General features: G+C 48.8%; 4 protein-coding genes across 7 annotated transcripts; 2 read left to right on the forward strand and 2 right to left on the reverse strand.

The window, feature by feature from the left end:
* Positions 1 to 46,894: 46,894 nt before the first annotated feature.
* Positions 46,895 to 182,458, forward strand: ZNF618 (zinc finger protein 618; the record flags this gene model as incomplete). The annotated part of the gene is made up of 15 exons (XM_079544887.1): positions 46,895 to 46,948; positions 110,528 to 110,571; positions 124,336 to 124,592; positions 127,973 to 128,068; positions 130,609 to 130,686; positions 138,295 to 138,333; positions 153,693 to 153,782; positions 155,125 to 155,160; positions 155,917 to 155,994; positions 156,953 to 157,046; positions 163,373 to 163,620; positions 166,861 to 166,944; positions 174,967 to 175,044; positions 179,817 to 179,918; positions 180,945 to 182,458. The coding sequence occupies 15 exons, from the start codon at positions 46,895 to 46,897 to the stop codon at positions 182,456 to 182,458; spliced, it is 2,892 nt and encodes a 963-aa protein (XP_079401013.1).
* Positions 182,459 to 192,737: 10,279 nt separating this feature from the next.
* Positions 192,738 to 200,910, reverse strand: LOC306953696 (cholesterol 7-desaturase nvd-like; the record flags this gene model as incomplete). Its single annotated transcript, XM_079544669.1, has 7 exons — positions 192,738 to 192,899; positions 194,194 to 194,370; positions 194,511 to 194,630; positions 194,815 to 194,940; positions 195,693 to 195,871; positions 197,620 to 197,808; positions 200,613 to 200,910. The coding sequence occupies 7 exons, from the start codon at positions 200,908 to 200,910 to the stop codon at positions 192,738 to 192,740; spliced, it is 1,251 nt and encodes a 416-aa protein (XP_079400795.1).
* Positions 200,911 to 208,151: 7,241 nt separating this feature from the next.
* Positions 208,152 to 238,786, forward strand: GRIN1 (glutamate ionotropic receptor NMDA type subunit 1; the record flags this gene model as incomplete). 4 transcript variants are annotated; one of them, XM_079544741.1, is made up of 21 exons in its annotated part: positions 208,152 to 208,409; positions 210,854 to 210,988; positions 215,880 to 216,056; positions 220,042 to 220,104; positions 220,900 to 221,000; positions 221,480 to 221,601; positions 222,059 to 222,233; positions 223,618 to 223,762; positions 223,858 to 223,941; positions 225,113 to 225,248; positions 225,542 to 225,669; positions 225,796 to 225,960; positions 226,052 to 226,170; positions 226,514 to 226,626; positions 227,081 to 227,229; positions 227,958 to 228,115; positions 228,290 to 228,451; positions 229,346 to 229,455; positions 230,416 to 230,561; positions 233,147 to 233,257; positions 238,718 to 238,786. In XM_079544741.1, the coding sequence occupies 21 exons, from the start codon at positions 208,152 to 208,154 to the stop codon at positions 238,784 to 238,786; spliced, it is 2,826 nt and encodes a 941-aa protein (XP_079400867.1). The 4 variants fall into 4 exon arrangements, with proteins under 4 accessions (XP_079400867.1, XP_079400868.1, XP_079400866.1 ...); XM_079544742.1 differs by lacking the exon at positions 233,147 to 233,257; XM_079544740.1 differs by lacking the exons at positions 220,042 to 220,104; positions 238,718 to 238,786 and adding an exon at positions 235,751 to 235,954.
* A 2,665-nt stretch (positions 238,787 to 241,451) lies between these two features.
* On the reverse strand, positions 241,452 to 243,289 carry LRRC26 (leucine rich repeat containing 26; the record flags this gene model as incomplete). The annotated part of the gene is given in 4 exon segments (XM_079544670.1): positions 241,452 to 241,711; positions 242,428 to 243,031; positions 243,033 to 243,142; positions 243,232 to 243,289. Coding segments are annotated over 4 exon segments (1,032 nt in total).
* Positions 243,290 to 243,793: the final 504 nt, after the last annotated feature.

Genomic DNA, 243,793 nt, shown 5'->3' on the forward strand with positions numbered 1-243,793 from the left:
TTTGTTCAGGATGGAAAGCTAAGAATTCTGCATCTCTAATTGGTACCAGGTGAGTGAGGAATGCTTACTTGTTTTAGAATATATACCAACAAATATATGCACTGGAGCTTGATGAAAAGCTAAGATGACATACCCCTGAGTGAGCTTTCCAAAGAGTGTAACAGGTTTTTAAACATTTGAGAAGAAAGATAACATTGTACAAATTGTATAGAAAATAGGCAGCAGCACCACTGCACCAGCCAGGAATGCATTTCAAGGGGAGAGGAGGTGTATTTCTTTCCTAGGTATCACCCTGTATCTTCCTACATTTTTTGCTCATAAATTCTTTTCAAAGTCTGATCTTGCAATCTATTTCTTTGAGGAAAAAGAGAAAGAGAGAATGAGAAAAGGATTTTTCTTCCACTTATTAACGCCTGCTAAGGATTTTCACAGCTATTAGTAAAAACAGAGGATTTTATTTAACTTCAGCAGATATGGGATGACCCACCAGACATGTTTTTAAATTTCCAGTAAAAATACATTGTCACAAATAGTATGGAAAGAACAGTTCATCACAACACTCAGACCATGTTTTCTATCCTCTATGTTCCACAGCCTAGTACACTCAGATTCTGAAATCCAAAGTAAATCTTGATTTAAATAAAGAAAGAATGGTCACTTGGAACCCATACCATAATAAATCTTCCTTCCTGAAGAATTCTTGTCATCTCCCTTGGTTCACGACATGAAGATCCTATGAGAGATGGAGTAAGTATGAAAGAAGGACAGGTGTAGGCTGAGGGATCAGGTGGGAGCTGCGCAGAGGTCAGGCTTGTTTTCTAGTGCTGAGTGCTGAGGAAGGAACAGACATTGTTATTTTCTATTTTTTTAGATGAAAGCTAAGAATTTCTTGAGTAACTTAAATCAAGTGCTTGTTTTTGAGACTTCCTGGGACCAGGCACACCAATGGGATGTTCACAGACAGAGGATGCATGACAGCACATGAGAGATGCAACATGATGGATTGGAAAATGTGGTTGCACTCATAAATCTCCTTCTATCTCAGGCCTCCATACTGCTTCATAAATCTTTCTTCTAATTAAAAGTGACCAGAAATGCTAAGCAGGATGTAATCTGGCCTTGCACTGATAGCCTACCATGAGGACACCTTCAGCCAGTTCTTTTCACTTTGAAACCCATTCACCATTTCACAGCATGATCTCTGAAGCCAAGCTGGTCTGATGTTCCCACCACCAGAGCCGCCTGTTCGATGCCTTCTGTGATTCAGAGGAAGAGTTCAAAGAGTGAGAGCAAAAGCCTCTCCTGTGAGAGATGGGAATTGGTGTTTTAATAGTTCGTATCACCAATGAGGAATGACTGAGGAGAATCTGCTGGAGGCTTGCACTACCATGAGTCTCAGGGTACTACTCAAATCTGCAGTTGAAGCTTCCATCATTTATGAAAGTTTTTAACCCCTCATAGTAGCTCTGCTTTCCATAATTCCATACATCATGCCATGCTGGTCTTGATCATGAGTTCAGTAGAGGGTGAATTAGTTGAGCAGTGTAGGGAATTTTCATTTGGAAAGTCATATGCCTGACTTGAGAAAGAAAGCAATCAGTGTCTCCCTCTTGAGATACTTCATTGATGCACATCATTCTCTAATACTGGAGTAATTGACATATGGGCATTTCTGGAGAAATTAAAGCTACAGTTCAAGAACATTGAGAGCAGTTTGAGAGCACTGAAATTTGGGATATCAAACACTTATGTGGGAGCATTAGCCAAGATATAATCCTGCTTGCCCAAATCAGCCTAATAAACAGAGAGAATTATAAGTGCAGATTTCTCCTGCCAAGCTATGCCCCAGGCCATGCTGAAAGCTTGAATGTTTCCATGGAAAGCATCCAGAGGCAATGGTCCAGAATCAAAACTGATTTCATTTGGCTTGTTGAGAGGAATGAACTTCCAGACTATGGTGGTTTCTTACAGTAGTTGGAGGTGGTTTTAGTCTTATCTCCAATATTTATCACCATCATTTCTGCGCTTTAGGGAATTGGAACCTTTTGTGGATTAATACATATGAAAAGTATGCCATAGTACAACATATGAGGGTGGAAATGTCATCTCCTTTAACAAGTTGTAAGATTAAACTCAAAGCAACCTTATTTCAATTCCCATCAAGATGCTGTACAAACAGACCCTCCCAAGTGATAGTGAGGCTAAACAGATCTCGCAGAAGCCAAAGATGCCACAGAAGAGATTTCGGAGGCTTGGTGGGCTTCTCACTCAGCAGGTTGGGCTTTGTCTGGCTATTAGAGCCATCCAAGTTAATCTTCAGACCCCTATTTAAGGACTGATACCAACAGGATGACTTCTAGTGTATTTGTCATCACTTATCTTAGGACCCACTGCATTGCAGCACTCATTTTTGAGCGAAACTGGAGTTGGAATAAAGTAGATGCTTTCACCAGCTGCCACAGTCACTGCAACTTAATTCTCTCAGCCCCACTGCAGAGCCCTACACTACACTACAGTGTAGCTTATTCAAGCCCATTCCATCTCCCTCCTGCCCCACACCATTCCCACCTATGGACTCCAAACCCCCCAGTGCTCCAGGCCTTCCTCTCTCCCCTTGTCTCCAGTTCAGCCTTCTTTCCTCAAACCCCACGGAGATCTTCCCTGCCTGCCCTGCCTATCAGACAACCCTCATGGCATCACCTGGGGTATGCATCACCCCTGTCCTGCCCCTTGACCCCCACACCACAGCAGCAAAGCTCAGGCTCCAGCTCTGTAGAGGTGAAGGCAGTGATCAGCTGCACTAAGGGCCAAGGGCAAGTGGGGCACTCAGAGCAGGCAAAGCTACTCCCAACACTCTCAGAGTGCTGAGTACACACTGGGGCACTGCTACCACCGAAAAAGTTCTGCAGAAGGCACTGACAAGGCACTCAGGGCCAAACTAGGGTGTGCTTGTTGCCATCAGCTTAGCTGACTTGCTAGTGTGGGTGTGTATCTGCAAGATAAAGGGTGAAGCACTGGGGATAAAGAAGAAAATCCACCATTATTATACATTCCCTTCCACCATTTACCAAATCACATAAAAATGATACTTTCACTATTTTGCCTCAGGAAAGGCATGGTGGGTTACAATTAACAGTGATTCTATATTCATTGCAAGCTCCTAATTAACCAGGCTGGGCCGTACTGCTCCAGCCAGATAATTCCCCAGTATTTAGCCATTAGTTCTTTCCAATTTGGCCTGCTGCTGCTTCTGGCAAGTTTTGTCTCATAAACAATTACGCTGAATGCCAGATGTCCCAATAGACTGCTCTACTTTCACTCGCGGCTGTCTCATCAGGCCAGCTTTGCTGGAGCTGGGGAGACAGTTTGACATTTGACATCCGTGTGTGTATAAAGCGAAGGGTCAGTCAGAATCCCAGCGAGGACTTTCAATTACAGCTGAACACACACACGTATCAGAACTATTTTCTGCGCCTACGTTGCATGCTCCAAGGAGGACCCGAGCTCCTGCCATACCCTTTTTCCTCTTGAGTTTTATTTGCACGGGAGAAGAGTTTGGAGATGGTGACCTGGATATGGGGGCAGGCAAAGGGTGAATCAGTGTAAAGCACACTGATTAAGCGCATATTATACTCTGCAGGGAGGAGTGGTTGGACCAAAGTGCTATTTATTATTTACTTCAAAGCAAACTTCACAGAAGATGTGTCTATTACAAGAAGAAACATTTAGAGCTAAAAAGGCTTCATTTACCTTAATGCAGAGGAACACAGTTCCCAGCTGAAATTTCCTGAAAGAGTCCCACGAGATTCAGAAAGAAGCAAAGAATGTGCATTTCAATATAATATTCTTTCAGATTCTCACATGAAACACCGCATGTTTTTATGCTCAGTGCGGCAGCTTACTTTTATTTTAAAATAAACAAGCTCAGGTTTAATGGAAGGGCACTTGTTGACAGACAGATTAATTTCTCGCTGAAGAAACACAGAAAAAGCACAGGTAAATTCCTGAGACGAGTGCATTTTAAGATAAAAGGCTGATGGTGTTTCATATTCCTGAGCTGCTGGTTTAAGCAGACATGAACTGATCCAGCTGGAGCAGTTGAAGCTGGTTCCAGGGCAAATAGGGTGGTACCCATGGGTGTGGGATGTGGAGATGTGGTGATGGCACACAGGAATGAGATGGAATTTTGCTGTCATTTATTATCAAGTTGAGAAATACAGGAACTTTTCTATTCTCTTGGCATTACTAAGGTACTCTACAGATGTCCACCCCAGTCCTAATCAGACAGAAGCTGGTAATGCTTGCTCCTAATGATTGATAGTGTCTAACTTAGGTTATGATCCAAGAAAAAGTGAGCCCCTTGAAATGTCATAAAACGCACTTCTGATAAAAGTTTGGTAAACTTCTGAGGTTCTCCCAAGTGCCTGTCCTCTCTCTGCCCCTAGAATCGGATTCTGCTTGGAAAGCACCAAAAGGAAATGCCATTTCTTCCTCCTACTGGAGTTGTTGGAGCAGGGGTTGGTCTCCTTCCATTGGAGCCAGCACCACAACGCACTGCATTCTGCAAGCTGTTCTACCCCAGGTGTGACAGGCGATGCAACTTCCCCAACATTCTCCCACCAACAGGGAATGATGCTGCATTGTATATGACTGCTGGAGACAGTTACTGACAGAGAGCTTTATGTTGGATTATTTTGGTTCTGACTATAGGAGGGCTCTATTTATTAGTCTGCAGGTAAGGCTCTTGGTCTCAAAGGGCAGATAAGCGAACTGGGCTGAGATGACTGCCCTGAGTAGCTCAGACATAAGTAAGAAAGCAGCGGGCAGATACTGAAATCCAATATGCAAAAGAGTCTGGAGCGGGTTCCCAGAGCAAGTGGAAAAATCCTGGGAGTTTGGGCTCTGGGTTTTACACAGCAAATAACCTCATCCAAAAGTCTGTGAGGATGGAGCAGATGGGCTGCAAGGACAAGAAGAGACAACTGAGCAGCAAATAAACCTATATCTTGAATCTCAGAAAGTGTAGAAAAGAAGTGAGAATTGGTAAAAGTCAAGCTGAGTTAAAGCTGAATTGAAGTGAATTGTAAAAGACTTGCTCGTGTTATGAATAAAAAGAGAAGAAAAAGGAGGGTATTTGCTGATCGGTGACGGTGAAGATTAAAGATTTTTTTTCATACAGCCCCAAAATTACAGATATATTTTGGATATATTTTGTGTTGGATTTCACTAATGAAGAAAATGCTGAATGCAGAAGCAGGATGGTGGTGTGAGCAAGGGCTTGAAAATGGAGCTGGTCACCTCAATGGAGGAGTGACTTCTGAACAACTCAGAGAACGGGAGGCAGCTGAGGGCTGTGCAGTCTGTCTTGGACTACTGAAAATAGCCAGAACACCAAATCCAGACCCAGCCATAAATCTACCAAGTTTAGGGTGGAACTGGAGAGAAGAGTAGGTGTGGGTGTTCCCAGGGCAGAGGAAAAGAGCAGTCTGGCACCTCTCAGTTTGATCCCTGCGGTGTCTGAGCTGTTACAGCTGATTTGGACAGACAGAAATTGAAGGTGTGGGATAAATGAAGAGAGGCTGGAACCTGACATGGATTTTTTAAGCCAGATGATGCAGGACTAACTGGATAACTTTGAATAAAAAGGTGGTTTTCTCAGTAAAAATAATGTTGTGCTTCTAATTAGTAAAATTGGATGAGATCTTTTGGTTCTATGTCATGGAAAGGATCATTTAAATTACAGTAAGGGACAGAGGGAGCAGATGGGTGTCAGTTAGGGAAAACATTCTTTTGTGGTTTTTCCGGAACATCTCCGTTTTCCTCACATCCCTGCTTGTCCCATATCTTCACCTCTGACTTCTCAGAGCATTCTTCTCCCTTGCTCACCCCAGAATATTTCCAAATCCTTTCCTGCATCCCTCCCGAACATCTTCCACATCAAGTCTGTTGTGGTGTGTTCATCACAGTCACCAAGTTTTGTGCATCTCTTTGTGTGGTGCCCAAATTCAAAACTCATGAACATTATTTCAAGAAAACATTGGTCACATATTCTGCTGTCTCCACATGAAAAACTATAGAAGCATCTGCACTGGAAAGTCACTTGCATGGAAAAAAAACATCCACCAGCCCTGTCGGGTTCAGCTAGTGGCTATCAGCACTGCAAACATTTGTCTTCCAAATATCTTCCTAGATAGCCCAGCTTGCTGCAGCACAGTTATACAGCCTCCTTCCTTGCTCTGTCTAGAGCACTGTATATATATATATATAAAGATGGGCAGAATCTATTGGTGCTCACTGACCATTGCTTCTTTTAATGGCAAGGGAGCCTGGCAGGCATCTCAGCGCCCATGGCTCCATGCACAGTGCCTGCAGCACGGCCCACCTCTCCATGCCCCTCCGTGAGCATTATCTTCTTGCTATGAGAGGGAGAAATAATTAACTAACCAATTAATTAAACTTTCTTTGCTTTTTATTCCGGTTCAACTTGTAATTTAAAACTAGCACGACAGCTAAGATAACAGTAATTAGGAAGGCAGTCAGGTATACAGTGGGATTTCAAGATGAAATTTGCAACCTAGAAGAAAAATTGAACCAGAGGCCCTTGTCTACCTTATCAGTGTCATTTCCTTCTTCCGAGGGCTGGGGCAGCACCTGTGTTTCTACAGGAGGATAAGAGAAAGGGGATCTGCCTTTCTGCAGACTGAGCAGAGCGCATTGGACAGGTTCCCAGTGAAGGCAATGCCCAGAGATGTGTTACAAATGCATTTTAGAGATTTTTAATACCTCTGAAATTGAAAAAAACACCGGAAGATTTCTTCTTCCCTCGAATTATTAGGAAATAATTCCAAGCTAGGTGAAAGTTCCTGCTGGTGATAATGATCCCACATCTGTCACAACTCCGATACACTCAGAGTCCGTCTGTGCACTGATCAATGTCAAAATAGCCATTTCTGTGCTTTTTGCATGCTTGAAAACTTTTCAGAACGGTACTATCATCAGTAATTATTTTTCCCCTTATATTTATGCAACATATTATTGTGACTTTAAAATTTAAATGAAGATGGAGTTTGGGACATAGGACATTCTATAATGTATTCGCTCATCTGCATATTAGAATTCAGAAAGCAACAAATGATCATTTATTTTTATTATAAGGGAGCTGACAGAACTGCTTTACGCTTCAGGTTGCCTGACAACTCTGCTTTAAAACATCATTCTGAATTTCTTAAAGCCTTGCCAGATCCTGAGCATTTTGTCAGAAACTTTCCAAGTTCCTGCCTCAGACTGGTGCTTTTAAATCGGATATTCTTTGGAAACTGAAACTCAAATAGGTCGGTTGTCTCTTTGGACACAATTAAGGGAAATATATTGCTATGCTAATGTCTGAAAGCTCTTGAAGTTTGTGTGTATGTATGTTGAATGGCTCTGATAGTTCATGGTTGGGAAATGTGACAGTCTGGATAGGTGTGTTTTATTGCTCCTATGGATAACAGCCAGATGTGTGTGTATTGTGTTCTACAGGACAGAGTAATCTTCAGGGCGTGGAAACCTGCAGAGAACATCTGCTGGGTCTTCATGTCTCCATGACAAAGGTGAAATCTTCAACTGTGGTGCAGAGCTGCTTGGAGAGCAGAGGGCTTTGAGCTGAGCACACCTCTGCCCAACTACATTGTCCTCTGTAGAGCAGGAAGGTGGGGACAATGCATGTAGACATGTTGTGGAGGGACCCACATCTGTGTTCTGCTCCCAGGAGCAGGACAGGAGCTGCCAGCAGGGAGGAAGGGGCTCTGTGCTGTGCACACAGGGTGACTTCAATGGGTCCTGGGCGTTTCCCATGACTGCATACCTTTCTATTAAAAAAAGTTAATTAGAATTTTCTTTCTGCATTTGGCTTTGGAAAAAAAATTAAAAATGCATAAGCCCCTCTGTACTGCATATGTATATTTTATTGCTGTATAATTGGGATCTTCATTAGTTCCCTGGGTGGCGAAGTGACAGGCTTTTCATGTGATACAGACACTAATGCATTGCGATACAGTTCTTTTATTTTTTTTTCTGAGATGCTCATTGCTAAACACATGCAATACTCCCTAATAAGGATTTATGCATAAAGCCTCTTTTTTGGGCAAAGCTCTCCACTGTAGCACCATTGAAAGACTCCGACTGCAGCAGGAGTGGGGGCAGGACAGCCACTTGGAGATGGAGAAAGTATTAATCACGTTAATCCCAAACCCCAGGGTATAATTGCTGCTGCTCTCAAAACAAAATGTTACTTTTATCTAAATTACTAAAGTGGGAAAAGTGCAATCCAGCTTTATTTAGCACTGGTTGAGAGGGAAGGGAGCAGCAGGGCTCTGGACATCAGCGCTGTCCCCATCTCTTTGAGGACCTGAGATCTTCCAAAGCCAGAGGAGTCTCACCTGGAACCATCAGGGATGGGAGGAAGACCAAAGGGATGATGAAAACTTTAGGTGGAAGGTTGCCAACCCTGTGAAGAACAGGAGGTTCCCAATCATCTTCTTCATCTCTTTTTTTTCTGCCAGAATTCAAGATCCTCCTTCCCTCGGGAGCCTGAGGAAGTTTTTCTTCCACTACTCCACACCTTCACGACTCAATTTCAAGTTTAATATGTTGATTCATATTGCAAATCAAAACAAAGATACTTTTGTCTTGCTTCAGAATGATACTTTCAAATGAAATTTCTCATCCTAAAATTACCATGTTTAATAAAATCAAAACATCTCCTTTCGGGAAAATGGATCCTTTTTGTACCAGCATCTGGCCCATGAGGAGGTCGATCAATTATTCTATTTCAGTTGCCCCTTCATCCTGGTAGCTGATATTTGTCAAGATGCCACGCACCAAAGGAGCCAAGAGTCTGCATGCCAGCTTCCTTTACAGGTCCCTTCTTCTCAAAGAGATTAGAATAGACCTGAAGAAGGTTTGGAAAAGAGAGAGGGCTGTGATCAAAGGTCCAGAGAAGCCCAGTGCAAGGACCAAGTAAGTATAGCAAGACTCTTTGACCTAGAAAGAAGAGAACTGAGGGAGCTGTAGCAGATGCTTACAGAATTATGAGCAGCCTGGGAGAAATCAGGTAAGTTCACTGATGCCAGTGTACAAGAAAACCTAGTAAAAAAGGAGATGGGCCTTCAACAACAGGCAGCTGACCTGCAGCTTGCCCTCTTCAAGAATCTTGTGGATGGTTGGAGCTCACAGGGACTTAGGATCACAGAATGGTGTGAGTTGGAAGGGACCCTTACAGGCCATCTGGTCCAACTCCTTGCAAAGCACGGGGACACCCACAGCTCCATCAGTGCTCAGAGCCTCGTCCTGACCTTGGTTGTCTGCAGGGGTGAGGCATCACCACCTCTCTGGGCAACCTGTGCCACTGCCTTGCCAAATGAACGAAGGGATTCATCCTCTGGGAAGTGCAGAAGCCACACCTGGCTCAAGCAGTCTTTAAGATGAAAAATTTGTAAGACTTCCCTACCCAGTTCTTCTCTGGTTCACTGGGCTCTGTTTTCTCTCCATCCTTCTGGTTCTATCCCATCATTTTTCGAGCTTGGACACTCTCCCACCCCGATCTGATTTCTCATCCCTGTGCATAGTGACTTCGAAGCATTTGCAGGTGGAGGAGGCACAGCTTAGATTTAGCAGGAGGAAGCAAAGTGCAAGACAATGTGGTCACAGTTACAGGTGGTGAAGGGCACAGCTCTTCACGTGGGATCTGGGCCAGCTGTGCAACAAAGGCTCTACATCCATCTACATCTAATAGACTGCTGGGAATGTCAGGGCGAATTCATCGGGCGAAATTTCGATGCCTCCAAGAGCCACAGATGACTAACTCACTGTGCAGGAGGCTGACCCATGATTTATTAGTTCAAGTGGGCTTGGCTTTTGTGCATTTCTGGTGTCCTACCAGATGAAATTTCTTGCAATTCATTCTGACAAGGTCTTAAAATAAAATAAAAAAAAAATGCAGTATGCTTATGCAAGACATACTGTTATCCTGACCAGAACTGACTCTGTGCTTACTAGGATCAAACAGCCTGGCAGAAGGAGATTTCAATGCAAAAAAAAACCAGTGTGAGAATGGAGAGGAAAGCCAAGTCACTGTGTGGATGTCAAGGGCTGGTCCTCTGCTTAAAGCTTGTGTCAGTGATGCTTGTTCAGTGATTCATGATAAGCTCATTAGAACATGGAGTTACTGGGAAAAAAAATCCTCCACACCAAGTAATATGCTCATGTCGCTGTTGAATTGGATGTGACACCAGCATACATTTTAAAAAGTGCATTTTTTAATTCTAAAAACACTGTTGACAAATACGTGTCCCAGTTTTTTAAGACTGATCATATTTCTGTTCTCTAAGCAGAATAAAGATCAGCTCTTCCCTTTGTTGTCAGAAATTCTAATTCACTGCTGTCCACTACTGTAATTAATACTTTTATTAAAAAATCCCCGAAACACCTGACTGAGGATCCTCACCCTGTGCTGGTGACTAACCTTGTATCAGGATGGGATAAGACTGAATGAACAGACAACCTGGGTCAGATCCATCTGCCCATTACCCACCGCTGCCAATGGTCACCAGAGGATGCTCAGGAGAAACAGAAAAAAGGGCCATTGTGGAGTGGCCTTTCCATGGTGAGTCCCCCATCTTCCAGCAGGTGCCTTCTTGTTTAACACTGTTCTGCACTGTTGTATGTCAGATTCCACCCTGTGTCTGTTCCACCGCTTGCTGATCCTGTTTGTACCTTTGGGCTCACCAGTGTGCTCAGACACTCGTGTTAACGAGAGTAATTGGGTGATCTTTAATGGTTTTGTACCCCTTGCCTTATAACTAGAGATGCTGATTGCAGGGTTTGGAGTTCCCTGCTCCAGGCCAGCAGTTCTCTGCTCACTGTGTCAATGCCAATCATGATTTTGTAGGACTTCATCCACCAGTCTTCCTCTTCTCTCTGCATCTATCCTTTTTCCAAGCTGGGCAGTTAACCTTCTAGCAGCATGAACTGCTCAATCTCACGACATCACTGATAAATTTGCTAAATATCACTGCTCCCAATGCAGCCTTCCGTGGAGCACCGCTCATCACTGGTCTTCACTTGGACACCAAACTGTTGACCACAGCTCTTTGGATGTAGCTGTCCACCAAGTGGTCCATCTGTCACATCCACATCTCTCCATTTTACAGAAAAGAATACTGTGTGGGACAGCATCAGATAATTTGCACAAGTTTAGGGACAGGACATCAGCTGCTATTCCTGTGTCACCATCGTTGTGACCCCATCACAGAAGCAACCAAATTTGTCAAGTGTGATTTGGCTTTAGTGAAGCCCTTTTAGCTGTCACCAGCCTCTCTTTTCTCCATGTGCCTTAGCATGGTTTCCAGGAGGATCTGCTCCATGATCACACCGGGCACAGAAGTGAGACTGACTGGCCTGTAGTTCCTTCTTTCCCTTTTTAAAAACAGGGAATATTTTCCCCCTTTTGCAGTCCTTGGAAGCTTCACATGACCACTGCAGCGTTCCAAATATGATGGAGAGTAGCTTAGCAATCTTTATACGTCTTCGTATTGCACCCCTCTCATCTGGCATGGCATGACCCATGTCCATCCATACACTGTGTTAGTATTCCTCTACCCTCTAGCAAAGGGTGCTTGTATCCACACTGACCACTGGGAATTATCCCTGGGCTCCACCAGCTGCCAGATAGTGCCTTTGAGTTGTTCAGTTGGCTAGGAGAAAACAAACCGTTTGTGTTGTAATTAGTGAATTCCACTACCCAGGAAGATTTCCTGGCACTGTTTAATTTACCATTGTAGACAGACTTCCCCCAGCTCCAGCACTGCTCTCTTGAGATATAAATGTCTCTGATTGTGATTCTGTGATTCCTCTTCTTTCCTATCATTTATGTGGCTGTTACACAGCATAAGGGCCTTTCCTTTTACCCCGTGAGTACTTCCAGGGCAAACTTCATTGAATACTTTTTGGAAGTCTGAGCACCTGTGGCTACATCTGTCCTCACTTCCAGGATCTCGGAGTGCTCTATTGGTCAATTTTGGATATTATGTCTGCCTTATAGGTCTGCTTAGTTTATCTGTTAGCTTTCCTTAAAACAAAAACAAAAACAAAAAAAAAGAAAGGAAAAAGAAAAAGAAAATCTGGCTTCCTACTTTGCAGCTTTCCGTGTTTCCACTTCAACTCCTTTTAATAAATTGGCAAGAAATTTTCCTCCTCTGATTTTTTGGTGCCTATACAGATAGAAGGGATAGGTTACCCAGCACTGTTCATAGACTGGAATTTCATTTTTTCATGTCTTTGCAGCTCTTTGGAAAATAACATCTGGTCTCTATGAATTTTTATTACTCAATTTTTAATTTCAACCCTAAAATATAAGGCAATTCTTTACACTCATCCCTTGTAATGAAAGTTTCCCATGTGGGAACATTACTAAATTCCTCTGCTTATTTAACTTTCCTGTTGAACTATTTCTTCCATTGTTGTCCCTCTGACTTCTGAACTTCCACGGGTTCACAAGTCCTGTAGTATGTGCTCACCTCCTAATGCTTGAAAAAATGTAAATGTCTTTAGCAAGTGCTTCCTTAAGCACAAAACTTTTGGCCCACATTAATGGTTTTACATTAACTTGCAAGAATTTGTTTTCCTCATCTGAAAGGTATCTTGTTAGTTCAAGTCACTTCTTTTATGGTGCTCTATAACCATGACCAGAATTATTTTTGTCCATTAAAAGTTTTTAATAATGTTCCAGAGCTTCTAATATAATGTCTTTCAAATGTATCCCCACCACTTTCAATCATTTTACCCTTTAGCCATTCCTTTAAATTCCCTTTTAACTGGTCTCTTTTTTTTTTTTTTTTTTTTTTTTTGGTGGATTCCCTTTAAACTTTATCAGAGTTATTTCTGTGTTTCTCCCACACACTCCTACAGAGTGCTGAACTTCAGTCTGTTATGGTCACTCTTGCAGAGCTGCGTTTTGATGGTTGGACCTTGAACCAGCTCTCCCACACTGCTCCATGCTACATCAAAAGTTGCTTCTCCTTTTTCATATCCTCTGAAGGAAGTCACTTACTCTGCCTGAAAATGTAGGCTCAGCACCTCACTCCTTTTAACAGCCTCTGATCACCGTGGGGGCAACTGAAGTCTACCTCTAATGCTACTCAGTGCTTGATGACCTCCTTCACCACCATGATGTTCTCACTTATGCATGGACTACAGTGTGCAGCCATATTTCTTCCCACGTATATATGCAGTTTCCATCACAGGAACTGTGTTTTACTTGTTGTACAGCAAACATTTTATTTACCTTCAAGATTTCCCTGATGTCTCTTGCCCGCTGTTGCTGGTTACTGTTGTTACTCTATGAATTACCCCAGTATGAATGCCCCACTGATTGCTGCTGCTCTGCCAGGTATCCAGCAGGCCTGCTTAGCCAAATCCCCCACTTAAAATTGAGTTCTCCATTCACCTGTCTTAATCTTCTAAATTCTAGCATCCAAATAGACTCATGCAAGTATGATTCTTTTTAGTCTTGGCTCAGCTGCTGATTTTTAAATTGAATTCTTGAAGGCCATTTCCAGCTGAGGTCTATTTTGGCCATGTGGGAACCCAACTCTCCAGGGCGTATTCTATTAATTCAAAAAATTGTTGAATTTCTATCAAGTCCAGATCTCAATCCCACATGCATTTCTCTCATATATGCCTTGAGACATTTCCCTTCCCCTGCATCTGCTTCACTGTTGGCTCTGAGGGCTTTCCTACACCGTTAGGATCTATTTAAATCCTTAATATCAAATTAAGCTTTGCGTCTAAAACTTTCCTTCTGTTACCCCTTGGACCAATGGTACTCACAAACACCACCACCATTATCTTTTCTCAGCCTGAGGAGATGAGCTAGACCCATTATGAGGTCTGCACTTTATGTCTCATCCCATGGTCCTCTGAGAGCAGATAATAGAATTATAAGGGTTGGAAGGAACCTCTGGAGATCACTGAGTCCAGAAGTCCAACAGATCCTCTCCGCTGCATCATCCATGTGGGAACATCACATCCTGTGATTGCCATTTTGTGGTGTCTGTTGGAAAGTGTCCTCTTCTGGATGTCCACATACCTCTCTTGGATGATTAAGTCCAAATCTTAGGTTACTGGGAAAAAAAAAAGTGATATGTGTGTTGTGGTTGGATTGTGTTTGTTAAATTTTATTAGGGATGAATGCAACAAATCAGAATTAATTCCTCAGAACAACCAGATGAAGCTATATCAAAAGCACTTGAAACGGTTGCTGGAGAATTTTGATGTCCTGCCAATATTTTCTCCAGCAAAAGATAATTTAGAAATTGAGCCAAACTACTCTACAAAACTGTGTTATTCCTAAAAGTTCTGTGGAGATCAGAACCTAAACAATTCGACCAGGGAAAAAACACTTTTTTCTCATGTCTCTACTTTTCAATATGAGGAAATGAACTGTTGGCTTAGCTGACAGGAGACACCAAGGAGTTAAAGACATTAAATTAAGTCTGCAGACCAAGTGGCCCTAACCAGTCTGTGTCCAGGTGGATTACTGCTGTTACTGAGAGTCACAGGAGAATCAGGTGCTGTGGAGACTGGGGCAATTAGTTTCCTATAAAGGTGAAGAAGTAGAAAATGATGCTCTTAACTGTTAAACCACAGAGATTTAAATGGATAATGTTTACAAATGAAGATAAACACACACACAGAATGCATGCCCTGAGCATGCTGTCTGGAACTGAAATGGGCAGGTGGGGGATTGCCTCTTAAGCGTCTGTCTTGGTTTGAGCAATCTACTTTAAGATATGTGTGCTGGCCTGACCTTCCTGCTGCCACCAGCGGTCCGCAGCAATATCTCAGTCAGCAGCTGGATGCTGTGATGCATTGCTGGTGTTCTCTGAAAATGGACAACACTCGTGGCAGTCCTTCGCAGCCGCAGTGACACACGGTTTGCCATTCATTCCAGTAACACAGGGCTTCTTTCCCTCTCAGAAACTGTGACTGTAGGCTGTTTGTTTTGTACGAATGTGCTCTGTTATTAGAAATGTACTTATCATGGGAGCGCGTTTCTATGCATGATGGCCTGTGAATCATTCACAGTGGTACCTTTCTTCCACCTTTCTTCCACTACTCTTTATTTGTGGTGAATAATCTGTCACATCAGTCACATGACATCGCTTTGGCTCCATGACCGAGTGACTGAAATGTTTACAGATATGTGGAAGGGAGGTGGAAGGGTGGTCCACCATGGAGTTAGGTCCTCAACCATTGGCACATCCAGGCAGAAAAGCCAGAAGATCCCGTAGTGTTGTTGAGATGGATCTCTGCCCATCAGAGAGGGCTATTCTCCTGCAAAAAGGCAAATCCTTGCTGTTTGGGTAGAGTATGTCTTTGAGGAGGTAAACCTGGGTTCTGAACAGGAGCCTTCTGGAGAACACAGAGAACACTCACCTTTCCTCAGGACTTTATCCCAGCATTTAATCACCTCCATTATTCAAACCTCATGGCTTTTTCAGTCTGAATTTTCTCAGCTTCAGCTCCCAGCTATTAGCTCTTATTATGCCTTTCTCCATTAAATTAAAGAGCCCTTTAGTACCTGGTATTTCCTCCCCACGAAGGTACTTGCACGCTAATCAAGTCACCTCTCACTTGTCCTTTCTATAATCTAAACAGATTGTGCTTCTCAAATCATTCAGTGTAGGGACTTTTTTTTTTTTCAGACCTCTAATTATTCTTATAGCTCTTTTCTGCAGCTTCTCCAGTTCCTGTACCCTTTTACAAGTGCAAACATTAGATTGGCAACTTGCAACTTGTAACCCAGGCTGGATGTGAGCACTTGTATGGGGAGAGAAGAAATCTCCCTTCATCGCACCTCATCCCTGTGTCAGTCAGCACTGACCTCGCTCAGCTCTTCATGTTCCAGGAGCTCATACAGGCTCCTTACCTGCAGTGGCCCTCAACCCACCTTTGAGTGCAGTTTCCCAGGATGCCCTCATTGCCCTCAGATGCACAAGCTGCACTTGGCTTTGCACTGACACAGGTGGCCCACACTGTGACAATCACTCTACTACCTGCTCCATCAGAGGCACTGCAAACTTCTTTTGCATCCACACAACACGTTTCCAGTTCCACCACAATAAGGAAATCAGCCTGGTCTGACAGGTCTAAATGCTATAAAACCAAATGGACAAACACGGTTTGGTTTTCTAGGTGCTCCTTTTCAGTCTGGGTGGTTCCATTGCTTTGTCCAGCACTTGTGTCAGGTTTTATGGCTTACAACTTCCCACGTTTTCCTGCTGCCATTGCTTGACTACAAACCCACTGCCATTTCAACATGCCTTAAGAAGTCAGCACTGGGGAGCAAGTGATCTGGTATTTAAGGGTGCTAAAGTATAAAGTTAGATGTGTTAGAATGCTTGGATTTGACAACCTACTCTAGAGAACCTGCTGTAGCAGGGGTTGGATGAGATGATCTCCAGAGGCTCCTTCCAACCCCTACAGTTCTGTCAGTCTGTCACAGATGCTGCTTGATGTTATCCTGGTTTGCCAACAGACAGAACGAAACACACCTGTACGTTGTGACACATATTTTGCACCAAGACATTCCACGCCCACTCACGCCATCCAAGAGTCCTTTTGCAATTCAAAGGCATATTCATGTGGAAAGGAAGGCAACTAAGTAGAGCTTTCCTATGTAGCATATTTTACTCTATTTGTAAAGCAAGGCTGAGTGTGTAACAGAGGGTGTGGGCTCATGTGAGGGTTCTGGTGGTGAGGTTGGTGTTACAAACCAGCTTACTGTTTCTCAGACCAGCATCCCCTTAGATTAAGGATTTTGTGCAGTGCTGTTGGCTCAGACTCTTTTCAGACTTCTCTGTCTCTTTAAAAATAAATATGTGTGTATGGAAAGCATTTGTAATTATCATATAGTGCAGCACATTAGTAAAGATATAGCTACAGTCCTGTCACTTTGTAGTGATAATAGTATATTGTTGGGTGTTGCATTTCTCCTATAATGACAACCATAAAGGAACATTAATGCCTGGCAGCCTGCATGCACAGATACACCATTATTTTACTACAAGACTAAGGGTAAATACAACAAATTCATGGCATGTGCTGTGTACACGGTTGGATTAGAGGACAACACGTGGGGATGCCAAGCAATCCCTGCCAGCTGGGCTGGAGGCAAGGGGAAACTCCACTTTTCCTGGGTGATCCTTCCGCACACCTCAGTGGATATGAGAACTGATATTTGCAGTCAGGGGTCAACGATGTGGCACCCAGAAATATGGGAAATCACAAATATCCTCTGCATTCCCCAGAGACGTGCATTTCTCCTCACAAAAAGGAGCCAGTGTTAAGGATGGGGACGCAGTATGGAAATAGAAATTGAATTGGTGCTGGAAGTGAACAGGAGGGAAAGAGCAGCCTATGCATGGGCACAGCACAGCTGCTGGGCTTCACTGAGCCCTCACTCCACTCACTCTGCATCCATCCCTCTGCAATGGGGCAAACACAGAGGACACTGCCCAACCTGGGTGCTTCCTTCCAGCCTGGCTCAAAAAGGAGCCTCATAGAGATCCCACTTCAAGGCAAGAAATCTTACATTTAAACAGACTGTGAGATCTTTATGGGACGATGACAGCACCATCTCTGCCAAGTGACTGCCTTAACTCTGCTTTTACTGAAATGCTCTATCCTGTAGGGAAGGATGCTCTGCAGGAAGAGCACATAAAGCTGCAGTGGTACAACTTACCCAACACCCACCGTGCCCATCAGACAACTGGAGGTCCCAGACAGCAATTTGTCCTGCAGTGAGCACCAGTATTTGTCTTCCTGCCTGAGCACAAAATAACAAAATAAGACAAGATGGGAATGAGAGCTGTTGGGAAGGGCTCCGAGTCTCAAGGTGGACAAGTTTCTGCGGGAGGGTTTGTCACAAGTAACCCCAGCACAGTTCAGAGGCAGAAACCTGATGGGAACTGCCTGTGAGGGGACCTCAGTTTGCATTTTCCCCAACTTTCCTTGCTTCTGATAGCAACAAGCTAAAATCCTGACGGTCCTGAGAAGACCCCTCACACCTACCCCCATCCAGGCTGTGGCTGTTGTACCACTCCCACCTGCCCTGCAAATAACTGAGAAACATCAACCATGTATTTTGACATTTTGTAGAGACTTAATGGGAGTTCATCTGTATCTGACACAAATTTCCCACAGCACACAGACCCCAAATCTCCAGCCCAGCACTCAACTTTCAGCCTATTTCTGTGCTTTCAGCTGCAGGCAAGGTCAGCAGGACTTATTTGATGGAGGAGACAGGATTTTCTCCTGATGCCTGATGCCAGCTGCACTATTTCTGTAATATTCACTGAAGAAACCAACTTGGAAGTAGAGGAAGAGCCCAGAAAATATTGTAAAATATTTGCACCCAACAGAAGCTAACCAAGAGCCAGAAACAAGGCAATGGTTGGAGACAGCGACACTACTTGTAGGAAATCATCCTTCCTTATTTATATTCTCATGATAAATTATAAACATCTTAAAAGCAAACACGTGGTAGGCCCTAGAGTTGGAAATGCCCAAATGAATGGGTGTTGGAGAGCTGCTAGCTCTGTTTTTATGTGGAAGGTGGCAAAGCAGAGCAGCATATGTGATAATTCACTTGTGCCCACCACGTGGTTACACGAACTCCTATTAAAATAGAACATTAATTAGCACCCAAGACCAGTATCTTCACTCACCTACAAAGTGAGACAGGACTGGGAGGAGAGGACAAGGCACAACGAACTTCTACAGTGGCAATGTGTGTGTGCGTGCAGGCTGTTACATTAGAGGGATGCCTGAGCCGTTGTCCTCAGTCTGGCCTGGGTGGGAACTGGCCCATATAGGAGGTCACCATTGGTGTCTTCATGGAGGTGGTCAGTGGAGATGCACCCCCTTTCCAGGTGTACCCCCACATCTCCCTACAGAATTTGGAAGCCACAATACTGCAATCTAATGAAGGCTTTTCCTTCCACCACAGACCTGGGCTTCAGCACATGGGTTGTTCTTGGCTGCTTTTCTCCTCTCCAGGACATCATGTAAATGCCCATCTGCTGAAGCAGTGCTTGGCCCCACGGATGGGCCAGGTGTGCACACACAAAGCGCTCAGTGCAGGAGATAGGGCAGTGCAAGGAGGACAAGCTACGGGCAGCCTTGGGCACTTTGGCCATCTGCCATGCAATCTAGCACCGCCCAAATGAGAGTCTTTCTTTCTCCGAATGTTTCAGAACTGAGAAATTTAAGGAAACCAATACATAGTGGTGACCTTCAGACAGCCGTGTATCCTGTAGAGCCTGCATTCAGGAGATACTGTATACTGAGCCACAGTGCTACGGTGTCACGTGCTGTTCTCCTGTAATTAAAGGTCTGCCAGTGTTTCCACTGTAAACTCAATTTTTAGGGGTTTATAACTTTCCTTTAGAGAGTGAACAGCAATGACCTGTTTCTGCATTCTAAGCAGGTTTTAAGGTCATTATGTGAGTGTTAACGTTCCATTACATTCTATTGTAATGAAATGAGTCTTTCAGAGTAAAAGAATTTCACACTATTGGCAAAAATGAGCATATTCATCTTAATTTTTTGCATCTACTTAATTTCAGGAGCTTTTATAATGAAATGTTTGGTTGCACTGGCAAATAGAGGAAGCAAATCCTTGTCATCATGAAAACAATCCCATCCCATCTGCGTGCTCTGCTGGGGAGGAATGAAAACAGCTTTATGGGGAACTTCTTAAAAAGCCAAATGATGATTTTTCCATGCTGGAGGAGCAGATGGGTATTATTTTCTCAGTGCACTCTCAGGCAATTGGTGGCACCCCCAGCCAATACATGGCAATCACCTGCATGAGAATCCTGCACTTTCTGAGGTCATTCCTGCAGTGTCTGTAAAGGACACCATCGTGTTTCGAAGGATTCCCATTGGGATCATGCAGCACATCCTTGCTCAGATGCATGATTGCTGTGCTTTTTTCTACCACTTGAGATGGACGACTGGGAATCCTTGTCTTGTTGGGTGCTCCTGTGCAGAAAGATCTAAAATTATCCCTCAGCCTTTTTAACAACAGTTCAAAAGATTCAGCTCGGAAGATTCAGATTTGAAGCTCTTCCATGGGGAAAGAAACTCAAGGGTGGATGGTTCTTTGACAGAGTAGGAAAAAGCAAGCTGAGAGCCAACAGGTTGAAAATGAAGGTGTTCACTTTTGGGCCAGAAATAAAGCACTGTTTTTGGTAGTGAGGTACCTGATCATGGAAACAGCATGGCTAGGACACAGTGGACATTTCATCACATAAATGATGATGTCTTGCTGTCTCTTCAGAGGCGTTAAGTGGAAGTTATGGGTCTGAGCTGTACACTGCTGGTGGGAATCCTTAGGTTCAGCCAGGCAGAAGGTCTGATCAGTAGTTGCAATCTGTTTTTTACAGCCTGAAGTCCACAGATTTCTGCCTTCCAGCACCTCTTTCAGTTCAGCGATGAGAATACTCGCATCTTCTGAATCATGCATCTGAGAGGAGCTAAACTTCTTGAGCACTGTGCTGAATGGTTCTGCCAGTAATTAGGGTTGGAAGCAATTGAGCTGAAGGATTAACAAACACATCCTTGTGCTACAGAGGGGCCAGCACTCAGGACAGTGAAGAATGTTCTAAAATCACTGGGAAGGGATGAAGAAAAGAAGTTCAAAAGGCCTCAGTGCACAATCCAACCCTTGGGCTCCGGTTTGTTGCACTGGACTATGTGCAGACCTTTTTATTCATGCTCAAGAACCTGAACTCAGAGGCGATGGGGAACAGGAGGACCTACAGGAATCAGCTAAAAACCTGGGTCTGTAGAAAGACTGCTGTCTGTGAATGTATTGAGGGGCAGCAGAGAAGGAGAGCGTCAAGAGTGTGGGGGCACAGGAACAGCTGTCCTGCCACAGCGAAATGGAGACTGTGACCTGGCAGGATCAAAGGTCCCAGGGAAACTGGGGTCTGGTGGGACAGGCAAGAATCACAGAATCATTATGGTTGGAAAAGACCACTGAGACCATCAAGTCCAACCACCAATCCCCACCATGCCCATTAACCACGTCCCTCAGTGCCACATCTCCACAGCTCTTGAATATCCCCAGGGACAGCAACTCCCCAAACTGTTTTTCAGATGAAGACAAAAACATTTCTGAGCAAGACTGCCATCAATATGGCAGCCTTTGCATTGAGGGGCAGGTGCTCAAGATCCTTCCCTTTCGTGTTCTCCATTCCCAAATTTCCCAGTTCCTGTTAACAAAGAGAAATCTCCCATGAAGCAAAGGATTCCCTACTTCAATATGGAGCAAAAGCAGAGCAGCCAGCAACGAAGAACCAAAAGACACGCAGCTCTGACTTCAAAACCCAAGGGTGAGTCAGGATCAGGAGAAAAATGGAAAGATACGGAGAAGCTGGTCCTGAAGCCTTCCAACACTTCACCAAAGCGTGAGCCAGGAGACACATCAAGGAGGTGAGTGCTGATGGTGAGTTGTCCCAGTGTCCCCTTGCAGAGGGTTCCCCCAGCAGTGCTCATCTTGCACCTGACCAGGCACCTGGAGAGGGTGGCTGTCCTGTTTGATGTCACTGTCTGAGCTCACTTTGTTTCTCATATGCACCTACAAAGGCACAGGAGAAATGCCATAAAGGAGGTTATGGTAGGTCATGCATTCCAGTGCCTTACAAGCAGCCAGTTTTACTAGTTTTACCACGAAGAGTTTTCGAAGTTTTTTTCAAGATAGAGCTCTTCCTCTATCAGGAAGGAGCGTCCCTGCTGCCAGCCAAGGGTCTGCTGCACCAAACAGCTATCCCATCTCTAGGCACAGATCGCCTTATTCCTGGGGAAGCAGCACAGAAAGGAGAGCAGAGCTCCCAATGGACACAGGGTATGGGAGGACTGTCTCAGAGGATGGTCCCATGCATCTGTGTGAGGCTGACACCGATGGGCCAGGGCAGGGAGAACTGCAGAGCAGTCCCTCTTCAAACATTTATCAGAGTTCACATGGTTAACTGAAATATTTCTGCTCCTACAGCTTTAATTCATTCAATGGAGCTCAGAAGCTTCTGATAATAAGACCTAATTTATAATTAGGCTTTATCAGTAATCAGTTAATTTATAGAACCCTAATTCTCATGAAGGTATTTCAGAAGCTTTGCTTATTATATTGCAGAGCTGATGTCCGTAGACAACCAAATCACAATGATAGGATAGAAACAAATTTCAGAGTAATCCTGCTGCATGAGCGCTCTATTTATTTACCTCACAATTTGTGCAACAGCTGTAATACCATGTATCATTTCTGCAGGCAGACAGGGACAAGGGTGCTTCACTCAAACATGTTGGGAATAGTGTATTAACAGCAGGCAACCTTCCGTGTGCATTCAACAAGGGGATCACCAGGATACGTGCTGAGATGCGTGGTCCATGCAAGGGATAAGGCTGCAGGGATAAGTGCATCAGGGCTACGTGGTGGGAGATATCACCTCCAGGATGGAACCAAAAGCTCATGGAGGACAACAGAGGGCTTCTCAGGGGCTTCAGTGGGATCAGGTCTAACAGTCTGACCATTGCCAGCATGGATCAGGATAAGCCAGTTGTAAAAGATGTCCAGCTGCTGGGATATTTCTGGCACAGCTGATTCCTTTGACAGCCAGCCAGTGCTCACCTCTAACTCGTTGAGATGTCTGCCCAAACAGTGCCAGCCCTTCTGCATCCATATCACTCTGCAAACCCATCCTCATTCTCCCATCAGCTCTCTCCGTGCTATCAGTCCTTCCCACAAACCTGCCTCTTGATTTCTCCCTCCTGGGTCCCTCAGTGCCCACCTGATCCCCTCACTTCACTGGGAAGAAAACCAACACAAACCCCTCTCTACCTCTCTAGGACCTTTTCAATCCCTTCTCCGTCCCTTCATGCCTGCTCCTCTTCCAAGTTGAGAGCAACTAACAAACATTCTTACTGTGTTTGCTTTAGAGAACTGACAGCTATTCCAGCTGAGCCCAGGCCCTAATGAGCCCAAATCGTTGCCTTGCAGTGCAATGCTCTCCTTGGCTGACTGTCATTTCTCCAGCTCTGAAGCCCTCTGGGAGCTCCTAGCCAACCAGTTTCAATTAAATTTCAATTAACGTATCTGAACAAAACGTTATATGCTACAGAGTCTCCAGGAGGGCTGGATTAAAGAACAAACATGAGTTGCTCACCCCTGTGGCACTCACTTCTGGGATTGTGGGCCATATCGAAACCTCAGCTTGCTCTAAAAAGCGTGGCCATACCGAAGGATGCTGGGACTCACAAAGGGTGTTTAGGGCAGATTTGGTGCAAAGAGTCACCAGAGACCTCTCAGCCTGGGGCAGTGAGCAGGATGGTACTGCCAGCTGACGTGGCACAGTGGTTGTGGTCCTGCCCACTCTCCTGGGTGCTGAGGCATGGTCCATGTTTTCCAGCACATCCGCTCAGCTCCTGACTTCCCTTTCAATTTTGCCCCCTCAGCACTGCATCCATCATCTGCGTGATGATCCAACCTTCATGATTTTATGATTCTGTAATGATTCTATGAACTGGACAAGTCATGTTTTGTCTAATGTGGAAAGCTTTGTTCCAAGGGCTGATCAGTGTGTTGGCATATCACTGGAGGGTATGAGGAGGCACCCATTGATTCTGTGCTCATCACTCCAGGGTGGGCTGAAGACCTCCTGCACCTTTAGTGTGGTGCTGGGGAAACCTTGGGGTTCTACAAGGAATGGGAGCATGAGGGGCATGAGGTACTCAAGCAGTGGCACAAGCTGCCCAGGGAAGTGATGGAGTCACCATCCCTGGAAATGCTCAGGAAATGTGAAGATGTGGCACTGAGCGACATGGCCAGTGGGCACGGGGGGGGTTGGGTGGGGGTTAGACTTGGTCATCTTGGAGGTCTTTTCCAACTGTAGTAATCCTATATTTCTACGAAAGATTTCAGTGGTCCCGCCTCCAGCAGCTCTGGGTCACCACCCATGTGCACTGCTTTCCTCATTGCACTGCCACGGCCATCAGCCCACAGATATTTCTATTAACAACACGTGCCACAGCAGCACTGCTTGTGCTGTTTCCCAGTTCTTGCCTTTTCCTTTTGAACTTTACCATTCCTCGCTTAAATCTCTCCCACTCAGCCCACTCCCAGGATGGGTTTTCTTTCATCCTCAAATTCACAAACTGTCTTCTTCTGATGCCACATCAGCCAATTCTCCTTCCTTGTAACTGCAGAGGAGCTGCAGTCTGCTGTGCTTTAATTAAAGTGTATTACTAGTGGCATGTTATTGATTTACTATACATTTGCATTAGCTGAGTACTTCACACTCTTATCTGATGGGCAGAGGATTGATACAGACTCTGCACCTCCCCTGATGAAACACAAGCTGAGATGCAGAAGCCCACCTGGGTAGTGCTGCTTGGCAGGAGCCAGCACACATCCAGAGGAGAAGGCATCGTGCTGGAAAAGCTGCTCTGTTTGGACTGGCAGAACTTTTCAATCAGAAGCCTTCTTGTTTTGTGCTTTTGTCCTTAATTCCTTGCTCAGAGCATAAAATAAAATACTTTGGCTTGTTCCCCCTGATGCTGCTTGAGTTCCGGGAGCTCTTTACAGCTCCATGAAAGGAGATTGAGGTGAAGTGGGATTGGTCTCTTCTGCTAGGAAGGAGAAGACAAGAGGTGATGGCTTCAGTTTGCACCAGGGGAGGTTCAGGTTGGGTATTAGGAAACTTCTGTTCTCCAAACCAGTGCCTGAGCATTGGCACAGCTGCCAGGGAGTGGTGGAGCCGCTGTGCCTGGAGGAACGTGGGGATGTGGCACTTGATGACATGGTTAGTGGGCACAGCCTGGGTGGGTCGAAGTTGGACTTGGTGGTCTTAGAGGTCTTTTCCATCCTTAACGATTCTATGAATTCTAACTGCCCAGCGCAGCAAAATGCACTGAAAACCACAAGTTCAGCCCTTTGGAGGAGGCTCATGGCATGAGGAAGATGTGTAACTGAGAATTGTGCCTTACGGACGTGTGGCCGTGAGGATTCCCCATGGGTCTGCAGGGAGATCTGGTGCTGTCCCCACCAGTGGAAGGAGCTGATTGAATTTTCTCTCCTAAAAAGCAGATTTATCCAAATCCAAGCATTTCATGGGGCTGTACAGAGTTTAACAAATATATGTGCTGAAACACATGAATAAAGCCATTGCCATTTTTTTTCTGCTCAAATTTACTCTTAATAATTACTTCACGGAAAAAGTTTACGTCTTACTGACAAATATTTTTTAATTTGCTTTATAAACTGGCTTTTTATTTGTGGGTTTATTTTATACAAGTTGCAATGTAGTGTCCAATTGCAAAAGACACCTTATGAAACAGAGCACAGATTCAGAAAAAAAGGTAAAAGAGCAACGCTCAGGAAATCAGAATTCTGAAAAAAAAAGTTGACAGATTTTGATGGATTTGGAATTGTTGTGCAAATATTCTTCCAGGCAGACATTTTTGTACTCTCAAGATCATAGAATCCTAGAATGGCCTGGGTTGCAAAGGAGCACAGTGCTCATCCAGCTCCAACCCCCTGCTGTGCAGGTCACCAACCAGCAACCCAGGCTGCCCAGAGCCACATCCAGCCTGGCCTTGAATGCCTGCAGGGATGGGGCATCCACAGCCTCCTTGGGCAACCTGTTCCAGTGCCTCACCACCCTCTGATGAAAAACTTCCTCCTCATATCCAACCTAAACCTCCCCTGTCTCAGTTTAAGGCCATTCCCCCTTGTCCTATCACATCCACCCTCATAAGCAGCCATTCCCCCTCCTGTTTATACTCTTCCTTCAGGTACTGGAAAGCCACAACAAGGTCAACTTTTCCTGATAGGAGAGGTGCTCCAACCCTCTGATCATCTTAGTGGCCCTATGTTACCAGGGAGATGTACTCTGTCCAGTTCTAGTGACCATGTTTCCCTGTACACACATGCATTCACATTTAATTTTAAGGTGGTACACTACAAATTAAAGACACCATATTTGTAAAATTCTTCAACAAAAAAGAAAAATTGCATCGATTTACCCTGTACTTGCATGCTGCTCAGGCCACTCATGCCATGCACACAGGCATCCTCCCCAGATATCTGACATTCTGCAAGGAGCATCCTGCTGTCAGGCCACTAAATGCAGTGCTGCACTGCTCTGGGACCACGCTTCTGATATATGGCCGATGTCTCCAGCAAAGCCAAATGATGACTTTCCCACAGCTTTTTTTTCCCCACAACAAACTTCACAGCTGCAAAGTGCAGAATCCCAGGGACAGACCCCAGACAGCCTCAGGCTGAGCCCAGAGGAGCCAGCACTCCGACAGAACACATTCAGCTCTCAGCTGTGGGCTGTATGGCCATCATCAACACGGAGCACCCCATGCAGGAAACGCAACCTCAGGCTGAAGGAAGGTTCCCAAAAGCAGTGTGGGTACAACTTCCTCTTGCTGGATTCAGGGCTTTGGGGCTGGCCTGGAGGCAGATGCCGGCTCTCTGCACTGATCCAGCACTGCTGCTTTCCACCAAGTTGATGTGAGCACGCTCTTCCATCCAAGAGAGAAACGTAACATTCAGCAACTTTAAAGCTTGAGCATTTCACATGCGCCGTCTGCCTTGGGGGAACAATTTAACAGCAGAAGCAAACCCCACCCAACTGGAAAGTCCCAACGCTCATTGGGAGGTCCCATAAAACAGATATCTGCAGAAAATCCTTGTGGACTTGCCCATGCAATGGATCCTACAGAGGGGTTCCCTTGTTGGCACCCTGCCCACTGCACCCCTCGCTCCTCCCATGGGTCTGTCAGTGGGAGCCCAACTGCAGCCATACTGCAGTGATATCAACTGAGTGACTGTATCTGAAAGCTCACAGAGCTGTAAATAAACAAGTCTTCCAGGTAATGTAAAAGAAACCTGAAATGAGAGAGTTGGCCTATATTATTCTCAACTAGTTCCCAGCAAAAATATGCAGAAAGCACATTTCCATACGGAGGAGGTTTCATTAGCTGACAAAGATGAGCCAAATAACTCAGCCTCTTTTCCTTGCTAAGGATGCAGCAGCTATTTTAAGTAGTTGTGAGTTCAAAGTTATCTGCTCCTGCACCTTTGTTTAAATTGATTTGCAGTGGTGCTTTATTGACCTTGCTCCATAAAACAGCTCAAAGAAATCAAAATTAGACCTCACTAGAAGATTCAGAACAAGCGTCAGCCGAACTGTGAGCTTTATCCATCCCACCACCTGGAGCAAACCACAGCCTGTGCTTGCATCTAACTGTTTCATTATCTGCTGTGTTGTGTTCATTATTGCTCTGCTTTGAGGGTGTGGATGCACCTTGCACCTCTTCCAGCAGCAAAGCCCCAACCAGGAGCATCTCGCAGTGATGCCCCATGCTGTTGTACACCACACACAGCCATTCTTTTCCTTCTGCGGTCCCATTCTAAGGTGTTCCCTGCAGATATTCCCTACAATAATTTTAATCCCTGCTTTTTGCAGGCCACATGCCACAAATGTTCTGGTTAAAGCAGCAATTCCAGCCTCCGTAAGAACACTCTGTCTTCATAGACTTGTACCTTTTCCCAAAACTCTCCTCTTGGAATAAATGTGTTTTGTGGAAAGTTGGAGGGAAATCAATTTGGCTACATTTGCATTAGAAGAGAAGGGGAAAAGCATACTATTTTCCTACCTTGGAAAAAAAAAAAAGAAAAAGAAAAGGAAAGGAAAGGAAAAAGAAAAAGGAAAAGAAAAAGGAAAAGAAAAAGGAAAAGGAAAAGGAAAAGAAAAAGAAAAAGAAAAAGAAAAAGAAAAAGAAAAAGAAAAAGAAAAAGAAAAAGAAAAAGAAAAAGAAAAAGAAAAAGAAAAAGAAAAAGAAAAAGAAAAAGAGAAGAAAAAGAAAAAGAAAAAGAGAAAGAGAAAGAGAAAAAGAAAAAGAAAAAGAAAAAGAAAAAGAAAAAGAAAAAGAAAAAGAAAAAGAAAAAGAAAAAGAAAAAGAAAAAGAAAAAGAAAAAGAAAAAGAAAAAGAAAAAGAAAAAGAAAAAGAAAAAGAAAAAGAAAAAGAAAAAGAAAAAGAAAAAGAAAAAGAAAAAGAAAAAGAGAAAAACTACATTTTTCATACACTGCAAACAGCTCTGAAATCTTGAAAGTCTGCATTCCCCCATTCCCCTTCCCCACTGCAGCTGGGGGTGCCAAGAGGAGCACTGGAGCACAGGGGCAGACAAATGCAAGGGAGGAAGGATGGGGCTGAATGTCTTTTTTCTTCTCTTTCTTTTTCTTTCTTTTTTTTTTTTCTTTTTGGCCACTAATCGAATCAATCAGGAAAGTAAAGGAAGAAAAGAAGACAATTTCAAACACATGAACAAACTTTGACAGGCCCACTGGTGACAGTTGGAGCACTTCAGTTCTAGTCCTGTAACTTCTAGATTTTGCCCATGTAAATACCGACTTATCTATATGCCCCGCATGGTTTAAAGGACTTGTTGTTCTACCTGGATGCAGGGCTGCATTCTCACAGTAAGCCAGAAACATACAATGATGAAAGACCTTTTTAATTATCAGAAGGAAGAAAACAGAGAGAGATGCAGAGAAGCTTCCAATGCCATATGACCATTTGAAGACACACCACTACAAATCCTGTTAGATGTATTTGTCTTGGCCACCAGGCCAGGATTAGGAGGAGCTGGGATGTGTTGGGGTGGAGGATTTCTCATTCTCTGTGTGCTTTTCTGATGTGTTTTCACTGCAACTGATGCTTTGCATCTCAGGTATCCCACAGAACACGTCTCCTCCTCATGGTTTAATGAAGTTGGTACTGTCAAACCAGTGTAAAGCTTTCCTCTTCTCTGCTTCCCTGAAAAGAAGTATTATTTCACATTGATAATCTCTGCTAAAGTCTTGGAGAACAACACTTTTCTTTGTGGTTTAAGAGAAAGGCTCTTCCTATGTTTTCTGCTCTTTTCTTCAGTGGTTTGAGTGTGTGTGACCATTCCCTCAGCCTATATTCTTTGCCAAGAGAAGCCTTGGTCAACACTTCAGGGCAACCCTGAGAGCGGAGAAACCACAAAGAGCAGAGCAGCTGGAAAAGGAAGTTAAGCACAATCAGACTCAAGTTAATGTGTTTTTATGAACACTGGTTAATTAATCATTGAAACAACATTCTGAGAGATGTGGTGAATTCTCTGCTGCTAGCTGTCAAAGGTGAGACCACGCTTGTTTCCAAATGCATGACCCTTCTCAATCCTGTGGTGCTACCTGGGGGAGGCTCTGGCTGAGCCTAAGAATCCCAGCAATATTCAAGGCAGAAAGTCAAAGAACTGAGCAGAGCGGGGGCTGAAATGCGGCTCAGGAGATGGTTGCTCACAGCATCGTGTGACTGCTGGTGAAACCTGCTGTTCAGGGATGCTTCCTAGGAATCTGGCTTTGACTTTCTATCCCTACTTTTGCAGTCATTAAGTATCAATCAGCCTACTGAACACCAATGGCAGTAGGCTGCTGTGTTGTCATTAACCAGTGCCCTTCTTGTTTCTTTACAACCTCTGCTGAAGCTTTTTGAAGGAGAGATGTCATTCTTTGTTTATTTGTTAGTAAAATGGGATCAATGTTAAAAAATCTCTTCAAGGTAGATGTATGGATGGACTCAATCTGGGTGATAATCTCTTGGGCTGTATGGGATCTTCCACTGGGAAAGGACACTGGCTCAGCACTGGAATTAAAACCAGAAGAGTGTGTCTGTTTATCTTCTGCATGTTCCACATTTCCCACTTCCATTGGGCTGGGAGCAGAGATCTGTTGGGCCAACATCACCAGAAACAAGCCAGTACTGAGAAAGAGTACCAAGAAAGAGAGAACTTCACCTCTTTCTTGAACAGTCTATTCCAGAGATTAATTGACCACACTGCTAAAGTTTGAGTCCAGTTTCCAGTTTGTCACTTGGTGCTCTCCATACATCAATAGTCCACAGGATCACACACTAAAGCTAGTCCGATAACCCCTCCAGAATACAGAATGCATGCTTATCTGTCTCTGTCAGCTGTGCCACTCTAAAGATCTGCTCAATATTTTTTTCTCCCCCTCTAGGTCTTCAGAAGCAGTGGAGATGAATTCCTTCACAGGACAAGAGGTGACTGCCCCGCATTGTGCCAGAGGAGGTTCAGGTTGGATATTAGGTAAAATTTCTTCTCAGAAAGCATGGCTGGGCATTGGCACAGGATGCACAGGGAGAGGTGGAGTCACCGTCCCTGAAGGTGTTCAAGAAAAGAGGAGACGTGGCACTGAGGGACGTGGTCAGTGGACATGGTGGGGATGGGTTGGGATTGACTTAACGACCTTAGGGTTCTTTTCAAACCTTTTTGATTCTATGATTCTAAGATTAATTGGGTTTGAGCACAGCTTAAATTTCTACCAGCCCAAAAAGTCTGATGGTGGTCAAAGGTTTACGTCCTGGACACAGCGACTGCCCTGTCTGTGCAGCCATGGTTGAAGGACTTTTGAAAAAGCTGCCTTCCTCTGTTCTGCTGCCCTTTAAAATGCTGTGCTCCTTTGGCCATCGTGCTCTTTACGAGGTCATTGGCAGCAGGGGGGCTGCAGCAGCAGTTACTGTGGCACCTCCCTCATCCATGGTTGAGCAATGATGGGATTTCCTGGAGAGCAAAGGTAGGTGATCAGTGATGAGAATGGTGCTGCAGTGTGTTTGTGGAGAAAACCCCCAGAAACCCCCCAGAAAGACAAAGTTTCATCTGCCCCCAATAATTTCAGCCATTCCAGGAATCTGTACTGCTGTCCCTACTCCGTCAGGAGTTTAGGCTGTAGTTGCGGTGTTCAAACTGTAAGTGGGAAGGCTTTTGAGCTGTTTCTACAGTCACCAGCAAAACAAGCAGTGACTGTGGCTTCGTAACACAGCTGTGTGCCATCCCCCGGGCAGGTGACGTGGAGTATAAATGAACACCTCTGTGTCTACATGGTGGTATCTGCCAAAAAGTGTGATTTGCTTCTAGTTGACTAAAATACATTTAACGAAAGGATCTATAGGCAGATTTTCATCATTTGAAAATAGTGCTTTTAAGCCACGCTAAGGTCCCTGTTACTGGGTTTCATCAGCATGACACAATTAAAAATGTTTTGGTACGCATTCTGTTTGGAAATAAATGGTACACAAAATATGATGCTCCAACTGAGATATAAGTAAACACAGACTGCCAAATTACTGCAGCTTAATGAGATGCTGCTCATCAGCCGAGCTGCAGGCGCTGGCCTTGTGTGTACCTCTTTGAAGTGCAATGCACTCACGTAAGCCACCCTAAGAGGCTTTAGGTGGGGATTCTTGTTTGGGCAAGGCTTCACAATGGCTGGCGCTGGGATGCTGGAGAATTAGGTGGCTGCTTTGCTCATATTTCCCCCTTGTCCTTGCTTCCAGTTGAGTCTCTACTTCATAGACGAGCTCTAAACAACATCTCGGAGCTTTTATCTGCAGGTGACAAACAGAGGCATACAAACCGGATTGGCAGGAACACAAAGAAGGCTTTCATCTCATCATTGCACGAGGCACTTACAGTAACTTCTCAAGGAAAAAAAGAGATTATGCATCAACATTGTGAGCATAAAGACAATTTAAAAGGGATGTTAAGAAACTTCATGTCAGGAAAATATAGAACATCTGCAAACAGATGAGTATTCAGCAATAAGCTACGTCAACAATTCTGGAGGAACAAGCCTGTTTGTTTTTTTTTTGTGGTGACAGTCCCATTGAATATCCCAGAGCAGATTTTAACAGTGCTTCTTAAGGCCAGACAAAGAAATGTGAAGTTTGGTGGGGTGTAAAGTGTCATTTCCAGGCCCACCTGAGACACTGTGAGTCGAGCCAAGCACTGCTGCTCGAGGCATATTGCTCACATCTGCTCTGATGCCCATGTGCAAGCCCAAAATGGCCTCCCCAGTTAGTGTCAGCCGAATGACTGCTGATCTTGCAATGCTGGCTGTCTGCGATGCACTTTTTCAAATAACTCCCTCCTGCACCATAGCAGGGTGCCAGCTGGGACAGGGCGTGCTACACCTTCTCCAGCAGCTGCTATTTCATTAAATGTCCTGAAAAATGAGAGTCTGAGGAAGCCAGTGGATTTTGGCTGGTGTGACCTATGGTGTTTCAGTTGTAGATCTTGAAGCCAGTATGTGGACACTGTCATTGCCCCTCTGGTTTTAAGGTGAGACCACCTGAGATTTGTGACTCTGTTTGATCAAACAAGGGGTTGTCTGCTGCCCTGATGAGGGTAGCTAAGCTGGGGTGAATCCTCATCTTGCTATTGAGTGAGGCATCCCAGTGCTCAGTGAGTCACAGCCCCAGAGCTCGAGCTCTGCAACCATCTTTGCAGAGATGCCTGAGCAGGATCTGCTGTAATATTGCAAAATCAACCATGAGGTTCAGGTGCTAAATTTCAGGCACAAGTTGTATGAGACCAAAGAGCCCTTGAGCTCTGTGATGCAGAATCTTCTGCAGAATACGCTGAGCTCCTCCAGATGAGGGCTGTCACCTGCTGCCATTTGCCTCTCCCTGCTCCTCCCTTCCACTGTCACTTTGACATCACGCGGCTTTGTCTGTGGAGGAATTGTGGATGTCCCATCCTGCAGACAGCCAAGGTCAGGGGATGGGGCTCTGAGCACAGATGGAGCTGTGGGTGTCCCTGTGCACTGCAGGGAGTGGGACCAGATGGCCCTTAAGGGTCCCTTCCAACTCAAAAAGTTCCGTGATTCTATGATCCCCATTGCTCCCATATCACGCAGGGTGATGGGAGGAAGCAGCAGCTGGGGGCGGCCATGTCTTTGCCACTTCAGCCATGTGAAAGTGAGCCCATTCCCAGCAGGGCAGGGAGGAAGGGAAGAGCCAGGGGAGCAGTGGTAGTTCCTGTACAGCCCATGTGAGCACAGGATGCTGCCAGCATGTGTTGGCTGGGTAGAAAGCAATATTTCAGCTGCAATGCTTTTAACAGCAGTGGGCATGAAGGGTGTGAATTTTCTGACTCACAGCAGATGCCCGGTGCTGTTTTAAGCACCTAGATGTTTGGCAGTGCTTACTCTCTACTACCGCAAACACCGGCATGCTGCTGATTCTGGGACTGCCTGCATTTAGCGCCCTCTGCACAGGAAGATGTCTGTGCCATCTGCTCATGGTGCCAGGCCCAGCCTAACGTTCACCTCCTGGAGATGTCTCCAGTCCCTGCTGCTTTTCCAGCTGCCTACAGCTGTTTGTTGAAATGGTCATTTCTTCCCATGTCTTTTTTTTTTTTTTTTTTACACCTAAGAGCTGCCTTTCCATGAGCTCAGAATGCCATCCAGGACTCCTCTCCCTGGACCACGCAAACCTGAGCCCTCCCAAACACAGTCTGAAAGCACATAGCTCGTCAAGAAACTCTATTATGGCCCTAAGGGATGGGTGGGTGACAGCAGGAACTGTGCCCATGCAGTTCTGGCTGTGGATCGAGATGGGTTATGGGAGGGAGAGGCGATGTGCAGGAGACCGTGTTTGTTACTGGGAAGGGGTGTAGCAGCTTTTGAGCACCTTGGGAGCATCTTTTGGATGTGAATGCCTGCTGAAGTTCCCTTGAAGCTTGAAGGCTATTTGGTCTGCTTGGGAACCTAGACAGCTGGAAGCCTTTTGTAGACCAGATGATCCATACACCTTAGCTGCATGTGGGCATCAGGTTCAGAAGAGTCATCTCCCTTCATACAGAGAAATTCCACCCAAGATTTTCACACACATAGGCACAGAGACGTGAATGCATAAGTCTCTGCCCCTGTGTTAATTGCTTAGGGCTCTTCCTTTCTAAGCTGAAATGACACAGATGAAGATCTTAAGTACATGGTCCTTCCTGCCCAAGTTCTGACTGAATTTCTACTTAATGAATCCAGCTTTGTCATTTAGGGGATGTTCCGGCAATAAGATATGACAAGGTGTGAATTATAGTACAATAATTCATGCCTGGAGCACTGTCAGGCACAAGGCTGAAAGCTGAGTACCATCCATGCAACTCAGCGTGAATTATTGCCCCATAATTCAAGCCCTGAGGAAACAATAAGGGACTAGCCAGAGACTATCAATATGAAGAAAAAATTGGGTTAAATCTATTAATTTTATTTAGGCTGCTGAATTTAAAAGAAAAATTATACTCTTTGTAACATTCCCTTCTGTCCATCCCCATGTTTTCTTTGCAGAGAAGTGAAATCATAAAAACAATAACCTGTCTTAATATGGAATGGGAGAGCAGAGAGGACTGTTCAGGCTACTGGAGGACAGGGCCAGAGCTGAGGGCAGAGCAGCGGGCAGCTACCTGCTCATTTTTCCCTCCTCCCTGCTTTAAATATTCAACACATGTCATTGGATCCTAAAGCACTTCACAAACTTAGCACAGAGGATGGATGTGGATCAGTTCACCTGCCAGGTTGATCTCAAAGGAGAGCACCATGTCCACAGGAGTGCATTCAGTGAGGGAGGACGTGAGGAAGGGGTTGGTCACTGCACAGTGTGGACATGCAATGAGTGGAATCTCCTGCTTGGCCCAAAGGTAACCCTTCCCTTCACCTGGGCAGAAAACACCCCAGTGACTGCAGGAAATGAACCAAGAATTTGTAGCAGCAAGAGATGTTGTTATCAGAGCCTCTGCATAGGTCAATGATTGGCTTCTTCCATTTCTTCCTGCACTCTGTGTCTGTAGGGCGTGCAGCAGAGACTTAGAAAATGATTAGATGAATATTTTAAAGGCGATTTTTATGTAGTTGATCCACAGAAGACTCTACTTGCATAGTACTGCTTTTTTTTTTTTAAAATAAATCTGATAAAAACAGCCATGCCCAAGGTTTTTCCTGTCCCTGAGTAGAAACACGTTAGGGCTTAAAGATAGAACTGCCTATCTTCCAGGGCTCTGTGAGAAACAATGTCCCTCTGTGAGCTCTATTTTGCAATAGACACACCATTTGCCCCTCTTTTGGGTCAACACAGAAGCCCCGTAATTTCCTTCAGGTTTTCTTGTACTGAACAAGGAGGCAAGTCTTTGCTCTGCAAGGTGTCCTTCTCTCCACATCTTCATCTCTTCTTAGGGATTTCTCCAGCCCATCCACTGCAGTGAGACACATGGGATAGCCCTGAACAAGAGCAAGTCCTCTTCCTTCCACAGTTGGTCAACTGGGACAGCTGGCAATTAAGGATTGGCTGCCAACCACATGGACGTAGGGTGATAGGAAATTTAAGGTTATCCAGGACAAATTTTAAGTGATCATTTGGACCTCATTTACCCAATCAGTGTAGATTTCATTTTGAAATGCATCCAGGATAATTTATTTATTTATTTGCTTGTTTGTTTGTTTATTTTGAGACAGCTATTGATTTTTGAATAATTATTCCAATTATTTTTCATATAGCTATCTTTCTGTCCCTCTTACCAGGCAATGTGATGCAGTCTTGGAATTATTTACTTGCACAGCCCCACACCAAAGACTGATTTTTGGTATTTCCATTTGACAATGGGACATAGAGCAAGGCTGTAGGGCAGAGCCCCATCTCTTCTTCTGCCCATGGAACGGGACACTGAACAGCGAAGGAGTGTGGGATGATCCCATTCCTCTGCCCCAGGGCTGCCAACACACAGTGCAATACTCAGCCCAAGTGGGAGTGGGTGATGTGCTCATGCCACCCCTTGGACACCCAGCACAGATGCTCTGCATGTAGTTGTCCACCAGCCATGGGAGGACTCACCTCCTGAAGGCTGCAGAGCCTGGATGAGCTCAGCCACCCCTCATCTCCAGGGCTGTTTGTGACCCTAAATCATCTGCACACATGAGCACAGAAAGCTTCAACATACCTAACCTTGCCTTTAAGGCTGCAGAGATACCAGCTCTGCCCCAGCCCTGCTTCTGCCAATAACTGCAATGGATTCCCTGTAAAACCGAGCATTGCTTATATGGATTTATTTACCCTATCACTCACAGTGCCATTCAGAGATGCCAAACAGGAACACGGCTCCTTTCCCAGGATTTGCACAGACACAAGATGCAATCTCAGCTCCAAAGACTAAAAGCAGACGCTTTTTTCAGTCTAAAATCAGCCAAGAGGAAATAATAACGGGTGGAAATACAATGGCAATGTTGATTAAAAAGTCAGTTGTCTTCAATAAGATTGATTTTTTAAATCACCGGTTTTCATTACACTCCTCAAAATTCTGAATTATCCTAATTGATCAAAGATATTTCAAAACATCTTTATGACTTAACACGTTACAGATGGGCTCAATGGGAATCCCTCCATTATTCAGATGGTGACACAATTTGCCAGCTCTTCCATTCGTGCCCATGTGCGTGCACAGTGAGGAGCTGGGTGTGTTGGAGGGCCTTTGGAAGGGCAGGAAGATCTTCTTCAGAAGAAACTGACGGGGTCGTGAGCATACAGAAGCAAGATAAGAAGTTATAGAAGAAGAAATGGTTGTGATAACTGTCCATAAACAAGAGGATGTGGCAATTCTTGCCGTATTGATAAGCACTAACGTGTGCATGGTGCAACGCTCTGTGGCTAAAGGCTGGCTGCATGTTGGCACACAGCATCGCACCCCATGCTGGGTGTGCAGGGTGTCTAAAGGAAACTTGCCCTTCTCTGCAGGACGTTCTTGAGGGAGGTGAGCGCTGCAGACCTCCTGCAGGCGGTAATAAAACATGGGTGGCATCTCTAAAAATGATAGGCGATCATTTTCTAACACAGAAAGGATGGCACCTAGTGCGAGGTAAAGCTATTTTAGATCTTGTTATGATGGATAAAGACGAATTGATCACTGAACTAGAAATCGGTGGTTGCCTAGAGACCGGTGATCATGACCTGATTACATTAATTATGGGATAATAAAAGACAGTCCCGACCAGTAATACAGATATATATACCTGGTGCTTCTCCCAAGATCTGTTGAGCTGAATAAAGAGATGAGTGGAATTCACTGGGAAGAAAAATAAACATGTAAGTAAATGAGTGAAAAAAGTTCCTGCTTACCTGGCTAAAAAGTTATATTCCCAACATTATTTTTTTAAGCATGGTGTTTGATTTTGAGGTCTTTCTAGGTGAAAGTGAAAGTGGCAATTAGAAACAAGCAACACACAAAAAATAAGGAAAAAAACCCAGAAAAATTGGTAATTGAGATAATTTAACATTTCTGAGTGCTAGAAGACTGATAAGGAAAGCTAAATGCATAAAGAAAAACCTAGCTGATGAGTTAGAGGCAATGGGAGCTGTTACTATCAACAAGAGAAAGAATGGTGGTATACTCCCAGTACTTGAAAAAGATGATAAAAATGATAAAATTGGATCATAAAATTAGCAACACTGGCACAGAGAAGCTCCAGAAATGTCAGAGTGTTGTTATCTTGGTCAAGCAGCTCATAAGCTCCTCAGGGCAATGGAGGAAGCTTAAATTTAGAGAGAGGGTCTACAAAAGATGCTGTGCTCTGAGGGCTTTATGGCAGTGTTGCAGATGGCACACTGTGTGCTGCCTGAGTTCTTTGCAGTAAGGCAGTTGTCACCCCTGGCTCATAGGTGTGAGCCATGCCACACACCTCTGCTTATCCTGAGCTCATCCTCCGCCGTTGTACTCAGAATCTTTAGAAATGCCTTTAAAAATCGTGGCAAATTGCCCACTCTTACTTGTATAGATTCTGCCTGGGGACAGCTGCTGGCTTATAGCCAGTTGTTGCAGTACGTTTTGTAAAAAGCCAACCAAAATTAAGATTTTTTTTTTTTTTTATCTAGAGCCTAGATTATCTGTATAACCCCCGTTATTAAAAGTGCTGAGCCACTTGGAGTCTGGAGTGATATATTTATTCCTGCAAGAAGCAATGAAGTAGAGAATGAGATTAGTGCAGGTCTCAGTGCAGCTCCCAGAGCCGACTCCACGAGTAGCTGGATGTGTCCCACGGCCACAGAAGGACAGCAGTGCCGTCACTGTGTTTGGGTGCTCAGCAGGAGCTCAGCACTGTGCTAGCACCGAGTGATGGCATCTCCATTTCCCACCACAGACTGGGGGAGCAGATAGGGAAAAAGGGGGGACAAGCCCAAAGTATGTTGCCCAAAAGTACTTCATTATCCAAGCTGAGGCATCCACAGTCCCCAGATCAACCTGCCACATCCTGCCAGAGGATCCCCAGAAATCAGCAAGGTCCCCATCGCGTTATCTGCCCTGGTCACGCTGCTGATGGTGCCAGGGCAGGAAGAAGGACCAAAAATTTATCCCTGTGCTTCTTGCAATGCTTCTCAGCATCCCCTGGGGAATCCTTGGCCCTGCTGCTCTGCACCAGGGGGAAGATGCCCAGGCCCTGAGCTGCATCAGCCCTGATGCCACAGTGCGGCTCTATGGGTAGCAGGTGGGTGACGGGTTATCATCATGGCTTTTCTGCTTGAACTGATACAAAGCATCAGATCAGACACTGAGGAAAACAGTTCTGACTGTTCACAAGGTGAGGCAGTCCTTTGGGTGCAGGAAGGCCCACGTCTCTTGGTGCCTCAAAGCTGGAACCAATGGGTGCAAATCTCAGCCAAGAGACCTAGACCAGAGCCACGGACCAGCTCTGCTCCTTGTGGAGCTGCAGCCCAATGTCTGACCTTGGTTCAGAACACACCCCTGAGCAGTAGTGCCCCGTGCTGTTCCAGCCCCGCACAGAATGTGGCTCCGCTCCTGGCACCACACAGCACTGCCTCGCTGCAGAACGTAAAACGCAGGTTTCCAGAATGCCAGAAAGGTAATTTAAATGTTAAAACATTTGTGATTGCATAAATGGCAACGTATTATTCCAATTGAATTGTAGTGGAGTTAATCTGACCTTAATAGAAAACTACTAATAATTTATATTATTATCTTTAATAATATTAATTCTACTTAATTTTTTTTCCATTCACTTTGTTCGTTTAAGGGCAGCTCCACTGAGCCTCCGAGCGCTCAGCTGTTGGTGTGCAGCAGTCACTTATCATTTGCACAAGTGGGGATTCCACCAGGCAATTTTCAGAGAAATAAAGATCATCTTTTAGCAAAAGGAACTTTAAAAAAAAAAAAATTACAGTATTAAATAAGTAGATATTAATGTGTCATACTTAGAATATAAAACAACCCATAATCTGTTCTGAAGTCTCTTCCACCTAAACATTTACTTCTTTATCCTTCTGGAGGAATCCTTTATTCTGCCGTTTAACTTATTAGGCATTCCCATTCTAACTGTTAAAATAAAATTGCTGAGATCGTAACGTCAGGAAAAGAAAAGCCTCGGCAGTGTGAGAGTGCCTTCTGAGAGAGCAGTTTGTTGGTGATGAATCGGAATTGCACATTTCATTAGGATTTATATCAGAAGCCAAGGGATGAAGCATTATTTCATTAAGTATCTTGAAATTTCACCAACGTAATGAAGCTGTCAAAATTCTATTAACAAAGCACTGGAAATGTTTGTTTGTTTGTTTGCATGCGTTGGCCATTATTTAATGTTGTATCGGCAGTTTGTTAATTTACGGGCCGTGTGCTGGGGTGAGGAACTGGGGGGAAAGCAGCACTGAGTGCTGTGCTGTGGCACGCAGGTGCTGCTGCGGGCTGTGCTGAAGCTGGCGCTCAGTGAGGCAGCACAACTCAGTGCAGGCACAGACCTCGCAGCACCACTCCGCTTTTGAAAGGTTTTTTGAGACGTGCCCTCTTCTGACTGACTTCATTTTTCATTTTTTCTTTCTACTCATAGAATCTCAGAATGGCTCAGGTTGGAAGGGACCTCAAGGATCATGAAGCTCCAACCCCCTGCCACACGCAGGGCCACCAACCTCCCCATTTCAGAGCAGCCCAGGCTGCCCAGGGCCCCATCCAGCCTGGCCTTGAACACCTCCAGGGATGGACGGGGCATCCACAGCCTCTCTGGGCAGCTGTTCCAGCACCTCACCACTCTCTCTGTCAAGAACTTCCCCCTGACATCCAATCTCAATTTTCCCTCCCTCAACTTAAAGCCATTTCCCATTGTCCTGCTGTTATCTCCCCTTTCAAAGAGCTGATTCCCCTCCTGTCTGTAGGCTCCCTTTAGGCACTGAAAGGCTGCAATGAGGTCACCCCGCAGCTTCTCTTTTCCAGGCTGAACAAGCCCAGCTCCCTCAGCCTGTCTTCATAGGGGAGGTGCTGCAGCCCCCTGCTCATCTTTGGGGCTCCTCTGGACCTTCTCCAACAGCTCCCTGTCTTTCTTGTACTGGGGGCTCCAGACCTGGAGGCAGTGCTGCAGATGGGGCCTCACAAGAGCAGAGCAGAGAGGGACGATCACCTCCCTGTTCCTGCTGGCCACCCCTCTTCTGATGGAGTACAGGATCCCATTTGCTTTCTGAGCTGCAAGAGCTCACTGCTGGCTCATGTTAAGTTTTTCATCCATCAGGACCCCCAGGTCATTCTCTGCAGGGCTGCTCTCAAGGACTGCTCCTCCCAGTCTGTATAGATGCCTGGGATTCCAAGGTACTCAATTCATCTCTGCAGGGTAGCAAACTTCAGTGAGAGCGGAGTAATGGGAGCTATTATCATCATTAAAGAAATGCTAAGTTTGGGGAAAAGTGGGGATTTGCTGCATGCTGTGCCAGGCTCCTTGTCAGCCTGCCCCACCTCAGGTGGGCAGCAGCTGTGGCCGAGCACAAGTGACATCTGTGTCACATCTGTGTCATGCCAGCCGGGCTCATGGCCTCAAACAGCCCACAGAAGTTCTATGTGGTTCCCTGAGGTGATGCTACTTGCAGTGGCTCTAAGGGTTTCACTGCCATACGTCTGGGACAGGCGCTTTGCCACGTGTGCTAAGTCTATGAGTGGGCCATTGGGAGCAGGCCAGCTGAGTGCTGATCAAATAACACCAGCTCTTGAACTCATAGAATCATGGAAGCACTAAGGTTGGAAAAGATCTCAGAGGTCATCCAGTCCATTTATCAGTCCATCACCACCATGCCCCCCAGGTCCACCTACAATCAATATTGCCCATTAAACCATGTTCCTCAGTTCTTGAACACCTCCAGGGGCAGCCTGGCCCAATGCACTACAACTCTTCCTGAGAAGAAACTTTTTCTAATAGTACTCAAGGAAACTCGATGTTCTATTTGTGATGGCAAAAAAATTGAGGAAATCTTTCAGTTGTGGAACCCCAGACCTGCAGAGCTTGCTGCTCCATGCACCATAAACATCCAGCAAGTTGAGGTTGGCCCTTGTCTCCCTGCTGTTGGGGACCAGAGGAGCTGGGTGCAAATCTGTAGGGGAACTATGGGAATCACTGAGGGAAATGTCTGCAAGGCAGAGCTGCTGAATAAACCTCCAGCAACTGAGCAGAATCTCTTAAGAGACCATTCATTGTAAAATAAGTGAAATTTATATGTAAGATTTCAGAGAGTATTAATTACGCAGGAAGGTTGCAGGGTCTGCATTATTCCGTTAATAGGATCTTCGGGAGAGAGAAATAGACAGTTCTGACACATTGGATTTGTTAAAGGGTCGATGTTTAATTAGTTTTAACTGATAAATTAATTAATGAATTTGCAAATACATGCCCAGGACATGCATTCGATATTCAGAAAGTAGATGGTGGGATTTTGGAGAGAATACTCTTTCACAAAGAGATTGCACGCCTGCCTGAAGTGCACAATTCAGCTCAGCCGTAACTGCGGATCCCTAAATAGTGATTTCCATAATTACACAATTAAAACAGAAAGGCTCCGTTTAAGCCATGCAGATATCCTTAATTCTGCTCTGCCACGACAGTGTAAAGAGGAGAGAGATGACTCTGATGACGGGCCCAGGAAGCTGCAGTTCCCCCGTAATGCTCAGCTGATGGCTGGGTGTTACGGCACAGCAGAGCCGGGATTTCCTGAGCGAACTCCTCGTGCTGCTCTTAAGCACAACTTTAACTTTCCATTTCTTCCGTTTATGCTACTTAGCATGGGGATAACTGCAAATCACTTTAATCTAATTTACCCCCACACAGCGATGATACATCTCTCAGTATAAACTCCTTCTTAACATAACATCTCTCCAGGAATATCAATACTGCATACGATTTTTCAATTAAAGCAGAAACTCAACCTTTTCTGTCTGAAGAACATTTTTGTTATCTTTTTCTAAGCTTACAGCACCTGATGTGTGGATAAAGAATCCGTCTTCTGGGGATTTTCAGCTAAATCTATTATTTAAATCCCATTTATTAAGGTTCTTTGCTTCAGAGTCTGAATTCTTCTGGACACCTTTTCCTGCCAAATGCAATCCTCAGCGTGGTGTTGAGAAAATACCTCCCGCACGCCTGCACAGCTGGCACACACACAGCAGCCCTGCACCTCCCGGGGTTCCAGGGCTCATTGCAGCTCTGCTTCATCTGCTGCAGAACCAATGCTCTCCATCACCCAGCGCTGGTGCCCAGGTAGGGCAGTTTGCTCCAGCCCTGCTCACAGCCCCAGCACTGCCTTCAAGAGGGCAGCTGGGCTCCCAGCGTCCCATAAAGGTCCGCCCCAACTGGATGGAACACAAGGAAAGGTCTATGGCCATCACAGCTCCAAACTAAGGGCTGAATTTAGGAGCTGACCATTGCACGGCTTGTCTGAGGCAGGAAGGAAGCTTTTGTTGTAGCAATAAACCTCTCGTGGTCAGCTGCAATGTTCAGTGAAGAGTAGGGAAGGGTTGTCCCGCAGCTTGGGATTGCATGGCTTTGCAGTTTGTCCTGGAGAAGGTGCTGTTTGTACAATCTTAATGCTTTTAAACCCAAAGGTTTCTTGTTTTACATGGGTAACACACGCACTCAGGCTTACAAACACTCCCGCACCATGGTGCTTCGTTGCAGAATTTGGCTGTGCCCAGAGGTTACAGCCCTATCACCAAAGCATTCAGAACAGGGGAATGAAGCACCACATGCATCCCAGCTGTGCATCACTTCAGCACTAAGAAAAGCACTGGCATTTCCCTGGACAGGGCTTCACCACCATCACCCAAACAGATCCTCACGGCTTAGCTGCTGAAAATTCAAGACTGATGCAAATTAAGAATGCGTTCATCATCAGAGGATGAGGAAAACAATGGAGCTACACCTGCATGCTTCCAAGGATGTAGAAAAGAAGGCTGCAGGGTGACCTCATTGCAGCCTTTCAGTACCTAAAGGGAACTTAAGAACAAGAAGAGTGTCAACTCCTTATCTACATGATAACAGCAGGACAAGGGGAAATGGCTTGAAGTTGAGGGAGGGAAGATTGAGATTGGATGTCAGGGGGAAGTTCTTGACAGAGAGAGTGGTGAGGTGCTGGAACAGCTGCCCAGAGAGGCTGTGGATGCCCCGTCCATCCCTGGAGGTGTTTAAGGCCAGGCTGGATGGGGCCCTGGGCAGCCTGGGCTGTGAAATGTGGAGGTTGGTGGCCCTGCGTGTGGCAGGGGGTTGGAGATTCATGATGCTTGAGGTCCCTTCCAACCTGAGCCATTCTGTGATTCTCACCTCTTGCTCCCCATTGCTGTTAGTGCACTATTGGTGTCAAGGCACTGCAGAGAGCAGCTGCCCCTGTCGGATGAGGGCTTTCAGCTCTCAGCACTGACTGTGAGCGCTCAGAGCACCCAGCATCACAATGGGGGAGGGCACAAAGAGGATGGCAACCTGAAAAAGAAGGACCAGGAACAGCTCAGTGCTGCCAAGGATGAACGCTATCCTACTCTTCCTCCTACATAACCACTGGCAAACATTTCTGATGAGCTGAAACGCCTCAGAGTGAAGCAAATAGAGGGCACTGGGGTCAGGAAAAGCGACATGGGGATTTTTTTGCTGGTCTAACAAATATCTTTGCAGATAAGGGTGGTTTATAAATAGCCATTTTGCCATTTCCTGATTGTGGTTTGCCTTATTTATGGCACTGCATGAGAAGAGCTCAGCACTTTGCTTGGGCACGGGGCTGGACTGCAGCACTTCAGATGCAGAGTTTGAACTTTGGAGAGGACACCGACACAAACAGATCCCTTGCTGGCCATCAGGACAGCCATCAGTGCAGACGAGTGAGCTCTGAGGTGGGATTTAGGACATCATAGACTCATAGAATCATAGAATGGCCTGGGTTGAAAAGGACCACAATGCTCATCCAGCTCCAACCCCCTGCTGTGTGCAGGTCACCAACCAGCAGCCCAGGCTGCCCAGAGCCACATCCAGCCTGGCCTTGAATGCCTGCAGGGATGGGGCATCCACAGCCTCCTTGGGCAACCTGTTCCAGTGCCTCACCACAGTGTATCACATCACAAGCACTAGATTTACTTCTCAAGCTATTGATAATTTACTCCTCCAGGGACATGTACTTTAGGAAGAGGCTCTTGCAGCAGTGCCTGATGCAGAATTCCCATCACCTGGCCGGGCTTTGCCTCTAGGAGGTCATAACTTCATCCTCAGCTGTACCCTCAAACACAGCTCCCAGGGCCATCTCCCCACTCAGCCACCGGCCTTCTGCTGCAATCAGGCAGAAGTTTGTGCTGTACTATTCAAACTCGCAGGGCACCCCATCATCTCATGATGGATGCTGCAAGGGCTGGGATGCTCACACAGAATGCACACTGTGCTGCCTGCCTTAAAAACACACTGCGGTGAGGCACACAACTACAGAACCACAACTGGTGACCAAGCTTGCAGAGCAGCCCTCTTACATACATCTGCTATGACAATCTTCGGCCACATTAGCGTGGCCAGGACCCCTCCTCCTGCAGCACATGGATGTCGTCCCTGCCATCCCTGGCAGTGTTCAAGAGGCGTCTGGATGAGGAACTAGGGGGGTTGGAGATGCACGATCCTTGAGGTCCCTTCCAACCCTGGCTGTTCTGTGATTCTGTGGTAGTAATGGTGGTGGGAGAATGGTTGGACTAGATGATCTTGCAGGTCGTTTCCAACCTTGTGATTCTATGATTCAGTGATGGAACGGGAGCAGTGTTCCCAGCCTGGAGCAGCTGCAGAGCTTTCTGGAGAACAGTGAAGTCTTGCTGCCCCATTTTGCAGATAGGAAAGCAGAGAAACGTGAAGTTCCCAGGCTGGGAGCGTAGGGCTGCGGGGAGCATTGCTGTGCCCTCTGCCTGCAGCCAGGAAGGGAATATAATGGGAGAACAGACACTGAAAGTCAGGTCATTTCTGAAGGGGCCGTTCAGCAGCTGTCATCCAGCATAGCTCTGGGGATGCTTAAGCAGTGTGGGTGTGGGTTTGCAGGTGCCACAACAGCTGGGGAGCTCAGGTGCTGGCATCGGACCCAGAACCAGCAGCACTGCCATGGCAGCTGGACAGGCAAAGCAAAATTCCACAAAGAAAAGGCCTGCTTGGTGTTTCCAGCAATTTCCCATTTGCTGCTGAGCTTCTACATCCACTCTGTACCCACAGCCAGAAGGCAGGAGAGGGTCTGGGGAGGCGGATTGGGTAAGCCAGCATCCCAAACACAACTTTTGTTCTTGTCCTTCTAGGTATTCTTCCAGCTGTATCACATAATCCGAGCTTCTAGCCCATCCACGCTCATTCAAGAGCCGTCTCCCATTCCTACCATCCCCACCATCTCCTACGCTTTTATTTAGCTCAGTAACAACGCAAACCAATGATAGAGCATTTCAGAACAAAATCTGCTTGAAAACAAACAAACAAACATAAATGTGTATTTCACAATATCTGGGAAGCTGTCTGCAGTGTGGGCAATGAGAATGAAGGCAGCACTCGGCTCCCAGCCTTGTGGAGCTGTGGGGGCTTTGCAGGCCGGGCCGGGGAAAACCAGCAGTGCAGATTTTATTAATACCATTAATAACTATTTTTTGGCAATGCTTCGCAAGGGAGACAAACGGCAGGTAGGCGCAAGATCTAACGATGTGTGCAGTTAGTGCTAAGCATTTTCCACGGGAGGAAAAGTGCCACTTCTTTAAAGCTTTTTTTTTCTTTTTCTTTTTCTTTTTTTTTTTTTTTTTCTGCCGTGCAAATTTCGCCAGGCAGCGCTGAGCGCGGTGGGGGGAAAGCTTTGGCAGAGGGAGACGGGATGAGTTTCCCGCGAGGATGAGGATGGAGAAAGGCTTTAACAGTGTGAGAGACTTCTCAAAAACGGGGAGGAGGGGGCACTGCGCTCCGGAGCTTCGGGGCTCCGCGGTGCCGGGCGCTCCGCACGGACCCGCCGCCCGCTTCTCCTCGCGGAGCCGCGCCCGTCCCGTCCCGCAGCGCAGCCGGGGTTCCCCCGCGCCGCCCCGAAATAAAACCCGGCGCTCGGAGCAGCGGGAGCCACCGGGGCCGCTTTTCCTCCCCGCGGCGCGGAGCGGCCCCGAGCTCGCCGGGCGGCGGTCGGGCCGGAGCCGGAGCGGGGCAGAGCGGCGCTGCGCTGCGCTGCGCGGCGGTGCCCGGCGCGGAGCCGGGGCCGCGCGGGGGGCGGAGGGCAGCGCGGGGCCGTCCGGCGGCGCGGCGCGGCTCCCGCGCCGGGCCAGACTCAACCCCTTTCTCCCGGCGCCGCCGGCTGCGAGCGCGCCGCGGCTGGAGCTGCCCCCAGAGCGGCTCCGTGATGGCGGCGGCGGCGCGGGCTCGGCAGCGGGAGGCGCCCGCCCAGCCCTGCGCGGCGCGCCGCTAGCGGCAGCGCCCGTGTGCCCGCGGCGGCCGCCCCGGCCCATGCCCCCGGGGGGAAGGGGGGCTGCAGCAGCCCGGCGAGCCGCCCACCCGCGCAGCGGGGGCATCGCCCCCACTCGCCGCTCCTGGGAGGGCGGAAAGGAGGCAGCGGCGGCGGCGGAGGCATTGTGCGCGGCGGATCGCAGGCCCCGGCGGCGCGGGGCTCGCCTGCCTCCCGCCCCAGCCCCATGAACCGGCCGGACGGCTCCGCTCCGGCGGCGGCGGCGGCGACGGGAGCGCAGGTAACGCGGCGGCCGGGCCGGGCCGGGCGGCGTGTCCCCCGGGGGGAGGCGGAGGGAGCGGGGAGGGAGGGAGGGCGGCAGCCGCAGCCGCCCCGTCGCGGAGCCCCCGCCGGCGGCGCTTTGGCGCAGTGCGCGGGGGGCGCCGCCGGGGCGCCTAGCGCCGTTCGACCGCGGCCCTCCCGGCCCGTCCGCGCCGCGCGGAAAACAAAGCGGCGCCCGGAGCGGCCATGGCGGGGACGGCCCGGCCCGGCGCTGCCTCCGCGGCCCGGCGCCCGCTGCCCGCTCCCCCGCCGCCCTGCCCGGCCCCGCGTCCCTCCCGGAGCTTCTTCCCCCCGCTCCATCCCGTCTCCCGGTCTTGATTTTTATCCCCCCCACCCCCTCCTCATTCCAACCCTCCTAATTTTGTTCCCGAGCGCTAGGGTGTTTTTTTTTTTTTTTTTTTTTTTAATTTTTTAATTTTTTTTTATTTTTTAAAAATATTTTTCCATTAAAACGACGCCACCTAGAGGAGACTATTTCGTAAATAAGAAAAAAAAAATTAAAATTGTGGAAAAAAAAAAAAAAAAAAGCAAGCAATATTCAGCTATTTGTGATTTAGCAGAAAGTTGGCGCTGGGAGGGATGGGGGGGCACAAATCTAATTTTGGTCTCTTTTTAAGCCAAGCCTGTAATGGAAATGAAAATTAAGCTGAATTTGAATGAATTCTGTTTTGGTTTTTTTTTTTTTTTTTTTTTTTTTTTTTTTCACTCCCTTTTCTTTTATCCTCTGGTTCTTTATTTTTTTTTGGGGGGGGGGGGGGGGGGGGTTTGGAATGTCGCTCTGGGCATTGGGTTGGGGGGGGAACTCCTGGAGTTGGATGGAGGCGGCCCCTCCGGATGGCTGCTCACTTTCCCAAAGTGGGAGAATTGCTGCACGGAGCAATTAGGAATTGTACTTCATTGTAATTTTGAACTTGCACGCTGCGCCAGAATTGGGGTTTGCTGCAGTGCTGGAAGTGGTTTGTGTCAAACCAGGAGTTTTGCAGGAAAATTGGAGCGTAGAAAATTTGCTGTGGACACACCCCAATTTTTTTTTTTTTTTTTTTTTTTTTTTTTTGGGGGGGGGGGGGGATGGTGTGGTGATTTTGGATTTCATGCAAAACTGCTCTTAAACAATAAGATTGTGAGCACAGCCCAGGGACGGCGGGGTGGGCAGAGCCGGGACTCAGATGGCAGATTGGTTTTTGAATTTCTTGGCTTTCCGGATGGTTTCTGCTGCCATCATTAAAACACAGTTTCCAGTATTTAATTTCCTATTTCGTTTGTGAAGGGGTGGGGGGGGGGGGGGGAGAAAAAAAAAAAAGAAAAAAAATTAAAAAAAAAAGAAAAAAATTTTCACAGGAGGTTTTCTTTTTTTTTTTTCTTTTTTTTTTTTTCTTTTTTTTTTTCTTTTTTCAACGCACACTGCAACAACTCCAGATCCGGTGCATCTGATCAATCTGTGTTTGCACACGTTTGGTGGGAGCTCCGCCATGACATTGTGAATGTGCATAATTAACAATCTTGGGGGGGGGGGGGGGGGGGGAGGTACACCTAATTGCAGATTTTTTTTTTTTTTTTTTCTCCAAATTGCAAAACCGAAGTGCTTGTGAGGGGTGCTGCTTTTGGAGGATGTTTTTTCCAATTTCAGATTGCTTTTTTTCCTTGCCTGCCCTGCAAAGCCTTCCTGGAGTTCGGGGTGGAAGTCTTTCTCTTTTTTCTTTTTAATCGACGTTGGGTGCAGTGTTGTGCTGTTGGAGGAGTTCAGGGCTGCGCGGGGACCGCTTGTTTTTGTAGGGTTGCCCTTGAATAGTGGGGGTCTTGGTATTGATCTTTTCAAAAATAAATAACAAAAGAGCTCCGAAACATGCATTGTTTCAATAAAAAGCAATATGGGAGAGAGGGACCCATGGCCTTTCCACCCAAAAGTGGGGGAGGGAGAGGAAGGGAACGATGAGGTCAACGTTGAGTTTTACCAACCTTGACACAGTCTCCTCTCTAAAATGGGGACAAAATAGCAAGATGGCTGGCGCTGCTCTGGGCTCTGCTCCACAGCTGCTGCAGTTTTTCTTTTTCTTTTTTTTTTTTTTTTTTTTCCTTTTTTTTTTTTTTTTTCCTGGAAAGAAAAAAAAAAAAGCTTTTTTTTTTTTTCTTTTTCTCTTTTTTTTTTTTTCTTTTTCTGCGTAAGATTTTTGAACTCTGGGAGTTTTGCAGAGCTGTGGAGCGCTGACGGGTGGCTGCTTTGGAGAAATTAAATTTTAGTCTGGGATGAATTTTCAAATCTGAATCTCAGACCTCTCAAAAGTTTCTGTTTTAATTGGATTTCGCTGTAATTCGATCTTTCCTTGAAATTAAGCTGGAAAATTGAAAGACCTGGGGCTGCTTTCCCCTCTCTGCTCCCGTTTATTTTGCATTTCTCAAAGGGGGGGTGATGGAAAGAACTGGGATTCCTCCTGGGGGGAGGAGAGCGCTCCCAAATGTCAACTCCACGTTTTTGGGGTTTTTTTGCATTTATTTCTCCCTCCCCCTCCCAGCCCTCTTCCTGAACCTTTTTTAGCACATACCGGATTTGGGACCACACTGCACAGAGAAACAGGGGGCAGAAATTACCCACCGGGTTTCCACATCGGTTGAAGTGATCCCTGAGTGTGCTTCATTGCTCCTTTCAGGCAGGGAGCTGCAGCGCGGTGCCTCCCCCAGGTTGTTTTGCACCAAGAATCCCTTCCTCGCCCCCCAGATTTTACCTACTCCGTGGTTGTACCAAGAGAAGCTGGTTCAATGTTGTGTTTTTTTGTTTTTTTGTTTTTGTTTTTTTACAAATTTTAATTTTTATTTATTTATTTTAGGTTTCACTCATTTTCTCCAAACCGTGCCTTTTGCTGCTGCCTTTTCTCTTCCCCTCCAACACCTTTACCTGGAGGCTTGGGGTTGCACTCCTGGGGGGTGCTGGGGGTGGGGGCGGGGTTGAATTGAATTAGAGAAATGGCATGTATTCCCGTTTCGGGTCACAAATGGCACGTTTGAGAGTTTTATCTCTTTAGTTTCTTGTAGTCTCTTTAAATATCAGAATTGGGATTGTTTTCTGTGCGCTGTGGTGAGGATGAGCAGGCAGTCTGCAGGTGGTACTTTGGGGTTTGGGATGCGGTGCCATGGTGCTGGGCTGCAGCTCATGGGGATGCACTTCAGCTCCTTTAACTTTAATTGGTTTCATTTGAATGACAGCTCCCACGATGTGTTCCACTGGTGATAGAAAGCCACAATTTAAGTTACTGGGGGTTTCTGAATCTAGACTTGCTGCACGCTGTTGTCCCTCCTTCTTCTTGGTGTTTTTTTTTTCTTCACAATTTCTGAATGCAATCTGCTTCCTAGGGGTTTTTTTTACTATTATTTTTCTTTGGGGAACGTTGATCAATATTTATCACTTTAAGTGATGTGAAGTGAAGGAGCCACCCCAGCACAGTGATACCAGCACAGCTCAGTGCAGGACCGACCAAAGAGAAAAATTTTGAGTACCCGGTCCTCAGCGAGGGATGAAAATAGACACAACATTATTAAAGTAGTAGATAATATTTACACAAGCACTGTATGAAGTGTTACAATCCAACTCGCAGAACTCTGGGATGATTTAAATACATTTCACTGCCACAGTGCTGTGAGTAGCGCCAGTCTCAGTGCAGTCACAGTCAATTTGCAGTTACACAAGCACAGCAGTGAAATTAAGGCTCTATAAAATAGATTTAATTAATTTTTAAAAAATTTTAATTTGGTAGCTTGCACTGGAAAGGATTTGGGGTCTGTGCCCTGAAGGTCATATGGATTTTGGAAGCGGTGCAGTGCAGGCCAGAAGGATAACTCAGCCACAGAGCTTGTATGGCCCTGCTGCGTGTGTGAGGCTTGCTGGGTGTGCAGCAGGATGTGCTGGCTGGGTCACACTGTCTTCTGCTGGTACTGCCCAGAGCACTGCAGTCCTGCTCTGCTCTATGAGCTGCTCCAGTTCCTGCTTGGTCCACACAGCTAATTGTTGTGTGCTGATTGTGCTGCTTTGGGAGTGGAAAACCCTAACGTGGATTGGGTTGGTCACACAGTGGTGCCCAGCAAGGTGACTTTGGCATCTTGTTGTGTGCAGAAATAGGCTCTGATGTAGACAGGAGCACAAGCGGTGGCAGAAAGCACCTTCTCAGGGCCTGCAAGCATGGCCTGAGGTTGTGGTCCCTTTTTGGTACAGAGCACAAATAAATGGAACTGGGAGATGTTTATTTCTTGTAATCTCTGAATTTCTGAGCTGTTAAAACTGCAGTGATAAGTTCATTTGAAATTGTGCGTTCAGTTTGGACATACTGTGTTTTCTAGGGAAGAAGTTTCTAATTTTTAAAGGTCTTTTATGGATTAATTGCTAGTCATCTGCCTCCTTTTTGCTTTTGTTTAGTTCCTTGAATGTCTCTTGATTATTCTGTACTGTGTGATGCCAATTTAGTGGTTAACTGGTATGCAAACTACATCTGGACGTGTTGACTTTGCATTAACAATCATTGATTTGTCTGGAGCAAGGGAATAGAAATGAATGATGCTGTTTACCGTGGATGGTATATGAAAAATAACCATTTGCGACGTATCTTTCATCAGTGGCATGCAGCACTGGTGCAACTTGTCATAGCGGCTCTGCCTCATCAGCAGCCACGTGAGAGCTGAATTTTTAAGCTCTAGCACCAGGAGGGGGAAAGAGACACAGGGAATCAACAGCAAAGCTCAGGGAGTGCTGGGACACCACTCAGCCACGGGGTTGGGGTTTGGGTGGTGCTGTGTGGGGTTGGGCTCGGTGATCCCTGTGGATACCATTCAGCTTGGGATATCCTATGATTTCATGAAAAACAATATATACACATACACACTTACTCCCTTCAAAAGAAGGGAATGGCTGAAGGGCCTTCCTGAGCAGCGTGTCCCTTCCCAGGACGCACTCTAGAGACATCAAACTATTTATAAAGGTGGGGTTTCCTTCCCTTGGTTGAGTTGGTTATATACACCTTGAATCTTCCTTCTCCTCCCGCAGTCCTGGGCCTTGTCTGCTGTGCTGTTGGTGGGACTTTGGTCCTGTGTGAGGTTCGATGTGAGCATTGGCCTTCTCCTTGGTCTTCAGTCAGTGGGCTTGGCTCTTGGTGCACAGGAGTTGCTGTGCTAGACTCTGCAATTTGCATGTGGCGGCTGGGTACCAAAATGATGGATATAGGTAGTCTCCTGAGGTGTGGATATTATGCCCTGACAGTATTTAGAGTGTAAATGCGTGTATAAGAAAGCATTGCTGCAGAGATGTTTCTCATGCAGAGGCCTTCTGGGAGAGGATGCGACTATGAGCAATGTAGAAGCAACTCTTGATGTTAGCAGATTTGGCTCTGCACCCCTACCTAAAACACTTCAGTGCAGATGTGAAATTAGCTTTGTGCTCTACATTTAAACGTTTAAACTGTTTTGAGGAGGCAGTTGACTCTGGCATATTAACTCATCTGAACACTCATGCTGATGTACTGAAAGCCTTTGCTCCAACTGGGATGTTGTTAGGAAGCTCAGAGAGCGGAAGCTCGGCAGTTACACAGCTCCTTGTGGAAGTCAAAGCAGCTGAACCCATCAGTCTGTACAGCTGTAGGTGGGTCCAGGTGACTCCTGGATGGGGTCAGGGCAGTGCTGGAGGCAGTGTGGCTGGTTTATGGTAGATCTGCTGGATTGCTGCGGGGCAGTCATGCGCAGTGTGTTTTGGAGGTGGGACCGGTGTCACCACACCTGGTGTTCTGCTGGGCCAGCTCTTCTCAGGAGCCTTTCTCTTCAGTTGTTGTTTCTCTAACCTGTATTGCCAGGGCGCTCCTTAATATGCATGTTAGAAAGGCTTAGCTGGTGTGCTGTACCTGTAAAGATTTAATTACATAGGCAAGGTTTCTTGCTTGTAATTTACAGTACTGCTGTTTGTTTCACATCTATATTTGGCTGGCATAACTTGAAAAATGACGCTGAAAGTGGAAAAGCAATGACTGAAGATGATGTGTATCCTGATGCTGGCTGACAAAGGGGAGAAGCCAATACCAGCACGCAGAGCAGAGGTGGGGGCTGCTGACGCCGCTGAGGAGCCATTGTGTGTAGGAGGAATCAATACCTGTGTGTATGGCTATGCATGCAGACGTGCCTGGGAGGCTGGGTGTATCGATGGAGGACGGAGGCCTCTGGGGAGGCTGGGCACTGCCTGGGCTTTGGCACTGTACTGGCCAGACCTCAGGTTGTAAATGCGGGGGCTCGGTGAGCTTCAGTATCCTGGGTGTTGCTCAGACATTGGGGATGGTATTGCGTGAGGTTCAGCATCTCAGCAAGGCACAGAAGTAAATCACAAAGGGCTGGTAGGATGCTCAGAGGGGCGTTCAGCCTGCAGAAGCGAAGGCTGCGGGGAAACCTCATTGCAGCCTTCCAGTACTGGAGGGCAGCTTACAAACAGCCGTGCTGTGATTCTGTGGAACTGAAGCCTCCTTGCCAGCAGGCTCAGCAGGTCTGCATGGCACCGCCGCGTCCTCAGGCCTCTGTTCATAATGCTCACTGCAGCTCTGTTTTGCTGGGTATATTCAGGCTGCGAGTAATATTTCGAAAGTTAATTTTTTCATTCTGTGTGGGTGTAGGTGTCCTTCCCTGTCTGAAAATAACAGCAGGAGCAAAGTTTTCAGCAGAACTTGGGTGTGCTTGCGTTGAAGGCCCGTCATTTAGGTTCTGCTTACAGTGTGGGGAGAACGATTTTAGTATAAGCGTTTCATTGCTCTAGGCCTATTTATGGAAGTATTAAACCTCAGTGCTCAAAACTCCGCGGCCAGAGCCGGCAGTGCTGTGGTGCAGGAGGCTGCGGGGAGCACAGAGCGGGCGGCCATGAGCGCTCCAAAGCAGATCCCAGAGGTGGCTGTTTTGATGATTTGTCTTTGTTGTTGTTGTTGTTACCATTTTAACTATGATTCCTTGTATTTAGACTGCTGGGTGTGCTTTGGGACCAGAACTAGATGGCCATAGCCGTTGTGCACGAGCAGCCTTGGTAGAGCCGTATGTAGCTCGAAACTCAAGGGTGGCTGCAGGCGTTGGGTGTAAAGCTGTCACTTGAGGTCTTCAGTGTGGGAGCTGCAAATCTTCAGCTTTTACCAGCATTCCTGATAACTCATCATTTTGAGGATGAGAAGGAAGAGTTGTAAGGTTAGAGGATAATTATTTGCTGGAGACAAAATACCTTCTCAGATTTTTGTATGTGTTTTTGAAACCCGTGTGGAGAGGCACAGCTGGGTTTGGGTCAGGCTCATGGTGGAGGAGAACTGGAAGCCCCGTTGGGAATCATGGAATTGTTTTGAGTTGGAAGGAACCCTTAAAGGCAGTCTGGTCCCACTCCCTGCAGTGCGCAGAGACACTCACAGCTCCATCAGTGCTCTCAGCCCTGCCCAGCCTGACCTTGGCTGTCTGCAATGATGGGGCATCACCGCCTCTCTGGGCAGCCTGTGCAGCGCCTCACTGCCCTGAGTGTAAAAAACCAACCAACCAAACAAAACCTTCTCCCTTATGTCTGCTCAAATCTCCCCTCTTTTAAATGGAAACCGTTTCCTCTTGTGCTGTCACAGCAGACAAAGCTAAGGAGTCTGTCCCCTTCCTTCTTGCAGCCCTGTAGATACTGACAGGGCACTCACAGCTCCCACAGCCTGTTCTTCTGCAGGCTGCACAGCCCCGGCTCTCGGCCTGTACTCGCAGGGAGGTGTTACATCCCTGGGATCAATGTTGTGTCCCTCCTTTGGATGTGTTCCAACAGGACTCCACATGTGGGTGCAGTAATCACTGGGATTGCTCTGAGCGTTCCGGTGATGCCATCAGCAGGAGCCCGTGCTGGGATCTCAAGATGCTCGAGTGCATCCTGGGGACTGCAGTGCTGACAGTGGCATCTGGAATGGGTGAAGACCGGTGGTCAGTGGCCCTTATGCTGTGGGGATGAACACAAGCTGGTGGGATTGGTATGGAATTAATTTTGACCCTTTTTTTATGTTTGGACTGTTTCACGGCATGTGGCTTTGGTTTTCTGTTGATGGTTAATGCCACCAAGGCATACTGCATACTGAGCTGAGGGAGGGATATTTTTACCTTCTTATCTGTCTTTATTTTAAAGATCTGCAAACGTGGCTGGGTGGTGATAACAGCATTTAGATTTAGCATTTCTCCTGAATCATTGGTAGGGTATTGCCACAGAGATGGCCCTGGAGGGGGATCCGCCGTTCCTGGGGACAGGAGGCACAGTGTGTCTGGAGCAAGTCGATGGGGTTGGGATTGCAGTGTGTGCTCTGAGGGTGGTGATGCAATTGGTGCTCCTAGAAATGGGTTGTGGGTATTGGAGGGATGTAGAAACGAGTCCATTGGAGCATCCTGTGCTCGGTGGATGTGTTCTCGCCATTTGTCAATTTGGAGATGTTTTTTCTCATCTACAAACACAAGAGTCCCTCTCCTGAAACCTTGCATGTATTTAGATGGTTTTTTTTAACATCTTAATTGGTTTATTTGCTAACAAGTAAATTTACTGAGGATGGGCCATTGCTTGTGATTTGTGATAATGTTGTGTAGATAGCAGTCACACATTGTGCATGTTTGTCTAATTCGTGTATGTTTGTGCTTTCCTCTCTTGCAAAGACCTCTCTGGCCTTCCTATTCCAGCATAAACAGTGCTTGTGTTGCAGTTCATTAGGTGATATTTAAAATGTATAAAATGAAATGTTCCTGTCTACCTTAAGCAGACATATGTCTACTTTTTACAAATTAACCTAATTAAATATATATGTAGAAATCTATGATTCTCGGCTCCTAGCAGAAGGTATGCAGTTAGCAACCATGGAGCCAGGAAGGAATTTTCCATTTGTGTCTTGACTTTTCCTCATAGGACGTGCTTTTTTTTCTTTTTTTTTCTTTTTTTCTTTTTTTCTTCCAATGCTTCAAATTTTATTCTGCTTAGGAATCCACATAAGGGCTCGTCCTGCAGGGATTTATGCTCGTGGTTCAATTTCCCCACAAGTATTTTGACTGAAGTCATTAAATGGTACCTCAGTCCTCTGCTCCAGCCTGTCCCTTTGACTCTGCAGGACAGAGGATTTTATTTTGTTAACAGAATATTATCATGGGGAAAACATCATTCTGGAGGAAAAATGGCACTAGAATATTTACATTTTTCAAACCTCTTCCTTCCTCCCACCCAAAAATAGAAAAAAAAGTTATCTGTCTCCTCTGGATTTATGTAATTTTCAAGTGTTAGGCCAGCATTGTTTCCAAAACACACAGTCCTTCCACCTTAACTCCCTCTATGGCAAGAGGGCCCTTGTGCAATAAATACAAGGAATATATTCCGTTAATACATGCTTTCATACAGAATGGTTCTGGCACCAGAAATAATACATTTTAGTTTCTTTTCTGCCAAAGTGTTTTTTTCTCTTTTATTAATTTAGGTTTGATCGTGTTATAATAGTTTGTTATATAAATAACCATTTGGTGTATTTTGCATCTCAATAGTTGAATGAATTTATTAACAAAAAGCCTTTCTTCCCCTATAAACATCCCCACTGTTACCCGAAGGCACTCCTTCCTAGCAGAACCCACGAAGGGAATGACGTTCCCAGCTTAGCTATTTTAATGATCCCACAAACCAAAAAAAGCCATAGGATTTTTTTTTTCAACAGCAAATTGCAGAAACTTCTTCTGGTTTTTTTTTTTTTTTTTTTTTTTTAGGTCATCATAATTTCTAAACTTTTTGTCCAGTTATTTTTGTTACTTTTCCACGTAGTCATAACAGCGAGCTGTAAACTTAAAGACTTTGGGGCTGTTCTTTCTTTTTGGGGAAAGTGTAGGGCTTTTAAACGTGACCCATAATGGAGCAGAACTGACTCCAGGAGCGTCCTTTTTGGATGGAGGCTGTGGGCTGCACACCAGCAAACATACAGGCTCCATTACAAATTTTGGTGCAAGGACTATTAATAATTTTCACAAAGAAGGTGAGATGTTGGATCATAACCGTTTTTCCCCTCTTGGACACCTCTGCAAGTTCATCCTCCTGCATTTTCCTTTAACTTCCTGCCCCGCTGCCTTGCACTGGCTGTATTTCGAGGCCTTGTGGAATGTTTGCTCCAAGCACATGTGCAGACGTGTCCTTGCAGGAGCTTTCTGCTCCCCATGCTGTCTCAGGTTGGTGCTAGGTGGGTGGGTTCTCTCATCCCCCCCTGGTGTTATGCCCTCTGCCATGGGGTGAAACCTTATGTTAGGTTGTCAGGCTTTGGTTTGCGTTGGTTGAGTGGCAGCCAACTTTGTAAGTTAGGAAGGAGTTTGCAGCACTGTCTTCCAGGTTTCCTTGTGAGCCTACAGCTCTGGCAGTGAATTCTGTAGGGCAGGACCTGCCTTAGAGCTGTGTCTGTTGTGGGACAGATGCCTTAGTAATTTCATGTTCTGCTCCGGCAGGTGCAGCACACAGTGCTTTCCTTCTCACCTCTGTTTCACAGCACTGCACCAACCCTGTGAATGCTCCTCAAGCCTCAGCAGTGCTGCAGGCCATTGTTAAGGGGGGTTTTCAGTAGCCTGGCATTACTGAGCACTCAGATGAGTTTTGTGCTCGCTGTGGCTGCCATTTATTTCTGTACAGAGGAGCACAAAAAGGATTTGCTCTTCCAGTTCTCTTCCTGCAGTCATTTTTGAGGCAGGATCACCAGAACTCTTTGTGGTGCTGTGGATTTGGCAGTATGTGTTGGTGCCTTCTCTGTTCCTTTGCTAATTGTTTCACTTGCTGTGCTGGCCACCATCAGGCTCACACTGCTGGAGGAGTGTCCTCAGCGACTCCTCAGTTGCTTTTGTGAATGCTAATGGCTAATTTAGATGCCTTTATTTTGTGTGTGTCATTGGAGCTGCTTTTCCCTGCATGTATTGCTTTGCATGTATCCATGCAGAATTTCATCCTCTCTTTTGCCACCCACTTTCCTGCATCGTGTGGTCACTGCTGCTTGGATTGACCTCAGGAACATCTTGTCCACGGCCTTGGTGACTCCATCCCTTTCTCCATGTCTCACTTGGTGTACTGAGCAGGTGTCTGCCTGGTCCCACTTACAGTATCAGACTGTTCCTGCCCTGTATTCTCTTTTAATCAGTAATTAATCAAGGGGATGATTTCTTGCTTTCTGTTCTGTGTATATGACAGCACTGTGGGTGCGCTTGCTGTTTCTAGAGGAAACTTGGCTAAGACTTGGAAAGTTAGGTAGACTGCATCTCACTCCTTCTTTTCTGCTTGCTCATTCGTCCTTCCCAGCCACTCTGGTAGTTCTGTGAGCTATGGCTGTCTGCAGAGCTGTGCTTGCTCCTGTTGTGTCCTTTTTGTCAGATATTCTGTTGTAATAACTTTTCAGCTGCAGAACTCAAGTTCTGCAGTTGTATTCTTTGGGTCTCTGCTGTAATCCTTCTAAAACCTTGATCATAGAATCCTAGAATGTCCTGTGTTGCAAAGGAGCTCAGTGCTCATCCTGTTCCAACCCCCTGCTGTGTGCAGGTCACCAGCCAGCAGCCCAGGCTGCCCAGAGCCACATCCAGGCTGGCCTTGAATGCCTGCAGGGATGGGGCATCCTTGGGCAGCCTGATACAGGTGAGTCTGTGGTAGCCAAGCAGTTGTAGCTTCATGTCTTTAAGGCTTTTGGGTGGATACTGTCTTGCCCTGCTGTTGTTCTGTAGCTGGTAATTTTGTTAGGTAGGTTTACTTCTTCTGGTGACCCTGTAGTGTGAGGTGGATCCTCACGTAGTTCAGTCCAGGAAGGGAATTCCTGAGCCCTTTCAGTTAAATTTTCAGCCTGTGTTCCTTCAGAGCTTGAGTTATACCAGAATCTGACTTGTGATGCTTACATGCTTGATTTTGTTATTATTAAAATTAATTTTTATTCCTTTAATGTCCTCTTTCTCAAAATCTTTTTTTCATTGGCCTTTGATGGCTTTAAATTTAGCTTCAGTGAGTTTGCATTCTTCCATGAGTGTGTTTTTCTGTTTTTAATGGCTCTTTTTACTCTGCTGTTTTAGCCAAACTTTGAGAGGTGAAAACTGTCCTCACCAAGTTCTCCACTGCACCTGCTGCCTCTCACCTTCTGAACTGCACCAGTGACCTTCCTCTTAACAAATTCTCCCACTTAAGTTTCCTCTTCTTTAGTTAAATCTTAGCTGAATCTACTTTGTTGCATGGCTTTTGTGTTGGGAAGAATTTGGGTTTGAAATGCTGGGGCAGTGCAGCAGAGCTGGGCCTCTGGTCACCCCTCCTGGCTGCTGGAGGTGGGGAGCAGCAGGGTTCAGTGGTGGAGGGAGGACCTCCACCACGTGGCTTCTCCTGCTTGTGCCACGGGTGGCCATGTGGGACTCAAGAACGTTTGCATTTCCTGAAGACATCATGCAGGGAGCTGAGATGGAGCATCCAGAGCGTCGCTCTTGCAGCAGTCAGGTCTCCCAGAACATCAGCAGATAGAGCTGCAGGAGCCCCAGCCTTTCTGGTCTTCTGTGACACTGCCTAAATGCTAATGCCATCCCTTGCTCACCAGTGCTGGAGCTGTAGCAGGATTTCAGATGGGCTCTGGGCTGTAAGGTTGCTCTGCAGCCCTTGGCCTTGTTGGTCCCCACTGGGCTTCTCTCTGCAGTTGGCTCCATCGCTGCTGTGTAATTGGGATACAGACTGCAGTGCACTGAGTCTTTTGTTTCCTACCTGAGTTTTATAAATATCTATAAAGTTTTTCAAGGATGCAGTATGCTCATGACCTCATCAATAGAAAATGCTTTACTTAAACTGGGCGTTCTCCTGTGCCTGTTGATTTTCTCAGGCTATAGTTTAAATAGTCCTTTCTATGCTGGCATCTGTTTTCATTTTGGCTTTGTTCGAGTCCAGCTCTCTCGCAGGGGCTCCATCTCCTTTGGTGTGAGCCTTGGGACCCTCATCCCCTGCCTGCACCCTCTGGAGAGGCCTCAGGATTGCAGGCAAGGGTGCCACGTCGGTCCTGGGTTTTACTTTTCCCCAAATGGTGTATTTCACTTCCAGGATCTGTTGTCAGTTCTAGTTCTGAGATTGCTCCAAAACTGAATCCTGCATTCCCCTATCCTTCTACCCCCACATGCCAGAGCCTGGTGAGTAGTAAAATGAGGAAGAAAAAAAAAGAATAAAAGGAAGGGATGACATCCTGGAGTTAGAAGTTATCAAGTGCAGAAAATTTATAAAGGAAGTTAAAAAAAAAAACACAAGGGAAAAAAATCGGCGACTGTCACTGCAAAGAACAGAAAGAAAATATATCAGGAACAAAAGAAATTCTAATAATGGTTTTGTGTAGACTTATCACGACTGAGGAGAGCTAAAATGCATAATAAGGCAGAAAAACTAGACATGTTTAATAAATATTGCTGTTCCCTATTTGTAAAGAAGAGGTGGGATGTATTCGTAGTGTGTGTGCAGAAGGGTCTGCTGCTAAGCAAGGGGTGCTGAGCTGGGAGCTGGAGGAGCATTTCCAGCCGGTGTGGATGGATGTTGCACCCAGGGCACTCCTGGGGTGGGGGGGGGTAGCTGTTGTGCTTCCTTTTTTGTTTTATTAATTTTTCTATTCCTTTTGGATATCTTGAGACCATTCCAGAAAAGCTGGCAGATGCTGCTGCCGCCCCGTCTTAGCATGATGTCAGCCTGGGGACAGCAGAGCATGGTGTGCACAGAGTGCTGGGAAGGAAGCGATGGGAATGTGGAACAAACTGAGCTCATTTGTGACAGCAGTGATGGAGGCCATCACTGGCTGAGTGCTGAGTGCATGGGGAAGCTCTGTGATGTCACACAGCGTTTGCTCCAGCCGCCCCTTGTAGCGTCACACTTGCGTGGCAGGAGCCAGAAGGCTTGGGGGTACCCTGAAGGCTCAGTGGGGACATGTTGGTCACTGGCTGTCCCAAGGGGCCTGTGGATTCCTGGGGTTCCATCAGGTGAGCTTTGTTGGGTTTGGAGAATCTTAGGATTTGTGTCTTTGGAGGTGATTGCCCAGTGAGGCTGTGAAAGCCCCCTCCATGGAGGCATTCAAGGCCAGGGTGGATGGGGTTGTGAGCAACCTGGTTTAGAGGGAGTTGTCCCTGCCTACAGCAGAAGGTTTGGACAGATGATCTTAAAGGTTCCTTCCAACCCGAACCATTTTATGAGATCCTGTAGGATCCTTTAGGGATGGGGAGACAGGACAGAGCAGAGATCCCAAAGCAGCCTTGGGGTAGGAAAGGGACGTGGCTGCAACAGAAGCAGCAACACTGAGCCCCTGGGAGTGGGGCAGTGAAAACTGTGGGTGTGCAGAGCTTTGTGAAAACCACGACTCTCGCTTTTCCTATTGCTTATGCATTAATACAACATCTCTATTTCCAATTTTTAAGAGATGTTGAAAAGTTGGAGAAGACACAGACTGTGTGGTTGGAGTGAAGCAATCCAGTGAGCTGGGGAAACAGTCATTGGTGTTTGTTCTGAAGCATTTTGGGACATGTACCATACTTTGGGAAACTCTCTGATAATAAGAGTGAACAAAAATCTCACTTGTTGATTCCACCTTCATAGAGCTGGTTCTCTGTGGGGAAAAAAAAAAAAAAAAGGCAGGTACCAAATAGCTGTTCATTTTAGCAGACACAAAAAGCAAGGAACAATACCTGGAAACTGAATCCAAGTGTTCAGATGACAAAATGAAGAAACAAAAATATTTTTATGAGCTGGAGGTGGAAATTTGGAGCAGCAGGGGAGATTGGCCATTAGAGCAAACTACCAAGGAAAAGTGTGGACGCTGCAGATCTCGATGCCTTCACTTACTCTCAGCATCCACGGAATACATGTTTCAATGTTTTCTGGCAGAGCTGAGTGGTTGGAAGGGAGAATTGCTGTTATGTTATAAAGAATGGCTTTGCTATGGTTCAAACAAAAGATCTTGTTCTATGTCCCTCTCTTTTGGTATCCTGTTTCCCAGTGTCCAGCAGCAGATGGCTGGGGAGGGATTATAATAAACAGAGGAAAATATTGAGTGAGGCTTTAATATACTCACTCCTGTCGGATAATGGTGTGGGGACTTCCCGAGCCAGAGACTGTCTGAACCTCTGTCGTAAGCAAGAGAAACTCAATTACTGCTCCCTGCATCCACTGTGGTGCTGGGAAGATCCCCTGTTCTCCAAACTGTGCTGTGCTCCTTGGTCTGCCAAACTAAAGATGAATGTTCATCCTCACGCTGCAGCCCCGACCCATTTTTCCCCACTGGAACTGTTAGTGAAATGCGACGTGAAGTTGCAGTTTCCCTACGTGGACCCAATATCACCCTCTCTTCCAAACCCGTGGGGTGCACCAGCACCTCCCGTCCTGCTGGGCTGCTGTCACATTGTGACACGTGTTCCTCCCAGCATAGAGCCAGAGGCTCACATAGCTTTGGTTGGAGGGGACCTTAAAGGTCACCCAGTACCAACCAACCCAGTCAACCCAGTTTGGCCCTGGCCTATCCAACCCAGCTTTGAGTGCCTCCAGAGATGGGCACCCACAGCTCTGGGCAGCAGTGCTGGGGCCTCACTGCTCTCTGCAGAAAGCATTTCCCCCTCACATCTAACCTACATCTCCCCTCTGTTAGTTTAAAGCCATTCCCCCTTGTCCTGTCGCTGTCAGATCGTGTAAAAAGTCGGTCCCCCTGCTGCTTGTAAGCTCACTTCAGGTGCTGGAAGCATAAGCTGACACATGAAACCAAAGTGCAGGCAACTATTTTCTTCCACTTGGTAGAGATATAACTAATGAAAGCAGTAGGTAACCTCCTGTAACACTGAGCACAAAAGGCTGTGGTTCTGTGATTCTGTTTGTTTACCTTTTCAGGCAGGAAATAATAATGAATAAGTTAGTTAGGGAGCACATGGGACACAGTCATTAATAATCTGCTTAATATTCCTGATACAGGAACATACAGGCATAGCACAGAGGGAAGTGTGCATGCAGCATTGTATCTCAATATGGATTTTTCCTCGTGGTCTGGAGGAGGCTTTGCTCCTTCATGCAGATGAGAGGGCGATGTATTGGAGAAAGAAACAGGAGGTATTTGCAAACTGTTGTGAGATCAGAGAGGAAATTTCCCCCCGTTAACTCTGAAATCAGGCAGAAAGCAGAGAGCTGAGGTGGCTAGATGGAGATGTAAACAGTATTAGAAGCAGTAAGCAGTAGGCTTTTAAAGAGTATAAACAGTCTGCAAAGGAGGAGGATAGGAAGATCTATTAAATAAGCAGAAGGCAGTTAAAAGGATAATTAGGAAGGCAAAAAGAAATAGAGAAGATCTAATTGCTGAGAATATTTTGACATCAAAGGGTTCTGTCGATGTATTCAGAGCAGACAGAAGCTAGCAGAGGGAACTTGTCCACTGAAGATGAGGATAGTAGCTGGAGGCAGGAGATCCGTAAATGAGCCGCTTAGTGCCTCTGGGAGATGATGGGCAGACACTGCGGGGTCTGACCAGGGTTGTGTGCTGCGAGCTCCATCATCAGTGAAGAGAGGAGCACAGCACCTGGGCACGAGCATTCTGGGGGTTGTTTCTGAGCTAGGAGCTGTGTGCCAGCGACCGAGGAGCTCGGGGTGTCATTGCACAGCACGAGGACCTGTCCTGGGTGAGGGTGACCTCGTGCATGGGCTGGTCTAGAAGGCTGAGGCTGTTTGTAAGACCTTTGCAGCTGTCAGATGTGGATCTGTGTGTGTGCATATGCATATGTTTGTATATGTTGTGTGTGTGTGTGTGTATATATGTATACATACGAATTTTTACTGGAGCACGAAAGTCGTTTGGAAGTGGACATTTGGAGGAAAAATGGCCATTTTGTGTACGTGTGTTTGCTGTGTGCTCCGCCTCCCAAACTCTGCCTGTGTGAGAGGTGGTATGTGAATAACAAAGGTAATGCCACAAATGAAATGCATTCTGGATAGAGCCTTGCACGTAAAAATCTGGAAACAAATTAAGCAGTACCTACATAAGGTCACTGTGTTGGTTTTCCACGCTTCATGGAGGAGTCCTGGAGCTTTGATCAAAGTTGCTTTTCCCAGAGAGCAGCCCTTGCAGCAGAGCCAAAGTGCCACGCGCTCCTTGGTGTACATAATTAAAAGCTATCATCTATCCCGATGCAGCGCTGCTGGTTAGTGTTTCACTTAGGAAGATGGGTTGGCTTGGATTTCAACAAATTTGGGAGCAAATGAGCAGTATGTCAAGTGGCTGCAGCGTGCAGCTCTTGGGCTGTGTTCCTGGGGTGCTGTGGTTGCACAGGCGATGCTTCAGCAATAGGCTGAGTTTCTGTGTCAGCGCGTGTCGGGTGGCTGCTGGCACATCTTGACCGTGGGGTGGAATTTGTCTCATTGGGAACACGACCAGACCCATTGTTCCTGCATTACAGCTCATCCCTTGGAACATTAAAGCACTGACACGGAGCCTCGCAGCCTGGTTTAGCTGGGGGCTGCCATCTCCATCTGCTTGGATGAGGCATCCAGCTGTGCGTGGTGCTGCTGCTGCACAAGCTGTGCTCCGTGCTCTTGGCCTGCAGAAGCTGGTCACTGTTCCCTTGCACATCCCCTCCTTGCTTTGCAGGTGGCGGGACAGCAAAGCCCTTCCTTAAGGAGCTGAGCAGCGGTAGCTCCTCGAATTCTCACCTCAAGACTGCTGCTGCTGTCACCAGCTGACCCATTTCGTGATGGCAGTTTCTTTAGTGGGATGGTGTTCCTTAAGCTGTTACACTTTTAATGGAGTAGGGAAATGTCCTAAGTGCCGAGTGCTTAAGTTTTCAATGGAATTTGGGAGGTTTCATATTGAATGTTATTAGCCCCAATAAGAAGTTATAGTCTAGTGAGTGTAAGAGTTCTCCATGCAGAGAAAGAGCTTAGAGCTGATACGTGGCAAGTTCCAGCAGGTCTGGAGTGGTTATTTTTCACGTACACACACTGTTTTAATATTAAACCCCTTTATTTTCACCTGCATTAAGTGCTAATGAGACCAAGGTGTCGTTTGGGCTGAATGGAAATAAAGCAAGACGAGGGCACACCACATCTGTCGTCTTGCTCCATTTCCCCTCTTGCCTCAAATCTAATATCCTTCACCTTTATGTTTCATTCAGCCAAATTATGATCAGAAGAAAATGGTAATGTAACTCAAGAGGAGAAAAGTTCAAGTTAAAAAAAAACAAAACACCACAGTGTGCAGGATATAGTTGTGTAAAAAGTAACGTAGATCTTGAGAAAAAGCTTTTGTAATTCAGCAGATGTCATTGGCAGCAAAGGAGGCTGTGTGCTGTACTGGAGGGGGAAAGGAGGATCCGGAGTCCCAAAGCCATCAGCCCAGGCAGGGAGGAGATGAAGGAGGGAGACACAGACTGCACTGGTGAGGGGATGGTTTGCTGCTGAGCTGTGGGTGCCGTGCCGAGTCTGTGCTGGAGCTGGCACTGCTGCTGTTTTCAAATCGCAGCTCTCTTTGGAGTGGAAAGTGAACATATTGCCTGTGAGTGTGACTGCAGCAGAAGACCTGTGCTTGTTCCAGATTCTCGGAGTGTGTTTATGAGGTGCAAACTCAATGTCGGTAACTTGCTTGGATGGAGGATGAGAAGAGCTCGGGGCTAGCCTGCAGATCTTACAGGGTGTGGAAGTACAGGACCTCCGATCCCTGCCTCTTAAATGGCTTGTTAGACCAGGGCTGCCTTGTAGGGAAATTGGGAATACATGCAGCGTATCTAATGAAAACCTGAAGTTTTGGCAGACCTGGCCTTGAGTTCTTTGCCTGCCCCGTAGAGGTGGCAGGGTGAGCCAGCCAGCTTGCTGTCCCCAGGGGTGTGCTGGCTGTCAGACTGTGGTGCTGGCTGCTTTCCCTTGGGATCACAAGGAACCAGCAGGAGTAACGGGCTGCACCTAAGCAGAGGCTGTGCCTGGAACGAGATGTGGCTCAGGTGTAGAGGTTCAGTAGTTAAGCAGTGGGGAGGAAGCAGCAGGGCTGGTTGTGTGGCTTGGCTTCCATGTGCAGCAGTGCAGGACTTTGTTTCTTTATTATCTACACCCCTAATTCATTGCATGTAAGGGGAAAAAAATCCTAGAGAAAGTTTCAGATGCTGTGACCTGTCTTTTCTCCTCCTTGTGGAAGATAATTGAGAGAGGAAGCTTGAAAATGAGATTATGTTTGTTGTCTAGACTGAGTGAGAGCATCTTTCCTTGTTTTTCAGTCTCCTGGGGAGTCCATCCTTGGTGTTAGGTCTGCTGTCAGATGGATGGCAAAGGATCTCATCCGGCATACCAGGATGCTTCTGCTGACAGCAAGAGCAGCAGAGGACTTTGAGGCTGTGTTTGGCAGGGTGAGGTGAGGTCATGAGGTTTTATTCCTGTTCATAGACAGATGGCAAGAGGAGCCCAAGGATAGCTGCGTGGTTCAGTGCTGTGCCTCAGAACAGCCCAGCCCTGTCTGTGAGGCACTGAGGCTGTTTCATTAAAGTGCAGATAGCCCTGGAGCTGCTGGTTGTGTGATGGGATCCCAACAGTGCAGAATCACGGGATATCCAGGTTGGAAGGGACCCAAAAGGATCATTGAAAGGACCACCCAAATCCTAAACACTGTATTTGAGAGCAGTGTCCCAGTGCTCCGTGCAGTCTCTGATGGGCTGAAGAATAGAGGTGAGGCAGTGGACTCTGCAGGGACAAGCATGGTGCTGCTGTGGCATTGAAGGGTCCTAGAGCTGACGTGGGTGGGAAGAGCTGCCGGAGAACCAAGCATGGGATGGATGTGTAATATTACTAAAATGTGACAAACTGAATGTTTTGGGGTCCAGCCTTGTCAATGGAAGGCACTGATTTGACTGACTTTCAAAAAGAATGCAAGAGTAAAATCTCTCTGCACCTTTTCTCTCTGCCCACATGCATGCTGTTGAGGATCATCCCTCTGATCAGCCCTAGTGGAAACAAGCAGGGACAGAAGGGGAGGCTGAGCAGAAGTCTCTCAACTATGGTGCCTTTGGGACTGTGGCATTGGTGCAAGTGTCTGCTTCTCTTCGGGATGCAGGAGGCCACACTGGGCCTCCTTGCTGGGGGGCATCCTTGCATATCCTTGAGCTCAGTTCCTGGCAGAGGGCAGGGAATGGTGTAACCTTCTGCCTGTAGGATCACTGTCACTGTGGCTGAGAGCAAGGTGCAACTTACAGTGTTCCCAATGAACTGTTCTGACTCTTCTCCTCTGTCCTGTTCTCAATAGATTTTCCAGCAGTCCTTTCCTTTAGAGACATTTCATTTGAGGTCTTGCTGGTTTTGATCCTTCCCTATTACTGGATTTGTAGTCAAATGTTATTTCTAAAAATAAGATATTCTGCTCCTTCTGTTTCTAGAGATTAATCTGTTTCTTTTTTCTTCAGCTGTTCTTCCATGAAAGGATTGTTGGGAGCCTATAAAGGCCAGATAATGTGATTTTTCAGTTAAAACTCTCTTGAGTGAGCTTTCACTAATTGACTTGTTTGCATCAACTGTTACGACAGCAAGCGCAAGACTAACGCCGCCCAAACTCCCAGCGTTGCTGGGTATGACATGCAGTGTGCTGCAGCAGCCATCAGAGCCATGCCGGCGTGTTAGCGATTTCTGACCTCCGGCACAGAGCCCATGTGAGCCTCCTGCCACGCTGCTGGCTGCCTGCGTGTGTCTTTTGGCACCCAGCAGCAGGATCGTGGCTTCGGAGTGCTCTCCAGCCTCGCTCCATCCCTGGCTGCCTCTGCTCGCGCGGTGTAGTGGCGTGGTGTCGAGCCTGATCCAGCCCATTGACTCGCTGGCTTTGTGACTGCTTGCTGCAATCATGTTCAGAGGCATCCAGGATTTCCTTTAAAAATGGCCAAGAGATGGAAATGTGCTTTTTATGAGGAATATTTTCCAAGCACAAGCTGAAGGCAGGGCAGCGCGTTACGGTCTGTATAAGTTTGTCGACGGTGTTACTGCAGAACTCGAGGAGGTGTGAAGTCCCTTAGCCCTCATTTGTTGGATGTTAATGACACTTCTGGTCATCTTGTGGAGGGAAGGAGTGGGTGGCAGCAATATGGGGCAGGGAGCCCAGCCAGGAGTGCATTTTACCAAAAGGTGGAGGTGCTGCTCCTGCACCTTCTGTCCATGCTCTGCTGCCGCTTATCCTGTGCGCTAGGGTTTGCTGGAGCTGTCTGTGAGTTATCATTGTGACCCAGGAAAAGCACATGAAAAGCCATGAAGGGGAGGAAGAGGCAAGGCTTTCTGCCAGCTTGGTGAGTAAGCTGGATGGGAGCAATGAGTGGGGAGGAGGAGGAGGAGGGCTCCCCACTCTGTACTGTTAGACCTGGCTGGTCACTTGTGGGCCTGTCTTCCTTGTGGTGCAAGGAGCCGAGGTTTGTGGCAGGAAAGGTAGAGATAGGGCTGAAGTTGTACGGTGCAACCAGTGGGAAGGGGGACGTTTCCTTTGAGAGCTTTCTGCAGCGCGGTCAGAAGTGTGGCTCACAGTGTGCTTGAACGTCCTGTAGTGCAGCATGTCACGTTGCTGTGGTCAGGCAGGGATGTCAGTGCAGCATCACTCAACAAACTCTTGCATCTTAACTCCTGCTTGTCACCAGTTCTGTTGTCTCTGCGCTCGTTGGCTGTCCAGAAGTGTTGCTGCTGGTGCCTGCTGTGGTTTGGGGGCTGCCCACCCGCCCCCAGCCCAGCCACTGCTGGTGCAGAACAGGGGACTTGGCTCCCTTCCCACCATGTGCTTTCAGTCATGGCACGTTTTCAGAATCTGGAGCTGTGATCCCTCTGTGGTTACAACAGCAGGTGGCTGACGCCTTTTTTGGCTGCGTTGGGTAGCGGCGGTTCTGCCTTGTGCTGGGTCGGCTGCTCAGCGTGAGGCTGAGGTGGTGCGGAGCTGAGCACCACAAGGTCCCTTGTTTTACAGCGTGGTGACAAATAGCTGAAGAATAAACCGTTCCCAGGGAGTGGCTGAGCAGTGCTGGAGCAGAACTGCATGGCTGAGCCCTGGAGCAGGGCCACATCCCCAGGGTCACAGTACTACCCTGCCATGCCCAGTCTCTATTCTGGACTGGAGCTGAGTTCCATCTCACTGCAGTGCTGTGACAGAGCATCACCAGGTGACAAGAGTGATGCAGCATCACCTGCCAGCTGTGGGCTGTCACCTACTGGTTCAGGGCCCTTCCCAGTCCTGGGCTGTGTTCACTCCTCTTGCGAGTGGAAAATGAGATGTGCGCTGGGCAGCTCAGCTCGACTGCTGATTTTAGAGTATTTTTCTATTTTCTCTGTAATTTGCTGTGAGATCCCAAGCTGTTGCTCACCATGGTGCACAGAAGGCTGCTAACAAGCAATGTGATGAAAGCAGCCTTCTGCTCTCAGCTTCGGAGGAGGCAGTTGTGCTGTAGCCTCCTGTGCATCCACTTGGCACCATTCCTCGGGAATAAAGGTAAAATCCTGGAATCAGGGAAATCCAACAGTTCTCCAGATGCAGTCAGGTCTTGAGATGCTGTTCTCTATGTAGAACCTCTTTTTTGGAGGACTGTCAATGCACCCATCACCAGGGAAAAACTTGTTCCTGAGAAAACTCTGCTCTGTTTGCTGGTGTGAAGCAGGGATGGATGCGACGGAACCCACGGTGAGGATTTATGATGGATGCCATGTTGCCCTGGCCCACAGTGTCAGAACCTGCCTTGCTGTTCCCTGCTGTCCCAGCTGGGTCATGAGGATGGGGATTGCTGGTCCCCTGTGGAGGTTTGGCATTATCCCCACAGAGGGCCTTTTGCCTCATGAAGTCTGAAATGAGGCACTCTCTCTGCTTTCATGTTGCAAGTTTTTTATTTTTCCATAAAATGCTGGTGGCCAGAGCCACACGTGGCTACCCCAAGCACCTGTATTAACACGGCTGATGACTTACTGGGGCTCATTGCATTGCTTAACGTTTCTGTTAAGGGCAGCTGCAGGACACATGGGCTTTGCTGCTGTTTAGCTCTCTGCTGGTCCACCGCATTGAACTTCAGGTTTTGCAGAAGTTAGGCTTAACAGGAAGATTTCACCCCATTAGTAGAAAACGTGCATAAATAAGCTGTGTGAGTGTGGTTTGGAGGATGCCCCATCCTTGGAGGTGTTGATGGTTGATCAGAATGGATGGGGCTCTGAGCACTGTTGGTGTCCGTGTTCAGTGCAGGGAGTGGTGGCCTTTATTAAAGTCCTTTCCAACTCATACAGTTCCATGATTCTGTGAACATTTAGGAAGACATAATTCATCCTTCAGTACGCTTTTCCTCCAAGAAATGAACATTTGGAGCTCCTGCCCAAGGCTCCATCCCCGTGTCCTGTCCCTGCCTCAGCATTGGTCCCGGCAGGAATCTTGGCACCGCAGCCAGCAGCACCAAAGTGATGAAGTAGTGAAACTCTATGGATTTCCGTTCCAGAGATCAAGCAGCCCATAATTCATGCCCTGCTTCCTTTCCCTCTAATTTGAAGGACATTCGTCTGCAAGCCACGATGGGACTGAGTGCACAGAGCCCTGCAGCTCTTGTGGGAGATGCTGAGTGCTGCACAAAGGAGGGATGCTGGCGCTCTGGGATCTGCACACACTGTGTGCTGAGGGATTTCTGCCTGAAAACCTGGGATTTGGGTTGCTGTGGAGTAGTTGAGGGGTTTTAAGACATATATTGTAAAGAGAAGGTTGTCAAAGGGTGTTGGTATTGGCCAATCCCTTCCTAAGGATGGAGCTTTGGGATGTGCTGGGGGGGGGGTCAGGCTGTCTGTGTGAAGGAAAGCACGGAACCTCCCCCTGCCCTCACGTGGCTTCTGCACTCACACATGCTGCACTGAAGTTCCTCGACTTCACCTGTTTGAGAGCACCCTCTTAATTTTTTCCCCTACTGGCTGCTCTCAGCTGGAAGGTGCTCATTCATTTTGTCACTGCTCTTACTGCTCTGCCTTTGCATCGTTGTGCTCTGGCTTCCCAAGCGGTGATCCATCTTTGTGATGGTAACCACATCTGCATCCTGTGCTCAAAGAGCAGGTGTGGTAGGGATGTATGTGTGGCACGGTTATATTTCCTGCTTGTTTTGCCTTTTTTAAGCAGTTCCTTGCTCTCCCTTTTCCTCTTTGACCACTGTTGAGCACTGAGCTGATGCTCTTTCTGCACATGTAAGACACGAGGGCCATCTGTTGTACCCAGGACTGTTTCCTAATGTAAAGTATTACCTATTACTTTTTTTTTTTTTTCTTGCAGTTCTGCTCTAATTTGTACTCCTGCCTGATGTTAATGGCTTGCTGTGCAGGTTGGCTTTGCAGTCCCCATTCCCCACTGTGGCCACACCGTGGGTTCTGCAGTGGTCCCGTGTTTGCTTTCCCTTAGTGGCTTTGTTTAGTGGCATCATGGCAATCACTGCTGACTTTGTCAGATTTGCTCGGAAACCTTCTTGGATGTGGAGATCTTTGCTGGTATTTCCATGTATGAATGGGGTTAGTTGTGACTGGGGCAGGTGATGAGCAAGGCAGGAGGAGCATAAGTCCCAAAGAGACGCTCAGCAGTGTGGCTGCATGGCTGGTTTTGTAATGCCAAGGGGAAGTTTGGTTTCCAGTCCCCGAGGTGGCCATGGGAAGGAGGAATTTCACTTCTTTTGGTGTGGTGGTAAGAAATGCCTTTTTGAGGAGTTAGATCTGTGGACACGGTCTCCATCCGTGGAGGTGAGGAGGGAGATGCTCGGTGTCACTGCTGGCAGAGGAGCACCCTGTGGGGCTGAGCTCTGTGCCCACTGGGCCTCCTGGTGACCCCAGCTCAGTAGCTGGCACTCAGCACACATGGCTGATGCTTCATTAGCCAGTGAGGTGCTTTGGTTTCTTTGTTGGGATAAGGCTGATAGGAACATCCGTGTCCCTTTGGGGCGGCCTGTTTGAGCTGTGGCTTCCAAGGTGGTTTCTCTCTGCTGAAGGGCAGGTTTTGCTTTGAGGGGCAGATCATGAGCGATGCCATTGGCTCCTGTGAGCAGCACAAAACAGCTCAGCTTTGCTTTCGGTTTTGAGAAAGGAATTTGAGAGGTTTCAAGATTTAAAAAAAAAAAAAAAAAAAAAAAAAAAAAAAAGGATCAATTTTTTGTGTGTTTGCTGTTCCATTTTCATGAATACATTACCTGCAGATTTTGAGATTGAATGTACAGAGTTGCAGTCAGCATTCAATTGCAAGAACTGTTCCATCATGTCTCTGCACTGGACTTTCAGAAGACCTCTCAGCAAAGAGGAATACCCCTCACTTCACAGCCAGCCCCCATCTGTCCACAGTCTTGGGCAGCTCCAGGGATGGGCACCTACGGTTCTGGCCTCTCTCTCTTGCTGCCTTTGTCTTCTCCTGTCCCCATGCACAGGACGATGCTTAATTAGAGCTGCTTCTTGGATGAGGAGGCAGCTTTTAGGGCTGGAGCAGGGCTCAGTGTGAGCAGTGGATGCAGGAGCAGCACGCAGCAGCAGCCTGCAGGAAGCCGTCGCAGTTTGGATTTTTCTGGGCTGCTCTGTGAGTGGTTTAAAATAGTCCTTGAAGTTTTATTTAACTTGAAAGCATTTAGGAAGTGATTTTGAATCCATTTGGTTGATTCACTGCTATTCCTGCAATAGGATGCAGAGCAGTGATTCTGTAATTAATTTAATTACATGCTTATTCAATCTTTCCTAAACTAGTAAAATTTCAGAAGGCTTTTGAATTCAATGAAATGCGATTTCCAGGGAGAGGAGGAAGGGAAATTTCAAGCTGTCTGATTTCTTTTCCCCTCCCATGGAACCAGGCACCCCCAGCCCTGCGTGAGGCACACGTCACGTGCGGGGCTGTCGTGGGAGGGAGCCTTCATCAAGGAGTTTCTATGATGGCATACATTCAGGAAGAGCCTTTTTTCTGTTTCCCTGTCCCCCACCTCTCCCTTACTTTCCTGTACCTGAGGGTTCATTTCTCTTCTTTCGCTGCCTTTGGATTTGGCCAAAACAGGATGTTTTATAATTGGGCTATTGAGTTCCGACCTGCTCCCTGTTGTCCCACGGCAGCACATTGTGCACATCTCTGCCCAGCCTGCTCCGTCCCATTTTCAGTAGTGAATTTCAAAATATCATTTCCAAATCTGCCTCTTTGTGCTTTTTTTTTTTCTTTCTTTCTTCTTTTTTTTTTAATAAAAGCTTTGCAGACGGCCTTGAATGTGTAACCAGATATCTCCTGGGCTCTGGAATTCAGCAGTCCCTGCCCTTTGTTCGGCTGGGTCAGTGCACAAATTCACGAGTTACTGAATTAAAAGGCAGAAAAATTCAAATGTCTGATTGTGATTTGAATTCTATTTTTTTTTCCAGCAGAAAAAATACAAAGAGGGACTGATATTTTTAGCCGTTTAAAATGCAGTAATTTATTTTAAAATCGGGCTGTTACAAAGGCCAATTTTTAAAGCAGTGTCAGACGTTGAATTGTTTTTCCAAAAGGAACGTAGTGAAATCCAACTTCTTGTGTTCATTAATTAGACAATTTAAGTCTACTCACAGTGCAAACACGGGTAGGTTGGAAGAGGGTTTGGTGGGCAGAGCTCATAGCAGGAATGTAGAACACTGCAATGTCACGGAGTCACAGAATGGCTTGGGTTGGAATGCCAGGATGGTTTTCTTCAGTTTTCCTGGAGAAGAAGGTAACGTCAGGCCATGGAATGCTTAGTGCTCGCAGGACTGCTTACAGGCTGAGGGAGCTGGGCTTGTTCAGCCTGGAGCAAAGAAGGCTGCGGGGTGACCTTATTGCATCCTGCAGTACCTAAAGGGAGCCTACAAACAGGAGGGGAATCAACTCTTTGAAAGGGGAGATAACAGCAGGACAAGGGGAAATGGTTTTAAATTGAGGAAGGGAAGATTGAGGTTGGATGTCGGGGGGAAGTTCTTGACAGAGAGAGTGGTGAGGAGCTGGAACAGCTGCCCAGAGAGGCTGTGATGCCCCGTCCATCCCTGGAGGTGTTCAAGGCCAGGTTGGATGGGGCCCTGGGCAGCCTGGGCTGCTCTGAAATGTGAAGAAAAAAGCAAGCAAAAAGAGAAGAAAAAGCAATGTTTCAGTTAAAAACAAAAAGACTAAAGGGCAGCAGTGGTGGTTGGCGTGAACTGGTCAGTGTTAGACCTGCAGGCAGGTTGGCCATGGCTGTAGCTTTATTCCTAAATTGGAATTAAGTCAGGATGGCTTCCAAGGGTGGGAACCTTTGGGTACCAAGGTGGGTGCCTGTGACAAATTGCTGAGAGGGACTGACGGAGCTTTGAGATGTTGTAGGGATCTGTTGGTTCATGAGATGGGTTTGTAGTGCTGAAAATGGTCATAAATGTCTTAATTCTTAAATGTTGTGGTTTATTTTTCTTTTTTTTTTTTTACCAATAACAAGACTCCTGACTTTCATCTGTGTGCCAGTCGGTTGCTTGCTCTGACATTGTTACTTGAAGGGCTCCTCTTGGCTTTTCTCCCTGTTCCTGTTGGGCTCTGTTTGGCCGTGGATGTGGGAGCTCCAGCAAGACATTGGCAGCTCTGCGCCCAGTGGCCATGCAGCATTCCCATGGCGGTGGAAACCTCTCCCATCCTTCTCTCCATGGCCTCTAAGGCAGCTCCAAAGCGGCCATGCTCTGCTGCAGCTGCGCATCAGGGTGATGTCTGGGCTGACAACTCTTCCTCACCCGTTGGCACTGTAACCTGAGGACCATTGCTGTGCCATAAGAGATGGCGCAGCTCTGACTTCTTGTTTCTCTTTGCTGCATGCATTGGATGCTGGGCAGCGTGCAGATAGAGGAGACAGAAAGCCTGTGTTGTCTTCAACAGCATGTGTTGTAGCGTGTGAAAATTGGCAGCTACCTCCATGTGGGTGACTTGGGCACTTGGCTCCCTTATACCACCTTTGCGTTTGGGAAATTTTGTGTTTGAAGTGATAAATGTAACTAGAGACCTTAAGTGACCTCAGTTTCTCCAAATTGGATGCCTCGTGCCCGATGTGACAGCATCAGAGTTAAAATTAATATAAATTTTGTAAATCATTAGTCTGACCTTTTGGTGAACTGGAAAGAAATGTCAAATTTCTGTTCCCCTCCCCGCCCCTTAATCAGAACTCTGTAATGAATGAATTATTCCTAATTTCGAGATTGTAGCTCAAAAGGGCACTCAGATGGCTGAAATCCCATAAGAAGGGCTGACCTTTTGGTTGCTGCTGATGAAAATTCAGGATTTTTCCCAAACTGAGCACTCTGCAGTGGGCCACACAAAGTGCTCAGCAAGAGCAGCTCCCTGTTTCGTTCCTGAATTTGAGGGCACCGCCTGATCCCGCAGAGAGCCTTCGTGGCCTTGTAGGAGCACTGGAGATGTAGCTGAGATGAGGTGCCGACGCTTCTGGTCGTGTGTCTTCCTACCACGTGAAGGATGGGTCGCCTGTCACCTGCTGCCTCGCACGCAGGTTGGTGTGGTCACGGAATGGCTTAGGTTGGAAGGGACCTTAAAAACCATTGAGCTCCAACCCCTGCCCTGGGCTGGGTGCCCCCAGCAGCTCGGTCTGCCCAGGGTCCCAACCGCAGCCTCGGGCTCCTCCAGAGATGGGGCATTCTTGACTTCTCTGCGTAGTGGAGCTGGGTGCTGCTGGGGTCTCTCTCAGGAAGTGGGAATTGAGGTGCACAGGGAGCAACAGATCTCTTCCCCGGAAGTTGTTACTGGTGACAGCAGATCTATTTACCCTCAAAAACGCCTGGAGAAAGTTTTGGGTTTGAAAAATACGTTTAGCTGATGCTAAGATTGCATGCTTGCAGAAATGTGTGCCAGCAAGTGTGCGTGGAGTGGTTCTTGCAAGAGGGATTTTTGTGCTTTTTTGGCATTTGTGGTATCTGGGACTGCAGGAGCTTTGCTGGGTACTTGCTGGGCACAGGGTAGTGGGCAGCTGACACCCACAGCTGGCATCGTCGCTTTTTGTGTTCTCTGTATAGCACAAATGTCTCTAGGTACAACTTCTGCAATAGCAAACAATGGACTTGATTTTATGGAGAGAGAAACTTGCCTGTATTGCAGTCATTGGGTACTACCGAGCCTTGTGGAAGGGGTTGTGCTTTGAAAGGCTGCATGCTTATTTGGGGAAAAGGCAGCTCTGCAGTGAGTGCACTGTGCAGCTCCTTGCTTATGTCTTTGGCAGTGACAAGGGTTATTAGAACTGGGTGAAGCAACACAGAAGTCCCACAAAACTTTTATTTTTTTTGGTGAAAATAGGCTCAGCTCACTGTTTCTTTTCATTTTCTGGTTTCTCTCCAGCCTGGTAAAACTTTGGAGGCAGCAATGTGAAAGTAAGATTAAACTTAAGCCCAGATTTCATTTTGACTTTGTAACATCATGAAAATATTCCTGGTAGGTTTTGCAAATTGTGCAATTTAAAAAATAATAGATACCAAATGTTAAATTATTTTGGCACTGCTGTAGGATTGTCCAGTGCTGGGTAACAGTATGAGACCCGTCTCCTGTTGGCCTTTTCAGCTGTTTCCTTGGAAATCTGAGACAAGCAGTTGAACACAATGTTTTGCTTGGTAAATTGCTATGACATTGGGCTTCAAAAGACAATAATTGAAAAAACAGAGCAGGAGGTTTAATGCCATTAAGTTTGTATAAAAAAACAACAGCAAAACAGTAAATCCTTTTATTTTTGTTTTGAGAGTACCTTCAGTTGCAGGTGATGTGTGTGCTGGGACTGCTGGGAGCGCTGGCTCCCACCAGGGGCTGCCAGCCAGTTCTTTGTAGTCTGTGGAATCTGAATATTATGTTCAGGGATGTTTCTCAGCCCACCTCCCACATGTAGGGAAGGCAGTGTTTGGTAACAATCAAGTGTGCCGCAGAGTTTCTGTTTCAGTTTTTAAAAATCAGTGCCTTCTTATGCTGCAAAGAAAAGACAAGCAGAAAAACCCCAGACTGAAAAAGTCCCCCCATCTATCATGCAGTGATCTGACAGTGCAGGGTGTGGATTGGGAGGAAAAAAAAACAAAACAAAAAGCAGAGGCTGCAGCCTGCCTGTGTTGCTGAGTGTGAATTTCAGCTGCCGTCTTACCCCTGCCTCCCATCCTACCTCATCCCACTGCACCCCATCCCTTTCCATCCCACACCAACTCATCCCACACCGCCTGATCCCATCCCATCTCAGTTCACACCTCTTTGTTCCACCCCATTCTATCCCACCCTATCCCATTCCACTCCATCCCGTCCCACTCCAGCCTACTCCATCCCTTCCCATCCTGTTGGCTGTAGGTGCAGTAGCACTGCTGGTACCCAGCCACATTCACCTCTATAACCCCACACCCAGGGAGCAACTTCGCTGTACTGCTTAAATGCTGCATGCTTCTGGTGATGCTCTGCAGCTGCAGGATGGCTCAGAGCTGAGGGATTTGCCAGGCTGTGTCCAAGAAGCATCTTAGTGCCCTCCACGTGGCCTTTCAGCAGCTCTTTTTCCATTTCTTCCATTTGTGTGGTGTGTTGTCACTTCACTGAGTAACATGTTGTCAGTGTTTTGATGGGAGTGCTTCTGATGTTTTGTGCTTTCCAAAGCTTCCTACTGCTGGGATCAGACTGGTGGCCCACATGGACCAGGGCTGAGCCTGCTGCAGCATTTCTCACACAGGCATTCTTACACAGGAGTGATCCAGCTGCTTTTCAAAGATACTTGCAAGGTCCTGATCCTGTGCAAAGCTTTCCTTCTGCTGCGGGTTGCCTCCATGGCTCTGGATTCCATCCCTACCCAGAACCGTTTGGGTATTTCTGACCCAGTGGAAGGACCCCCTCTGCACAATATTCTGGTTGCTTGGTGGAAGGGACGGATGCCCATTGCTGTGTGCAGGAGGGGCTGTGCTGTGCACAGAGCTGGGGGCTGTGCAGGCTGCAGGAGTGCAGCGTGGCATCTGTACTCTCCCTGTCCCTCAGTTCCTGCTTGCTGCAAGACCGAGACTTTCACATGCTGCTTGGAAGCTGGACTTTTTGCTTCTCTCGGGCATGGGTTTGCAGAGGAATATTCCTTCCAGCCAGGTCCACACTGGGTGATGTTCTCAGTGCTGAGAGCATCTTCAGCCCAGGGCAGAGCGGGCGTGCAGGAAGAGCTCTGTGCTCCGCTTCCCATCCTGCAGTGCTGAATATGGGGCAGAAATCCTAACTGTGTTACTGGTCTGAATGGTCCAGTGGAGACAACGGTGGGCTTTGGCTCCCAAGTTGTTGCCCAGCAGCCTGGGTCATGCCTGTGTTTAACACTGGAGTTTGTGTTTTGTTTCTGCCCGTGTCTCTGGAAGGGCTGAAGCAGGGCTGCTGGACTTACAGGCAGAGCTCACCTGTAGGACTGCTCACAGCTCCAGAGCGCTGGAGAAAGCTGGAAAAATGCCACAAAAGCCAAAGACTTCAAGCTGCAGTGCTGGAGCCCAGCTTTGTGTGTTTGCCAGGAGGAGCCTGTTGGTAAGGAGCAGCCTTGGCACGCAGGTGCCCAACCTGCAGACTTACCTGGGCTGCACTGGATGACGAGGAATTGTCTTGAGCTGTGTATAAAATGTATAAGTATGAAGTATGAAAGTAATACAACGTATTGTTTAGAATATATTTCATATTGAAAATTTAAAAAAACAGCAAGAACAGGAAACGAATGGGATGTTTGACCTTGTTTTTGTGGCATTGATGCATCAGTCTGGTTCGGTGGCACTGGGTGCAGTTGCAGTGACTTCTCACGGTGTTGGCAGAGATTTTTGATGAGATGTTGCTCCTCCTGTACTTCATCGTTGGCAGCAGTTGCACTGCCAAGCAGTGATGACGTGAACAAGGCTGCCTGTGAAGTGAGGGATGTTTCTTGGTGGTAAGAGGGGGCTTACAAAAGTCTGGTAAAGGGACGTGATCATGTTTTCCTTTGAGTTGAACGTCTGGTTACAAGTCTGCACGTTCCATCTGAAAATTGAAGAGCTGGATGATTATTTTTTTTTGAAATCTTGCAACTTGTTCTTGATGTTCTTCATCAGCACAGAAACAAGGCTGCCTGTTTTTCACTGTTCACAAGGCTGTGTTTGGGCAGTGCATCAAAATGCATGGAATTATTTCCCACAACTTGAGTTGCCACAATATAAGTTTCATTTCAAATGCTCTTATGGTTTGAAGCATTGCACAGATAAGGTGTTTCACCTTGAGGACTCATGTTTAACTCATTTAAATGAGCGGTCAGATCCCAAATGCTCCACCTAGGAGCTGTTTTTCATCATCACGTTCTGGCAGAAATTCTCCTTTGGATTCTGTGAACGACTCAATTTCATTTCACAGATCCTGAGGTTGTTTTAGCATCTTACCCAACTTAGCCACCCTCCTTCAGAGCAGTAAATGATGACCCCGTGATCACAGCCACACTGTTAAGGAACTCGTGGAGCTGGTGACGATTCAGTCCCTTGGGCTTTGTGAAGTTTGCAGCTTTGATGACAATTTACGTGGTACTTCCCATATCTAAAGCTGTCACGTGCATTTTCTTGATGTACAATGCAGTCAGTGATGCCTCATCAAACTTGTGTTACCCGCAGCAATTGTGTCATCTAATAGTTGTACAGGTCTCTCTTTTTCACCATCCGTGGCCGGGCTGCCATTGGTGTCTGTACTAGATGCGTTGGCAAAGGTTAAAGAGAATCACTTCAGTGTATTTTTTTACTGCTTCATACAAATAGGGAGATTTAGTTGTGTCTGTTAATGGCACCAAAGATACCGTTTCTTCAGTGACATTGTATTCATTATCTGTACCAATAAATGGCAAGCTGAGTCATATCTGTAGCATCAGTGCTTTCATCTGTTGCCAGAGCATAACGCTGGGAATTAGCAGCTTTACTCTCTGCATTTCTTTTCATAGATTCCCTTCAGTTGGCCTGGCTGCAGTCCGGTGAGACAAACTGACTGCAGGAAAATGCCTATTTTTTTAATCGGGACAAATTATATCTGCTGCCCTTTCCATGCATTGTTTAATAAGCTCACCATCAGTAAACCATTTTGATATTTTGCAGTCAGATTTGCTATCGCAGAATCATTAAGGCTGGAAAAGATGTCTGAGATCATTGGTCAACCTTCAGCCCATCCTGTCCTTGCCCACTGTTTTCCCATGGAACTAGCCTCTATGACTGACTCCATTGGAGTTTTAGCTTTTTTGGAAAGATTTTGTTCAGGTAACAGATGTTTTTCCAGCTCCACGTTCTGGTGTTACGAAGCATTCCTTGATACTCATCGAATTTGGCAGCACATTTCTGCATATAATGTCTTTTTAGATTGTAATCTTTGAGAGCAGGCATGATGTCCTTGCAAACTAAGCGTAGTGCCATGTTATTTGTCTTGACAAACAAGTGCTCACCTGTCCATTTTTTTGCTGAAAGCCTTTTGTCCACGATTTTTCTGTTTTTTGGCCTTTGTTTTTCCTTTGAGACACCGCGAGGCAGGTTGAAATGCTGCTGTGGGCAGTCGCTGCGTTCTGCTCAACGAGGGGCACGGGCACATTGCCGCCTGCCTCACACGTGGGCTTTGATACGACCGAGTGCGATGGGCACGAGAGGCAGAGTCAGCACTGCGCTGTGCCCTTCCCGTGCCCTGATTTCAGCCCAGGCAGTGCCAGTCCAACACTGATGTGTGGTTGTTGCTGAGTGCAGTACCCGGCTGGCTTCCTGGCTATCCTAAAACTTGCAGGGAGCAGCACGGGGATGCTCTGCTCGATGGCTAACACGCCACTGGAAGTAGAATTTCCTCATCTGGTGTTCAGAAGCTCTACAGATAAATGCTGCGTAGAGCTAGAAGTGAAATACATAAAATCAAAATACGGGGTGAATATTTGGCTTGCAGATATGTAGGAAATGTGGCAGCTTTGTGGTGGTTGTGGGTACGGTGTTGGAATGCATGCGGTTTGTGTGGCAGGTGCAGCTTTCCTCTCTATCAGCTAATTCTGGTCTGATTTGTTGTAAAGTTTCTCAGAATCACTTCTGCAGGCTGTTCCTGGAGCTGGAGGTCCTCAGAGCTGTGGGTGCCAGGTAATGGGACCAGTCCGTGATCTTCAGCAGCATCTGCCACTTGCCTCAAAGATGTGGAAGGCATTCAGAGGAAAGCAAATGCTGTGCTCACCTCAGAGGGGGTTACTGGGTCGGCATTCATGCTTTTCATCCAGATTCTGTGTTTTCCTGCATATTGCTGGAGGAAATAGTCGTCGTGCTGCCTTTGCAAAGCCATGGATTAGAGCCTTAAAACCAGAAGCAGTTGATCTGGCACTTCACATGCCAAGTAGCGTGTGTTGTGTTGGCCAGCACGGTTTGGTGCCTGGTCAGTATGTTTGGCTGCCAGGCCACCTCTGCAAGTGCCATCGCCTGCTGTTCCTGGAAGGGTGCCATCACAGCTGGCTGTAAAAGCCCTACAGCTGCGTTGTGTGGCTGAATTGAGGCTATCCCCAGTTAACCTGGTTAATTACCGTAACGGGTGGGGAAGCCTCACTTCTGCCTCAAGCACTTACTGTGCTGGGGTGGCTGGGAGCCCAGGCTCTGGACCTTGGCGTAGAGCAGGAGGGAGCTGGGTGGATGGTTGGGCACAGAGCGAGCGCCGGGCCCTTGTGTAACAAAGGGATACCGGGACAGGCCTTGGGGTCTGGGCCATCGGTGTATTTTTGCCAAATTTGGTAGGATGAGGAAGCTGTGGCAGGTCTTTGATGCTTCTACTTGTTGAGCTTGTGGTTCTGTGCCTGACCTCATCATCTATCTGTGTTACTGGCCACATGGGAGTACTTCAGAAAATTCTTCTGGTTTTTATTTTTTCTGAGAGAAAGCCAACAACAGGCCCAAGGACCCATAACTGGTTGTGTATCGTAGCTGCTCGTGTGTCTGTCTCCAGATAGTGCTTTCCATCACCAGGTTCGTCGCCTGGATCTCTCCATCCTGGAACATTCTCCTCAGCTTTGGACGGCAACCAAACGACCCTGTTTTCATTTAATGATAATTGAAGTAGCAAAGGGTGGTTTGGAATGCTCTTGGTATTTTTCCTTTTACTGGCCAGGTTGTGCCTGTTGGCTTTTTGATATTTTGACTGCCCAGGAGTGGATGACCCTCGGCACTTAGCCTCTTGAAAATGAAGCAATGATTTTATGAATAAACGGCAAGACTGAAATTCAAGAGACAAGTTTCTGGATCTCACAAAATCATTTTCTGTTGCTCTGGGCAGACTGTATAATGCCTCAGTTTTCCCAGCACAGGATCTTGAGAAAAATGACTTCATCACCTCGCATCAAAATTGTCAGCATTAAGTAGTTTGTGAGATGTTGGAATGCTGTAGACATTCTGGTGTTTCTCATAGGTTTGAATGATGATGGTAATTCAGTGAGGTCTGTTGAGCCTCTGGAGCCCTCTTGCTATAGAAGTTACCTTCATTTGTGTGGTCTTTGTCTTCGGTAGGTGCAGAAAATTACCTCCTTGTAGCTTCAGGACAGCGCTGTCCTTGTAAACCTAACCACAGAAGTTGGAAAAGACAGCTGAGATCTTCAGGTCGATCCACCAACCCATCCCCACTGACCACATCCCTCAGTGCCACATCACCCCTCGTTCTTGAGCACCTCCAGGGATGGTGACCCCACCACTCCCTGGGCAGCCTGTGCAGATGCATCACTACTCTTTCTAAGAAATGTTTGCTCATCTCCAGCCTGAACCTCCCCTGACATCACTTGAGGCCATTTCCCCTCATCGTATAGCCAAGTGAGTCCTGGGCTCTAGGTCAGCAACCAGTCAGACACCCACCAAACAGGTTTAGCAGAGAGGCCAAGGATTTCGGTGCACACAGCAATCAGCTGCTGCAACATTTTCAAGGCGGTTGTTTCCAAGTCGGAGCCGAGGTGCCCAAACAATAAGCACTGCATGAGCCCCTCTCAGCACCTGGAGCACACTGCGGCGTCTGTGGACAAACTCAGGCCTTTTGCTGTCAGTCTGCCATCTCTCAGCGGCATTGAATTTGCTTCCAAACTAACAATGCAAGAAGGAAAAAAAAAGTTGCTTCTATTTTGTTTTTCCGAGCGCTGACAATAGCCTTTGGAAAAGTCCGGTTTCCTTTCCGAGAAGGTCGCCATGGCTACTCTCCGTGCAGCGTGTTACAGCCGTGCTGGCTAATGCAGCAGAAACAGATTTGGCTTTTCCTTTTGGATGTAATGAATAGCAAACTGCTGTGTATTCATTAAGAAAAGCAACTTGCAGAGGTTAAGTGTTTCATTTCTGGAGCTGCCTTCTAGGGCAGTAATAAAAAATAAATTGGGCGACCAAGGAGGAAAAGGGGTTTATAAGACAGAAAGTAAGAAGAAAATAATTGCTGCTTTGTTATTTTCTTTCCCTGGGTTCTACAAGTGTAAGTTCGGATCCTTGAGACCAAACTGTGCAGGTTTTAGTTAGATGTGATCAAATTTTCTGAAGAATTAGCTTTGTTTTTTGACCTATCTGAGCAATTCAGCAGAAATTAACAGGTTCGTGGACTGCAGTCATCCAGACCAGGAAAGATGGAGGGAGGTGAGATGTTCCAGCTCCTCTGGATCTTCCAGCCTCAGCCTCCTGCACAGCCCAGGGCAGCGACTCCTGAATCAAACCCATGGATTTCATTTGGCCTTAAGCTTAATGTAGAAAAAGTACGTAACTCTGGTTCTAAGAGTCTGGAAACGGTATTAATCTCTCTGAGATCAGATGGTCATGTCCACGGTCAGTGAGGAGGGATGGATGTGTTTCTTACACCTGAAGGATGCAAGAAGTCAGGTGCTTGCTGTGCCTTCTTCTCTTCCGGTTTCCCATTAGTGCCTGTAAAGGGGCAGAAGAAATGGGAATGGCAGAAAGCAGCGATGTCACAAGTGGTATCAGAACCTCCTCCAGCCCTGTGCTTCTCCTCCCCGCTCCGTGCAGGCAGTGGGGTCCCTCCAGTTTCCTGCACAAGCAGTTTCCAGCCACTGTTCCAGGACGCTGCCCATCTGCTGCTGGTTGCTTTTGTTCTGGTTGTACAACTCTGTGTTTGGCTGCATGAAAATGCATCTTGTTTAAGTGAGTCCAGCACACCCATTGATCCAGATGGCATTGTATTCGAGACCTGTCCTCTTTAATTATGTGCAACTAATTCTTAATTTTATGTTCTCTGCAAACATGACTGGGAATGATTTCCTGGCTGCTTGTAAATTGCTGATAGATACCAAACCCTCTCAGGGACTGCTTTCTTGTAAAAGGAATAAGGATTCCCTGTTACAGTTTGTTTTCAATATTTATAAAATAGCCAGCTTTTAATCCACCTAGTATGTGTTTACTTTGATTTCTGTTCTAGGGCTTTTGAATCAACATCTTGTGCAATAGCAAGCACTGCAGAAGGCTGTATGTTGCTAAAATAGTTATCTTTGTCAACCAAAGCCGTAAGTCTTATCAGGATGTAATACCAGTCTGTTTGACAAGGCTGGTTTTCTTTTTTTCTCTGCCATAAGAAGGCACACAGGATGAACATCTCGTCAAGGTGTTTTCAGCCGGGTTGGCACAGGGTACTCACACCTGCAGAACAATAATTTTGAGTCCTTTATCAACCACTCTTTGCTCTGGCAGCATCGCACATTAGCTACCAGTTCCTCTTATCTGTTTTTTCCCTTCTTTTTTTGTTAGAGAGGAGTTGCTACATGAGACTTGTAGAGCCAGACTGGGCCTTGAGCTGTTCAGAAGCTTCATCTGTGTTGAAAGTCCACGTTATCACTTCCGTGGGATCAGACCTGTCACCTTTTGGTGTAGCAGGGTATCAGGGGTGTCCACCTACAACCAGTCCTTATGGAAGAGTCTGAAAAAGGGGGTGACAGGGAGGAACAGGCAGCATGGGAACAGCCTACACAGGCTGCAGGGATGGGTGTCCTTCTGCCTTGCTTGTGGTCAAGCTGTATCTTTGCAGAGGGAGCAGCCTGGACTGCGTGTGTGAAACGCCTGGCCAAGGGGTTGCTGTGTAGAGCACTCCTGAGTTGGGTTTGGTTGAAAGTGATGTAAGTTTTAGGTTTCTTCACAGTTCCTGGCTTGATCTGGGTTTTAAGGATATGTCTGTAACTGATCCAGAATGCTGCTCTACCACTTCATGGAAGGTATGGAACATGTAGGGTCAGCTCCATGCCTCCTCCCTGTAGCAACTGAGGAGCTTGGTGCTGGGGTTTAGTGGCCAGCAATAGGTCATCTCCTCTAAGGTGGCTACCTGTGCCCATCGGTTGCAGGGATGTGAAAGTCATCAAATCTGCTTTCCTAATGAGTTTTTGCACCTTAGCACTGGCATTTAGGAGTCGGTAGGGTCTCTGGACAGAACTCACAGTGTTTTCTTGGTGAAGAGTGTGATTAGTGTTCCTGAGCAGCTGACCCATGCAGGCAGAGTCATGTGTCCTCAGTGCGACTGAAGCAGAGCATCCCCATTGCTGGACCAGCAGCCTGCCTACAGGAGGATTTGTTAGATGAGAGCTGTGTGTGCTATGGAGCATCGTTAAGCCTCTCAGTGAGCTCTTCCAAAAACCCTTGAAGTCAGTTGGAAGACTTGAAAAGCTGAAGGCTTCAGTTGGGATTTGGAGAGGGGTAAGAGTTTTTGAGTGAGTACAGGGTAGCAGGCACCGGGGAGTGCTAGAGGTAGTGAGGTGTGTGGGCTGTCATCCCCAGGCTCTGGGGAAAGGGGCTGTGATAGAGAGGGGGGGCTGTGAAGGTGGCAGCGGAGGTGGGTGGAAGTTGGCTGAGGAGCTGGAATGTGTAATGCTGGGAGTAGATGGACCTGCGCTGTGCTTTTTGCCTCTTCTGACATCATGCTCCTTAACTAACACATTTCAGGTATTTTTCCAATGGTGGTTTAGGCGTGTGCTATGTGACACATTTTTAGTGGTTGGACAATCACTAATATACCTTGACAGTCCATCAGTGGTGGAAGAGTTGGGCGATGTGGCTGTGCTGTGTTTGCAACACGCTGTGGGAGAGCTCGCATGCTGGATCCCACAAGCAGTGGATCCTACGCTGTTCAGGAAACCCCATCGATCCAGGGCCAGGAGTCAGTCCAGGGGATTGATTCCTAGATTTAAGTAGGGCCCTGAGGCAACAATGAGCTTGGCTCCAGGGTTCTCTGCCTAAGAACAAGCCAGTTTGTGTGGAGGTCAGAGAACAAGCATTTCTTTTTTAGGCACAGGGCTGGGATGTGTTACTGCCTTTATTTGGGGGTCAAAAGAAGCTTGGTGGTGAATCAGTCCCTTTAAAATGACACACAGAGCTGTAGATATGGAGCCTACTGCTGGAAGCTGGTGATAAGTTAAGAGTGTCAGAATTTTAAAACATCTTTATTTGGATGCTGGAAGCTTCCATGGTTAATATAGATTGGGTATAAAGGTTTTTATTAAAGAGAGAAACCCCTGTAGTTCAGGGTAAAAGCCATCCACCAACTGATCAAATTAAGCAGAAGCATCCTTGTGCACGGGCTGGTCTGTAATTGCTCACGTCACGATTTCTTCTCCTCTCTTTCCCTTTCAGCTGACTGTGGCACTGCCAGTCAGGGCATCAGTTCTGTTGCTGCGACTCATCCCAACAATTGGTTTGTGCTGAGGGGCAGAGTCTCAGGAGGTAGATTCTGGTGATGCTTTCAAGATAATTGACTCACAGGCTGAGAAGCAGAACAAAAGGATGGGAGTTTGGGTCTGCAGAAGCAGAAAAGAATGCTTGAACTTAAGAAGTACTGTAGGAACCTGGAATAAGCTAACACAAAATCCTAATAGGGGAAAAACTTGTGATTCTGAAGGAAGACCAACGGATGAGAGTAGGTCTGTATCAAGCAGAGAGCTGTCTGTGCTGGAATCACTGTTGTGCTCTTTGGGATGTTGCTGAAGAGAAGGGCTGGTTGGAGAGTAGGTGGGAGAAAGACTGGAGAAGGCTTTGGAATTGGTCTTAGAGCAGTTTCGGATGAGTCAGAGGGTGCTCAGTGGTTTCCAGGCTGGTGGCCATGGTGTGCACGTCCTCTCCGTGCAGTTGGAGATCTGTGCAGATGCTGGCAGTGTTGCTCATCCCAGAGTTGTGAGCAATGCTTTGCCATGTTCAATTTTTACTTTACTAAAATGAATATCACGGGCTTCTTAATAGTCATAGGAGCATAAAAATCTCAGTGTATCACAATTCATCATCCTGTAAAAATTGAATTTTTGTTGAATTATGACTTACTGCTATAGTGCTGTGGAAAAGCTCTTATTATTCATAACTATAAATACAATGATGTTGAGATTTAACTGGTGCCTGAAGGCTTTATGCTGTACCTTCGTATTGACAAAGCAAACAGTCTTATGGATTGGTGTAGGTTTATGGGACCGGAGGCAACTGAGCGCTTCCATGCTGTTGGAAGCAGGCATCCGCTGCCGTGCGTGGCTGCTTGGTTTTGTTTTGGCCATTTTGGTCCTTTAGGACTGAGGTAGAAGAAGCCCCAACATAAAATGATACGTAAAATCCATGTTGGGTTGCTGCTTGTCCTCTCGGGTACCCGCTTGGTTTGGCTGCTGGAGGGCACAGTCTCCTGCTTGGAGGCTGGCCCCTGCTTGGGTTTGTGATAGCAGAGCTTGTGTAGGCTGAAGGACGAGGAGGAGGAGCTGGAGCATGAGAAGGAAAATGACAGAAACCACCTGAATCACCGGTGTCTTTATCTTAGTCAGCCAAAGCAGCGATTGGACCTTAATTAAGGCAGCTTTCCCTGACAAGGATCTCACGTGCTCTCTGTGCTGTTGGGTGGACACCAACCAATGGTTGCATGTTCATTCTCGTCCCTGTTGGGCGTTCAGACATTGACCAATACGTGTGAGCTGATGGGGGCAGACTTGACTGGGTACAACTTGGCTTGGGCTCACATTTTGCTTTGCAAACATCTATTTTGGGCTTGAAATGTGGAAAAGTCCCATAATTTGGTGCTCAGCCGAGGCTGAGTTCAAGCTTTTCAGATGGATTTTGCTGCAACAAAAAAAGAGAAGTGAGTTAATAGTTTACAAGAAATATTTAACATATGGAAATAATTTTTAAAATTGTGATTGGGTAAATTTGGTCTCTTGGGATGAGGTGGGAGCCATTCTGATTGGATTTCGTGCAGATTTTTTTGCCGGTTATAATTAGAAATTTGCACATAGCAAAAGAAGTATTGCTGTTGGATGTGGGTTATCGTGGATGTTACATTGTTTGGAGTTTTGTTTGTTTTATGATCCCTTTTCTTAATATAGCGATTGGGCCTTGCAGAAGTTTGGCAGTGGTGTGTTTAACTTTTGCCTTAGTTTGGACATTCAGTATTTTTGTTACAAAATGATGTTGTGGTTTTGTTTTTGTTTTTTAACAAAAATTAATGATCTCTTGAGAACCAAAATTCTGTATTTGAAAAATTGCAATGCAAAGCCTCCATTTTGGGCTTTCTTCCACTGAAAACAAGGCAACAAATTCAGTGATTTCACAGCAGTGGTGCTTTGTGCCGTGTTTCAAAACTTATTTCCATGTTGGCGGACACAGTGGTATGGAGAAGTATTTCAAAACTGAGGCCTGTCTGCCCTATGGCAGGTCAGAGCGACGCAGTAACTGCTTTGGGACGTGCTGTGGTGCTGCAAGTGAAGGTGCCTGCTGTTTGTGAGTGTTACTTAAAATTATTGCCAGGTGTGCTGGGAAGAAAGAAGGGGATGGATTCTTTAGCGGGGTCTGTGTGATAGCGCAAGGGCAGATGGTTTCAGACTAAGAGGGGAGATACAGATCGGATGTAAGGAAGAAGTTTTTTGCAGTAAGCGCAGTGAGGCACTGCATGGATTGCACAGAGAGCTGGTGGTGCCCCGTCCCTGCAGACAGCCACGGTCAGGCTGTTGGGGCTCTGAGCACTGCTGGAGCTGTGGGTGTCCCTGTGCACTGCAGGGAGTGGGACCTGATGGTCATTAGAGGTCCCTTCCAACTCTTCTATGATTCTGTGACCCATGAAATAGATTCTGTCCCCAGGAGCTGTGGTGGTAGGCGGGGCACTGGGATGGTGTTTGCAGGAGAATGAGGGTGATTCCAATATAGGAGCAATAATTCCTTCCTTTCTTTTTGCAGAAATGTTGGATTTTTGCACTGAAATTACTGGTGTGGGAACAGAAGTCCTTCCCATTACAGGTTTTTTCTTCTAGTGTAAACCTTGAGACCTGCTGGGTTGTGGCTCCTGGCTGCTGCATGGGTTGCGTGCTGCCCGTGCTGCCCTGCAGACCAGAGGTGGCTGTGGCGGTGTCACCACGCTGCGGAACAGAAGGATGTGGGGTGTTCCTCTGCCTGCTCACTGGTGAACATTAATGTGAGAGAAAACAGGAAAAACTGGTTCAGCACACTTGGGAAACTTCAAAATGTGAGAACAAATGCCCCGTTACCCCTTTGAGGGAGCCTGGAGCGGGGACCCCTCTTGTGAAAGGATAAACTGAGAGAAGCAGTGCTGCTACTCAAAGCCTAGGGCTTGCTCCTTGTTCCTAATGATTATTTTTTCGTTAAAAACGGATGGCTTTCTGATGCAGAGGATGCACCAACCTCAGAAGGAATCGCAGAAACATTAATGCTGGAAAAGACCTACCATGCCCACTAACCGTGTTCCCTCAGTGCCACATCTCCCTTTTCCTGAGCACCACTTCCCTGGGAGCAGGATCTGGCTCAGCAGTGCTGTGCGGGTACAGCTGGCAGTGCAGAAGGAATGATGGTTGGCTACATCAGTACCAAATGAAAGGAAAACTTCGGCTTGCGTCTTTTAATGCTGGAAGCAGACAGCATGTTTATGGAGTTGGGTTTTTTTTTGCATGTTGATTTGGGCTTTTCCACAGTAACAGGCACTGTTCACTCCATCTGAGCCTCTCCAAGCAGTCAGGTTCCTCCTGCTGTTCTTTCATGTAACTTTCTCCAGCCAGGCAGATTCATGCTCAGCACCCGCTGACCCCTCTGGTTAATGATTGCTGGTGCAGGCAGGAAGCCAGGCGTCAGGTCACAGCCAGCTAGGAGTGCCTGGGGCCAGCTCTGAGCCTGGACAAGTTGGGAGATCAGAGCTCCATGTGTTTGGGATCAGCCGTGTCCCTGCCAGAACAGGGGCAGAGGGCTGCCAGGCTTTGCTAATGCTGAGCTTGAACGAGAAGGGGACTGGGGAAATGTTACCTGCTTTGGTGGGCTGCCCCTCAGCATCGGGTGGTGGCAGCTCCCCAGGGCACTGATGCATGGGCACTTGGCTGGAGGAAAAATGGGAGTGTGCCTCAACTGGCAGTATCTAATTTAAAGAGGAGTTCACTGATTCACAGTCTGCTTCCCGCAAGAGAGAGAAACTTGGGCTAGGTCTGTTCTACTTCTTTTAATGGCATTGCTACAGAGGCACCTATGGTTACCTCCTCCTCCTAAATCCATGCCCATCTGCGGGATCCCGCTGGGTGCTGTTGAGATGTGCAGTGGGGACCCGGCGTGTTGCAGGGCTGGTGCTGAGCCCATGCAGTGTCATCACTGACTTAAATGAAATTCTCCAAAGGTGAATTAACTTCTATCGATTTACCAACAAACCAGTTATTTCAGAAATGAGTGGCTGCTGCTGTTGGTCATTTCTGGATGACCATTTGGCTCTGCATCACACGGCTTAATGATTGCATACTTTGTGCTGGTTAAATAGTTGCTCAACGAGGAAACAGGAGAAAACCACACTGGGATAATCTAAGAAAAACAAGGATTATAAAAATGGCTCTGAGGCACTGACTGCTGGAAGTGAAACCTATTTTGTGGGTTTGTTGCTGCACCTTTGCTTCAAAAAAAAATTGGAGCAGTTGTTGCACTTGTTTTCTCAGCAGATGGGCTACTCCATTGCAGGCACGTTTGCCAGTCTGGAAAGTAATTATGTTGCTTGGCCCTGCTGATTTGTACTGCTATACATGTGTGCTTAACTACTACTGCCTTTGGAAGAAGACTTGGGAGATGAGTTCCCTTTTAAAACCAAAGAGTAAAAAGAGAACCAAGCCCATGACACACCAAAGGAACGTTTAAGAGAAGAAAAAATGCCGTTTCCCTTCGCAACGTTTCAAAAACTGTCGTAAGGTGACCTTGAAATTCAGGGTTTTGGTGCCAGTCCAAGAAGAAATTTAAGATAATAATGTTTAAAATCTTGTGGTTTCATCTCTGCAGTCCTTTTTATAGAATTAGTGGCTGTGGGGGATTCTCCTTGCATAGGTCAAGAAATTATCTGTTAAGGCTTTAGTTAATTATCCTCTAGTTTTAATATCAGTGCGATCCATGGTGTGGGCATTTGTGAGCTGCCAGTGAGGGCTGTGCGGAGTTCTGCTGGGGTGAAGAGCACTGACGGATGTTCCAGAATGGTAAAAACTGATGGAACAGGGAGAGGAACCTCTCTGCTCCCCATTGGGGAGCATACAGTTGTCCCCAGAACAGCTTTGCTCTTGGAACTCTGGTGTCAGCCTACCCACTGAAACCTGGGTGCCTTATGCTGATGAAGCGACGCCTGCAGTGGCTTGTTGCAGTAGTTTTTGCTAAACCTTAAACAGGAAGTGAAAAGGCCTCTCCTTCGAGTAGCCATGCTCCTTCTGCCCCTTGTTGCACGCCGTGCCTCTGTGCTGCATTGCCAACCCTGCAAACCGTGCGAGCTGCTCAGCTGAGCTGTGTGTGACCAGGGTCACTGCGTCACTGACTGCAGCGCTGATGAGCCGGGTGGCAGCGGTGGGCCTGGCAGGATTGATTGACACCAGGGTTGGTACTGGGGCCTGTCTTGTTTAACATCCTTCTTGATGATCTCGGTCAGAGAATTGAGTAATCTTCAGTAAGTTCGCAGGTGGCACCGCACTGGGGAAAAATGTTGATCTGCCTGAGGGGCCTACGAAGAGGTCTGGACAGGCTGATCAATGGGCCGAAACCAACAGGATGAGCTTCAACAAGACTGAGAGCCAAGCGCTGCACTTTAGTCACAGCAGCCCCATGCAGCACTACAGGACTGGGGCATGAGAAGGGTGCTGGCACTGCCAAAATCCACCCCATGGAGCCCTATCCACTGGGTGCCCCAGAGGTGCCCATAGCCAGGCAGTGACAGCAGGTGGAGGTGGCACCAGGTCGGGGCGAAGCCTGGCACCATGCAAGCGTTGCCCACAGCAGACAAACTCACTGCTGTTTTCTGTTGCTTATCATCTGCCATAGGCAACGATGTGACCCACAAATGTGCTTTGGGAGCTCCCCACCCTGTGATGGCACCTCCCTGCCATCCCTGCCATCACCTTCTTCCCTGTCACCAACCAGGGGATCAGGCTCAGCCAGCATGGCTCACGAAGTGCAGGGGCAGAGCGGCTGGCAAGCTGCACGGAGGAAAAGGCTCTGTGGGTGTGAGCTGACAGCGGCAGCAGGTGAGCAGCAGTGTGCCCAGGTGGCCAAGAAGGCCCACGGCAGCCTGCCTTGTGTCAGCAGCAGTGCAGCCAGCAGGAGCAGGAGGGCATCGTCCCTCTGTACGGCACTGGTGGGGCCGCAGCTCAGTGCTGTGCTCGGTGCTGGGCCCTCACTGCACTGCAGACACGGAGGCCCTGCAGCGTGTCCAGAGATGGGCATGGAGCTGTGAGGGGTCTGGAGCACAGGTGTGATGGGGAGCGGCTGAGGGAGCTGGGATGGGTCAGCGTGGGGAAGGGGAGCTCAGGGGAGATGGCAGTGCTCTGCTACTGCTGAGAGGAGGCTGTGTGAGGTGGGGTCAGCCTCTGCTCCCAGGTAACAGCGATAGGACAAGATGATGCCCTCACACTGAGGCAGGGGAGGTTCAGACTGGGCATTAGGAAAATTTTCTTGTCCAGAAGGGTGTTTGGGCATTGGCACAAGCTGCCCAAGGAGTGGTGGAGTCATCATTCCTGAAGGTGTTCAAGCAGAGGGTGGATGTGACCCTGACAGACATGATCTTAGAGCTCTTTTCCAACCTTAAAAGTTCTGTGATTCTGTAATTCTGTGATTGCTGGACGAAGTGGCACCGATCGACCCGGAGAGGGCGGTGGGCCTGGTGGCAGTGGCAGCCCCGCTGTGGAGGCTGTGAGCTGGCTGTGCGGAGCCGAGGCACTGAGCAGCAGCAGGGCTGGCTGTCATTGGTGCAGCCCAGTGTGCTGCGGTAAATGATGACAACAACGCTTCGTTCATTGCCCAGGGAGTGTAGGCCATGACTGACAGCCATTTTGCTCGTCATTAATAGCTCCACTTAGTCGCAAAACAAGACTTTTCCTGTGGTGTATCTGTGAAACAATGCAAAACAAAACAGCTTCAGTATCTCTGCAGCACCACCCCCTCCCAAGTAAACCAAAAAAAATCCCAATTCCTCCTCTCCTCTGACGAACAATGACTCATTCAGTGTTTGGGGTTTTTTTCTTCGTTATTGTTTTCTTTGTAATTACTATTATTTTTATATTTTGGCTTTTGCTTCCTTCAGTGGCCGCCTCACAGCGGAGCTGGCAGTGGAGCCAGCGGTGTAGATTGCCTCACCCTTATGAGCCCCCGTTTTCAGCTGTTTATAACTCTGCCAAACTTCGAGTGTTTGGGCTGCAATGTTCCAAGCCAGGTGTCTGCCTGAGGGAGGGAACGCGTTCGGAGAAGTTGCAGCAGAGCCGCTTCTGCCCACCCTGATTAATGAGGTTCAGAGGAAAATGGGTTTGCCCACAGTGAACTGAAAAAAAACACTGTCTGAGGAGGGAAAGCACGCTGTGCCAGAGCTGGGCATTTCTAGGAGTTCTTGTGCTGATATTTAGGGCTTCTTGTGGGTTTTATTTGTGGCCTTCTGTCCTTCATTGCGGCTCATTGCAGTTAAGGGCTAGCAGCATCTCCATCCACTCTGCTTCTCTATGGAAAGAGGCTGAAAACACTCAACACCCAGTGGAAAACTTGGAAAACTTTTTGTATTTGATGTAACACTGTGGAAAAACACTGTGATGTGGCTGAATTATTAACCTCAGAAAGCACTCAGGCTGCAAACCCTTGGCAGAGAGAAAACAGCAGCCAGAGGGGCTGAGTGGGAGAAGCATCCCTTCTGTGTCCTGCCCTCACCTGGGGATGGAGAAAAGCACCAACAGTACGGGAGAGAAGGAGAAATAAGGAAACTAAGAAGCAAAACATTTCTTTATTGTCCTAAAAATTCCAATTTTAAACTCAAAAAGTCAAGCTGGACTAACATTGCTGAATCAATGACCTGGTGATCCAGCAGTGGTCCCTACCGTGTTCATTCAGCTGCTAGAAATGTTCTTTTTCTGCCTTTAATTATTTTCTGATAGAGACTTGAGCACTGATGTGTTGGTCCTGCAGTGGGAGCTCCAGGCTGGCAGCTCGTAGCACAGGGTGCATTCAGCCAGAGTTTTGGTGTTTTCTGACTTTGGATTTTGCAACTGTGTCGTTCTTTTTGATGTGGTTTTAGTGCAATAGGGCTGTGGAGGTTTACAGCGTGGTGTTGTAGGGGTGGAGATTTTTGGTGCGTTGCTGATGCCACTTGATCCTGCGCTGCAGTGGCTGTGGTTTCTCATCCTCTGCCATCCTGGCATTTGTGAGCTGTTGTTGCGTCCCTTTATTCCCTCTCTCTCATGCTCTTTCTTTCTGCTAATTTCTAAATTCTTTCTCATTTTTCTTTTCAGCCTAATGTCTGAATTCTGGTGCTTCATTAATTCGTTCAGTTTTGTTAAGTTCAAGTTGTTTGAAATCCACTTATATCTGGATAGGAAGCAATTATTCTATTATCAAATGATCCAAGGTGGCTTCTCTACTGAAGTCCTTGATTCGTGCTTGGTAATGACAAACTTGTAACAGTGCACCTTTCCACTGCTCCTGAGGAGGCCCTGAAAGACAGGAGTTCTGTGGTTTTTGATGAGTCCAGTCATTCATCCGTCCCTCCTGCAACCGCATCCAACGCAGTCACTTGTCAGAACTCCAGCCACGATCTGTTTGTGGGGGCCATGAAAGGCTGTATGGAAACAAACGCAGAATGATCACATTTTCTTAAAGATTTGGTAATTTTATTTAAATAAGCTCTTAAGGAAGACAGCTTAGGTGAGGCGCAGGCTGTTGGAGGGCTCTTGCGGCAGTTGTTTTGGGTGGGAAGCATCTCTTCGGCAATTACCATTTTGTTTCTCTTTCTGGCTGAACTTGAAGGTAGTGGCTCTCAGTTCTGCTCACTACATGTTTCTGAGCAAACACCATGGAGGAAGGTTTGATCAATCTCTGTAGGAGTAGAATAGTGCGTGTCTTTATTGGATTTTCAAGAACGTTTTCACTTGCGGCACAGGGAAGCACTGAGGTTGATTCTTGGTCTGACAAACCCTGGTGTCGGAGAAGCTGTAGTTATTGCGGGAGCCCAGCAGAAGCACAGTGTCTCCGAGACAGTAGAGATGTAATACTGGCTGCAGGAGCTCTCCTTGGGAAGGGAGAATGGGTGCAGAAGCCATTCAGGGCCATGAATGGAAAATCCCGTTTCTGCCTAATCCTGAGAGGTCCCTCTGCTCTGTGCAGCAGTGTGATACACTTAGATGCTCCAGGGATGTGGTGGGACCATGAAATGTATGGATGGGTCTCCGGACCTCCAAAATCATTGCACTCCTTTCTGCTCATCAGCAGGCTTCATGCTGTGCTTTTTTTGGTCTGGCATAAAATCAGTTAAATGAGGTGGTGTAAACACAGAAAGCTTTGCAGATTTACTTAAGGGTTTCTAAATAAATACAAAAGACTGCCTGCCTTTGAGCGTGTGGGGGAGAGGAGGGGCTGGCTTGTAGGGCAAGCATCCTTCTGCGTTTGCATGTTGACACTGCTGCAATTTTTTAAACAGCAACTATCAGACTAAGGGCTCAGGGCTTGCTTCATGCTCCCCTGCCCTGCCTGGGCTCTTCTGACTGTGATGGCAAGAGGTATCTCAGCTGGACTGCTTCTTGTACGTCGTGCATGTACCAGATAGCAGCCCCTATCCTGAGCCTAAGTGTGTCATGCCAATAATAGCATCAAGTTTTCAAACTGGAGGGATACTTTTTTTTTTTTGGTGGTGGTTAATGATTAATTAGGTCAAACTCTCCCAAATTAGATTGCTGGAGAAGGAGTAGGCCGACTGATTGCATTTGTAGCAAAACCTTGCAGTGGAAACCGATGCGGGCTGATGCCAGCTCCCCTACCAACACACTCTGTCCCATGCCCCAAACCCTCCAGTCCCCAGAAGAGGTTCATTTTTAAAATTGTATCCATTAATATCCCAATTTCCTTTCTCCCCCCCTTTCCATATCTTGCGTTAAACCCCTGTAGATTCTGCTTTAAGTAGGCAATTAAGCTAACAACATAATTATATCCCTTAATGCTCATTTTAACCGGTTTTAGAGAAGAAACAAAAGGGGAAAGCAGCCTCAAATATATGGAAATAAAAGCTCCATTGTAAGGATATTTTTGATAGTCGTGATGATTTGTGTGAGGTGCTGAGTTTGCCCACGAGTGGCTCCAGGGAAGGCAGGAGGTCGTGGTTAAGAGCCTTTCAGGCAGTGCAGGACTGAACTTTCTGAGTGTCCTTTTTCTGAACCCTCATCCGACTGCAGATTTAGGGGGATCCCATGAGGCTTCTGAGTGTGTCCACTTCGTGCTGGAGTACAGTGGCTGCATAGCTGCGGTACGAGAGCTTTCTCGTTTTTTATTACCTAGGCAATTAGTCACAGGAGACCAATACAGTGAGTCCGCAAGCTGCCGCCTTGCCATATGTGTGAGCAGAAAATAGAGTGCTGCAAAATAACATTGATGGAGAATTATTGTAGTGAATCCGTGCCAATTTAGTGGAGCTGCTTTGCTCCCTGTGCAGAGGCAGATCTGGAGGGGAACGGCTGCGTAGTGCCCTCGTGGTAGCAGGCAGAATAACTTTGTGGTTTTCTACAGAGTATGCAACATCCACACAAATCTGTTTGCGAGGCACAAAGCTGTGTGAGGACCCTCCAAGCCTACAGCCAGAAAGCCGTTTTGGCATCTCAGATTTTGTTGAGGAATCCAGATGCTCGGTTGGTGCTGCCTTTCTGGGGTTAACTGGTGGCTCTGGAACATTGGTAGTGCAGTATGGACACAGGAACTGCAGATGCTGCTCTCATTTACAGAAATACGCCTTCATTTTCACTCTCCTTTACCCACTCTACTTCCAGCGAGGAAGTGGAGATGTCGTTCAGGTGCTGTGGGTCCTGGGACCAGTGAGGGTCCTCTCTCAGTGTGCGAGGGTAGTGATCTTGTTCTAGGGAGGAGGACCAGCTTCTCCACATTTTCTTGATCATTCAGGTGGAATTAAAATAAATATTTACTTTTCTTAGGAAAAAGAGCTATGAGGAGTAAGGTAACGCTGAAGCAGCTGTAATGCTTGGCAGAGTCACCTGCATGCCAGCTTGTGCTGCTTTGAGTATCTGCTCCTTTTTGCTGTCACCTATGAGCACCTTGGTTTCTGGGTGCAGGGAGCTTGTATGGGGAAATATTTACGCAACTGCTTCCTTAAGAGCATTGGGGACACCCGCAGGATGCTTTCTCCCATGCTCAGCAGTCAATGCAGGAGGTGTTGTGAGGGTCGGAAAGACCTGCCTGCAGGTAATGCAGGCTGTGTGCAGGCACTGCCCACAAAAGTGCAGTGAGCATCTCTTGGAGGTATGGCTTGATGAACTGCAGCTTCCGGTAATGCAAAGAATGTGGCTCATTGTTTAATTTTCTTTATTTCATTGGTAAGTAGCCATTATTTAGTAAGATGTTTCTGTTTTTTTGCTAAGTGGCCTGGTACTCCAGAGTAGGAATATGAAGTTTTCCGCCTCATCCCTAACTGGGCCAAACTAGTCCATCACTGGTTGAGTTGGAGTAAAAGGAAGCCATGAACAATATGTAGTGAGATGATGTTTTTTAGCACAGATTTTTGGGGGCTACAGTTGGAAAAGGAGCAGGATGATCTTCCCTGTTCATGGAGAATACAATGCAGCAGCTCACTGCCAAGCGTCTGCAGGCCCAGAGCAGATCTGTGACCTGGTGCAGCTTCAGCAAACATCCATAGCCCTGTGCTTGGGTGCCTGCTCACACACTTAGAGATCCGGAGCAGTGAGTGAGGACCTGTGGCATTTGTGAAGGGTTGGAGATGCCCCATTGAGATTGCCAGTGTGATGAAGCAAGGAATGGCTGCAATGAAGGTGTGTCCTGGCCTCAGTTTGGTGTTTTGGGAGGATTGTAAGGTTCTCTGCAAGGCTCTCTTGCTGTTGCTTGGGGATGTGCTTCTCTTCTGTCCCCATCTCTCTCCGCTCAGCCTTCTCCTGGACTCAGGAGCACACCGTGTCCTTGGAATGCAGGACAGTGTGGATGCAGAGTGAATCAAAGTCGAGGTCTGTTGGGCCAGGATGCAGTTTGGGGATGCAGAGACAGCCCCTGGTGTTCGCTGGACTTTCACACAGATGCTCCGAGTTATCGCGTCTTTTCTTACTTTTAATCCCACACCTGGAAACTTACATGCAGAAAATAATTCTTGGACTTAAATTTTCCGTGTCTTCAGTAGGGTGATTGTTTGGAGATGATGTGCCGTAAGACACTCCCAGAACTTTGAGTGTGCCATGTTCCTTGTCTGCCCAGGGTAAGTAGCTGTCTGTGGGACTGCCGCAGTGCAGGTGGGATCCCTTTCTGGGGGAAGTTGCAAAATCTGGGGTATGTGAGCTTTTCCCAGCCCAGCATCTTCTGCAGTTGGTGGCCGTGGGAGGCTGCAGCAGTTGGGGAATTTCTGGGGACGTATCTGAAGGGGGCAGCAGCTCTTGGCCTGTTTCTTTTTCATGCAGAGGACCATGGTTCTGTTATTGTGGGTTCATGGCTTTTTTTTGCAAAGGTCAGTCCTGAGATGGGTTTTGTCAGAGCATTTGTACTTCTTCACGTCACAGCCGTGGTTTTCCAGCACTGCTCTGACAAAACCTTGCTGGTGGCAGAGCTATGCAATTAATAGATTTTTGGTTTCCTTCAAGCACCAACAAATTGAAAAATTCCTTTTTGGGTTGAGCTGAAGGAAAAATGTATTGATTTTAATACATATATTTTTGAAAAATAGAAGAACAACATTTTGGGTTACATAGTGCTGGGTTGCACAGAACTTGGGGCTCATTTCCTTTAGGTTTTTTTTGAACATTCTGTAGAGTTCTTGCTTTAAGAAGTAAGCAGGGTAGGTATTTTGCCTGTGTAAATCAGAAAATTTTACGTGCCAGTCTGTGGTCACTTCCACTTTTTGAAATTGAGTGTGATACTCCATTGTATGAATAGTTCAGCAGAAGTGTCATGAATCCATGCAGTGGGCAGTCTTGCTATGGCTGCACTTCTGGCTGAACGTAATCTCCCTGCCGCTCTCTGCCCTCCTTTATTTCAGCTCCGTGAACTACAGAGAACAGAAGGTTGTCTGGGTCCAGGCAGTGTTTGTCCCATGCAGTTTGCCTTGAGAGAAAATGTCTGTAGCCCAACTGGTGGCTTAAAAATGTCACTGTGGGACTCAGAGAAGCAGAGGTTGGTGGCACAGAGTGCGCCCACTCGTTCCAGACTAAACTCCAGAATTTCCCCCCTGTAATTACTGCTCTTTTTTCAGTTCGGAAAAATTCATCCAGCTCTGTGTGCCTTCCCCCTCCTTACTTTTAGATCAGTGTGGTTTGTCTTTTTTTTTTTTTTTTCCCCTTTCCAAAGTAAAATTACCACCATTTCGTGCTATTATAAAAGCCAGTCATACAAAATTGGGCGAGAAGATTATGGTCCATAGTTAACCATCCAGTGGTAAAGATTTGTTTAGTTTCACTTCTTAGCCTTTTCTAAATGCTGTGAGGGATTTTTCTTGTTGGAATAGTGTGGTTTATTTTATGGTGTCGGGAACAGGACCATAAGGATAACATTTTTGCTTTCATACTGTCGTCCAATGTGTGTGTACCCACCGAGGGATTTCTCATATTGCTAATGTCTGATTCTTGATACTGATTTTCTGCTTTGGATTGTCATAGGTTTGACAAATATTTAATTTTCTTTACATGCCTCAGATTTAAACTGAACACTGCTAGTACCTGCGTGTGTAGTGCTGTTAATTATGGAGGGACCCAAAGCATCCTCAAAAATCTGCAAAAGAAAGAGTAAAAATGAGACTCAAATGCAGGGATCGCATGACTGCCATCCCTCATCTGCGTGAGGAGGGAGCAGCTGCTCTGGGATGTGCACCGCTCTCTGCAGGCTTAAAGGGCAAAGTTTTAGTCTTGCTAAAGCTTCTTCTAAGAAGTGCTTCATCACTGCACTCCTCCTCAGCCATGAGGTCCATAAATCCAACTCCGGGCTCAGGTGGTTCTGTGAGGATGTTGTGTGCAGGAGTTGTTTTTATTTCTTGATTTTAATGTTTTCTGATGTTTTGGTTGGGGCTTCTTGAAGGTCACAGACTTGCATCAGTGATGAGCAGGACGGTCTGTGTGGGTCTCTGTCCTTTCCTCACTGAGGAAAGGGCACAAACTCCTCACTGAGGGCTGTGGGCACAAACTGGAGCACAGGAAGCTCCATACGAACATGAAGAAAAGCCTTTGTACTTTAACAGTGGCAGAGCCCTGGAAGAAGCTGTCCAGAGAGCTGGTGGAATCTTCTCCTGTGGACGTACTCAGAACACACCTGAACACTTTCCTGAGTAACCCGAGCCTAGAGCAGGAGGACAGATGATCTCCAGAGGTCCCTTCCAACCGCTGTGGTTCTGTGATTCCGTGATCTTTCATGGCTTATGGTACAGAAGCCTTTCTAGTGAGCCTTGAGCTGTTAGGTGCTTCACTGGCCTTAATGGGTATCAGGAGCTCAGGGTTGTGATGGCAGAAGTGCTCCCGTATAGCATGGGAGCCTGTGCCCTGATTGTAGGGTTGCGTCTGAGAGTGAATTTGGGGCAGGACCTGCTGGTCCCCCAGCACTCCTCACCCCTCCAACCTCTGCCACCTCTGGATTTTTGCTCCTCCATGATTCTCTCACTAGGTTCTTCTCAGTGATGCCCCGTGTCAGGATGGAACACCAGAGAGGCTACGGAATCTCCTCCTTGGAAACCTTCAAAAGCCACCTGGACATGGTGCAGGGCACCTGCGCTGGGCGTCCCTGTGGGAGCAAGGCTGGGACAGATGGGCCCTGAGTCCTTGCCATGGAGCTAATGGAGAGCCTGCATTAGAAATAGTGTGGCCAGCAGGAGCAGGGAGGTGATCATCGCCCTGTACGCAGCACTGGTGAGGCCGCACCTCGAGTATTGTGTTCAGTTTTGGGCCCCTCACTACAAGAAAGACATTGAGGCCCTGGAGCGTGTCCAGAGAAGGGCAATGAAACTGGTGAGGGGTCTGGAGCACAAGTCTTACGAGGAGCGGCTGAGGGAGCTGGGATTGTTCAGTCTGGAGAAGAGGAGGCTCAGGGGAGACCTCATTGCACTCTACAACTTCCTGAGGGGAGGTTGTGGTGCAAAAGGGTCTGGCCTCTTCTCCCAGGCAAATAGTAGGACCCGAGGAAATGGCAAGAAGTTATACCAGAGGAGGTTTAGGTTGGATATTAGGAGAAACTTTTTCTCTCAAAGGGTGGTCAGGCACTGCAATGGCTGCCCAGGGAGGTGGTGGAGTCGCCGTCCCTGGCAGTGTTCAAGAGGCGCCTGGATGAGGAGCTACGAGAGATGGTTTAGTAGCTTGTGGCACTGATAGGAATGGGAGGGTGGTTGGACTGGATGATCTTGCAGGTCATTTCCAACCTTGTGATTCTGTGATTCTGTGAAAGGCTGTAGAGATGAGCAAGGGTCTGGAGAGCATGGACTGCCAGGGTTTGGTCAGAGGAGAGGAGGCTGAGAGGAGGCCTCGTGGCCTGCAGCTCTCATGGCCGGAGCTTCCTGCTGGGCGGAGGCTGGATGGCTGCTGGCATCCACTGTCAGCAATGGACGCTCCATTTCAAAGCACAGCATTCCTACACAGAGCCAAGAGATGCACCTCTGCTGTGTGGCCAAGAAAACGTGTTTAACAGAGCTTTTGTAGTAAGATGTGTGGGATTCCGTGTAGGAGTCCTATTTTAATTTTCCCTTCACGTGAGCTTGTCTCGTGCAAGATCGGTTTGTTTTATCAACTTGGAAAAGTGCCTGCAACGGGATTTTGTAAGAATTGATTTCCTGCGAGTTTCCTGTGAAATTGGAAACCTGCAGAAATGGGTGGATTTCTGAAATTCTATTGTGTGGGTTTTCTCCTTTTTTTTTTTTCCCCGAGTAAAAAAAGAACCGTGCCCTCCTCCCCCCGAGCTCTCATTCCGCATACATTTATTCCTTAAAAATATTTCCAGCTGTTTCTTTTTCTGGGAAACTCATACCATCTGTAAACAAGTGCCTGATTCAGATAATTCTGTTATTTTGCCTGGTCACTCTTATTTTCCAGCTTTTAATAATGCGAGAGTTGAGGAGCAATCAGTAATGTTTTTTCTCCTCTTCACCCTCAATTTGATTATTTTTCTCATAAAGAGTGGAGTAAGGAGAGTGCCGAGCAACAGGAGATGGGAAAAATATTTTGATTACTTTTCGGTTGCTTATAATCAAGGAGTAACTCTTCTAATCCAGGCCAATTTGCCGCATTGATTTAATTCATAATTTTAATTTCATGACTTTTCTGAAAAAAATAAAAACAAAAACATAAAGAATAAAAAAACTGAAACCACCCAAACCGCAGAAGACAAAACCAGCAGCTCAGCGAGGTGTGTCGGGTTGAAGCTTTTTAATACTTGTTTGAACAGTTGTAGTTTTAGGTTAAAATTTATTTAATGTTCCCTTTCTTCTGTCTACTTCTGCCAGAATATTCTACTTGAATTTCCCTGCGCTGCCACAAGAGAAAAATTGAAATTCAAAGCACAGATTCTGCCAGTGCTTTCAGCGAGTTCATAAAATTACTCATATGAATATTCCCTTGACTCAAAGGCAACTGCTTGCAGTCCTTAAACCTGTCTGGGACTACCTGAAGTATTGGGAGCCCAAACAAATGGTAGGTGATGAGGAAATCCTGGGTGCTTCAAAGGCTTTTTTTTTTTTTTTTCGGTTCAGTTTTGAAGCAGAAAGCTCTGGATTTGCTGAGTGCGTGGCCGAGCTGGTGGCACTATTTGTTTTTTCCCCCTTGATACCAATAAGCTGACATGAAATCTGGAGGATGGTTCTCGATCGGTGCTATGGCTGTAACTGGGAGAAGTGTGGAGATGTGCCAGAAGTGTCCCGCTGCTGGCTTCGGTGTTAGTTCAGCTCTCCTGGTGAAGAGCTGGCAGATCTGCGCCTTTCCCAGCAGGGATTGCAGCTCTCCTGGTGAAGCTTTTTAGGACTTGTGCTTATGAGTTGCTGAGAGCTCCGGAAACGGGTGGCTGCAGGTGGAGTACCCACGTTGTTAAATTAAGCTTGTAAAATGGAAAGGGAATGATAAGCAAGGAGTAAAGACAGTGAAATGTCATGCAGGTAGTCTCTAGATTGTGATAACTTTGTTTGTTTGTTTGTTTGTTTGCCTGCTTACAGTTTTCCCTCCCAAGCTCCAATTTTCTGTTCCCAACATAAGAATTTGTGGAAAAGTTTGAGCAAACCCAGTTCAACTGTTTTCAAGACCAATATTACAAATAATAATAATAATAATAATAATAACAATTAAAAGAAAACTAGATCTTCCAATTGAAATTGGCATAGAGAGAGTCCCTGGGTTCAGGAAGTAGAACTGAAACTGAGTGTAGAAAGCTTCGTTCCCCTTTCAGCTTTTCCAGTGGAATCCCGTGCTCACACCTGAGCTGTGGGCTGCCCTGTGCAGCTGGGCTCCAGGCCCCATCACCAGCAGTTTGGGAAGCGCTGTACGGTTTCGTGGCAGCTGAGGACCTGCAGGAAGCAGGGTGCTTCCCAGGTGTACAAATGTTGTGATACATCATCAGCTTCTAATTCCCCCTGCTAATGCAGGGATGGGCACCCTATGTGTGTGCGACCTGGTGAGCACCTTTGGCTTCTCCTTCGCGGCTCCATGGGGACTGGAGCATCGCCTCTGTATCTGAGGTGGGTCCTGGAGTGGGTCCTGGCTCTGCTCTTGGCTGTTCTCACGCAGCCTGGTCGTCACCGCTGGGAACCACAACCCATGGCTGCCCGATGACACCGATGGGCTGTGCCTTAACATTTTCTTTGCCTTTTGCTCTCTCTGGGACATTGGCCACCATCAGGAAGCTAACCTTAGGTGATGCTGTTTTGAAATTGCTCATTAACAGCTTATTTCTTTTTACAATGAGAACGAGTCCAGAAGAGGCCACTAAGATGGTCAGAGGGCTAGAGCACCTCTCCTATGAGGAAACGTTGAGGGAACTGGGCTTGTTTAGCTTGGAGAAGAGGAGGATGCAGGGAGACCTCATTGTGGCCTTCCAGAACTTGAAGGGAGCAGATAAACAGGAGGGGGAATGGTTGTTTGTGAGGGTGGATGGTGATAGGACAAGGGGGAATGGCCTTAAACTGAGATAGGGGAGGTTTAGGTTTGATATGAGGAGGAAGTTTTTCATCAGAGGGTGATGAGGCACTGGCACAGGTTGCCCAAGGAGGCTGTGGATGCCCCATCCCTGCAGGCATTCAAGGCCAGGCTGGATGTGGCTCTGGGCAGCCTGGGCTGTTGGTTGGTGACCTGCACACAGCAGGGCGTTGGAACTGGATGAGCACTGTGCTCCTTTGCAACCTAGGCCATTCTAGGATTCTGTGATTCTATGAGCACCGGATTCCAGCAGGTATGAGCCGTCCGTGTAGATGTGGTGCACGAATGAGGCAGCTGTTCAATGAATCTCCTGAATTACCCCCGGCTAAACAGGCACCAGGCATGCAGGTGTGGTGGCCAGGTGAGGACAGGCAGGCTAGCAATGGACTCATGTGCCGTCACAGCGAGGACCCGCAGGTGCCATCACCACATTTGGAGTCACTGTTCCAGTTTGTGCTGAATGGTCTTTGGAAACTGAAATGTTGAGATGAATCTGAGTAAAGCTGGGTTTAAATAACATGAATGGCAGATGTGGATGTACACCATTGGTTCTGCATCCTCTTGCACTGGGTGAGCAGCGTACAGCCTGAAGGAGGTGTCAGTGAGGGTGCTGGAATGGACACCAGAGGGTGGACCTGTCCCAGCTGGGTTTTCCCCCTTGCCACAAGAGGAAGAAGCAGCTTCTTCCTCTACGTGCTCTGCTTTTATGCTATGCCCGAGGAAAAGAAATGCCCCTGGATGCTCACCCCTGATTTTGGAACTGCTCTGTGTCAAAGCAGACCCCATGTGTGCTCAGCTCTACCAGGGGCCGGTGCTCCCTGCCCTCATGGAGGAGGTGCTTGATGGAGCTCAGATTTCCTCCTTTCTGAATCTTTTGTTATTGTTTTGGTTATTTCTTGAGCTGCAGCTGAGGAAATAGGGAGTGCATTCCTCTTTCTGATGGGCTTATTTGTTCCCTCATGGAAAACTCAGTGCTGTCTGATGCTGGTGCTGCCCCTATGGATGTGCTAAGGAGAAGAGCAAGGATGGGATAAGCCAAAGCTTTCCAAAGCATCAAAGACCATTTTGCCTCATTTAGGCGATGCTTTGCCTCTGGGAAGCGCACAGGCATGGCTGCTCAGCTCTCCCACCCGCTCAGTGATGCCCTTTGCCTTTAATTAAATCTGGGGGAGATCACAGGGCTTGGGAGAGCTGAGAAGAGCAAGGTGGGTGATGTTGGGTCTGTGCTGCCACTCAAAGTTCAGGACTTGAGCTTTTCCTTAGCATCCCATCATGACAGCAGGAACCAAGGCTGCAGGTGTATTGCTTGGTCCATTGTGGTGTGGATGTTTTGGTGCAATGTGGGGTTCCTTCTCCCTGTTTTTTCCTTTTTTCTCTTTAATGAAAGTTAAACAGAAGACTGCCGGCATCTTAACCTTTGTTTATTGAAAAAAAAAAAAAAGAAAAAACCGAACCACTTCCTGCACGTTGTGTTGCTCTGAAGTTAATAATCACAGGCAGCGCAGGTAGGCAGGCCGGCAGTTATTTTTATGGCACATTCCTTTGCAAGACCTGTTTTCAGTTGGTTATTCTGATGCCAAATTTTAATTATTTGGAGTGAAATTTTCCATACTGAGTGTGTGCTCCTGGCTCCTTCCTGACCTGTACGTGTGCTCTGTGTTCCGCCAGAAAGGACTCAGCTCTCTTTTGCAATGCACTCAGATCCTTTTTTGTCTTCTTTTCCCTTCTTTCTTCCCCTCAGGTAAAACAAATAATTCCACCCTTTTACAAACAATCTGTGGGTTTAAGCTCTCCTTACCGCCACTTTGGGAGAGGCTGTGGAAGGACCTCATAAGTTTCGGTAAAAGCACAGAATTGTTACCATGGGTGGGAGCAATTAATTCATAGATGCATTAATTAACAGAGGTGGGATCCAGCGTGGCACAGGGCTCAGTGTCACAAACCCTCGCTTACATCAGCCCATGTTTTGGGCGTGAGCTGTGTAACCATAATTGAAGCTGGTGCTTCAGTCTTCCAAAATCTCATTTCGCATCTTAATGCTTTTTAGTTATGTTGTTGCTTCTCAGTAACTGTTAATTTTATTTTCAATTTTCCCCACATAGTGTAGCCCTTTCTCTAAACACACGTTTCTGGGTCAGCTGTGCATCTGCTCGAGCTCCTAATTTTTGACACTTTCTCCTGTTAGGAGATGCTGACTGATACATTTCTTATTTATCTCATGGTTCACTTTCTGCTTGTGTTGGGGAACATATGGTCAGAAAGCACATTCTGGTTTTGTGCATTTTAATTTAATAGCTATTTATCTGTGTTAGTTTTGTGTAACTACCCTTGATGTACCAGACACGAAAGCAGCTTTAGGAAGTCGTATTTTGAACTGTAAATTATTTGATGCTGTGTTACCATTACGAGTGGGAGCGTTGTCTCCATTACAGCTCTCCATGCACCCCATCCTCACAGACTGGCGGGCCGGGACGAGCCCTGCTGCTCTGCTTCCTCAGTTCAAAATGAGGAAATCATTCACATAACGAACCGGGTAAGCTGGAGGGAAGATTTCTCTTTGCCCTTCCTGAAGACATCGCTCTGTTGAACACTGCTTGGAGCCGTTTCAGCACGTTCAGGTTGGGGGCGCTTGAATGGTGACGTGCAGCGATGGACGCATTGAGTTCTTTGGATATTTCTAGTCTTTGGATGTGAGTTTTGAGAAGTTAAATGTAATGTTTTGTTTTACGTGGATGAAGAGGGATGTTGGGCTCACAGCAAGCCGTGGGTGGGGCTGCTGAGCCATGGGCACCTCTGAGCCAACACTGCACCTGCAAATATGGCTGCTTAGGTCTGTGGCCGGGGGCTCCTTTCTGAACCCGATATTTGCTTTGTGATTGATGAGGTTTGGAGCTGCCCAATGGGGTCCTCAGCGTTATGTCACAGTCACCTTGCTGGCAGCATTTTTGTTGGAATAGGCTTATTTAAGCAGCTGTGAACCTTTTGTAGGGCTGTATCTGATTTCCTTCAGCCTTGGCTTGCTCTTTAGGTCTCTTGGATCCATGCTAAAGGGACAGGTGTGGGCTTGCAGCAGCCCCAGATGACCGTGCTGCTATCATCAGTGGGACTTCGAGCATCTTCCCATGTGGGCAGGCTGGGGGCTGCTTTTCTCCTCCTTAAGAGCTTATAAACAGGAGACGGACTTTTGGTGTGGGCAGGTGGTGATAGGACAAGGGGGAATAGCTTTGAACTGAAAGAGAGGGGATTTAGGTTAGGTGTGAGGGGGAAATCCTTTCCTCAGAGGCCCCAGCACTGTGCCCAGAGCTGTGGGTGCCCATCCCTGGAGGTGCCCCAAGCCACGGATGGGTCCAGGGCAGCCTGAGCAGGGGGGCAGCCAGTCTATGGCAGGGGTGGGGATGGGGGCTGTGAGGGCCCTTCAACCCAACTGTGCTGTGATTCTATGCTAAAGCATCTTGTCTGGTTGGAAGCCATCTTATATGTGTCCAGCCTGCTAATTCTATGCTTTTGTTGCCCTCTTTCTTATATATTTTAATAAAAAATATTAAAAAAAAAAAAAGTTTTGTTACTTATATTCGTTAACTATATTATATATTTTATATGAGGCCTAAGACAATTCCTCTTCACTCAGGGTTGTCCCAGGCAAGCCAACAGGTTGTACACCCATGGATTCTGTGCTGAGAGCTCCCATCTCCTGTGGTTTCTCTTTTCTCTTTGGAAGCAGAGAAGTCCCTCACACCATCAAACCTCTCTTTGTGTGCTCCTCACACACCTCTCACCCTTAGCACTGATATTTGTGGCATCATGAGAGAAGGGAGTCCCAAGAATTGCTGAGTAAAAGAGGTCAAAAAGCAAAAAAACCTGTTGTTAGAAATGGCATTTCCCAATAGATCTTCCCCAAATAGCACTTCCTAAGCCAAAACCTTTCCCTGAGGGGTGGCAGCACTGGGTGCCAGCAGGTGATGGGCCTGCTGTGTGTGTGGGTCCCATGGGGACGGTGGGGGCCCATTGGGCCCGTGCTGTGGCGGCTGTGGGGCTGCACTGCCCTCCCAGACGTGGGGCCCTGCGGTGCCATCATGGCTGGGTTTGGCAGAAATCTGAAGGGATGGGCACTGGTGTCCCCAAATCTCAGTGGGATTTTGGATGATGCCGACCCCTCCGCACCCCACGGGGCTTCTGCCCTGCCTTTGTACCAAGTCTCCTTTTCATCTTTTCATTTTTTTTTCTTTTTTATCTTTTTTTCTTCTTTTTTGTACACACAGATCTAATCTTCTAGAAAATGCCCCGAAGGTTTGAGCAATCTACCAGTTGCAGGAACCCATAAAGCTTTTTTTCTTTTCCTTTTTCTTTTTTTTTTTCCATTGTGTAAGCATGACAAATCATTAATTTTTGATTGATTGCTTTGAATTATGGGTGCTCTGACATCCTTTCTGTAGCCGAACAGCTGTATAACAAATGAACATATCAACGCTCACAAAAGATTGGAGATCTAACAGAAGCAATTACATTGTCAGCTCCTCCCTTCTGGCTTTTCCCAGGCAATGGAAGGAGGAAATTTTTTAACAGAAATTCCTCAAGTGGCTAACAATAATAATAAAAAAAAATAACTTTTTGTAATTCAATTAGATTTTTATCTCTTCATTTCCAGTGGATTTCGGAAGCGTTGGAAGCCAAGATGCCTTTCTGCTCTCTGTAACGCAGGGAATCCCTCTGAACAAAATTTCACACGAAGAATTAAAAAATAAGAAAAAATCAAATTGTAATTTTCGGCTGCTACTCCTTTAAGATTTCAGAATTGCACCACTGCACTAAATGTGACCTCCATAACTTTTAAATTAAGAATTTATGCTGGCCTGAAATTTATGAAATATTTCAGCATGAAAGAAAGCCTTTTTCCCTCAGGAAAATTGAGCAATAAATCACAGCACTCTCGATTTACTGCCCTACAGCCAGCCAAAGATAGGATTTTTTTTCCTTCCCCCCTTCGTTCTGAAAAAAAAAAATGTAATCATATAAGACAGCTTAGCTGCTATCCTCCCACTCTCTAGAATTTTTAATTTCAGCTGTTTCTGCTTGGATTTATTTCCAATATTCCTGCTCGGCTTTTCAATTTCCTCAGTTATTAAATTTTAATTCAGTGCATTAGCATTTAAATTAAAAAAGGGTTTATTTTATCGAAATCGTTGGCTAGCCCCCATCCTGCTGCACATGAATTGCCTGTTTCTGCCATTTGCACAAAATGTGAAATGCAGCTAATATCTTTTAACTTATATTTGCACAAATTCAGAAATAAAATTTCTGGGTTTGGAATAATATTGTCTTTCCAAGGAAGGCTCTAATCAGAGAGCCGGGGAATGGAGGCAGGGAGGAGGCGGCCCCGTGTCCGTCCCCTTGCCGTGAGCAGGGATGGGATGGGGCACCCGTGGGAGCAGCGCAGGCTGGGCTGGGTGTGTGTGGGACCGGGACGTCAGGGCTGTGCTCCCCAGAGCCCCTCATCAGGAGGAGAGAGGCTTGGAGCTGTGGTTTGGGATGAGGAGGGGTGGAATTGAGGAGGTTGGGTTGACGTGGGTTGGGATGATGCCTGGCGTCCCCACTGCCCGATCCAGTCTGGCGCAGCGATTGCAAGGCACCGTGGTGGTTTTTTTGGTGTGAATTTAGGCCGTCTGAGCGTGGATGCATTGAATTTGGATATTTCCTTTCTGTAAGTTGGATGTTTCGGCCTTATTTTTCTCTTGATTCGTTGCTTCAAACTTTGCGGGGCTACGGCAGAACGCAGTAAAATGGTTGCAAGAGCAATATCTCCAGTGTTTGCTGCTGGTTGAGTGTTTTTGGAGTAGAAAAATAAAATCACCTCCTTGGTGAGCTGTGTCTGAAGTCCTGCCTTGGTCTGCTGAAAGCTGTGGGCTTGGGCTGAAGTGTGTGGAACATTCTGCCAAAATTGAGCACTGAGGATTTGTGCAACTCAGGGTGGTTTCGGTGCAAGGTGCACCAGAAGAATTAGAGGACAGCGTTGTATTCTTAACCTAAACCGCCTTTTTTAATGTCTTCTGTCTTTCAGGCTGACGAAAGCAACAGCAGCGGGAGGAGGAGCTCTTCCAGCAGGTATGGAACAGATTTCCCTCCTTTGTGGGGATGTGGTGGGCAGGTTCAGCTTTGCTCAGCTGCATTCCCCCTCTTGGAGATGGATGGCAAAAAGTGACTGCATGAGGAGGATGAGCTGGGAGTTGTTGGGAGGGCAGTGACTGTACACCACATTTATAGTTTGCTGGAGGTGGATGCAAGGGAGATAATTCTAGCTATGGGGACTGTGAGGAGAAGTGCCTGTTCAGTGCATGTGTCTCTGTGTCTCCCCATGCATGAGCATGCTGTGGTGAAAGACCAGCTCTGGTTGTGGCTCTTCCATGATTCATATGCAGCATAGCAAATTCCTAGCCTGTGTTCCAAAGGTTCTGTGGTAAAAACAGGTGGAGATGTAGGAGCTGAGTGATGCAAGGGTTTAAGTGGTGACAACACTGAAGTTGTATTGGAGGAAAGCACATGGCATGGCAAGGGGAGTGGGCTGCAGTGAATGGGAGTTGGAGAACAAGAGTTGGAGAATCATAGAATGGATAAGGTTGGAAAAGAGCTCTAAGATCATTTAGTTCAATGGCCAATCCACCCCCAACGTGCCCACTGCCACAAGTGCCACATCTCCACGGTTCTTGAACACCTCCAGGGACGGTGACTCCACCACTCCTTGGGCAGCTTGTGCCAATGCCCAAACACCCTTCTGGACAAGAAAATTTTCCTAATGCCCAGTCTGAACCTCCCCTGCCTCAGTGTGAGGGCATCATCTTGTCCTATCGCTGTTACCTGGGAGCAGAGGCTGACCCCACCTCACACAGCCTCCTCTCAGCAGTAGCAGAGCACTGCCATCTCCCCTGAGCTCCCCTTCCCCACGCTGACCCATCCCAGCTCCCTCAGCCGCTCCCCATCACACCTGTGCTCCAGACCCCTCACAGCTCCATGCCCATCTCTGGACACGCTGCAGGGCCTCCGTGTCTGCAGTGCAGTGAGGGCCCAGCACCGAGCACAGCACTGAGCTGCGGCCCCACCAGTGCCGTACAGAGGGACGATGCCCTCCTGCTCCTGCTGGCTGCACTGCTGCTGACACAAGGCAGGCTGCCGTGGGCCTTCTTGGCCACCTGGGCACACTGCTGCTCACCTGCTGCCGCTGTCAGCTCACACCCACAGAGCCTTTTCCTCCGTGCAGCTTGCCAGCCGCTCTGCCCCTGCACTTCGTGAGCCATGCTGGCTGAGCCTGATCCCCTGGTTGGTGACAGGGAAGAAGGTGATGGCAGGGATGGCAGGGAGGTGCCATCACAGGGTGGGGTGAACCATGGAGCACCCAAAGCACATTTGTGGGTCACATCGTTGCCTATGGCAGATGATAAGCAACAGAAAACAGCAGTGAGTTTGTCTGCTGTGGGCAACGCTTGCATGGTGCCAGGCTTCGCCCCGACCTGGTGCCACCTCCACCTGCTGTCACTGCCTGGCTATGGGCACCTCTGGGGCACCCAGTGGATAGGGCTCCATGGGGTGGATTTTGGCAGTGCAAGCACCCTTCTTATGCAGAGGAAAATTGAGGTTTTCCCAGTTTTGGGAGGCTCATTAGAGAGAACCACTGGTGCTTGCACTCAGGATGGCTTGAACAAAGCGCTGGAAGGAAAACCACTTCAGCATCTTCCTACTGAACAAAAGATGGTCACAAAAAGCAAAATAGCAAAATCTGTTCAAATTTAATGGAAAGCTCTGCCAGTGGCTGAATGTTGAAATTTGGTTTTGATGGCATCAAACCGTTAGGGCTGGCAATACAAGGTGGTTGTTTTTCAAAGTTGTTCCTGCTTAAATGTGTCTCATTAATTGCAAGCTATCATGTAAGCTTTTAACTGTTAAGTTATATCAGGAAGATGTGTAAGCAAAATAAGGTTTCCAGGGCATCTTTACCCTTTCCTTCTGTTGGTATTTTTTTACTAGCTGTTCAGTAGCTCCATCTTAATGTGGTGACCACAGTATTGGGTTGCTCCTATTTTTATTTATTTATCACAGCGAATTGATTTTATTCTGTTTCAAGTAAATGTTAAAAGCTCTGAAGGCACAGGATTTTTCTGATCTTATCACCTCTGCAGCTCTGATCGGGCCCGGCTGCTGCCTTTGAAATAACATTGGTTCAGCATGCAGCTGTTTTCAGCTGAGAATTGGTGGTGGCAGAAGGAACTGTGTTTCCTACCTTATTAAATGGTGTGTGGATCCTGTACCTCACTGTGTGCTTATTAATGGGATATTGTGAAAAACAAGGAGAATTATTAGGAGCATAGAAAAAAATTCTTCTTTTAAGGGAGTGAAAGGAGACATGACTGTTTGCATTGGAGAAGATGACAACTAAAAGACAACATGACAAAGCTTCCCGCTCCGGAGAAGGTAGATCACAGACCACCTCCTTTTGCAAGCAAAGAGTCAGTCAACAAAATTAAAAGGTGGGAAATTGAAAGCCAGTAACAAGAAAGGTTGTTTTTTTTTTTTTGCTTGTGTGATGGGCAACTGGAGCTGTGGGAGCATAGAGCCAAAAGCTGAGCAGAGGGGCTCAGAAGGAACCCAACTGGACGATGCCGTCTGTATGTGGTGTGGACTCTATTGGAGCAGGGCCGTTTCCTGAGACTCAGGTATCCCTCTGCTGTCTCTGGAAAGTTCCCGGAGCCTTGAAGCCCCATCTGTACGAGGTGGAGCAGTTTGAGCCCCGTGTGCCATCACTGGGGCTCCCAGGAAGGCAGGCAACGTGGAGCAGTACTGGGGAGGCAGACCTGGGGGTAATTGCTGGGAATCTCTGTCACACCAGTGTGAAACAAACTACTTACCAGTAATTAATGTCAGCGTTCAGATGGTGGGCTCTGGGTCTTGACAAGAAATAATTGAAAAACTAAATGTGCAATTATGTCTGACAAGCAGCGCGTGCTTTTCTTGCTCACCAGAGCCTTGTGTAGTCATGTGTTAGACACGTTTTATATAATTATTGCTGTTTATATGGTGGGTGTCAGAGGAAGGAAGAATTTTAGTTTCACGTCCTCTGTTGGCTATTTATTTTAAAGTCATTAGATTTGTTTTCAGACTTAACTACACTTAATGTGTGAGACTCCTGCTGAATAAATCAGACCCTGGTATTGGAATTGCATCTGTTTGCGGAGGGAATGGAGCCAACTGGAAGCTCAGCCCCCATCTGCACAAGGGCTGTCACCAGCCAGGAGCCCGCTAGCAGAGCAGATGTAGCTGTGCTCCATGCCCAAAGCAGGGGTGAATCCCAGAGCTGCTGGGGCTGCGAGCTGGCTGTGAGGGTATGGATGGTCTTGACTTTACTGCGCTGTTATGGGGGTTGCAGAGAGAATGGGAGCTTTCTTGGAGGCGGAGTTCCCAGCAGCCCCTCAGGCTGGGGCATGGGCATCTCCAGCTCTCATACAGCACAGTTTTCCTCTGTGCACCAGCCCAGGCCGTGGTGCTCAGGACGTCTGGCAGTTTTGTCTTTAGCGACATGGTGCTGTCAGGAGAGGCTGTATTTTGGTAGACCAAGACAGCTGGGAAAATGATGTATGCAGCTTTGTCTGCCGTACCCGGATTTCAGCAGTTCTTTCATTCATGATATCTCTTCAAAAAAAGATCTAATTTCAATAAGGTGAGTGAAGAAAAAACTATTTCAGTAACAAATTTCCAACTGGAGGAGAACATACCCAGAAATGGTCGCATATACTTTGCTCCTCAGTTGCTCCTTTGCCTGAATGGTGGCATCTTTCCTCCTTCCCTTTGCTCGTTCTGTACTTTGCAGGCACATCATCCTTAGTGGCTGTGTTACCCTCAGCCTCTCGCAAAGGGATGCGTGTGAGTGTTTCTGAGAAGGAAAGCTGTTTAAACGGTTTCCCTTTTATTTAAAAGACCACCTGGGAGATTTTCAGCCCCAGAGCATGAAGAGCTTAAGACACCCTACATTAGAAAGAGAGAGGAGTATTAATAATTAGGCAGGGTATTTAATAGCCTTGGTGCTCTCAGAAGGATTCTCACCAGCCATCTTCAGGAAGGAACAAACAGAGCAACAAACAAAGCAGCTAGCTGATAGAAGAGGAGCAAACAGTTCAATTCTGTGCCGAGATGTGGACAAAAACCGTGAGAAACCCGTGAAGGTTTCCTTGAAACCCAAAAGGAGGTCGGAGTGCTGTAGATGCGCATGTGAAGGGAGAGGCGGCAGCACACAGATGCATCCCAGCTCCTGGGGGACCAACTTATTTTCTGTCACACTGCTAAGCGTCAGAGCCCAGGAGAGCTTCTGGAGACGTGAGGTGGAGCGGGGCTTCCTTCTGTGAAGCACTGAGCAGAACTAACAATAATGCCTTCAGCAAAGCAGGGTTACCAGGACTTGGTTTTCCTTCGGCCATCCGCTCTCCTGGGCAGATCGCGGCTGTCCTGCTGTGGCCTGCAGTCTGCTATTTGAACACGCGCCCATCTCCAGCAGCAGGACATCTGCCGCCTCATCTTAGCCGCTCTCCAGCTGAGGAGTTCTCCCAGTCCTGAGGTCCTGCTGCTGTTCTCCCCCGTGTGCTGGTTGTGTCCCGCTCCTCACACTGTGCCAGTGCTGCCTGTGGCTTCGTGGCTGGCGCTGGGGTGGGCTGCACCGTGCCGGGACCTCTGGGGCTTTGCAGGCCTCAGTCGTTTCTGAGCAAGCAACACAGAGCTCTTTCAGTGAATAAATCCTTTACTCTGTTTTTCCCTGAATTTCTTTGTCTCTGTTGACATTACCCTGCTGAAAATTTAAAGAAGCTGGCAGCTATTCTATTATCATCTTAAATTTAGTTTTTAACCTGCATCATTTGTATGTCACACTTCTTATCAGACTGAATTCTTTTGCTTTTGGCGAGCGCTGAGCGTTTGTTTTTTGTTGGATAAGCCATCTTTTCTTTAATTTGGTTCGACTTTCCTCTTCAAACCACCCTCATGATACTCCTAATAAGGACTTAAGGGAATTTGTTTTGCTAATAGCTGAGGAATTCTTTCCGACTCTTCGCTGTTGTCTTGGTTTGTGTTTTAATGTTTATTTTCTAGCGGAGAGGCAGCCTGGTTTGGTCCCATCATTTACCTGTTCTGAAGGATTCGGAGCTATTGAGCATCCCTTGAGGAATGAAAACACAATTAAATTCCTCTTACACTGACTGAAGCAGTTAGTTGTCAGGAAAGGCTGTGTGTTTTAGAAGACTGGGATAGCTGGAAGAATTAAGGATGCTGCTTAGTTTGTTTGTTTTCCCCAAATTTGAGCACTTGTTTCATTCATGGCATTACCTCTTCAAAGAATGTTTTGGTTTACTTTTGTCTTGAGACCCACACAACTGGAAAGTAATTGATAGAGCATGCTGAGGACGCTCTGAGCAGAGGAACAGTCACATTCCTGGTCAGAATTTCTTCTTCCTTTTTTTTTTTTTTTTTTTTTTGCATAGGGAGATTACTGCTAAATGCAGGCAGTCAGTTAGATGATGGTGAGGGCTGGCACTGCGATCACTGTGTGATCTCAGGCTGTGGTGGTGCAGCACATCCAGTTAGAAGTCACAGAATCATAGAGATGTTTGCATTGGAAGGGACTCTCGAAGGTTCTTGTAATCCAGCTGCCTGCAGTGAATGCAGGGGCACCCACAGCTCCATCAGGTGCTCGGAGTGCCATCCAGCCTGACCTTGGGTGTCTCTTCAGTTGCTTCTTCCATGAGATTTTGCGGTTAGATGGGCCTTGGTCTCCATGCCCCTCACACCACACTCTGTGTTGTTAATCACTTCTGCGGTTTTCAGAGCTGGCTGCCCTTGGAAGCAGGCAGTCATCCTACCTGATGCATCTTTCTCGAGCCTTCTAAATGAATGAACTCCACAATAATGATGATATTTATTGAGCAACTAACCCAGTGGCACTGTGTGACCAGGGCTTGGGTTTTGGATGTGCACCAGCAGCTGCTGCCACTGTGTGCGTTGCTTTGTCTCACTGTGCTTCAATGTTCGTGTGGGTTCGCAGACACTCGTGGAAAGAGCCAGGATGTTTTTGACTCAAGAGACAGCAGAAGAGGTTGTTTGCTGTTGTGAAGGGGAGATTGCCAGTAAAACGATCTCTTTTCCAGCAAACCAAGCAGTGTGTGGCTCAAAGATCAGAGGCAGTGATGCATGCTGGATGCACCATCTTTGCCTTGGAAGCTGCTGGTACATAAGAGGCACTCGGCAATGTGGCTTTTGCTCCTGAGCCTCACACATGGAAACCAGGACAGCCTCCATGTGGAAGAGGCACTGGGTCAATCTGCAGCAGTGGGTTTGGTGGAGGAATGGCCTGAGCTGTGCCTCAGGACACCGGCTGGGCAAGTAGAGAGAGCATGCAGAGCTGAAGCAGGAAGCATGGAGATGAGAAGCAGTGTTCATCTCTAACACTGAGAAAAACAATTCCTGCCTACCTGTTCTTTCACATGACTTTTTGCCCAGTAACACCTGTGGCAGAGATGGCCCTGATGGAGGACATCATTTTGACCCTGCTTTCTGACCTGCTCCACTCCTCTGCAGCAAACAAGAACTGAGGAGGGGTAGGAAGGCCACCAAAAAACCATTCATCAATCAAGCAGATTTTATGCTTATATTATTCTATTTCTACTTTAATCATTTCCATGTAAACTCAGAGTTCATTTCCATCTGTTCTATCCATTCCACTTCCCTTAGCTGCAGTCATGGCTCTTTGAAAACCATGGTAGACATCTGTAAATTGAGCCCCATTTTTTCAACTGTCTGTTTTTGCTTCCTTTCTTTTTGGGCAGCTGAGGCCTTTCCGTCTGGTATGACATCAGCCAGCTGCCCGTTGGTTTTGAGAAGGCACGTTGTAGTGTTCCATTGGTGACACTGTCCTGGTAGGCCTTGCAAAGCTTGGCCCTGCAAGGATTCACTGCATGATCCTGATTACTGTGCTCTTCTCAATCTCTTTGTTCCTGCAGACCAGAAGAGCAAACCAAGGACTGAGCAATAGCGTTTTAGGAGTGTAAAAGGGGACGCGGCGTGCTTGGCCGTGGGGAAGTTGTGTTGCCATCACTACTGTCAGGGCATTAGCGGTGTGTCTGTGCTTCTTCCAGCTTGAATGGAGTCCAGAAGAAATTGTGGATGCTCCATGTTTGCTGCTGGGGAGGAAGAGCTTTCTTTGTAGATGTTGACTCAGAGCATGTCCTCCTCCACATTTACTTCCTTTTCCTCTCCTTTGGAGAGAAAATACACAGGAGCTGACGTTGAAGACTGATTCTCCGTTGATCTCACTTTGCTCCTCCCCAAAAGCTCAGCAGGATGTGTGCTATAAAAATAGCCTCATTAGAAGCCATCTGAGTACATACACAATCACAGATCACTCAGAAGGGAGCACTGAGCATGCATGTTGCTGTTGCTGTCTTCAGAGAATTACATGACAAATTATTCCTAGCTGGAAGAAATGTCCTTTTGTAATTGGGTTTTTTTCCCTCATTCTTTCATAAGGGAGGAGTGTATGTTTTTTAAGTAGCTTTTAGTCACTTTCATTATTTATGAGAATGCTACTCCAGATCAGAAAAAGCAAACTGCAAATGTGAGTCTCTTCTGGCTGCAGCAGCTGACGGTTCCCATTTGCTTTCAGTCATTGCCGGTTCTGCTTATCACAGCCAGAAAGAAATGCTCTTCAAAGATAAAAACAGCACCATATTGCAGCTCTGTGATGTGCACCTCTTTCCCCTCTTTTCCTTCATGGGCAGAAAGCTGGCTGGAAGGGGATTCACTGGTTTCATTGATAGAGTTACAGTGCAGAGGAGACTTGCAAGCAGTCACCCATTTCCTTGGTTCTCCCCTGTGGAAGAGCATTGCTCATGAGGCATTGTTGCCTATTTCCTTGCTGCATCGTCTGGCTGGCTGAAGCTTTAGGCCTTCAGGAGCTCTTGTAGCTCCATCTAAATGATTCCAGGAAGCTGTACCTGCCCATACCTGTCCAGCTCCCCATGCTTCATCAAGCCTACTTAAATCTCTTCTGCCTTCACATGCTTGTGTTTGACATGAAAGTGGCTGTATCGTCATCAGAAGATGAAAGTCTGATGATCAAAGCAGGCAGCAGTGTGGAAATGAGCATTGTGAGATGGTGGAGCTAGTGATACAGTAATTGGCTGCGTGACCTACTTAGGCAGAGGAGTGACACATACACATATCATGTTTGTTTGTCTCTTTAATGTTTAAAATCTATAAGGCATGTTCTGGAAAGTGAAACAGTAGCTCGCAGGTAGGAGCAACCAAGCTTGCCATTGAGTGATGGTGTGAGCATCTTCTGCCTCCTCTCCTCAACAAGCAAAAGCCTCTTGGATCTCTAAGACAACGTGCCATGTTAAATGCAGGTTGGACTTGCAGAGGTAATTGCAGCCAATCCCTGGAAGGCAACACTTGAACACTGTAGAATTGCATTGCTTCACCCTCAAGAAGGAATGGCGTGAGCTCAGGGAGTGCATTCCAAACCATCACAAGGATGAGGTGCAAATCCCCAGGGCTGGGATCTGTCTCATCCTTCTCCCTCAGGCTCTGATCTGTCACTGGTACCTGTGTTACCTAGCAGTGCCCTTCGAGAACTCAGTAGATGGGGCTGATGTCAGTATTGGCCCAGTGTGAGCTCAGTCCTCGTGTCACAGTGCTTGCAGTCGTCACATCGTGGATCATGTTGAAAAGTACTTTTATTGCCAGGATGTAACGTTGATTCTTGACTTCACTGAAGGCCAGGCAGCATGTTCTGTGTTACTGTGAATCTCAAGGAGATTTTCTGGAGAAGTATATTGTAGACCTGCTGCTGCTTTGTCTCTGACTGAAGGCTCTCTGAAAGGGGAGGTGAAAATCAGCACAGCACACAGCTGGTGCAGCATCATGGACTTGCAAAGGATCTAACATGCTAGGACCAAAGAAGTGTGGAGAAATGATGGCTTACTGGATCACTTGTCTTGAGCTCCTCACAGACCCTGGAGTATTCCCCTCTCCATCCTATCTGAGGTTTTCCAGTGTTGTAATTTCACTTTCTCTGCCCACTTGCTGTGATCTGTCGGTACTGTTCTCCCCAAGGAAGCTTGAAACTCAGCTATCCCACATTGTTCGTTCCTTCAGCACTGCTCACTTCTGGGCTCTGGAGATGATTGTATTCAGTTGTGAATGTCATAGCTTCAGCAAATTGGTGGCTGAGCTTCAGACCAAGGAGCCTGGCCTGACCCTAATTTTGCTGTACACACTGGCTGGATTTCATGTGTGACCAGAAGAAAGAGTCCTCCGCAGGTGGTGCTCTGTTTGCTAGTAGAACCATCTTCCACCATTGCTGCCCTCCTCATCTGTCTCCAAAGCTGCATGGGAGATGCAATGGAGGCACTGGGTGAACCAGTCTGACCAGTGGTTTCAGTTCTGTGCTGTAGGGTGGTTGGATGAAGTAGGACCATGGACATGCTGAGCTGTTAGGCACAGTTCTTTGGCATTGCTAGCAAGTCACCCCATTGTGCAAGTCAAGATCTTGTAGCCTTCAGACAAATTCTCTGCAGTCTGTACACCAGTCCTTCAGAGGCTGTAAGAAGAGATGAAGGTACTGTCTGTGTACCTGTGGGACTACTGGAGAAAAGAGGACTGGGACTGTGTTGCTCCAGTTCCATGTATGTGAAGGTATTCTTCAAACCATGTTGTTCCTCTGAACGCTCAACTGGAGCGATCTGCAGTTGAAGCTCTTCCATCTTCATCAAAACAGCGCTGGCACCTCTTAAAGTTAGCGCTGATCATTTATTCCCTTTTCACCTCAGCCCTCGGGTGCTTTCCCTGGGACGTGAGTGGGATATGGCTCTGCACAGATCTCCCTGATGGTTCCAGGTGATGCAGGGGTGCTCAGTAGAGTGCTCTGGTGCTGCAGGTTTGCTTCCCTCACACCTGGGTACATCTGTCATCTCTTCTGGAAAGCATCAGAAGACACAGAGGATCATAGTTGCGAAAGTCCAGTGGTGCTGTGTGTTTTTCATTTTGTTTTTGAGAGGACCTGCAGACTCTTTTCCAGGTTTCTGTGCTATGAAATCCTACAGATGACAGTTGCAAAAACTTTTGAGGTACATTGTACACTGAGTACCTGCTCAGGTTTCTAACTTGTGGGGCAGTGGTAGAGCAGCAGTATTGCTTTTAATTAATACTTGCAGAGTTAAGTCACAGATGGGAGCAGCCAGCCCAGCTGGGAAGTTAACTTTCTTGGCAGAGGTGGATATGGAGAGTCAGTGTGTGTGAGGTGCAGAGTTTCTAAGAACCCATCAGACTGATCCTGCAGCTTCATGCCAACAAAATGGGCTGAGGCACGCAGCCCAGTGCAGGGATGGATGGAGCACCCAGCGCTGGGACTGGCCAGGTGTGGGAGCTCTGGGTTTGAAACCTTTGAGAGATCTGTTCTGCCTGAGCACATCCTTTGGAAAATGGTTGTTCTGGTAGACCACCACCCGTGCTAATATTTTATGCCTCATTTCAGCTGGTTCCAGCTTCCAGCTATGAGCTCTTACTCTTCTGTGCCAAATTAAGGAAAGACAGCGTTTTCTCCCCGTGAAGATGATAATATGCTGCAATCAAATAATGTCTCAGCCTTCCTTTTGGCATGGAAAACAGCTTCAAATTCTTCAGTCTCATGAAGTTACAAAGAATTTTTTCCCACTCTTGGACCATGTCATTGCCTTTCTTTAGAATTCTCTCCAGCTTTGCTAATCACTTAAAAACGATGCTCTCAGCCTTGCACCGGGGCAGGCTTTGTGGCTTTGCACAGAGAGAAAATGACCTCCATATGCAATCCCATTGCTCTCATGCACACGTATCCCAAAATCTCACTGCTCCTTTGGTCAGAGCACAGCCCTGTGGCTGCAGTGGCCTGGTGAGTGGGAGATGAGCGCAGTGACTGATGCACCACGTTGTTGTGCGCATTGGGCCACACTGCAGCTGCTCAGAGTGACTGGGATGATTGGTTTTGGTCCCTTTCACAGTCTTGCTTTCTGACTCCACCTCTCCTTGGGTCACCTGTACGTTTTAGCAGCAGTGATGTCAGATTTAACTCCAGAGCATGAATAAATCTGCCCTAAATCAGCCACTTAGGAAGCCCTCCAGAAATACCTCTGCTCAGTACATGTTGAGGGCAGCATTTTACCTTACTACACTTGGCTCGTTTGTGTCTCTGGGCCGTGTACTGATTTATGGCTGGATATTGCAAAGCCAGGCGTTGTCAGAAGCTCTCTCTTATTCCTGTCGATCTTCTGCTCAGAAAGCTGTATGCATAACCTCGGTGCTGGCTGTGCAGGCTCTTACTTCCACGTCACTGGGGTCCTGCATTGATTTTTGTGTTGCTCTGTGCAGGACTGGCCTGTACAAGTTGTGCCATCACACTGAGCTGTTTTGCCCTCAATGGAGGTGAAAAGCCAGCTTTTACAGACTGCTTTTCTGCTTAACAGTGAGAACTGTATTGCTTCGGTTTTGGTCTTCCTCCCCTGCCCCCAGGGGGAGGATGGTTCTCCCCAGGACCTACAGCTTTTGCTGCCTTTTTCAGTGTTTTGCATTTCACACCTTTGCTGTGTGATTGATTTACAATTGATCCTACCCTCTGTACTCACTCCTGGCTGCTGCCTTTGCCGCATCTCTGGAGCAGGCGCTCGACTGCATTGCTGTCAGCTGAGATTGATGGACCTTTTTGGACATCCAATAATATTACCATAAAGAACTTCCAATTTTCAACCACATTTTCTCTGTCTTAATTCATCTTTCTCGCTTGTGAAAGCCCTGGATGATTTTGGGAGTATGGAGGGAAACGTGTGAGGAGGATGGGAATGATTGCGAAGGCAGGTCAAGGCTGATTCGCTCTGTTTAGGGGCTATTAATTGCACATTCCATTCTGTAATGAGAATGAGGGGATGAATAATAAAATATCTGGTGATACGATGTGATTGACCCATTTTGAGATAGCAGCTACATGTCCATGTAGGAGGTTGTGCAGTAATTATTGCAGAAGATTGTTCTCTTCCTTCATCTGCTCTCTCATCTCAGCCTCCCAGCCTTACCCACTGAGCACCTTCTCCTCCACTTGCAGCGTTTGGATTTGTCTTCCAGCTCCGTCACCAGAATCTAAAAGTATTGCAAGAGTTGACTTCCTGTGATGTTCCAAGCGATGGGATTTTCCTTCTTGTTCATTATTGTGTGATACAATAACTCTCATCCTGAAGTTCATCCTATTTTTCACTTAGTTTTGTCTGTTGCTTCTACTTATAACTTTTCCTGTCAGCTGTTCTGGTTGTTTATGACTTTAAGTAATGTCACAGGCTCTTTAAAATCTCCAGTTTGTACAGTCTAAGCTCTTGTTACGTATTTACTTCATCTGATTTTGTACAACTGAACCAGCAATTATTTTATCATTGCATTGTGTGTTGGAATTTATTAATAAACAGTCTTGAAAACAGGAAGCCCAGAACAAGTGGTGTGATGGTGCACTTGGAAACGGAGCTGCACCTGGTCCTTGTCTGCTGTACTTACTGTCTTTTGCCACCACAGCACTTTTCTTGGTAAATCGAATCTGCTGATGTTATCCCACAGCTTTGGGGTGCATTGGTTTCTGCCTTCTCTTGCAGCGAGTTAAGAGTTTATTTATGTACTTTAGGTTGGATATCAGGAGGAAGTTTTTCACACAGAGTGGTGAGGCACTGGAACAGGTTGCCCAAGGAGGCTGTGGATGCCCCATCCCTGCAGGCATTCAAGGCCAGGCTGGATGTGGCTCTGGGCAGCCTGGGCTGCTGGTTGGTGACCTGCACACAGCAGGGGGTTGAAATGAGATGATCATTGTGCTCCTTTGCAACCCAGGCCACTCTATGATTCTATGATACTTTGTTTAGATTCTTTTCTCCCATGAGTTTCTGGTTCTCTATTTCCAAGATAACAACACACACAGTTTCCTTCATCTGCTCCTAAAGAATGGACCCTTGCTTTCCTCACCCATCTTTCCTGGCCCACCACACCTTCTCTGCTATCTCTGATGCTTGCATCTGCCCATAACTTAGTCTCCCTGGAAGCTGTTACCATAATACATACGTATCCTCTTCAGTCATCACTGTGTGTTAAGCACAGCCATATGAGAACCATAAGGTGAGGGTCAGGTTGCTTTGAAGGGCTAAAAGAGAGTCTGCAAGACTAGGTTACTCCATGGAGGAATGCATGAAGGCAGAGTGAGCTCCGAATTAAAAATGTTGGGGACATTCAGCATTTCCTCTGCATGAGTGGGCTGCTCCTGGCACAGCACTGGGAGTTGGGACTGCCCATGTTGACCTGCCTGGTCCAGTTCTGTGCTCCTGTTCAGTGATTCACACAGAATCACAAAACGGCCAGGGTTGGAAGGGGCCTCAAGGATCACAAAGCTCCAACCCCCTGCCACAGGCAGGGCCACCAACCTCCACATTTCATAACAGCCCAGGCTGCCCAGGGCCCCATCCAACCTGGCCTTGAACACCTCCAGGGATGGACGGGGCATCACAGCCTCTCTGGGCAGCTGTTCCAGCACCTCACCACTCTCTCTGTACAGAGAGATTCAGGCTGTTTTCAACTGCTGCTGTTGTTTGTGTTGTTTAAGGTTATTTTCAGTATTGGCAGGTGGTTTTATTACTTTTGTCTAGTTAAATTTTTATTATTTACCCAATGTGACAGTCACTTTAAAGAAACTGCATTAAGCAGAAGTACCTTTTATTAAGTTCTAGTTGTTAGAAGTGAGTGCTTGAAAATTAGAACTCATTTTTTCCCTGTTTTCCCCCTATTCAGGGAGTGTTTGAAGAGGAGCCCACGGAGCCCAAAAGCAGAGGGCTCCGATTCGGTGACATCTCAGTCCTCACCCAGTGAAGAGGCTGGAATGATGACTGAGGTGAAGGTGAAAACAGAGGTACCAGATGACTACATCGAAGAGGTGATCTGGCAGGATGACACCAAAGATTCCAAGAAGAACATAAAAGATGGGCCGGGAGATGTGCCAGCCGAGATCTGCGTGGTGATCGGAGGGGTCCGCAACCAGCAGACGCTCGGTAAGCTGCGGGTCCATGCGTCCCATCCCTCAGTGCCCTGAGCCCTGGTGTGGGGGCAGGAAAGGTGTCTGGAGAGCTGCTCCGGGAGGCTTGGCTCTGCTGGATGCGCTGGAGCCAAGGGGTGCTGCAGTTCCTGGCTCAGAATGGTTGACTTTATTTAAATTATTGCTTTCTTTTTGTGTCTGATCACCACTAAGGACTCAGCCATGATAAGGATCACTGTAAGAAAGATAATGGTGTCATTTGATGTGTTAAATCACTTGTCCATCAGTTGAATAAAATTCCTGGTGAAGCCAGGGTTGCTGCCAGGTATGTTGGTCACAGGTGAGGAGGAAAGCAGGAGAGGAAGTTGGAATATTTTGAGGAGAGTTGCCCTGAGGCAACAAATGCTTCCTGTAAATAATAAGATTTAGATTAAAAACAGTTTCTGCAGTTTGCTGTTTATTTGTTTGCTTCTCTTGTAACCTTGTGGGAATGATTTCAGCTGTTAGCTGGCTGTGGTGCACCACTTCCAAAACAGTAAAGCAGAACTTCCTGCCCTCACCCCACCTATGGCTGTGATGAGAAGAATCCTTTTCTTCTCCCTGTGATCATCACACTGTCCTCTCCCACTGCACTGGGAATGTCTGGAGTCCTGGAAGAGGCTCTGCTCCTGCTGAAAGGTTTCTTCCTCTGGCTGTGATGTAGAGCAGGTCCCAGCCATTGAGAGCAGAGGCAGCTGCTGATACAAAGAAGAGGGAGGTCGGACCAGGTTTCCTTCAAGGGAGGAAGCTGACTTGAGCTGCCTGGTGTTGCTGTTGTGGTTGGTTTGTCTTGCAGAGGGAGGGAAAAGAGGCATTGATGGTAGATTTTCTCCTGGTTATGCAGGATCAGCCTTTAAGGAAGGCCTAAGAAGCCTGAAATCGGCTCCAACTTAGAAGTCTTCTAATGTGGAGGGAACACTCTGTGTACTTTCAGGTCTTTTTGTGCCCTCACAGCTCTTGAGAAGCTGAAGCCTGATGGGCCACCCTGAAGCACAGGAGTGTTCCCAGCGCCCCAGGCCACTGAGCAGAGGCAGCAGGAACTTCTCTCCCAGCTGCATGGAGCTGGGTGTCTGTCACACCTTGTCCCCACTCTGCTGGCTGGGCTCTGCAGGTGGTATCCTCAGAGGATGTGGTTTTCAGCTGAGGTTGTACAAAGCAGGGAGTGGGTTTTTGCTGTTGGCTAGTCTGGATGCACACAGCACACCCCAACTGATGGTGATGGGGATGGGCTGGGGATGATTTCCCTCTCCATGGGGTGAGGGATGGGGGGTTATTTATTGGTTAGCAAGTGGTGGTTGAAAGCCCAGAAAGTAAACTGGAGAGCTGCTCTTTGGAAGTGCTTCTTGAAATGAAGCGTGTGTGTGTGAAATGAAGTATTTGTTATTTTATAGCCTCACGCTGGGCTTCTTTAAAGGCAACTCGGTCCTGAGGCCATTGGCAGTCAGCAGCCAATCCCTTTGTGCAAGGAGCATCCTAAGTGCCCCCATTCATCCAGCCCTTCACATAATTCTCGTCTGTTGGGGAGGTGACTGAATAACTTCTCTGTTTGGCCACCAAATACTTGTGCTCTGTGTTGACCAACCCTGGTGCCCAGATACCAGTTCCTTCAGGTTTCTTGGAGCTGGCTCCCAGTCAATTCTTCTGGTCCTCTCCATCCCCCAAAGAAACCGCAGACAGGCACTATTTCCATGGCCACTGACATCTGTGGAGCTCACAGGAGAAATGTCCCGTGCCTGCTGCTTTGCTGGTGATTTTGGCTGCTGCTCACGGGCAGCCTACGATCACAGAGAGCTGAGGATGCTGGGGTTCCCCGCTGCCAAGCAAAGGCTCTGCATGCTCACTGATCCTTGCAGGAGATATTCTCCTGCAGTAGTTGTTGTGATGTGATCTGGTAGTCCTGGGTCGAAATCACTTCAGCTGTGGAGAAGGGCAGCACTTTGGTAGGATTGTCCACCCTTTCATCGGGGAAACTGAGAGTTCAGGTGTTGAAAATGGTTATTTTCGATAGAAATTCTTGGCGTAGGATGAAGCAGAGAGTCAGAGCCCCTCCATCCTCTGGAAGTGCCCCCCAGGCCTTGTCCTCATGGTGCTGTGAGGACAGGCAGCTGAGCACAAGTGGCTTTGGGTGACAGACAGCAGCTTCCCTGGGGGCTCAGTGCTGGGGCTGCACTGTGTCATGCTCTGCAGGGTTTGTGCCTTTGTTTTGAGCTGCACATCTCCTATAGGCTTCTGCTGTCTTCATGGTTTTGTCTGCTCCTACCAGGAGTTTATAAGGGAGATTCCCAGCTCAGCTGCTGCTGCTCTCTTGCAGTGTTCTGATCAACTGAGGCCTCATGCATCCATCTCCTGCCTGGCTGCAGGGTCCCGTGTCTCTCCCTGAGTTCTGCACTACTCCAGTCTCTGTTCCAAGGTTTGCGGTGGCTGCACAAGAGGTTCACAGCCTGGCTGAAGGCGCAGTGCTGATGTTTGTGCTTTTGGATTGCTTGCTTTTCGTCTGCTTTTCCACAGAAATCTCACAAGCTCCAGGAGTTCCCCCTTGGGGCACCCCAAGCAAAGGAAGCCAGCTGGGCCCTCTGCTCCCCATGCCAGGCCGTGGCCCTGTGCCTCCACGTTTCTGCTCCCAGCCCAGTCAGCAGCCCTGCTGCTCCCTTCCTGTCATGCTCTTCATAGCTCCACGTGTTGACCTCGGCCAGGGCCACTCAAATAGCTGCAGCACATCAGCATTTGGCAGGGCAGGGCTGGGAGGGCAGGGAGGCTGAGAAGTTCACCTCAGAGCCATCTAAATTACAGGGGAAAATTAAGAGGTATTGGTGTTTCAAATCAAGAGAAGGGGTGGGCTGCTGGCCGGGTGTTGGGTCACTGTGTGACACTGGGGATACCTGAGCATTGGTGTTTTGGAGGGCTGTTTGGAGTTACCTGTGAGATGATGAGGAGAAGCTTTATACAAGGCTGTTGAAGCTCTCAGCATGGTCCCTGCTTTACAAGAAGTATTTTGGAGAGGATTTTTCAAGTAACACATAAAATCAGAAGCGCTTCTGAGACAGAGTAAAGAGTCAATCCTTCTGCTTTGGGAGTGTCAATCTAACATACATGTGCTTGATTTGTGCCATGACACTGATCTCTCACGTGTTGAGCTGCTCAGGGCATGTAATTCCTGAGCACTTTGGATTCTCCCTGGTTAAACCCACAAAATAGTGCTGCAAAAACTTAACCTCTGTGCAGCCTCTGACAGTTTGTTACTAAGCCACAGGGACAGATGGGTCTCGGAAATTTTTGATAGGCATCAGCCACCCTTATCCTTTGGAAGTGATCCACTTTAAGGGCTCCTTTCTGATTTATTTTTTCTGCACAATTTAGATGGAAAAGCAGTGGAACGTGGCTCTCCCGTTGGATATACACGAAATCGATATTCAGGGACCTGGATTTTTGACCATGCATTGAGATACACGTCTGGTATGTGATGGAAGGGTGTGAAAGTCTAATCAGGGAGCAAGAGAAGGCTCTGAACGCACCGGGTGTGTGCCCAAATTCCAGCTGCAAGGCTCAGCAGGAGCCTGGCCAAGCTGAATGCACCAACTAACCCAAATCTTTCCCCATCTCCACTCCTGCAAACAGCTTTAACCTGCATGACGCATCCCAAGGCTGGCAGAGCCCACTACAAACAGTGACTGCAGAGGCAGCGTCAAAGGCAACACAGGCATGTTCTCTGTAAGACCTTACCAAGTGATGCCTTTTCCTTTGCTTTACCTTCCCTTCACTCTAACATGTTATCGTGGCAAATCATCCCTCCTTTCTCTCGTTCTGGGACCTGTGCCTCTGCCCCCGCCTGGGTGGCTGCTGGATTTTCTCCCTGTCCCCACGTGGGTCATCCTGCTGCGCCATCTGCATGCAGGACGTGGGGAGAGGTCCTCTGGAGGAGCTGACTGCAGCTTCCCCCACACTGCACGTGAGACCTGGGTAGTTTTGGGGGGATGATATGTGGCTGTGGGACATGCTGGGCCACCTCCTGTCCTTACTTCCCAGGCAGAGTGCATTTTGGTTTGTGTCAGGGAGGGAGAGCACTGCAGTCACTTGTATGGGGGTATATTTTCTTGAAGAACCTCTGCAGAAGCAAATGCATGTATGTGCTGTAGACTATCTGCAGAGGAAGGGAGGAATGCAAGAAACGCAGGGAAAAAAGGTCAGCCTAGAGCCCCTCACTGCTTTTTATTTTCTTTTTTTTTTTCCCAGTGCTCTGTATGTGCAAAGTGCTGCTTTAGGGGTGCAGGTGGGCGTCAGTCTCATTTTGCTGTTGGTACAGCTGAACCTCAGCTATGGTGCAGAGTTCAGGATTGGTAGGGCCTAAGTGAGAGGAGCGTGCTCATCTTGTGGCTGCGCTTTCTTTGGGGCTCCAGCTGGAAGAGTTTGCAGAAGAGAACTGTGAAGGTTGGTGATTAACATCATCAGTCCTCAAGCATGGAAGATAGGTCTGGCAGATGCTGTTGACTTGCTGATATCCTGGATTTCACTCAGGAAAACCCTTGCAGAGTGACCACTGTTGATGACTGGCGATGACACAATCCAGGTGTATTTGTATGCATGAAACGCAGCTGGCTGTGATAACTAGGAGGCTGTGGAGCAGTTGAGACATGGTGAGCTGGCTGCAGGAGGGGTGTGGTAGAATATTTTGTCAGATGTGTGCTCCTGTGTATCAGACTGTAGCCAGTTGCCTGTTTGAGCATCACTCCTCGTAAGTTCTAAGGACAGTCTGAAGTGATGCTGGCATGCTGGACAGGGAATTCTGTGCTCTCTGAGTTGGAAGGAGGGTTGTTTTCTTCCCAAGCTGTAAGCAACGGGACATGGGAAAAAAAGAATGTGAGCGTAGTGTGTTCAGAAAACACTCTTGATTTAGTTCCTTTGTCTCGAGTGGCACTGGTAAGTACTGCTGTGAGATGGTGCTTGGGAGCGTTTGTTTGCATGTGGGTGTGAATCTGTGGCTCGTCTCTGAGTTTTGCTGTTTCCCATGGTCAGGAAAAGGCTGTTCTGAGGTTGCATGCGTGTCCATGGAAGGAAGCTGTGCTCATACTGAGTGGCAGCTCAGCCCTGCTTTGTCCCACCGCCCCTTGCAGGAGGTGCTGCCCTTGCTCTGTGGGTCAGGACATGCAGGATCAGTTTCTCGCCCACTGATGGACAGCTGACAAATGCAACACATTTTGCAAGTGAGGGCTTGAAAGGCTGATTTATAACCTGTTTGCCAAGAAAGGTTGAATTGTCTTAAATGATAAATCTGAGGAAATTTGTGTCTGCCTGTCTGATAAACAGAAGAGGCTGAATTCATCGCGTGATTTCATCATTACAAATGATTCTCCCAGCTCTGTTCCTCTGGTTTCATTTCAAATGACCGTTTGCAGATGTGTGTTTTCTGGAATTAGATACACAAATTGAGAAGAGAGACTGTTGTGGTCATGTGATTTTCCTTAAAAAGGTCAGAAGTTCTATTTGTATCTATTCGGTTTCCTCTGGGTGGATATTTACCAAATCTCCATGGGTTTCCTGAGAAATTTGTGCATTGTACATTTCTTGAGAAATTTTGAAAACTGCTTGCCTGAAGATAACACACTGCCTTCTTTTTTCAGTCGGAAAGCTCTTTTTCCCATATACTGGGAACTTACTGAAAAGTAATTCAAGGTTATTTCTGTCCATAGGAAATATTAGTCATTATTATAAAATTATAAGTCGTGCTATTTTGAGAGAGGTCCTTTCATGTTAGCAAATTTATAAAGTTGTACTGAAAATGTGAGTTCGGGGTAATATGCCATGGAATCTTAAATAAGGCTGAAAAAAGCATCGAGTCTGGGATAGTGATTTCCTGCACTTATCTCTGTGAACCTTCCAAAAATGACTTTGCTGCAAACTGCATTCTTTTGTCCCTGGTTTATGGATAAGTAAATTGTGAGGCTTTTTTTCCTGATCTAATGTGGTGACGTATACATTTCTGTCTTGTTTTTTTTCAGGGTCTTATGAGTGTGGAATATGTGGGAAGAAATACAAGTATTACAACTGTTTCCAGACCCATGTGCGAGCGCATAGAGGTATCTCTCTCCTGCTCAAATATTTGGGAATCCTGGGGTAACATTTAGGCTTAGAGAGTGTCTCTGAGTAGGCCTTGAAGGTTGCTCTTTGCTTCTCTGTTGGGTGGCCTGTGCACAGGCTGAGCTTGGTGACTGGCTGAACGCTGCAGCTTTACGCTCCAGCAGTGAAATTGTGATCAGCTGCTGTGCTGGGAGCACTGGGGTAGCCACAGCATTTACTGCATGGGGCTCTCTGGGGCAGTGCTGTGTGCTGGCAGAGCTGCAGATCACAAGGCTCTCCCATGAGACAAACTCCCACGCCAGCCCCAGGGGTGGGCATCTGCCTGAGGTGTTCTGGTCCATCCCTGCAATGCATGAATGGAGGACAGTGACAGTCCAAAGCAAACTTCAGGCCTTCAGGATGTTCATATAGGCTCAGAAGGTTGCTTTTCTTTATAAAAGAGGATTACACGTGGTAAAACACATGACGTGCTGATTCAATTGCTGTTTCTGGATGCCCATAGCACAGGTTGCTAAGTTGGGTATCTCGCTTTGTTAGGCAATGGTGATGCCCCTGTGTTTTCATGTACACATCAAAATGATGCTTGAAATCACCCCCGTGCTCTTGCTGAGGTCCAAATGTGTTGTTTGCATGAAATGTCTTATGCTCAGTCAGAAGGGATTTTTATTTTATTTAAATTCTCTGTAAGCCTGGCCAATCTCAAGTTATTTAATTACAGAGGTGGGAAAGTCTTGCTTGACTGTTTCATAGGCACTTGCAGCTACATCGGTGTTTTTACATCAGTGAAAAGTGGAACTTCTCAGTGTTTGTATTTTCTTTCACCCGAGTTGAGCAGTGTGTGTGTGTGTCAGATCTGTAGAAGCGTCTGTTGTCACTAGCAATATCGATGCATTTGGTCTTCCATTAAACGATTGACTGGAATGTCTGGAGGAGTGCAAGGGGATCTCCCAGTGAAAACTGAAAATCCAGGAATGATGAATGCTAAGTATTACTTTCGGTGTGTTTAAACTCTCAGAAGTCAGTAACTGTACAGCTGAAAAGCAAACATGCACCCATGACTTGTCAGTGTTCCATCACATAATGCATCCTTCAATTGCTTGGTTGTGTAGTCCTTGTGTGCTGTTTAACACCGTAGAGCTTCTTCTCTGTCCTTAGATACATGCAGAATTGTTTTTTAACTCTGGTTTTTCTTTCTGAATACCAAGAAAATTCCTAGAAGTCCTTTAAATACTGCTGCAAAGGAGCTCAGCAGCTGAAGAAAAAAATCCATAAAATAATAGTGCGCAGCAACTGTCCCACATAGCATGGGAGAAGATCAGGTTTGATACCATCTAAGGAACCTGAATGTGCAGAAGTCTGTGTGAGCCAATGGGATGCATCCTAGGGTCCTGAGGGAACTGCTGGATGAATTGCTATGGCATCTCCATCACCTTTGAAAAGTCATGGCAGTCAGGTGAAGCCCCCAGTGAATGGAAAAGGAGAACCAGAACCCCCATTTTTAAAAGGGTAAGGAGGAGGACAAAGGGGACTGCAGGCTGGTCAGCCTCACCTCTGTGCCCTGTAAGAGGAGCAGATCCTCCTGGAAAGCATACTAATGCACGTGGAAAACAGGGAGGTTAATGGAGACATCTAACATAGCCTCACTAAGGGCACGTCGTTTTGCCTGACAGAGGTGGTGGCATTCTGTGACGCAGTGACAGCAGTGGTGGACAAGGAAAGTGTAACTGGCATCATCTGCTTGGACTCACCCAAACCTTTGATACGGTCCCACACACACATCTAAACTGGAGAGATGTGGATTTGATGGATGGACTACTCGATGGATGAGGAATTGGGTTGCCAGAGAGATCAGGACAGGTGGAGAAGAGGGCCTGTGCAAACCACGTGAAGTTCAACAAGTTGAGGTGCAAGCCCTGCAGCCCCAGACATCAGCACAGGCTGGGCAGTGGCTGGGTTAGACAGCTGCCCTGCAGAGAAGGGCTCGGGGTTTCCGATGAATGAAAAGCTGAATGTGAGCCAGCAATGTGTGCTTGCAGCTAAGAAAGCCAGCTGTGTGCTGGATGGCATCAAAAGCAGCGCGGGCAGCAGGGCGAGGGAGGAGAGGGTCCCCTCTGCTCTGCTCTCATGTGATCTCACATGCAGTGCTGCATTCAGCTCTGTGGCCCCCAGCACAACAAGGATGTGGACATGCTGAGGCAGAGGACTCTGCGAAGATGCTCAGAGGTCTGGAGCACTCTGTGGAGACAGGCTGAGGGCTGACTGAGACTAGAGAAGAGAATCTCACCTCATTGCAGCCTTCCAGTACTTACATGGAGCTACAGGAAGGATGGGAGGGACTCTGCCAGGGCTTGTAGTGATAGGACAAAGGGCAGCAGTTTCGTACTAAAGAGAGTACATTTAGATAAGATGTTGGGAGGAAATTCTTTCCTCAGAGGGCGGTGAGGCCCCAGCACTGTGCCCAGAGCTGTGGGTGCCCATCCCTGGAGGTGCCCCAGGCCATAGATGGGCCCTGGGCAGCCTGAGCTGAGGGGCAGCCAGCCCATGGCAGGGGTGGGGATGGGGGCTGTGAGGGCCCTTCTATCCTGTGAGTCTGTTATTCTGTGATGTATTCATACAGAGGACTTCACTGTTGTTCCGCAGCACTGCAGTAATTTTGCAATAACAATTGCAATATTTAGATTTGAGGCAAGAATTGCTTTTATTTCACTTCTTTCCACCAAGTACCGTGGGGTCCTTACTTCAACAGGAGTTTGTAGGAGCTGTATTGCTGTGAGGTCACCTCCTGTTGTGTGGTTCAATTTATTTGGATTTATATGTTTATTTATATTGATTGTGAAATTAGGCTATGCATCATATGGTCTGGGTGCATCAACATGCACTCATCAAATTGATATCCATAGATTTCTCATGAACTCAGAGAAGACATCATTTTGCTTTCAAAGTCTTTTTAATGTGTAGCTATAGAAGATGGAAATTTTCAAAATTTTCTATGTGGAAATTCATTTGTAATTTTCATGTCAGCAATGGAGAAGCACAAGTTGTATTTCTGAAACTTATAAAGTGTTGTTTTATGCTGCTGTAAATTGATGCATGCAGCAGTAACATTTAAAGTGCATTTAAATTGCCCTAAAACAATGAAAATCAAAATGAGATATTTATTCTTGTACACCAGTCAACAAGAAATCAAATTGAAAGCTTGATGCAACTCTGCAAATGTGATTCTTCCAGAAGCAGAGCCCGAGCTGGCTGGTAAAGCACTGCAGCAGTGTACCTGAATGCAGAGAAACAACACACCACTGAACGTGCACATAATGTGTACTGGGGAAAAAAAAGAGGCATATGTAGAGCAAGGCCCTGTGTCCTCTTACCCAGTGAGAATCAGACACTGAGCTGTACTAGCAACAATGCTGGAAATAGCAGAAGACTGCAGGACTTTTGGTGAAAGATGCATATCTAAGGTTTTATATGGCTTGTATTGACCACCATAACAAACATGAGATAACCTGGTTGATCATACACTGAGGGTACTGTGTTTCACTCTGCGTGTTCTCCCTGTGAATCTGCAGTCCATGTCTTGGATGAAGCCCTGAAGCACTGGCAGGGCAGCTCTCTGGGTCTGCTTGTCCCCAAGGCACTGCAGGTTGAGCTCCGTTTGCCACTTACCTGCAGTTAGCAGCTGCCAGAAGGTTCCTTCCATCATTTCTTCTTGGCTGGATGAGGAAGGACCAAGAGCAGGACCTGGCATTCCCTCTATGTCTGATACTTGCTGTGAGCATCACTGCAGCCACCCATCAGTTACCTGAGGGTATGATGACAGGTCAGCTCACCAGCCCCGTGTCAGAGTAGCTGGAGTTTCTCTTCCTCTCCTCAGCTGCTTTCTTTCAGGGTTTTTTGGTTCCTCTAGCAAAGTACCTCCTTTAGGTATACCTGTTACCTCTTGAAAAGCTTTGCTGCTTTTTGCTTTCGTGCGCTGTTCCTGTGTCGCTGACTGGACTTGGGGAGCTGTGGGTTGCTCCTGCAGATGGGCAGAGATGGTGATCAATGGCTGCTTCTTGTCATGGGAGAGGGGAGAGGTACCTGATCAGTACAATTATTTTGGGGCAGAACAAATGAAAAAGCATTCCAATAGCCAGTCCTCAGTCAGTGGCACAAATTCTGTCCCCAGGAGGGGAAACGTGAAGGTTGCACATTGCCCCTGCTTTGCACTGGGATATTTCTGAGCTCGGTTGGGCACTGCCTGCTGTCCCGGTAGCAGCTGTAGCAGGGGAGCTGGGGGCTTGTGGCTGCTGCAGGCCTGAGGTCTTTCGCCCTTTCCCTTCTTGTCCTGACCCGTCAGCTCCTTGCTTTGCAAGACCCGGATTTCATGCCTCCTTTGAGCTCAGTTCCACATTCAGACTGTCACTCTGGTGACAACTCTAAAGAGCAGAAATCATGTTCTTCATTATAGCAGTCGTTTTCAAGAGAAATTGCCTGGATTTTTTTGTATGTGCACCTGAGTCTCCGTGGCAGAGAAGCTATGCTGGAGGTGACTTCCTTTCCTCAGGCTGATTTGGTTTTTGTTGTTTGTGTTCAGGAACGGGTGGTTTCTTGTTGGATAAGTGGCATTCTCTTGTTCATTGAGCATTCCCTGTGGTGCTCAGCGTAGCTGGAGGAACTCAGCCACTTCACAGTGCCCAGGGTGGGGAGAACTCTTGCTGGGGAAGCACTGGCTTGCTGGGGTGAGCTCCCACTCTGCTTTGCTCTCAAAGCCCAGTTGCAGGTGTTGGAACCCCCCGTAAAGCTTTCTGCCGAGTCAGAAATGTAGGTAAGAAGCATCCTCACAGTTGGGCTACCTAGAAAGAGATGAAAAGCCTGTGTTCCTTATCCCATGCCTCCCCAAAACTGAAAAACAAACCCAACAAGTTGCGTTCTTGAGCTGAATGGCTCCTTTGTGAGCTGCTCTGCTCCTCTCCTGCTGCAGAGCTGGAGCTGCAGATTCTGCCTGTGCTGGTAGGAACCATCCAGGGCAAACACTGCGGCTTCGCCTACGGGAAGGCCGGCCTTAGACATGTACAGTGCTTTCTGTTGAGCTGCGTGGGGCTTTTCAAGTCATTAGGAGGTTTGGAGTCTCTTCAGGAATTAGTGAGCTCAGAAGTTTCGTTTTGTACAGTTTGGTCAGGTTGGAGCAATGTGAGCAGCGAAACATTGCTGTGTTTTGAGTCAAGAAAGTTATTTCACTTCTAGGTAACTCAAAAATGGCTGAAATTACTTTATTAGGCTTTAAAAAAAAAAAGAAAAAAAAAGTAAATTTAAGAACGTCTGGGCTGAAGCCAAACAAGTGAAATTTTTACCCAGCAGAGAATTCTTCAGAAAGCAAATGAAAGCAAATGGCCAGGCTGGAGGTTAACCCTTGCAGGATGCATCACCTCCACTCTGATAAAGGGTGGAAGCTCTCCATTTCCAGATGAACATTTCTGGGCTAAATAATGATTTTGTTGGGTTGTTTCTCCTCATTATTTAGTGATGTAGTCTGGTTGCTGCGTTGCCCTGAGGAGGGGCTGGCCAGGAGAAGCTGTGTGCACCGCAGTACGGTTGGTGTCTTTAGATGATGTTCATTCCAATGGTCTGAGAACTTCTCAGAGCTTCTGGAGTCTCGCACTGATATTTTATGGGAAGGGTTTCTGCTCAGTTCCCAGAATATGACGAGGAAGATGCCTCATTCCGCTATGAGTGTGGAAAAGAGTGTTCTTCCTATGTGCCTGTTTGTGGAGTCTGAGTTGGAGCAGTTCCGTGAGATAAGAGTAGAAAATTAATGAAGAAATGACTGATCTTGAGCAGATGGTGTTTTTGTTCTGAAGAAACCTGGGTTTCACCTGCATGGTTACCTGCTGCTGAAAAGCCATGCCATATCTGGGGAGATATTTGCCCCCTGTGCCCAGCATCCCTAGTTTTAACTGCGTGCTTCCAGCTCTGCAGCAGATTTTAATACGAGATACAGAGTTTCTTGTGACACAGGAGTTAACATTCTTGCTTTCCAGCTTTCCTGCTGATCTCACAATGTTTCAGCTTTCTCAGAATTTGCTCTTTTGTTTAAAGCTGTAATTACTTGGTCTGAGCCCAAAGGTGATTTAGAATGGGCTGGTAGGGGATTTTTAAGGTTTTTTCTTTATTTTATTTTATTCATTAAGACTTTATCTTATGACTAAGAGTAACAGCGTTTCTTAACACAGTTCAGATCTGCTCCTTAAGCCTTTGCGTGTTGCTTGATGTGTCGCTTGTTACATTTAACTATTTTTAAAAGCTATGTAAATGACAGAAATGGTCTGGTGCATGCATAGCATGTATCTTTCCTGGTTTATTCACGTCATTGCCTTTGAGCACTGGGACAGTATTTTGCAGAACTCCGTTGTGCCACAGCTATCTGTTCCCTGAAGTGATAGCGGGGAATTCAAACAAGTAGCAGCTGAGGAAAAATGCATGGGTTGGACTTGTGAGGCTTTTTAATCTGGCCCCACTGTTTATAAAGTTGTGCCAAATTAATTGCATGGTGTTTAATCTCACTGCCTAGAAAAGTGATCGCATCAGGCAGGTTAACCAGAAGAAATGTACGAATTCACAAACGCGCAGGCATTTATTTTTCTTCTTTTCAAGAAACAAGAAGGAAATTAAACGCAAACTGTTCATTACTTAAACTTGCAAATTTAAAATTTAAAAATGCTGTGCCATTCCGCAGCTTCGGCTTTCAGAGCGATGTGAGCATGATTCCAAGAGACACACGGAATATTTGGAAATGTGGTTCTGTTAGTAGATAACTTGCAGTATCTGCAGCTTAGGAGGAATATGACACACTTCAAAATGGCTTGGAAGTCCTCATCATTTACAACCCTTGACTTGTAATACTGGGTTTTGTTTTCCAGCTTGCAGCTTTGCCTGTTGTGTTCATTCAGGACTTGAATGCAGTCTTTGCTGTGTGCTGCTGGCGTTGTTAGAGCAGAGGGAGCGTACTGCCATGCGTTCACAGCAAGCCGGGGTGGAACGGCCCCAGGGAGCTTCCTGTGGCTGTGGCCCATCCCTGGCATAGGCTGTGCTGCTGTTGCAGGAGGGGGCACAGTCCCTGGGGAGGTGGCAGCAGCCTGGGCCGCGTGTCTCCCATGGGAGCTGGGCTGGGCACAGCGCTGCCGTCTTGCTTTCATAGAATCCTAGAATGGCCTGGGTTGAAAAGGACCACAACGACCATCTTGTTTCAACCCCCTGCTGTGTGCAGGGTCGCCAACCACCAGACCGGGCTGCCCGGAAATGCACGAGGATTTCCTTCAGCATTAATTACAAAGGCATGCCGTGAGCAGCGCCGTGAGACAAGCCGGTCCCTGCAGCCCGTGCTGTACGGCCCTGCTGTGCCTGGGACGGGCAGGATGACGGAGCACGGGGTGCAGCGGAGCCGCGAGGGCTGTGATGGAGCTGCTGCCCGGCTGGGCGCGGAGGCGGCCGGTCCGAGCCTGTTGGGCTCCGTGCAGCGCATTGCTGGGCGCGGGGATCCCTTGCACGGCCCGGTGCAGGACAGCGATGCAGGCGTCGGACGCGGGGCAGAGTCCGCTGTCAGATCTAAGTGCAGCTCTTTCTCTTTGCAGACACTGAAGCTGCCTCAGGTGAAGGAGCCTCACAAGGCAGTAAGTACTCACGGCGCCGTGCGTGCGGAAGGGGGGAGCGGGGCCTGCCGTGTGCGAGCGCCGCGGGCGTTCTGCCCTCGCGGGAGCCGGGGCGGAGGCCGAGGGCCCCGCGGGCCCTTCCCGCAGCTGCGGCGCCGGGTTCGGCCGGCAGGGGGCGCCCCGCGCCGCGGACATGGCGGCGGGCGGGAGAGCAGGCGAGAGGGGGCGGCCGCGCCGCGCGCCTTCGGGGAGCGCTGAGCGGACGGGCCCCGCCGCACCGCCTCGGTCCCCCGACCGTCACGCGGCTTCCAGGCGGCCCGGATCCAGGCTTTGCTGTAGGGTCTTTGAACCTGGACCCCACGGTTTCGCTGAGGAAAGGCGGTGGTGGAGCGGGGACCTGGAGGCGTCGGGAGCGCGGAGCGAAGCGCGGGATGTGGGGGGGAGCGGGCAGGAGAGGGACAGGCGGTGTGAGGGGGAAAACCTTCCCCGAGCGGTGGGCAGCGGCAGAGGTCGTGCCCGCTCCGTCCTGGGAGGCTTTCGGTTAAGGCGCCGGGTGAGCGGCGTGGGCGCAGAGCCGGCTGGGTCAGACAGCTCTGTGGTCTGTGGTCCCGCTGGATGAGAGCTGTGGGTTTCGTTGGAAGGTAAGTGAGCAACCTCAGTGGGTACAGAGGCACCAAGCTGAGCCCGGCTGGGTGAGGAAGCAAGTTAGCTAATAGTAAAGAGCAGAAATAATGAACGAGAGCAGTCGTGCCACCTTGATCAAACTGCTGCCTGTTTGTCAGGCCGGTCCCATGAGAAGTGCAGGAGAGATGGGGCGGCCTGCAGGACAGCCGTGCGGCCCAGCAGCCACACAGCCAGCAGCTGCCCACAGAAGGACTCTGCAGATGGGCTCTCAGCTCACCCAGTGACACGGGTCTGCAGCTCCAGGCACAGACTGGAGGCTGCTTCACAGGCTGTGCTGTCCACTCTGGTGTCTCTCGCTCAGTAGCTGCCGTGCTGCCTGCTGGTGTTTCTCTTACCTGAGCCTTTCCAGGGTCATCTCATGCTCACTTGCTTTGGATTTTGGCACGGAGCTGTCTATATCCTGAGCATGTTTGTTTGGGCATTATAAGCATCCTTTCTGTCTGAGCTTTGCATGTTTTGTTTTTTTTTCTGTAAGTGAACTTTTTCTCTTCTTGCGTGGCACGGGAGTGCTTTTGGCTGAGAAACAGAGGGCAAGACAAAGGGGAAAAGAGTGAGGGTTTGTGCCCCTGCTATGTGAGTAGACCCCGCACCATTTGAGCCATAGGAGGGCGTCTGTGACCAATACCTGCCTCTTCTGTTGAGGCTGCTGGCTCAGGGAACTGGAGAGAATGGGAAGTCATGGGTGTGAAAAATCCCTGGGAGGGGGCAGCAGCAAGAAGCTGCTCTGTGAGCAGGGTCAGAGCAGCAGCCTTGGTAGCTGCAGAGGTGCAGCAGTGAGGACAGGGGCTACCTTCCATCTTTCCTCGGGGCAGTACGACCCTTGCTATCCCCAGTGCAGGAGATACGGGGCCCACTGTAAGCAAACACACTCGTTTCCCTCCCAGAATAGTCTCCCATAGCTGAAGAGCTGGAGGCAAGAGCAGGCCACCAGAGCAGGGCGTTGGTGAGTGGTGCCATTGCCCACCTCTGCAGAAGAGCCGCTGTGTGTGTCGCCTGTCTTACAGCTTTAATGTGGAACAGCTCAGCCAGCACTGCTGTTCCTAACTGCAGATGGTTTCCTGACGAAGTCACCTTCTCCTTTCCCTCCTTGAAATAATTCAGCTGTCTTCTTTCCTCCCTATGCCCTCTCCTCTGGGGCTGGATTCAGTCCCTGGCCTTGCCTTCTTGCCTCTGCATGGCTCTTCTTTGACTCAATGGTCCTCTTGTTTCCTTGTTCCGTTTGCTTCTCTTATATTTTAGGAATTTTTTATTTATCTTTCCTTTCCTGCTATTTTTGTTTTTCCTGCTGCTCCAGTGCCATTCCTCTGCAACTCGATTTGGCTGTTTACACCCTTTCTATTACAGACATCTGTATTGTTCAAACCTTCCTTTGCTATTTTGATCTTGTTGGGAACTTCTAGATTCTTAGGCTCTGCAAGCGAGGTTTGCTGTCTTTTTCCAAAATTTCTTAGTATTTAACAGTTAAGGCAGGATCTTGTTCTCTCCAATGTGCTTCTCCATGGGTCTTTGGGGCATAGAGTGCATCCATTCAAAACTTACTGAAGAGGATCCCCCTTGTCCAGCAGCAGATCCTTGGCAGTGGTTCAGGTAGCTCAAACTGCAGGTTTTTGAGAGATGTTCATGTTTTCCCCAGGGTGACTTTTTTGGAGGCAGCTGTTCCAGCCACAGCGGACACCTGAGGAATTTGGGGGCAGTGGGGACGCATCTCCAGTCTGCAGAGCACAGTATGTGGTTGTGTCCCACCCAGCCGTGGTGACAGTCAGCTGTGCTGTGCTGCACTGCTAAACCCCAAGGGCAGGGAGAGCTCTTTGCTCTTGGGAAGCACCATCCCCACCCTGCTGTGCTGGGTTTGTGAGCTCTGCTTGGTCTGTTGGATGGTGGTGGGTTTATGCAAGGGGCTGGAGGGCTGCGGGAGGAGCAGGCTGCTGCAGGTTGGGCTGGCTGCTCTGGGAAGAAGGAAGCTATGGAGTAAGCAGGACCACGGCTGAGGCCACTTCTTTGTTTGCTGCTTAAAGAGGAGATGCTGGTGTTTAGACTTTCTAGGTGGGAAGGCGCTTAGAAGACTCCCTTGAGGAAAAGCTGTTGGTTATGTGCAGCTGTTGGGGTTTTTAGTCTATAGATTTCCTCTGGGACTCACTTTTCTTATTTGAACCCATTCTTGCCAGAGATCTGTGGTGCTGAGGAGAGAGAGTGCTCTTGGGGACACGGTTGCATGGCATTGGGAGCTTCTTTTTAGCTTTGGCTCAAGGTCCAAGACCAGAATTCCCACATGTAGAGAGAAGAAAACAATACAACCCACAGTGCTAATGTGTTAATAGAGACTTGTCGAGCTGCCACCAAATTTGACTGATAGGGAAGAAGGAAGGAGAGAGGTTTTGTAAAGAAAGCCTTCTTCGATATTTCTTCGTGGACAAGGATGGCCAGTTTGACTCACTGTTCCCGTGGAAAGGCCTGGCAGTCATTTCTGAGATGTTTTCACGTCTGTGTTATTTGCTCCAGACTTTTCAAAGTCCTCGGGAAGAAGGTGTTTGTACTAGATGTGCACTATCATTCTCCATGGAAATTCCATTCATGGTTAAGGGAGTTTGAAACTTTGTAAAAACAGTCTCCCTCCTGCTGCTCACATACCATGGGAAATTTTTGGCAACCTGAGAGAGAGCTAAATAAAACCACTGGCAAGCAGAGGTCCCCAAACCCTTCCCAGCAGGGCTGGTGCCAGCAGTGTGGCTCCAGGCAGCATCACCTTGGTGTGAGCAGGTGCTTTGCAGGTTGCCTTCAGTGCACATTTCACATTTTAGGGGCAAGAGTTAGGCTGTGACCGTTGTTGAATCAGTGACTGCTGAGTGCTTGCTTAGTGATTGCTGAGCCACTTCCCATCATTTATCAGCAGTCCCAGGTGAATGGAGACTTGCCAGTGTGACACCCAGCTACAAGAAGAGTTGGAAGGTGGATCCAGGAAAAAGCAGGATGTCAGCTTGACCTCGGTGTCGGAGAAGGTCATGGTGCAGATCATCTTGGGTGTGCTCATGCAGCATGTGCAGGTCAACCAGGGGATCGGGCAGCATGGGCTCAGAAAGGCAGGTCCTGCCTGACTAACCTGATCTCCTTCTATGACTGGGTGACCCACCTAGTGGGTGTGGGAAGGGCTGTGGATACAGTCTACCTAGACTTTAGTAAAGCCTTTAACCGTGTCTCCCACAGCATTCTCCTGGAGAAGGTCTTGGGCAGGTCAGTGCTCTTTGCTGGTTGAAGAGCTGCCTGGAATGGCTGGGCCCAGAGAGTGCTTGTGAACGGAGTTACATCCAGCTGGTGACAGGTCAAGCGGTGCACATCAGGAATGGATACTGGGGTTGACCCTGTTTAACTTGTTAACTAGTGATCGGGACGAGGGAACTGAGTGCACCCTCAGTGAGGGTGCAGGTGACGTCACATCGGGGTGAACACTGATCTTCCTGAGGATAGGAAGGCCTGGCAGAGGAAGGCACAGGCTGATCAATGGGCTGAGACCAATGGGTCAGTGTGGGGAAGGGGAGCTCAGGGGAGATCTCAGTGCTCTCTGCAACTGCTGACAGGAGGTTGTGGTGAGGTGGGGTCAGCATCTGCTCCCAGGTAACAGCGACAGGACAAGATGATGGCCTCATGTTGTGCCAGGGGAGGTTCAGGTTGGGTATTAGGAAAATTTTCTTCTCATGAAGAGTGGTTGGGCATTGGCCCAGGGAGTGGTGGAGTCACCGTCCCTGTAGGTGTTCAAGCACAGGGTGGATGTGACACTGATGGAGAAGAGTTGCACCTTTCCTGGAATTTTTAATAGTGATACTGTGAAAAGTGGGAAAAGTCAGAAAGAAGTGATTTGCAGAGCATGAATTTTATCTGTGGTGTGCTGATCGGTGTGGCTGAATCCAGGAAGCCAGCTGATGACGTGGTTTGATCTGCTTTTTTGAGGGCCATGATGCCCAAGGTGTAGTAATTTAAAAGCAGGCGGCGCTCCCAGGCATGCAGGCTGCTCCGTGATGCAGGCACTGCCCCAGCCACGTACTCTGCAGAGTGCCAGGAAGTAACAGAAAGAAGTTCCTCTCAGAACTGTTTGTACAGTTCTGTTCAAACAGTTCCCTTGCTTTCCTTCCTGGCAATGTCACAATTTGTCACTGTGGCAAATCTGTGGCACTTACTGCAGGTTTGAAGACCGCTAATAGTCATTTCTGGCAAATCCTGTTCTTTCTGTCTCTATCCTCAACTTCTGTTTACATGCAGTGCTGGATAAGAGGCTAAGCCGAATTTTGAGCAGTTTCTCAAGAGCAGATGCTTACAGCAGGTGTTGCTTCTGCCGCCTGCAGGTTACTGCTGTGCAGCTCAGTGGACCCCACTATGCAGGTGGTGCAGTGTGCAGATCCTGCCTGCAAACCCAGACCATCGTGTGCCTGGCAGCTCATTGATTTGTTCTTTAAATGCTAGCAGAAATGGGAGCGGTTTTCTTAACGTGTTCGTGCATCCTGTGAACAGCCCCATAGGCTGAGAAATCATGGTCCAGATCCAATGGATCCCAGCACTGACCCAGATAACACGACTGCTTTTTTACCTTGCACCTGTCTGTTGTGTTGGAGCCCATTTCTCCTGTTTGCAAAGAATTTTTGAACAGTCTTGCAGGTGATGCTGTTTACCAAATGTTTCAGACCAAAGTTCCCAACTTAGAGCAACTTTTTGATGTATTATGAATTGCTTTTCTTGTTAACGAGTGCTGCTTTACTGCATTGGGCGTATAAAGCTTTTATAATGGAAGGCTTACTCAGGTGTTCATGTCCTACAGAGAGAAAAACAGATCTCTCCTCCAGGAAAGGGAGCACAGCTGGAAATGAGGGGAGTTGTTTTTTTGATACAGTCCAGGCTTCAGCATCTCTGCAGCTCAGAACTGGCCCTTATTGAGAGACTGAGAAGTGGGTGGGCTGCACTCTTCTTACCTGCAAAGCTAGAAGCTGATGGAAATCATGCTGCTATGGTGAAATGATGAGGAGTTCTTCAGCTCCAGGGCCACCAGTGCAGCCTGGGGATGGAATGCTGGTCAGCAAGCCTTACACGTGCATTCAGTGGCACACAAGAGGAAACAGCAAGGAGGGCGGTGATGTACAGCATCTGCTGTGGTGTCACAGGGTTAAAAGATGCTGTTAAGGTCAGGTGCCTGTGCAATGCAGGGGGACCAAGGTGGCTGTCAGAAGAGGTGCCCCAGCTGCAGATGGATGCGCGGACGGATGCAGCACTGTGTCCCTTGGGTTTGGGGTTGCTGACTGAATGCTGTCACCGCCTCTGGCTCAGAGCTGGGCCCTAGGGAGCACAGTGGAGGCACAGCAGAGCTGCCTGCCTTCAAGCCTCATGCTGCAGCACCTGCATTGCTGCACATCCTGGCAGATGCTGTACCAAGTGCGAGCCATTTCTGATTGCTTGATTTCTTCAGTCATCAGGTACTGGTGGTGTAGCAAGATAGCTTTTAGTTTGTGGTGCTCTTGGACTCCTGGAAAGCTGGCTGTGATTCTCACCAGGTCGGTGGTGCTGGGGATTGAGCTGCTTGAGAATGGGCTGTACCTGTGCTGTCACCAGCAGTGTCCCAGTGGTGCTGGTGCTCTGGCTGGGTGCTGGGCACAGCACATAGCACTGACTGCAGTGTTGAGAGCAGTGCCAGCTCCCCTCCCTGCCTGTGGGTGCTGCAGGCTGCAAACTCACCTGTGGCTTTCTTTCCAGGGTCTTAGCCAAACGTGTTTGGAGTCATCACTTGTGGGCAGGATGGTGGCTCTGAGCGTGTCTCTGCTGTGTGACATTGTTTAGTTGGAGGAAGAAAAGTAATTTATTTCTTTTTTAAATAGTAAATACTTCACAACCCTATAAATGAAAAAAGAAAAGAAAGATTGGCCTGAGCTTTTAAAAACAGATTTCCCTTTGGGCTCTGACTAAGCATGAGAAAGTTCAGGCAGAAAGGGAATTTGTTCAGAAAAGCAGTGAAAGGTTAGGAGTGAGGATGTGGGCTGGAATGCGCCTTGCAGTCGTTAGCTGGAGAGGCGTGGTGTTAATGCCTCACATGTGCAAAAACATCTTAAAAGTTGTGAATTCAACCCATTAAATTAATGTATTCAGAATGAGGGTTTCCCTGCCCACAGCCCGTACACGTGCAGGATGCGGCGATTTCAGCGTTCTGAACAGTGATGGAAGGACTTGTAAGTAGTTTGCTGCTGTTAATTTCAGGTTAGGGAAGAGCCATGACCATCTACATGTCTTCATTGGTTTTAAATATTCAAATTTGCAGCCTTAATGTTTCCTTACAGTATATTTTAGCCTTTGTTAGAATCACAGAATCCTAGAATGGCCTGGGTTGCAAAGGAGCACGGTGCTCATCCAGTTCCAACGCCCTGCTGTGTGCAGGTCACCAACCAGCAGCCCAGGCTGCCCAGAGCCACATCCAGCCTGGCCTTGAATGCCTGCAGGGATGGGGCATCCACAGCCTCCTTGGGCAACCTGTGCCAGTGCCTCACCACCCTCTGATGAAAAACTTCCCCCTCATATCCAACCTAAACCTCCCCTGTCTCAGTTTAAGGCCATTCCCCCTTGTCCTATCACCATCCACCCTCAGCTGTGCCTCCTCCTGTTTATCTGCTCCCTTCAAGTACTGGAAGGCTGCAGTGATGTCTCCCTGGATTTCTTTTAACTCTTTAGAGATTAACAGAGTGAAACATGGGCAGTGTCACTGTTGTGGTGAAGCCCCCTCGTGCCTTGCACCAGTACAGCCTGACGTCAATGCAGTGTGTGGTTGCACACCCACATACACGTGCCACAGCCAGCAGTTACTCATTTACAACTTTGATTAATTTTTCCAGTGTTCTTATTTAATAATACTCCTGCTCCTTGGGGAAAGCTATAAAAATGGATTTTATTTTTTAATGCGTTTGCATTTTAAGTAGGTAAAGTCTCTTTAGATTCCCATTTGCCTAACGAGTAGATAAATGCATTCATCTCCAAACGGTCTGAGACCAAGAATGATAAATTCCTGTGCAGGAGGAGGATGTCATGGAAGCACTAAGGAACTGAGGCTGTGGTCTGCAGCTTTGTAGCTCTGGGAAGGACCAGTTGCTTTCTGTGTAGTTTTAGTCTGAGTTTTTAGAAAGAAGGTTTCAACTTTTCTATATATCTGTGAATTTCATGTGATCTTATTAAAAAAAAAAAAAGAAAGAAAGAAAATTTCTCCCTCTTTCTCAGATTGTGAGCAAATAGACCATGTTTACAGAAATCTGGATGTTAATACCGTGCAGCAAATCTCTTTCACCATTCCTAGGCAACAAACTTGAAGGAAAAATACATTTATTCTAATAGAAAGGATAAGAGCTGTAGTAATCCCATGTTCCATTCATCCATCAGTTTGTCCTGAAAATGCCAGGAGAGCTTTTCTGAAGATAGAATTACATCCGTCCCTTTCATCAGGAAGCGATACGCTTTCCATGCTCCAACGTGAGCTGAAATTTAGCAGCAGAAAAGGTATACAGACATCAGTGCCATTAATTATTCCAGATTCTTTCAGCCTGCCCCTTCCTCTGCTGAGCATTTCAGCAACATTATAGCAGAATAGCACACAAAACTCTTACTTCAAGTATCTTTGTATGTATTAAGCACTGTCCCAGTCAGTTGTAAGCCAGGAGGTGCAGCAGACTGCACTGCTGTGTGACCCAGCCTGCCTCACCACAGTGCTCAGAATTTCCACTTTTAGGGGTCTCGGTAACCAGGAAGGGCAGAACAGTGCAGGGATTGTGTTCTTAAGATTTCCTCCTTTCAACTAAGCATGAAGGTTCGACCTCCAGATTATCTTGGACAGCTGTAGAGAGAAGGCTTTCCTGTCTCCTCTGTCATTCCCAGTATGAAGTTTAAGGTGCCAGGAGCTCTTCCTCAGGGCTGCTCAGTCATTTAACTATCACTTTTCCTTTCCACTTTGGAAACTGTGAATCCCCATCTGGAAATCGCAGTAACAACATTTCTAATCAAGGACAAATGAGTAGGAAAAAAGTCCAGATGAGATTTGTTTTCCTTCATGCAGCCCATCGTGCTACATTGAATCTGGGCAGCTGTGAGCAGGTGAGCAGTGTACTTCTCAGCCAAACCTTCGATTTCAAAGGAGTTGACAATAAAATGGCTCTTATTGTATCTTGTGCATAATTCCGCAATATGGGCTGAATTGAATTTTTCACTTGTGGTGGGGATTCAGCATCCGTGTTAGTGTGAACAAAAAAGAAATGATATTGCATCAGCAGGTGAGGTGTGTACAGGTGTACTGTTGTTACGCAGAATGGATGCTGCAGATTGTTGAGTTTCTGGTAGGAGAACATCAGCGCTCTCTTTCCAGCATTCTTACACTTACACTGAGATGAAATTTAAATGGAAAAGGATCCAGCGCTGCCCCGAATTGACACCAGAATGAAATAAGCATAAAACTCGATCTGCTGGCGTTAATTATATTGTCTGGCATGTCTGATTTGTGGCACGGAATCCGAACATCCTGTTCGTAATGCTGATTTGGGGGATAATTGCAAAATGCCATAATATTTTCACTTTAAATTGCTGATACTTGCCGTCTGTTTTGATTAAACTTCAGTGTACTTTTAAGTGTAGAAGGAAACACTGACGTGCAGCAGCCAGGCAGCTCCTGGGAAGAGTTTTCTGTCTGTCCATCCAGTGAGCACAGCCCAGAGCTCCGTCCTCCCTGGAAGGCGAAGGAAAACACCACCCCAGTGTGACCATCACTGTGATGAAGAAGGGGCTGGCTGGCTGTCAGCAGTGGATTTGGGATAATTCCGCACTGTACGGAATTTCCTGCTAGTCTGGTGTTGGGTTCCCAACAGGGAGGATTGCATCCACCCCTGGATGCACAGTGTAGGAATATCCATCGTGCTGACTGCTCAGGTGATGTGTGCTTTGGATAAAGCATCAGGAACTCAGAGAATTCACTGCCCACTGACTTGAAAGCATCCTGTGAAGTGCTGTAAGGTGCAATCAGCTGCTGAGCCCTGTGCCTGCCTGCAGCTCACAGCCTGCCTGGTTGAGGGTGGCCTGGCTGCCTGCAGCTTTGTGCCTGCCTTCTTGGCTTGTCGCTTAGGAGCCCTGCTGAGAGGCATGGGAAGTGCCATGCTAGGCCAGGCCAACGTGTGCCTAAATAAATGTCTGCTGTGGCAGAGGCCAAACGTTCATGGGAAGGAAGGAAGTGATCATGAAACGAGTGATCTTGGAATAGCCCACAGGGAAGGATTTTTCCTAACCCCCAACTTAGGAGTGGAGCCATTGGAGCCTTTGTGTGCAAGGAATTCTCTCCTTTCCAAGTTTCTGGATTTTATGATTATTTAATCTTTACTAACATAACTTGGGATACTTTAATCCCCTTGCGGGATTGCTGCTGACTTTGGGCTTTCCAAGGAATTTTTGCCATTGAACACCTTTGAATCGAGCTCTGTGTAACAGCTTGCCACTGATTTTACTGGCAGTTCTCTCCTTGGCTGTAAAATGTCAGGTATAAAGCTCCCGACTGCAGTGCTGGAGTGAGGTGTGGAGGGAGGGCTGCAGGCAGTGAGCAGACATTGCTCCCAGTCTCCCCCCAGTCTGGTATCTAGAAGGGAGCTCCTAAAGATGCCGAAGGGCAAGGTCAAAGGAACTGCCTTGAATCTGCCTGGGAAATATCCTGCAAGCTGAGGAAGCCATGAATGTCACCTTGTCTCTCCAGGTGCCCGTCTGGCTTCTGAAAGACAGTAGACACCTCTCTCTGAACTCTTTGTGCCACAGAACTGAGTGAGGGTCCCAGATAGCTTTTCTCTGGCTCTGTTCTAATGAGACAGTAGCTGTACAGTGAGTCGTCTTCTAGGGATACTGCTCAGGTCATCCATGTTGGACACAGCTCAGAAAGGTGTTCTCCAGTGGTGGAAAAGCAGAACGTACCTCAGGAAATTCCTGTATTTCCTGTTGCTTTGTTTGCATCAAGTGGCTTCGTCATGGTGGCTTTGGATCTCAGTGGAGAGTTGGTTCTTGTTCCTTTCAGTGCAGCAGACGTCCCAGGAAAGATGATGTTCAGGTGTGTCCTACACAGTCCTCTCACCAGCCCGCTTCATTCACCACCGGCAGGACACTTCAGCACTGCAGCATCTGCCTGCAGCTTTCCAGGGATGTGATACCAAGCAGTGGTGTCTCACAGACTGTCCGCAACCCACTGACCTTGGCTGGAGGGCAGTGCTGTCACTTCGTTGTCATAGAGACCTTGCTCTGAAAGCAGCATCACAACCTCGTAGAGATGACAGCTCAACCCATTGCAGCAGGCTTAGCTGTAAGAAATCCAGCTGCCTCCCCTGGCAGGGATGTTGTTGGGCTTTATGAAGCGCTTGTGCAGCCTGGGTGTTCCTGGGGAATCCTGAGGGATTCCTGAGGATTAGTGCTTCCCTCATCGTTCCCAAACCTCCTGCTGGAAAGGAGGAGCAGAGCAGGTAATGCTGTGGTGCTGTGCAGATTGCCCTCTTATACACTGCTGGTTTTCTGCACACCAGGAGCTTGGAGCGCTACTGGGTTTCAGCAGCAGTTCAGCAGGCTGTTGTAACTTCTGTTCACCGGTTTTCCATTTCCACATTTGGAGGCTGCCCCAAACGCACAGCTGTCTGTGCTGTGCTCTCTGAGGGTGGAATCACTTAACTTTGAGAAGTATCTGCAAAGTGCCTGGTTTGCTGTGAGAGCTCCTGTGGCAGGTCGCTTCTGTGGCTTCTTCCATGCCAAAGGTAGCCGTGATTCTGGGGCAGGCAAAGCTTACTGCTCAGTGTGGAAAAGTCCTTGGGCATCCCACAGCCTGCTGTGCCGAGATCCGTTTGTGCCGCTCAGCGGGCGGTGTGATCTCATCCTTGCAAGGCTGTCATCTGGATCATCTGTGTAACTGTTTCCAGTTTGGGTTCCTGTGATGTTGTGCAGAGCTCACAGCCCAGTGGAAATTTGAGTTTGTGTGCTTTGTGTGGTCTCAGACTCCTGCACTGAGGGCGATTTAATTGATCAGTATTTTTAGCTTGCGATACAGAAGTCCTGACCTTTCAACAAGTCTGATTGCTATTGTTCCCTTCTGGGTTTCTACAGCAGCAGAATCCGGAGGTCCTGGGCCAAGTGCCCTGAAGAACAAAGTCTCTTTTGCCTGCCATCGCTAGGCACGTGCTCTCTGCCCATGCTCTTTCCTGTCAAAATGAAATATGTGTTTTTTTCTCTGCTGGATTTCTGAAGCAAAACAGCTAAAAGATCTCAAACTGTTCAACGCTGCGTCTGGGAAGAAAGATGGCCTGGCTGCTGCTCCCTGGGGCGGTGTTTCAAGAGCCACGAGTCACTGCTGAGCACAGACCACACGACAGCACTGCCAGCAGCAGCCCTGCAGGCAGGCGGAGAGCAGCGCGTTCCCTGGCTTGTACTGCAAGCAAAGTGGTTGAAAGTGCCTTCTGATCCCAGAGCTGGGGTGCTTGCAAAGCCTGTTTGCTGTGTTCGTATGCCAGCCCTTCACATCCAAGGAGCTGCTTTGTTACATGCCCTTTTTGTGGAGGTGATGCTGTCCTTCGGTGCGTGCATTCCATCTGACTGCGGGTATAGGGCTGTCATGCTGCAGCTCCTCCTGAATCGTGCTCCCTTCTGAAAGACTTATGAGCATGAAGGAGGAATTGTATTTTGGAGTTTGTTGTGGTTTTTTTGTGTTTTTTGTTTTGACTGTTAAATGTTTTGAAACTAGGTTTGTGGCAGTGTAATGTGGTGCTTGCTCAGCTTGCAGCAGGGATGCTGGACTGTCACCTAAACAGTAATCAACAAAATCAGCCATAAGCAAAGGCAGTGGATCTGCAAGAGTCCCTTGTAGCTCTTCCCACTGCCAGCTGTGCTGCTGTGTATAGCAGGTGTGGTGCCGAGGCTGGATCCTACCATGCCCGGTGCAGGGTACATGGTATCATTAGAAGCTGTCCAGCAGCACATGCAGGCTGGTTGTGCTCACTGAGCTCCTTGCTAAGGAAGCTGTTGTGCCTGCAAGGAGCACAGGAGGTGTCTTTGAGCTGCCAGCAATGACAGCTCTGTTGGGTACAGCTTGGAACTGTGGAGCAGCCCTGCAAGAGTAACTGCTGCTCAGAGAGGGGAAAGCTTCACTCCACACCAGCAGCCTGCTGCTGTGCTCTCCGCACTGCTCCTCACATCTGCGACTTGGCACTGCTTGCTGAGTGCTATCACAGAGAGAAACAGCTTCGTACCAACACCAGATGGAACAAACTCTCACTTCCCGTGATGAAGGTTGTTCTTCCTTAGGGAAAGCAGTCCCCTAACAGAGCGAATCAAACCCTGTTCTCCTGGTCTGCACCTGATCTGTGCTTTCATTTCCCCATGCTGCCCAGGGAAGGAGGTGGTCACCCAGTCAGGCTCAGCCCTGGCAGTGCCACCCCGAGTTACAGGAGCTGTGCTTTGCTTTGCTTGTTGGACCTGTGAGCTGCTACCCCAGTGCTGTGGTGTGCCCAGCCTTTCCTTTTATTTCCTTCCATTGAGTGTGATTATTGAGCACTTTGCTTCCAAGCTAAGGCTGTAGCAGTTTTCTTCCTCCAAACAGAGATATTGAAAGTGCTCGACATCAGGTACTCCTCTGAAGAATTAGAGTTCAGTTATCTGCTGCATGGCTCATTAGTCTTCAAGAAGGAGGTTGGCTTCTTGTCTTCGGGAACCCAGTGATGTGGGACTGATTACTGATGACTCGTTATGAATTTTCTCTGCTCATAATTGACTGTATATTTTCACAGCGGGTACACAGGTAGTCACTAGGAATCATTAGACTCCCTTTGTTGTCACGTAGGGCCCTGGGTAGATTAAGACCCTCTGCACCATTGTATGGCCACAGAAGGGGCTTGTGTGAGATTGCTGATGAGCTGTAATTAGATGTATCTTTGCAGTGACTCCCTGTGCTTCTGTCACTTGGACGCTGTTGTTTTGCTTCTCTCCATCCTCCTGAAGCAGTGGATCCTTTGCATCTTGCTCTGTTCATCTGAGCTCTGTCTGACTTTTTCATCCTGGCCTTTAAAAAAATCTTTCTGTCTGGCTTACATTGCTCTGCCCTAATTAAGATAAAAAGATTTTCTGGTAGCAGAAGCAAAGTTCCAGTGCCTGCCTGTTGAACACCTGGTGTTTGGTGTTGTCCTCCCATGCATTGCTGTAGCTCTACTTCCATTCTGCCAAGTGAAGAGTGGGAAGTGAAAGTTCATGTAGTGCTGCAACCCCAAGTTGGACCATGAAAACAAGTCCATGGTTAGACTGTATCAATGCATGTGAGCTTTAAATTTGTATCTCTGATGTAGATAAATGATGGACAAGTAAAACAAAAGATGACAGTGTGCATACTCTGCTGCATTAGAATGCAGCGTGGAGCAGATAAGAGCAAACAATGCTTTGGTTCTCTGATGAGTGCAGACAGTGGGGCTGAGGATCTGCAGCAGTGAGTGTGCACAGCCCTGGCTCACTCCTGCTTTCAGGTGCAACCCTTTAGTTTTAGGATGCTTTGTAGCTGCCCAGGCTGATGTGCTCTGCTCGTAACAGGCCAGCTGTCAGGGCTGCCAGCTGCTGTGGCCACAGTGGAGACAGCACTGCAGATGGCACAGAGTGGCTGCCTGGGGGTGAGGGCATGAGGCTGATACCAGGAGGTGGAAGAACCTCGCCAAACTGACCATCAACAATGTTCTCGGGGTATGGCACCGCTACTCTGATTTTCTTCTTCCATAGGCACAGTATCTGGACCAGAGACTTTGACCAGAGACTTTCACTGTCCCAGTCAGAGCAGAACAGATCCATAAGCATCCTGAGATCTTTGTGTGTCTGGCTTCCCCTCCCCAGCCTGATGTGGCTAGGCCCAAGGGCTCTGACAGAAAGCTGAGCATGTGTTAGGGTTGGTACAGCTCTGCTCAGCGTTTTGATCCTTGTGGAGTCGGAGCCATGCCGGCAGCATCTCCCCAGTGTTTCCAGGGGTCGTGCAGAAGGTCACTGTCCCAACTCAGAGGCACCACAGCCTGCTGCAAATCTTGCTGTAGTGCTCCTCAGAGCAGTGGCAAGGAGAACAAAACTCCCTTTTTGAAGATGTCTTACTCTGATCCATCACAGGGACAGGGTTTGTGCAGGGATGGAACCAGCCCACCTGTGTGAGTGCACACAGGGACACAGGGCAGCACAGGACTGCAGCAGGGTGGGGATGTGGGAAGGGAGTGACGTGAGGGAGCAGACACCAAATAGCAGTGGGGTAACTGTGAGGAAGGGGAAGGGAGCTGTTGTTGGGGTGGGGTGAACAAAGAGGATGTAGGTACAGACACAGAACCAGGCTCACTGGGCTTTGAGTTCAGTTCTGCCGGTTCATCTCATCTTGTCTGTGCTGTGACCCAGTTCTTCTAAAGGAGATTTCAGCAGGACCTGCTGTGAGGTCCTGTGGGGCTTCACTGGAGAGCAGAGCTGCCTGACTGTGAAAGAGAAATGCAGAAATGTGAGTGTGGTGCTCACCAGGGTCAGTGTGAAGCAGCGGCTGTCTGCGTGCCTGAGGAATTCCACAGGGCACGTGGGATGGATGTAACAGCGTGGGGTGTGTGACTGAGCAGTGTTGTCTGGAGCACTTGCTTTTTAATTGAAGGTTTCTGAAGTGGCCTTTTTTCTTCTTCCTGCAGACAACTTTAGGTACACGTGTGACATTTGTGGGAAAAAATATAAATATTATAGCTGCTTCCAAGAGCACAGAGACCTGCACGCTGTGGATGGTGAGTACTGTTTTAATGCTTAGATACCTAAGCTAGAATGAGACATCGGTGCCATGTGATGAAGGCCAGATGTGGTCCTGCAGGACCTCGCAGCCCTGCCGTGTGATGTGTCGCAGCATCCCTCGCTTGCCTTTGTCAGGGGAGGCACAGTACTCATGCTCTGCAGGGAGAAGGCTGCTGGGCTCCTTTCTCTGCGTGCATCAAAACAACACCCTCTGCTGGGACCTGTGGTCCTTGCAATCCCCGGTCTGCGTTCCTGTTAGTGATTAAGATGGAAATCTTATTGCTGAGTGCTCCAAGGTAAATGGTCAGTTTGACTGCTGGCTGGGCAAGGGTTGGTTGTCTTTTGGTTTCTTACTTCACAGGTTTGTTCCTAACATGCTCCTCTGTGACAACCAGTGTTTCAGAGTTGAGAAGTATTGTTTCATTCTTGTTAATTACTGTGGTAGTGACCTGATGCTGTTCAGCCCAGTTCTTCCTGTGCAAATTTAGATGTGGTCAAGGCAGTGACACTCCAACAGAAGCAGACGCCCTCCTCCAGAAGCACTTTGTTTCGTTTTTCTATACATGATGGAGTAGAAGCAGCAACATACTGTCTTTCATTTGCCTGCCTGTGCTTGCAGGGCATTTAAAACCCCTTGACATGGAGCCCACAGCTACTGCAAACTGTCATTGCACGTGCTGGCAGCCTGCTGATGCTGCTCCTCCCCTGGCAGAGGAGGGAGGGAGGCTTGGCAGGAGGTTTCAGTTAGCTGGAGCATCTCAAAAAAACAAGTGTTTTTTTTTTTTTTTTACAAATAAGTGCTATCCAAAAAGTTTCCTGCCTAAATGTGCTCAAAGAGGAGCACCTGCTCTCTGCCACATACTTACCAGAATTAAATGCGTTGGGCTAAAAGTTGCTGTGAGACAGATGTGTCTGCTCCTGTCAGAGGTACCTGCAGAGCTGTGGCTCAGGGAGCTCTTGCTAGGCTCAGGAGAGGGCTTTGGACATAGTTTCTGCTTGTTTCTTGCAAAGCCAGTGTCCATCATGGCTCCACCAAGGGACCAGATGTGTGTCAGCAAACACAAGTGTGAAGCTGGAGTGCATCTGAACTTCCCATCGGGCTGTGCCCATGTCAGAACAAAGGCCATGAGAATCTTTGTATTTTAGGGCTGGGCATGCTCAAATAGTTCCTGTGTGGATGCTGATGGGAAGAAGAGGGACTGGGGCACAGAGCCTGGTGTATTCAGTGGGGCTGAAACGTGCTGAAGCGGTGCGTGAGGTAGAGGAGGAAAACACGGCCATTTCAGAGGATTTAATTTCTCTTTTGTTTCTTCCCCTCCTTTTTCTATTCTGTGTTAGTTTTTAGTGTGGAAGGGGCCCCAGAAAACCGGGCAGGTAAGCTGAGATCCTTCGTGTGCTTTATTTCACAAACCTTTTCAAGCATTCAGTAGCACAAGCACAGCAGGTCTGCCTCTACACTTGTAAGAGTCCAGGGAGTTTTGTCACTGATTGCAGTGGGAGAAAAGCATCCTCTGTTCCTCCCTGACGTGTTCACCCCATAGGTTAATGCCCAGCCCTAGTAGATCCCAGGCTTTTGTTATAAATACAATTGATCAGGCTTCTGAAAAATCAAAGAAACAGGTATTCCATGTCTCAGGTGATTTAGTGACTCGTTCAAGGCATAAATTAAGTTATTTTATAAAGTGGGTTGGGTACTGATTTGCTTTGAACTGTGCTGTGATATGTTAGAAAGTCACTGATCAGCATCTGGTAGCTGACTTGCTGGTATTCTGCATTACTGTGCCCACTTTCAGACATTAAAACATCATTAGGTGGGAGATGCACTGGAAAAAAATCAGAAAAGGTAACTCAGCCTCTGCTTGTTCAGTGTTTCTTCAAGCAAAATCCAACGCATTATTGATCTGTAAGTCAGGATACTGGGCTGGAAGGGGTTTGTTATCTGCTTGGGGCACCCGAGGTGGAGGAAGGACAAGTCAGACAGAGGGATCGTTGGGTTTGTAATTCATGTTTTGAAATCTTGTTACAGATCAAAATATCATTACAGATGCAGGAGCATTGAGTGCCTGTGCAGCTGTAGAAGAAAAACCTGAGGGTGTTGTCAGCTCTCTTTCTGGTTCTGTTCTCTTGCAGACCCCTATGACCAGGCCGTCATAGCTGCAGAAGAAGTGAAGGAGGAGGAGCCAGAACCGTTCCAGAAGATTGGTCCAAGTATGAGTTATTTTAGAGCTTCACATCTGAAAGAGGAAGCACAAGGGTTTCAAATCTGGCATTAGCAAAGGTGTTGGGACCTCATGGATGGTGAAAGATACCTTTAGGTTCAAGTGAACACCAGCCATCACCAGTCCTGGCCCTGAGAAGTGCAGCTTTGTGATGTTTTGTGTTCAAGAGCTCTGTTAAGAGAAGAGGGAGGAAGTTTAAAAGAAAAGCAAAGTGGTGGTGATTAAAGGTGTTTTGGCAGAGCTGGCAGTGTTAACATGCACACTGCTTCTGTGGTGGGCTCACCAAACACATTCAAGAGAAACAAAAAAGGGACCAAATTATGTCCTCCTGATTCATCTCCATTTTGGATACAGTTGATGAACCCTGGGTTTTGCTTCAGCTTGCAGCTCACTATCAATTCTGTACTTCCCAGCACTGGCAGGAACAGAAGGTATCTGTGTGTGGTTACCCTGCTCCATTTTGTCAAGTACCCCCAAAACACAGATTGGCACAGAAAAACTCATTGCAAGAGAAATCTATTCCAATATAAACATTCTGTAATTAAGACTTGAACTTGACAGCTCTATTTCCTGATCTGAGTGTCCCTGTTGTCCATGCAGCACATACCATCTGTAAATAGAAGACAAAATTGTCTGTAGTGTAGACTTTAAAAACGGATTCTCTCTTTTGCTCTACACACTTACCTGCTGAAATTTCAGACAATCTCTTGTACCTTGTTCAGTTCTGCTGGAGTTGGTCCATCACTGGATACTTGCTTCAACTGCTGCCTTTTCTGGGAAAAGAATTTTAGGGCAATTATAGGGCAGTTAAGTTCCCAGTGCAAGAGGAAAAAGCTCTAGTGTTCTTTTTGTCACCTGGCCTATGTAAAGAGACAAGAAGTCAGTGATTTTGTGAGAGGTTGCTGCACTCCTTTCTGATTTTTTTTTAATGTATTTCATCTTCACAGAAACTGGCAATTATACCTGTGAATTCTGTGGCAAGCAGTACAAATACTACACTCCATACCAAGAGCACGTGGCACTGCATGCACCTATTAGTGAGTATCCTGCTGGAAATCTTTCATTACAGACTATGATATACAGTGGTTGCTGATAAAGATGAGGGCTGCCAGGAGGGTGTATTAATTTTGTGGATCCTTCCACTGGACCCTGTGGGGTTGCAGCTGGCAGACTGCAGATCATGTGCTGACCAGGGCACTGCAAAGCTGGGCTGGAATCTCCTACAGGAACCCTGTTACTGTTAGGTGTCTGATGTCACTGAGCTTTTACCAAAGCCCATGCCATTCTTCATGTGTTCCTTAGGGCTTGATACTTTATTTTGTTGCTTAACTGAAAGCTCCAGTGCCCAAAGTGTTCATTATGAAGAGATGCACGAACTTTTCTGGCCTCCCCTAAGTAATCAACACACATCCTCGTGGGGAAGCATCTTTCTTAGGAGCTTCTGAGAAACTATTGCAGACAGCAAGTTCAAACTGGTTTTCAAAATCATGTGAATTACCTTGGCAGCTTGCTACTAAATCACAGGCAATAAAATATTTATTTCAGGGAGCTCGGGAAAAGGCAGTTCTCAGCATACTGCACGACACTACAGTCTGCACTCCCCAGACAAAGGGCAGGTTGTAATGAGCAATTCAGTGTAATTCAGTGCATAAGTCTAGTAAAAATAGTTGAGAAGCTCTTCCTACATGCTGGTTTAGGATGCTTTAAAAGTATGCAGAGAAGTTCTTTGCCCCTAAACTTTATGCTTTTTTCATAGCATTGTGCTGTGCTGTGTTGCAGTTCATGTGCTGTGAGCCAGCATAGTTGCTCTTTTGCCCATGTTTGCCAGGCTGCCAGCTGTTTGGCTGATGATGGGGATGGATGAACTTGAGCTCGTTAGATTAAGTCAATTTTGTTAGCTGCTCATCTGCAGCCAGCAGAGGGAGTGCACACTCCTTCCTCGCCCAAATGAGATTCAGTTGAGGTCTAAAGTAATTGTAATAAGGCAGGTTTAGTTTTAGACTTCTGTAGAAATAAATTGGGAACATAATCCACCAGACCATTATTTTGATGGTAGGTCTAGGCCTGGTGGCTCTTGACAGCACCCATGTAGGTTCTCTGGAGAATGGAGATAGACCAGCTCAATGGTGGAAGATGTGGGGCACAGAAAACCTCTGCCAGCAGTTGACCTGCTTACCTCCATGAGAGTTAACTCAGTGCTTATGTTTGTACATTCCTGCACCCTCCACTTCCACTTCCCAGGGTAGACAGTAGTCTTAACCTGGGTGTCATCAGGTGCTCAGAAAAGCTGCTGGGGGTAAAGGGCAGCAGCTCAATCTCGTAGAATAGATGGACCCACTGACACCAACGTTTGGTGTCAGTGCACATGCAGACCACTCACGTGCAGACAATCAAAGAAACATGGTGGTTGTATAGCTAAGGAGCTGTGAGTAGTGTATGTTGAATCTCTGTTCCACAAGAGCAGATCGCTATCTTCCCAGTACATCCATTTCCAGGGGATTTATCACTGAGGATCTCTCTCCCTCCTCCCAGCCATCTGTAATAATAGGCTGCAGCTGCTGGTTCCAGTCCGGGCTATCCTATAAAAGGAAAACAGCCATTCCTCTTTGAGAGGAATTTGCCTGAGGCAGGCTGTGCAGATCTGACTGCAGATACAAATGGTCCATGGAGGTACTTCTTCCTGTGCAGAGTGCAGTCATGGGGTCACCTGCCCAACATAAGGCTGAGGGCTTGTGCTGTGAGCTCAGTGTGTGTTATTTGGCTGCTGTAAGTCAGGTCAGTCTGAAACTGTAATTTGGGTGAAGTCAGAAAACCAGGTGTTAGGAGAGCTGCTGAGTGAAAACCTGAGCTCTGAAGTGTCAGGATCTCAACCGACTAGGGGAGGGATTTGTCAAGCAGGAAGGTGTGGCTTTCCCAGTTGCCATGAGTATTGGAGGAGGTGGCACACTGTTTTGAATGCTGAGGTTGGAGCCGTTCTTAGACTGTGGTTTGTGTAGTAGCCTTTGCAAAGAAGAAAAAGCCTGTCCCTACTTCAGATTAGACAATAGTCACAGAGAGAACATGTCCGGTCCTTACAGCAAGTAGCTTTCACTAAGTGGTCACTTAAGAACAGATCAGGATAATACTACCACAAGGTTTAAAACCTCCTTATAAACTTTTTCCCTTTTTTTTTACATTTTTTTTTTCCTCTCTTAGTTGCCATGACCAGTAAGATTTATGATTTACAGTGACAAACCACTAACCCTGATGAGCATACAGGAGAGGGTGTGATTAGCTCCCAGGCAGGCTGGCCCATACATCCTCCCACCTTGCTCTTCCTGTCAACCAAAGTCCTGTGATGTAGCTGTGAACACCTGGTTTCTGATGCAGTGCATAACTGGCTTTTCTCAGCCCCCAGCAGTCATGGGAAGTAAATCTGAGACTCTGTCTTTACCATGGCTGTGGTATTATATGGCAAATGCTGCAAAATTAGCCTGATAGAATAAAGAATGCAATTCAGTATCAGCAATCCAGCTTTTTAGGTCTCTCTGCTGGAGTACAAACTTCCCTTCCGGAGCCTGTCTTTCTGTGATGATGGATTTAAAGTTATTGCAAAGAGGCTAAAACAAAGACTTATATCCTGCAGAGTCTATGGAGCCTTCCAGGATAATTTTTGGTCATTGCTGCTCGATATCTGCTGTCTGGCAAAGCGCTCTGCTGTAGGGGTCACTGGAATTGTTAATGCCAAATGTCTCCTTCAGAAGTCCTCTTTTGGTAGTCAGGAGATAGTTCTAGCTTTAAGAAAAAGCCCTGAGTTGTTACTCTTTTGGAATATTGATACTCACAGTGTTTTTATTGGCCAACAGATCTGTTCAGTTTGGGAAGGGGGTCAGATGCTGTTTCCAAAAAAAATGAATTGTAGGATTGGAGGCATGTTTGTTGTCCCACATTTGAAGGTGACTGTGCTACTTCAAATGTTCTTAGATGTTGTGCTTACAGAGAAAACCTGGTGTGTTAGGGATGTGGACAGGCTGGAAAAGCCTCTGAGTTAGGTTTTATCTTCCTAAGTCCAGCATTTCCTGGTAACTGCTGTATGGCACCAGACTCCACAGAATGAGAGCGTGTGGTGAGAGCTGTGGTGTCTGCACAGCTATCCACAGCCATTGGGGTGAAAATCTGATGTGATGGCAGGTCCTCAGAGTGCTAATAAGTCTTGACGGCGCTGAGCACCTTCACGTGAGGCCTCCACTCACACACCAAACCCCAGTGACAGCTCAGCTGTGTCAGTCTCTCCGCCTGTGCTACCCTGTGGGATATCAGTCTCTTGGTTGCAGATGTGCCTCTGCCTGTCAGTGGGTCTTGTTGATCTGACCCCGACTTCCTCGCTTCACCGCACTCGTGTCACAGAATCACAGAATGGCCAGGGTTGGAAGGGACCTCAAGGATCATGAATCTCCAACCCCCCTGCCACATGCAGGGCCACCAACCTCCACGTTTAATGCTAAACCAGCCCCATTGCCCTGGACCTCCTTAAGGATTGCTGAGCTGTGTCTGACCTTGCTGATCCTCGTGAGACCAGATCTTGCCTCTGACCTGTGAATTGACCTGTCAGCTTGACCACAGGTGTGCTTCATCACCGAGAACCTTCCTGATGACCCAGACTCCTGGCTGACCTGGCTGCCATCTCTGTGCCTGCCGGAGGCTGTGGGATGGAATCTGTCTCATGAGACCACTGCCCTGCCAGCCCTGTGGTCAGACTGAGCTTCTGAGGAGACGGTCAGACCTCCTGCATGCTGATGCCTGAGTGAGGTGCTCATGGAAATTCATCAAGCCTGACCACTCAGTTACTTTTTTTATTGTAAAGAGCACTGGATACAATTTGTTCGTCAAGAGATGTTCAAATACTTGCAGTGTTTCTTAAAGATAGGTGACATCAGGGCTTTTTCTCTTAAGGAAAGCAGTTCTTTGTGGTAGTATGTCTGGTATCCCCTCAGGTCCTGCCTGACCAAGAAAATAAAAAGTAGATTCCAGTTGTTTGTCTTTCCTTCCTCCATGTCATTGAGTGAAACTTGAGAGTTCAGATTTTTTTCCCACTCCAAACCTGAAGTGCCTTAATTTCTTATACAACAGAAATGTTTGTATAAAGAAGCCCATGAAGAATCTGATAGATTTCAGGACTGTTTTTTTCCCTTGGAAAGTTCCAATAGCAGAGGTTTCCACTTAACGTACGGAATTTCAGGCCATTGCTAAGGAATCCCTTTCCATCATGTCCATTAAAGAGAGATCTTTCTCCAGCAGCAGTGGTATAATACCATCCAAACCATCTGAATGACATTTTTAGCTATATTTCCCATCCATCCTGGCAAGATCTTTCTGAAGAAATATGGTGCACAAATCAGTGAAAACTTCTACCTGCAGTCTGGTAAGCTGCTCAGAGACTCTGATAACCTGTTCTGTTATGGTGATGCATTGTGGCAGTGTGGATTTGTCTGTCCTCCAGGGAGACATGTTGAAATGCCTGCTAGACTTTCTCCTTCACTGTTGCAGCATCCTCCAGACTACTAGAGTTCTAATATTCTTTTCTCTATCTTGCCTCACCGATTCAAACTCTGTCTGTGCCGTGTGTCAGATGGAGTAGCCAGATGTAGGGTGTGAATTTGAAATGTACAGCTGGAGAGTGAAAGGACTAAAGCTGGGTCTCCTGCTGCATCACGGATTGCTGATGGATGCTACCAGGCAGTCAGTCTGTTCATTCCTGATACAAGCCACCACATCCTATCCGACGAAGATGGGAAGAGAAGGAAGTCATTTTGGAGGCTTTCATATTGCTCAGACTTCTTCCTTCAGATCTCACAAAGGGAGCAGAATCTGGGCTGCTGAGGATCTGTGAGGACTGTTTGTTCTGATGCTGGATACGTGGCTGATTGCTTCTTCTGTCAGTTGGTATAAATTGGGAGATAAATTAACAATTTGTGAGGCTGGGCCTCACTGGAAACTAGACGACACATAAGCAGGAAATTTTCATACCTGACTACATAAAACTACATACTTGCTGGCAGTTTGTCAGTAAATGGAGAAGAAATGAAGTCCAGAAAGCAAAAGCAAGCGTCCTGCCTATACAGTTGGCAAGAGAACAAGCAGAGAAGAAGTGTCTTGACCCAAACTATGGGAAAACTTAGTGCAGACTCTCCTGCTGAAGTACGCTAAAACACACATAGGGAATGTCATCTTGGAGCTCTGTAACATATAAAATGAAGCAAAAAAATGTTTCCTTTGAGTGTCTGTTTGCAAGTTGCTTTGACACCATCACTCTGCCGTGCTGCTGACCACTGGCAGGGACAGGTGAGATTTGTAATGTCTCATGTGATCTTGGAAATGTGTGTGGTCCCAGGCTGTGACTTCTCTCCTTACCCAGGCTGTTGTGCTGCTGTGGCAGTGCATGGCTTACAGCTGCTCAATTACTGAGTTACAGTAGAGGATTAGCAGGTGCTGGTGTTATCCATTCCAGTGTAGGCACCCCAAATTATCACGTATAGAAATTGCTGCTAATGAATTTTGGCTGTAGGTAATGTGAACCCTGTTCCTTAGAGCTTCTTGGCAGATGGTTGCAGTGGCACTTGGTTTCAGGAGCCGTATTCAGAGTTGAGTGGAAAAAATCCCTGAGGAATGAAGGCAGTTGTTAGGTTGTTTCCCCATTTTTGTAATTTTTTTGTTAACCCCTGGAGCCTAGAGAGAGGGCCGTCCTCCCAAAGGTTTTTTGTGTCACTTCTGGCATTAAAAATTCCCGGTGATCCTCACTGTGCATTGCAGAGACTAAAATGTAGGTCAGAGCAATTCAAAGAGCATATCCCAGTAATACTTGGGATTTCTTCATATGCCACCAGCATTTGTGTGGAGATGGGGACCAAAAGGCCTTTTCTGACTTGCAAGATGAGAACTCTGCCTCGTAATTCATTCCTTTGTATTATGTTAGACAGACAAGGAGTGTAGCTGTGAATCTGTGCTGTGAAGGATATGTGTAAGGCTCAAGGAACAAAGGTGTAAGCTTCTCCCTGTGCAGAGCTCTGACTGGCACATGAAAAACCTGCATTTGGGGTTCAGTCTCTTCCTGATAAAGAAATGGAGCACAAAGATGCAGGTGCACCCAGCCAGGCCATGGAAGTCAAGTAGGACTCCAAGGTGGATGGGGTGATTCCTACTGCAGGAAGAAGGGGTTGGTCACATAGCAGTTAAAGGTGTGGAAGGGAACTAACTCAACTTCAAGAATTGTCCCCTCCGGTGAGTGGGGAAAACAATTTTGTTACACGGGATCAGTGAATCCACAGATGCTGCAGGTCCCCATGCAAGGGATTCGTGAGCATGGCTGTTAGAAAGAACCCTCCCAGCAGGCACACGAGCTGGGAGCTGACTGACTGTCCACGCACTAGTTCTGAGTGTTCATATCCAGAGTTCTCTCGATCTCCACTCTTCGTGGCAGTGAAGACGCAGGGGAGCCAATCCAGCAAAAAAACACCGACTTCAATAAACCGATGTTCCACCCTCCTGCACCGCACCCCTCCTGGCGTCCCACCGACATCCCAGTCCCAGATGTTCCGCGCTCCAAATTCCGGATCCCCAGGAAGCAAGGCCATCACAGGTACCAATTGCCTTTCTACCGTCCACTTTCTTAACTGCTTAGATCCAGCCCTGTCCTGGGTTGGCTTTGGACCCTTGCTGGGCTCAGTCTGCTCCATCCATGACTGTCCCTGAAAAGTTACTCCAAGAAGCAGCTGAGGGGTTTAGATCCTTTAGCACAATATAAGTAAAAATTAGATCAGCAAGGTCTTTATAACCCAGTGACAAGTTTTTGTTCTTTAAAGCATCGCACTAACTACAAGGTGCAGAGAACCCTGTTTCAAATCCTGGTGTCACAAACAGGAGAGCTTTCTGACAAGGATTGGCTTTATTAGCTTGTCAGGTACAGGGATTTGGGTTGGGTCGTTTGGGATTTTTTTCAGCTTTGTTTGGCTTTTAGTTTTCATTTCTCTCAAGCTGATATTTGCAGGGTTAGGCTTGTGCCTCAGCAAGTGAGATGGAGTACAGGTGTTTTCTCAGTGCTCCGCTCCCCACAGGAACCACTGGGAGATAGGCTGGGCACCAGCAGAGATGGAACCACCGTAGAAGTGTCAGGAAACTCAAGGTAGATTCTCCTGTAGTCCCTGTTCCATCCTTCCAAACAAGATCAAATGTAAAAAAGAAAATAAATAGGATACGAGACATAGCATTCACGTGTCCAGGCAGCAGGGAATTGCTCGGGTACATCTGTGGGGTCAGTTGATGAACACTCTGTCTTAGTGCAGAAGAAGGGATGATTAATTAGCTCCTTAAAAACCCCTGAAATGTTTGGCATGGACAGATGCAGGGAGGCAAAGATGGGAGAGGCCACAAGATGCTGTACAAGGTAGTTCTTGTTTGATTACACACATCCACAGCTGCCAGATGTTGTAGTGAGCAACCTATCTTACAGCTTGTGGGTCCCAAATTTCCATACTGTTGCTGCACCTCTTAAGAATGTATTTGATTCGAGCCCTGATTTGGGGTCTGCCTGGTTCAACCAATTTAGGTGTTCAAGCTGAGGAACCGCTTTCATTTTTATGTAAACCTGCGATGACTTCTTCCAGTCTTGTGTCTCTTTCAGAAGCAGAAAGAGCCTAACTGGGTGTTACCGTGGGTCCAGATTTATCTAAGTAATAACTAAAAGGTGATTTATACACGCAGACATCTTTTTCCCCCGCTTCTCTAACCAAGAAGTATATCAGTACATTGGGTAAAAAACGAGCTGTTCTCTTCCTGTATGTGGGAAGGAATCTCACAACACTTGAGTCTGGTACATTGATCTTCAAGAAGCAAATACCTGCCTGGGGGTCCGACCATATCTGTCTGGTAGTGTGTTTTCCATGATGTCTTTCAGGGCAGCTTCTTGTACACATGCAATCTGAGCGGCAGACTGGATTTCTGGTACAAATGCATTGACCATTACACTTATCAGGAAGACAGCCTCCAGAAGGGATGCCTTCCAAGTGCAGCAGTTAAAGGCACTCCATGTGGGCCTGGGTAGTGCCAGGGATGGAGGACTGCCATTCCACTGACAGTATATCTGCAGCCCCTTGGTGGACTGGCACTCTGCCTTTACAGAGAGTTTTGCTTCACATGCAGACAGTTCAGATGCAGAGAGGAGAGAGAACTGGTGTCCGCTGCCCTCTTCTGTGCAGGGGGGGATACACTAAGATGCATTAAACCCGTTTTTTTTCTTACACCAGACATGGTTGGGGATGAGGACAAAATCACCATGCAAGTTTTATACAAACAGTTTTGGAAACCTCCACCTCAGTTTCACTTGTGACATAAGCCAGGATTTGAATCTAGGTCTCTTTAGGGGTAGGTTGGCCAAGTCCCATCTTGTCATGGTTTTGTGCTCCCACTGTGCCATCTGGTTTGTGGTTACATATGGCCTCTCCTTTCTGTTACTTATCTGTCAAAGGGGACAGACTGGATAATGTCTCTGGTTCCTTCTCAGCCCTGTTTAATGTGACTGTTTAATTGATTTGATTACCAAGTTGCCCTATTCTGCATTTTAGAAAGAATCAGTGCCCGCTCAGCACTGGAAAAGTCCATTAAAGATTCAGGAGCCAAAATTCATGAGCAGATATTTTGCAGCCACATCAGGCAGAAAGGCTCTGTGTGAGAGCCTCGCTACAGCCCAGAGCTGCCTGGGGTCTCAGTGTGAGGGAAGCACCACAGGGCTGATGGCTCCAGCTGTCTGCAGAAATACCAAATGACACAGTTACCCCAAATCAATTGGCAGCAGCCCCCGTCAGTCTTGAGTTAAATATTTCTTTTCCCACATGCCCTCCCTGTGCAGTTTGCCCAGCAGGGCTTTGCTCAGCCACATTCAGCTGAACCTGCTGGGTGACATATGAGAAGAGTCTATGCAGCACGGGCCACACACATTAGTTTGGCAGATTCGCCATTCATGTTGCTGATTTCCCATTGATCCTTCGAGTCACCTTCCCAGATACTGCAAACCCAGTTGAAGTGAGGCAGTAATGCACACTACTTGTATTGAAGTTGTGCTAAGGCACACTGGGCTGAGAGGAATGGCTGGCAACTCTAACCCTAAATGTCACCATGCAGTGACATTTCAGGACACTGCACCCCTGCCCACTCGAGGAATCCTTATATTGCAGTTACTGGGAGCAGCCCAGCCTTGTGTGTCAGCAGGGTGCCACAACAGGTCCTGCCTGCGTGGCCTTAGCAGGGCAAGGCAGTGATGTTACTGTTGGCCGGCACAGCAGGGCAGAGGATCCACAAAAGCTTTTCCAGACTCAGGGGCAGCCCGTGGGTCCTCGCAATTTGAACATTTCAGGATGTTTAGCAAAGCTGATGACTAGAAAGTATGGGGAGAGCTGGCATGGGGGTTCAGTAGGTGACACTCTCAACATTGTGGTGAGGACCAGAGTACCATCTGCAGATCTGGACACTTATGCCAGAAGCTTTGAGGGCTGCATGTTGTGTTCAGGAAGGGTGAGATAACAATTGCTTTTTTCTGCAGGCAGGAAAGCCATGATGTTTCTGGTTCAGCTAGGACTGGTTTTATAGGCTCCTTAACAGCCACTGCAGGCCACCTCAGCCACAAGGCAATGAAAGAAACCATCTTATCTGTTATCTCTTCAGTGAATCTAGCCCATTTTCATCCAAAATGAGATGATACTGGACTTTCTGGCTATATTCAGGGAATGCAGTTATGTGGCACAGAGGGAATGTTGTGTGCCTCCTTTCTGTGTAGTCCTATGTCCAGTGTTGGTCAGTCACCATCCCTGCTTTGTTCTCCACCCAGCAGAAAGTGCTTTCAGCAGGAGAGTGGAAGGCAAAGCGCAGAACAACTTTGAAGAAACAAACAGCAACTCGCAGAACTCCAGCGGTAAGTGTGCTCACTGCCTCCTGCCATAGCTTCCTACATCCCTCTCCAGAACAGCAATCAGCTGCAATCGGTGATCATATATGTGGGGAAACTACTTTAAGCTTGCGAACAGCTGTCCTTCCTGGGGTATCGTCCTCTTGTCGCTCCTCTCCAGGTTCATGATGATATGGAGATTCTGCTCCCAGGTAGAGTACTAAAGTACCTGGGTGGTTTTTTCAGTGGGGATCAAAGAGGTAGAAAAGGGGAATGTGGATGAAGATAAAGGAGTATTCATTCTTTGTGCATCAGAGAAGTATTTGTGAAGTAAATCCGTTTGCAACAAACGAGAGAGCTCTGAGGACCATCAGTAGAACAGCGGTTTGCATATTACAGTGATGCTAACTGTGACACTATATTTACACATCAGTGTAATTTGAGTCCAGCTGTTCGTGAGTTTGCTATATGGACGTCACAAGAGATGTGGAGATGTGGGAGCAGAATTTACCCCATTTCTGCAACTCTCTTTGAATTTTAAGACCAAGTAGTGGTAACTAAACATAACCACTGGCCTGGACAATCTCTAAGACAACACCATTTCTAGTCTTTACAAGATTTTCATACTGTCTGTGTATTCCTTTGACCTCAAGTGGAACACTGCCTCTCCCACACGCTCCCTAAATGGAGCTTAACAGACAGACCAGAAGTAATATAATTTCAGCATCTTGATGCAGAGATAAATAAATTGCCATTAGAAAAGTCTGGCCTCCTTCCATTCCCCATGCAAGGGCACCAAAACACGTGGCATACACAGTGCTGCTGCCTGCAATGGACAGGTAAGGGATTTCTCCTTGGGGTGTGTTGCACCGTGTCTGCCGTGGGGGTTTATGTCTGCTCTGAACCAAATGAGGGGGCTCTACAACTGCATAAAAAGGGAGCGGAGGGATGTTGGATAACCTGCTTACAGTAGCAGAGTGGGTGATATTGAACGGGCAAAAAAATTGTTTTTGAAATATTGAGTGTTGTTTTGGGAACCATCCTGTACTAACCCAAGCCTTCACCACAATTACAGCTGTTCATTCGGGGACAGAAAAACCTAAAGAAAAGAGATGTAAGCAGAACCCATCAGGTGAGCTCGTCTCTGTGTTTCAGGTACTTGTACTTTCCAGCCCTATCCCACTTGGGAAGCAGCAGTCAGGAGAGCTTGGCTTGCCAGGTCTGTGTGCAGTCAGCCAGGGCAGGCTGTTAGATGTGACAGAAGGCAGATGTAGTTCAATGACTGTCAGGGGTTGTTAGCCTGACTTGCTGCTCTGAAAGTGGCCACTTGCCTCAGCAAGCTTGCTCCCCCATGCCGTGTCTTCTGTAGGCAATATGAGTGCTTTGTTTGGAGGGTTTCAAAGCCTTTACATGCACATCTTTAAAAGCCAGTGTGCTTTTTGGGCTTCTCACTTCTGTGGAGCCCTCTGAAAACAGCAGCCTTTGTTTTTTTCCTGTCAAGTAGAGTCTATGTCATTATGGAAGAAGAGTTACCTTCCTTCCTATCAAATAACTTGTACCTGAATTCAAGAAGGGTGTATTGTAAAACCTCCTGTCTGCAGACGAGCTCATGATAAGATGTTCAGGAGGAGAAAAGAACTTATAGCATGGGAAGAGGTCCAGGAACTGCTGACAAGAAGTACGCACAAAACTACTGAATGGCTGCACTGAACTGCTGAAGAATTCAGTTCTGCCTGAACTGGTATCAAATACTGACCCACTGTTGCTATGACATCTCACAGACTCTCCTCGCCATCTCCTTGTACCACCATGCTCATCCTTCTGAATCTGTTTACTGCAACTCTTAGTGGGAAAAAAAAACAACAAAGGCTTGAAATTCTTAAAAGTTGTGCGGTTGATTTAATACGATTTGCTCATCTTCTTTCATTGTAAGAGTTGTTTCTGCCTGCACCACAGGTATGGTCAGTTTATTTTGGTGGCTCAGTGAGAGAGCTGCTTAGGACTGGTTTGAGGAGATTTGAGCTCTGGTTGGAAGCACTTCTTTTCTGATTTAGATAGCTGACATGCTTCCTACAAGCAGACTGGTGCATGGCGATGTATAAACTTCCCTTTCCCTCCTTCCTATGTCTTTCCCACATCTTCCCTAGCCCTGCTTTTCCCTGTGATTCCATCTTTGTGCTCTGTCCTTTGTGTCTCATTCTCTTTTCCAGCTCTTCCACCAAACCATCTCCTCTCTTTTATTTCTTGTGTTCTCAGGAGTTAATCTGAATGTTCTCACTGCTGCTACGCACTGGTGAATGGAGGCTGTGGAAAGCTCTGTGGACATATATGTGCTTGGGTGTCCAAGCAGAGCTCTCCATAACTTTGTTTTTGAAGAGCTCTCATTATATCCCCATTTGCTTCTTTCCATGGCTGTGTTTCGGTGGCTGGAACAAATCCCATGTGGCTCAGTGTTCATGCGTATGATGGGAACTGTTGGAATAGCTCTGGCAAGGTTGACTTGTCTTCTCTTATGCTCCAGCCAGCAGATTTCACACAGGCAGGGTAGCAGCTGGAGATAATGTGCGGAGAATGACAGGATGGACCCTCCCCTCTCCTTCCATCTGCTGCTTATCACTAGCTCTGCTGCTGCAGAGAACAATCCCCAGGTTTGGGAGGTGAATCCATGTCCCAGTTGAGCAGCCCAAGAGCTGCATGGTTTGGCCTGTTAAACGCTTGATTCTCTGTAACATTTGCTTGTTGTGTATGTTAATTTTGTGGTGTGTTACCAGAGAAGGTGAGCAGGTTCTTCTGTGGTCACTGAGCCAAATTATGCTGTGTCACCATCCCAGCTGCAGTACCACACGTCTAGGAGAGAAAGACAGTGATGGGGAGGATGAGCAGAGCAGAGTCAGCAGCTAACACTACTTAACATAGACTTGGAAGCAATGCTTTGGAGAGCAGTAAGTGGGAGTAAGGCAGCTAAAATGGAAAGTGTTGAAATCAAGATATCTCTTCCCTGGACACAGCCCCACTCCTTGTCATAGGGAATTCAGGTACTGGTGTCCTTATCTGAGAAACCTGGCATCTTACTGCCCATAAAAAAGCAGCAGGACCAGATCTGCTTGGCAAAGCCAAACTTTGAGGCTGCATGTGAGCCTGTTAACATAGAAGGGGACCTTTTCCCATCAGGGCGTGGTGATGCCACAGGGTGGATAGAGGACTGTTCATCTGCTGCCCACCTCCTGCAAGGGAGGGTTGGAAAGAGGCTGTACAGCTTCTTGATCTTTGGTGAAATCTGGGAGTTCTGAAGTGCTTTGAAAGTGCTGTCTGCTGAAATATGTTTCCTTGGGCTGCCTCCGCAGTGGTCTCCAGTCACACTGAGCTTGTTGTTACTGCTGAACTAGGCAAGGTCCAGAAGCAATGGCGTGGCCTAATTGTGAAAGATGGAACTGGCTTGTTGCAGTGTTGTTAATCATCCAAGGCAATGCAAGGTCGCTTTCAAGAAAACACTCTTTGGTGGAGTGTCATTTTGCTGAGTCTTGACGTACGCAGGGCTTTTCTGTACTAAATTCTCAAGAGGCAAAAAAAATATTTGAAGGCCATCTTTTGTGAAATATTCCAGTGATTGTCATCCTGAGTCTGGTATGGAAAAAGCCCCAGAAAAGGATGAACGTACGTGTCGTGCTCAGTAAGCAAGGCTGCTGCCTTCCTCTCTCCCCTCTCCCAGCAGAGCATTTGGCTGCAGCTGTGCAGCCTGCTTCAGCAGAGGCATGGAGTAACCATGGGTGTGTTGTGGCCCAGACTTCTGGGTCCCTGTGTCTCACTTCTTGTCTGGCTTCAGAAAGTCTCAAGGGCAATGATTTGAGGTTTACAGCACAATCCAGCTTTAAACCACTGACTTGGACTTTATAGACAATTGTATGGTAAAATAAGAATTTGCATGGTAAAACAAGAATTTGTGGTAGCACCACCTTTAAGCTAAGAAGGCTGAATGAAACAACAAGGCGTCAAGAAGAAATGAAAAAAAATGAGGCAAAAAGGAGAAAGTTCTTTAGTTCAGATAGCTTAAAATACAGCCTTTGGAAGAAATAAAAATCTACTGGAAAATGACAGCATTTGTTGATATCTAAACTTGCTAAATAAGATTTCTAGGGTATGTTCAATGAGGAAATCGAACAGAAATGGTGTGGTAGAGAGGAAGGGTGTCTCTCCAGCTTAGCAGCTTTAGTTTAATGGAAAGTAGCAAAAATGCTCAGTGTAAATGAGCTTTAAACTCACAATCTGAATCTCTTCTGAAGGTTTGTTTGGTGGTGATGAGATCCCACGTGATGTCGGCTCGGTTTCTCTCTTGTTGGCCATACATCCTTTTCTGTTCTTGATAGCGCTGCCATCACATCACCATCTAGTTGTGTTTCCTTTGGTTGTGTCTGTGCTGAGGAGTCCACGCCAGCCCCACAGCCCTGGGTTTCTGTCCCGTGCTGTGGGACAGCCCTGAGTGTGGTGGCAGGGCCACAGTTGCACTGGACACTTCTTTCTCCATTTGCAAATCTGAGAAAGAAATGGGAGTTTTATTGAGAACATGGGAGTTCATATTGGAAGAGAAGTCAAAGTAATACCTATACAGGGATTCCCTTCTTAGAGCATACTTGGTAGCACCTCTTTATGTAGCTCTTCTTTCGCTGTCAGAAGTGGGTGGTGGTGACAGAAGTTGCTTTGGAGAAATTCTCATCTGTTGTTGTGTGTGATGGCATTTCCCTAGGAGGTTACTGCCTTTTGCATCGGTCTGTGACCAGTGTGTGCAAAGATGTGGCTCTGCTCTTCTCTCTGGCTTAGAAGTGGCATTGAGAGTTAGCATGGGAAACAGTGCTTTGTTTAAGCTGAGCACAAATGGTGCTGTTGCTTTCTCTTGGCCTGCAGGGCCTACTGTCTTGCTCCAGCCCCTGTTCACTGGAGATATATATTTAAAGCAGTAATAAACACACCTAATGATAGCCCTGGGGAGAGATGTTTGAAGCTGAACAGCCAGCACTGACCATTCCATGTGGCTAAAGAGGCTGAGGAGATTTCAGCAGCTGCTGGTGCTTTGGGGTTTCTGCAAAAGTATTTGCAGGTGGCACCAGCTGTGCCACGTGATGTACCAGTGTGATGGAGCTCCTCATCCGGAGGTGGGGAGGAGAATGCCAGCAGCCTGGCATCACTTCTCCTCGGCCCTCTGGAGATGTGTGAGAGTGCTGTGCTGCATACCAGGAGTTGAGGGTTGCGTGATGCTTTTGGTTCATTGGTCAGTGAAAGTTTTTTGCAGGGTGCGCTGGTGGCAGTCAGTAGCTTGGAGACCTGCGAGTACTCCAGCACATCAGGGTGTGGGGTGGTATGCTCTGGCGTAGCAGTACGTGTCCCCAAGCTCTCCTTACATTCAGCAGCACTTTTTTGCCTGTACCCAGCTCCTGTACCCCCAGGGGGCTCTGGGAGCTCTGATAGAGGTGTGAGCTGGAGCTGCAGGCATCAGGACCAGCAGGCAGTGTGTGTGCCAGCAGCTGCTCAGCAGTGCCAGCAGAGGAGGCTGGAGGGAGAAGAGCCCATGCCAAGGGATGTCCCTGCCTGGATGTCCCTCCAAAAGCCACCTGGATGAGGTCCTGCACAGCCTTCTGTCATTGGCCCTGCCTGAGCAGAGAGTTTGAACCAGATGGACTCCAGAGGTCTCCTTTCCAACCTCAGCTGTGCTGTGGTTCTCATCAGAAGGGGCTCCTGTTGCTCCTACCATGACTCCTGGGCCCCTCAGCTACAGAATAGCAGGAGTTGGTTCCTGAGAAGCAACAAAGGGCTCAGGGAGACCAGAGATGTTTCCATCAGTGTGGTTTGGGCTTCCTGGGCTGTCCTGCTGTGGATTGGAGGTCTCCGAGCCCTTTCTCAGCTAACTGCATGGCTATTCCTTGTTTATACACAAGGCCTGTTTTGGCCACCCAGCATGATCTGGGCTGCTGGGGAGCATAGATGTTCCCTGGGCCTTAAAGCAACAGCACAGAGGGGTCAGAGCTTTCACTGTACCACCACTGACCAAGCTGAGAGAGAAGGGATTCACCTGTGGGAGCAGACTGGGCATGGACTGCTCCCATAGGAGGACCTGTGGGTCCCCTGTTCAGCTTAGAGCACCAGTGGGGGACAGATCCCAGCCAGGTGCTGGAAACCTCAGTGTGAGCAGGGATGGTTTCTGCCTGCTTTCAGACACAGGCTGTCCCTTTCTACTCCCCACCTTCCAGCACCAAGGCAGCCCACTGCCAGCTCTGATTGCTCCCTGTGCTGTGAGCAGGCGTTTGCAAGCTGACATCTCAAAAGGGCAGGGATCAGGAAAGCCCTGGGTTCATTACCGTGTGAGTGCTGAGCATCCCTCCCTCCATCCTGGGAAGAACTTCTGATTTGTGTGATGAATTTATATTTTATCTCCTGTTCTAACATCACATTTCTTTGTCTGTGGCAAACTGTGGACTCCAGTGAATCTTTGTCGTAGAAAATGTTTCAGCATTTTGAGGACAGTAAATGAGTTTTCAAAAGCAGGCAATGGCTTTGTTACCAGAGCTGGCTGTTTCTGTAGGAGGAGGCTTTTGGAAATAAGATCAAAAGCATGATTCCAGGAATCAAAACGAGGGACCTTTTGGAGTGTGTTAAGGATACAGTGTGTTGTAGTCCTCTAGTCCACTCAGCTGCCACGTTTCTCCCTTTTCTTCAAAAGCAGTTTCTGAAGGAGGAAGGTATGGCTCACTGCAGCAAAACCCAGCAGCAGCAGCACCGGAAAATGCAGGAAGTTAAATAAAGCATTGAGCACAACTCGACAGCTGGGGCTATTCCTTCATTTCAGGGGGCTGTGTGTTCTGGGGGGAAGGCATGGCAGTGTGTAACATTACAGCATATAAGTGCAGCTTGTATTGTGCTTCCTTTTGTGTTTTCCCCCTCAGCCCTCTGTTGCCATCTGATAAATTCAGTGTTCTGCTACCTGAGATAGACATCTCACAGACAGAGCCCAGGCAGGCTTGTGCTTTCCAGTATTCTGGCTCTTCCACTCGGGATGCCAGTGCTTATACTTACATGCAGTAGATTTTGTTTCATTGATACAAACATGTTTTTCCTTTCAGAAGTTGATACAGGCTTATGGTATATTGTCATAGACTCTATATGCGAAGATGCTCATGTGCTCAACGCTGCTTTGTCCACTCACCTGTTCCAAAATAGATTGGTGGCAGCGTGCTGATTTATCCAGAGGTTTCTAACAGGCTTCAGTGCTAACATAGCTCAGCTCCATGGTTTGGTGTTACATTTGTCAACTAACGCACTCAGCTAATTACTATTTAAACCAAGCAACTGCAAACATGTGCTGCTAGGTTAATTCAGCTGAAGAAATGCCTTTTCCCCACACTTGTTAGAACAGAACTAACCGTATCTCTCGGCACATGATGGAGCTCTGCCCCCAGCTCTCCCCTGGCTCCAGCTCCTGCCCACAGCTCTGGAACGCGGCTCTGCTCTGCTCTGCCTGCACAGCTCTGGGTTCTGCTCTTCCTGCCCCCGGCTCCGCTTACCCCACCTTTGTGCAGCCTGCCAGCACTCGCTGTGCCCCAATCTCACTGCACTTCTCAGCAGCCACCAAAAAGAAAAGAAGCCACATCCTAGGTGGCAGTTCTCAGTTCCAACTTCCTGAGCTACAAGATTCTTACATCCCAGTGCTCCTTGCCTTACTTAGGGAAGACAGCAGAGCCTGGTATTGCACATAAACAGATGTAGAATGCACTCACTGTGCTCTGAGGCTTAAAAAGAGCAAGGATGAGCTCCTGCAGATGTGAGCTAGCGAGGCCCAGTTGGAGCACAGCTTCTCAGGGCTTTGTGCATCCCGACACTTACGTGCCCAGCCCTGGAGAGCCCTGTGGCCATGCCCCAGCCCTCTGGAGCTGCTGTGACAAACACACAGCTGCAGTGATACTCATCTCAGACTGTCCCACTGCTGCACAGACTGAAGTACACACGGGTGCTGATTCCCCACATACTCTGTGTAATTCTTCTGAACTGATTTTTCCCAAACAGAGCCTTACACCTGTGGAGCTTGTGGAATCCAGTTCCAGTTTTATAACAATCTCCTGGAGCACATGCAGTCCCATGCAGGTAAGCTGGGCACCTCAACTCGCTTAAAGCAGAGAATGACATTCTGCTCTGATGCCTGGTGTTGGCCCTGCTGTATGTCAGTGGAGCTTCATAGCATCATAGAATGTGAGCTTCCCATGCTCACAGTTTCCAAAGCCCCAGGAGCGTCACCTTCAGCAAAAAGATCCTGACAGGCTGAAACAGCAGTTGCAGCAGTGTGAGGTGTGTGTGCTCCCTTCCCTAGGAAGAGAGGAATTCTGCCATTCCAGCACATCCCACAGCTCTTCCCTTTGCTCAGAGACACCGGGGGAATGCTGCTTTATAAGCACTGCTCCCACAGCAGAGGAAACCTCTCCTCCCACAAGCAGGGCAGTTCTCATTCAGGCAAAGCAGAATGCTCTCAGGGCAGCAGAGCCTTGGCCCACGCGAGTCCCTTTCTCTGCTTATGCCTCCTGCAGTTCTGCAAAGGGCTGAGATGTGCTCTCAGAAGTGTTTGTCATTTCAGCAGTTGTGTTTATTTCCTTCTCTACAAAAGAGAATTCTGAGGAGTAGTAATTCTCCTACTTTATTTCTAAGCCACCTTTTTTGTTTCTATCTCAGTACATAAGATTTTAGCATTTCAAAGCCAAAGCTGTATCAGACAGCATTCAGAATATTCAAAAACATAGAAAAAAGGATATTTTTGATATACACAGACTTTTTTCTCTATCTTGATTGAAAATTGAAGTGAATTATGCAGGTTTACAAAGAAATTCACCTCTGGCAGACCTGTGCTCTCCAACAGAGCTGCTCTGTTGCAGTGCACATTCAGTGCTTCATTTGTGCTCACATTGCAGGTAAGCCCTGAGCAATGGCAGGGTAGAATAGGTTGCTCGAGGAAAAGTGTGTATTCCATTCTGTACCAGCAGTCTTAATCAAAGCTCTTATTTTGTTGTATTTTAGTTTTAGTCTTCATTTTAATGGCACTGTTCCCAGGGTTCTCCCTATGTGCAGTTCCTCAGGTTCTGCTCCTTTGGCAAATCATAGTGCAGGCTCTGTGTGTTATTCAGCAGCTACTTTATTTACTACCTTTGCAATACTACAGGTAGGCTTTCAGGGTGGTTTGTTGTAAGACAGCAGAAGCTGAACTTTTTGGATGTTGCTTTCTATTAGAGGATGAACTGATTGGTGTGCAGTGCCTAGGCATTGTGCTGCTGAGCAGCAGTGCTGTGCTCAGGGCTGGTGCTGCTCAGTGATGCTGGGATCTGTTCTTGCCCTTCATCAGTGGTGATTCCTGCTTGCCTCCTGTGTCCTGGCTGTCCTCCTTGTTCTGGTCCCTGCTGAATTATGTGTTAAGTGACACCGAGGAGCTGCAAAGCACGGGCTGAGCTTGGTTATGAGGGTGAGAAGGGCAATCTACTGGCAAACGGGGAGCTTCCAGAATGTTGAGCTAAACTTTCTGCAGCTTCTTCCTCCTCGCTTCCTTACAGATGATCAGTGGCTCATCTGGGTTGCAAAGGGATCAGGTGTCTGTGATCTGAGTCCCACACAGTGTTACCTATACCAGTGGGTAACCCCCTCTCTCCAGCTCAGTGTTACTGCCATTAAACTTCATTTTCCCCCCTTTTCTCTGTCTTTTTGTAAGACGTTGTTCTGCTTGTTTGCTTCCCCCCAAACATTCCTCACTTACTGAAGCACTTTCTCCATACTGTGCCCTGGGAAGCAGCCATCCCCGTGTGGTGCAGTGTGTGCTTGTGCCTCGTCCTCGTGGGGAAGCAGTAGCCTTTCCTGCAGCTCTGTGTGTCTGTACCATTGTGTGTTTGCTACTGTGGGAGAGGGCAAAATAAAGTGAACAAAGTGAGAGCTACAGCCAGCTTTGGTGGCTGTCTGGTTCTGGAAACTGAATTCAAGCAGAGCAGCAGTGAAGGCGACACAGTGGAGTTATTGGTCGCAGTTTTGTTGCCTTGTGGTCTGTTAGAACTTGGAGATTGGCAAATCCAAGAAGCACATCAGCACAACATCTCTGCAACCTGGGGAGGCAGAAACCTTACTGGTTAGCAGAACTGGTGGCATAGGATCCCCTTACTGGGAACACTGGCATAGTAACCATTTGTATGCCTGTGTTCATGATATATTTCATGATGGGTTTGGAGATCCAGTGAGCCCATAGGTGTCAAATGCTCCCTCAACTGAAGTGTTTGGGTCCTGCTTGTCTTCCTGTGTCTGATCTGAAGGGCTCATCTCCTCCAGCTGAATGCAGCATGTCCACTGAGCCCCTATTGCAACTGGTCAAAGGACAGGGAATATGTTGCTGGCTGTGAGGAGCCAGTGCAGGGACCTGTTGGCTCCTGAGTCATTCAGAGAGCTGAGCCTGGAGGCTAAAAGGTAATAAGGAGAGATTATAGCTCCATAAAGCAGCTACACAATGAAAAGAGGTAATTAGAATGCAAATTGGAGGCTGAAAGGCAGAAGTAGAACAGTAGAACATCAGGAGAAGGAATTTGTTCTGTAATTACTGTACAATATACAGCTTTAACTCCCTTTAGGGTACTTTGTTCAGGTTGAGTGCTACGGTATAATGCCCCTCCTACCATCTAGAGCTAAAAGAATAAAAAGACAACTAGGCAGAATCTGGATTAAAGGATTGGAGGCTGAAGAAACATTAAAGACCCATGATCTGTGTAGTTCACTGACTGCCCGATAAGGAAGACGAGACCAAAATGTACAAATCTCATTAATGCCACACTGAATGCCAGTGGATATTTACACACCATAAACCCGTTATTACTGTAAAATAGATAAAGAGTTGGGGAGAATAAATTCAGAGGTTTTCTCTCCCCCCTCAAGCGCAAGATAAGGAAACCTTAATGTTGGTACCTGAACAGTGAACAAAGTTAATAGCCAGCATTCCTCATTTTCCTTTGTCTACCCCTCAATGCGTGGAGTTGCAGCCACTTGTGATATTGGGTCAGGAGCCATCAGGGTCAGCAAACACTGCAGGAAGAGCAGTGTGTTGTACCTGATTGCTGGCATTCACCTCCTGCTCACTGTGTCTCTACCACACATGTGAAGACCACCTGTGGCTGCAGTGCTGAGCTCAGTGATGCTCCCCAGCAGCATCCCTAGCAGCTGCCACAGCACCCTGAGTGCCCTGGGCACGTGCATTCCTTGGGACAGCCCTGCGTTCTGCCCTGGTTGGGCTCTGGTTCTGCCGTGCTCTGGATTGCTGTTAGGTCTGTTCGGGGCTCGTAATAACTGACCATCAGCAAGGTTTGTGCATGCCTCAGTGACTGTCATGCAGAGCTGCTCAGATTTGACAGGACTTGCTTGCAAAGAAGAGGGCAGTGAAGTTTCACTGTCTGATTGCTGGTCTCAAGATTCTTGACAGACTCCCTTCTCTGCTGGCCCATTGCCACACATAAGGGGAGCACCTTGGCTCTCTCCTGCTTGTTGTGGTGGAAGCCCCGCTGCCCTGCCAGCAGCAGGTGAACCTGGTGGCAGAGCAAAGCCCACATCCCTGTGCGTGCCGTAATAAAGCATCCTTCTAATTCATATGCTGCTGTCTGGAGCACTGGGGCTTCAGTTCAGTGCATTCTGGTTTATGTAGATGGCAGGTGTTGCCATCTGAGCTGGTCTTCTTAAGTTTGCTTTAAAATCAGTGGAGAAGTCATTGACTCCAGGTGAGTTCAGAGCTGTTGGATCTCCTCCTACAGGAGGAACCTTGTTCTGAGGGAATGAATCACGCTATTAGCCTGTGTCACACTATTGAGAGTAAAAAAAGCTTCAAAGGGGTCACCTTGAGTAGAAGCATTGTAACATAGATGTGCAAAATTAGACAAGGTGCGTCAGCTGTGATAAATAAAGCATCGGTTTTGGCTTCTTTGTTCTTTTAATTCCATCTTTCTGTTCAGCTTGGTCATCAGTCTCTCCACCTTCCTCCTTCCTTTTCCACCTCTTTTCATTATGCACTTTAGTGTAGCATTAGAGACTGTTTCAGAGCACAACTTCATAGTGGAGCATACTAACAACAGGACGACTCCTTGGGGAAGGCAGTTCTTGCTGCACAGGAAAGGACATGGATATGATGTGGAACTTAATGATCTTGTCTGCATTTCCTGGAAGAATCTCTTCAAACTGGCAGTCAAATTGTTTATCCAGCCATATAAGAAAATGGGAATGTAACACACAGACCCCCAGGAGATCGTCTCTGCAGCCATGGGGAGGCATGATCACACTCCACAAACTTTTTATTCCTTTTTGTTTCCAGTCTCAGGCAGCAGTGAGCAGCCCAAGAGAGTTTGGCATCTCTCTACAGTGGCAAAACAAGCATCTATGACTATTATAGTAAGATCATTAGATACAAAGGGATTGAACATAGCTTAAGAAACAAAGTAGTTCAGTAGAGAAAGGGGAAGCTCTGGATCTGCAGAAAGACAGACAATAGGATGGAAAGGTAAATGTCTGCTAATCCTGCTTTCATTTGAAAGAAGCATATTGCACAGGCCGGGCTGCACAAGGAACATCTATTCTTTCTGATGTGCAGCTTGATTGAGAGACAGTTCTAAAGTTGTGCTGGTGCACGGGAAAAACTATTGTCATTACAGCCACAGATGGGAGCTGATGGAGTTCAAGTCCAAAGTTTTCAAGGTTACTGACAGTACTGTGCCATCTCTGAAAAACACTTACTGGCTACAGACAAACAGTAGATTGGTGTCACCTTAGTGAGGGACCCAGCAGATGGGTATTGTTTCCCCTTTGTGTTTTAAGCATCAGTACCTTGTACTTCTAATACCTCCCTGTTTCTCACTCCACAGCTGACAATGAGAACAATATTGCCTCTAGCCAGCCCAGATCACCTCTACCTGTTGTTGAAGAGAAGTGGAAACCGCAGCTCCAAAGAAATAACGCTAACAACAGTACGTAGCAGTGTTTGCTCTTCCATCCTGGGCTTACCTGTCGGCTTTAAGAGTGGCTGTCAGGTGTGCAGCAATGACTTGGACACGCACAAGGCTCTTGTTTTCCCCTGCCTGCACTTGATTTCATCTGCAATTCATGTACCACCCTGCAGAGCAGAGACTGCTTCCATTAGAAGAGCAGTAGTATGCAGAAAGTATTGGGAACTCCAGGGAGGCAGTTTGTAGGGGAGGTGCATTTGAGAAAAAAATGTGTCTGATCCTTGGTCAGACCTCCCATTCCGGTGTTAAGAGATTGCTTCATTTCACCTGGTATGCCATAGGCATAGCCTGCCGCTCCCTGCCAGTGTCTGTCTTTGTCCCCAGCTTGTCCTGCAAGGTTGCACTTCTTGGGAAATGGTAAAAGACAGTTTTGTGGGAAAGCATCCTCAGCACTTGAGCTGAGCATCCTAGGGGAAGGGTGATGGGAAAACACGGAGCCTTTGTGTTCTGCTGTGGCCGGAAATGACACTAATGTTGTCCAAAATGAGCCACAGAAGATGGGAGCTGGAGACGAGAGGAAAAAACTTCAGCGCTTTGTGAGTTAGTGAAGGAGGTTGTATGCTTCGATCCTAAAACAAGTGGCTCAAAGAAAAGATTTAAATCACAAAAATGGTAAGAAAGCCATCTTTCCAGCTGGACCAAGGCAAATAAGCAGAGCTGTTAACAGAAACGTGTAGCACATTGCGTGCAGGATTGTGATAGCTAAATGAACGTCACAGAGGTGGCATTCGGGTAGGATTTGGTTGTGAATAGCTGTTGTGGAAGGTGTGCAGATAAGCTCTTAGCTGCTCTAAGCAAGCTGCTGCATGTTCTCTGCAGGTCCAGAAGACCTTTGGGGAACAAGTCCAGGGTTGAAAATGTCTCTGCTACCATCTGTGCATGTTCTGTTTCCTTATGTCAGTCTCAGGATTGTTTATTGACCCCCGCACTGTTGCAGAGGAGCAGCTCTCACTGGTGCTTTCTTTCTCTCCTTGTATTCCACTGCAGCCTCTGCGAGCGGCTCCGTAGGGAACAGCGCGATCCCGGAGAAGGAGCGGCAGAACATTGCCGAGAGGCTCCTGAGGGTGATGTGCACTGACCTCGGGGCGCTGAGCGTGGTGAGCGGGAAGGAGTTCATCAAGCTAGCACAGACCCTGGTGGATAGCGGGGCTCGCTACGGTGCCTTCTCCGTCACCGAAATCCTTGGTAATTTCAACACACTGGCTCTGAAGCATTTGCCTCGGATGTACAACCAAGTGAAGGTGAAAGTCACCTGCGCCCTGGGCAGCAACGCCTGCCTGGGCATCGGGGTCACTTGTCACTCGCAGAGCATTGGCCCCGATTCTTGCTACATCCTCACAGCTTATCAGGTGGAAGGCAACCACATCAAGAGTTATGTCCTGGGAATTAAGGGCGTAGATATTCGAGATAATGGTGATTTTATCCACCACTGGGTACAGAACGTGCTCTCAGAGTTTGTGATGTCAGAGATCAGGACGGTGTACGTCACAGACTGCAAAGTCAATTCCTCTGCGTTCTCCAAGGCAGGCATGTGCTTGCGTTGTTCGGCCTGTGCCTTGAACTCAGTAGTGCAGAGCGTGCTGAATAAGCGAACTCTACAGGCTCGCAATATGCACGAAGTGATCGAGCTCCTGAATGTCTGTGAAGATCTGGCGGGATCCACAGGCCTCTCAAAGGAGACCTTTGGCTCCCTGGAGGAGACTTCTCCCCCGCCCTGCTGGAACTCGGTCACCGACTCCCTCCTACTCGTGCACGAGCGCTACGAGCAGATCTGCGAGTTCTACAGCAGGGCCAAGAAGATGAACCTCATCCAAAACCTGAACAAGCACCTGCTCAGCAACCTGGCGGCTATTTTGGCACCGGTGAAGCAGGCTGTGATTGAGTTGAGCAACGAGAGCCGGCCCACCTTGCAGCTGGTACTGCCCACCTACGTCAAACTGGAGAAACTGTTCACTTCCAAAGCTAACGATGCTGGCGTGGTCAGCAAACTCTGCCACCTCTTCTTGGAGGCGCTGAAGGAGAACTTCAAGGTTCATTCGGCGCACAAGGTAGCCATGATCTTAGACCCCCAGCAGAAGCTGCGGCCTGTCCCGCCGTACCAGCACGAAGAGATCATTGGCAAAGTCTGCGAGTTGATTAACGAGGTGAAAGAGTCCTGGGCAGAAGAAACAGAATTTGAACCTTCGACCAAGAAGGCCCGGGCAGCAGGGGAAGCCGCAGCAGCTCAGGAAGAAGATTGGTTCGGGAAAAATGAAGTCTACGATTATTTGCAAGAACCTCTCTTCCAGGCCACTCCTGACCTCTTTCAGTACTGGTCGTGTGTTACCCAAAAGCATACAAAACTAGCCAAGCTAGCCTTTTGGCTCTTAGCAGTGCCTGCTGTTGGTGCCAGAAGCGAATGTGTAAATATGTGTGAGCAGGCGCTCTTAATCAAAAGGAGGCGGCTGCTCAGTCCAGAAGACATGAACAAACTCATGTTTTTGAAGTCCAACATGCTTTAAGACTGTCTTTTAATTAAAACAAAACTTTAAAACACTGTTCCAAACAAAGAAAAAGAATTTAAGTTCTAAACACTGTGGACCTCATTATGAATGCCCCTGAAAACCAAGTGCTTTTTTATATATATATAAAAATATAAATATATATAAAATTAAGTTTGAGAGGAAAGCTGAGCACGTGAGAGAGACAGCCCTCTGCCAGGAACGTGCTCCTTTCCATAGATAGTGTGTGGACTTGACAGACTTTCTAATGTTTTCAAGTGGGCAGACCAATGGGAGGCTGATGTTCTAAAGTCTTCAGGCAGCTGAGATCTAAAGTGACTTGAAGTTTCTTTTGTTTCTCCTCCACCCCACCTTTCCTCTTGTCCCCTGGGCCATCTTGCCATGGATAATCAGACTACATTGAACAGAGCAGTTCTGCACTGGACTTTGCTCCTTTGAATAACTGTACACCTTGAGGGCATTTGTCTACAGCCTTCTTGACATACGGTGCACGTTATCAGGGCAGCTGTGTTTTATGAACACCAATATCTTTAGAAATCAGGAAGGGAGACTTTAATTTTTTTATTATTATTTCATTTCTTCAAGTAGGGTTTTTCAAAAAAAAAAAACAAAAAACAAAACCAAAAGTTAGTCTTTTGTCTCCCAGTTTTAACGTGTTAGCTAGCGCTTATAAGTTTGATTTAAAATTAAGAGAAGTAATTCAAGGCAGAAAATGTCTGTAATCTTTATGTTTCTTGGATTTGCTTTTTCTCACAGCACACCATCTTTTCTGAATTCCCAGTGTAAATTAGCTTCTCGGTGAATTCTGTGCATCAGGGGTTCTCAAGCTTGTTGGTAGAGCAGCCCATTTGTGATTATATAACGCCCTTATGGGAGCCACAGCTGTTGCTTATATGGAAGAGCTGGAGACCAGGACAGGCTAGCGGTGCCCACGCAGCGTCTGTGGGCTCTGCCATCTGCCATTGAGAACCCTCGTACCTAAAATCTTTGCAAACCTTCCCAGTCCTCACACTCAAAATAGCCTTCACAAGGCCAAGGACAAACCAAGGTGTATGATTTTTCAGGGGAACAAAGATCATCAGTGTTGTCAAAGTAGGGTTTGAAGGAAGCTTAGAGAAGCGCATGGGCTCAAAGATCCTTCTGAATGTAAGTGCTCCTGATTGAGTGCAAAGAATATCTTTCCCTTTTATTTGGAATGGTTTCCTCTAGTAGCACGAATGTCTTTTTTAATACCTACAGTGCATTACACTACTTGTTACGTTGTTTAATTGTTCTGGCTAGGAAGGCTGCGGGCCCTTAAACGTTCACACTCACTGGCTCACCCCGTATGCAATTAGAGATCATTGTTACACAAAAACATCTCCGCTCTGCGTTCACTAAGGCCAGTGCTCTGCTGTGTCCGGTGCCGTGGGTGCAGCACTGCGTGCTGCTGGATGGGATCTCTGCAGGCTGTCGCGTTTGGTGCCTCTTGGACAATTCCTGACTTCTGGTGCCAAATTGTAGATTTCCCATCGCTTGGACTTGCATCCCCAGAGGCCAGTTGAAACCAATTCTGATTTTTGAAGCAGGGCCTCCAGCTTCCAGCAGCGTGCTCCAAAGCTGCTGTTGGAGGTGTGGGAGCACAGCTGGGGCTCCCAGTGGGAGGCTGGGGCCCTCAGACAGTGCAGGGCTATTTCTGGTGGCTGAGTGTAGTGGTAGGGCCCATCAAAGGTGGTGGGGCCCTCTGAAGTGCATGCTTGAGACCTTCCCTAGATCAAGGGTGGTGTTTGTACCCGAGTGTCTTGCCCCAGAACGACTTGCTCCTTTTGGCTTGCATCATGCAATACTTACTGTAGCCTGAGCACAGACCTCAGGCTGGCAGCACCTCTCAGCATTGCAAATGGCCTCCGGGCAAAACCAGTTGTCACCTAACTTGAGTTTTGCATATGGGTAACTTCAAAGGTAGAGTCCACAACCCCACGGGTAGCTGCAGGGTGAGCGGTGCATGAAGGTGAGCAGCCGAGGCAAAGCTACTGGAGGTCCAGTCTCTGGCAGTGGTTTTTGCAGATGGCAGTGCAGGTTGCAGGCCAGCTCAGCTCTTTGCTGGTTGTACTTATTTTCTCCCATACAGCTCCTGCTCGCCCGGCAGCACATCACAAAAGAAGCCTGTAGCAAGCAAAACCCAAGCCTCAGACTGAAACAAACAAAAAATCAGCAGGTAAAGGTGGGAGGTGTGCTAATTATCCAGCATTTGTGCTGCAGGGCCTGCTGAAAAGCAGGAGGAGAACGGGGCTGAAGGACGTGTCAAACGTGTCAAAAACGGGATGGGCTGCTGAGCCTACAGAGCTCAGCGGAGGGCAGAGCTGAGGCAGGATTTGCAGCTCTTTCTCCAGATGGCATCTTTCACCTTTGCACTTGGTTTGCCTTTGGCTCCAAGAGCCACTCGCAGTCTCTGTGACACCCAGGGCAATGCCTGACATCTCTGTGTTCCTTTGAGACAGAGTTCCAAGTACTTCTTTCCTAAGGGTGAGGGCACCCAGAGCTCCCCTTCCCCTTCCTCTTCTCTTCTTGGGGGTTGGACGCAATGATCTCCAGAGGTCTCTTCCAACTCCTACAATTCTCTGATTCTCATACTCTGGGGCAGAGATCTGAAGCTTTCTTGCTGCAGTGACCAAATGCTGGGATCTCCTGGCCCTCCATCCCACTGCTTTCTCGAGGGCACCTTTGGTTATCATTGCACTAATGCGAACATGGATCTGGGCAAGCATGGAGTGATGTCTGGCAGATGAGATTCTCCCAAAGACTTAAAAACTCAACTAGCAGCTAAAAGAGCAAAGCAAAACCAAAAGGCTGTGAAACGGAGCAGTCTGGAGGGTCTTGGTAAGAAAACAAGCTGGCCAGAACCTTTTTCCAGTGTGTCAGCCACAGCTCTTTGTGAGACTTAAGGGATGGGCTCTGCTCAGTGGGGCTGTTGGTGCTGTGCCTGCTCATTGCTTATGTCTGAAGTACCTCATTGAAAGCAGAGAAGCATGTCTGGAGCACACCTATGTACTCTGAATGCCAAGTGCTTCTCTTGCTTCTCCTTCCCTCCTTTAGGACTCAGATTTGTATTCTAGGGAGTGTAGATAACTTTACCAAGGTCTGAATTTTGGAAACTCTTCGTTCAGCAGGTTATTGGGGTCAGCTCATTGGGAGCTCTGCTTGGAGCAACGCTTGTTTTGTACGGAGTGCTGCCTGTCCTGCAGTGGGTGGCAGCAGGGGAGAGGCTCTCCTGGGATTGGCCATTAAATGTTATGTCAGTGCCATGAAGTTCTGCTTCCTTTGAGCTAGGAAATGTCCTCAGAGTTGGTGCATCAATCTATGGTAGATCATGCTGGGAGTTTTGTCTTCTGCTGGTTTGGTTCTGTTCACTTGCACTTAAGAAGGGTGTTTGGAGGAAAGAACTGGAGTGTGCATCCTCCAGGCATTCTCTTGTTTGTGCTTCTTGCTCTGTGCCTGCAGACTTTGCTTTCCAACTTAGGGTTTGCTGTGGGGATGGCTGTGATCTGCAGGAGGAGCAGGCACCAATAGGAGAGGAACGGCGGGGAGGGGGGGGGAATGAAGGGGTCCTGGTGCTGTCCAAAGTTCTCTGCAGAACTGAGGAGCTCAGAAGGGTGTTGTGTGAGGATGGCAGTCAGGTGACGTTGGTCTCCGTGTTCATCTCTCCTCATGTCTCAGGCAATAGGCAGCAGCTTTTCTGGCTTGCAGGATGGGCTGCTGTGCTGTATTGCTTCTGGGTCCTTTCAGATGGAAGGAAATGTTTCTTTTACCAAAGTTTTGTCTGTTGTGAGAAAACTGATTTGGTTGGATTTGAACTGGTGCAATCTGCAAGAGATTTTCAGGCTCAGGTTTTGCCCAGCGTGGAGGTCTGTTGGTTGCTGGCTGAAGCACTGAGATGAAGCATCGATTTTAGCATCGCTGTGACCTGGTAGCATTGTTTGGCTGTGCGTGGTGCTGCTCTCCCCTACAGACAGAATGTGCCCAGAGGCAGCTCAGGGAGCCACGACCCTGCAGTGAAGTTGGGGCAGACACACTCATAAGAGTTGTGAGTCACTGAAATCAGAGGGGAAACACTTCTGGAGACTGCTGAGCTCGGCATTGAGGTTCCTGTGTTGTTACAGCTTGCAGCAAGACATCTCTGATCAGTTGGTATTCCTCCAAATGCTTGCAGAAACACAAGAGGCATAGTGTGAGAAGAAATTCCTGCATGTGCTGCTGTGGGTGGACCCACTCAGCCCCACACAGAGTGCTGCATGGAAGCAGAATCCCAGACGCTCCCTGCTAGGACTAATCAGCACTGCATCTGCAGGTACTGCACTGCATCACCGCGGAGCCGGGAGGTGGCCTAAGAGCAGCCACAAAGCTCCCCAGCAGCTGGGAGCACTGCCTTGTGCTGAGCACTTCCTTGAGCCGAGCAGGGCTCAACATTTCTGCTTATGGGAGGGGAGGGACTCCGAGCTGTCAGAGGAGGTGGGTCATTCCTTGCGGAGTCATTAGGAGTAGTGAGGTGAGAGTGAACAACCAGCAAAGACACTAAAAGCAGTTTCTGGGAATCGTTTGTTTAATGGAGGAGAAATCTGCTACCTGGGAGGAAACTGGCACAGGGATGGGTTTTTATGGATCATGGCCCTGCTGGAAAGGACCTGAGTGTAGTGGTGGATGGCAGCTGGACACGGGCCAACACTGTGCCCTCACAGCCCAGAGAGCCAGCCGTACCCTGGGCTGCATCCAAAGCCACGTGCCAGCAGGACAGGGAGGGGATCTGCCCCTCTGCTCTGTGCTGTGACACCTCACCTGGAGCACTGCGTCCCGGTGGGGAGTGCTCAGTGCAGGAGAGACACGGAGCTGTTGGAGGGCCACAAAAATGATGGCAGGGATGGAACACCTCCCTGTGAGGACAAGCTGAGAGTTGGGGCTGCGCAGCCTGGAGAAGAGAAAGCTGTGGGGAGAGCTGAGGGCAGCCTATCAGTACCTACAGGGCTGTGAGAAGGGAGGGGACAGACTCTTCAGCAGGGGCTGTTATGATAGGACAAGGGGAAATGGCTTCAAACTAAAGGAGGGGAAATGTAGATTAGATATAAGGAAGAAATTCTTGACAGTAAGGGCAGTGAGGCACTGCACAGGTTGCACAGAGAGCTGTTGATGCCCCATCCCTGCAAACATCCAAGGTCAGGCTGTTGGAGCTCTGAGCACTGCTGGAGCTCTGGGTGTCCCTGTGCACTGCAGGGAGTGGGACCTGATGGTCTTTCAAAGTCCCTTCCAACTCAGAATTTTCTGTGGTTCTATGGTTTTGAACCTAACAAGAACAGAGCCTAGACCAGACGGTTTGGAAGCAGAATGCTCCACATAAAGTGCCACATGGATAGAATTGGGGCTGGGCGAGCATTAGGCGGTGTTCTGCTGTGCATTTTCTGTGATCTTGAGTCCATGGGATCCTTTGGGAATGCCCAGAACACCTGGGCTGGGACATGGGGTGCTGTCAGATCCCTCTGGAGCAGTGTCTGCCAGCAGTATGGTCCAGCGCATGGTGTGTGTGACCCTGCGCGCAGTGTCCCCTTCCTGGGCCTTTTGGGAGGCACCACTGGGCAAAGCCACAGCATGGGGAGGTAAAGCCAAGCACAGCCCCAGGCTGCAGACCTCTCTGGTGCTGGGGCAGTTTGCATCCGCTAGGCCAGAAATGGTAAACCAATGAGAGTGTATTGCCCTGGGGTTTAATTTTCTGTATGGAATGTGTGGGGGGTGTCTGGCTGTCGGTTGGGTTGTTTTGCTGCTCCTGGTGGAGCCTTTTGTTTTATGACCTGGCAGAAGAGTTTGGCTCACGTTGGACAGCAGTGTGTCCAGAAGCCCCCATAGGGTTTAACGATCTGTAGGCAGCTGAGCTGGAGTGTTTGAGGATATCTGGGAGGTGAGGCACACCAACATCCTGCCCAGCACCCACTGCTGGTTGAAAGACTCCCTTCCCTCCCGTCGTCTCAGTGTCACCAACAGTGTATGCGTGTCCCAGTGCCGCGAGCACCACAGCCTTAAGGACTGAGCATTTGGCAGTGCAGATGAGTGCAGGCGTGCCCAACCCTTGCATTTTACAACCAAAGTTCCTCAATAAGACCCTTCTGTTCTCACCAGCCCCGAATGCTCGTGCTCCATCTTCTGGGGCTCTCGTGGCACTCCGGTGGGTGGGTGGGGGCTCCGCCAGGCTGGGCTGGGAGGAGGGATGTTCTTTCTTTCCACGTGTCCCAGCAGGAGAGCTGCTTTCCATGGTCCCTTTACTCTTCCAGGGACCTTTTTTTCTTTATTTTTTATTTGTTAACTAAATTATTTAAAAGGAAAACTGATAGGGACGAAGCAGGCTGCGGGCCCAGAGGGTTCTGCTCTGCGCCGTGGCTGGAGTGTCACGCCGACAGCGCTGCCTTGTGCGGCCTGCTGGGCAGAGCAGCTGCCCTCCTGCCCGCCTCGGGTTCTGCAAACTGCTGGGAGCTGCGGTCGTGTGTCACCAAGAAAAAGATCGGTTTTCTCCTTCCCCTCCTCACCCCCTCCCTCACTAACTCGTGTGCGTTTCCTTTCTGTAGATGCAGATGTTCTAGGCAATACCACAGATGCACCTGCGTGTGTCTCTACCTGCGAGTGCAAGAATCTCATGTCATCTTAAAAAAAAAATACAAAAAAAAAAAAAATACAAAAAATATACAAAAAAAAATATCTTTTTTAGGCCAGAGTTTTCTACAGGTATTAATGAATATTTTTCTTAATCCTTATAAGTTTTATGTGTTTAATATTTCTTAATACCGGTAGCATTAATTTATACTTTTGTAGCAACACAATATTTTTATAAACCGCCACCGCTGGCTTTGTCTTCATAACGGGGAAACGTGCGGGCAGCCGGCCCTGCACTGTACCATGTACTGTATTTAAAAGGTTATCTAATGTCACACTTGCTGTGTTAATAAACAAAACAAAACCTGTTTGAAGTCTCATGTATTGTTGGTGTGGATCGAATGACTCAATAGAGAGCAATATTGCACGGGGTTGAGTTGCTGATTTTCATTGTGAAATATGAACGCTTGAGGCCAACTCAAGTTCTTCTGATTTTGTTTTTCGTTTTAGGATTTTGTTTTCTTTCGTTTTGTTTTGGTTTTTTTTCTTTTTTTTTTTTTTTTTTACAGCTGAATTAATCAGTGCTGTTTGAAACTTAGACTGACGTCAAATGAAAAGGATTATTAAAGAAAAAAAAAATCAAGGTGTTTAAATGTTGCTGTTTTTACAAGTCTGTTGCTGTCTGAATGGAAATATTCCCCAAGAGAGGAGTAGTTCCACTTCGCTTCCAAAGGAGCCGAGCGCTCCAGGCAGAGCTCGGTTATTTGGAGACCTCTTAGAGACATGTTCTGCAACATTCTTTTCAGAGTTGATGCCAAGGCAGAAGACAAACTGTAACTGTAAGAAAGCATCCGTTGCTTGAGGATTTTCATGTCAGTGTTGTATTTATGGTTTTACAATAAAACAACCTTTAGGAAAAAAAAGAAGTGTCTGGGATTTTCTATTTCTTCAAGCACATGTGGAACCTCATTCCGTGCTGAGCGCCTCTGCGAAGAGGAAAAGGAAAACCTGCACTGAGGAGACCAACGTCTCAGCAGCGTCTCTTTGGTGCTCCTCTCTGGGGCTCCTTGCTGCTGGACAGGGTGCGCAGTGCTGTTTGTATGGAGGGTCAGAATGCCGCAGGGCACAGAGGTCTGCGTGGAGGCGATGTCAGTCGTGATGTGATTCAGGGTTCTCAGATGAGGAAAATGGGGATCAAGCAGTTCTGGATGGAGCCCCAAGGCGCAGCACAAACAGCACAAAGCAGGGAATTGTCCCGTATGGAAGTAGTGCATGGGCCGGGGTCAGAGGAGGAAGAGCCCAACCTACAAAAATTAAAGAGCTGCTTGATAGAAAGGTTGTAATTAATCTGTTAATTCAGAACCCAAAGTTGCGGTTCGGCAACAGGCCTAACAGCAGGACTGTTCCAGTTAGCATTTGAATGTGAAGATAATAGCAGCAATCAGAATGGAGACTCACAGAATGGTAGAATCGTTTCAGTTGGAAGGGACCACTTAAGGCCATCTGATCCAACTCCCTGCAACAAACAGGGGCACCCGCAGCTCCACTGGGTGCTCAGAGCCCCTCCAGTGTGACCCTGAGTGTAACAGTAAGAACGGCTGTAGCTTTGCAGCACATTAGGTATAAATGAACAATTTTAGGAAACAATAAGCTTAGATGCTCTTGCATCTTGTGAGTTTGGATTTGTTTGGAAATCGGCATGACAGAGCGCTGGAACTGGCTGCCCAGAGAGGTGTGGAGTCTCCTTCCGTGGAGATACTCAAGATCTGCTTGACGTCCACCTGTGTGACCTGCTGGCAGGGAGTTAGGCAGGGGGTTGGTTGATAGTCTCTGGAGGTCCCTTCCAATCCCTGCAGTTCTGTGATTTTTGAAGAGGTAAATGTAAAGCCAGAAGGCAGAGCAGGCTGGAGAGCAGTGCTCCTCGGCTTGCTGGTGGCTTCCAGCACTGAGTTGTCCTTTTTCGTTGGACCCTTTGGAAAGGATAAATAAAAGTGCAAATGGAAACGTAAGAGGCTTTAGCTGATCTGCCTTATTTCCCTATTCTCTAGTTTCTGCTGTAACAGGAAAGAACTATTTTAGTCACTCTAAAGAAAGAACTCAGAGTTCAGGTTCTGTTGGTGGGATCCCATCATTTTCTTTAATGTCTGACATTAGAGCTGACAAGAGCTGACAAACCCAACAAAGCTGATTGAACTCACCCTCTCCACTCCCATCTTCAACACCTTGCTTTCCTTGGAGTTTTGCTCATCCCGAGATCCTCTGTGTGGGAGCAACGTGAGGAATGGAGACCAACAGCCCGGGTGTGTGGCATAAGCAACCCAGCCATGTGCTGTGCACGTGTCCACAGGAAGGTGAGCAGAGACCCTCCAGCCCTGTAATGTCCATTAGGCCTCTCAGCGTCCACATCTCCCACCCCCCCATCCATGCCAGAAGCCAAGGGGTTCCCACAGCCCCCATGCAAGGACACACAAACAGGGAAGTGGCTGCATGTGTGAGCCCCAGCTGAGAACCAGCGTGTCCTTGGTGTGTGCCATGGGTGAGAAATGACACACAGTGAACACGGGGTCAGATTTATAAAGAATTTAATAGCAGAATCAGTCAGTGCAATAGCGTGGTACAAAAGGCAAAGGCACCGCCTGCACAGTGTTAGCTGCTAGCCGAGTGGGCAGTGGGCTGCTCCTGATCTGTGGGCTACTGGTAAAGGAGGAACCAGAAACCTCAGCACAGTGCAGAGTTCTGAAGGCACAAAGAATTGCACAGCATACGAGCAAAACAGCCACCAATCTTGGAAAGGCGCTCACACTGGGAGATGGCTCTTGCTGGATTGTGGCACTGAGTAGCTGCCAGAATCCGGCAGGCTCTTTCTATAGAGAATACATCTATCTCTATGCTGTGCAGCAAGGCAGAATTTAACCCTTTAATATAAAACACATAGGCATAAAGCAAAAGGGAGTGTAGATCAGTTTCAGCCAGATTTGCAGCCTGGTTTCCATGTATCAGCTTCATTTCTGATCACTGTGACAGTGACATCTGTGATCTTGCCATGAATAACAGATTTTTACAGCCAACTGTGCATCCATGGCATTGCTGGCATGCAGGGGTTTCCAAAGCACATCCTTGACCTGCAGAGATGTTCACAACGTGAATCACTCATTGGGACAGTCCCCCTGCTGCCTGAATGGGGAGATCCCTCCTGCAGAGCTCAGTGGGACCAAGGAAGCCCACCCAAGGAGCGTGGTGGGCTGCTGAAACCCTGCTGCTCTGCTCTGCCTCTGTCAGAGGAAGAGAGGATGGCAGACGCCTGCCGGCTTTGCAGTCACACCTCTGGGGCCACACAAACGTTGGCCAAGGCTTCCCCAGGGTGCTGGAACCCGCCCAAGGTGAGGAGATGGGTACAGAAGCAGCAGCAAGCACAGCTGGGAAACGCGGTGCAAGAAGGGGTCACACGGAAAGCATTTTCCCTACCCAGAGAGAGGCATAAAGAGGGAGTTTTGTCAGTCTTAATTTTGTGCTCCGCTCACAGATGACAGCAGAGGTACAATAGCAAGCATGGAACGCCATCAGGGCTTCAGTGCCTTGAGCACAGCGGGTGCACAGAGGAGTGCCGGGGCTCCTTGTGCCTACACGACACTCCTTGTTCTGCTCAGTGCTCTGCAGGGCACCACAGCCCTCACCAGTCCAGGTCCCCTTTGGGCACTGATGGCCGCGTGCTCCTCTCGCTGTAGAACTGTGCAAACCAGCGCCGGTGCTTCTGGATGCCAGCATCCTCGCAGACCAGCAGTGGCTTGGACAGGTACTGCTTGTTGTTCCAGATGGTCACATCTCGCTCAAACTGCAGGGAGAAAGCAGAACCTGCAGCCTCATGCATGCTGCCCACACAGCAGGATTAGTGGTTGTGTTCCTCCTGAATGGCTGTGGGAGAGCTCTGACTCTTTTAAATGGCAAGAATTAAGAAATCACAGTTGTTCAGCGCATTGCAGCTCCCAAGCAAGAAATCACTTCCAGCTCAGGGCGCCTCTGCCACTGGAACAGAAGTGGACATTATGAAGGCAGGAGCTGATCCACCTGAGGCTGTTGATTCGTGGGATGCCTCCAGCAATCAGGCATCATAGAATCATAGAGTTGCTCAGGTTGGAAAAGACCTTAAAGATCATCAAATCCAAGCACGACCTAACCATACTGCCCTAACCACCCTGCACTAAATCGTGCCCCTGAGCACCACATCTAAACAGTTTTTAAATGCATCCAGGGATGGTGACTCAACCACCTCCCTAGGGAGCCTATTCCACTGCTTGGAATCATCGTACATTAAGCACCCCTGTCTTAAATTCCACTCAGGCACACATGCAGTGAGATTTATGGAGTTTTGGTGTTGTTTATATTTTTTGCAAAGAAGTCTGCAGAAATAAGTGCTGCTCATCTGTATTTGTAAGATATATTAAGCCAACATTTAAACAATATGAGCTAGCACAGCTAAGTTTGGTTTGGGATAGGGTCTTGGCATTGTAAAGCCATCTTTTGATATTGAGAAGGTCAAAATGGACATTAAGAACAAAAATCAACAGTGTGAGTGGAGCAATAATGGAAGGGGTCACCTACAGAGCTGGATGGGAGCAGCCTTCCAAGGAGCTTCCAAGGCTCACCCAGACAAGTCATGAACTGGGCCGTAGTCTGGCCCTAGCTGGAGCAGAGACCTCCAGAAGGGTCTTTCCTCCACTGCTGTGAGTCCCGTCTGAAGGGACTTCTCTATCAGGAGGAGCAAGAGTTGCCAAACCTCATGGTAGTTTAACAGTGGGAGTATTTCGTGGCAAGGTCCTAAAGCACCATCCTGGGATGCTGGAGATCTGGATGTAGCCATTAGTCCTCCTAAAAACTCCTTGCAATCTGGGAGAGGTCACCTAACCCTTATGCCCCAGTTTCCCATCTGCAGGACAGGGACAGCATCTCACTGCCACCCTCAGCAGATGAGGGAATCCTCATGACTAAACCTTGGGCTTCCTTCTTTGGGCTCCTAGATCTGAAAGATTGTGTCCAAGAGTGCTCAGCTCCCAAATATGTGAGCCCACAGGGGCAGCTGCTCCACACAGCATCCCACACTGCAGGACACCACCTCCTCAGAGCCCCACCTGAATGCATTCTGCCCTCAGGATGAACTTGGGGATGATGGCTGGCACGTTCTTCTGGTAATAGATTTTGTGGACCACGTTCTGCAGGAGAGGCTCCAGGGGCGTCACTGTCTGCAGGATGATCCCATGGCCCAGGAACGCATGTTTGAAGATGAGGAAGACCAGCCCTGGCCCAACCTGCAGAGAACAGAGCACCCTGAGGGATGGAGCCCCGTGGTCCTGACTGGAACCTCATCCTCTGGGCCAAACAAAGCCGTCTGTCAGCTCAGGGGGTGATGGCCCTCCCCACACGAGGCTCTGTGGGGCACAGGACGTACCTGCCTGGCTGACACCGACAGGTCCAGCAAGGGGAAGTGCTTCCCAAAGATGGTGGCTGTGTGCTGGAGCTGCATGCGGGAGCAGTGCCTGTGGGGCTCCGGCTCTGGCTGCCACTCAGCCTGAAGGAGAGGTAGCAGAGAGATGGGGCTGAGAAGGGCAGAGCACGAGGAGAGGGAAGGCTCAGAGATACAGAAGAGATGCGACCTGAAGAGAGGGGACGTGGCAGGAATCAGGAAGAGAGGCAGAAAAGGGATCTGGCCTGGGGGGCTTTGAACAATGCCACAAGGGGAACTGGGGCGCTACCTTCCAGACGTGCTTCATGAAGTCCCACAACCTGGACTTGGTGTATCTCAGGTCGGATCCGCTCAGAATGGCTGGGCCGTGCAGGAAGGCCAGGTGAGCTGTGTCAGCTGCGTTCTCAGGGATTTCCTGCATGGGGGACAATTTATGTCAAGGGCTGAATTCTTAGGATCATAGAATCAGAGCTCACCAAGTCCAACCATCTTCCCACCTCCACCAGCACCTCCCACTGACAGTGTCCCCCAGCACCATACCCTGGAGCACCCCCAGGGATGGTGAACCCACCACTCCCTGGGCAGCCCATGCCAATACACTGCCACTCTTTCTGACAAGAAATGTTTTCTAATGCCCATCCCAAACGTTTTGAGGTTTAACTGCTTTACTGCTTAAGTCCACCAGCGTCCCACCAAGATGGCACACAGCATGGACTGACCCCAGCACAGCTCTGCTCATGCCACTCCCTCCTCCAGCCTCCACAGCTCCACCAAGAGATGACAGAAGCAGCATTTCGTTCCGCTTGCCAGCAAATGAACATGGTTATGAAGATTAACAGCAAAATAACCGCGCGTTTTCCCATTCTGTGATCAATGAGTTGGGGAGCCCGCTGACACTGAGCGCTGCAATTCTTGGATAATCTTTTTTTAAATTACATCGGTTATAAGTCAAAGCAAATGAACAGATTCCCTTTAAGCACCCAGCACATCTGCTCCCTCTCAAGCAGCCTGTGGTTCACGTCTGGGGAACATCTGCTACGCTTGGCACATGGCACAGTGATGCATTTCCAGGGCCACACGCCGTGTGGCCCACTGGGTTTAGTGGAGGAGGTGTCTGGAGATGGGTGAGCACTGAAGGAAGGGGCCCCAGCCCTGCCATGCTCCCACCTGGATGTGTGCGTCCACGAAATGCTCTGTCTGCCCCCGGAACACCCAGTCCCCTGTGATGATCTCAGGCTGCTCAGGCACATCCCAAGTGGGGCCGGTCCCGTCGCAGTGGTACCAGAGCAGCAGCATCCCATTCACCTCACAGCATGGCCAGCTCCGCACCTTGGCAAAATCTGGCACTGAGAAAAAGAAAAGGATTGGATAAAAGTGGCGTTTCCAGCATGCTCAGTGTCACTTCACCCCGGGCGACAGAACAGAGCTTGGGCAGCATTAGCTTGGCACAAGCTCTCCCTGCTGCCATTTGCCACCCCTCCAGCTGCTGAAGGAGAAAAGCAGCTCCTGAAGTTTGCTTTGTTTGCTTTAATGTCATTTCAGTGTGCATGAGTCCCTCAGGAGTGGCAAGCCCTGCAGCCTGCTCTCACTGCTCAGAACCATGCATAATGCACACGTCCAATGAACCCACTTCCAGTTCCATTGGGCTACAAGCAATGGCTTCAGCTGTAGATGGTCAGGAAGCAAAGCCAGCTGTAACTCCTGAGCTCGAGTCATCCTGCTTTGGTACAGCAGTGCCATGGGTTGCATTTGGAATAGGCCTCCACTCTTTCCAGCCTTCCCAGTGAAATTGATTCGGGTGTTTATGTGTAACTGACTGTCAGAAAACTTTTCTTCTACTCAATGGGCAGCTTTCACTTTCATTACATTTTTTTTTCTAGCTGGCAAACAAGCCCAGAGGACATACTTTCCTTATTACTTAGGTTTGCACATCCACCCGGGAGGCTGAAGGATGCAAGAAATTAGGTTTTGATTTCCTAGAACCATAGAATGGTTTTGGTTGGAAGGGACCTAAAAAGATCATGTTCCAAACCAATGACTGACAGAGGGGGGTGGACAAGATCACAGGTGCAACGTAGGGTTGCAAAACCCATCTTTTTGGTGGGATCCATTGCATTGGAGGAGATTCCTCACCCCATGCACATACTGGGTGTACTGTGAGCCCAGTGCCAAAGGGGCTGTGCACAAAAATCCCCCACCATGCCCTCCATGCACACAGATGGCTCCTTAATCTGTTTATATCAACCTGACCCACTTGGGAGCAGCGCAGCTGTGTGCAGTTCTGTTCCACCAGTAACCATGGCTGTGAATAGAGCAATCTCACAGGAACAATGCATTTTGGCAAGAGTTTGTCCATGGCCAGAATACTCGTTCTCATTTTGCAACGAGGCACATCTTTCTTCATTACTTGGAATCAAATTTTCATTCAAATGCAGCTCCTGAGTGCGTGCGTATGCAAAAACGAATGCCGTATTAACCTGCATGGTGCAATCCATAAACTGCTCATCTCATCTCATATGGATGGAACGATTTCTCCACTTTGGGAAAAAAGAAAAGTCTGTTTAGTAGAGTTTTGCTGTTAATTAATCCTATCGTCACTATCTGAATCATCTCCAAATTGAGCTTCTCTGGAAAATAATTAGGAAGAACAATCCAGAGGAGAGCTCAACATAAATTCTCTCCATGTTTTCAGCCATGTTTAGAATCAGTGCAAGCCCACAAGTAATTATTACGGGGGAAGTTAAGGATTTCTCTCTGCATGGTTGCCACAAACCGTATCAAAGGATGGGAGTGAAAGCCTTAGAAAAAAAAAAAGGGTCACATAGAGATTATTTTATCTATTATTTAAGCATTGAATTGGTATAAACCATCACTGTGGAGTGCAGAGTAACTTCTGAAACCCAGTGGGTGAAAGTCCTGGGTGTGATTTAGCATGTGACAGGCCATCAGAATGCTGTGTCCCAGGGAAGTTGGTGAGTCGGTGTGCTGCAGGAAATGAGGGAGCAGCGTGGGGGTGAGCTCTGACTGCTTTTCCTTTCCTAATCAGATTTTTAGGCACTGCCATTGCTCCGGCTGCTCTCTGGGGGAGGTTCACCTTTTCCAGAATATGGGATGTGGGTGCATTTCCCATCTTCTCCTCTGAAACGCCAGCCGTGGAAGGGGCACTCAATGCAGCTGCCCACGACGTGCCCGCCAGCAGCCAGGTCAGCCCCCAGGTGTGGGCAGTACGAATCCACCACGTGCGCCTGGCCGTCCTGCGTGCGGAACGCGGCCAGCCGTTCTCCTGTGGGAACAGGAGGTCATGAGAGCATCTGCAAAAACAGAGTGAGGGGTGCGGATGGAGGGGTGGCTCAGCCCCATCTGAGTGGGCAGCAGGAAGAATCGCGGGATCATTAAGGTTGGAAAGGGCCACTAAGATGATGAAGTCCAACCGCCAACCTGCTCCCTCCATGCCACTGACCGTGTCCACAAGTGCCACATCTCTGTGGTCCTTGAACACCTCCAGAGGTGGTGACTCCACCGCTCTCCGGGCAGCCTGTGCCAACGCATTACCACTCTTTATGAGAATGTTTCCTAATACTCAAGCTGAACCTCCCATGGCACAACATGAGGCCATCATCTCATCCCATCGCTGTTACCTGGGAGCAGACACCAACTCCACTTCACCACAACCTTTCAGCAGTGGCAGAGCACTGCCATCTCCCCTGAGCTCCCTTTCCCCACGCTGACCCATCCCAGCTCCCTCAGCCGCTCCCCATCACACCTGTGCTCCAGACCCCTCACAGCTCCATGCCCATCTCTGGACACGCTGCAGGGCCTCCGTGTCTGCAGTGCAGTGAGGGCCCAGCACCGAGCACAGCACTGAGCTGCGGCCCCACCAGTGCCGTACAGATGGACGATGCCCTCCTGCTCCTGCTGGCTGCACTGCTGCTGACACAAGGCAGGCTGCCGTGGGCCTTCTTGGCCACCTGGGCACACTGCTGGCTGCGTTCATTAACAGATTAATTACAACACCGCCAGGTCCGTTTCCTCTATACAGTCTTCCAACCACTCTGCCCCAGTCCTGTCGCGCTGCACGGGGTTGTGGTGCCCAAAGCGCAGCACCCGGCACTCGCTCTCGAAGCTCAGCCCGTGGATCAGCCTGCCCACATCTCACCGCCAGGTGGCAGCCCGCACCCGGCTCCCGCATCCTCCGCTCCGTCCCTACGCCCGCACGGCCCCGCGCCGCTCCCCAGCATCCCTCGGCCGTACCCTGGTTATCGGGTGCTGCTCATCCAGGTGCAGACAGCGAGCTGAAGCCCTCGGTCCCTGTCGTGTTATGCGTGTTAACCCATCACTTGTGAAAGCTTTGTTACAGATGCTGTGACTTGGAGCTCACACAGAAGGAAATGAGACAAAACTGGAGATCAAAACCCAGCTGAGCTGCAGGATCCAAGTTCTGTCTGCGTTTACCCAGAAAGCTGTGTTTGATGACAGGTGACAGGCAGTGAGCTATTATCACAAATCTGCTTCTCTTTGTCTCGTGGTCTGGGCCAAGAAAACTCCCAACCTTCAAAGCTGGGAAGGATTCTCTGCTATCTGGCAGAACAATGTGGTGCCTCCCATCCCAGCACTGCTGGGCACTGGAAGGCAATGGTGGCTGTGCTGGCAGCAGGCACAGGGAGGGGAGGTGCTCGGGGTGCGGGTCCTTCCCCTGCCCTGGGTCACAGGCAGCCCTTTTCCTAGCACCAGTTCTCCTCTTTGCCTGACTGAGTCTCAGAGCAAATGGGGCAAGCAGGGAGAGGTTTCAGCCCATGCAGCCGTGTTTTGTGACGTGCTTGGTCCCCAAGGCTGGCTCTTAAAAGGACCAAGTCAAAAGATTCTCTTTCTTCCTGTTCTCTTGCTCACTTGTTTTGGAGTAGGGCCACATTTCCAGGCTGTGCTCAGAGACGCTCTCCAAAGCAATTAAACATTCACAAACCTGGAAGCTATGGGCTGTTTAACTCCCTTAATTACTGGTAGTCCTCTTGGCAGCACTATCCTGCCATCATGCTGCAACGTGAAGCGATGTTACCTGTAATTTATCCAGACCAGGTGGAAAGGGTGCCAGGGGCAGGGATTTGGTTGGGCAATGCAAGGAGCCTCAGTGTAACAGCGGGTTGGTAGGGGATCACCAGGGTGTGTATATGAATTGAATAATTCCCATCATAAAACAAAGAAACAAACGAACAAAAAAAAAAAAAAAAAAAAAAAAACCAACATGACAGGAGAAGATGGCTCTCTAAAACAGATCTGGGAAAGAAAAAAAAACGCACCTTCACCACTGAATCTGAGGGATTTCAATGCAGAAACTTCCCTTCTGATGAGGAAGGCACCTGGACATGTCCCAAATCATCTTCAAGATAGAAGGACCATGGACAACCCAGCACCCCTCTGGATGTGGCTGTGAGATCTGATCTGCCCTGGGAAAGGCAGAGCTGTGGGCAGCAGTGCTGGGAGGGCAGCAAAGCGACCTGGAGTCCCAGGAAGAAGCCCGGGGGTGCCCTGCATGCTCACAGAGACACTGTGCCATAACGTCTCCAGTACCCCAGCTGGGATACCTGATACCTGAGTTGTGCCACCCCTCCTGCCCACAGGCACACGTTGGCTGGGCTGCCTCAGGAGAGGGGCATGCAGAGGTGTCCCAGTGTCACAGCAGAGACCTCATGCAGAGGCTTGGGGTGCCCCAGCAGGGATGCTCAGGGAGGGATGTCCTGCACACTGATAAGGAGCCCAGGCAGACACCCGGCATGGGTGGCAGGATGCCCAGTGCCATAGTGAGGATGTCCCACACGGAGATACTGGGGCAGGGATAACGCTGTGCCTGGGCAGGAATGTCCTCATTCCCCCAATGGAGTTCCCATCTGGGATCTCCCACGTCCCGGTGAGGATGCCCAGGCAGTGGAACCAGCGTGAGGGGGCTGTTCCAGGGGAGGTGCCCGGGGAAGGGGTGACCCGGATGGCCGGCAGGGCTCTCCATTCCCGGGCGGGGATGCCCTCGCAGCAACACCCCGGGGATCCGTCGGGGCCGCTCCGCACCCCACCCGGCAGCCCGGATCCCGCACTCACCGAGCAGAGCGAGGCTGCGGACGGCACCGCGGGGCAGCTGCTCGGAGTCGAGGACGCGGTACCAGCCGTTGGGGTAGGGCGGCGGCAGCGCTCCGGACCGACGGGAGCGGCGGGCTGAGATCCCACGGCTCGGACCCACAACCGGCAGGTAGCCCACACGGCCCGGGCCGCGCCGCAGCTCCAGCGGCCGCCAGCTGCCGGGCAGCAGGACGAAGAGGAGGAAGAGGATGAGGAGGAGGAAGAATGGCGTCCCGTCTCCCAGCCCCGCGGCCAGCAGCTCCGTGCCGCACCACCCCATAGCGCGCACGGCCCCAGCGCAGCCGCCTCTTGTTATAGAGCGGGCGGCCCCGGGCGGGGTGATGCTGGGCGGGCAGGGCTGGGTCCAGCTCACACCCCCCGCGCCCAACCGGCATCCCCGGGACGAGCGAGGAGCCGGGAGACGGTGGAAACGCCCGACCGAGGAGCAGTGAGCGCAAGCTGCGACCGCTTGAATGTAAGGAATAACGTGTCTCCAGGCTGTGGCCCCCGCACCAGGTCGATGCGTTAATTAGATCATCGCGTACCACATCGCCTCCTGAGCCACTGTCTCAGTCTTAGAAAGCGGTGTTGGGGCCGGTGGGTCACTGGCTGTGTGACAGCACTCTGAGGTGTTCAGGAGCAGAAAACAGAGATGCTCTCTGTGCAGGGAGGACAAATGGGCGCCAAGGAAAGGCTGGGCAGCTTGAGGTTGTGGTAGAGTGGGGCCGGGAAGTAAAGTTAGATTTGGTCCTAAGAATTGCACAGCTCAAGAGGTAACTGTCAAAAGTCCACTTGTTGCCCATAATATAGATAGACTCAGAGATTTGCAAGTGTCAAAAAGACCCAAAGTACCCACCATGGTACTGAATAACAGAAATGGGAGAAGCACACAGAAATGGATCCTCTGACTGAAGGAAAAGCAGCAAAAAGGTGGATTCAGAAAGGCTGAATATCTTAAGGAACTCGTATTAGAGGCTCAGGCAAAGAGCCTCTTGGAAATGTTTTCTAGAAGTCAGTGCCTCTGTTGTTCTGCAGGAGATGATTGAACACAGCAGCTGGAAGTAAACAGGCAGTCCTAAAGAGAGGGGCAGTGTGAGCCCTGCCTGGGTGAGGAAGAGGAATAATGATGATTTCTGAGTGAAAAACCAAGCTGAAGGAGGGCTGATCAAAAAGAGATTCTCAGTAGCAGCTTTCCAAGGGCAGAAAAGCACATAACAAATATACAGACTGCACTGAAACAGAGACCTGGGTGGTTTGGGGAGTGGAAGATCAATGAGTCTTTGCACTGCGCTGAGCAAATCCATCAGACGCTGCAGCAAAGGCTTCTCCGACACAGGACTGAGTGTGACTCAGTGAGGAAGAGTCAGCAGCATGTTTGTGAGAATTTATGCCTCACCACTAGAAATGGGAGCTCAACAAACAGCTGAATAAGTTCATGCTTTGTTCTCTTGGACTTTCAAGGCACCTCCTCTAAGGCCGAATACAAAAAGCTCCTAAATAAGCCTGAAATAACAGCAGGGGAATCCTCTTTGCTTATGTAATTGGTGAGAAGATAGGAAGCCAGGAAAGGGAATAAATGCTCAGCTGGAGAATGAGGACTGGCGTTTGTATCTGCCTGTTCACGAGGAAACTGGGAAAGGGGATAAACAGACATCTAAATCTCCTGATGAAAATGGTTCTAAATTATTCACTACAGTAAAGTTGACTGTGAAATACGGCAGAAGAAGCCTTGCAAATTTCTCAGTGACTGACAGGCAAACAGCAGTGCCTGCTAGTGAAATGCAATGCACATGGCCAAGGCCCACGGAGGGGGTTAGCTGCTAATTGGCACTTAGCAAGAGAGCTGAGCATTGCTTGACGTGGTCTCTATATCTGTTCACTGCTCCAAACCGCTCAAAAAGACAAATGTGATGCTAGGAATAATGAGTATTAATGCTTTTGTAGACAGGATGATCTAAGCATATAAGAGAGACAAGGTCCGTAGAGGACAATAATATTTTCTATTAGATGAGCTGATAGAGATGGAAAAATAGTTGACAAGCTTCCAGGCAGAATAGCCCTCCTTCCAGAACTGTTAGGAATGTAACTGGGAGCAGAGCAAAAAATATCTGCACGTCTGGTGAACTGTGTAATGGTGGGCACCTCACCTGGCGTGGGGGGAACCCAGAGGAAATACAGAGAATGCAAGCAGAAGCAGGGAATGGCAGCCAAGGGAGGCATGGGGAGAAGCTACAGACCTGAAGTCTTGAAAATCAGAAGAACTGCAGGAGGAGGATAAAGCCTTGGAGGGCTGGGCTGTTGGCCACGAAGTCTCTCAATGACATTTTCCACCAGATAATCCTACCTGCGTGTCCATCTTTCCAGGAAGCCCCCCCGACCACGTGTGCCTGCTCTATGTGAGTGCACCTCAGGGGGAAAAGATGAGGAAAATAGAATTTTCTTCAAAGCCAGCGTTCTTCATCCTTGTCTCATCATGTTTTTATTTTTAGGCTGGTTTCATAACCAAACAAAATGTGTAATCAATCTTTCTGTTCTCAACAACAAGGTTTTGATCTCCTTGCATATATCAATCACAGATGACAGGAGGGCACAGCTCCCAAGAGGGGCATGTCTGCTGTCACGTTCTTGTGCTCTGAGCCCTACACACTTATTATCTGTTCTGGCCTGAAGAGGAGTACACCCAGGCTCCATGCTCCAGCCTGCCAGCTGGCTCTGGGATGAGGTACATCCAGTGCAGCATCAAGCCTGGTGCCATCAGCTTCTGCCCCCACATGCCATATTGACACAACTGGGCCAACTCTGGCTTCGTCTGGTTTGCTCAGCATCTTCCAAAGCTATTCCTGAGGCTGGGTGCCTCACATTTATGATGTCTGATGTATTAAATGTCATATATAGCAGATTGGAAAGCAACCCCCTAATTTTTCTGTTCCCCCTAGGTAAGGAGCACATGGGAATTGCACGAGTGGGGAAGTCCCTGGAACTACTTCACACAGCCGTGAAAATATCCCAGCAGTAGTATGAAGCCAGGAGTGATGAGATGTGCTAGGCAGATCCATGTCATAGGATCACAGAATCATAGAAAGGTTTGGGACCTTTGAAGGTGACCTGGCCCAAGCTCCCTGCCACAGCCAGGGACATCTTTCTCTAAATTGAATGCTCAAAGCCCTGTCTGTCCTGACTTTGAACACTTCCAATGGCACGGCTTCCACAGTCTCTGAGCAAACTCTTCCAGTGTCACTGCTCTCATTAAACTATTTCTTCTTTGTGTCTATCTAAGCCTCCCTTCTTTCGGTTTATAACAATTGCCCTTGTCCTGTCACTACAGACCCTGGTAAAAAGTCTCTCCACCTTTCTTACAAGCTGTCTTTATGCCTTAAATATTGCAGTGATGCCTTCTCAGAGTCTTCCATTCCCCAGGCCAAACGAGCCCAGCCTTTCTCCATAGCAGAGCTGTAGGGGCACTGCAGAACGGAGGGAGCGGGAGGTCAACTGGTCAGACTGGTCAGACTTGGGGGCCAACTAGAGAACACTGGGAGGGATTGGGAAGTTGAAAGATTCCAGTGAAAGTTCCCACTTGCTATGGGAACTTTCATATTAATATTAAGCTATGCATACCTGTGCATGTAAGTCCCTTCTCATTCCAAACTGTTGTTATTTTTCACACCGTCTTTTCCTCTGGCCACTGGTGTTTTGTGTCCCGCTCTCCCCCAGCCACACTGTGCTCACAAGGGTGGCAAAAGTCTATGAATCTCCTGCAGGGAGAGCTGAGAAGAGCCAACAAGGAGGTGAGATGTGCCAAGAGCTGTGCTGCCTGGTGGCTCCACTGGCCACATCTGAGAAGGACCTGGGTGTCCTGATGGCCATCAAGTTGACCGTGAGACACCAATGTGCCCTCATGGCCAAGAAGGCCAACAGTGCACTGGGGTGCATTACAAAGAGCGTGGCCAGCAGGGTGAGGGGGGTTCTCCTCATCCTCTACTCTGCCCTGGGGAGGGCACATCTGGATTATTTATTATTGTGTCCAGTTCTGGGCTCCCCATCTGAAGGCAAACAGAATTATGTGGGAGAGATTAACAGGGTTCCTCTGCTTACAGGGTACCTAGGGCTTCGGATTCACCACTGAGCAGCAGCATCCAGCATCTCCTGTATGTGATGTCCAACCACCATTTCCTGGTTGTGATGAAGGCTCCAGCTATGGAATTTTGACTGTGCAAGAAGGGGAAGGTTGGGACATCAGAAAGTCTTATTTCTGACTCACCATCTCACCTGCTCCCGGTGTGTTGAAGTGTCGAGGAGTGGCTCTGGAAATGGCCGCTCCAGTGCTGAGAGCCCTGGCCTTGCTCCCACTGTGCAGCATCCACAGGCAACATGCTTCCATTCCATCCACTTCATACTCTCTATAGCACACACAGTTTTTCTCCAAATAACTTCTGTGGACTTTTAACCAGTTTTCCAGCCCCTTTGTAAAGAATACAATCTACACAGTGGCAACAGTTTTTCCACTTACAGCTCTTCACTGACAGCAGCTCGCAGAGCTCTGCCATAGCAGCACTCAGTAGGTGCTCTGCTTGGTTTCATGCATTAACTTTATCACTCCTCTGTCTTGTAGATGTACACAAAAGGCATTACTGAAGCCTATATTAGAGCCACACATTTCCTGATTCCAATTAAATTTTAACTTTCTCAGAAGAGGAATTCAGCTTGTTTAGTAGCTCCATGATGACTAGCAAGGCTCATCTATTCCTAACACTTGATTTCCTCATTTATGAAATCTCATATCGTCTTTTCCCCACCGGGGCTGACGCCTTGCCCCAAGGCAGATGAAACACTTATCTGGATTCAGTGCTGATCCCCTGAAGCCTCTCAGTTCTGTGTGGCTTTTCTCTGCCCGGGAAAGGCTCACAGCATTCCCAAGCAATGGGACACCACACAAACATTGACCCCATCTTGCAGCTCGACTCTCCTGCATCCAGAAGGTGCCAGACGTAAAAAGCAGCATCATATTATGCATGTGCTAATTGCTAACAGGCAACTGTTAATTGCTTGCAGCAAACCATGATTAAGAAGGTTGCCATAACATGCCAGGGGGAAGCCACAGGAAAAGCAAAGACCATTGCTTGCTGCAGAGTCTTCACACAGATCAGCTGGTGGATGCAGTTGTACCCGCCATTTACACAGCTCTTACCTTGCGAAAACTCTGCGTGCACCCATTGCCTTCAGATGATCAAAGAGCCTGAGGACACAGCATGAGTGGAAGCCGTGCAGTGAGAGCGTCTGTGCGGGCTGAGCCTTGCTGCAGGAGTTTGTGATCTGGGCTGTTCCTGGTGCCAGGAACAACTGCCTCTGGAGGGAAAAATGAACGGAGGTGACACAGTGCTTAGACCTGGTTTCCTAATGGCATGGAGCTGTTAGGGAAGGGTCAGCCTGGGCGTGAGGATAAAGATCTGCCCCTGAGGGCAGTGGGAACAGCTCTGAGCTGACAGAGCTCAGGGAGTGCAGAGACATTGCTCTCAGCTGTAGGGTTGGGGTTTGGGTGGTGCTGTGTGGGGTCGGGTTGGGCTCCATGATCCCCATGGGTCCTTTCCAGCTCAGGATGTTCTGTGGTTCTGTGATTTCAGCTGGTGAGGAGGAGGAAATAAAGTCAAATGTATGCAGTCCATCAGTATGGATGCACCTCTAGTTATCCATACACTTCACCCCTCCAAGAGAGCCTGCAGGGTGAGCAAAGCCACATGTGAGCAATACAAGACCGTCAGCTCCATGCATGGAGGAGAGAAAACAGTGCAGTGGCACTGAACAGGGTGACATGTGCATGGATGTCTGTGCGGAGAGCACAGCTGGATCGCTGTGGAGCTGCATGCAGAGCACTGCAAGAGTTAAGGCGAGGTGGGGCCGTGATCCTTCTCTCACCCAGTGCATCATGACTGCAATGGGCTCCATTGCTCTCCCAGCAGTTGTAGGCTCTCTGCTGGGTCTCCTTGCTGGCACAGAGCTGTGAAACACGGCAGCCCCTCAAGACTGCGACCCTGAGGCATTGCACAACAGCCATTTTGCTTCTGCAGCTTCATGCGAGCGCGTGTGGGCAACGTGGGACCCAGGCAAAATGGTTTCCATGGCAACTTGCACTTCAGAGATGCCAGTGAGAAAATTTGCGTTGGGGGAGAAAATTCTGCTTCCACTCACGTTGCAAAACAAGCACAGAGGTGGGCTGCGGCAATACCCTCAAAATGGCTGATATAAAAATATCTCTGGTGATTTTTCTTCTGCAGTGCTCAGCCTGCTTTCTTGGCTGGCATACAGCCGATGGCATTTTTCCCATGCAGCTACAAAGCAACACGCTGTGGCTACCCACAGCCCCTTTGTTTTTTGTTTCCAAAAGGGCCAAAGCAACAGCTCTGGTGTGCAATGTTCATGCAACTGGAGAGAGGTGGTGCAAGAGGGAAACCCAGCAGCTTTCACCATGGAGCTCCAGATGTTGGCCACCAGTTGCTATGATCCCATGCCCTCTGGAGAAGGCAAGTGGTAGCTGAGGGTCAGAAAGATTGAGAGAACCACAAGAAGAATCTCTAGGTCATAGCCCAGAATTAATGGACAGAACTGAATGGTGAAAACCTGCCCCAGTTGCTCCATGAGGTACTCCTGCAAGAATGGTGGAGGGATGAAATAAAGACAGGAATCAGGTGTGTGCTGCTTAACCACTGTTCCCCAGAGATGTGCTGGCCAAGATCCCCCAGCTCTGGGGTGAAAATTCATGGTGACATTCATGTCATGGGCAGTTCACCCCAGTTGGGGCTGGGGATGTGTGTCAGAGGTGTTGTGTAGTTAGGAATCTTCGCGGGGGAAAACAAACCCAGGAGACCTCGTTTTACCCCACATGGGGTGTGATCGTGCTTCTCGGAGTAATGGGAACGCTCACACCCCGAATGGACAGTGCAAGAGAAAAGACGAGAAAGGAGTCGGACCCCTGGAGACGCTTTCCTGGCAGCTGGATGCTCAGCCCCCACCTGGACCGCCCCCTGCACCAGCGGTGCTCCCATGTGATGCAGGAGCCAGACCCCAGCCCTGCGCTCCTCGGGGCTCCCGCAGCCTCCTCAGGGTCGGCTCAGTCCCTCCCTCCGTCCTTCCTCGGGCTCCCGGGCGGTCGGCACGGGAGGGAGCGGCACTCGGGGCTGCTCCTATTGAACCCATACTGAGGGAGCGGGAGTCGAGGCGGGTCGGAGAGCAGCGGCCGGGGTCTCACACCGACTCCACCCGGAGCGGCGCTGCCGCAGAGCCCGGGGCCGACCCGGGGTCCCTCCCGCTGCCGCGGGGGCCGGGGGCGGGCCGGGGGAGGGCGCTGCGGCAGCGCGGGGCCGCGGAGCGGGAGGAGCCGCCGGCGGGCGGTGCGGCGCGGAGCGGAGCGGAGCGGGCGGTTCAGCACCAAGGAGAGCTCCCCGCGCCGCGCCGGGCCGCATGGGGCCGAGCTGAGCGGCGGGCGGCGGGCGGCGGGCGCGGACCCGGCGGGCTCCGGGCCGCCCGTGGATGAGCGCCATGCGGCTGCTGCTGCTCGCCCTGCTCTTCTCCTCCTCTTTCGCCCGCGCCGGCTGTGACCCCAAGATCGTCAATATCGGCGCGGTGCTGAGCACCAAGAAGCACGAGCAGATCTTCCGCGAGGCGGTGAACCAGGCCAACAAGAGGCACGGCACCTGGAAGCTGCAGCTCAACGCCACCTCGGTCACGCACAAACCCAACGCCATTCAGATGGCTCTCTCCGTCTGCGAGGACCTCATCTCCAGCCAGGTACCCCGGGCCGGCGACCCCATCGTCGGAGCCCCGCGCCCCGTCCCTGGAGGGCTCCGAGCCTCCCCCACCTCGCGGTGCACCCCCCCCCCCCCCCCCCCCCGGGGCTCGGGGAAGGCAGAGCCGCGGATTGGGGTCCTGCCCCGCCGCCTCGGGGCACCGCTGCCCGCATTGCAGCCTTTATGTAAGCGAGCGGCGGTGCGGGCACGCACCCACTGCACGCGGGCACACGCGCGGCGACACGCGTGCACACCGTGGGTGTGAGCAGAGGTGGGTGCACGCGTGGGCATGAACACGCTGCGCGTGGACACGGGAGCACCGCGCTTGCACACCCACTGTGCTCTTGTGGAGCGCTGCAGGAGCGCCCGCGGGATGTGCTGTGTGCACACATGTCATGTGCATGCGTGCATCATTCAAACACGGGCACACATTCAGAATGCTGCATATGAAGACAGCATGCAGCACTGCTTTGCACACGCTATGTATGCCACATCCATGTGTGCACGCTGCACCAGTGCACAGATACGCACGCTGCCACACAAGCATGTCCTACTGTGCACTGCAAGCACGGGCACACATAAAACACTGCATGCACACACCCAGTGCAGGGCACACATCTGAACAGCTGCACCACAGCTCACACACCCCCATCATCCACACAGCATCACTGCTCCCCCAGTGCCACAAATGCACAGGACACATGAGCACAAACCCGGAGCACACACACACAAGCATACATACACACACGTGCACACACTGCCATGCATGTGCTTTGACCCCACTTAGGCTCTGAGTGTGCGGGCAGACGCATGGATACCCGATCCACCTTTCACACATGCAGAAGGTTCCCACAGAGCTGTGCATGGGTACACAGGGATGCACACAAAGCATGCAAACCTGCACCATGGGGACACATGCACACAGTCATGATGGGTGCATGCACGCCCAGCACGCAGCCAGCCAGTGAGGGGGCAGGGAGCTGGAGGTGGCAGCTGACTGGGACACGGTTTCCTTAGCCAGAGGTGGGGGTGGCTGGAGGCGTCCCCAGGGACACCATCGGCTGCTCGGGATCCTTGCAGCTCGGTTGGATGCCTTGCAGGGCTGAGATTCATTTTGTAACCCAGCTGATGGATGCCCATGTCCAGGCCACTTCTAAGCCTCATCCCCAGAGCAAACCCCATGGGCTGAGTGGATGCTGGGGCTGCTGCTCCATTGCAATGCAGAGAGGGCTTCAGTGCTGGGGATCAGGGTGCTGGGGTTGCTGTGCCATCCCAACAGCCAAAATCCTGGCTCCTTGGAGCTGTGGGGCTCAGCTGTTCCTACCCCAGCTCACTGGCACTGTGCCGGCCCCGCAAAATGGCTCCTCTTGGTCAGCTGCTGTGCCGCCTGTGCAGCCCTCGCCTCCCGCCTCTCTCTCTGCCCATTGCTACCCAATGATCTGTCCCCAAGTTACGTCCCAGCCCTGCTGACACAGCCCCTCACACACTCCTTGTGTCAGCTGGGCACCAGGCACCCCTTCCTGCTTCCCCACACCCCCACGTGCTGCCCTCAGTAATGTCCCCCTTCTCCCACGGTAGGGGCTTCAGACCCTGCCCCTCATCCCACCCTGTCCCCAGTCCCTGTCCCCAGCCATCCCTCCTCCTCCTCATCCATCCTGCCCTGCAGCAGGGTGCACAGCACATCCCAGTGCTGGGGCAGATGCTTGGAGGAGGGAAGAAGTGCTGTCTCCTCCTAGGCATTGAAGTCCTTGTACAGATTCACCCCTATCAGGAGACCTGATGCCAGCAGAGGACATTCCTCAAACAAAGGGTCCCGCGGGGTTTACCCAGCTCCTTCCCACCCCATTTGACAGAAACCAGGATCCTGCTGGATCCCAGCCCTCTCATCACAGCAGGACCTCGCTGCCATCATCTTTCCCCAGTTTGGTACAGTCCAGCACCCAGCACCCAGCATGCTGCTCCTGCCTTAGCACCGCTCTCCCTGCCCCCCCGGCTTTCCCATGTGCCCGGAGCCAGATGGCCGATGTGCACTGTGGCTTGGTGCTCTTCCTCCCACTCCGATTCCCAGCTGACCACTTTGCATGTAATAGTCCTCAGAGGGGAATTACAACCCAGTATTAAGTGCGTGGTTAAAGAAATCGCATTACACAGTGCGACTGTAAGGGAGATGCTTCCCTTCAATCTGTAATCCATGGAAGTTATTAGTTTAGCTGAGCAGCTCGGCGTGGCACCTCCGTGAAGGTCCAAACCTGTGCAGCCCCATCCCCTCCAAGCACTGGGTTCACACCACCCTCCCCCAATGCATTCGTTGTTTTGCTGCTGATGATCTGATTGCTGTTATTGTGCTAACGTGGGGCTCTTTAACGTTGCAGAAAAGGAAAATCACACTCGATGGCCGATGTGCTCCTGTGAAATAATGTTTGTGTCATGTATCCTGTCCTGCAGGTCTATGCAATATTAGTTAGTCACCCACCTGCTCCCAACGATCACCTAACACCAACACCTGTATCATACACAGCTGGCTTCTACAGGATCCCTGTCATTGGTCTGACAACACGCATGTCTATATATTCTGATAAGGTAACTGATGCATGTTTCTAGTCTAGTACCTCATACATGTGATGTAAAGCGAGAGTGCCCATCAGGAGGGTTGATGATAAACGCTATCTATGTGTCTGTCTGTCCGTACACCCTTTCCAGTTCAAACTGCATCTCCCTCCCTCTCTCACATTCCCGGAACATCCTTTTTTCGCAGCTGCCAGTGTTGACCTACATAGTGCAGGATGATTTCTGCAGCATTTCCCTGCCAGGCTGTTGGGCTCGCTGCTCTCCAGCCAAGCCAAGAGCTCTCACTAACTCCTGCCCCATGGCTGGGGGAGGTCCTGGGTGCTGCCCAGGTGTGGGGCACCTGTGGAGGGGAAGAGGTTCACATGATGTTACTAGGGGAGCAAATAGAATCGGCTAATCTGTTGCCCTATGGCTGATGCCCCATCCCTGGGGCTGCTAAAGTCTGGGTTGGGTGGGGCGTTAGGCACCCTGGCCTACTGCATGTATCTCTGCCTGTGGCAGGGGTTGGAACTGGATGGGCTTTATGGTCACTTCCTACTCATCCATTCCATGAGCACTCAAGAAGGATTGAGATTCCAGAGTCTCAAACCATCCTCCTCAGCTCTCTGGCTGCATGCCCTCAGCTCCCAGCCCCACATCACTGAGAGCAAGATCACTGAGAGCAAAAGCAGCAGGGCCGGGTTGCCCAGTGTGCTGTCACAGCCCTGCTGAGAGGTTTTGTTCAGGTGCACGAGCTCAGTGCGTGACATCAGGCCTGCTGCAGAGCACGAGTCAGAGCACGAGTCATTGGCCTTTACTTGGGAAATGTGAATATTCACAAATGCAAATGTTCAGTGCAAAAATAGTCACTCCACCCACATGCTAAGTGAAGTCAAATTTCAGGAGGGGAGGAGCAGAGGCACACAGAAAGCCAAACCAGCAAGGCTGCTGTGCAGGAGCAGCTGCAGGGCTTGGTGAAACCATGGCAGGACGGCCAGCAATCCCTTACCACGACAACGACAGGGGCTGGGGATGTGCACATCCCACGGGGTCACAGCACTGTGGGAGGGGGACAGACACTGTGGGAGGGATGAGTGGCAGACCAGGGGAGCAGGGGGCCAGGGCAACAGAGATGGGGCTGGTGCTGCTGCAGGATGGAGCTGGGTTTGATCAGCAATGCCAGCAGGAGAGATGTGCAGGGAACTGGGACCCACATGCTGCTGGTCCCGTTTGTTCTCAGCAGAGCCCTGATTGCCCTTTCCAGATGATGACCTTGAGCTGAGCGGATGAGAGCCTCATCCACGTTTTCCTATTTAAAAGGTGTTTTCTGACTCAGAGCTGGAGGGGAACCCATGGCAGCGGTATGGAGATGCTCCCCACCAGGCAGTGGGGCAGCTGAAGGGCTGCAGAGGGAACATCTCACCCCTTGAGCCTCAGTGCACTTCCTGCAGAGAGCTGTGGTGCCAGTAGGAATGTGGGCACAGGGAAGGGCTGGGTGGAGAGAGGAGCGAGGAGGTTCAATAATGGACTGGAGGGAACACCAAAGTGGAAGAGGGAACAGGAGAGCAAAAGGGCGTGGGATGAAGTGGTGTGCAGCTCTGCAGGATGGGCTGATGCAGTGCTGGGACACTCAGCTGCTTCCCTTTTGGCTTTGCAGTCATCAGCATGCTGATATTTTATTTTTTTTTAATTCAGGAAATTATAGCTTTCGGCTTCGTTTCTATGGAAACACACTTGTACGATCACTTTGTGTGCATGCCCCTGATTGGTTTTGAAGGCATCAGCCAATTTTAGCTAAATTTCACAGGGGTTTGAAGACTCAGAGTTAATTATGGTCCTCCCAAGGTTAAACTGATTGAGAGGGGAGGCGTGGGCCTCGCAAAACAGGTTTCCCAGAGCCTTCTGATGCTCTCCTAGCATCTGCAGTCAAGCATGGCACTCAGTCTTCCTGTGGAGATACCTGAGGGGAGCAAGTGTTCTTGCTCCCAATATTCAAAGAAGTGTTTGTTTCAGAAATGGGCTTGCAGCCAGCTCAGCAGCCTTTGTTTGGTCTCCTTGGTGCATCTTATGAAACCATTCCCTGTTCCTTCACCAATGCTCCATATGGGCTGAGAGCTGTGAATGGAGCCCAGCTGAAGTCCTCGTGCATCAGCCCCCACTGAACCACCTCCCAGCACACGACTGAGCTACTGCAGCTCTCTCAGCTTCCTCCCATACCTGCAGTGTCTCTGAGGGGTGGGCAGGCTGAGCAGAGCAGGCAGCACAGCAACACAGGGTCCTTTCACAGAATTTTTTCAGCACCCAGCTGATGGGTTCTGAGTAATCATTAGGAACTTCCTGTGTTGAGATTTCTATCAAGTCTCCTTGAGATTTCCCACACAGCTCAACTTTGGGGCATGTTTCTGAGAGGGGCACTGGTGATGATTCCTACTAGAGTATAATATTGTTGCATGAATCCTGTAGGAAGAATCACAGTATCAGCCATGGACAGGGAGCTGTGGTGAGCCCTTAGGCAGAAAGATATAGAGGACACCACTCCTACTCATGGACCTGCACACGGTCCCTTTGTGAGCACACTTGTAGTACCTAGTGGTCCCACAGCCTCATCTACAGACAAATCCACGTGTCTTCTCAACCTCAGCTCTCTTCGCACATTCTCACGCCAACAAAGCCACCAGCATTAGCACTGTGCAGCTCCCAGCACATCCCCAGCTTTGTGACCGTCATCGCTCCCGGTGCACTTGGGATTCAGTTGGATTGAACCCACTTAGGAGGCTGGATCCAGGCCCAACCATCATATTTTACCCCAGAAGCAGAGCTCAGTGAAGAAGCACAGGGCTGTGCACCCAGGTTTTGATTGGAGACAGGAAGGTGCTGCAGGAAGCTGAAGAGCTGAAGTACGTAATAATAGTCATTAAAAAAAAAAAGGCCTAAATAAATGCAGCGATTAATGCATCCCATACCTTGCATGACAGCCCCACATGCTCCATTCCAAGGGTCAGGAAAACTATGCTGAGTTTGAGAGGGCTTTGCAAGAGAACTGTGGAAAGCCAGGGTGTCTGCTGTGATATTTGTTATCAAATCAAACAAAACCTGATCCTCAGCATCTCCTGCACATCATCAGCTGGACTTATTAACCTTTAAGGGCATTTACTGCCATTTCTCTGATGAGCTCTGGGCTCTGCAGGGAAGCTCAGAAGTCCTACATGCTTCCAAACACAGAATGGGATTGCTCATCCTGAAATCCCAACAATCTGTTTTTTTTTCAGTACCCCACAGAAAAGTTATAACTTTCTAACCCAAGAGCTGAGATACTGTCATAATGAGCCCAATACCCTTCTGACCCCACCTCAGAACATTTGTGGAACTGTTACTGGTTTCTGGTTAAAATCTCAGTGGTAAAATTTGTTCATCCAAACCTTGATGTATGTATTTACAGCACTTAAGAAAGACAGGATCAGTTCAAACAGCATTTTTGCAGCTCCTGGGCTGCAAGATGGTTGAGGCACTAGAAAAGAGCCACGGATCTTCCCTGCTTCCCATAATCAGGGGATGTTTGCAGTGCTCTGGCATTTTGCTGCTTGCCACTGCATTTCTTTGCAGTGGGTCAGCTGCCCACTGTCCTTCACGTGTCCCTGTGCATGGAGACATGGCCAGCATGAAAGCTGTGCCTGTTACCTGTGTGCTGCTTGGTTTGATTGGGCTTCGTCTCTGTGCTGTGCATGTGGAAGAGGCAGTGGCTGCTCTGGCTGCTCCTCCTATGGAGATCTATGGCAGTACAACACCTTTCTCCTTCCAGCCTGAGCTGGATACTTGTGACCCATGCTGGGTGAGCAGCTCTGGACAAGATCTGGTTGGCCCTGGGGATTTTTCAGCCCTTAAAAGCAAACATTACTGTGCTATTCTTTCTGTCCTTTGCCTCCCTCCTGCGCAGGGCTGCTTTGTTGAGCAGCATCCATGCTGAGTATAAGCACTGCCATTTTCTAATAGCTGACTGCAGGGCCTTTTGGAGAAGCTGCATTTTTTGAAACCTCTCTGCTAGCTACAGCTTTTGGTCCAATTGCTCCCCAAAGAGCTCTAAACTTAATTAAGCTGGAATCGCTATTGCTCAATCAGCCAACCATAATGATGTCTTTAACCAAATCAGATTGGCTTGCTGGGGCAGGAGTCCAGCACTGCCTCCTCCTGCATGCTGTTGCAGAACAAGCTGACCTAGAACAGCCCAACAGCACATTATAAAACTGCTTCTCTGAGCTTTCCTCCTGACAAATGGCCGCTGTATACCTGCATGTACCTGCAGCTGCTCCTTACAATGCTCTGAAGGCAAAGTTTTCCCTTCAGTGCCCACAGCTCTGTAATATTTTTGGATAAGCAAAAGGAGAGGCTGTATTTGCACTGAATGTTTCTGACAGTTTGTTCATGGGTAGATTGTTCTTCACCACGCATTTGTGGGCGACAAAGCAAAAAACCCTCTCTCTCATGCAATGAATTGACCACAGAAAAGCATGAAATCATAGCCAAGGTTTGCTTCTCAGCTGAAAGAAAGGAATGTAGGAACCACATCTTTTTTTTAGGAAACAATTCTTCTCTGAGAGCTCTGAGGGCACTGGAACAGGCTGAACAGGAGGCAGGGCAGTCACTGTCCCTGGAAGTGTTCAGGAATTGTGGAGATGCAGTGCTAAGGGACATGGTTTACTGAGCAAAGTTGGTGATAGGTGGACGCTTGGGCCAGATGATCTTAGAGGCTTTTCCAACCTTAATGATTCTGTGGTTCCATGATTCTATCTGAAGGTGTGCAACCCAGAGGATTACACAGAACTTCGTCTCCTTGCCCTTGTGTTCACAGCCCTGCCCGTGCAAACCCGGGTGCACACCAGCAGCTGATCCACACCAGTCTATGTTGAGCTCTTGTTCTTCCTTGCAGAGCATCCACCTGTCCTTTTTGCGCACGGTCCCACCATACTCTCACCAGGCCAACGTCTGGTTTGAGATGATGAGAGTCTTCAACTGGAATCACGTCATTCTGATAGTCAGCGACGACCACGAAGGTCGTGCTGCACAAAAGAAGCTGGAGACCCTCTTGGAGGAGAGAGAGTCCAAGGTCAGTTCCTGAACATTGTCTTGTAGCTTTGTTTAAGCAACAACAACAAAACTAGAAGTCTCGGGCTGTTGTATGTATGTAGATTTCTGTATGTAAAACACCTTTTCTTTCCATTGTAACATGGCTAACATGCTTAAAGCATCAACAGTGTCTGACTAGTACCTGACAGAACTTTGTACTTTATTCATTTCACTTGCTTTGCCATGGTCAAAATCTCCTACATGTAAATCGACTACAAAATGAAGGGAAGGATAACCTGGAGCTCTGCAAATGCCTCGCCCAAGAGTCCCACCTAAGGAGAGGACCAGTCGCTCAGCTTAGGGAAGCACCTGCCCCACTTACAGCCCATCCAGCAGTGCCAAACCAGCCCAGAAAGCAGCTTCTGAATTGGCAAACTGGTGCTCACCTTAGCGGTAGGAGGGGTGAGGGCAGCCGGCGCATTGACGCGCGGAGGTGTCACGCACCCTCTCTATAAAGCTGTCGGCTCCCAGGCGTTAGGCTGGTGCCTGTTCCCATCTCCATTGAAGCACACGTTAAATGCTGCTTTCCTGACACCCCATACTGTCACCAGGGTGTGGTTGAGGCTCACGGGTGCAGCTTTATCGAGGAGGTGTGTGGCACCTGCACCCAGAGCATGCAGGGAGCAGGGAGGAAGGCAGGGGAGACCCCAAGCCTGCTAGAAATCTGGCAGGGACGACCACCGACCTGAGTGATGGGACCAAGCAAGCATTCAAGACGAGCAGGAAAGGACAACGCAGAGAGCTGGTTGGCTGCAGTTGTTCAAAAGCAGCCACCTACCTGGAAAGCAAGGAGCAGCCTGCCCCGATGGGTGAATCTCAGCACGTCATCTGGCTTGAAGCAGTGCTAGGTCCTCTTTGGGCCACCTCCAGTATCCTCAGGGTTGGCACCATTCCTTCCATCTCCCTCCTGGCTCACAGGCAGGGACCCAGTCCGCTCTCTGCCAGTCCCACCAGTGACTGCTGGATGTTTGGCAGCCAGATGCTAAGGAGATGTGGTTGTACATGTACATCTTGTGCTTGAAGCTGCCATCCTAGTTGAGAGCAGTCACCTCTTGTCAAAACACCGAACGAACCACTGGTGCAGAGGTCCATGCTGACCAACAGGCTTTTGGTTTTGGTGCTTGACTCCAAGAAGTTTCACCCTTGCTGCAGTCCGAGGAATCATGAGCCACTGGTGTGCCACTGAGCACAGCATCCTCCTGCCTCCAAAGGCACCTTTCTGTTGGGTCACAGCAGGACCATGTTCCTCCCCAACACCTCTTTCAGTGTCCAAGAGATATCTGTAGAAGTGCTGTACCTATTGTAAGTCTGCTCTCCCTTATCTTGCATCTTTTGCTTTCCACCTGCTATTTTCCTGCAGCTCCCATGCGTTGTTTTCTGTTCCCTCTGATGCCTGCACTCTTCTCACCAAGTTCCATGCTTCCAGGCACGAGGTGAATTTCTTCTTTGCTTGCCCATCAAACAGGAAAGCCTTCGAGATCTTGGTTTGAAAAGCAGGGCAGACCTGCCCTGCATCTGAATCTATGATGTATTGGTGTCTCGTGGAAGCCATGGAGCTGCTCCAGATGTCCTGGCCATCCACCAGACTGGGACTTGTGCTCCGTGGTGGTAGGTCACCACACCTTCCCTTTGGGGTCTGCCACAAACTCTCATTTCTCTTTCCCTTAGAGAACTCGCTGTGACCAACTGGCTGGCCTGGCTGCTCTCAAAGGTGGTAGCTATTCCCATCAGAGCGTTCCCTTCTTCCTCAGTCTCTTCTGCTGCCCCATTTCTCTCCTAATCACTGGTGTGCTCAGTTTATGCTGTGAGGTGATGTCATAGATCCCTCTCTAACCTCTTCTGGAGCAGGCTGGACCCTGGGAGGAGCAGGCAGGAGAGCAGCTCTGACTTCTTCAAAGCATGAATCACAGCTCCCAAGGACCTGAGAGATCTGCTGTGCCTCACGTGGATCCTACCATGACTTGTATCCTGGAGTCAGCGTCAGGACGTGGTGTTCCTCAGACATGGATAAATGTTTCAAACAGGAGCTTGGAGCCCAGCATTGGCCAGCCCTGGTACTCCACATATGCTAAACTTGCCTGAGATGTCTGCAGAAACTTCCCCAGGGTTTGCTGCTTCATCCTGAGTTGTACAGCTCAGAACTCACTGACCTCCACTGCTGCTTGGGTTCAGTTTGGGTACAAGATGCTGTGAACATCAGAGTCTGTCCAGGTCAGATATGGCAAGTCCCTGATGTGGCAGCTCTCTTCCTCTGAGACTGATGTTCGTGCAACAGTAATTTTTAAGTTAATGTTGGAGAATGTGGAGAGTGAATTTTGATATTACAGGTCCCTGTGTGAAACATGGGCTGAGGAGTAGAGAAGTGCTGTGGAACAACATCAAAAATTGGAAAGAGAAGAGACATTGCCATTGCTGGTCACTACATTAGAGATGGAGACAGCGGGAGGTAGAAGTGATCAGATGCCATTAGGTCCAATTGTGTTGGGCCCAAGACTCTGCTTCACTTTGCTGACCGGCTTCAGTTGAGATGCCAGCACACCCCAGACACATGAACTCAATCACATCTGGAGGCTGAAGAATGGATGACCAGGTTTCCAGTCAAACTGATGGCACCCGAAGGAAAACAGCCGATGTCTCTCCTCCGGAGAGTGTTCATGCTGTCCTGCTGCAGTCCTGCTCTCCCCAGAGGCAATGTTCCTCCAAGTCTCACTGCGATCTGAGAAGAGTCAAAGAAGCACTTGCAGAAATTCCCACCATGAACGGCACCTAGAATGAAGGAGGAGCTGGGCTTGGAACACAATTTTCCTTCTCAGATTCTTTTCCTTGCAAGATCCTGACTTCTTCAAATGGTGAAAAGTATCTGAGGAGAGGAACGGAAAACTCACAAAACTGCACAGACAGGAGAGCTGGCAAAGCTGAAGACTGGCCAGAGAGCTCAGGAAGAAGCAAGGTGTTTAGTGTGGAAAGCAAGATGCAGAAGCAGACGCTGACTGCCTCAGGATCGACCTGGGAAATGGAACCGTGGTGTTACAGGGGCGCAAAGGGTCAGGTTCCTGGCAGAAATCAATTGGCATAAGATGCTGCAAAGTGGAGATTGGAGTAGAACTGTGTCCCGTACATGCAGGTTAGGGATGCCCAGATGGGTGGGAAGGGGCTGTGAAGAAGGGGTCAGACTGTCCCACCAAAAACTGCCAAGAGCTGTTCTGCAGGTGCTCTCAGGTTGTCACGGACAGGACCACAAGACGATGCATGGGACAGGTCCCCAGTCCCCAGCACCTCCCGAGGCCACTCATGTGCTGCAAAGCCACCCGGTGCCCCCAGAGCACCAAATAACAGCCACAGTGTCATCCCATGGTCACCATTGCTTCATACTGCCATGCTTTGAGCCAACACAGGACCTAGCGAGCTTTTTTTCCTCTCTCTTTTGGATGGCAACTGAGCTCCAAAACGCTGCTCCCTCCTTGCAGGAGGTGAAGCTCAGCTCCTCACTTGCTGTGAACTCTCTTAGGGCGAACAGGATTGTAATGGTAATAGTAACGGTAGCAATGCTAATGCTATTGATTGTAACAGCTTGTGTTTATCCAGAACTTTCCGTACACAACATTTTGTCCTTTACTTCCACAGTAATTCCATGGAATTCCCACCACTTAGGCCCTTAGAGATGCATAGATTGTTTCTGAGCTTAAGATAAAAATTTCTTGCTGAAGAATTCCCCAGTCCCAAAGGGAAATGCAACTGCATCGCGACAGCTGTGACACTCAGGCTTGCTTTGCACCGTGACGCTCCCGCGAGAGCTGAGGCACTCTCTCCTGATAGTGGTTTTTGCGAGCTCCAGCGTTATAGAGACCCTTTAGCAAACAGTGGAGGAGGAGGTGGATGTTGGATTGCTTTACTACACGTCATTTTCAACTGTTTATAATATTCTTCTGTGTCTACATATTTTCTCTGTGCACATTATTCATCAGAGTAAAAAAAGGAACTATGAAAACCTCGACCAACTTTCCTATGACAACAAGCGAGGACCCAAGGTATATATGCATGGAAATGCACGCCGCCCACCAACCTAACTAGCAAATGAAAAATAGCCACAGCCACCAGAAAAAATAAAAAATAAAAAAATAAAATAAAATAAAAAGAAAAAAGAGAAAGAGAAAAAAGAAAAGAGAAAGAAAGAAAAAGATCCATGACTATGTTTCTTGGTAGCACGTTTTTATGTTGAGATAGTTTGGTTTGGACTTGAGAATGGAAACCTAGCCAGCTGACCCTGGAAGGATTTCTTTTTGAGACATGCATGTGAACCAGTAATTAACTTGCAAGTTTTTTGTTTTTGTTTTTTTTTTGGAAAGTTGAACCAACCCCCTTTCCTCCCTAAAGGAAACAGTTCCTTGGTGTAAGTCGTTCACTTTTACTCCCAAAGGTTAACCCTGTGCAATGTTTTTTTTTCATTTCCCATGTTTTTGAAAAACAACACTCGTTTGAGTTTTCAATTGCATTTCAAAGCCTTTTTCTCTTTCCTGTACAATGCACGCCTCTTCTTGGGTCTTGATTGACTTCAGTTTGCATGCACAGTGCAAAAAAAAAAAAAAAAAAAAAAAAAAAAAGACCAGAAAACAAAACGTTAAAAGAGAAAGGAAGGAAGGAAAGAAAGAAAAGAAAGAAAAGAAAAGCAAAGAAAATAAGAAAAAAACCTAGCTGTAACCAATCTTATTTAGCAGACTTTCGTGCAGTTTAATGAATTTTCTTGACCCTTTTCTAGATAGCATGGCTCTCACAAGCAGTCCTCAGTCTCCCGCGCTAACCAGCTTTGCTCACACTAATCGCAGGCAGAGAAAGTGCTGCAGTTTGACCCCGGGACCAAAAACGTGACATCGCTGCTGCTGGAGGCTAAAGAGCTGGAGGCTCGTGTCATCATCCTCTCCGCCAGGTAAGGCCCGTGGGGCCCTCACTCCTCCAGTTTCCTTACTTCCCCCCTGCAACTCTGCCCAGCACTGGAGTCCATGCAGATTTGGGGCACGTTGTCATTTTTAGGGAGCATGGGAGAAAATCCACATAAAGTCCCATATCCCAGGGAGGTACTATACATTGCAGTCATGGTCGTGGTAGAGGCGCCTGGATGTCAGTGAGGTGTTAGCAGTGATGTATCCTGAGCTCCCTGCAAAGGAAGGTGTCTCACTGCCCTGTTCTTATAGATGGTGAGTGATAAGGAATGGGCCAGATTTGCTGGGTGCTGTGGGGTTAGACGAAGCTGAGAGAAAGCCTCCCAGTGCATCGTGGAGTTAGCCATTGCCCAGGAGAACCATCTGTCAGAGGGGATCAGAGTGAGCTGTCCAGGGGTAGAAGACAGGATGAAGGGGTCCATCTGGCACCCGGAGCCACATTGCCATTCCCTTCTTCTCATTGCAGTGAGGATGATGCGGCAACAGTGTACAGATCAGCAGCCATGCTCAATATGACGGGCTCCGGCTACGTGTGGCTGGTGGGGGAACGGGAGATTTCGGGCAATGCCCTGCGCTACGCCCCTGATGGTAGGCACCCACCAGAGGCACCCACCTGCTGCTGGCCAGAAGATTGTCTGGGGCTGGGGCGAGTGGTCCAGGGGCACACCATGCCATGGTGGTCCCAAGCACGTGTTGAATCCCACTGTGCTCTTCTGGGTCTGAATGGGGTGACAGCAGCCTGAGAGCCCTACCGTACTGCCATGCCCCAAACCCAGCTGTCCAGTGCTTTGAGGCAGACTGTCACCTGAGGAAATGCTTGGGCAGTGGAATGGGGATGGAGCACTGATGTCAATGGCTCACAGTGCTGCCCCATCGCCCTTTGGCAGGCACAGCGATGCCAGCCCGGCACTGAAGCTCATGCAGCTCCCCCACTGCTTCTGAAGGGTCCCAAGTCCCACAGCTGTGTGCTCACTTGCCTCAAACCCTACATGTGGGAGCAACACCACAGCCTAGTGGGGATGATCCGTTCCTCCACTCATTGCAGGAGTCATCGGCTTGCAGCTCATCAATGGGAAAAACGAGTCAGCCCACATAAGCGACGCAGTGGCCGTGGTGGCCCAGGCTGTGCATGACTTGTTTGAGAAGGAGAACATCACTGACCCACCACGGGGCTGTGTGGGCAACACCAACATCTGGAAGACGGGGCCCCTTTTCAAGAGGTAACTGGGGAAGGCTGAATGCCATTTTTTCAAGAGGAAGGAGCTTGAAAAGATGGGACCACAGGCTCACACACAGGCCTTTGGCTTCCCCAAGGGCACCACCACATTGGTGCCTGGCACCAGTTCAGTCCATGCCATCCCGTGGGCATCTCGTGGGCAATGCTTGGACAACTGGGATAAGCTGGGGGTGATGCCCACGAAAAGAGACATAGGGCCATTGAAGGATGCTTTCCTCATTTCTGGATCTTAATGAAGTGTTTGGGAAAGAGGAGAAACAGGTTTTCTGCCAAATCAGGACAGGGGGATTGTCTGTCAGATCAGATCTCAGTGCTGCAAGCACTGGCTAATTCAACAGTACTGGCAGAGTGTGGGGGCACAAGACCAGGAGGCAGGCTGGTCTCTGCTGTAGCACATCCTGGAGCCATGTTTTTGGCAGCAGGTCAGCTCATGTAGCGCAGGATTGAAGCACACATGTTGGATTTCACTGCCATGGGCAATGAGATGGGCTGTATGTGGTGCCCAGAACCTGATCTTTATGTTGCATGGTATTTTCTACTGCACCTCTGCAGGTGATGGAGAGACAAGGGCCTTTTCTGCAGGCTGAATCTGAACAAAACAGCAATTCCCTCTGCATGTGGTTCCCTGTGTTCCCTGTGCAGGAGGACTGCTCTCTGCAGCATGCAGCCTGGCACCTTGTGCCAACAGTGGGGTCCCATGCTGAGGGTTGCTCTCTGCAATCGTGGTGTTATGTAGCATGCTCTTTCTGTATCTCTCGGTTCTGTTAAGCTTGGGACCTGCAGGGTCTGAAACTTATTTTGGAAAGGTTTCCAGCATCTCCCGCAGTGATACAAACTTTGGCATGAGGCATTAGATGTTGCTCTCTATGGCACATTGCAAGTGGCCCCATCCATTCTGTGTTTTCTCTACCATCTTTTGAGTTTTGGGGGCTGGTTCTCCCCTTTGTAGTATATATGCATGCATGGGGCATTAGTAAGGTTGTGATGGGCTGGTGGCAGACAGAAGCTGTAGGAACTGTGGTATGGATGCAGCTCCCAGGGTGCCCCAAAGATCTCTTTGGGTGCTGCAGTATAAAAGACTGGGCTAAATCATTCCACAGGAAAATGGAAGTGATCTGGTAGAAAAGAGAGGACAGTGACAACAGATGTAGTAGTGCAGCATCTAGGAAACATGACTCAGACTAACCTTGTCCATCAGGAAACCACGACCACCAAGCTATGAATGGATCGTAGGTATCAAAGCTAATGTAAGGCAATGAGCACATGAAAATGTCAGGCAATTGAGAGAAAGACTTCTGGTCCCTTCTTAGATCTCCCAATAGCCACAGCAGGTTTTCTAGGTCAGCCCACTGTGTTTCTCTTTGTAGGGTGTTGATGTCCTCCAAGTATTCGGAGGGTGTCACCGGACGGGTAGAATTCAATGAGGACGGGGACAGGAAGTTTGCCAATTACAGCATCATGAACCTGCAGAACCGCAAACTGGTCCAGGTTGGGATTTACAACGGTAGCAATGTACGTACAGGCCTGGACAGGAAGGTGGGTTGAGGTGTGCTGGTGTATCTACCCATGGCCTCATGTTTATCTCCTCCCTCTGGCACTGATCACAGGTCTTGACCAACGACAGGAAGATAATCTGGCCAGGGGGAGAAACTGAGAAACCTCAAGGCTATCAGATGTCGACCAAATTGAAGGTAACAACAAATGGCAGTAGGTGTTGTGAGTTCATCCACATCCTGCTGCCCTGGGCAGCCCGGTCTGGTATTAAATGGGGAATTTGGTGGCCCTGCATGTGGCAGGGGGGTTGGAGATTCGTGGTCCTTGAGGTCCCTTCCAACCCTGGCCATTCTGCGATTCTGTGATTCTGTACTGCTGCCCTGCAGCTGCCAGAACCTTCCATTCCAGAGAGGCCATCGCAGAGACACTTAGCAAAGGTGCTAGAGAGTGTTCAGAGCAGAGCACAGCTTCCTCCCAGAGCCCAACTGTAAGCGTGGTGCCCTCTGGTTGAGAAGGAGACAGTTGGAAATGGGAAATGAGAGAGAGCGACAGAGTGGAGGGAGAAGGTGTTTGCTGTTCCTTATGGCATGGGAGTCAGAGGGCACTTGGCACAGGTTTGCAGCATGTACAGCCTATGCAAGACTTCAGTCTGGAGCCTTTTGCAGCTGAGGCCAGAAGATCAGAAGGAAGTAGGTTCAGAAGGTGACTAAACAAGCTAACAAGGAGTAGGTGGGCTGATAGCTGCAGAGCTGGGCTCAGGAAATCTGTGAACAGCTGATAGCCAAAAGCTGGAGATGACAGTGGGGGAATGTCCCTCCATGCTTGCTCTGCTTGTCATGCCTTTCTCTGAAGCCTCTTTGGTAACTGGGCAAGCTCCTCTCCACTGGTCTTTCAGTCCAGGCAGTGTGAATCACACACTCCTACTGACTGTGAGCCTGTACTCCTGCAGAGGTGATGCAGAGGCATTGGGATGCTGCTTTACTAAGAATGTCCTGGGTAGGACTGGAAGACTCACATTTGCTCATGGCAATGTGGTAGCGACTAGACCACAGGCCAGGGCATGAATCCCAGCAGTGCAGTGACTCTCATCAGCCTGCTTTTATGGCAATGGGTGAGAAGGACTTTGAGGACAGGGAAAAATTTCCACATGAGGAAGGCTGGCTCGTCTGATCCTCGTCTTGGAGAGGAGACAGGCGAATGTCTCCCTGTGCCGAAGTCAGGTCCTGCTGCAGGACTGCGTGGTCCATGGGGACGGCACTGTGGCACTGTGGCCATGTTTGCCTGGAGAAGGCAGCCCCACTCCCCATCCAGGTGGGGACAGCTCTGGAAGGGGATGGCGGCAACTGAATACTTGTGCTTTCCCCACAGATTGTAACGATTCACCAAGAACCCTTTGTATATGTGAAGCCCACACAAGCAGATGGGACGTGCAGGGAGGAATTCACCATCAATGGTGACCCTGTCAAAAAGGTCTTTTGTACAGGGCCCAACGAGACCATCCCAGGTAAATCCATCTGGCAGTGAGCACAGCAGCATCCCCAGCCCACCTGGCACATTTGTGACCCTAGCAGATGACTTTCCTGCTGCCTCACTTCTGTGTGGTCTCCAAGGCTACTTTGAGGGATTGCACCCCATGTTGCTGTCTCCTGACATGCTCCCATTCCCTCTGCCTTAATATGGTTTGAAACTAAAGCCACACGGGTGGTTGCTTTCCCTGGGGAGAGCCATGGGTCTTGCATGGGATCCCTGGCAGAGGGCTGCTTCCACGTGTCCCCTCCCATTTTCTCTTGCCCACAGGCCGGCCCACAGTGGCACTGTGTTGCTATGGCTTCTGCATCGACCTGCTCATCCGCCTGGCTGGTGTGATGAACTTCACCTACGAGGTTCATCTGGTGGCTGATGGTAAATTTGGTACCCAAGAGCGGGTGAGTGTAGGCAGCTTGGGGTATCACTTCTTTCACATCATGTGTCAAAACACGGCCAAGCCGTTCTCCGGAGCAGAGCTGGCCAGTGATGGGGCAGGGTCTGATCCTGCACGGGATCTCTGGCAGGTGAACAACAGCAACAAGAAGGAGTGGAATGGGATGATGGGGGAGTTGCTGAGTGGCCAGGCGGATATGATTGTAGCTCCCCTCACCATCAACAATGAGCGGGCACAGTACATCGAGTTCTCCAAGCCCTTCAAATACCAGGGTCTCACCATCCTTGTGAAGAAGGTATGGACTGGGCTGCTTGTAGGAGGGGTGGGGTGGGCAGGGTGCAGCCTCGCTGGGTGTCAGCACTGCCTGCCTCTCTCGTTTGTGCTAGGAAATCCCCCGCAGCACCCTGGATTCGTTCATGCAGCCCTTCCAGAGTACACTGTGGTTGCTGGTGGGGCTGTCTGTGCATGTGGTGGCAGTGATGCTGTACCTTCTAGATCGATTCAGGTGAGTGCTCCGTGGGTCACTCAGGGGCTGCAGGTGAAGGGGAGGTGTCACACAGATGGTCTCTGTATCCTGGAGACAAATGTAATGGGAGCAGCACCAGCGTGAGGTAGACATGGTTGCAGGCCAGCATAGGGGACGTGAAAGGCTGTGTGAAAGGCATAGGGCTTTGGAGCCAGGGCTGTGGAGCCAGCCAGGAGTGAAGAGCAGCATGGGGTACAAGTGTACAAGATGCACACTGCAAGGATCAGTGCTGTAAGGCTGCATCAGAGTGCTTAGGGCACGAAAGAAAGCCTGGAGAAACGGGATAAGGGACATCAGAAGAGATCTTGCTCTTGTTTTCCAGCCCATTTGGACGGTTCAAAGTGAACAGCGAGGAGGAGGAGGAAGATGCCCTGACACTCTCCTCAGCCATGTGGTTCTCCTGGGGAGTCCTGCTGAACTCCGGCATCGGAGAAGGTGCGTTGCATGGGCAGTGGTTCTGCTCTGCCCTGAACACTGTCATGGACCCACAGGGACCCAAGAGGGACCTGTCTTCCTTTCCACATGCCATTTCCACATCGGTGCCCTGGGAGACCAGTGAAAAATTGTACAGTTCTTGTCCCTCGAGACTTCCTTGGAGGGGTACTTGGGGTGCTGGGGGGTGGCACACTCATGGCGCAGCTGCTGCGGACTCTCCTGCCAGCCTTCACCATCAGTGATGGGAAAAGTCTTTCCTGGGCTCCCTTTCCTGGTGTTACTCATCCAGTAGGGTTCAATGCATGTTTTCTTGGGGGTAACACAAAAGCTCTTCACACATCTGTTGGATAGGGCACATTTGTAGATGCCATTCATCTTGTGTGAGGTGGTTACAGCTTTGGTGATCAAGTCAAGCTCTTGTTGTGCCAGTCTGAGCTCTCCTCTCTCTTTCCAGGTGCTCCTCGGAGTTTTTCTGCTCGTATTCTGGGCATGGTGTGGGCTGGCTTTGCTATGATCATTGTGGCTTCCTATACTGCCAACCTGGCTGCCTTCCTGGTGTTGGACCGTCCTGAGGAGAGAATTACAGGCATCAATGACCCCCGGGTAATGATCTCTTGCCTCAATTCCCTTTCTCTGCCCATCTCTAGGCAGAGATGCAGATGTCTTCAGTGTGTACCTCCTGGTTTGGTGGCTGGTAGCACCTAGAGCCCTGTGTAATGTGGGTCTGTGCCTGGGTGGGGATGGGAATACACAGGCAGGGAACAGCAGAGAAAAAGCCTGTCCAGAAACAGCACGAGGCCGGCCAAACTCCTGCCAGTTCCTGGAGAGCCTGCACTAACCAACGAGGAAACGATTCATTATGGATGAGTTATAGCTAATGAAATTGTCCCTGCGGTGCAGTCAATACTCTCAGCAGATACTATCATGACTCAAACCCATTTCCTGCTCTGGCAAGGACACAGCCACAGCCTATCAATCCAAGCAGCCAGGAATGCACTCCACAGCAGTCCCAGCCCACTGCATCCCACACCTCACAGCACCCTCCGCCCTCAGCACCATCAGCCCCATCTCACTGGGGGGGTTCCTTCTTCCTCAGTGCTGTTACAGAGCATCCACTGTCCACCACTGTGGCCCCAGAGCATCCCCTGTCCCATCCTGAGCACTGCAGCATCCACTCCCCCGTGGCATCTGCAGCTCCACTGAGGTGATCGAGATCTTCCCTGGGAAGCAGTTCGCTGAATGGGATGGGAAATCAGGAAACACAATTTTGGGGCGAGCCAGTTTGGTTGACGTAGAACAGAAGAAATAAGAGCTCTGCCGTTGCCTTTCAGCTGCGCAACCCCTCCGATAAGTTCATTTACGCCACGGTGAAGCAGAGCTCGGTGGACATCTACTTCCGACGGCAGGTGGAGCTGAGCACCATGTACCGGCACATGGAGAAACACAACTATGAGAGCGCAGCCGAAGCCATCCAGGCTGTGCGAGACAAGTGAGTGGCACCTGCACCTTGCTGGGCAGGGGCTGGGGGGAGCTAGCGGGATGCTGATCCTCGTGCACAGAGGATCTAAGATTAACTTAGAGCTGGTAGCCCCCTCGCTGCTCCTGCAGTGGCTGCAGACAAGCCAGGCTGCCCACCCTAATGAGTGTCCTCTTTGGTGTTCAGCAAGCTCCACGCCTTCATCTGGGACTCGGCAGTGCTGGAGTTTGAAGCCTCGCAGAAGTGTGACCTGGTGACAACAGGGGAACTTTTCTTCCGCTCCGGCTTTGGGATTGGGATGCGCAAGGACAGCCCGTGGAAGCAGAATGTCTCACTGGCCATCCTCAAGTCCGTACACAGCTCTCAGCCCTTATGCTGCATGTGTGCTAGCACACAAGTAGCCCTGTGTCAGGCACTGAAACCCTCCCATGGGGCATACTTCTCCCCACATCCCCTGGCTTCAACTCCCCAGGGCTGTCCTTTCTGCCCTGGTCCTGCTAGGCAGAGATGTTTCAGGTCCCCTCCAGAGCTCAACTTAGGCTCTACTATCAGCATTAGTCTGCAGCATGCTGTGCCACAAGGCACCTGGTCTCACGGATAAAAAGGGATTTCTACGTGTTAGTTTAGAAACGCTGCATTCATTGAAGAGAAGGGAGTGTGGTGATGGGGATGGGAACCAGAGAGTGGAAGAAGGGGAAGATGTAGTGTGCTGTTCAGGATCTGTTGGTGAAACTACCTGCAGGATTGGGGTGACATAAGGAGACCTGAGACTCCACCTATGGGGGAATAATACTGAAGGATGGAACAGGATGGGTGGGATGGGGCTGTGAAGCCTGGAAAGACACCAGGAGCCCTTTGGTCCCCTCTGGTACAGGAAGGGAAAGCCTAGAGCTTTAGGCATCCTGGGACAGTGGTGGGGCATGGAGATGTGTCAGGAACAGGAGGCAGGAGCATCATGGTAGGATGTGCGATCCATCCTGCCTTCATCCCAGTGCTGTGCCATGGGCTGTTCTAGACCTCACAGTGGGGATCTTGCTGGGATGCAGCCTCACAGAAGGGACCTGTCTCCTTGCACAAAAGCCATATGTGCAAACACACACACACCCTGTGCACACATATCATCCATAGGCTTACCAGCAGGCTGCAGTTATGCACAGGGTCCTAGGGCAGAGGCATCCTGGCCTGCATCCCAGCCACCTGCACCAGGTCTCCTGTGACTGTCCCATCTCCTTGTGCTTTCAGGTCCCACGAGAACGGCTTCATGGAGGATTTGGACAAGACTTGGGTGAGGTATCAGGAGTGTGATTCCCGTAGCAATGCCCCAGCAACACTCACCTTTGAAAATATGGCAGGTTTGTTCTGCAAACCTCTTTCTTCCTCTTCGCTTGATAGCCTGCTTTCACTCAAGACATTCTCCTCTCCTGAGCTCTCCTCCCAGGCCAAAGCTCTGCTTCTTCTGGGTTTGTGCTTCCCTAGTGCTGGGAGGCTGCTGTGGTGGGCTCCCATCCTACCTCATCCAAAACAGCTCTGCAAAGCTTTCTCCACCTTCTCTGGGCAGCCTCCTCAACCCAGTGGCCTCTGTGACCATCTTTCCCCTCCCCTCCCCGCAGTCTGGCTGAGCTGCAGCTGCTGGGGTGCAATGGGTGCAGAGGGAGAGGAGCAGCACTTGGGATGGGGAGAGAAGGGAGTCGGCTGCAGCGGGGCTGCCCCAAGGAGTGTGCTGGGGCTGAGGGCTGGTGTGATAGCTGATGCCATGTTTTCCTCTCCTTGGGCCTGCTTGTTTACCCCATGTGGGCTCTCTTCCCCCGTCCAGCACAGTGCAAGGTTAGGAGTGTCCACCTGCTGAGGGCACCACTGAGCATGGGATGGAGCGCTTTATTCTATTCCTTGGGACTCATAGTGCTGTGCCACCTTGCCATCCCCAACTATCCCTGCCTCTGAGGGTCACAGCAAGCTGAGTGCAGCTCAGAGCATGCTATGCTTCCCAACACACCAAGCAGCAGCACCAAAGCTGGGATTTTCTGCTGCAAACAGCCCTGGGAACAAGATCTGCCCCAGTGCACAGTACAGCCCCCAGCAACACATGCTCACCCATGGCATCACTGCAGCAGCTCCGGTGCCTGACTGCAAGGAGCCCATGCAGACACCCCACACCCACCACCCCATGCCCATCCCCGTGGGTGCCCCTCTGGGAGTGGGGAGGTGGGGAGGCTGGGGCTGGCAGATGCCACTTGTGCTGAGCACGATGCAGAGGAAATGAAGTGTCGTGATGCGATTCCCACTGCCCCCTGTAACTTTCCTACTTATTTCAGGTGTGTTTATGCTGGTGGCTGGAGGTATTGTTGCCGGGATATTTTTAATATTCATAGAAATAGCTTACAAAAGGCATAAGGACGCGCGGAGGAAGCAGATGCAGCTGGCGTTTGCGGCCGTTAATGTGTGGAGGAAAAACCTGCAGGTAGGACAAACCGTTTTTAGAGCAAATCTCCAACAGGTGCGTTTTCCATTCCTTCACCAAATCAGTGAATGCAGAGCTGTGGATTAACATGGGGTCCCATGTCCCATCCCCAGTAACTCCCCTGGGCGTTACTGGGCTGCTGGTGAGCTGTGGGGCCCTGCTTGTCCCCAGGGCCACACACGGCCAATGCCACCTCCCTGGGAGGTATCGTACCCATCTCTGTCCAGGACAGAGACCTGGTCCAAATGCCATGGTTTGCCCTTGGCAGTGCTGGGGACAGTGACCTTGCTCTGCTGGGGACCATGCGTCAGAGCTGCGTTTCTGGCAGCTCCTCATGCAGGATCTCTGATATGCTCCACCACGCTCACCAGCAGAGGAAGGAAGGGTTCACCTGCAGCTACCAAGCATCCCTTCCCTGCAGTCCTGAGCATCCCTTCCCCATGGTCCCAAACATCCCTGCCCCGAAGCCTTCTAGCATCCCTGCCCTGGGTCCCTGAGCATCTCATCCCTGTGGTCCCATGCTGCCCATCCCTGCAGTCCCATGCTGCCCATCCCTGCAGTCTCATGCTGCCCATGTGCAGAAATGCTCCAGGAATGGAGAGTTCCATCGACTCCTCCTCCCTCCCCACCCTTGGGGCTGTGGTACCCCTGCCGCATCCAAAGCGGTTCCAAAAGAGAGGCAGTGCATGCTCTTATCACTTGGGGACAAGGACATCTGCCCCCAGAATCTCCCATCCCTGTAGCACCCCAGGTGAGAGGAGCCCAGGGGCAGCCACATGCCTGCTGCTGGCACTGAGCTCTGCGCACGTCCCCGAGCCTCCCCTGCCCTCACCACCAGGACCACCTGGCTGCTCTCCGTGGACCCTCCAGGCTGTGTCCCGCTTTGGGGAAGCAAGTCTGCATTCAGAGCGCCAGGCATCCTTTGGGTGGTGAAAGGCACACAGCCCCCAACGATGGGTACCCCACGGAGCAGTGGGGGATGCTCAGGAACGTCATCTTCCCAAAGGCAGCGAGGGGAGCACAAGGCCGGGCTGCTACATCCTGAGAGCTCGCCGGGTTCAGTTCACAGATACGAGTTTCGGAAGAGCTGTTTCTTTTTTTATTATTATTTATTCTTCTTCTTTTTTTTTTTTCCCTTTGCTTCCAAAAAGCAGCAGCAGCGACGGGGTTAAGGCTGCTGGGACAGAGCACACTAGTTGCACTGCCATTTTTCACTTGCCAACCTTCTAGAAAATACTGCACTGGGTCCTTGGGCAGAGTCTGTGGGACTGTGAGCAAAGCATGCTGCCCTGTGGGGATAAACAGCCTCATGGTAAAGAGCCGTTTGACATTGTAAGACTTTTCCACAGGAGGAAACGTCAGAGCACTAGTATCTGGTACATTGCTAGAAGGTAGGCAAGTGGAAAGATTTATTTGTTAAAACAAACAAACAAAAATAATGGTTTTTGGGATCACAGTTTTGCCATGGCTATTTCCTGAGATGCCATGGAAGAAAAAGACATTTCATTCCATTCATCTTGCTTTCCTTTCCGTTTGTGCATGTCCGCAAAAGAGAGAACTGAGAAGGAGGAGCAAATGTATCCCCGAGCATGCTCTACGCACCAGCGGGATACATTTTGGTTACCCCCGTGCGGTAGCAGAGCCAGACCTGGTCACTCCGTCCCCCGTCGGCAAGGTCACACTCATTGGCACGAAAGCAATTGGGGAGGAATCGTTGTCAGCGCCCGCCGCCGAGCGCGGCCGGTCCCCACGGCTCGCTGCCCCCGCACCGTGGCGGCTGGTGCTCCCAGCCTGCGCCAACCAGGTCCGACTCGCTAACTCCAATGGCTACATTTTTCAGTTCTGTTTCTCTTTGAGTTCATCCCGACCCTGACGACATCATAGCGCTAATACGCTTTGCTTCCTCCCTTTCTTTTCCTTTTCTTTTTTTGGTTTGTTTTTTTTTTTTTTTTTCCTTTTTTTTTTTTTCCAGTTTCCTTTTATTTATTTCTTTTTTTTTTTTTTAGCTGGTTTTACTTTGGAAAACAACCAAACAAACGAACAAAACCACCACCACCACAAACACCACCAACAACCACGTTCGGCTTTGCACAAATGCGTCATTTAAATTTTGGAATACCTTTTTTTGCAGAATGCCCATACAATGACTTCTCTTTCGATGCAGTCCTCTCTCTCTCTTGTGGCGCTAGGATTCAGAGCAGGCGCTGGTAGTGCAGAAGCAGCATCCCACCTCCCGCTGTAGGCAGGCTGGCGGTGGAGGCCAGGGGAAGGGCCAGGCAGCACATCCCCAGGTTCTCTCCCAAGGAAGCGAGGTCAGCGCCACAGGCTGCCAGCAGACGCCCAGGAGACGCAGGGCTGCTCCCAGAGGGGTTTCCAGCGCTGTGGACGTGAGGCCGGCCCCGTAGCTGTAGCAGCGAGGCGCCACGCTGTGCCTGCGGGTCACAGAGGCCCTTGGAGGACTGGGAGTGACATCTCTGGTAGCGTGCTCACCCAAATGAAGGACATGACACGGGGCAGTATTCAAGTAGATTTAGCGTTTCCAACAGCACACTAGAGATCTAATCGCTTATACATATTCATTTTAGGATAGAAAAAGTGGTAGAGCAGAACCTGACCCTAAAAAGAAAGCCACTTTTAGGTCCATCACCTCCACCCTGGCCTCCAGCTTCAAGAGACGTAGGTCCTCCAAGGATACGGTAAGAGGAAGAAGAACAATTCTGCCCTCTCTCTTTCTCTCTCTTTCTCTCTTCTGCCATCCCATCGACTGCCACACACCCATCCCGAAGCTGCCAGTGTACATGCATAGCTCATGTTCGTCACCAGTCAGTCAGTCAGTCAGTCAGTCAGTCATCCCGTGTTCCTTGAGGATGCTGGGATCCTGGAGGGCAGGCAGGAGGTGCTTTGGAGTCCTGTGATGAGTTGGGAGATGCAACCGAGTTTTCGTTTCGTTTCCGTTTTCTTTTTGCCTGGATGATTTCTGATGTTCCTCTCTGTGCTTTGCTCACCGTACCGGTGCTGACCTCTTGAAACCAATGACATTTTATTTATTTATTTATTTTTCTGTTCCTGAGTGTTCCTGTACCTGTTTGTCATTGTATGCCTAAAACAATCACCCCAATTTAATTTGGGCACCGTGTCACCTCACCGAGAGCCATGCGTGTCACATTCTCTACATGTGATTTTTGTTTGTGACTATTAGCATTCGGGACTTAGCACTTGGCGCAGTGACAGCTCTCTGGTTATCAGCAGCAGCATCCGAGCTGCTCTAGCAAAGAGGAGGCACAGGAGGTCATTACTGACCCAGCCTGCTTCAAACTTGGGCTTTCCACCTCGCAGTGCCGCTGCTCGCATGTAACCAGAGAACATTTCCAAATAGCTGCCTCTAAAGCCAGCCGTTCCCCACTGTGCAAACGTGTCTGCTCGTGCTGGAGCTTCAGGCACGCCAGCGTCAGGTTGGGCTGTTGGTCTGTCGGACTGAGCCGGTGTCCCTCTGCATGTTGCCGTCTGTCGTACAACACTCTGCACTGTGGCTACTCTGTTGTCTTGTGTGGACGCGGGCGCTGCCCCAGATCCGCTCTCCGGGCCGCTCAGCTGCTGCCAGCGGGGTCCCTGCGGTGCACGGTGGGGAGGGGTGGACGGCAGCAGGCTGGCGGGGGGGAGCGGCATGCGATGTCGCAGGGGTCTCCAGCCACGGCGCTGCATGGAAGCGGCTGCATTTGGCACCAGGCAGGCTTCGTCCCCAGCACCCTGGGAAATGGCCTCAGGGGCAGCTGAGCCCCCTGCCAGGCTCGGCTGCCACTGTCTTGCACAAAGCACTCCTTGGGGAACTCATGCTCTCCTTGCTCTCCTTGCTTGTACCCATACCCAACGGGGAAGATGAGCATCCCTGTCACCTCCTTCACTCACCACGCTCCTGGTGTGGATCCTTGTCTTGGTGGTGCCCCAACATCTCAGTGTCCCAGAACCAGACCCATGCATATTCTCAGGCAGAGGATGGTTGGAGGAGGCTCTGGGTGGCTGGACCTTTGACCAGGGGCAGGAGGCAAAGATGGGGTGGGAGATGCAGTGAGGAGAAGGTGGGGAGTGAGAAGAGCCAGGAGAAGAAGGAACAGTTGTGGAAAAAAACCTGCAGGGAAGCCCTCAGGGTGCCTGGAGCAAACCCCATGTTGTCTCCCAGGTTTAGAAAGCCAAGAGGTCCTGGCCCAAGATGGGCCAGGCCAGCAAACATCACAGCAAAGTGGGGAGCTGGGCAGACCCGTGTCCACTGCAGGCATGTGGCCAGTGCCAGGAGAGGTGATCCCTTGTCCTGGCTGTGGTTGAGCCCTTCCCCAAGTGAAAGGGGCTGGTGCCTGCCTGCTCCACCAGGATCAATGGTGCACCTCAGTACCTCCTCCATCGCCCCACTTCCTTTCCAGTGATCCTGGGCCTGATCCTGCTCATGGTGCAGCATTCACAACCCCATTGTCACCCCCAATACCCTGTGGTAGGAGCACTCTGAGCTGCCCAGGGCCTGGGGTCTTTACACCAGAAGCTTCAGATGATGGCTGCCACTCTGGTGACAGCTGCAGCTATAGGCAAAGAGGCCCTGCTGTCTGCAAGCCTATTAAAGCCATCTGCATACCATGATGTGCCATGGCAAGGGCCCCAAGACATCTTCCCAAGGGGGTCAGTTAGCTAGTTGGGCTACCAAGAGGTCAACAGGACCAAGATCTGAACAAGAAGTTTCAAGGCTGAGGCTAGCAGCCCCAAGGCAGGAAGCAGCAGAGCAAGCTTTGTGGCGATGTCGGGCAGGCCTGCTGGTGCACTCCACTGGGAGAGCGACCAGCGGGAGGGTGCTGTCATCAGCTTTTGTCACAGCCTGCCATCTGGTGCCCCCAGCTTCCACTCAGCAGTCCTGGCTCAGAGACCCCAAAGCCCTCCTGCTGTGGAAGGCCCCATGAAGTCATAGCATGCGGGGTCACATTGCCTGGGGTCCTTGTAAAGATGAGAAAACAGTGAGGTGCTCTACGATGATGCTTGGCAGAGCCACGGGTCCACACCAGGTCTCAGCTGGGCAAAGCTGGAGAGCCCATGGGGCTGGAAGGCCGGGCTGACCCCAGCCCCATGGGCTCTCCTTGCTAGCAAACCTGGTGGCCTTGTTTCTTCCCTTTTCGTTGCCGGGAGTTTTAAAAATGGATTCTGCTCTGCAGCCCTGCAGAATGGTCCCTCAGGAGTGCCAGAGAGACAGGCTGGCACCATGGAGCCAAGACAGCCCCGGGAAGCTGCCACCCCACTCTGAACGTCCTAGCGCCCACCATCACCCGAGCTGCACAGCCTCTCCGCGGCACATCATCCCCACCGCCCCAGGAGGAGATGCATGTGTTCCCCATAGGCAGCTCCTGCAACTCGAATAGCACTCGCAGAGCTGATGTACTGCCATCCATCGCAGCCACCCACGCTACCGCAACCCCACAGAAGCCATGTGAGACGCATAAACCACACAGACACCTTCCGAGCCGGCACATTTCGTACAGACACGTTCCGAGACGCACAGATCCCTTAGCCCACACTGCAGACGTCATCAGCCCCCACAGCCCCACTGCCAGCCCGCGGGCCCCGCAGGCACAGCACAGCACACGTCCCACGCCACCACCAAGCAAGGGCCCCTCGAGCGTGGGGACGATGCCAGAACTGGTCGAGAACGGAGGGGGTGCATGGAAAAGGTCACCTTTTCAGTGAGAGATCAGCCATCCCAAAACCAAGTGCTTTTTGGCTGAAAAAGAACCTAGTTTTTGGCCCCGAACAACCATCTGTAGGCCAAATACAACTTTTTTTTTTTTTTAAAGGAAAGTTGACATTTTCTACAGCAAGATTGTGTTTAGCTGGAATCCTAATTTTTAATCAAAAAAAAAAAAAAAAAAAAAAGAGAAACCCCAAATTCTTCCAGAAAATCTCCCACCAGCCAGGGTCTGCCATGTGAACCCAGATTAGGTTGAAGTCATTTTTAAAGACATATTGATTTCTTGTCTATATTTTCTTCCTGATGTCATTTAAAGTTTTTGGTGCCTTCACTTCACTTCCATACCTTAACATGTTTGAGTCTCTTCTGCAGTTAATATTAATTAATTTCTTGGCTTTATAATGTTTGGTTTGGGGATAATTGCACCATCCCTGTAACATCATTTACCCTAAATTACTGATATGTGCTTCTCGAATTAGTTCTACTTTAACATAGTTTTGATATGACAATTTTCTTGCTTTTTTTTTTTTTGCCTTTTTCTTTTTTTTTTTTTAATATTAAAAACTGCATGCATGAACTCTACACAAAAAAAAAAAAAAAAAAAAAAAAAAAACAGTAAACGCGAATGTTACCCTGTGATAACTCTGTGATTGGAGGAGATATGCTTTCAACCCAAAGCCCCACTCTGTATCGCAGTTCTCCTGCCAGGCTCCCCAGGTCGTTTGGTGACGTCAGGGTCCCCCAGAGCTGTGCAGAGAGGGCAGAGCACTCTGTCCCATCCCGCCCCGCCGGGCCCCCCCTTCCCGCCCCACGTCCACGTGCACAGAGGCACACGCATTCGCACTCACACTGCTTTTTTCCTGGTTGCGTCAGGGTATTTAACAAAGGATCTTTTCTTCTGCCCCTATAGTTTTTTTATCTGGAGCTCTTCCTCCGGCAGAGGCTGGCATCATCTCCTATGGGTGCCCGCCCTGCCTCTCCCCTCTCCAAGCCTTTTCCTCCTGGAGGGGCTCCAGCCCCATCCCTTCAGCTTTGCTACCGCAGCTGAGGTTTTGGTGGCACCCCTTTAGAAAAGGTGTGGTTTTGGTGGGCCAGTAGAATGCCACAGAAAGCTCCTCAGGGTGACAGAGCAGATTGGCAGAGCAGCACCTCCAGGGGATGGCCACGGTGTTGCCACTTGGGATTTCTTAGAGGCTCCATTTTGATAGCTGTTGGTGCCCAAATGGATGAGCCATCCCAAGAGATGTTCCTCACCACATGCGCCACATCGATGGGATCGTGCTAGCTCCAGTCCCCACCCCAGCAGCTTCCCACTGGGGTCCTTGTGAAGCCCCAAACCAAGCAGGCGAACCCCAAACAGCCCACGCCGTGCTCAAGGGGCCACCAGACCTCCCCACACAGGGTAGCCACAGTGCCAGAGCCACCAGCAGAGGCACAGGGGTCACAGTTGCTGCTGACAAACACAGGGTGCTTTAAATCCTGTGAAATCCTTCTAAAGACCAAGGAGCCCATGGAAGCCCACCACACATGTAGTCCACCAGCCCTCCTAGGTAGTGTGGTAAATGTCCATGGAGAGGGCTCACACAGCAGCACACCAAGATCTTTTCCTGGCACCACGTTAGGTCCCCAGAGCAGCATGACAGAGGGGTCAGTGTCACTGTTTGGCACTGGTGCCACCCAACTACTCAGGGCTTGAAGCTAGGAGAATGAGAGGAAGGAGGCAGGGAGGCAGGGAGGAATCAGCTGCCCATTTGCCAGCCCCTAGCTGGGGAGAAAGGCTTTTTTTCTTTTTTCTTTTTTTTTTTTTTTTTGGCTGTTACAGAGGTGTTTCTGCTCTCCCTGCTGGTGGGGATGCAGCTGGGGAGGTTTTTCCCAGGGGTGTTGGCTGAGCACCCCACTGCAAGGAGTGCAGAACCCCGAATCCAGGCCACATCTGCACAGGCTGCACTTTCACATTAGCAAGTGACGCTACAGCTTGTCGCCAATCAGCCACACAGCACAGCTCCTCACCTGCGCACAAGGGTAGGAAGAGCAGAGGCACTCAGGCAAGGAGATGCACTGCCATGGCCTCAGAGCACAGATGGAGCTGCCACCGGCCATGCCCTGCAGCCACATGCTCAGCCGTGGGCTGGGCTGGCAGGTCACAGCTTCTTCTTGTGGCATTCCCTAAGCAGGCGAGGGCTGGCTCCACAGGTGCCAGGCACCACGCCATGCCCCAGTGTCCTCCCCATCCGGCCATAGAGTGCATGGAGAGCGTCTGCAAGGACCTCTGCATGGGGCTGGAGCACAGGGGACCTCAGCCACGAGCAGGTATGGGGCCTTTGCATCACCCCCAGAGATATCCCGTAGGGGCACAGGAGGTGTGAGGAGATGCGGGGGAGAGTGCCAGGACTGCCTAACGCTCCTCTCTCTCTGTCTGTGTATTTGTGTGTTGCAGCAATACCATCCCACTGACATCACCGGCCAGCTCAACCTCTCCGACCCCTCCGTCAGCACTGTGGTTTGACCTTCTCCCCAAGGGCCATCAGTCCTTGCCCGGCACAGTAGGAAGGCACAGCCAGGACTGCCTCTCAAGGGACACTGATGGGTTCTTCAGGGTGAGATGGGAGTAAAGCATCCTTCATCCATACACGGTGACTTCATTGTATATCTCCCTCCCTCCCTAGGCCTGCTGCCATACTCACGCCCCAAAATGCACGGCAGAACCAGGACAGGGTTTGGACTTCACTGTACAGAGAAAACCACTCCCAACCAGTGCTGTTGTTGATCAGTATTGCCACTGACTGGCTGCGTGTGAGGGGAAAGGACTTGGAAGGCACGTGGTGCCTGCTGTCCTGCAGTGGTAGGGAAGAGCCGGTGTCAGGCTGCAGCCACGTGTTTGGCTTTGCAGGCTCTGGGTTCCCACAGATCCCAGAGCTGTTCTCATGGAGCGGCCAGGGACTGCTGCCATGCAGAGATCTGCCACCAGCACAGCAGGGCTGGGAGATGTGCACGCTTCTCGTGGCCAGGGGATGAGTGCCCGTTCCCCTCCATCAGCCCCTGCTCAGTGCCCATGACCGAATGTGGTGCTCTGGAGCTCCCAGCCAAGATCCTGGCTTCCCATATCTGCACACAAGGCATCCCCAAGGCCTGGCCATGGCCAGCACGTAACTTTCACACTGTAGCTGGCATGACCAGGAGACAAACAAGGCAAACCGAGTGCCAGCTCAGCAGAAGGCGACTAAGCAAGACCGCTCAGAGCTACTCCTCCCCATGCACCGAGCTTCTACAAACAGGTGTTTCAAGCAGCCATGAGCACTCCAACACCCAGGAAACACCATCCAGGTTGGGGATGAGTGCCTGCAGAGTGTGTATGAGCAGCAAGGGCAGAAAACCCACTTGCAATGTGGTACCAAGCCCCTGTGAAGAGCACCACCTCCTCCTTGCCCCAGCCAAGCAGGTGTGGCAGACAGGGCCGGCAAGATTTTCGGGTGGCAGCTGGGGTCTGTGAGCATTGTCCCACTGACTGCAGTGGCTCCATCAAGTTCATCTCACTCCAGCTGAGAAATCAGGCCCATTCGACTTTATACGTCAGTGTAACATTGATACCAAGTTTTTGCAAGAGCTCAGTAAAGTCTAGACTGGATTGTGGAGTGGTTTATTGCTGCGCCGTGTGCCTCCATCTGTTTCTCCCTCTCAGCAGAGCTGGCAGGAAGCCCTGTGCTAAATCAGAGCCTCACCCAGCACTTCTGCAGGGCTCATGGCAAAAAGGTGGGGGGACAGGGAGGGATGGAGCAGGGAGAGGGCCAGGAGCTGCAGGGAGGGTGGGGAGGAGTGAGGCATTCCTATTCTAGGATGGCAGGATGGATGGAGATTGTGTGGACAGACCCAGGCTGAAGCCAAACATCAGCACCATGCAAGCTGGCTTTGCCCACCTCCATCCTGATGCAATCTGGGTTGAGGCTGCTGGGACATATTTTTCTTTCCCCCCTTGGGCTGGTGACAGCAGCCATCTCACCAGCCACTGCAGGACCTTATGCTCATGCCCAACATGGAGACAAGTGGAGAGAAGGGCCCAGCAGCAACCCCACGCACCCTTTGCCTCCTAGTGTTTTTCTTTGCTATGCCATACAACCCCCAATAAGCTTGTGACATCATCCATGACATCATTCCCTTCCAGCTTTGCCTCCCTTTCTTCTTCACGGCTTGACGTTTGCCCCCATGTTCCCAGCCAGTGGCCACAATGGTTTGAGTCCCCAGGGAGGATGGCTGTGCCCCTGGGAGGAGCAGGCAGCCAGGTGGCTGTGGGGGATGTCAGACAAGGTCCTAGCTCCTCACGGGAAGCCCAGACCTTCCCAGAGAGCCACATATGCACACAGGGCTGGTCTGTGTCTTGCCAATAAAAATGAGAGCAGGCCACAGCTGAGGTTACATTTAGTTTATTCTCTGTATGACTTATTTAACTTCTGCCAAAAGCTTGCCAAAGGATGCATTGGCCACATCCCTGGCTTGTCCTACAGCTCTTGCACAGGCAGGAAATCATTTCTATGCCATTGGAGCTAGTGGAGAAAGGTTGATGTTCACAGGCATCTCATTGTGGCTCCCATTGCCTTGCAGTGCACAGGGACTGTTTCTCCTCTGTGAGAGTTACCCCCTTCACCCCAGCTGTACTTTTGCATATAAGAAAAAGTTTTTTTTTTTACAAAAAGAAGCACCACCAAAGGTGGTGGATGCCCCATTCCTACAGACATTCAGGGTCAGGCTGGATGGGGCTCGGAGCACCTGATGGAGCTATAGCTGTCCCTGTTCATTGCAGGGGATTTGGACCAAATGCTCTTAAAGAACCCTTCTAACTCAAATGGTTCCATGATTCTACGATTCTACTTCCATCTGCCACATGGATGGAGGCTCTGGGTTGCCCCAAAAGGTCCTCAAATGCACTGGTAGGCCCACAGATATCTGGGGCACACATAAAGCCAAACAGATGGCATGTGGATGCACCAAAAACCAAACCATGGGACAGGAGGGATGTGTGAAGGATTGCTGAGAGTCACTGAATGCAGGGTGGAGGGTGATGAGAGCACTGAAAGGAGGTAAATGGGACACACTCAAATGCATGGAATGAGGCAAGAGGGGGTGAGCCAGAGGAAAAGGATCAGCAAAAGGTCCCCTCTGCCCTTGATGGCCCTGACTCAGTGACACCCAGTGCTGAGGGTTCTCCTCCAGCTTTGGGGTTCCTTGCGTAGATGCTGGTAAATGACCACGATGGAGCCTATCAAGATACAGCAGAAGATGCTGGCCAGGAAGGAGAAGGGACCGATGAGCAGAAAGGCAGCGTAGTTCTGGGCTGACAGCGGGATCTTCTGACACTGCTGGAAGGAATCATTCCCAAAGGCCATGATCGGGTATGTGTTCAGTGACTTTGGGAACATGCACCGGAGAGAACTCCTCTCTGGAAGAGAGAAGTGGTGGTGGTGGGCACATGAGGGGACAAGGCTGGTGGGACAGTAGGGCTGTGGGAGACACAGGGGACCAGGGCAGGAGGATGGACTGCAGGGCCAGGCTGGTCAAAGTGGCACAGAGTAGGGCTCAAAGAAAGGAAGCGGGGAGGGTCCCACACTCATCCATGTCCTATACCCTGGGGAGTGGGATGGATGGGGAGGTGGGCACAGACCAGGGCAGGATGGGTCAGGCAGAGTGGGGAATGGCTCCCTGGGGGCAGCAGTGAGCAGGCAGTCTGGAAATGGCGCAGAAAGCCCCACCAGTGGAAATGGATGGGAAGGAGTGGAAGGAAAGACCTCACCAGTGGATCAGACCCACACTCATAGGGTCTTCCCCACAGGGAAGAGGCTGAAGGCATCGGGCCTTGATCAAGTCAAGTGTGACGCCCACCCCACAGGTGCACATTGCCCATCCTTGCCCTCCCTGTGGCAGGGAGACAGTGGGACAGTACAGGGTGCTGACCCCACCACTCTGGGCAGTCCCTGCTGGTGACCAAGGAGCGGCCACGAGGAACCAGATCTGAGGACAAATCCACCCAAATGGGGCTGGCTTTTGGGAACCTTGCAGGAACCCCAGCCCCTGCACCCAAAGCCTGGCAGCTGATGGGGAAGCCCAGAGAAGGTGGAGCAGGTGGGGGTGTGGGGACACATTCCCTTGGGTACTCACCTGGCACTTTCTCCCTGTTGTGTTCCAGCCAGCGCCAGAGGGGCAGGATGCTGCAGGAGCACATCCAGGGGTTCCCATTCAGGAAGATCACTTGGAGCTGAGGCAGGGCAGGTAGCACACCTGCCTCCAGCTGCTCCAGCCTGTTGTAGCCTAAATTGAGGATAGACAGGCTGGTGAGGGGCAGGAAGGTCTCGGGGCTCAGCACAGACAGGTAGTTGTCACTGAGGTCCAGCTCCTGCAGCGTCCCAAGTCCCAGCAGCGCCTGCCTGTGGATCTTCTCCAAGCGGTTATGGGTCAGGCTGAGCCGCAGCAGCACCGGCAGGGAGGGGAAAGCATAGGCCCTGAGCACGGCGATGAGGTTGTAGTCGAGCCAGAGGGTGCTGGCATTGGTGGGCAGGAGCCGCGGCACCTCGTGCAGGTCACGCTGGTGGCAGTCCACGTCCCCTGCCTGGCAGTGGCAGGTGTGGGGACACGCTGGAGCAGGCAGTGGGCACAGGAGGAGCAGTAGGACCAGCAGGACGCTGGGACTCCTCCATCCACCCGTGGCTGCCCACCCGTGCAGTGGGGGCTCCCCAGTCCCTGGCATCAGCGTTGCCCCCATGGCGGGATGCCTGATGGCCTTGCCTAGCCCCGTGTCCCTGACTGGCACCCTTGGGTGCAGTGAGCAGCTGGATGTGCCTGGCTCCCGGTAGCTGCACGCATTCCCCACTGCATGCTGTGTTGTGCTCGGGGTGGAGCCGCACTTTTCTTAGCAAATATTTTTGCAGTGATGCTTGCCCTGGCAAGGTGCGGCCGTGCCCTCACCCCTCCCCTTGCCAGGCACTGCTCCAGCCAGGTAAGCAGCCAGATCTGTGCTGTCCATATTTAACTGCTTGTGTGCACTGCAGGCTGGGGAGGGGGAAAAAATGATCTTCTGGCCTGTGTCCTGCTCACAGGATGCACAGAGGACCCAGGGTGAAGTACCCAGCAAGGATGGGACAAAGCATCAATCATGTCATCAGCAGAGGTCCTGCCAGGTGTCCCCTGTGGGCAGCCCTTGGCTGGGATCTGTTTCCCTTGGCTGGGGACCGGCAGCCGGGGCAGGGTGAGGGGAGCTGGGATGTGACCTCCACTCGACACAAGGAAGGTGGCTGTGCCAGGCTGCTGCCACTTGGAACATGTTCATCCTGGCCTTGGCATGGCAGTGCCAGCACCGGCGGGCTCAAAGTCTGCCCCCACCCTGTTTACATGTACTCTGGTTTCAAAGCCCCACAGCGGGTGCTGAAGGAGGGAGGTTCTAGCTCCCCATGCCTCAGTACCCTGAGAAGCCCTTGGGAACCAGGGGACCTCATACCACCCATCTCAGCAATGGATTGGAGGTGTCCTC

Source organism: Tetrao urogallus, assembly GCF_951394365.1.
Source record: "Tetrao urogallus genome assembly, chromosome: 19".
Taxonomy (NCBI): Eukaryota; Metazoa; Chordata; class Aves; order Galliformes; family Phasianidae; genus Tetrao; species Tetrao urogallus.